Genomic DNA, 288,358 nt, shown 5'->3' on the forward strand with positions numbered 1-288,358 from the left:
ACCTCAGCCTAACTCTGAGAAGCCAAACACGTGGGAGTCTGATGACTGACTGTCCGCCATCCTTATAACCCACAATCTGCTTGGAGCCATGGGAAGATTGGTATTATGTAGTTTTGAAAAGTATCTTTTTTTTTTTTTAAAGATTTTATTTATTTATTCAACAGAGATAGAGACAGCCAGCGAGAGAGGGAACACAAGCAGGGGGAGTGAGAGAGGAAGAAGCAGGCTCATAGCGGAGGAGCCTGATGTGGGGCTCGATCCCAGAATGCCGGGATCACGCCCTGAGCCGAAGGCAGCCCGCTATGCCACCCAGGCGCCCCTTGAAAAGTATCTTAACGAGCAATATTTTTTTTCTGAAAATTTGGGATGTTTTTATTCTGAACTGTCAGTGACTCTACTGAAAAAGTTTGATAGAAAAACATTCAAGCTATGCAACACTTACTGTGTGTTGACATTTTTATTCTAATAATTGTCTTGATTTCCGAAAGTGTTTTCTCACTCTGCTTTTTTTTTTTTTTTTTTTTTAAGTAAGAATTGCCTCTCTTGGAGGAGAGTGCTCTCTGCCCATCCCTACCTTCTCTCTGGTCAGGAGCACGACAATGCAGAGTACCTGTTCCTGTCTTGATCTGAGGTGGCGAATTCTAGATCGGAATTAGGTTCAGCTGTCATGACAACAGTAGCTTACGTAAAGAAGTTTCTGTACTTTATGTATCCCACAGGCTGCCAGGGTGGCTTCCTGCTCCCCAGGGTCCCAGGTTCCTTCTGACCTGGTGCCCTGCCATCCCCGGTGTGCAGCATCAGTGCCGAGGTCCATGACGATGGCTCCAGCCAGCGGGGTGGAGAAGGGGAAGGAGAAAGCAAAACCCCTCCCCTTCGGGTGTATCATCTGGATGTTGTACATCTCAGTGATGAGAACTTAGTGGCGGGGCTGTACCTACTGCAAGGGAGTCTAAGAAAGGTTTTTATTCCCAGAAACCATGTCTCTGACAAATTCAGGAGTTCGGTGTCTGAGAAGGAAAGAATGGGTTTGAAGGACAATTAATGATCTCTGCTGTAGTTCAGCCTTTTGGTTCCGCTGCTCTTCCTCTCCCCAGGGTGGACAACCCAAGCCCCAGCCACTTTCGGCTTGAAGCTAAAGCTGAGATCGCCTTTGGGTGCTCTGTGGTCGTCTCCATCAGCTCTGGGTGGCTTCTTGTCTAGTGACCTCTAAACTCAAGACAAGTGCTCTCCCAGCACAGCCCATAAACAGCAGTGAAGTAGAAACAGGAAAACAACCATTGAAAACTCATTCATAAGAGGAAAGAACAGGAAACACTGCTCCAAGCAGTTATCCAAGCCCAGTGCACAGGAAGAACAAAGATGCTTCTAGAAGGCCAGTAGGTCCTTCAGCTGCCTGACAGCCAAGTCCTGCTCTCTCAGAGGACCTTCTTGTCTGTGGACCTCCATGGCCACATCCAAGATGGGACTTCAGGGGTGGGCAGCCTTCTTGGGGACAGACCAGCTTTTGTAGCCTGTTTACTCCTGGGGCAGTTTTGGGGGGTCCCCAGTGTTGTGGTTTCTTTGCCAACAGAATTCCAGCAAGTACCCACAGCTGAAGGTCTGACCTAGAATGATGGTTCTATGCTCTGCTCATGCCTTTTAAAGGTGGCTACCTTGAGGCCACTAGAAAGAGAATCTTGGGTGGGAAGGCAAAACCGTCATCTGACCTTTGGAGCTACCTAGTTCATATTTTCTGGCAGAGAAGTCTTGAAGATGGCTTGTGCCCCCAGCCTTATCTCCTGCTGAGGCTGTCCCTTCAAGGCCACTGCCTCAAATAGCTGCAGTTTGAAGAACAGCACCAGTTGGCATTGTCTCTACTTGAAGGCCTTTACCAATTTTGAGCTCAGACTACAGACTGCCTCCCTTAGCCAAGCCAGGCTCCCTTCCATCTCTGCTGCAGCCCTCTGGGCTCTAGCGCCAGCCCGTCTCACTTCTGTGGGACTTTGTGAAAAACAACAAGGAGCAACAGTCACGCTTATTATACCCTCCCACCATTTTCTCTATTATCATGGCCTTGGTCCGCATGTGGTCCCTCCTCCAAAGTACTGCAGATGACACTTTCATCAAAGTGACACCTTAGTCACTATATAAAAGGCAATGTCTGTCTGTGCCATCTGCTGGCTTGCCAATTCCACGAAGCCAATTGCCATATTTTAGATGTTATTTGCAGCATCCTACTTTTGAGGATCAAATTCTGAATCCAAAAACCAAAGTAAAGTTGGCTGGTGTGAAAGAGAAGTTTATTTCTCTCTCAGATAAACACAGGAGTCCAGAGCTGGTACAGGGGCTGCGTGGTTACCATGATCTGTGCCCCTCCAATCTGGTTGCTCCATTAGTCTCAACATAACACCTTCTACCTCACAGTGCAAGGTGGCTGCTCCAGCAGCAGTCATCACATCCATGTTCCAGCTGGAAAGAAAGAGGAAAATGATAGCAAAAAATGCCTTTGCCTTTAAGGATAATTCTTAAAAGTTGCACAGACTACTCTGACTTACAAACAGTTGACCAGAACTTAATCATATGGGTACACCTAGCTGCAAGTGAGGTTAGGAAATGAAGTCTTTATTCTGGATGGCACTCTACCCAGCCAAAATTCTGGAGTTTTCTTACTGAAGAAGTAGAAACGATGGTTTGGGCACCTTAGCAGCTCCCCTGCGGATTCCTTGACTTCAGATCTACTGAAGGGCTGACGTAGGAGGAGTTACTCTGCTTAAGACCCAGCACACAGGATCAGGTGCAATGATGTCACGTAAGTGAGACTGACCCACCATCTGAAGTGCAGCACTCACCTGCTGACAAGGTCAGCGCCCATCCGTTACATGCAAACATCACTGGAATAAGAACAGACGGATCACACAGACTCAACCTCTTTTCTAGAAACCCCAGATCCCCACCCATTCCCCACCCCCAGATTACACAAGTCAGTCTCCCCATGGCCAGCCTTGTATCCAATACTCATTAGTCCCTACACCTCTGGATTCCTCTCGTGGTCAAGGAAGGCTCCAGGATTTCTCCTGAGACTGCCCCCGGAACTTCCAACATCATCGTCCAAACCAGAGGAAGAGCCCGGGAAGACCTGTTGGGACCTGCGTGGCAGAGGTCCAGGGGAGAGATGGTGGCGGTGAGGGCGAAGTAATGGTCACAGCCCCAACATACGTAAGAGCAAGAAGAGAGGACTCCGTAACTGGCAGGTGTGCAGAGAGAGGAGCTGAGGACGGGCCAGTTTCTAGGTGGGGCACCTGGGTGGCCGCAGGTGCCGCAAGCCAGGAGGACCAGGTGTGGGAAGAGGATGAGATTGCTGATTGGGGCTCAAGTCCAACGTCAGGGACACGTAGAGCCAGTCTGAGGAGTCTCACGCGGCTATGTCTGAACACGGAAGTTCATTCTTAAAACTGACATGATTTCTGGGTCCCGAGTACCCCAGTCAGCCAGTTAGATGCCTTTGCTTTTGTGCTCTTCGTGCTTAAATTTCAAGCCATTCCAACGCTCTCTGTAATTAAGTCCAGTTATTCACATAGCCTGTCTGGGGGTGAAGACGCAGTTGTCATGGTCTCATCCGGCGGCAGTAACGAAAGAGCACAGACAGGGTGTCACCCAGTAAAGGGAGAAGAGAGGAAAAATGAGGTAAAATATTTTAAAATGTTCAGGATGCAGCAAGGAAAAAGCACAACAGAACTGCCTGGCACGAAGGGCTTCTCCCGGGAGAGGCGTGCCAGCTGCACTCCGCCCCGAGCACCGGGAGCCTGGGGTCGCTGTGACCCAGGCCTCGGGGGTCCAGCGAGGAGCTGCGTGCTCACGTCTCACCGAGACCAGGCCCTCGGCTTCGGTTGCGCTGAGACACCTACCTGGCAACGGCCGGAGGTGTGGAAATGAGAGCAGGCCTGACCGTGATCGAGGCCAGTAAGTCAAGTGTGGAAACAGAAGACGTGCTATTTATAAACCAACCATAAAAACTCACAAAAGCGAAACAGAAACAACTGAGAAATGCCTAGACACACTCTAAGATAAATGTTCAAGCTCAAGCCCTTCGGTGGCCTCTCATTTCTTGTATCAAATCTGGGTTGTCCTGGATAACGCAGAGCTTGGAGGCAGTCTATTTTGGTCTTTGTTGGCACAGTGTGGCGCCGGGGAGCGCGGGAGGCCCAGGAGCTGCCCCCCTCCCCGCAGACGCGCCCAGCTGCCTCCTGGAACCTGCCTCAGGCACGCCCTCCCCCAGAGATTCTTGATCCTCCTCTTTCGGCCTCACTCATCCCAGGACGAGCCTCCTCTCTTTCCTTCATACCATCCAGAACTGAAAGTGATGTTCATAGCGGCCTTCTTCACAATGGACGAAACGTGGAAACCAGCCAAATGTCCGTCAGCTGATGACTGGAGAGACAAGACATGGTCTGTCCCCACAGCGGAATAGTATCTGGCCCTGAGTAGGAATGAAGGGCTGACACACGCTACAACGTGAAGGAACTTTGAAAACACGCCCAGCGAGCGAAGCCAGACACACAAGGTCACAATGTGTGATTCCGCTTATAGGAGTGGTCCAGAAAGCAGGTTCATAGAGACAGAAAGTAGATCGAAAGGAGATCCCAGCCAGGGGCTGGGAGGAGGAGGGGTGGGGAGTGATAGCTAAGGAGTCTGGGGTTCCTTTTGTGTGGCCCTCTGATGGCTGGGAAGACACCCCCTCTCTTGTGTGTTAGTCTCTGGTTATGGTCACCTTATCTCCCTGCTGGAGAGAACCACAGCACACAGTGATAAGTAGCTGTCAGTAGAAGCCTGTGGAATGAACGCGAGCCGGTCCAGCTCTTTCCCTTACATTGCTGATCTCAGTGAGGACCCTCTTCTCCCTAACGCTCTGCCTTTTTTATGTCACTTAACACCCCTAGCACCCTTATCCCCATAGCGAGAAGTTTTTAAAGGAGCTGGGGGGAGAGTTAAAAGGAAAAGATATCTAGATCTGACCACCTAAAAATTCAGGATACCATAAACATAAGAAAAAGGCAATCAATAAACTGAGAAACATATTTGTAGCAAATATGACAAAATTTTCAAATAAGGGATGGCATTTTTAGCTTTACACTTGGCAAAAATAAAAGTCATGTTTTTAAGCATATTTAATGACAGTCTTATGGAAAATACTTGAATGGAGAAAAGCCGAGAAAGAAAGTCAAAGTCAACATTTTAATAGTGATTAGACAAAGTTGTGGGATTGGCAGGAGGGGAGTTTTTTGTTAAGTTTTGTTCTTTTTCAGTTGATTATGATAAATAAGCATTACCTATAGAATCATAAGGATAAAGCAACAGATGCCACCTTTGGTGACTTTCCTATAAGGTAAGTCTCCATGTTGGTAAGGGGGTGCTGAGAGGAAGGTGTTAGCACATAAACGGGTACAACCTACCAGGAGTTCTACCAAGTTAACCCTTGGTATTAAGAACTTGAAAAACGCTGATGTTCTTTCATCTAACTTCCGCTTCTAGTCATTGATTCTGATGATTAGACTAAAAAGCAGCTATGAAATCCAACAGAGATGGAAGCAATTTACATAGCAGCATTATTCCTTGCACAGGCTTCTAAAACATGGACACACTGGAAACAATGAAGTGTCCAGTATTGAGGATATAGGCTAAATTGATTATGCATGGTCATATAATAGAATATGCAATCATGGAAAATACCATTTGTAAAGGACACTTAAATAAAATTAAAAATGATGTAATGCTCAGTGTAAAAGTTTCAGTACAAACTAGGTAAAGAGTGTGGTCTCCAAGGTGTGTACGTGTGTAACGCGTACGTAGCAAGAGGCTCAGAAGAGTCTACCAATAGGTTAACAGTGAATATCTTTAGGTTTATGAATTAAGGTTGCTTTTAGGTTTTTTCCACAACCTACATACATAGCATGTATGTTTTTATAATCAGGAAAAAAAATCACTTAAAAAATCACTTATAACTAGTCACGGATTGCTTCGTAGTACGACTTAACATCGCAAAGGCACATGACTTCGACGCAGCAGTTTCACCTTCAGGAATGTATTCCTCACGGGTGTGAAGTAGCCCACGCCCCCGATTATTCACTGCAGCATTGTAACCGCAGAAGTCTGAAAATAACCCAATGCCCTGCACAGAGGCCTAATTAAATTATAATACAGACTTCACAACGAAATATTCAGCCGTCACAACTATGAATGAGGAAGCCCTTTGTTACTCCTCTATCCTTTTACATTACTAGTAAATATTCTATGTTATTATTGTTTTATTTTTTCTAATTCCAGTATGGTTAGCATCAAATCAGCAACTGTATTGCCTATTCAGTAATAAGTAATGCACAAACTGAAATCAAAATGAACAGCCACTGGTTCCCTAGCTTTGTTGTTCAGAGCTTGGGCTGAGGATTCAACTTGCCTCATTTTATTTTATTTTTTTATATAAGATTTTTATTTATTTGACAGAGTAGAGGGGAGAGCACAAGCAGGGGGAGCTGCAGGCAGAGAGGGAGAAGCCCACTTCCCACTGAGCGAGGAGTCTGACGGGGGACTGGATCCCAAGACCCTGCGATCATGACCTGGGCCAAAGGCCGACACTTAACAAACGGAGCCACCCAGGCGCCCCTCAACTTGCCTCACTTTAAATCCCAACTACAGTGCTTGGTGATAGTGCAGACATTAGGGAGATTTCTTAATGGCTGTAAGCTTGTATCCGCAGTCATGAAATAGAGGTGACAGTAACACCTGCCTTGAGGGATTGTTAGAAGGATTAATGCAAGTATTAAATGAGGATTAAATGAGATAATCCATGTAAAGTGCCTTATTGTATACGTACAATACATAATAGCTTATTATTATTCCTTGACCGTCCTGGGGATGGCTGGTTCACAGGGTCACTGGAATCGTCCCTGCCTCCCCACTGTGAAATGCTATCACCCAGTTCATAAGGCTGAGCAGATTAAATGAATTAATAGATTTGAAATCCCTGAAACAGTGACTGGTTCATAGGAAAGGTTAACAATTGTTATGACAGAAACATCCTTTAAAAGGTCATTCCCATTCTTTTCTCACATCTCTGAACTCATGGGATCCCTGTATTTCAATAATTGTATCTTTCCTAGAATTTCTATGTAAAGGGGCTCGTGGGTGGCTCAGTCAATTGAGCAGCCGGCTCTTGATTTCAGCTCAGGTCGTGATCTCAGGGTCCTGGGATAGAGCCCCGTGTCGGCTTCCGCGCTCCGTGGAGAGTCTGCTTCAAGATTCTCTCTCTCCTTCTGCCCCTCCCCCTGCTCACTCACTCTCTCTAAAATAAATAAATCTTTAAAAATTTTCTATGTAGACACTTTTCAAACCTGCCTATTATTTTCCCATACTGTTCCACTCTGGTTTTAAGGCTCAACGTATCTGTTCCTTCATCACTTCAAAAAATTGTAAACCTGCTTGTTTTAGAGGGGTTTTTGCATTGTTTTATTATCTTTAGCTCTTGGGTTGCAAAGTCTCGCAGTTGTTGCAACTGCTGATGGCATGCGGCGGATTTCCTTTCTTGGGTTTATACATGTGTTGCAAGCCCTCCTTTATTAGGTTTCTGTGAGCACCCCATACTCGGACTGTAGAAGTGTCCCTTTCCCCTGGTCTCATGGACCTTCGGGACCCCCTCCAGTTCTGGACACGTTTTCACGTTCATCTCTCCACTTGGAATCCGCATACCATACAAGGGAGAGGAACCTTACAACTTCCCCGGGGCCAGCGCAAGAGGGGGAGTTCTTCCAGGCCTGCCTCCTAAGCGGGGCAGCCTTTGTGACTTGAAGCTCTCTCCCGACAGACCCCTCGTTTTCAGCTCCCTGCAAACGGAGCCTGAGGCTGGACTCCCCTCGCAGGCAGGCCTGAAATCTCCAGCACCAACCACGCAGTGGTGATAGCTTCCTAGCTCCTGCCTTGAGCCCCACCACGTAATGGCTGTGGCTCACTTCGTGGACGGGGAAACATCCATGACGCCGGGGCCGTGCTGATAGCTGAAGACAGAAAGAGGCCCAGGAGCTTCAAGATGAGGCTGGGAGAAGAAAGCAGTGAGTGGCCCAACAAACCTCTTGGAACATCAGTTTTCCAAAAAGCAAATGACACAGCCCTGTGGAAAAGCTCAAACAGCTCTGTGTTTTTTAAAAGAAAACCACAGGCCCCAAATGGCCTCACTTAGACCAAGTCACCAAACGAGGGCTCGATACCTAAGCTAATTGCAGTTTCAACGGCCCCCGGAAGGTAAGTCCTAACCAGGTAGGAGTTTTCTGATGGGCACCAACGAGGTAACCCGCCACATGGGCCCTCTCCTTCCCCCAAAGAAAGATGAGGTAATCTGCATGAGAGGACCCTGTGCTCTTCCCCCAAAGGAAAGTGACCTTGTTTGGAGCAATCCTGTTCCTTTGCTAATAACTTCCTGGTCCCACCCTCCTTCCTATAAAAATCTTCCCTCTTGTGCAACTGTTGCTCAATTCATGAATCAATTATAAAGCCAATTAGATGTTCAAGTTTTTTAAAGATTTATTTATTTTAGAGAGCACAAGCAGGGGGCGCAGAGGGAGAGGGAGAGAGAATCCCAAGCTGACTCCATGCTGAGCACAGAGCCCAATGCGGGGCTCAGTCTCGTGACCTGGAGATCGCGACCTGAGCTGAAATCAAGAGTCTGATGCTTACCCGACTGAGCCACCCAGGTGCCCCAGATGTGCAAATTACTCAGTTGAATTTTGTTTTTTACGTACTGAAAAGAGATTTGGAAGAAATGTACCAAAATGTTAACTGAGCCGGTTTTAGTGTGAGAGGAATGAGTAACTTTTCTTTCTACTTGTTGGTATTTTCCACATTTTGTATTCCCTTTACCTTGGGGAAAAACATAAGCCATTTTTATTTTATTTATTATTTATTTATTTATTTGAGAGAGTGAGGGAGAGGGAGAAGCAGACTCTGCTGGCAGGGAGCCCAACTCAGGGTTCAATCCGTGGACTCTGGGATCATGACCTGAGTCGAAGGTAGACGCTTAACCAGCTGAGCCACCCAGGCACCCCCCTAAGCCATTTTTAAAAGTGGTTCTTCAATTAGCTAGCGGGAGATTACTGAGGTAACAACAGAGGACCACTTTCTCCTGTCAGAGGCTGGGGGCAAATAAAGCAGCTGCAGGAGAAACTGACCAAGTCCTGTGCCGGGAGGTGGAAGGACTGGGCTGGAGTCCCAGCTCTGTATTTGCTCGACCACCCGTGGAAGTAGCATCTCTCCGCATCTTCTTTTCCCCCTTGTAAATGGAGATTGTCAATCAGTTCATTCATTCCACAATGGTTTATTGATCATGTGCTATGTCCTTGGCTCTGTTGTGGGGTCTGGGGCTGCCACAAAGAACCAGACAGACATACGCTTGAAGTTCACAGTCTAAGGCAGAAGTGCCCAATAGAACTTGCTAGGATGATGGAAATCTCCCATCTCCACTATCTAATACGGTAGCCACTAGACCCATGGGGCTACTGAACACTTGAGATGTGAGCGCTTCTGAGGGGCAGACCTTTTTATTTACGTGTAATTAAATGAGAATAGTCACATGAGGCTAGCGGCTGCCGCATCGGATTGTGCCATCAAGAGCAGTTCATGCCTGTTGCCCGATCTCATAGTTTGTAAGAGGTCAAAGCAATATAAACACGGGGCTGTGAGCGTCCTCAGACGTGAGGATGTAGCACGCCTCCCTCCGACAGAGCAAGCTGCAGGTCGGAAGTCGGCTGTGGGGACCTTTAAGAGCAGTAGCCTGCTGTCATTAGCATGGGAGGGGGAAGAAAACACTCCAAGTGGCAGGCACGTGGTGTAGGATCACCTGCTCCACGGGCAAGCTGCGGCCTCCCCGGGGAGCACAGCATGTACTGTCGAGAACAACAGGTAACTAAATCTGTCCCAGGGACATCTGACTGCTTGCTGGCTCCCATCTCTCTCCGGCTGTTGGCCCCAGGTCCCTCCCCTGCTTTCTTCCCCATGTTCGGACATCTGCAGTTCCACTTCCCTTGAAACGGGGCTGTGCCAACCACGTGCTTTCATTCCACACATACCCAGTCTCCCCTTGGCCGCCCTGAACCCTTCATTCCAAATCAAGCTGATTTTCTCCGTAGCCAAGAACTCAGAGGAAGCAGCCCTGCCTTCTTGCTTTGCCTGACATGGCGTTCTGATAAAAGCTCCCTTTATATTACACTGAACACCCTTTCCACAACACTCACCTTCTCCCACTAGCCCTGCTAAAGGGGAGGCCCTTGGGCCACAGGCGCGCCCTTCTACCCCCCTCCTCCCCCCAGCCACAGCTAATTGGGCCAGAGGTGACCCCCAAATCAACCTATCTAGAGGTTTGCTGGCAGCCTGTGAAGTGGCCTGCCTCGAAAAGATGGGCTGAGCCTATCAGATGCTTTCTTGTCGGGACTCGTACAGAAATGCCCAGAGAATGAGGGAGTTAGCAGTGGGAGATAAAAAGTTTCGAGATGGCATCAGGACTCGCAGAGGTCACGGAAAGCCTGGCTTGTCAGGAGGCAGCCGCACAGAGGAGATGCGGATGGGTGATGAAAGAGACGAGAACAGCTGGCCTGATGCCTCTCCAGCTCGAGTCCCAGCCCAGCCCGGGTAACCGAAGACACCTGAGAATTCTCTTGTGGGTAACTTGTCATGTATCACAGATCGGGTTTCCTGGAAACAGGCTCTGTGGAGAGCTGCAGAAGAGGTATCGGGGAATGCTTTCGAGAGATCCGCCCGGAAAGGAGGTGAGGGGAGAGCTGCACTGAGGGAAACGAGATGAAATGCAGCTGCAACTGAGCCTTGTTGATCATCACTTCAGGGAATTCTGGAGCCACGATGGCCCTTCAGAGTTGTCCCAAAATTAAGGCAAAGGGTCTGGGCTTTTGACCCATGCGTTAGCCAATCCTTGGCCACGGACCACCCCTACGAGGGTGTGTAACCTGGAGGCAGGCAGTTCCCAGCGGCTGATGGCGATTTCCATCGAAGTGCAGGGCTGGGAGCCCTCAGCAGCCACCCTTCCCCCCCTCTGGGGTCAGGAGCAGGGACACTGAAGGACGGATCTGTGTGGAGTAGTGTGGTACCTGTGTGACATGTCTTACACACACACACACACACGCAGAGTTCCTTGAAGGCCGAGATTATGTGCTGTTGTGTTTTTCCCTTCTAGCACCTGGCACAGGGTATTGCTGGAGTCAGAGTCAACAGATGCACTGAGCGTCTCTCCTGTACCAGGTGCTGTATTAGGCACATGACATAGATTATCTCTCAGGATCTTCAAAATGACTCTGTACAGTGCAAATCTTTCAAAAGAAGGAACTGTTAGCACCATTTTACAGAAGCAAAAATTGAACCTCAGAAAGCGGCTTGCCCAGTCAGCCAACAAGTAAGGGCAAAGGCAGAATTCGAATACAGGTTTCTACCCACGGCTCTGAGACACCACCTACGGCCAGGACAGCTAACTGTCTGCTCCGTGCCCATTCACTCCTTTTTTCTTACTGATGGAACCCTGATTTTATTTGGGGATGACTTGTTCTCGGCTAAAAGGCTACATCACCCAAGCATTCCTTCTGTTTAAATGGTGGCCAGTGCGACACAAATAGAAATCCTTAGCTGAGATTTCGAGAAAGTTTTTGGAGCAGAGGCATTGACTCCACTTGAAGGCTCACCCTTGTCCATTTGCACTCCCTTCCTCCTGCCTGACAGTTGACTCGAGGTCTAAAGCTGCATTTCACTCATCTGTGGAACATAAGCAAGAGCATGGAGGACCATAGGGGAAGGGAGGGAAATCCGAAGGGGAAGAAATCAGAGAGGGAGATGAACCATGAGAGACTATGGACCCCGGGAAACAAATGGAGGGTTTCGGGGGTGGGGAGGAAGGGGGTTACAGCGTGATGGGTATTGAGGAGGTCACGTGTTGTGATGAGCACTGGGTGTTATACGCAACTGATGAATCACTGAACACTACATCAAAAACTAATGATATACTATACAGTGGCTAACCGAACATAATTTTAAAAATAAATAAAAATTTTAAAAAATTAAAAAAAAAAAAAAGCTGCAGTAACCATCTTGGACCTTGGACGATAGAAGCCATACTCTCGAGTTGGCAGAGCCAAAAGGTAGAAGCCTGAGACATCAGAGAGTTTCCATGCCAGCCTTAGAAGGCCCACCTTTATCTGTTTAAGGCTCTTGTTAGTTTAGAATCCACAAGTCCTTACAGATGTATTAGAGTTTGTTTATTACTCTGTCGTCTTGTAGATACAACCCAAAATTGTATTTGGATTCCACGGTCCACAAAACTACATGATGAAAATATACTTTTGCCACAGTTGGAAACTGTATTAGGCAAATATGTTTTTTAAAAATATTAGAATGTTTCATTCCCACATTAACACATAACATCTGATCGAAGTAATAGTAGTAACACCCTACTTTTATTTAGCTCCTTGTGGAATGTGCATTATCTAATTTGGTCTTTGTAACAACTGTGCAAAATAAGGAAGTGCTATTCGTCCCAATTCATTAATGAGAGAAACTGAAATGCAGAGATAGCAGGTCAGAGAATCTTCAGATCTTGGGACAATAAAAGACCATAAACAGTTGGATCATGTATATTTCATAGCGGGTATCTTTCGGTTCTTTCTTCTGTACCAAACAGAACCCAAGCCTCTTAGATTGCCCTGAGGGACTTTACCACCAGGATCCCAGCCCAACTCCTGTACTTGATCGTCTCCCGAAATGAATCCGTATCAGATACCATTGCTCCCGGCTAAAGGAGGAATCATGGGATTGACACTTGAGCACCAGCCTGAGATCCCTCCAGAAAGGGAGACTGAAACAAGAACTTGAGTGCAGATAGTTTCCTTGGGAGTTGATCCCAGAAGTGTGAGGTACAAGAGAAAGTGAAATAAGGAAAGAAGAAAAGACCGTTGAAGAGTATGCTGTATGAGTTACCACTGGGAACATTGGGCCTCAATCTCCCCCCAAGGAGCACACAGGATGCTTCTTGGAATTGCCTGCTCTAAAATCAACAAGGAGGGGCGCCGGGGTGGCTCAGTCCGTTAAGCGGCTGCCTTCAGCCCAGGTCATGATCCCAGGGTCCTGGGATCGAGTCCCGCATCGGGCTCCTTGCTTGGCAGGAGCCTGCTTCCCCTCTCCCTCTGCCTGCCACTCCCCCTGCTTGTTCTCTCTCTCTGTCAAATAAAGTCTTAAAAAAATAAAATCAACAAGGACAAGTATTTATCCATTGACTCCCATCCCCCATTATATGATGGCTGCCCAGGAGGCCTAAGCTCCCCCACCCTTCTGGGCTGCACATGTGTAAACCATCCTTCCCAGGAGCATTGGAGAAGCCAAGGGAGAGAACAGTGAAAGGTGTAGAGTTTATCCTTGGGGTATGAGATGCTGTCAGGCCGAAGTGAATTAAAAAGCCACACTGGTTTTGGTTCTGATTAAATAAGATCCTGCTGGATGAATAATCCTACAGACAACAGCTCTTAAATCTGGGCATGATGCAATGACAGCTCCCTGAAATCACTGGTAGGGGAAACAGAAACCAGGCAGATTCTGGGGCAGAATATGCTTGCAAAGCAAGGAAATCGTACAACATGACTTCCTATTTTCATAACGTCCAATTTACAATGTAAAATAACCCAATGTGTAATGGACCAGGAAAATGGAACACATTCTCAAGACAAAGGAAAAGCAACTGAAAACAACTCCAAGATAATCCAGATGTTAGAACTAGAAGACAAGGATTTTCCAATGGCTGTTATAGCTACTTGCAACAGAATAAAACAAAATATCCTTGTGATGAATGAAAAGGTGGCAAATCTCAACTGGGAAAGAAAAATCAAAATGATTTTTTAAACAGAAATTCTAGAAATTAAAAACACAATATTTTAATTTTTTAAAATTTTTTATTATGTTAGTCACCATATGGTAACAATATTTTAATTTTTAAAAATGTAACAGATGGATTTAAGAGCCAAATGAAAATAACAGAGGGAAGACTACATGAACTTGAACACAGAGCAACAAAAATGGTATAATATGAAGAACAGAGAGAAAAAGAAGTCTTTTTTGTTTGTTTTGTTTTTTTCAAAGAAGAGACTCAGGGCCTGATAGATACTATTGAGTGGTCTGACACATATAAGTGGAGTTCCAGAAGGACAGGAGAGAAAGTTCCAGAAGAACGGAGCAGAAAAAACATTTGAAGAAATAATGGCTGAAATTTCTCCAAATTTGATTCAAAACGTAAACATCAAGATTCAAGATGCTCAATGGACAGCAAGCAGGATAAACACGAAGGGGGCTATGCTGAGCACATTGTAGTCAACTGTTTAAAGCCAATATAGGAAATAAATCCTGCCAGTGGCAAGGATAACACTAGGTTATAGACAGGAAAAACTGTGTCTGTGGACGTTATGATCGTGGGCACAGACATCCCAAGGAATATACACAAGAAGAAAAAAAGCTATAGAATAATAAGTGAATCCATCAAGATTGAAAGAGTCAAGGCCAACATACAAAAATAAATTGCATTTCTACATACTGATCTGAGAATTAGAAAGTAAAATTAAAAACCAACTCCATTTATAATACACTATAATGTACTATAATCGAGTCACCGAGAGCCAAGCATAAAGGTAGACTCGAAAAATCAATGGAAAAAATAGAGATTTTAGACATAGCCCCATTCTAACATGGTCAATTGGTTTGACAAAGAAGTCAAGGTATTTTAAGTGGGGAGAGGGTAGACTTCTCAACAAGTGTTACTGGAACAACTGGACATCTGTACGGAAAAAAATTAACTTTGACCCGTACATCAAACCACATAAAAAACTAACTCAAAGGCATTCACAGATCTAAGTGTAAAAACTAAAACTATAAATCTTCTAGGGAAAAGAAAAGGAGAAAGACGCTGTGACCTTGAGTTAGGCAAAGAACACACAAAACCCAAACTTCTAAAAAAATTGATAAAATGGACTTCATCAAAATTTAAACTTTTGTTCTTTGGGAGAGATTGTTAAGAAAACCAAAGACAAACCACAGACTGGGAGAAAATATTTGCGAAATATATATGTGACTGGAATCAGAGGTTTAGAGATATGATGTGGTATGCGAGTACCTGATACAGCTTAAACAAAAGGGGGGTTATTTTTCTCTAAGTCTAAAGAAATCTAGAGGTGAGAAATTGGTGGCAATGGTTTGGCTGCTCAATGATGCTATCAGAGATACTGACTCCTTCTCTTTTCTCCTTGCTATGACTGGCATGATGTATTCATCCTCATGTTTCTTGCCTCATGGCCCAAGATGGCTGCCACAGTCCCAGTCAACACTTCATTACCTAAAGCAGGAAAAAGGGAGCAAAAGACAAGGAGCCATACTTGCTGCATCTGTCTTCTTTTATCATAACAGCAAGAGATTTTTCCAGAAGCACCCTTTAGCTGACATCTGCTTAGTTCTCACTGGCCAGGAAAAAAGTCACATGCCATCACTAGCTTCAAGGAAATCTAAAAAGTAAGGAACAAACTTGTCATCATTGGCCTAGATCTCCTTGTCATGATCACCTTGGAAATGGTAGGACAGATGTCTCCAGGATCTAAAATCAAGGATCTATTAGCAAGGGAAAAAAAAAGGTGACCATATATTGGGTAGTCGGCTTACAGTGTCTATCACCTCACCCTAAGCTCTAGCCATACAGAACACTTCTACTTTGCAGCATATCTCAAGCTCTTTAGTGTATCCATTTCTTTGCATCTACTCTTTGGAAAGAACTTGCTCTTTATCTTCATCCAACAAATGCCTTCTTAGCCTTCAAAATTCAGGGCAATTTCACCACAATAAAAATATATATTAAAACAACAACAAAAAAACTGGGCAGACATCATCTCCTTTGGAATGTCTTTCTCTCTCTCTCTCTCTCTCCCTCTCTCTCCCTAATATGGATTAAATACCTGTCATCAGGAGTGCCCGAACTCCCTGCAAAGCACACCCAATGGATTGTCCGTGAAGCGAAAAGCCAGCTACTTCCTTTTCTCTTCACAAAATGGTACCAAATCAAGAAAAATCTTTCCATGGCTCTGCATTCCCTGATTCTAATCCGTGCCTGACGTTCAGTTGCATTTCTGCCGCTTGATTCTCGAAGACACCCCGAAATCCTTAAAATTCTTATCGTGAACTTCCTTCTTTGTTTATGCTAACTCAAACCAGTTTCTGTTACTTAAATCCAAAGAGTCATAATTAATACATGATTCCTTGCTCACGGGTATCATAGCATTACCTACGGGGGCAGACAGTACTCCCGAAGTGTCTGTGCCGCTGGGCATTTCCCAGCTTCCGCAGAGCTTAACTTAAGGGTGGTCATGTGACCCAGGTCTAGCCAATGAACTATGAACAGAAGTGATGTGCGTTACTTCTGGGCCAAGGCAGTTAAGAGCCAATGTATCTCTTCATCTCTCCTTATCCGACTCTGACAACAATGTGTCTTATATGGTGTGGCTATAAGAAGGAAGAGGGCTTCCTAAACTGCACCGGACTTTGCATGAGCAAAAAAAACCCAGCTTCTTTTCATGATCAGCCACTACTCTTGGCAAGTAAGTGTGATGCAGCAGCTACCATTAATTACACTCTTGGATCCGTTGAATTATAGCTACATGTTACTGATCTCTTTCATTAGAATATGATCCTTTTGAGGTCAGTAGCAGGTGTTCATTGTATGACTATAGCACCAGCCCCTACAGAGCCTGGGACAAGCATGTTAAATATGTGTTAGACGAATTACAAGTGAATGAATCATTCCACCTGATGTTTTAACACCTCAAGTAAACACTAGTAACCAAAGAGAAACTTCTAGAGCTGGAAATTGAGCCTAGAATCTTCTAACTCCAAGCCAAGGGCTTTTTGTGGCTAGCCGTCATCATTGCGGGTAGATGATGGGAACTGTGAATTAACTCCAATGTGTGGCAATTCAGAGAAAAGCAGTCTATGTGCAGCTTTCTAGGACAATTATTCTGGAAAGTCATTTCTGGGAAAGGGCCCAAGAATTTATGCACAGCAAAGGAGAAAGACTTCTTAAACATTGACTTCTTCTGTGGCTCTGGTCATGGAACTCTGAAAACAACACAAGTCAGAAACTTCCTAGGAGACAGAGGAGCAACTGTCCTTTCAAAAAATTCAACTTTCCTAGGGCACGTGGGTGGCAGAGCGGTTAGGCGTCTGCCTTCGGCTCAGGGCGTGATCCCGGCGTTATGGGATTGAGCCCCACATCAGGCTCCTCCGCTAGGAGCCTGCTTCTTCCTCTCCCACTCCCCCTGCCTGTGTTCCCTCTCTCGCTGGCTGTCTCTATCTCTGTCGAATAAATAAATAAAAATCTTTAAAAAAAAATTCAACTTTCCTATTGAAAACTCTACTGCTGACAATCTTCCGCATGCCCCTCCGGACCACTCTCTACCTTTCTGCTCTGAGCTTCCTAATGCCAACCGGAACGTACTGCAGTAGAGGGCTCTGGCCTCCGGGAGGTGCTGGCTAGCGGGATCCCTAGCAGGAGCTCCGAGGAGGGAAGCGAATGGCTCTTTAGTGGGCTGTTGCCGCAACTGAAGTCACTCCGTCCTTGCTTCCTGTCTTCATCCTGGGGACTGTACCAGCTCTGCTGTTCCAATACCGTAGGTCGTACAGCATCCCTTGGGGTTCCCTTGCACCCCCATACCTTTGTAGTTAATCCTTTTCTCAGTGAACCTTCCCTGAACTATTCTGATTTGAGGGTGTCATCTGCTTCTTATGGAGACCCTGACTGATAGAATCACTTTTTCCAGATGATAGATTCTATATCCTGATGACATTTTTACCTGCTCAGTGTGGACCTTTCAGATAGAGACCGAAGAAGAAAATAAAAGTCATCCAAAATCCTACTCCTAAAGATATCAAACATTTTGGAGCATTTCTTTCCAAGATTTTTCTGAGCACACATACGTGGGTTGTTTTTTGTTTTTTATTGCAGTAAAGTATAAACAACGTAAAATTTACCATTTCACCATGTTTAAGTATACAATTCAGTGGCACTAAATACATTCGCCATGTTGTGTAACCATCACCATTATCTACTTCCAGAACTGTTTTTAAAGACTTCTTTTTTTTCTTAAAGATTTTATTTTTAAGTCACCTCTACACCAACATGGGGCTCGAACTCACAACCCCGAGATGAAGAGCTCGTGTTCTACCAACTGAGCCGGCCAGGCGCCCCGACGCTTTCCTTTTTTCAGAGCAGTGTTAGGTTCACAGCAAAACTGAGAGGCAAGTACAGAGATTTCCCATACCCCCTGTCTCCCCAGATGCACAGCCGCCACCATCATCAGCCCCCACCAGAGGGGTACATTTGTTACCATTTGCCGAACCCACATTGACAGGTCACAGTTGCCTAAGTTCATAGTCTCCATGAGGGTTCACTCCTGGTGCTATACATTCTGTGGTTTGGACAACTGTATAATGACCTGTACCCATCCATATAATATCATATGGAATATCTTTCATGTCCCTAAAAGTCCTCTGCACTCCCCCTCCTCATCCCTCTCCCTCTTACAAATGTTTTTTACACTATTTATATCTCAGTGTCTATATAATTTCATTAACACTCTTGTTTCACGAACATTTCCCTGTGTCATTAAAGTCTTTCTCAATCATCATATTTCAAAGTTCTATACAGTAACGTAACATGATTATTTTTCCATGTCCTTATTTAGGTGATTTCTATTTTTTGCTATCATAAATGTCACCGCAATGGCTATCCAATTCATAGGTCTTCATTCAAATTTCTAATTACTTCCTTAGGTCCTTCAAAGTTTTTACACTCAAGTAATGCCCAATACACCATACGCACTAGGGGGAGCTTGAGAGTTCTCAAAAACAATAGTTTTCTGTGCCCGATGAAGAATGAGAATAACCTGCCAAGACCGGCAGAAATATTAAAGGCATCTGAGGGCTTCCCCTCACCACTGGCAAAGCTCTGCCTGATCTCATGAGGAAACAATGCGAGCATTTTCTTCCCAGGCCTGGTCCCATCTTGGGTCAGGAGCAGAGCTCAGTTGGTTATTTTGACTGACGACAAGTGTGGTCATGAATCTTTAGATCTGTCGATGACCAATGGGTGACCACAAAGGCCACACTCAGTCTGCGAAGAGGGCTCCGAAAGCAGGCCCCACCCCAGCCGCGGGGAGCCACAGTCCCCAGTGAGCTCCCAGAGCCCCAGAGGCCAGATGTTGTGGAACTTGCTGTACTAGTTCTCTGCAGTTGTGGTGGCTGTGCCCGAGAGACGGTGGGAGGTAACCGTCCTGAACCAAGGCCCAGGGTCACCAGCCAGCAAGTGGGTGGCAAGCCATGTGACTAGGACTCCTGAGCGGGCTTGGAGAAGGAGGTGGAGGCAGGACCCTGAGCTCCCCAGGCTTTAGATCTTCCTCTGCGACCCCTCCCACCTTTTCTAGATGGTTCTTCTAGCAGAAGAGTCTGACACAGGAAGAGCCCAGCGGCACAACAGTGGCTGGGCAAATGCAGCTGAGAAGAGAAAGAAAGTGCTCTGGGAATGTGGAATGCTGCTGTGTCAACCCTCCATCCCCTGAGGATTAAGATGGCACGGTCTGTTGCCCTGGGACCACGGACTTTGCCTCTTCTTCCCCCCTGCTCCATCTTGCCGGGGATCGGCCCCTCCTGGGTCACCAGACTTGACTTGTGCATTTGTGCAGGAGATAAACTGAGACCTTCTTTCCTTAAAACTATAAATGTAGGAAGTTTTGACCATGTGCTAGAGTACTCTGGGGTACCTAGGAAGACAGCGGATGTTTAAAATAGGGAGAAATAGGAAGCTTTGGGAAAGGGGGATCCAGCCGGCTCAAGGACCCACACTTTCAAATGCTGCAAGCAACACAGGTAGGGTTCAGGTAAGAATTTTCCTTAAAAAAAAAAAATCTGTAGTTCTCCATCTTAACTGCATAAAATCACTTGGAAAAAATTTTTAAAGTAAAACAAAAATTAAATTCCCACTCCCAGAACAGGCACGTCAAAATGTCAAGGGGTGGGACCCAGTCATCGGTGGTTCTTGGAGCTCCCAAGATGATTCCAATCTGTAGCCCGGACTGAGACCCGCTGGCCGTAAAAGAACAATGAAAGAAGGCCAAGGCTTTAATGGATTGACTGCTATATAAACTTAATGACCAGATTTCTAGTCTGTACTTAGGTATTTTATTTCTTTAAATCTTGCTTTATAATGCACTCTGGCCTCATTGACAAAGCCAATTAGAGATCTATAAACAAGTTATAATGTTAATAGTTACATTTAATGAGGGGAAAAGTACCCCGTGTCCCTGTGCTCTCTGAGCTACCCCTGTCTGAGAAAGGCTGTGAGCCGGCACACCCAAGGCCACCTTTTTTCACTCAACAGGCAGATGGCTTGGAAGATGGAGAGAAAAAGTCAAAGTGCATCAAAGCAAAAACGTAAAGGTTGAGAAGCTGGGGGAACGCCAGCTATGCACCCAGGGGGAGGAGTCTGAATTTCAGGGGCAGGAGTCTGAATTTCAGGGGCAGTAGTACAGCCAGAGAGATGGGATCGGGAGCTTACGTGGGGGGCACCACCAACATTCAGGGGACCCTTGGCCCGGACTTTGGTCTGCCTTGTAGACAAAAGGAAAGCCCCGATTCATCACATCCCAGAGACTCAAAATGCAGCCCTGTTTTCTGCATCCTCTCCTCTCTTCAACCGCAGACACACTCCCCTTTGTGGTGTAGGGCACAGCAAGAGCGGGGATCCTGGCTCAGCCCAGCGTGGGTTCGGGCTCCGTCACTGTGTAGCTGTGTGATGGTCAGGAAATGTTTAGACCCTTCCGGGTTCTGTTTCCCATCTGGGGACTTGACGGGTGATCTAAGGGTGCAGAATGCTGCTTTGTCAACCCTGCGTGGCCCATGAATTAGGATGAGATCTTCTGTTCCCTTTGGATTAAGGAATTTGCCTCTTCCACCTGGGTTCATGCTCCCAGGGATCGGCCCCTCCTGGCCAGTCATAGTTGACTCACTCATTTGGGCAGGAGATAATAAAGTCAGAAAAATCTTTAGGCTCAGGGAAGAGAGGCCGCTGCTCTGGTCCCCTCAGTCTGCAGGGTCCTGTTCTGGTGTTCCTTTGCCTGTACTCCTCCCTGCTGGGTGAGGGGTTAATGGGGCTTAGGACCCATGCTCCCCATCGAGGCCACATTGCAGGGGCCAGGCCTCCAAAATCCCCTGTCCAAATAGGCCTGTACCCACTTTGAGGGTCTGTACTCATGAGGATGTACGATGCTGCCTATCTGAGGCCCGATGGCAGCCAAGGGCAGCTGCTGGGGAGCAGGAGATGGGGGTGAAGGTGGACAGAACAGAGACATCTGGTTTCCACACAGGTGTGTCCTGGTGGCTTAGGACAGAGTCAGGGTTGAGAAGAGAAGGGGCAGTTCTCCCTACCTCGCCACGCTTCGGCTCAGAACTCTGATGAGCCTGTGAATTCTCAGCTGGAACTTGGCCTCCCAGGTCATTATGAAAATATTTTTCAATTGAGATTAGCACCTACTTTGACAATTTCTTAGCTTGATTTTTAACTTCAAAACATTGAAGTATGTGGTGTGCGGTCTGCAGACCTCCACTTGTACCCCTCCCCTGGCCCTGCAAATGTGGCAGGCAGGCTTGGGGAAAACAATACTATCATTTAGGTGGTTATAAGGATTAAATGCAAAGAAAAAAAAATTGTATGAGTACAGAGTAGGTGCTCAGTAAGGATTATACCCTTTTCCTTCCTCTCATCGATGTCACTCAAAAAAAAAAAAAAATGAAGTTGCAGAAGAGAATCCTTCTCTAGGGAGTCCACCAGCTTCCTCCTTTCTGGTTCTAGAATGCAGCTCATGCTGTGTTGACTTACTGGGGCTAACATGCCCTCAGGCCTTTTCACTGAGAGGCTGATCCAAGTTTGAGAGTTAAGCCCAGATCCCACAGTTAACTGTGGCCAAAAAAATGGCTCTTAGGCCAACCAGGAAGTCTGTGGCCTCCTTCTGAAGTGGCTGTAGGGCGAGGTAGCCTTAGGGCGGGCAGGGCTCCAGGAACCCAGGCCTTCCGTGTGTGTCCAGGGATCTGGCAAGACCTGTGGAGGGAGATTTCTGGGGTGGGAATCCGCAGGGAGGGCAAAGGGCCACTCTGGAGACTCTGAGAGCTGTCTGCAGCGGAACCTAGGCCTAAACTCGGGACTGATGCCCAGAAAACCAGCAGTGCTTCCCCCCGAGGGCCAGGGAGGGGGGAGGGGTGGTGGGGAGCTGGCTGATCTGGGATTCAGCAGTTGAGGACTCAGAGAAGCCAGGCTTCCTGGAGAAGTTGGAACCCGCAAAACAGGTTCACTCTGCTATGTATTTCATATTTGCTGGTGTATCTACTTGGCACTTTGAAAGTACCCACTTACTGTGTGCATTTTAAACAGTAGGTGAGAGTATGCTAAGCTGTCAGAAAATAGAGCTGGGTGAAGTAGGACCCCACAGGCATAGGGAACAGTATGGGCAAGGAGCTGGAGGCACTGAAGAGGGAGGTGTCAAAGGACAGTGAAAGAGACACTGAGCGAGTGGTTCAGGGTTGGGGGGTGTGGACACAGAGGAGGCTGGGAAGGTAATCGGGCCATACTGGAATGGCCTTGAAGCATCCTGCTGTTGCTTCATGGATCACAGAGGAAAATACACTTAAGACTATAATACGATTTCCTTCTCATTAGAAAACTCTCATTTCCTATAAACTTTAGGAGATTTTTCATATGGGTTACCACATGTTAAGGAATGTTTAACCCATATATAGGCTGGACCTCTTGCTGCTTGAATTTTCAATTCTTTCTTTCTTTCTTTCTTTCTTTCTTTCTTTCTTTCTTTCTTTCATTATTTAAATAACCAGAAATAAAAATTTAATAAGAAACAAAGAAAAGTTATTTTTCAATCACAGGAAAGTTCATTTGATAATTTTGGTGTTCCACTTAGTTCTAGAAAACACATACCTGAAAATTACTATTAAAAAACATTCCTGGGGGCCCCTGGCTGGCTCAGACAGTGGAGTGTCCTGACTCTGGATTTTGGCTCAGGTCATGATCTCAGGGGCGTGAGTTCCAGTCCCGCATCAGGCTCGCGCTCAGCACAGTCTGCTTGTCCCTCTCCCTCCCCCTCTGCCCCTCCGCTCACTCTCTCTCTCCAAATAAATAAATAAAATCTTGAAAAAAAATTCCTGGAGACTTAAGATGTCAAAAACGAATGAATTTTATAAATATTTTCAATGTATTCAAATGCTAGGGATGGCCGTAACTCTCAGAAACAAGATCTATTTGGCCATCCAGGGCAGCTTTATGCTTCCTTAAGATCAAGAAATATGGGCTCCCTTTGAGGCCAAGTATAAAAAGCCTTTAGATTTGTACTCTGCCACATTTTACCTGAAGGGTTAGGAATGCAGTAATTCGCCTTCATGCCTATCGCTGCCCCCCCACCCCCATGCATACTTTAATTGCCCCTCATATTAAAACCAGGTTGGCTAATTTTGATGATAAAACACTAGTTCTTTATACCTATTATTGGTATAAATGCATCATTGTTTATTTGCCAAATCCCTGAGGGGCAAAGATCTAATTAATCTATTAAGGCTTCTCTTGGAAAAAAGTCAAACCTTTCAGCTGGGAAACCTGGGTCGATATCATCAGTGTGTTTTGCAACGGGGCTGGCTGGATTGCTCCAGACAAATCAGACGGCCTCTGCTCAGCACATTCTGAGGTTCGTGCAGGCTGGGAATGCAGACAAGGGAGCGGCTCGGTCTGGGGCTGTTGAGCAGAAGGGGCCCATGGTGGGGCACCTGGGTGGCTCAGTCAGTTAAGCGTCTGACTTCAGCTCAGGTCGTGATCTCGGGGTCCTGGGATCCAGCCCTACATGGGGTTCCTGACCTGGCGGGGAGACTGCTTGAGGATTCTCTCTCTGCCTCTCCCTCTGACCCTCCCCCTGCTCGTGCTCTCTCTCATTCAAATAAATACATAAAATTTTTTAAAAAGTGGGGAGGGGACCTGCAGCATCTAGCAAGCCAATGTCCCAGGCCCACATCTCTGCAACGGAAGGGCTGGGCCTGTGCGTCCAGAAGTGGGAGCAGAGTCAGGGGAAACGCGGCTGGAAGTGAGGCCTCCGGCATGTCTATGACATGTGCCTGTAATCTTCCCAACGGTGGGCTTGAGAGCGGGGGCTCAGCTCTGCCGAGTGGAACTCTCCTCTGAGGCTTCACCTGATGGGCAAGGCCACTCACGGGAAAGGGGTTAACATGATCCCAGGACAGCCTGGTACTTACTGGTAGTTGACCTGGTGGGAGTGGGAAGTTTGATTTCGTTTATTGTTAAGCTACAACCTTCCACATGTTCCCCATACCTTCATAACATTCGAACCCCAGACTGATCTCCCCTTTTAAGGCTCCTCTCCCTCATAGGGACACAAGAACGAATCATCACCTCACCAAAATGACAACTGACTATGTTGTTAGGAAAGAAGGAAAAGGAGGAACCAATTGACCCTCCCTCTCTGCAAAGTGAGAGAAAACCTCTGGAGCTCTCCATCCGGGAAGGCTGGGAGCTGTGACTTAAGGGGACTGAGCCTCCCTCCTCAGAGGACCTTTGTCACGTGCTTTGGCTCCTTGGATCTCAGCATAAATACTAAGCCATTAAGAGATTTCCAAACTGGCTTTGTGACATCTGTACCCACAGGGTGGGCCCAGAGTGACCACCATTTGGCAGAGGGGTCGCGGGAACAGAACACGGCTCGCTCCATGCCCCTACCAAGCAGAACTTTCTGCAGTAATGGAAGTGGTCCACATCCGCACTAACGCAGCAGCCACAGGACTCATGAAGCACTTGGGCCCTCGAATGGGCCCGGTACCACTGAGGAACTGAAGTTTCCCTTTTGTTTCTTTGACAGCATCTTCCGTTGGAACAGCCGCAAGTGGCTGGTGGTCTCCCATGAGACGGCACAGCACCAGTTCTCTGACCTCGAGACGCGAAGGCAGGGAGGCAGCTTCAGGCCTCCTGGACTTCTCTTTTTCTCTTGCTTCTCTGACCTTCAGCTTCCCCGAGTTCATCAATCTCTGGCAGCTCCATTGCCGAGGCCTCTCCTCAGTTAACCCTCCCCCACTGGCCAAACTTCAGCAAGAAGCAGCACTACACTCTGCTTTGAAAAGACCGAGCGCGGCATTCTCGGAGCGGGATGAGGTTGGCAAGGATTGCTGAAGCGGAGCGTGATATTCCAAACTGCTAATTTGCTAAAATAATTTGGGAAAGTGCTACTTGAAAACCCTGACATGAGTGAAAGCAACCTTTCTGAAATTCGTAGGAGGCGAAAGTCCACGCTACTGGAGGTTATGTTTGCTGATTGTCTCAGTGGTTGTTTATTAAAGGGCTATAGAATATTTATTTCTCTCTGTCAGAGCACTTGGCCCAGAAAGGCAGGCTCGTTTGCTGAGATTTTCTATTGTGACCCGATCCAAAGATTCAGCCTGATTTCTTATCAACTGGAAATTTGGAATTACGTAATCAGCTCCCTCACCCTTCCCCCACCTCCAAGAGCCGCAGATGTTTTCACGGTAGCCTTCGCAATCCAGGCAAATTGTCCCATGCATAGGCCCTGCTGAGAAGAGAGAGGCAGGTAGACGTGGGGGACTGTGTTTTGTACTATTGTGGTCAACCACCTACGGCTGGTTGGATCGGGGCTGGGCATTGACTCCCGACCAGGCAACTCTGTAGGCTGGCCAGTGACCTATGACCTGGCACAGAAGAATGTCCTCCCTGTAAGTTCCCTGTCTCTGGACTCTAAACCAGAAGCAGAAATGACAGGTGGGGGCTGAGAGAGGAGCAGCCAAATGTAGAGGCTGAGAGCTCTGTCTGATTTTGCAAAAATGGGGTCGAGCCTTGGAAACTGTGTTTTTAAAATTCCTCAGGAGACTCAAACGCACTGATACCCAGTTTGTTTTAATTCCAGAGGTACTCAGTCACCTCCGATAGGACACTTCTACCTAACCTCACGCTTCCCATTTGAAACTTTAGCATAAGATACAGCCAGTATTTTGCTATTATTGGGAGTAATTCAGTGTAAGGGTTTCAATTTAATATTTCCTTAGGATAGATTGCTAGTAGTGGGGTTAATAGTCAAAGAGATACTGATCTTTGTGGTTCTCGCTACAGAGCGCCTTCCCAACGGGTTGCATAATTTCATGGTGTCATTGACTGATTAACTGAGCATGTCAGTTTCACCACAACCCTGCCAGCACTGCCACTCTTATTTTGCATGTCCCTCCTAATCCCCCGTATTTCTTTAGTAAATGTCTGAGAGTGCCTGAAGTCTGCTTTAATTTGCATTATCTTTGTTTATAGTTAAGATAATCATTAAGATAATGTGTCCCATGGGTGTGTTAACTATCTGTATTTTCTCTTCTCCCTGAGTTTCCAAAAGTAATGTCATCTAGACACCCCCTTCTCCTACTATTTTTCTCCTTTTCTCCCTTCTATTTTCAAAAGTACAACACGGCTGTAAATATTTCCAGTGGCGGCATCCTAAAGTCCACCCTCCCACCCCCACCCACCCACCCTGTCAGAAAAGCAATCTTTTTCCGTTGTAGTGACATCCCTATTGTGCTTTCCACTGGTGTTTTTGCACGCAATGACTGGCATATGTACTCGTCCAGGAACCATGTCTTTATAAAGATAAGACAACCAGATTAAAGAAAATCAAACCAATTTCTTAACTGCAGGACTTCTCAGGGCCTTTAACACTCCTTTTGCAAACGTTTGATGAACTTCCAAGAAAAAAATGTATGAGGCACCTTTTCCACACCTATTTTGCCTGCCATATGATCCTTGTGTGCTGAAGCATGCTGAAGGAATGGTGTCCTGGAGAAGGTCCTTTGAGAAGCCCTGCGCTGACCTAGAGATCACACCCACACTAAAGTCAGTAGGCTGACGAAGAGGGGCAAAAACATGGCATCCCTCAGTCACTCCACTTCAGATGATGAACCAGACATATCTTTCTTTTTAAAGATTTATTTTGAGAGAGAAAGAGTGTGTGTGTGCACGCGCATGAGTGTGGGGGAGGGGCAGAGGGGAACAGAGAGAATCCTCAAGCAGACTTCCCGCTGAGAGGGGAGCTCCACTTGGGGCTCAATCTCATGACCCTGAGATCATGACCTGAGCGGAAATCAAGAGTGGGACACCTAACCGATTGAGCCAGCAAGGCGTCCCCAAAAGCATCTTTGTCAAAGGTTTATAGTTCGGGTTTTTAGGTTTAGGTCTTTGGTCCACTTTGAGTTAATTTTGCATATGGTGTAAAATAAGGGTCCCACTTCATTCTTTTGCATGTAGGTATCCAGTTTTCGGAGCCCCGTTTACTGAAAACACTGGCTTCCCTACTTGAATGGTCTTGGCACCTGGCTGAAGCAGAATCTGAAATCCGGCTCTGTCAGACTTCAAGCGGAATGGCTTCTTTGTAGTAGAGTGTGTGCCCCAGTTTTCTCTAAAGCAGTCTTTCTCTCCCAGACCCAGAAAGGCTGTCATTTGCCAGGCCTGGAGGGCCCCTGACCTGCCTCCCAGGTGGGGCGAGTAGGCCTCAGGCATGGCCAAGGGCAGCCCTACCACAGTCTGCTCCCTCTGGCTGCGGCCACACCAGCTGACCGGGGCCTGGCTCGGGGACTGGCTCGGAGACTGCCCAGACCGGTTTGCAGGGTTTCTGTTCACTGGGAGCTGCTTCCCTGGCCACTGTGGCACCTTTCTCCCTCTTCCTCTCTCCCTCTCTCTTTCTGGCTCCATTTCTTCTCAAATTCTCTCTCTTCTTCTCTCTTCTCTCCTCTCTCCCAGTCCCTGCAACAGTCCCTGCCAAATCCCAGGCCGAAGGCCCTGGGCCACAGACTTCACTTCCACTCCCGTGCCCAAGGCTTGGGGCCCCTGTCCTCCCCTGGGCTGCCTGCTTGGCCAGCCAGGCTCTGGCCCAGAAGGTTTCTATTTTTTTTAATGGGTATAAAATTATCGATAATTACAGGAACGGAAATGCTAACAATAACAAGTCACATGTATTGGGTCCTTACCAGACATAGTTGGCATACTTCATGTCCTTTATTCCTCACACCAGGCCTGTGAGGTCAATACTATTATTATGCCCTGTAAACAGATGAGAGACTAAGGAGTGAGGGCTCAGATTCTGTGCCCAAGGTCACACAGCAAGCATTCAAATGAACCCCTGAACCATGTTTCTGCATCGGTCTGCTTGTGACCCTGGTCATTTACTGAACACATCTGTGTGCCAGCCATTGTGTGTGTGTGTGTGTGTGTGTGTGTGTGTGTGTGTGTGTGTAAGAGAGAGAGCAAGAGAAAGAAAGAGACAGAGAGAAAGACAGAGAGAGAGATACAGAGAGAGAGACACACACAGAGAGAAGAGAGAGAGAGACAGAGACACAGAGAGAGAGGGAGAGAGGCAGAGAGAGAGAAGAGAGAGAGAGAGAGCACACCATCAGGACAAAAAGGCCTGGGGAGAAGATGTCGCTTAACTAAAGTCAGGGTGGTGAGCAGGGGTAAAATTGGGTCTCAAAGTTCCTTTCTCAAACCCCAACCGTTCTAGCATTCGGTGGGCATTGGTCCCCCTATAGCAGTTGGGGAGCAGGTTAGGGACAGATAGCCAACAACTGAAGTAACTTGCCACGAATGTTCTTGAACACATGCCCAGGACCACTCACCTGGTACTCTGCCCCTTCCTCAGGCCTGGATCCTGGCTGGTCTCATGGATACTGGCTTCCCAGCAGGCTCAGACCTACCCCATTCCGTGGGAATTCCCACAACTGGGTGCTCACTGGGGCAGGGGATGAACAGGTAGACGAGGCATGCTTCCCCTTCAAGGAGATCTTCATCCGGGAGGGAGGAGGACTCACCAGCCCCAAACCTAGGAGCCGCCTGGCACCTGCCTCCCTTGCCCCAATAGCCCATCCCTCACCACATTATCCTGGGTTTATGTCTTTTTAATCTCTCAATTCTTTCTTTCTACATACTAGCCCATGCTGCCATCATCCATAACTGCTAAGGACGGATGGTCTCTCAGCACAGAGAAGCTGCCCCATTTGTGTGGCAGAGGCAGAGACATGAGTATATGGTGCCCTAAGATGACAGAGAGGGAAACAAGCAGGTCTGTCTAGAGAGGGTCAGAAAGGCCTTACCACAGGGGCCCATCTGGGTCCTGAAGGGTGAATAAGGGTTTGTAGGTGTGAAGGTGGGAGAATGTACTGGAGAGGGTTGGATTTGCATATAAAGGCTTAAAAGGTGCCTTAGGGTGTCTGAAGAAAGGCAATAATTTAAAATTCAGAATGGAGGAGGGGGGTGAAGGGACAGTGGGGCCGTGGCAACAGGCAGGACCAGACTGAGAAGGCCTTTTCTCTATGGGTAATGGGAAGCTACTGGAAAGACAAGGCCTCCAAAGGTGAGGGAGAGTCTGATTTAAAACCTGTTCCATCTCCCCAGCAAATAGAGGCCGGCTAAAAACTGGTGTGTGGAATCTGTCCAGTTATCAAACACAGATGGCCCCAGGCCCCCTTCCACACTCCTGGGACTGTCATTTTTACCAGTGTCCCTTGTCATCAGCCTTGCTGAGAGATGATAAACGGGAAAGATGTGGCCCACTTCCTTTTCAGAAGGGTCAGTGGCTCAGGCGCTGGGTAAAGTGTGGATGGGAGAGGCAGAGATCGCAGGGGAGAGATGTAGTGGTCCAGGGGATCAGGTAGGAGCTGTGGAAAGGTGTTGGCAGGGTACAGAGGTCAAGGGAGGAGGGAGAAGGAGGGCTGGACGGTCCTAGCTTGGACGGCTATCATTGGCAGAGAAAGGCCCTGCTCTACTCCGCACACCGCGAAAGTCTCCTTGGCACCCCTCTGCAGCCCGCCTGAAGAAGATGGAATACTAATCTGATTGGTCAGGTTCCAGGGCGACGGTTAGGTCAAGTTTACTTGTGTGTGGGGTCACAGGGCATAAAAAAATGACTCAAGAATGTGCTCCTCTCTCCCTTCCACCCACACTCAGTGCGCTCCTTTGCATTGGGAGTTACTGGCTAGGAGGAAACATCCCACAAACAAGGGGGGGGGTGTTGGGGGAGAGAAAGAGACAGAGAAAGAGTGTGTGTGTGTGTGTGTGTGTGTGTGTCTTAGCCTTCAGGCTAGGCCCTGGGCTCCATCTCAGCTTTATCAGAGAGCCCTGGGTGCTGGGCAAACCCAGCAAAACCAAAACAAAGCGCAGCTTGTATCCACCACCAATGCCCTCGCTGCCGGGTTCCCCTGGGAATCTCCCAGGCGCGGGGGAGTGGCAGGGCAGGGCAGGCCGGCAGTGGCTTCCCTCTTAATGTCATCAAAATCCCTGCCTTTATTTCTCACAGCTTCATCAAAAGGGAGAAGTGGGGGAGGGGATGAAGGGATGAAAAAGAGGGTGGAGTCTTGGAGGTCAGAAACTGGCTCTGGGGACTACAGAGGAACAGGGCCCCCTCCCAGTGAGTCAGGGAGGGCGGGAGCTGGCATGGCTGCGGGGAAGGGCGAGTTGCAGTTTGGAGAAGGCCAGGAGGGAGGGAAGGAGGCCCAGCCAGGGAGCTGTGGGATCCAGGGGTTCCAATCCTGGCGAGCTGCTGCTCACCAGCTCTGTGGCCTCGGGCAGGTCCCACAACTTCTCTGCGCCCCTGTTTCCTCAGCTGTAAACCGGGCATAAGCACGCCTCCCAGCCAGGATTGCCATGCAGAGTCATTCTATGTGGTCACGTCTGTGATGGCACTTAATAAACCATAAAGCCTCTGCACAGCACAGGGAAATATTATCCTTTTTATGATTCCCTTGGGAATGAAAAGCAGGGTGCCTCTGATATGCATTTGTCCCTTTTCAGCTCCACCCAGCTTCTCTCTCTCCTCAGCGTCACAAAATGCCATCTCCTCCTTCCCCCCAGACCTCTCTGAGGTTGGAAGTATTTGTCGTACTTGCCCATTTTACTGATGAGAAAAGCGAGTCTCGGACAAGATTCCAGCAGAAGTCCCGTGTTCTTTCTTTGACACTCACTGCCCCCTTTGATGCTAAGCTTTTAAAAACGAGGGGTCTGGATCCACTACCTCCGTGTCCCTGCTCTCATTTTCTCTTAAACCACATCATCTACTCACTGCTTCCACCACTGCACTGTCCGCAAGGTCACCGAGGCCACAGCTCGTCCCCCGCTAGCCCACTTTAGACGCCCCTCACTGACCTCATTCCTCGTTAGCCTTCACTGCCATGCACCTGACCCTACCCACTGCCTTCTCTTTTGGCAAATTCTCTCTTTCCTTGGCTTGAACTTGGACTTGAAGTCGACCACAGAGAAGGAGGTGATGGGGAGGGTTCCTCTTGTGTCTGGTTCCTTGGTTGTACGGTGTTAACCCGGGCGAGTTATGGAAGCCTCCCGTACTGGAGTACTGCTTCTCCAGTGTGCTCTGAGCTGTTGCAGGATTTCAGAAGCACAGTCGCCTCTGCCACCAGCCCCGCTGCCAAGGGCTTTCCACAAAAGAACAATTTACCTTGGTTCTGACCGAGTTGAGAGAAGATGGGTTTTTTTACTTGATGACAAAGAGGATGAGAGCTATCATCTTGTGACTTGGCTGGGCATGGGAAGATTAATGTCAGCAGTCTGGGGACAGAGCAAAAGGGGGTCACTATTTGGAACTAGTGTCTCCTAGCAGGAGTGGAGCAGGGACTAGGCAGATGAACCCAGGTGTGCGTGATGGGGTAGGGGTGATGTCTGGTCCCGCATTGTCTGCTATGGTGACCGCGAATCATACATAACTATTTAAATTTAAGTGCAACAAAATGAAATATTTAGTTTCTTAGTTGCACTAGCTACCTTGCGAGTGCTCAGTATTCACATGTGGTTAGTGGCTGTCATATTAGACAGCACAGATATAGAATGTTCCATTGTAGGGGCGCTTGGGTGGCTCAGTCGGTTAAGCATCTGCCTTCGGCTCAGGTCGTCGTTCCGGGGTCCTGGGATCCAGTCCCACATCAGGCTCCTTGCTCAGCGGGGAGCCTTCTTCTCCCTCTCTCTCTGCTGCTCCCCCTGTTTGTGCTCTCTCTCTCTCTCAAATAAATAAATAAAATCTTAAAAAAAAAAGAATGTATTGTTGTAGAAAGTTCTATTGGATGGCACTGATTTTCGAGCACTGGATAGAAAAAGAATAAACAGTAAGCAGCTGGCTAAGAGAGTAAGAAAAAGGCAAACTCCTCAGGAATGTTCAGGAAGAGGGGTAACATTGGGGATGTAGAGAGGAAGGCAGCAGAGTGGGCAAGCTCTATAAAAACTCCCCCTTTCTGCTCTCCATGCGCGTCTGCAATCAGAACGTTAGGGCTATCACCTCAGAGCCACAGGTGTTTTCCCAAGCAGGATGCTTATCGTCTAGGGACAAAATGGGTCCTCAGATAGGAAACCCATGCTAGGGCTGGCATAAAGGAAGTGGGGGACACTCTTATTTCTCTCCAGATGTTGATCTTTTGAATCTAGACAGAGGGCTGGATAGTAGACATTTGGAATGGAGATCTAGGGATTCGATGTTGAGGAGGATGTCAGAAATATGATCTGGAGCAGGGGGAAAGAATTGGCTCAAAATATGAATTTGGGACTCAGTTGTAGTCTCTGAGTCCTTTTGTCAGTCATTTCTGTATCTAAAAATTTAGATGATTTGTTAACTCTCCATTTATTTCTGTACAATTCAGTGATGTGCATTGCCTTGCTAGTTATTTGCTTGAAGATGAGTCCTTTAAAGAATGAACAAAGTGAGTATCTATTCAAAACAATGCTTATGCATTGGAAAGAGAGCAAATGAGGAAAAGGCAAGATCTGGGAGCTGGAAAATCATTCTAATCTGAGTCACTCCTTAGATTGTAAATTCCAGGGGGTAGCTTCAGGCATGGCTGGATCTAGGTAGTCAAAAATCAAATAGACATCAGAAATTGATGTCTCTCCATCTCCTGGCTCTGCTTCTCTTTGCATTGTTATCATTCTCAGGCTTTCCCTGTGCGGTGTCAAAGTGGGTCCACAGCAAGCAGGTCCAGGCGTAACACTGCTGGTTCCCAATAATCTCAGCAAGAGGTCCTGGACTGACCTCCATTGGCCTGACGTGGCTTACTTCCCATTCTTGAGCCAGTAACAGGCCTCTGGGAAATGCAGTGCTCTGATTAGCCAGGCCTGATCAGGAGCCCAACCTGAGGCAGGGGATGGGGTCAGCTTCACCGAGACCACGAAGCCTCTGAATGCAGGTGAAGCAGCTTGCAAAGCAACCCAAACAAGCCAAGTGGAGGCTGACGGAAACCACGGCGTCTGCCCCCTATGATCTGTAGTTAGTGCTAGCTATCATTATTGTGGAACAATACCAGAAACATGAAGCGGACATTTATCAAACCCTAGAAGGGGTAGGGAAGTCTTTGTGGTACATAGTAAGGTCTCAGTAAATGCCTATGGAGGGAAAACTTTACAAGAGAGTCAATAGGAACATACACTGAAGTGTAATATTGTTCTATGAAGAAAGGAGTCTGATGGAATGAGGGCACAATTTTATTGAGTCTAGGAAAGGAGCCAGGAAACAAAGGATAGGGATAAATGGCACATTTGTGAGAGGAGTTCCTTAGAGACAGGGCTAAGGGCTGTTTAATTAACATGTAGAACTACTCTGGAGGAAGAGAGTGCATGAGGAGCTCTCCAAGGTTTGCGGATGACGCGAAGCTCGTGGAGTAGTGACTGCAGGGACCGTGGGGAAGTTCTCGTGGATCTGAAGAGGTGAGTGAAGAAGTGGGAGCTGAGCTTTAATGAGGACAAGGCAAGGAGGTGACTCTATGGACCAAACCCCAAATACTGCCCAGGAAACTGAGCAAGTCAAGCGACTAGTGATGACCAAGGAAAGGACCTGGCATTTAGCACAGACTGCTTCTTGGGAACTTCACCTGGACATGGTTCTAGACGGAAATGCAAGGGAAAACACTGGGGCTGTTGCATAATGGTTTGAGGATGGAAAGGCTCCTAAAAGAGTGATATATTGGCAAACAGGATACGTGTGCAGCTCTGGCTTGTTCACATCCGAGCACAGAGGAGGGCTGAGAAACGGCAATTAACATTTTTGAAGGGCTGGTTATAGACCTCAGATAACAGGGACAGGGACTTCTAGGTCCAAAAGGCAAAGATAAAGAAAGAGCAATCGCTATTTTGAAATACATAGCACTGTGAGCAGACGAAATGCAAACTGGCTCATCAAATGTTGAAATTCTCGGGTTGAAACTTGAGTGACATGGAATTTAATCAAAGGAAGGCCTGAGCCTCTGTTTCTTCTCTGCGCAGTAAAGAGTGCTTGAATCATTCTAGTGATGAGGACTGAATGAGATCCAGTAGGTGACGGCACACGATACAGAGGAGGCGGAGGTAATCCTAAAGCCACGTGGCGGCCCCACGGGATTCTCGATGATGCGGTGCTGTCGGTAGCAGGTAGCAGGTGGTTTCTGCAGTCAGGAGACGGGAGTGTGAGCTCAGGCTGTACCCCAGTGTTCATCTTCCCCGTCTCCAAAAGGCCATATGACAATGAAATGAGATCCTGGGATCATTCAACAAATGGTGTGTGTGTGTGTGTGTGTGTGTGTGTTGAGCACCGACTATTTACCAGAGAGCAATCTAGATGCTAGGTGGGGATACAATGATGAATAAGAAAAAGCCCTGTCCTTCCAGAGGTTGGTGTCTAAGCTGGAAACAATGATAGCAAATAATCACCACCTGAATGATGCTTCCTGTGATAGCAAATAATCACCACCTGAATGATGCTTCCTGTGGGGGAGTGTCTTTAAAAACTGCAATGCACCAAACTGCTAGGATTTAATACCGCACTTGTATTCGTATCCTATCGCTGCTGAAATAAATTATCACGAATTAGTTGCTTGAAACAATACAAATGTACTATTGTACCATTCAGGAAGTCAGAGTTTGAGATGGATTTTTATAAGCTGAAATCAAAGCCTGCATTCCTCCTGGAATATCTGGGAGATTATCTGGTCCTTACCTTTTCCAGCCTGCAGCAGCTGCCTGCATTCCTTGGGCCCTGGACCCACACTTGGACTTCTGCTGCCAACGTCACATCGCTCTCTCTGACTCTAACTCTCCTGCCTCCCTTTTATAAGGACCCTTGGGATTAGAGTGGGCCCACCCAGATCATCCAGGATCATCTCCCCACCTCAAACTCTTTAATTTAATCATATCTGCAAAGGGGATTAGGATGGGGACGTCTTTGGGGGGCCATCATTCAGTCTACTGTAGTACTTCCGGGCTATCCAGTAGTAGATGAGCGGTCCTTAGAAACCAGGACGCAGATGGGCTATCTCCGAATGCCACCTTGCCATGGTATTCTATTAAGGGGAGTGCTGGGGGAAGGGGAGCAGAGTGGGGATCCGAAGGCTGATTGCCGATGCCCCCTCACAGGACAGTGTCACGTGGTAGAGCCACACAAGTCAAGGCACTGGAGGCTGGCAGCCAAGAGCTCTGAGACCTCAGGCAAGGATATTACTCCTCTAAGCCCCAGACTCCACTGAAGTCAACGGGGATTAACTACCTGGCAGGGTTGGAGCGAGGATTAATGAAAATATCATCCATGAAATCACCTAAGACAGTGCCTCAATGCCGCCTGATTTCACCCCTCCCTTTTTCTCTGTCCCTTTTGCTGTGGCCACTGCTTCCTTCCAGGCCTCTCAGGAACCTTCACTGTTTGCCAGTCCTGCCACACGCCTCAGCCTGGCAGTGGTTAGGAGCTCTGAAGCCCTGCAAATGAGCCCCTGTTATCCGTGAAATCTGGAGCAAGTCTCTTAAGTGCTCTAAGCTTCAATTCCCTCCTCTGTACAATGGGGCTAAGACCAGCTGGAGAACCAGGTTATTCCGAGGATTAAATGGGATGATGAACGCAAAGGGCTTACTTGGCACAGTGTCAGGCACAAAAGAAAAGGAAAAAAAAAAGCAGTGTTATTGTTCTGGAGAGGCCTGCCTTCCATTCAACGTGGTCTTCCCCAGCATTCCTCCCAGCAGCACTGGAAGACCCACTTCCCCCTGAAGCAGGGCTTGAACTCGTGTACCTGAGGGGCATTGTTCATAAACACTTCTCTCTGCCTCCGACCTTTACCAGCCTTTCCGGTTATGGCTGGTTATTTGTGCAAGCCTCTGCCTCAATGCTGGACACAAGCTTCTTGAGGAAAAGTGTTATTTTTTTCTGCGGAGTAGGTTGCAAACGTACTCCCCTCTCCTTACCGGCCTCAGTTTCCTTATTTGGAACGAGTCCATTGGACTGGAATGACTAAAAGGGCCCTTCCAGCTCTGAGATCTTAAATGGACAGAACTTAATTCAGCAGGGACATTGTAGATCATCTAGTGCCCCTCTCTCCTTTTCCGAAAGGGGAACCTGAGGGCCCAGTAGGGCTTTCACTGAACGCTATTCTCTCCCTTCGTCTCTGGCCTCCGGGTCAAGGCTTCCCGCAGGGCAGCCAGCCCTGCTTTCCTCACTAGGCAAGGGGAGACTGTCTGGCGGCTGCGGGGCTGTGGGGCTCCGGGCTCGGGGCGCCGGAAACACGTGTGTGCTCACCTACGTGTACACACGTGAGCACACCTACAGCAGCAGGGGGCGCTCGGGCCGGCAGGGGGCAGCACAGCCCCGGTTTGCAATTACCCGGCGCAGCCCCGAGGGAGGAGGGCGTGCTGCAGTCCCGGCGGCGGTGGCGGCGGCGGGAGGTGCAGCCTCCCAGGTGGGAGGCGGGGGCTGCGGGCGCAGGAAAAGGCGCCTCGGGAGCCGGCGCTCGGCGGGGCCTCCTCCGGCCCCGGGCGCGGCGCGGCGAGTGGGAACGAGCGCGCCGGGAGCACGCAGGCGCCCTGCTCGGCTGGCCCTCGGCCGGCGCGCGGCGCGGGAGCAGCCCGCAGCCCGCGCCCCGCGCCCCCCGCAGCTCCCCGGCCGCCCGCGGCCGGCCGTCGGGAGCGGCCCCCTCAGCGGCAAGCTCAGGCGGCCGGCCCGGGAGAGCGCGCGGCGGAGGCGGCGGCAGCGGCAGCGGCGGCGGGACGGCCCCGGGGCCGCCCCGAGCGCGCCCTCCCGCCCGCGGTTACTCGCGGCCGGCGCTGGCCGGGCCGGCGCACCCCGCAGGCAGCCGGAGCGCGGCCTCGGCCTCGGCGGGAGCGAGCCCCGGGCCGCAGGCGTTGGGAGGCGGCGCAGGCGGCCGCGGGCACTGACGGCGGCGCGGGGCGCTCCCGGGCGGCGGCGCAGCGGCGGCGGCGCAGGGGGCGGAGGCAGGGGGCGCCCCCAGCCAGGATGCTGCGGTTCCTGCGCCGGACCTTTGGCCGCCGCTCCATGCAGCGCTACGCGCGGGGCGCGGCGGGGCGCGGGGCCGCCGGGCTGGGGGACGAGCGCGACGGGGGGCCGCGGGGGGGCCCAGCCGCCGCCGCCGCCTCCTCGACGCTGCCCGCCGCGCCGGGGGGCAGCGTGTTCCCGGCCGGCGGCGGGCCCCTGCTCACGGGCGGCGCGGCCGTGCACATCTCCGCCGCCGGCGCTGCCAAGGCCACCCTGTACTGCCGTGTCTTCCTGCTCGACGGGACCGAAGTGAGCGTGGACCTGCCGGTGAGTGACTGGGCCGGTCCGGGGCACTGGCACCCCTTGGGACAGCTCCCCTCCCCCAGTGTTCCCCTCTGGGCGCCCCTCTTGCACCTCTCCGAGGAATCCCTTCCCCCTTCTCCTGCGAGCACTCCCTACCCCTGGTTCCCTCTGGGGCCACTCCGTCCCGGTCTCTTCTGGAACCCCTTCTGTGGCCCGTGCCCCCTCCTTGGGACATTGCGTTGCTGGGTCGCGCCTTCTCCGGCTCCCACCTCGTTCTTTGGGCTTCGCTCCCTCCCCCGCTCACCCAGTCCCCTCTTCCCGAGTCCCCGCCCCCCTGGCGCGGGTGACCGGTGTTCCCCTTCCGCCCCCCCCCCGGTTCCAGCGGGGGCCTTCTTGGTGCTGGGTTAGCAATGCGGGGCTGCCAAGGGGTGGCCTGCTTGCCCCCACAAAGTCGCCACCAGGCCTTGTCGAGATGGCAGGAAGGAGAAGTCCTCTCCCCTGCTGCCCAGCAGGTGCCCCAAGTTTGGGAGGGAATCTGGGGACCATTTCTCTCCCCACCCCTCTCGATGCCCGTCCCCGCCCCATCCTCATCCCAAAGAGCCCCTATAGCTCTCAGCCTCGCAGGGGTTTGGGTGACTTGGGAGCTAACTCTAGAATCGACTCTCTTGGACCTGGCCAACTTTGCACCGGCAGAGCCCTTTGCTGGGCGCTGGGAGTCGGCCCTGGGGCGCCCTCTGGGCCTGGGGCTCCGGACTCCTCCCCCCCACACCTCCGGCAACTTGCAAGGGCCGGCCGAGGGACCCCCGCGCGGCGGCGCCGGGTACGGGGCCACCCGCCCACAGGTGGTTGCACTCCGCCCCCCTCCAGCAGTGAGCTAGGCTGGCGCTGTTGTCGCCGCCAGGGCGTCCAGCTTTCTAGCCCGAAGGGGCCAGATGTGATCAAATTAAATGCGCACATTAATGGGCGCCTACTGGGCACCCGGCGCTGCGGCAGACGGTGCCTTTGGGGATCTTTGGGTGTGACTGAGGACACAGCGCCGATCGAGCTTTTAGATGAATGTCACAGATCATTGCGAGGGTTTCACGCGAAAAAAAGAACATACCCAGACTTCCAAAGGAAACGTGTAGGCCTTCCCGGGTGGGGGAAATTCTTTAGACTTCTCGAGGGAACTAGGAGCCTGTAAGGCTTTTAGATGGGAAAATCAGAGCCTGCTTGGCCTGGACTTTAATGCTGCCTTAGGTTTAATTTTGAGACAGTTTCAATTTATGGCGATTTTATTTTTGTGCCTCCTACTGCTCTCCATAGAATATCATTTTGTTATGATAATACCCTTGTGGGGCCTTTTTATTCATGGAAAAGGAGCCAGCGTTCCTGTGCCTAGAGCTGTTGTCTTTAAAATAGCATTAAAATGTTACTCCTCCCCACGACTGAGGCTCTCCAGCTCCTCTTCAGCTGGGAGGGGAGGCCCCAGGAGCCAGGAGGATTGGAGAGGTGGGCAGCTGGTGTGTGGAGAGGATGTGGCGTATTTTGCATCTCGGATCCGGGAGAGGAATGCTCTCCCTGAGAACTTTGATGGTGCTCCTTGACGCTTTTCTTGTCTGTTCCCCAGGGATGATTCGTTTATAAAATGTATTGCTTCTGTCAGGTTTGTGCGACAGGCTTAAGTGGTGTTTCTCAGATGAAAAATGCAAACTGAGTCAAGTGCATGCGTGGTGGATAAACCCAGACAGGTACACGAATGAACAGGTTGGGATGGGGGTGGAATGCTGACTTCTTATGGCTGGCGGAGCCCTCACCGAGTGTGGGGGTGGGGGATATTTTACATCGGGGGAAAGGTTTCTCCACTTTACAAAAGGTTGCTTTACAAAAGATTTCCCTGGGTTTTCTTATGATGGCAGATTTCTTGATGCTTAAAGATGGGGTAGAGTGAACAACAAATTTTATATACACACACACACACACACACACACACACACAGATGTATATCCAGTCTGTCCAAAGACAAAATGCAGGGTTTTGTCATGTGAGCCCTCGGGGAGGAATGATCAAGAAAAATCACTAGTGAGCATGGTCATCGATTCAAAGATTTATCAGATATCAGAACTGCATCACATAGTCTCCTATGCTAGTCTCCCCAGATCAGAGTTTTAGTTCCTGTCATTAATTCTCAGAGCACGAGGTTAGCGCCAGGCGGCCAGCTCCCAGTGACTGTGTAGATGAGTTTGTAGCACGTGTGCTCCTTCCTAAGACGCATTTCCCGGGGCTCACTTTTTTATGTGCTCCTGTGTGGCATTTAGCCCCACTGTCATTGTTCCCCTCTTCCGCTTTCCTGGATTTTTACCGCTTCCTGGGCTCTGGTGTTGCATTGCTGCCTGTCACACAGATAGGATTTACCTTTAGGCTGCCATAGCTCTAAGCTGGATTTTCTGTCCGCTGTCACTTCCACAGGCACTCTGTGCACTTGCCAGGCTAACTATGGCTCCTTTGTAATTAAAACCCTCTGGTGGAGTTAGCTTCAAGCATTCCTTTGCTCTGCACGCTGGCAGTGGTGATGCATTGTCATAAGCCATTTTATTAGCCCTGATCTGGTCGCAGGTTCTGAAATGGACTTGCCCACAACAGCATCTTCAGCGTGACCATGCCGGGGCAGCTCCGTCTGCGTCAGCATTTATTGGGTGTCTCCATGTGCCACGCACTGTGCGCGGCACACAGAGGTGAACTTGAGAGATGGCCTGGAGGAAACACAGGTAGAAACATGATGTTTTATTCTAAGTGCTGCTAAGTGATGCGAGGGGGCTCACCCAGACAGGATGCTGGGGGATGGGCGGGTTACGAGGGCTTCCTGGAGAATTTGACACTTGAGGTGCTAGGATCTCAAATCTGTGTCCCTTGTGCATTTTTAGAATACTTACTGTGTCAAGTCCACTCCCAGGGTAACCGGTGGCCCGTGGCTATATATATAATAAAGGAAGAAGCAACTGTAATCCTCTTCAGCAATCCTGTGACTGGGCCTGGGGCCTGCTTGTCTGCCTGTTTTTAACCTTTACGGTGGTTCCTCAACCTTTGATAAAATGTGAACAAAAGGGTCTTTTAAAAAATCCCTGTATAACATGCCGCCTAAAACGGGCTAACCTAAAATGTATAAACCCTGCTTCCAGGGGACTCCCTGGCTCACGCTACAAACCGGAGAGGCACCCTGAGCCACTCCTCTTGGGCAGACCTGGCCCTGCTTTGGAAGGCGGCCTCCCTTTCCGGAGAGCAGCCCAGCCCCGCCCCGCCCTCAGGTGCGGTCCGGTCCGAAGGGGCAGGACGCCCTCGGCCTACCCGAGACACTCTCCTTCTATTAATGCAGCTGAAGATCCCATTAGTGTGCTTGGCAGCGGCGCCCGCTGTTGACTCATATTAGCTCTCTGTTGACTAAATCCCTGGCATCGCTTTTGCTCGTGCGGCTGTTGCTCAGCCCCGTCTCCCCCTCCCCTGCGTGCACAGTCTTCCAGCAGCTCTGTGTGGAAAGCTGTGAGGATGTGTGTGCGACTGGCTGGGTGGCACTCCCGCCATGCCGTGGAGGGCACGGCTTGTGGGCCTGGAGCAGTGCGATTGGCGCAGGGGCTCTCACCGAACGTGGAGCTCGGCATTGACTCCCTGCCGTACCGTGCAAGCAGGGAGAGCTTCCGAAGATCCAGGCTCGAGTCTTGCAGGCTGGCTCTGCAGCCTTGAGCCGCTCAGGCGCTCTGCACACCGATTTTCTGGTCTTTCAAATGGGGATGTTGGGAGGATTATGTGACGAATGGTCTACAGAGCTTCAGTACACGGCAGGCCACTGAAGGGTTGCCAGTAGGTTGTAATTCTACGCACTTCTCACACCTCCTCTCTGGCCTATGGAAAGGGTTTGGAAGCATGTCTAGTGATGGACGTTAAAAACAAACCCAGAAAAGCTGTGGCTGGAAGGCTAAACCTCTCTTTTTGTGGCCATCGGAAGTCGTATGGGGTATGAGAAGTGCTTTTTGAAAGTTTCACTTTATTTTTTTTTTAAGATTTTATTTATTGAAAGAGAGAAAAAGAGAGAGAGAGCTGGGGGCGGAGGGCAGAGGGAGAGGGAGAGGAAGACTACTCACTGAGTAGGGAGCCGGATGTGGGGCGTATCCCAGGACCTGACGTCATGACTCAGGGGAAGGCAGAGGCTTAACGGACTGAGCCACCTAGGTGCCCTGTTTCACTTCAGATGAGAAAAGGATAAGCCCATCCCCCTCACCCCTGCCTCAAATGCAAGTTCTTAGAGTTTTAGAATCCCTGCTACAGTGGAATGCACGTGATGGAACGTAAGATCATATGCCTTATTCTGGAGTTGAAAAGGACCCTAGACAGTACATACCCCATCCTTTGTATATACGGGAAACTGAGGCCTGTGCATGGAGAGTGACTTCCCTTTAGTCACTCAGTGAAGAGTTGGAATGGGTCACTATGGGCACCCGAGTGCCTAGCCTTTGGCGGTGAGTGTAGGATCAGTGGTAGAAAGACCACCCCCCTAGTCCTGACACAGGACCATGGAAAGGGGATGGGCTATGTTCCTGGCCGTTGGTAGTAGGACACATTTTCCCCGAACAATGGGAAACTCCAGCAAAGGGGTTCTCTAACCGCGGTGTACTCGAGTGCATCTGGGATTTTTTTTTTCTTTCCAGTTAAAAGTCCCAGAATTTCTGATTGAGTGGTTCAGGAAGCTGGACTTCTAACAAGTATCCCGGGTGATTCTGATGAACGGGGTCCCTTCACATCCTGTGAAAAGCACCGGCTGTAGAACTGAGAGCGGAGGGCAACCACGCTGTTGTTAAAAACTGCTGTAGGCATGGGAGCGCGGTGGTCACCTGTGAGCACCTGTGACACCGTCAACCCCCGAACTTTAGGGAGCCCAGTTTTGTCACAGCGGAGTGAGGCCGGGGCAGTTGTGCTGTTGCACTGGCCCAGGTGAGGGCTGATGAGGGCCTGGCCTGGAGGAGTGGGCAGGGTGCCAGAACAGTTGGCAGGGAAAGTCCCTTGAGTGTAGGGGAAGGGGGAGGCAGAGGCCTCGTGGGGTCTAGCGTGGAGGCAGGGAGGTCTTCACCCTCAGTTGTGGGAAGAAATGGGGGGCCATAGAAGACACCCCAGAAAATAGGGGAAGGCAGCTCTTCATTTCCACCCTCTCCCAAGATTCTGGCTTCCGCGGACACGTTGCCTCATCCTGGGCCTCTGGGTGGCTTGCTTTTTCCTGCCCCTGAGGGAAGGTATTGCCTCCAGGTGGCCCTCCAGTGCTGACCCCACCTCCACCCAATCCCAGCCTGTAAATGAGGCCACAGGGAACCTCGGGCCCCTACCTGGGTCATGAGTTTGTGTATCTTTAAAAATAACTTCGTTTTAAAAGAGGGTTACTGGGGGCGGGGGGAGTCGGGAAGAAGAGAGGTGAATGGTGAACACCTTTCCCAAGTGGGGTACAGGTGTGACCTCTATCACACTTGCTGGATTGTCAGTGTTAATACAGGGGAGGGGGGTGTCTCAGTGTTTCCCATGCCAGTAACATGACCCTACACTGCTCCAGGACCGAACAAATATTAACTTGCTAAGCACTTTCACGTGCATAATCTCATTGAATTCTGTCCCTAGCGCACCGCCGGGGATGAAGGCACAGGTCTGTTTAATTTTGAAATAGCAAAAGGTCAGCGTGTGTGCGCGCGTGCGCGCGCACGTTGGGGGGAGGACTTTCCCTTAAATTCTTGCATAGGGACTTAGAAAAAAAAAAATCCACTCAGTAACCACAGAAAACCTCCACCCACAATTTGTCCTCAAAACAGGTGTTCATCCTTGTCCCCTGCCTGAGTCCCTGCACACAGCCTCCTCCACTCTGCCTCCCCCTGCCTGGAGTGTCCCTTCAGCAGGCACCTGGTTCTGTGGGCACTCCGGTTTCCTTGTCTGGCCCGTGACAGCTGCCTGCAGGCAGGGTCCACTGCTGATTCATCTTGTTGTGTTTCTTTTTCCAGGTGGGTTTGTACCTTCAGCCCCTACTTTCATTTCGCATTAAAACATGCTTAAAGCAGGAAGATTAGAAAATAAATATAGAGAAGCCAGAGAACTGGAAACATCTAAAATTTCATCAGAGATAGCCACTGTTAAAATTGTGTATACCCATCTGTAGTTTTTTCTTTCTGTATTTAGATATAAATATGTACTCAAAATGATGAATTTGCATGGGTTGATTGACAGTCTCTCCACCCCTTCAGCACCATTGAATAGAGATCGCAGACCCTGAGCTTGTGTCTCTTGGGTGTGGAGGCCCTTGGGCACCCCCTTCCATTCCCAGGGACCCTTAACTGGGGTGGGGGTCCCCAGTGCTGATTGGCCATCTGAGCTGTCCACCTACACGGCCCCTGCCTGAGTGAGACGCAAGTTTCCCATCCTTGGAGCCTCCCCACCATCATCTCTGCTTTCGGGCAGGTTAAAGGCCCTGCTGATGTGGCCACAGAATTCTCTCGCATCTGGGGGCTTGTGTTCTGAACCTCAGGGTGGTCACTGTTCTCTCACCTGCCAGGGCTGCGCATGCTCTGTGGCCAGCCACAGTGGATCTGGCAGAGTTGGGGGAGACTTGCAGCCTCCCAGGTGCGCCCCCTCTGCCCTAATCCCCCCAGTCTCCTCCTGTAGCCTCTTCGGCTTCTCTCTAGAGCTGGATTTATCTCACTAGTCCCCTTGATTTGAATTTGTGGTTTACTTTTAATTGTTTTCCAAATGTTTTTGTTTCCCCGTAGCGTGTTTTCTTCAGTCAGCAAGGGCTGCACTGAGCACTGGGGAGGGATCCACGAGGGCTGAGATAATTCTAATCTCGAAGGGGAAACCGGGTGAATACATAACCTGTAGCTCCACGTGAAGGAGTGCAGAGGGTGAGCAGCTGAACAGTGGGGTGGAGTTGGCGATGGTTTGACGCCCACAGTGACATCAGGTTGTCCCAGAAGATGCACAGGAGTTCAGCTGTAGATTTGGTCAGAAGGTGTCGGGGCAGAGGAAACAGCAGGTGCAAACGCATGGAGGTCGGAGCCAGAAAACCCCATTTCCTGGGCTCTGGGCTCCTCGAAGTAGAGGAGGATTATGAGCTCTGGCCGTCTCTGAATCTTGAGCAAGTGAGGAACTTTAAAGCGCAGCTGTGTGCCTTGAGCTAATCAGAGCTGAGGCTTACGGAGCATTTGCTGTGTGCCTGGTCTGTGCTAAGTGCTTAAGGGATTGGCTTGTTGAATTCTTACAAAACTTTGATGGTGTTATCGCTGTTATCCCTGATCTGTAGAGGGGAGAATCGGAGCTCAGGAGACAGGTTAAAAAACTTGCCCACGTCACATAGCTAGTGAAGGTAGACTCCAGCTTTAAGCCCAGCCTGTCAGGAGAGATCTGTGGTCTGCAAAGTCTGACAGCAGGACTGGGCATTGGTGGGGGGAGGGTGGTGAGTGGGTTCTGAGACTGTCCCAGGGGTCCTGAGGTGGATAGGGACCTCTGAGCCTCCTTTGCAGGCCAGTTGGGATTTCCAGAAATCAGATTTACATCTTTATTTTATTTTTAAAAATATTTATTTAAGTAATCTCTAGCCCCAGTGTGGAGTTTGAACTCACGACCCAGAGACCAAGAGTCTCACACTGAGCCAGCCAGGTGCCCCTGAGTTATATCTTTCAGCCATACTCATTGAATACAGTTTCGCCCAGAGTGCATTCTGGTTTGATGGCTATAATTTTTCAACTCTGAGGTCGGAAGTAGGCTGCGTTTTTAGAAAGTGCTTAATAGAACAACACTAAACTTCTCACACAGAAAAACATTTTACGTACTCCCATCCTGCCGCATGGCAACTGGTTCCCTGCGGTCTCTGCGCTGTCATGTACGTGTGCGCGAACATGGCATAGATCTTTTCTGTCTCCCATCCAGGCCTTCGTGACAAACCCCTCATCCATTTGGTGCCCTCTTCTGTGATTATTCTAGATTAAATTCACCCCGCAATCTGTGTGTGTGTGTGTGTGTGTGTGTGTGCAGTGGTGACGTGAGTAATACCTGTCTCTACCTGTCTTGGGGTTGGCGGTTGATATGCAGAGCACCTGGTATCTTCTCTGTTAGGCAACCCTACCCCCAGGCTTGCAGAATCTGTGTCACTTCCCCTAATTGCTACCGTGTGGGAAGGTATTATTATCCCCTTTACACGTGGTCTCAGGGAGCATGTGGCCTTGGGCCACTCAGCTAATAAGTGTGGTAGAGTCACACTTCAATCTAGGCTTTCTGACTCATTTTCCAGTGCTCTTCCCCCAGTCTGTGCTGCGCACACTCAGTCTCCCTGTTTGAAACGTGTGCTCCTGGAAACTCCTTTGGGATTTGACAGGTCAGAATTCCATGCAATAAAACCCCCTGTCATTCCTGAGCCTCTTTGCCTTTCAGCATCTTTGGCACTTGGGTACCATCATTTCTCCGGTTCTTTTCCCTAAAGTCGTAGCTGGCTGAGTGCCCAGCCTTTCCTTGTTGAAGCGGAGGACTAGAAGATGCTGTCCCCAGGGTCCTGTGTCACCTGTGGGATCCTCTGGAGCTTCCTTGTTTCTCAGCACAGAGCTCGGTCCCCAAAGTAGGACTGTCCCAGTGACCAGCCCAGCTGGGGGGACGTGGACCTCCTGGGTCTGCAGGTGCCTGCAGCGCTGGCGTCCCTCAGCCCTGTCGTGTCTCCTCCACGCCCGTTACTTTTCAATTTGGTTGTCGTCCGTATCATACCTGACCTCTGCGCGGGCAGGTAGAGGTGGGCGTGATAGTGCTTCTCCGTTAGCCGGCCTCCATGCTTGCTCAGCTGCAACCCCTTTGAATTATGGGTTTTTATTGTGATAAAGCATAAGTAACATAAAATTCACCATTTTAACCATTTCTAGGTGTACAGTTCAGTGGCGTGGCGTGCATTCCCATGTCTCTGCAGCTCTCCAGGTTGTTTTCATCTTTCTACACTGAAACTCTGTACCCATTAAACGATAATTCTCCATCCCCCCCCCCCCCGCAGCCCCTGGCAACCACCCTTCTCCTCTCTGTCTCTACGAATCTGACTACTCCCATGTCTTATGTAAGTGGCATCGTGCAATATTTATCCTTTTGTGTCGGACTCCTCTCACAGCGTAGTATCTTCAAGGTTCATGCGTGTCGTCGCATGCATCAGAACGCCCTTCCTTTTTAAGGCCGAGTACTAGGCCAGTGCACATTTCGTTTATCTGCCGTCCAGGTTATGGATTTTTGTGCAGGTCCGGGCCTTCCTAACTCAGTCCTGCCTGTTCGTTAGCGGCACTGCCGTCAGAGACTCGGATGTCCCCAGCACTCCCCTGCTGGTTTCATTCTTGGCATTCTGGCCCCTCTGCCCTGAGACCCGTCTGCTTCATGCTGGTCATCCTCCTGGGTTATCTGCTCTTTGCTTTCCCTCTTACACTTCTGTCTGAATTGCTCTGTGTGGGCAGGTCCTCAGTCTTTACATTTTTTAGTCATGAAAATATAAATGCAAAGGAGTGTGCCAGGAATAGTTATTAAAGAAAAATAATACTATGAACATCTGTGTACCCACCACCGAGCTTAAAAACAAAGACATCGGGATGCTTGGTTAAGCATCTGCCCCCGGCTCAGGTCATGATGCCAGGGTCCTGGGATCGAGCTCCCCCCACCCCTTTGCTCAGCAGGGAGTCTGCTTCTCCCTCTCCCTCTGCTCCTCCCCCTGCTCGTGCTCTCTCTCTTGCTCTCTCTCACTCTCTCTCAAATAAGTAAATAAAATCTTTAAAAACAAGCAAACAAACCAAAAAATACAAAGACATCACCGATGCTGTTCAAGCCCTCCACGCTCCCCCTAACTGCACTTCTCATCCTTCCGCTCCCCTGAAATTCGTCTCTCATCCTTCCCTTTTCTATGTTATAGGTTTACCGCATCTGTATTTTTATCCAAATGATGTATTGTTAGTTTTGCATGTTTGTAAACTTTATATAAACTGATTTTTTTCTCTATTGTGTTCATGAGATTTGTCCATATCGATGAGCTCAGGCTAGTCACTATTACTCTGTAGTATTAATCCTTTGCACAAATCTACTGACATTTATGCTTTGCTGGTGGACATTCGGGATGTTTCCAGTTTGGGGCTGTTAGGAAAAAATGCTGCTTTGAACCTCCTGGAACGGGTCTCCGGGTGCATCTGTGCAAGCAAGCATCTCTCCTGGGTATGTGCTCAGGAGTGGCCTGGCCGGGAGGGCGGTGGGCAGGGCCTTGTAAGATCATGCGAAATTGTTTTCCCAGAGTCCCAGCAGCATATCACAGCTCTGTGAATCCATTCTTCCTCACTTGGCATCGTGCAGCTTTTTTGTTTTATTTTACCAGTCTAGTGGGAGTTTGTGGAAACCCGTCGTGGTCTTCGCGCTTCAGTTAGTGATGAGGTTGAGTGTCTCTGCATATGTTTATGAACCATAACCACATTTCCTCCTGGAAGGCTTCATTCTGTGATTTTTGCCTGTTTTTTAGTTTTCCCGTTTATCCTGTTGTGTTCTGCTCTTTCCCTGCTAGTCTGTGTGAGATTGCGCCTTCTTTTTCTGAGGTAACCTCATGGAACAAGAGAGAACGCTTCTGTCTGCGTCTCCCATGCAGGCCTTTCCTTATTAAGTGGGGATCATTGTTTTGACTTCAGCTCTGCTGTGCATGAATTTTGGAGTCAGTTGCCGCTGGTTTTTAGTGAGGAACTGTAGGATCTATAGATTGCACTAAAATTCTGCCTACTTTTTTTTCCAGTTTTTATTATTGAAATTTCTAAGCATATTCAAAAGTAGAGAGAACTGCATGTACGTACCACATAATGGGCCCCAAGTACCCATCATCAAGCTTCTTCACCTATCAATGTGGCCTCTCTTGTTCCATCTGTATCCTCACCCTGTCCCTTCCCAGTGATTATTTTGGAAAGATTTTATTTATTTAACAGAATGCACAAGCAGGGGGAGTGGCAAAGGGAGAGGGAGAAGCAGGCTCCCTGCTGAGCTGGTAGCCCGATGCAGGACTCTGCAGGACTTGATCCCAGGACCCTGGGATCATGACCTGAGCTGAAGGCAGATGCTTCACCAACTGAGCCTCCCAGGTGCCCCCCTTCCCAGGGATTTTTTTTTTTTTTCAGGCTTGGTTCTCTCTCTCTTTTTTTTTTAAAATCATATTTATTTTGTTATATTAGTCACCATACAGTACATCCCCAGTTCTTGATGCAATGTTCCATGATTGATTACTTGCATATAACACCCAGTGCAACAAACTCCAAACATGTCATTTCGAACTTGTACTTCAGTGCACATCTCTAAAAGACAAGGGCTATGTGTTTGTAACTAGATCCACTGTACTAGTAAAACACCTAAAAAATGTTTGGTATCGGAAGATATTTAGTCAGTGTTCAGATTTTCCTGCTTGATAATCAGCAAGGTCCTTTCATTGCATTTGGTTGATATTTTATCTAAAGGTTTTTAAAATTTTTTTAAAAATATTTTTCCCTAGCTTATTGAGGTATAATTGACAAATAAAAATCATATACATTTGGAGTGTAAAGCTTGGTGATTTGATAGAGGTATAAATTATTAAAACTGTTACTGTACATCCAGCTATTGAATATGTCTGTTGCCTTAGCAGTTATAGTCATGTGTATCGTAGTAAATTTCTCAGATCCATTGTTTTAGCAAGTTTCCAGTATATTGTACGTTATAATTAACTGTAGTCACCATTGCTGTATATGAGATCCCCAGAACTTGTTCATCTTCTAACTGGAAGTTTGTGTTCTTTGACTGACATCTCCCCATTTTCCCTACCGAACAGTTTTAAAGCTCTTAATCTAGAATTTTCCCCTCCCCCCGCCTTTTTGGGGTCATTTATTTGCTGGTTTGACCTATAATAGTTTCTCACTTCCTGGATTTTGTTGATGGCATCCTCAGCATTTGGTTACCCTGAGGTGCACTCGGTACAGGGAACTGGCATTATTTGAAGCATCTGACTCCGGGCACACAGGACAATAAGACAGGCTCCTTCCCCTCAAGAAGCTTGGGTGGAGACAAGTTATTACACCTGGTGTGAAGAGTGCCATAGAGAATTTTAAATAAGCTGAAAGAAAGGTCTAAGGTAGGGGGACTGAGTGGGAGAAATAGGCAACTAGAAAATCTCAGAGAAAAAGTTGGGCTCTGAAGACAAATGGGAGAACAGACTTCCTGGTGGGCAGGTCAGCATATGCAAAGGCACTGAGGCTTGAAATAATCCATTTGAGATTCCTGCTCCCTGCTCAAGCCCTACCAGTGAGCCCAAGCATCCTCTGTTTTTCATCAGATGTTGCTTCTTTGAAAAGGTCCAAATTCCTCATCTCCGGAAAGTTTTCAGTAGGTTTGATGGAAGAATGTCTTTTCATTTTCTTCTGTGTCTAACTCCTGTTTCTTCATTAGCTCCTTGACATTTTTTTTTTTTTAGGAGGGGGGAGTGGGGTGGGGCAGAGGGGGAGAGAGAGAGAGTCCAGACTCAATTTCATGACCGTGAGATCATGACCTAACCCAAAACCCAGAGTATCCGACTCTGCTTAACCGACTGAGCCACCCAGGTACCTCTCCTTGACATTGGTTTTGAATGTCTCCCTTGACCTTGGATTCTTTCTTTTTCTAGCTCACTCCTATTTTGGTTCCTTTACATTTTCTGGGAGGCCCCCAGTGAGTCCTTTCCATGTCTCCGGGCTGGAGGTGCCAGCAGACAATTTAGGGAGCAGAATCAAGAAACTCTTCAGAGAGAAGGGAGACGGGGCCGATGGTAGCGCAGCAGGAACCACTGGGTTATACCCCCAAAGGAGCTCTTGGAGGCCACAAGGCCCAGAGTCTCATTCTGGGATGGCAGATCTTTCCTCTCTGCGTTGGAGCGCTCACTGCTGCTGCGCGCAGCCAGCCGCTGCTCACCTGTGGCAAATGAGCAGTAATTAGTGTGTAATAAGAGCGGTTGCCTGCACGCAGCCCTCCTGGCTGCTCCTGCTCTCCGTGGCCAACTGACAGTCAGCAAGCCTCTTTGCCTCTCTGGGACTCCCCTACCTCTTCTGCAGGCTAGCCCCGGTTCTCCCCAGGCCCAGCAGAAACACTGCCTGCCCTGTGGCCTGGCCATGAAATGGACGTGGGCTTCAGCCAGGAAAGACCCAGTACACTGTAAAAGGCTTATGAGGGTTAGTTATTAACCCGCAGAGCGTTCTAGCAGCCTGGTACGAAGCATGTCACTGGCCGTAGTCCTTTTATTGCTCCTATTTGCCAGTATCTGAGACCCGAGGCCCAAGCCACCTACTCAGTCGGTGGTGGTATGTATCGAGTGACATCAGTGCTGCGGGGACGGCAGTGAGGGTGGCCGGTCAGAGTCCAGGGAGGGGCTCAGACTGGCTTGGAACCGGCCCCCGCACATGCCTGTGAGCTGGCCGCGGCAGATCCCATGGGACTCCCGAGGGTGAAAGCTGAGACCAGGAGGTCCGGATGGCGGGATAGTGTAATGGGGGAGCGGGGCGTCCAAGGTCGGGAGTCCTGGTGCGGGATACACCGTCAGTATTCTCTGTGGGTTTATTTTGCTTTGAAGTCCAAAAGTTACTAGCTTTGTTCTAAAAGCTGTGGTGGGTCGTTCCTCTGAGACCCCTGAAGAAAAATGCAATAATTGCATGCTGTCTTCTAAAAGAAACAGAATTGTGTGTACCTGATGGAGCACGCCATTTATCTTACTAACTCACTTCAGGGAATGAGCTCTTCCACATATGTGAGTTGTCTGGAGGGCTACAGTGTGTTGACTGACAAGACCTGGGTCACTTCATTTATGTCACTTCTTCGCGAAAAACAACAACACCGAATCGAGATCATCTGGTGTGCTCAAGGCCCGGTGCGGGGAATATGAAGCGGTTAAAATGTGGGCCCTTCTTAGAAGCTCCATGGGGGTGCATTGCCCACCTGCCGGCCCTCTTAAAAAAGGAGAATGAACACCTTTAGTCTTGCCGTGGGAGCCCTGGTCAGCATGGGAACAACCTCAAGGTTTTAGGACTGCCCCCGCCCCCCCTGCCCTGGGTTTTCAGGCCTCTTCATCATCTGCACCTGGGGGTCCACCTTGTAACGTGTCCCAGCCTTCAGCACATCATTGCTTTGCCCCCTGGCTTTGCTGGGGCGCACGCCGGGCTGCTACCGCCAGAGACCCGGTCGTTACGGGGTTTTTTTAGACCCCTGAGGGGGTTCCATCGTGCAGCCAAGTTTGAGAAGCAGCGTCCCACGGCATCACACCCCTTAGGTTCGTGGAGTGTTTTAGGTTTGGTACCACATTTAATCCTGATGGCACCTTTTTGAGAGACTGACGGGCATCCCACCTTTACAGAAAGCTCAGCAGGACGATGTTTGTCCATCCCACAGCTAGTAAATGTCGGAACCAGACCTGAAATCCTTCTCAGGCTCCACGTCCGCTTTCCCGCAGGTGTGCCCCCAGCTGCCACCCTGCTGGTCCTCTGGCAGCCCCCACCTCCACTCGCCGGGCTCGACTTCTCACTTGCCCTCTCCTGCCCGAGAGCCCGTGGGCCACTTCTGCCTTGCAGGGGATCCGGTACGTTTCCTGCTAGAGTAGTTGTCCGCGGAGTAATTCGAGTAATAGGAAACATTATTGGCTTTTTTTTTTGGCAAATGATTTTCTTTTGGTAAAATACACATAAAAAATTGATCATTAGTGACGTTTAGTACACTCATGGCGTTACGTCACCGTCATCACTGCCTAGCTCCAGAACATTGTCATGACCTCACAAGGAAACCCTGTACCCGCTAGGCAGTCATTCTCCATTCTACCCTCCTCCCAGCCCCTGGCCACCACTAATCTGTTTTCTGTCTCCATGGATTTGCCAGCTGTGGCTATTTCATATAAACAGAATCGTACAGAATATTTGGCCTCTTGTGTCTGGCTTCTTTCACTTAGCGTAATGTTTCCAGAGAACATTGAACCATTAACATAAATGGAAGCACTTTACATGGCTTAACTCATTGACTCTCACAACTGTCTAGATACTTCCTATGAGCATCCTCATTATGCAGATGAGGAGATTGAGGCACAGAGAGGTTGAGCAACATGCTAGAGCACACACAGCACATAAGTGCTCTTGGCCTCTTCCTCGTCCTGCTGGTGTGGGCTCTGCCTGCTGTTGACCTTGACCTTGAGAGATGAGAAGTGTAAAAATGTGTGAAGTAGAAATAGAAGGGCAAAAATGCAACATCAGGAGAGAATCTACAGCATCAGGAGAACATATAATGCAGCTCCAGGAGCAGAAACCATGAGAGGTACCCCTCAGGAGACTGCAGAACAGAATTGCCAAGGTGGATTCTACAGTTCCAGTTCTTGGTTTAGTTGGAGCGGGTCAGTTTTGTTACAGGTTTTTCGCAAATGTCGGAGGTCGAGTCTGTCTGAGGACTGTGTATCTAGCAACAGAAGCCACCTGTTATTCCAGGATCACTGAAATGTTGAGGACCAAGTCTGAAGAACTAAAAAGTAAAAGGGATCGCACCTAAAAGATTTCTTATAAAACTAGTGCGTCCTGTGTGCCGGACATAGATCTGAATGCTTCAGGTATGCTTAGTCAGTTCTCACAAAAACTTTACAGGGTGACTATTGCCCTGTTATACAGACAAGGGAACAGGTGCAAAGCAGTCCCATCCCGTCTCCAGGGTCTTGCCACTAGAATGGGGTGCACCCAGGAAGTCTGGCTCCAGCATCCAGGCTCTTCATCTTATTTTTTTTTTATCCTAATTTTCAGTTTCTGGTTATAACATACCTTTCTTGAAGGTAATGAGATCGGAACAGCCTAGTTGCTTGAATAGGAAGAAGAAAAGGGAAAAAATGAGAAACTGTTGGTTTTATTAAAAAGTCATGCTACCTTGTTATACAAGTTCTGCACTTTTTAATTTTTTTATTCTTTTTTTTTTTTTAAGGTTTTATTTATTTGAGAGAGAGAGAGAGAATGAGTGGAGGGAGGATGGAGGGAGAAGCAGGCTCCCAGAGAGCCCAGGAGACCCTGGGGTCATGACCTGAAGGCAGATGCTTAACTGACTGAGCCACCCAGGCGCCCCTGCACTTTTTAAAAATAAAAGGAATATTTGTTTAGTTTAGAATTTTTAGGGATTACTGATTAAAGAAAGTAGAGAATACAAATCATGAAATACCTCTACTAAGAGAGCACCACGGTAACATTTTGTGAATATCCCTGTCACTTTTTTCTAAGGGTTGGCAAAAAAGTTTTTTTCAACAAAAATGTGATCGTACTATGTATACTTAAAAAAAAATTCTGATAGAACACGTTCTCAATCTTTACACTGTACTACCTCTTTTATGTGAAGAAAGGCTTGGAGAGATATGATCTTTGTCATGGGAGGGAGAAATCTTATCTTTGCAGCCAAAAGAGCACCTGCACGCTGGTATAGAAGAATCCACAATGGGGGCACCTGGGTGGCAGAGCGGTTAAGCGTCTGCCTTCGGCTCAGGGCGTGATCCCGGCGTTGTAGGATCGAGCCCCACATCAGGCTCCTCTGCTATGAGCCTGCTTCTTCCTCTCCCACTCCCCCTGCTTGGGTTCCCTCTCTCGCTGGCTGTCTCTCTCTCTGTCGAATAAATAAATAAAATCTTTAAAAAAAAAAAAAAAGAAGAATCCACAATGGCTGTGGTATGAGAAGGCATATTACGGGGAACTTATGGCTCATGATAGGGCTGAGGTTGGCCACAGGTTCTGAGCCCTGCTGAGAATGTTGGATCGTCATGTGTGTTCCTGGGCTTCGTCTCATTTGAAACTTTGCAGGCCAGCAGAGCAGGTGTTCTCATTCCCGTTTGGCCGAGGGGGTAGACAAACCCAGAAAGGTACATTTGTTCTCTTGACTCTTTGGAGCTCTCTGCCACCTCATTGTGCTTCTCCAATAACCATAATACCGGGCAGAATGATTGGGCACCGTCATACCTGGACAGGTGAAATCGTGTAGGAGTTCCTTGGAAGTAGAGGTGGATTTCCGCTGGGGATGGCTTCAGGGGAGGTGACTGTTGGGTTGATTTTGACATTGAGCGGTGGAGGATTGGCAGTCCAAGTGGAAGAACAGTGTGACAGATGGCCTCACCAAGGAGGGCAGGAGGAAGATGTGTCTGAAAAAGAGAAGGAGAGGAGACGGGAAGGGAGACCAACACCACTGGACACATGGAGTTTGGCTCTGCAGGGTGATTGAAGGTGGACGGTCAGGTTAAGAGGCTGTTACCGACATCGTGGGTCTGAATGGGTGATGTTGGACATGGACAGGAGACACAGGCGCAGTGGAGCTTGAGGACCTGGAATCCAGTGGATTTGGTGGCTGGATTTAGGAGTAGAATTGATGGAGAAGCTGAGATGGGACCTCCATGTTTTGTGCATGGCAGGTTGGGAAGGTAGAGAATACTGCGGGCAGAGAAGCAGTAGAGAGGGGCCCTTGTACTGTGTTGGCTTGGTCTTTGGTTTTGTACAGTTTGCAAATACAAGATTTGTGTGTGTGTGTGTGTGTGTTTTCTTTCTTTAAAAGGACCTCCAAATGGTATAAGTTGTAAAGTACCACAAAACCCAGATTCACTACTGGTTGTATTTTACATGCAGCCAGTGTGAGGGGCCCGCAGATCAGGCTCCTGGGGAAGAGTCTGGTAAGGGGTTGGAATGCAGTTCACACCTGACAGGGCCAGCTAAGAGGCTGGAACAGAGGAACAGGTACTGATGTCTGTAGATCTCTAGATGCTTGTTCTCTGTTGGGCGCTGGGCTGGCTGCTTTACCTGGATTTCTCAGCTCATACAGCGTCCCTGAGCATAGGGGCTGGTATTCCTGCCACTCGTTTCCAGATGACAAAAGGAAGGCACCCTGAATTTTTGGTCATTCTGCTCTTTTGCTGTCCACATCTGGGTGGGGTGGGCATTTTCAAGGAAGGGCAAATAATCAAGAGACAGGCATTTATTGAGTGCCTGCTGTATACACACAGCCAAGCCAGGGGGCTGGGTGGATACAAGACTGAGTCAAAGATGCATTTTTTTTCTTAAGCAGCTGCCAGTTTAGTGAGAAGATGTGTCTTTTGCATTTGCTGAGAGTTCTACAGCTTTTCCATGCTTTCCTCCCATTTTTCTTGCTTAAGGGTTAGGGCAGGAGACAGGAAAAACATAGTGATACACCTTGCTTTGCAGAGAAAACTGCAAGTCAGCTCTCGTGAGTCAGAGCTCTGAGAGAGTTGTTGCTAAAATGTGCAGAAACTCGTATCTGGCACATGGGACTCAGGGAAGAAAGCAGGACTTGAGGAATCCATTGAAAATCATGGCTCCGAATCCCAGTGTGGGTTATCTTCAGTCTCAGTTGTTTATCTTATAGCTCTCCCCATACAATGGCATGAGAAGGTGATGAAGACGTGTCTATATGGTTTGGCCCAAACTGAATCTTAAACCTCCTCTTTTTGTATTTCCTTGCATTATGCTGAGTGAAGTAAAACCTTCCACAAAAGAGTACCCCCCTCATATGATTCCACATATATGCAGTTCTAGAGCTGGCAAAGCGAGTCCGTGGAGAAAATAAATCAGAATAGCCGTTGCTTCTGGGGGCCTGGAGAGGGCCGCTGGGATTGTGTGGGAACTTTATGGGGAGACGGGAATGTGCTGAATGGTACCAGGGTGGGGGAGGTTACACAGATGTTTCCACCTGTCAAAATGAAACCACGCAGATTTGTGCACTTCAGGGTAAGTAAATTTATTACCACCTTCCGAAAAAGATGTGTAAAAAATTAATGGAGGGTGGTGGGGAGGAATAAATAAAGAGGATACAGAATGTCAGTAATTGTTAAAGCTGAGTGGCAGGTGTTTACTGTGCTGTTCTGTTTTATATTTATTTGACATTGTCCATAATAAAAAGTGAAGAAAAAGTGGACCACGTATTCTTTGTTGACTCCTCCTTTCAGGAATCCAGTGAATTCTCCTTCCAGAGAAGTCTGGCCCAGAATCTCTGGGCATTGGGGTTGGTCCCAGCCAGCCCTGGCTGTGCTCTCTGCAGTCTGCTTGCTTTCTGCCTTGCTGGGTAGCCATGAATCTTGAACTCTGGCTTTCTCCCACTGGCACCTGCCACCACCCCTATTTTTTTGTCCCTGTCCTTTTGCTATCCCTTTGATCCGGGAACAAACCCTCCCCTTCTATGGGACTTTGACCATCCCTCTCCACCCATGCCCGGCTGCGTCTTATCTCTGACTCTCTGACTCTTTGGGGCCTCCGTGATTCGGTGATTCCAAGTCATTCTCTGCTGTAAATCTACTTGGGTCTCATTTCTCTTCAGCTTAGGGTTGTAAAGTGCCACCTGTGTGCCTTTGTTCAAAGATGCAAGGTCTGTGAATTGGAGGGGCACTGTCCCCACATTCCTGTTCAGCTGTAAACCAGTACATGCTCTGTGATTCCATTTCTGCGAACCTTGAAATAGGCAAAACAAATCTGTGCTACCTGTGGGATGAAAGAAAGGGGTAGAAATTGGGAAGAGGCACACGGGGGCTTCTGGGAGTCCGGTACTATCCTATTTTTTGACCTGTGCACGTTTGTCTGTGTATGTCACCCTTCAATTAAAAAGTAAACTAGAGATCGATGCAAGGCTTCACAAAACCACCACATTTCACAATAACAAATTCAAATTTGTAGAGTTTTTAAAAAAAGATTGGGAGATCTGAATTCCCAGAGTGGCAGTTGGCTAGAACTATGCGGTGACTGCACCATGCTCCCCGCGCCCCCCCATTCATCATGGCCCCGCCTGTGCACCGGTCTCATTCCCCATTCTGTGCACTTCCGGCAGGAATGCTTCACAGTAGCTTGTGTGGGGGTGGTACCTGCATAACCCCGCTCAGAGTTTCCTCCCACATTTCCGTGCTGCTGGTTGGGGCGGGGGGGTCAATGGCTGCTTTAGTGGCAGTCTTGTACATGGATTTGAAGTCCCGAAGTGCTGGGATCTTGTGTGTTAAGCCATTCCAGGTGAATTAGTTCTGCTTGAACTGGGGAAAATGGGGGTTGGCTTATGACCAATCCACAGCCGTTAAAGAAGTTACTCTATTTGTTACCTAGGTGTTGAGTTCTGTAAATAATTCCCTATTTTTGTATTCTATTTTAAAGTAACATTGCACAATAATACTAGTTAGTGCTTGTCCCTTGCTTGCTTGGTATTCCGTTGTTGCTTTCAAAAATACATATGTGATTGGTGGGGCCCCGGGTGGTGCCGTCGGTTAAGTGTCTGACTCTTGATTTCAGCTCAGGTTCTGATCTCAAGGCCCTGAAATCAAGCGCCCCTTCGGGCTCTGTGCTCACTGGGGAGTCTGCTTGAGATTCTCTCTCTCCCCCTCCCTCTCCCTCTGCCCCTCCGCCTGCTGGAGTGTGTGTGTGCGCGGTCATGTTGTCTCAAAAAAAAAACAAACATATATGATTGGAAAGTTTTTTTCTTAGTTAATGGATATGTAAGGCTAACTTTTCGGGTGGTGAACTTACAGTCAAGGTCCTTACAATAGTTCCCACTAACCACAAGCCACATACCTCCGGGAAATGATCTTGTTAATGCCATCCTTACAAATCCGAACCTACAGGCTGCAAGCATCACACCTCCTTTCTTCCATCTGAATGTGTCATTCTCTGTCTTCTTCTTGCAGGAGATTTTTTTTTTTTTTTTAAGACTCCTGAGTCACCAGAGAGAGAGAGAGGAAAAATCGAAGGCCCACTAGAAAAAGACAACTTGATTTGTACACCCCTCCATCACATGCATGGACGGTGTGCCTCAGTTATAGTGGTATGTCTCTAACTGCCAAGCGCACCATAGACAGGATTTAAAGTCTTACGTGCTTTTCCACCCGTGAACTTTTTTGAAAATTGTACACGCACACGGAGCCAAGTGAAAAAACGTGAAAATTCTGTGCCTTTGCCATTGGTGTGATCCCTAAAAGTTTTAAACTGCAGGCAAATTTGCTAGTTGGGTTCACCGCCCGTGCTTATAGAATACCAGCTCTGGGAGGGACCCCATGAAGCTGGGCGCCACAACTGTTCTGTGACTCGAGCTGGGCCAGCCGGCGAAGGCTCTGGCTCCCCAGAGGGTATGGCGGGAGGTTCCTGGGGCTGAGACTCTGAGGTCCTGGGCACGGCCCCGGCTCTGCCCAGGCCAGCTGCATGTTTTCATCTTCTGCACACATCACCAGGGGCTGTGTCGTCTCTATTGTACAGGCGGGAAACAGACCCCAAAGCCTAGGGGGCTTAGCTGGGCTCGTGCCGGTTGTGAATGGCGGAGCCCAGATCCCAGCCTGGGTCTAACTTGCAACCGCGCGCCTCCCCGCGTTAGCTCAGGCCGCCATAGCAGGATACCGCAGACTGAGCGGTTTACACCGCAGACATGTATCTTCTCTGGTTCCGCAAGTCCGAGATCTAGGGGCTGGCACAGCTGGTTTCCCCGGAGGCCTCCCTCTCTCCTGCGCTTGTAGCCGGCGGGCCCCTTGCTGCTTCTCCCCTGTCCGCGTGGATTTTTGCCCCTGGCGCGGGCATCCCCGATATCTCTGTGTGTGACCTCATCTCTCTCTCTCTCCAAGGATACCAGTCAGATCAGTTCATTACCACCCTAATGAACTCACTGGAAACTACAGCCACTTTCTGAGGTGCTGGGGGGTTAGGGCTTCAATGTATGAAATTTCGGGGGGACACAATTCAGCCTATGACGTACTCCCCTGTTACTTAACCTCCGTAAAGCTCGTGACCTTCTGTGAACGGGCGTGCTAGGAAGAAGGAGGCCACCTCCATCGCCGGGGGTGTCTGACGGGCTCACCCTGGGGCCAAGCCCCGTTAAACTCATTTCATTTCATTTCGTTCTTAAACATCCTGAGCAGGTAAGAAATTCCCTGACCCCAAACCCAGCCTGAGTGGAGTAACAGAGCTGGGACCCAGCCCCCCCCCGCCCCACCCCCCGCCCTGGCATGCTGACCCTAGAGTCCGAGCCTCCAGCCGCCACATCACAGGGTGGGCTGTGACATCCAGAAGCCTCTGGAGGGCTCCCCAGAGAGGAGGGGAACAGTCGTGACCAGACTGGGGAGTTCAGGGAAGCTTCGCGTGTGAGATGGCATTGACCTGCCTTATTTTGTAAATTGAGTTGCACTCCTAAATCGCAGGATGGATGGGGGCAGTCTTCCACCCAAAGTTAGTTCTCTTCATGTTTCTTGGCTGGTTTCCCTGGGAATTTGTTGCATATTTATTTATGTGGGGTTATTTGCTTTCAGAATTGCATGGCGGGGGAATCTGCAATCTGGCTGCAAAAAGTAATTTGGCAATTTATTTTCAGGGCTGCCCTTCTTCCAGCAGCTTGTTTCAAACTCAACCTCTGGCACAAAGACATCCATCATTTTAATTGTGTGTTACTGTTTAGTCAGGCACAAATTTATTTCATTTTCTTTTTCCTTTCTCCTGTGGTTTTTTTTTTTTTTCCTGAACCACCATTTAAAAAAGCCAAAAATATTTCCCCAAACCAAGCACTTTTTATAGTTATGGAGTTTTTAACACTGAGATTTCTGGTTTTTCAGTGTTGCATATTTGGTTCTTAACCTTTCAGAAACTCGAGGCTTGCCTGTTCTTTTTCCTGTTGAGATAACATCCATAATGCAGTTGTCTCAAGATGGACCAAAAAAAGACAATTGTATTCGTCCCAGGGTCAGAAGGCACATGTTCTTTTCCTGGCTTTGCATTGGCTGCCTGGCAGCGTGACCTGCCTCTGGCCTTGTTTTACCTAGAACATTCCTATGTTCTTACTTGGTAACTTGGATGTTGAGTAGGGCTCCTTAACCAAGGCCTGCTCACCGTGGCTATCTAAGGTTGCCCACCAGGGAGCGTGTTCTGTTCCCTATCAAATGTTTTTACTCTGCTTGGTCACAGATGATGGCGTTTTTTAAGTTCAAGGTTAAAAATCAATCCTGTGTCCCTCAGAAATGTTCTAAGGGATAAAATCATTGATTCCACAAAATTAGATAGGGTAGAACGTTTAACTTTGGTGTCCAAAGCTTAAAAGAGTTAGCTTTTGTTGCTGCACATACTTTCTTGCTGTAAAAGTACGTTATTTGCGTCTGTGAAGTTGGGCCCAGAATACAGTCGCGCACCCCCTTTATACGCTGCACCAAGGGCTGGGGGCACGGATGAAATGGGACCTAAGAGCCACAGGTGGGTACTGAGTTGGATCCCGACAGAAGTCAGTATACTGGATTTTGTTTTAGGGTTGTGGAAGAAAATCAGTTGTTGACGGCTTGGAGTTGTTGACGGCTTTTTGCATCCTGTAGCACCTTCACCCTCACTGAGGACATAGACTGGTCCCAGCCACTGGCTTGGATGCTCAGAGGCAGGGCTCAGGCCAGACGGTGTTGACAGCCTCCATCCCCTAAGTCCTTTGCAGTTTGTGAGCTTTAAGTTATCGTGGAACTTTTCAAGGACACAAAGCCGAGAGCATAGTATGATGAAACTCTCACGTACACAACCCATTTATTAATTGTTTTTCTGGAGTATTTTTTTATTTATTTTTTTAATGTTTTTTTATTATATTATGTTAGTCACCATACAGTACATCCCTGGTTTCTGATGTAAAGTTTGATGAATTCATTAGTTGCGTGTAACACCCAGCACACCATGCAATACGTGCCCTCCTTACTACCCATCACCAGCCTATCCCATTCCCCCACCTCCCTCCCCTCTGAAGCCCGCGGTTTGTTTCTCAGAGTCCATAGTCTCTCATGCTTCATTCCCACTTCTGATTATTTTAAAGCAACTCCCAGGCAACTTAACATCTAACCTGTTACACCCGAGTGGGGGTCTCTGCACATGTATGTGTGTATCCATAATACCATTGTCCTACTCCACAGAGTGAACGTGGTTCCTTAATGTCCTGTGCCGCCAAGTCCTTGTTCGGTTTTCCCCAGTCATCTCAAAAACCTTTCTACAGTTGGCTTGTTTGAATCGGGAGCCCACTACAGACCACACATCGCATTTAGTAAATATTGTCTCTTAAGTCTCTTTTCATCGGTAACAGTCCCCTCCCTTCTTTTTGGCGCAGTTTAGTGAGTTCTTAGTACATAGTTGGTGTGTGTAGAGTAAGACAGCCTCAGATATTCCAACCCTCGATTTTAATGTTTCTCCTAAGGAGAATTACCTTTAAAGAGTAGTTTTTTGATTTGTTTATTCCTTCCCCCCCCCCCTAGAATGAGTATGTTTATTATTCTACTTGCTTATCTCCAAGCAGGTGATACCCGAAGTTAGCATCACAGTGTAGGGATTTCCAAAGAAACATTTTTTAAAGTTACACAAAGCTTTTATGTATACATACATATGCCACGAACACCTGCTGTATCTGTGTATACGTATGGCTTTCATTCTGGTTATCTATTGTTGCATAACAAACTCCTCCACTTAGGCTTAGTGACTTAAAACGACAGCCAGTATTCTCTCGGTCAAGAATATGAGGGGGGCTCAGCTGGGAGATTGTTCTGCTGCTCATGGCATTGACCAGGGTCACCAGGAATATTCCTTTGAAAGATGGGCTGGTGTGGAGGGCCGAAGACGACTGTGTTCCTCTGTTTGGTGCTTTGGCAGGGATGTCTAGAAGGCTGGACTCAAGCTAAGACAGTTGACGGAACGCCTGCCCATGGCCTCTTCAGGCTGGCAGTCTCAATGTAGTTGAACTTTTTACTTGATGGCTGTCTCTACCCGTAAAGAAGCATCCCAAGAGAATGGTCACCTCACTTTGGAAATGACAAAACATTACTAACACCATATTCTATTTGGCTGAAGCAATGCCGGGTTCTTCCAGATGCAAGGGAAATGAACAAAGATCTTAAAAGAAAAAAAAAAGAGAAAAGAAGAAAGATCTTGCCGCCATGTTTGTAAGCACCACAGTTAAAAAACAAAACAAAATAAAAACACACCGGGGCGCCTGGGTGGCTCAGTCAGTTGAGCGTCTGACTCTTGGTTTTAGCTCAGATCATGATCTCAGGGTCGTGAGATCGAGCCCCATGTTGAGCTCCATGCCCAGCTCAGAGTCTGCTTGAGCTTCTCCCTCTCCCTCTGCCCCTCCCCCCAGCTCTCTCTCGCTCTCTCTCAAATAGATAAATAAAATCTTTACAACACACACACACACACACACACTCACATGCACACACTTAAACCTTAGCTACTTGCCACCTGAGACCTTTTGAGCTCCCTGTGTACTTGCTTGTCTTTTGATGGAAGATAGAGGCCACTGGGGTGAAAAGCAGCTGCCCATTCAGGTCATTCAAGGCAGTCTCCTGTCCCCTGTTCCCATTCACTAGGGATTTGAGTGGACTCATTTGGGCAAAGAACACCGTGACAGATTACATGACTCACCTGGCCTAATAATGAAGGTGACATGGAGAGCCCCCCCTCCCCGCCCTGCAATGTAGAACTTTTAAGAGCAATTTGTCCAGTGGATCTTTGTGTTAAGGAGGTTGTCTGATGCTCTGTTAATATCCCTGTTGGTAGGAATAGCATATTGCAATTCGCCTTTTAGGAATGTCACCCAAAATTGAAGAGTATTCAACACATGCTGTCTCTGATGTTTCTTACTGAGAGTTGGAAGCATAACATTTGAAGATTTATTTTGTTTACTTAGAGAGAGAGAGAGAGAGAAAAAAAGGGAGAGTGGGGGGAGGGGCAGAGGGAGAGAATCTTAGGCAGATTCCTCACTGAGTGCAGAGCCCGATGCAAGGCTCAGACCCATGAGATCAGGACCTGGGCTGAAACCAAGAGTTGGATGCCCAACCGACTGAGCCACACAGGCATAACATTTGAAGTGTTGGTCGAAACCAGTTTTCAGGCAGCCAGGATCAAGTAGTTTTAAGTGTCTGGACTTCATTCAGCATCTTAAGGAATAAATGGAAAATCATCCCTGTAACTATTGAGTCCCTTGTGATAAGCATGCTTGGAAGGAGCTATAGGCAGACAGAAATTGAGGTTACTAGATGTTAGCTGTTCCATATTGATTGAAAGAAGGTTCATAGGATCATGGCCAGTGGGGTCATTTAATTCTAGCAGCAGCCCAGTGAGGGACGTGGAGTTGAGGGAACAAATGAGTGCTTTGAATTGCTGCTGCTTGGCCTGAAGACGATTTATCAGCCGGAAGCAGAGGCTGATCAATAGTTAATCAATAATGCAACACACAGTCTGTGTTTCAAATTGATCTCTCCATTACTTGAAGCCCAATATGGTGGTCTTCTGTGGTGGAATGGTAAAACCTAAAATCTCCCCCCCCCCCAGCCCTCGTGTAGCACAGTGAGAGCCCCTTTCCCAAAGTGGAAAGAACCCTGCTTCTCAACGCAGCTGATCAATAGGGTCTCCGTTTACTGAGTCACACACCAAGATGGCAGTCACTTTCCTCCAAGATCATTCTTACTTCCTTGTTGATCATAAATTAAGGGCAGTTGTTTTTGTTGCTTCCTCTGATTTCTAAGAGATTGTTAGCCAGGCATGTCAGGAAATTAATATCATTGTGCTGTGTTTTACCAGAATTGAATTTCCAGGAGCTGCCCAGACTGTTGATGTCCCCCTCAGCACAGTGTCTTGGCTTCTGTGTTAGTTTGTGAGCAAATCGTCTGCTGTCCATTCTGCCACAACTTGCCTGCCCTCCAAACAAATTAGTAATTGCCTCCCCACCGTGAGATCTGTTTGTGTTGGACTGTGTGGCCTTGTACCCCAGCTGTAGCCCAGACAATAACTGAAGTAGGCTCTCAGTATTTGTGTGTTGAATTGGGCTTATGAAATATTTCTTGTTTGCAGGACACTTTCTGTGTGCTCGGAGCCACAGAGGCAAATGAGTAGAGAAGAATGGAGGAAGGTAGAAAGAACTCTAGCCTAAAAAAATCAGAAAGGCTGGATCCTGATTCTAGTTCCGCCACTTATAAGCAGTATGAACTTGGTCATGTAATTTCTCTGAGGCTCAGTTTTCCTCTGTGCAAAATGGGGCCCTGGAACGTTGGTAAACATGAAGCACTCTTCTACTAGGGGGTGGAATTTATAAGGTGGACATTCTGGCCTTAAATCCTGCAGATTACAGATACTGTTAAGAGTCCCCAGATCTTGCTGATAAATGAGATGGTATTTCTCACAAGGAAATTTCAAGGTGACATTTTTTTTTTTTTGGTAATTTCAGGTATTTATTTGATAAATTCAGATAGTTGGTAATTTCAGATATCTTGGAGTAAACAGTTTATATTTGTTCTTAATGACTTAGTACTGATGGCAGTGGGGACAGAGATGCCTGGGCTGTGTGTGTGTGGTGTGTGCGTGTGTAAAATAGCTAGTTTCTTACTAAGAACATAGAAAATTAGCAGATTATCGACTTGTGAGGATGGGGGACCAAAGCTGGTAACTAACCACGAGATTAGCACTTCCTAGAAACAATTGAAACAGGCCCTGAGGCAGGTGCCTTCTGGGAACTGCTGGCCACAAGCAACTGAAGAGACCAGGGGGACTTCTGAGAGCTACTTACACTTGGGGCATTTAGGAACTTGGAAAGGAAGGACTTGATTTCCAGGGACCAACATGGGTTTACAGAAATCCCCCAAACCAGACTAGTCTCAGCTTTTCTTCAAAGGGAATTACTAAACTGCTATAGATCACGGACTCCCTAAACTTTGATTTTTGTTAAGTATTTGGCAAAAAGCAGTTTGTGTCATTCCTGTGGACAAGTGAGAGAAACGAGGTTTGAATGAAAGTAATAATAATTCCTTTGTGTGGATAGGACACCGAAGTTTACAGTGCATGCTCATGTGTTTTCTTGCTTTCTTATTTTTTATTTTATTTTACTTTATTTTTTTAAGTAGGCTCCATACCCAGTTGTGGGACCTGAGCTCACAACCCCAAGATCAAGAGTCGCATGCTCTGCCCACTGAGCCAGCCAGGTGCCCCTCTTGCCTTTTTATTAATACAGCGACTTGGCAAGGTTGATGGTGCAGGTGAGAGTACCCCATTTTTCAGATGAAGCTGAGGCTCAGCGCAGTGCCAAAGGTCATGGTCATATTACTAGAAAAGAGGTATAACTGGGTTCTAACCCAGCATGTTTGGCTTCTAAGAGTCTCAGAGCATGACCCCACCATGGTCACACTGTATCTGTTCATAACTGGGTTGAAGCCACCATCAGATGGGCACCTTTAGTTCTGTACAACTCAAGAAAGACAGCACCCCCACTTGCCACCTCCACCCCTCTGCCCTCACCCCCCACCCCCGGCGGCATCACAACTCCCACATGTTGTAAAGCTGAGATCAGTATGTGATACATGGGATAATAGCCCGGGACTCATAATGTTCTTAACAGGATGTGTCATGGGCCGATTTAAATAAGATGACATCTGTTTGAACGAATGTAAAAGCTTGCACTTAGGTTTAGAAACTATCACCACAATTATTTTGGTTATTTTTTAGCCCATATATAAAAATCCAGAACTTAATAGTATTTTGTGTATATAGAAATGGTCTGGTTTCCAGAACACCAGTGCATTAGAGCAGACAGGTGTCTGGAAGGCGAGATGGTAGTACCAGGGTTCTGCAGACCCAGATCCCAGCTGGGTGTAGAGAATTCCCAGTGGAGACGGACCAGGAAGATCAGGCAGGAAGGTCAGTCGTTTGGAGACTGTTGTGGGAACTAAGGGTTCTCCTTCATCCATCCACATCAGCATTTGTTCCGTGAGCTTCAGAATGGCAGATGATCGAGAAGCAAAGATGAACCGGACAGGGTACCACCAAAGAGAAGTTTCGTAGTGACCACTGTTACTTCAGCATGGCCGTGGGGATTGGCTTGCTGCCAACGAGGTTGGGACTAGCAACGTTGGAGGAGGGCACCCAGGCAAAGGGACGACACAGGCAACGCCGTAGCGGTGGGACCTGCTGTGTACGTTGGGTGGGCGTTGCAGTTGGCTATTATGTTTGATTGGAGCCCAGGGTACATGTGGGGCCTGGGGAGATAAGCACACGTTGGGTTGGGCGGTATTGAGTGTGCAGTCGGATGCCAGGCCGAGCAGCCTGCAGTTCATTCTCGGGGGCACATTTGTATGCAGAAGAGTGACTGAGGTGAGGGCTGTGCTGTGTGAAGTCCATTCTGGCAAACACGGGAAAGATGGGTTTTAGAAGGAGGCTCGCCGTGGTGCAGATACAAGGAGATGTCGCCTGAGCTGTTGCGGGGAGGAAAGGGAGAGCCTTTCTGAAGGTGGGTGCAAGGGGCGTGCCATCTGATGGAGGTGGAGCAGGCGGACAGAGGAGAGCCCCACGTGCCTGCAAGGACATGGCTCCTGAAATCCTTGCACTGCCCGGATGTCCTGCTTTTGCATTTTAGTTCCCAGCCAGAGTATATACACTCACCCGGCACACAGCTTCTCGCCTCCTTTCTAACCTGCCTGGGATGCCCGGTGTCTCACGCGGCGGAGACTGGTGAGATTTGCGTGGATTGGGTTCTGTGTTCTTTGTTCTTTCAGGACCACAGTTGACCTGTTACATTGCACGTGGGTCAGATTGCAGTAAGACACTGCCAGTTGCCTCTTATCTAAGAGGGTCAGCATGGTTCATTTATTTGGGGAGACAGTGAAGACATCAGCTGTCCAGGAGTCTTCCTTATCAGAAGTATGGCTGGGAACCGGTAAATACACAAGACAGGAAGCTCCGAATGGCCAGCAAAGATAGCACGGTGTCCGTGCCGTTTCCTGCTGGCGGCCTGCCTGACCCAGTCTGGAGCTGGTAACTCTGTACACTGGATGTTCACGAGCTTGGTGATTTTTTAGCTCCTTTGTGCTCAGAAGTTGCTGCTCCAGAGAGACATACTGACTCAGAACCACACCGGTTGCTGGTCCTTGTGAGAAGTGATGTGTTGAGATGGGAGGAGGGAAGCAAGAACTCAAGGGCAGAGCTGTGCTTAGGGACAGCCTGCCACATGTGTCGTGAAGGAGAAGCGTCGCTGAATTCCAGAGGAGTGATCTGGACTAAGTGAAGGTTTAGGCTCCATACATTCTGCCTCAGAAGGCGGGGAGAGGAGTGGTATTGCCACCGTGGTTCAGGTATCAATGCCATTTTGGATGACGTTGCTCCATGAGGATGACTTATTTGGTGAGGGCTTCCTGTAGCTAGTCCCTTCCAGACTTTGTGACCCCAGTGGACCCCAACCCCTGGAACAGTGTCTGGCACTTGACGAGGTTAGTATTTGTTGAATGAGTGAACGGATTCATCTAGAGGAGGAGACATCAAGGCAGGGAGGCAACAAGGAGCGGCCTCCCGTCTTATCACGTTCATGGATCTCCCATTGTAACCACTAGATAGCACTTCACATAATAGCCACAAAATCGTGTTTAGGTAAATGGCCTTGGAAGTGCAGCACGGTTCCCTGGGCACTTGTTCCCGGAATACTTAATTTGAAAAGACTTTAATGAGTGCATTCTCATATTAAGGCCTGCCACGTGTCAGGTATCAGTCTATGGGTCACGTTTTCGCACGGTCCATCCAGAAGATCTGTTGCTTGGCTCCAGACCCCACACGTCCCCCAGCCAGCAGAGCTAGCCAGCCAGCCAGGCAGCAAACAGATGTTTATGGAGTGCCTTCTGTGTGCGGGCCAGGGATGTGCTTCGGGGATGGAGGGAAGGGGAGATGAACGCAGCTGGTCCCTGCCCTCAGCCTGCAGTCGGAGTAAGACAGGAACAAAGGCAACCGCGGTGCTGGGTGATAAGTGTGTGTGTAATAAAGACACGTGCTTGCTTATGGGAACACGGGAGGGGGTGCTTACTGAGGGGTGGGTGGAGGAAGGGCTGTGGGGGCTAAGCCTGAGATGACCGTCTGTGGGCTTCTGGGGAGGTGCCCCAGGTGGTGTGTCCTGGCCGGCAGGACAGGGAGTTAGTTACCTGGAGCCTTCTCAGCTTTGAGTGGACGCTCCGCGGGCTGGGAGGAGCAAGAGATAGTGTTGGGTTCAGGGGCTGTGGCCTGGACCCTCCTGTCTTTGTCTGACTTTCACTCCCTGGGACCTCTGTTTTGAGGACCCCTCTATTCCACCCCTCATAATCTCACCAGATTCTTTTTAAAGCTGGAAAGGGCCATTGAGAATTCTCTCTTCCAGAGGAAGAGACCAAAGAGCATAAGGGGCTGGGGAAGATAAGTGGGGGCAAGTGTTTACAGGTGAGTCAGTAAACACGGTATTTCTTGTCCAGCAGACCCTGCTGTGTCCGCCAGCTCCGAGTCTAGCTGAGTGAGGGTCTGCCAATGGAGGGGCCAGTCTGGCATGGCAGACAGGACCAGCCGACCCTAGAAGGGTTCTTTTCCCAACCTCCCCCCTTGAGCTCCTTCTAGATAAGAGCCGTTTTAGAAAGACATCAGAAACATAAGATTTGGAATGACCTAGAGAGAACCTTGGGCCCACTGCCCTTATTTTCCACGTGTGGAACTGTGTTTTTTCAGTTCATCCTCTGGTGAGTGTTAAAATGACCTCCCTGGATGGTAAGCCCTGAACCAAAATAGAGAGACCCAGGTGGGGAGCAGGCAGGATTTGGGGTCCGCTGAGTGTGAGTGACCCTGTCCGTTCAGGGCACCATGCCTGATTTGTAGCTGCAGGAGAAGACCCGGATGGGCATATGGATTTGGGGAAATTATGACTCGCTTAAGGTCACAGCTAATGCATCTGGGACTAGAGCATAGATCTCTTGCTTCCTGCCAGCCCAATTCTGTCTGCCACATCCTGCTGCTAAAGCTGTACGCTAACCGGTTCTGTCCCACTAGGAAACCCACTAATGAGGCATTGGCGCCGTGGTAATAGGTGTTGGGTAGGCCAGGAGTGCCGGGTAGTAGGAGGAGAGGGTACATCCGGAGGGAGAGGGCCGGAATGGTGACTTTTTAAAAAATATTGTATTTGTTGTCTAAGGACTGCCAGAAGATCAGTGTTACAGAACACTTGGGAAGAAAATCATCCATAGTTTCTCCATCCCAACACCGCTCTTGTTGTTTTTGCAAGCTGTTTTTATCAAGCTGTCCGTACAGTGCGGATAGATTTCTGTGTAGTTGGAATCACAGCTCCTTATTCCTTTGTGGTCTGTTTATTTAATGTCGACTTAAGAATCTTTCTGATTCCTGTCTCATCTTTATAATTATCTGTCCTCACAGCCTGGCAGTATTCCCGAGTGTTGATGGGCCCAGCCCAGTGTCCCTGTGGTTGGAGTTTGGGCTGTTTCTTCTTCGTGCCCCACTCCCACCTTTATTTCTCCAGTAGATAAGGCTCCAGAGAACATCCCTGAGCCCGGAGCCTTCTGCTCCTGTTGAATTGTTGCCTTTTAAGGAGTGTTTCCAGGAAGGAAGGAGTCTGAAGGTTGTAATCCAGTGCTATAATTTTGAGGGGTTTTTTTGTTGTTGTCTTTTTGTTGGTTTTTTGTTTGTTTGTTTGTTTTTTGCTTTTTGTGAGTACTATTTTATATGACACAAATGTAGACGTACAAATAAAGCAAAAGTACAGTTTACCAAACTACGGGGAGGCAGATACCCTTGTACCACCACCCACGTCAGGAGCTGGGACCCTGCCCACCAGCGGGAAGTCCACCATGGGCTCTCTCCCTGGCACATCCCTTCTGGGCCCCCAAGAGCAACAACTCCCCTGACTTTATTGTAACCACTTCTTGACCCTCTCTTCAAGTCTTATCACCCAAGTGTGCGTCCCTACACATTGCAGTTTCGTTTTGTAGTTTTAAAGGTGTCTTTTAAATCTTTTTTAACCTCTAGATGCCCCTCCATCCTTTTACTTCCGTCTCTTCTATTTGCTGAAGGAGCTGTGTTGTCTGTCCTGAGAAGTTTCTAGAATTTCCCACAGGCTGGATCTTGCTGATTGCAGCCCCATGTAGTTTAGAACATTGCTCTGCCTTTCCTGCAGTTGGCTGTGGGATCTAGTGGTCGAATCAGCCCCCAGGTTTGGTTTGTTGTTGTTGGGTTTTTTTTCCTGTGGCAAGAGAAGGGGGGGAGCAGGATGACATCTTGGGTGTGTGGGGGGGTGTTCTTCATCAGGAGGTACGCGATGGCTAGTTGTCTTCTGCTGCGATGTTAGTAGCTGCTGGGGCTCAGTGCTTAGCACCTACCATTCTCTAGAAGTTGCAAAATTGTGATATTGCAATTCTGTTATTCCTTCATTTTGTTGTTGGTGTACGACTATAAAGAGAAGATCTGCCCATCTGCTATTTTAATACCTTTATTGAGGTGGACATACCACATAACTCACCTATCCGAGATGTATAATTCGGTAACTTTTACTATATTCATAGAGTTGTGTGTCTGTCGCCATCATTGATTTTATTTTATTTTTTGTTGTAAAGATTTTATTTATTTATTTGAGAGACAGAGAGCAAGAGAGAGAGAGCAGGCACATCACATGCACATGGGAACATGAGCCGGGGAAGGGGCAGAGGCAGAGGGAGAAGCAGCCTCTCCGCCGAGCAGTGAGCCCAATGTCCAGAGCCACATGTCCCAGGACCCCTGAGATCATGACGTGAGCCAAAGACAGACGGTTAACCGACTGAACCACTCAGCCCCCCCCATCATCAATTTTAGAATATTTCACTGACCCCCCCAAAAACCCTGCTCACCTTGACTGTCACCCCACAAATACCACAGCCCTAAGCAACTACTAATCTAATTTCACTCTCCGGAGTTGCCTATTGCGGACATTCCATGTAATATGTGGTCCTTTGTAACTGGCTTCTTTCACTTAATGTTTTCGAAGTCCAGCCGTGTTGTTGCATGTGTCAGAACTCCATTCCTTTTTATCGCCAAATAATATTCCCTTGTATGGATAAGCTTCTTCCACATTGTGTCTAGGCAGGCATCAGTTGATGGACACTTGGGTTTCTTCCGCTTTTGGGGCCGTTATGAACAATCCTGCTATGAACGTTTTTGTACAGATTTCTATATGAGGGCAATGTTTTCATTTCTCTTGGGTATGTACTTGGGGGGGAATTGCTGGGTCACGTGGTGACTCTCTATTTAACCATTTGAGAAACTGCCAAACTGCTTCCCAAAATGTCTGGACGTTTTACATCCCCATCAGCAGTAGATGAGCATTCCGAGTTCTTGACATTTCTTATTGTCTGTCTTTTTTGCTAGTGGGTGTGAAGTAGAGTCTGATTGTGCCTTTGGTTTGCATTTCCCTAATGACTAATGAGGTTGAACATCTTTTCGTGTGCTTATTGGGTATTTGTATGTCTTTGGAGAACTAGCTATCTATACTATATATCCCTTGTCCATTTTTTTTAATGATTTTTTATTATATTATGTTAGTCACCATACAGTACATCCCCGGTTTCCGATGCAAGGCTCGATGATTCATTAGTTGCGTATAACACCCAGTGTACCATGCAATACGTGCCCTCCTTACTACCCATCACCGGTCTATCCCATTCCCCCACCCCCCTCCTCTCTGAGGCCCTCAGTTTGTTTCTCATAGTCCATAGTCTCTCATGTTTCATTCCCCCTTCTGATTACCCCCCTTTCTTTATCCCTTTCTTCCACTACCAATCTTCCTAGTTCTTATGTTCCATAGTTGAGAGAAATCATATGATAGTTGTCTTTCTCTGCTTGACTTATTTCACTTAGCATTATCTCCTCCAGTGCCGTCCATGTTGCAGCAAATGTTGAGAACTCGTTCTTTCTGATAGCTGAGTAATATTCCATTGTATATATGGACCACAACTTCTTAATCCAGTCATCTGTTGAAGGGCATCTCGGCTCCTTCCACGATTTAGCTATTGTGGACATTGCTGCTATGAACATTGGGGTGCATATGGCCCTTCTCTTTACTACATCTGTATCTTTGGGGTAAACACCCAGTAGTGCAATGGCTGGATCATAGGGTAGCTCAATTTTTAACTTTTTAAGGGACCTCCACACTGTTTTCCAGAGTGGCTGTACCAACTTGCATTCCCACCAACAATGTAGGAGGGATCCCCTTTCTCCACATCCTCTCCAACAATTGTTGTTTCTTGCCTTGTCTACTTTTGCCATTCTAACTGGCGTAAGGTGGTATAAGGTGGTATCCTTGTCCATTTTTTAATTGAATTTTTTCTATTATTGCAATGTAAAAGTTCTTCATATATTCTAACTAGAAGTCCCTTATGAGATATGTGATATGCAAAAATGTTCTCCCATTTTGGGGTGTGTTTGTGCTTTCTTGGTGTCTTTGTCCTTTGAATCACAAAAGATTCACATTTTGATGATGCCTGGTTTATTGGTAGGTTTTTTTGTTTGTTTGTTTGTTTGTTTGTTTTTTTGATTTAAGTAGGCTCCATGCCCAACATGGGGCTCGAACTCGTGACCCTGAGATCAAGAGTCGCATGCTCTGCTGACTGAGCCAGCCAGGCACCTCTGGTTTATTGGGGGTTTTTGTTGCTTGTGCTTGTGGTGTTATATCTAAGAAGTTATTGCTTAATCCAAGGTCATGAGGATTTGTGCCTCCATTTTGAGAATTTTATAGTTTTAGCTCTTGCGTTTAGGTCTTTGATCCGTTTTGATTTAATTTCTGTATATCTCATCATTTACCCTTTGGTTACCCAGGGCTACAGCTAACGGCCAGATCAGTGCCTGTTCTCTTCCCTTTATTTACCAGTTTTCATAATAAGGCGTTGGTTCCCTATTCATCCTATGAAGTTGTTCTTTGGTGTTGTGTTTTGTTTTCAGTATGAGTAATTAGATTTAATAATGAATTTTTATTATAATAAAAATAATTTAATTTTTAAAATGATTTTATTAGAGAGAGAGTGAGCAAGAGAGCAAGCAAGAGAGAGAGAGCACAGGAGCAGGGGCAGAGGGAGATGCAGAAAGGAGAAGCAGACTCCCCCGCTGAGCAAGGAGCTCGATGTGGGGCCACAGTCCCAGGATTCTGGGATCCTGACCTGAGCTGAAAGCAGACAGTTAATTGACTGAGCCACCTAGGCACCCCCAAAATAATTAAACTTTTAAAAATGTGTCTACCGTGGCATATACATGTATGCAATATAGAGACAAAAGTGGTTTTGGTTTTGTTTGCTTTTAAAATGTTTTGTTCTTATCCAGCAGTCACATCCTCAATTTTCATCTACCCAATTGTCTTCCAGAAACATGCCAAAGGCCAGGATCTATTCGATCAGATCGTGTACCACTTGGACCTGGTGGAAACAGATTACTTCGGCCTCCAGTTCCTCGACTCTTCCCAGGTCACTGTAAGTACGCCTTTGATTCGTTTCGGGACAGGTTGACTTTTCAAGCTAATTGCAGATGCGCAGTTGCTGGAGATTGATCGAGGGAAAATAGGAGTTAAACTGTGATGTTGCAGTAGCGAGCGTTGGGGTGGCAGTGATGGTGCCCAGGTGACATTCATCCATACGCCCCCCCCCCATGTGGCCAATAACCAGGAGAGGAAGAGAGCAAGAAATACTCCTATTGTGCAAGGGATTCGGGAAACATTTCCAAGCATAGGGATGCGGCACAGGCACATTTCTAGAGGAGGTAGAAAGCAGAAGATATACCATCTAGAAATTCTTTTAATGATGCTTTATTTTTAACCGGCACAGAGACTGAAGCATCATCTTCTTGTGGACTCTTGCTGGGTGGAGAGAGCAGGCACTGTGAACACACTGCATGTGAGCCCAGCCAGGCTTAGTGGGTGCAGGGGCCGGTCGGAGCAGGTCTTGGCACTGCCTGAGAACCATCTTGCAGGCTCCAGGAGGTCGTGTTAGGTCAGCAAAGACTCCCTCTGCTTTGCCTGAGACAGAACTGGCCACGGTGGGGGCGCCAGGGGGAGTGAACCTGACATAGCTCAGAACCACCCTTGTCAAAAGCGTGAATGACTTCAGAGTCTCCTTCCCCAACAAAGTCTACCTTTGCGTTTCAAAGGTAATTTATTCAACAGTCAAAAAATATTTTTTGAGGTGGGTGGGGGGATGGGTGAAATAAAGGGGGTTGAGAATATATGCATCTTGATGAGCACTGAGAAATGTATAACATTGTTGAATCATTGCATTGTCTGCCCGAAACTATTATAACACTATGTTAATTATAATTGAGTAAAAAAATATTTATTGAGCATCAGTTATGTACTGGGCCCTGTTTTAAGCACCGTAGACAAAGCAGTGAACACCTAAATGACAAATGGTGGTAAGTGTTAAGAAAAATAAAGCAGAGTAAGGGGAGGGACAGACTGAGTAAGGGGGAGATGCTGTTTTAGACTGTAGGAGAGGGTGGGTTCCCTGATAGCAGACGGTTGAGCATCCATCCGTGGCTAAGCCTTTCTACCTAAAGACACTTCTTCAGATACTCCCGGGGGGATGACTTGTGACCGCTAAGGCTAAGACACTCAAAATCGGTGCTTAGAAATTGGGTCCACCTGAGAACGTCTGTGTGATGCTGAGTCCCAAGATGATGCCGTGGTGTCAGGACTTCTGTGGATCCTCTTGGCTGCAGGCCTCCTGGGTGGACACCAGATGCCCCCCTGGACCTCAGGACTTCCTGTCCGCCGACAGCCCATCCCCTTACCTCCCTGACTGTTGCCGCGAACACTCTGGCTGCCACCTTGGGATAGTGGTCCAGATTCCTTCTCCGTTTTGCAGTTGGAGACTCATCCCCGCCCGCCAGGACCCTGGACAGGGGCAGACTGGCTTTCCTCTTTCTGCCGCTGCCCCCCCCCCCCCCCCCGCCCCAGTTCTGTCTTCCAGGTTGGGCCACCTGGTGCCCTGCCTTCTGACTCACAGCTGTCTCAGCCTCTCTTTTCCCCTGGGCAACCTGGGAATTCAAGTTGCGCATCTTTCTAAATACCTTGGACACTGTTTCCTCGCATTGAAACTTCACTTGGGCAAACCTCGCACACATTCACTTGGGTCTTATCACCACCCAGTTGCTCCAAGAGCTGGAATTCTATCATTCCCATTCCATGATAACTTCCCTTGATTCCGTCTTTCCAGTCCCTCGTCTGGCCTGGGGCCTTAATAATTGCCTCCTGCCTCATTCTCCCCTCTTGCGACCTGGCAGAGCCTCAGCCATCTCTCCTGTGTGCTCACTTGCCTTTTGATGCTCCTGCCCCCGGGACTGTCCCCTGGCCTCCCCTCCACATGCAGGCCCATCTGTTTCCTCTGCTGCTTCTCCCAGGCTGGCAGGCGTTGCTGGAGAGTCACGGGCTGTGCCTTTTGGCACCAGCACAGGTCACAGATCACAGATGCAGCAAAGTCCAAGCCCCTGAGCTACTCTTGGAGCCTTGTTAGCCCCTCTTGGACTCGGTTCCCCTTCGGAATCCTGACTACAGCCCTGCAGTCCAGTCCCTGCAAACGACTCTGTTCTTGCACTTGGCCTTACCTCCTGCCAAGAAGATGGAGGTCATTTAGCTAAAACCCTTTGAGTTTTCTTACCCTGCACCACAAAGTTTCTTTTTCTTTCTCTCTGTCCTTTTCACCGTTTGGTGTTCAGGAAACGGGTGTATTTCGCTAGCATTTACCCCCTAGACCTGCCTCACAGTTCCATTTCTAGTTGCTTCCGGGGTGCTGGATTGAGAGTGCTCCTCTCTGTCTCCAGTATCATCCAGCTGTCCCATCCTCTGACGCTCGTCAGCCTTCCACTGCCCGGAAGCTCTCCCTTCCCTGTTCTGCCTTCCGTGTGGCTTCATGCATGTGGTATTTTGGGCTTCAGAACGTCTACAGCCCTGGACTGTGAGTCTGACCTGGACCTTGTTCCTAGCTCTGCCCCTAACTTACTTGGGGGCTTTCGACGAGCTGCCTTTTCTCCCTTGTCCTCAGTTTTCTCATCTGTAAAATGGGGTTCTCGGACCTGTTCCTAAGAGCTCTTCCAGTTCTCATGTTCTGAAGGGGGAGGCGGGTGCGTCTGCCCCACATGGCTTCTCATGGCCGCAGGGAGAAGATATCTGTCGTTTCTGCCATTAGAGCCACGTGCCTGTGGCCCTGGTGGCATGTCCTCATCCCCAGGTGACCCCTCTCCAGCCACTCAGATTCCCAGAAAGCCAAGGATGTGACTCCCAGTACGAAAGGCCTGGCCGCGCACCTCCGCTCCCTGGGCTGCCAGGCACTCCTGTCCGCTGGTGCCCTGGCACAGGCGCTGCAGGATCCAGACATCTTCCCAGCTTCCGGCTCTGAGTGCAACGTGCTGTTCTTCCCCCATAGAGCAGGTGCAGGGCCCTCATCTACCGGACTTTGAGGATCCAAGGGTGTGCAGCAGCTGCTCCCAGAACCCTTCTCATTAGTCTGATTTCCAGGCTGGGCTCCTGACAGGCTGGGTTCTGGCGACCCTGCACTTATCTATATGCCTGTGTGTCTGGGTTCCCCTCCTAGCATGCCCTTTCTCACCCCGTTTAAACTTCTGGCTGTCCTTCAAGACTGTCTCAGATGACAACTCTTCCTTCCGCAGCATGTCCTGAACTTTCCGGGCTTCTCCTGCTCTCTGGAAACCTTTGTGCTGCTCTGTCTCCTGTGGCAGTTTGCTTATCTGGCTTCGGGTTCGTTATCTGTGTATATAAACAGACCTTTCTGATGAGATCCTCAGACTTAGGACTGCTTCTTCTTGGTGCCTCTTATTGACAAGGTATACCACCTAAAACCTCAAGTCTTCAGCCCTAGAAGCGACCTTAGAAGCCATTTGTCAGATGTTTCTGTCTTCTTGATGGTGAGACGAAAGCCTTTAGACTTTGGCAGGGCCCTCAGCGAGTAGCACAGCTCAGACTCAAACACAGGCTTTATGACCTCATGGGTAAGTGCTATACTTCAATCCTCTTTTCCTAACCCTAAAGTAGAGGCAGTAACATCTGTATCACAGGGAGATTGAGGGGCTCAGAGAGTTAATGGAGGAGAAAGGGTTTTGTAATCTCACATGGGTGTGGGTCTTCTCTTTCCAGCTGGGCAAGCTGAGGGGGAACCAGAAGACATCACAGCTCCCAGAGGGGATGCACGTAGGCGAGCTGGAACCTGCAAGGCTGCCTTGGCTGTGGGAGAAACGTTAGCGATTTAGGTGATCCCTTTGGGACTATTCCCTGAGTCGTTGATTTTCCGGGCGCCTGGTACAAATGAAGCAATTGATGGCAGGTGTAATAGATGGGGGCCAGGAAGGGAACGGTCTGCTTGGCCTTTGGCTCATTGCCTTGTGAGGCTCCTACAAGAAATGACATCCCCACCCTGCCTCTGCATGTAAATCAGAGGGCTGGCAGTGGCAGGGCTCTTGGCACAGCTCTCTGCATACCCAGCTTATGTCCCCAGCTCCCTGCAAAGAGCCAAGCCTGGTTACCATAGTGCGCTGCCCAGCCCTGAAGCAAGGTCAAAGTCTATTGGCATTGCCTATTTTTAGCAGTTGAGGCTGGGGCCTCCTGTTTCCCTTTTCCAAATCCAGGCAGGCAGGAGCCCATTCTGTAGATCTCACCTTTGCCTAGCTCAAAGCAGGGGCATTGGTTCTATTTTTATATAGGAAAGCTTTCTTCGGAGAGAGGAGGCTCTGGCCTACACCCACCTAGCTTTCTTACAGACTGATCAGATAGCTGCTGTTTCCTGAGCTCCCACTCTGATGAGCTCTGAGCCAGGCATCAGCCTAAACACTCTATATAATTCTTATTTAATCTTCATCATCTGGAAAACCAGCCATAGAGCAGACCCATTTTACAGATGATGAAACTTGTAAAGGTCAAAGTGAAGCACAGAGGCAGGATGCAGAGCCTGGTTTCATTGCAAAGGCCAGCCCTTTCCACTGGGCTCTACTGGTTCCATGACACACGGTAGCATCTCAGCCACACGTCCACGTGTGCATGCGCCCACACAAACAACATGTTTAAGCAGTAGCCATTCAGCAAACTTTGCCTGGGAGCTTCCTCACGGTCAGTCTCTGTGGTGCCGAAGTAAGCAGGACACTGTTCTGGCCTGCCGCATTCTGGTGGGGGAAACGACTGTCCCAGTGGAATACGGAGGGGGGGGTTCTGTCTTCACTCGGGGAGGAGTGAGTGAGGCGTCAGAGGGAAGAGGAGTGGCAGGGATTGGGGGCAGGGGTGATAACAGCCCCACCAAGCAGGAGCCTCCTTCCGGGTCCTGGGGTCAGATGTTCTGCAGGGCAGGTGTGGCCGTTTAAGTCCCTTCCAGAGCCCCTCCCAACAGGAAAAGGGAGCATTTTATGGTGCCATGCTTTGCAGCAAGGGATCCAGAAAAGGTGATTTGGGCCTTTGTCTCTAGACTTGTGGAATGTTTTTCCTCTGGTCTTTGTAGCCTAGAATCGGGTGGATGGGTAATAAGAGGCCCAGGGCTGCGAGGTGAGGTTAACACGGATTCGGTGGCTTCCAAGAGGGTCAGTGGGTGCTGAAGGGCGTTTGTGGCCTCGCTCTGATGATGGCTTGGAATGCCATCACACATGCCCCTTGTGTGGACACTGCTGAGCCTTCCTACCATCTCACGTGCACCTGGAGGGAGGTGCTGTTGGGGTGCTATTACTGTGAGAAACGGACCATCCTTCCATTTCAAAGGTTCATCATAGTTTCCATGGCCATTGAGTTATTCTTCAGACAGCGTGTCAGGGCAAGCTCAGTGCACAGATGAGGAAACAGTCTCAGGGGGCCTGCCGATGGCCACATGCCAGGAGGGCAGCAGAGCTGGGACTCGAACTCTGCTCTCCCGCCTCCTTCTACTTTAGTACAAAGGAGTGTGAAACAGCTCAAAAATGCCACAGGCCTCCCAGCAGCCTGTCTCTGAAGGCTGGCAGAGCGAGGGTTTTCCTGCCCATGTGCAAATATTGATGCTGGATGGAAAGCTGTTGATAAAGGGGTCTCTGCAGTTGATTTAGATGAATCCCCAAGGAAATCTCGAGTACCTGGTATAAGTGAGGTTATGGGGCTTCATCGTGGATGAGAAGGAGACATCCCTTCTCTCGAAGGGACTCCGAGCTAGTGTCTGGTGTGGAGACCCAGGCCCCTGGCTGCTGACACAGCCTCATTTCTGACCCTGCCCCCACCTCTCTAGCGCTGGGATTCCGGGGCATCCGAGCCCTCTGCATGGCCGCCTTCATCTGCTCTGAGGCCTGAGCGAGTGATAGGTGGGACACAGTCCAACGTGGGTGTCTGCCAACACCACCAAGCAATTAATTCTGATGCCGTCTACCTGCAGATAGCCTCAGATCCCACAGGTGAAGGGTTCGGTCCTACAAGACTGTTCCCCACCCCGTACCTACCCCCACTCCACACTTCAGATGCCAGTCACGAGTCCAGATTGTCACCTGTATAGGTAGGAGGTCCCCACGACCCCCTCCAAGCTCAATTAATTTTCTAGAACAGATCATAGAACTCGGAAACATTTGACTCACTAGATTACCAGTCCGATATAAAAAGAGGTAACTCAGGAGCAGCCTGACAGAAGAGCTAGAGAGAGCAAGGTGTAGGGCGGAGTGGGCAGTGCAGAGCTTCCCCGCCTTCTCTGGATGCCCCACTCTCTCCCAGTCTCTGTGTGTTCCCCAGCCCCAAAACTCCCCCGATCCTACCTTTAAATTTTTATGGAGGCTTTGTTAAAAGGGCATGATTGATTACATCATTGGCATTGGTGATTGATTCAACCTCCAGGCCCCCACCCCCTCCCCAGAGGTCAGAGATAAGCTTCAACCCTCTAGTCACAGGTTAGTTCCCCTGGCAACCAGCCCCCATCCTTAGGTGCTTTCTGGAAGTCACCTCATTAACATAAACTCAGGTGTGTTTGAAGGGGATTTGTTATGACTGTCAGGACACCTTTATTGCTCATACTGTGTAGAAAATTCCAAGGATTTTAAGAGCTCTGTGCCAGAAACTAAGACCAAATATATATTTCTTATTATAAATCATATAACACACAGTAAGCTCCAAAAGTGTCCTTTCCCTCCTTTCTCTTTTCATCCCTTGGATATGATTATCTCTTCACATTTCTTCCAGCTCTAATTTAAATGCAAACTAGACACTTTTTGTAAGCTAAGAAACTCGACAGGTCCTAGACAGCCAGTGATGGGTTCCAGCACTCACCCTTGATGGTGAAGGCTTAGGGCTTGTTCAGGCGGGTTCTAGACCCTTTTCAACTCCTGAGCTTCCCTTGGCCATTGGAGTTCAAATGCTTCTGTATAGATTTTAGACAACTCAGTTCTACAACCAGCCTTATGCATGTCATGGTTCCAGAATGGATATTTTGTCAGAACACATGGGTTTTGCCAAATCGTCTCCCATCTTGATTTATGGAAAGGGTTTTGCCAGATTGGCTTGGATGCGAAATTCAGATCAGAAACCACCTTTCTAACACCTGTTTGAGTTAAATGTTATGCCATTTGAACTTAGATATGCCCTCGTCTATCTCCAGTGACTGGTTTAGTGGTCTTTTAAGAGGGCTGGAACCATTGCCTTGGCCTTTGCAGACAGGCAGTGTGGCTATATTTAGCTGGGATGCAGGTGAACATCTAAGACAGGTCCAGCTGCTGCTGAACGTAGCCCTTGGAGCCTCGTGTAAGATACGATTTACTAAAGGCCACGTTGGGCCATAGTGCCCGGGAATTCATCATGAGGTGGTCTTGTGGAATAAAACACTGGTAATCAGAGTCTGGTCAGCTCCTGCAGCTAAGAAGAAGGTCAGGTCATTTTGAACTGGTTAGTTACAAGATAGATTTTATCATCTCTTGTTTCAGGATTATGGCTGGATTTGTTATCCCCTCTGATGCAGGCAAGCAAACCTGATCTGAACCCTCCCGATAGGGCCAAGGAGCTTTTAAAATGAAACTGTTTCTGATGACTTCCCAGCTTAGTGAGCCCCAGACTTCTCACAGGCCTCCATCCTGGCATGTCCTGCTTTGGGCAGGGCGCTGTGGCCGGGCAGGAAGGATGGAGGCCAGCCCGCATGGGTAAGGGAGCTCCTTACACAGCATGGCCAGAAGGAAAAGTAGGCTGCTGTCCAGTAGGAGCATTAGCCATGACCTGACAGTTAACACCAACCATAGACATCTGGACAGTAAACCTTGAAATTGCTTGAGATTTTACCAAGCCCAGACAACGATTTTCAGAAGGGGTCGTGGATGTGTCAAGATCCCCAAGATCAGTAGGATATATTTCAGGGTAAGAGGAGGATGTGGGAAGACTTAAGCACTAAATATTTAATGGGCACACTGGGAGCCTTTAAAAAACACTAATGCTCTGAGATTCTGTTTAATGGATCTTGGGTGGGACCTGGGTAATCGTGACTGCAATGCGCAACCAGGGTTGAAAACCGCCACCACAGGAACAGCACAGGTTGGACTTGGATCAGGATCGTAGTGTGACGGCAGAGGGAGGGGAACAGTGGGCTTCATGTGTTCTATTCCAGATAGGAGGGGACTTGAAGGAAGGAAATGGGACAAGCCCCTTTAAGCTAGGAGCCTCTGGGGCTAATTAGAAGGCTGGTTCCCGGGAGAACTTTCTTTGCATGGTAATAGTAAATTCATTTCAAAGTGAGGGAAAGGAGTTTAGTCATAGCCATTAGTGTGAGACTTTGGCAGGAAAGTAAATATACCTTTATCAGGTCAGTATCTGTCCTCCTCCCAGGGGCTAAGGTCCGAGGCTTTCTGCTTGGTTGAGGCAGCAGCGATACGGCATTCTGATGGGGCAAACAACGGGATGAAAAATGCGAGTGACAAGCTGGCCCACCGGCATGCAGATCCTATTCTCATTAAAAGTAAACAATTGTGCAGAAAAGTAAAAAAGAGAAAAGCTAAATGGCATCCACAGCCCCACATCCAAAAATAACGTCTATAAATCCTTCTAGACATATTTTGATAGAAAGTAATAATTTTATATAAACAGGATCCTGGTTGGTTTGTTTGTTTGTTTTCTTTTCATCAAGTGTTGAGCTGGGGGTCTCTTGCCACATTGATAAAGAGGCCCGCAACAGTTTTAAAGACTGAATAGTATTTCATCATATGGACGAGCCATTTTTTAAATCTTTCTTTGTTGCTAGACATTTAGGTCACTCCCAATTCATAGCTATTAACAGTGAGAGAAAGCACCCCGCACTTGGGCCTTCGAGACCCGCAGCCTGCTGTGCTGATCTTCCTTCATTACCCGGTTGCTGAGCCGGAGGGTGGAGATGACAAAGCCCACGTTCTCCCGTCGCACTGCTCACAGCTTATTGTGTTATAAGTCACCTGTTATTTGCTTTTGTGTTTCCTTATTCCCCTCCTCCCACACAGTCATAATGGGCTCTTTGGTGAGGGGTAGAGTACACTGCAGTAATACAGTCCCACCCTTCCTCGTGATTAGAATGTGCAAAGTTGAGACTGCTTCTGAAAGTATATTGGCAGCCAGCAGAAGGGCCTCTGAGTCTGAGCAGCCAGTGAGAAACCCAGTCTGGCTGTGTTGTTCCAGACGTTACCCTCACGGGGACGTTTCAGTGTGTATCCAGTTGACCTAAAGTGGTGGCAAAAGTTCCTCTTTGCCTCCTTTTTAAAAAAAATTATATCTCGCATGTATTTATTTCTCAAGTCTCTAATAAGGGCCTGCTGGGTGCCATGCTCCGTGCCTGGCATGAGACTCGGGAATGATGAAAGCACACCGTCCCTGCCCTCCAGGGCTTGGGATCGCTTGGAGGGGCTCACAGCAGAGCAGTCCTAAATGCTGTTTTCCGTGGAAGTTAAGCTGCTGAGAGGCTCATCAGGACTGTGGTATCAACCACTTGGACATTACAGAGGAATTTTCATATGAGGGAAATGGTTTTGTGATTTCCTGGGGTGGATAGGACCCAAGTGTTCTTTCTGATGAAAATGACAGGAAATTGAAATGTCCTCGTTGACCAGAGCAAAATTATCTCCGGCAAATCCCTACCTGTCTTTCTAGCTTTCTTGGGGTCCTTTTCCTGGCAAAAGAACAATGGGGTCATGAGTTTGGGTTTTATCATTTGAGCATTTAGAGCGACAGAGCTCCAGGACCCGTGCGCGGTCAGAGGTTCGCTGCAGCGTGGCTGCCAGTCTTTACCAGGCTGATGGCGAATCGGGAGAAGATTGAGTGTAACTTGAGAAATTTAGAAGGAAAAGCTGACGTTGCACCACTGACCAGAAGGGCCTCTACAGACCAGTTAGTTAAAAGGTTTTAAGTTCTTTTAGGCACATCTTTGAAAAGGTAACTCTCCCAAGAAAAAATGTACTTAACAGTACCTAAGCATAGATTTTTTTTTTTAAAGATTTTATTTATTTATTTGACAGAGAGACAGCCAGCGAGAGAGGGAACCCAAGCAGGGGGAGTGGGAGAGGAAGAAGCAGGCTTCCAGCGGAGGAGCCTGATGTGGGGCTCGATCCCACAACGCAGGGATCACGCCCTGAGCCGAAGGCAGACGCTTAACCGCTGTGCCACCCAGGCGCCCCAGATTTTTTTTTTTAGTACCATCCCACACAGTTTGCTGATCCCCAGCCTGAGAACCCTGATCTGGTCCGATCCCCGGTTTTATGGGTAGAATGACTAAAGTTTATAGAGGAGGGTAAATGTGGGCTGTATCATCTAGCTGATGAATGAATGATTCCTAAAGAAATTTTTCTTTCTTTCAGCACTGGCTGGATCATTCCAAACCCATAAAAAAGCAGATGAAAAGTAAGTAAGCGAAATTTAGCCTCCTCACTTATTTCTTTTATCAGAGTGTAAAACCCCTCGGCCAGTGTTTTGAGGTATTATGTTTTCATCAGGACTCAGGAGCGTTTTTTAAATAGATTCCGTGTTAAGTGGATGGTTTTTCATTTCTTAAGGCTGGCCAAATGTTAGAGTTTAAAATTTGGCTAAGAGTTTTTGGTAGATATGAAAACACAGACCATGCTGTCATCTGAAATCAGGCACCCTTGCCAAAGAGAACTGGTTAATTTGCTCTTCGGAAGCATGAATTTACGCCTGTTGCATTCGTTTGCTAATGAGTTATGAAAGTAGACTGAGAGGGTATGGGAACGCTGGGGCTGTGACAGTCCGGTCCAGCTCACTGGTTTTATAGGTACGGTAAGCCCATTTCTTCAGTGTTGTGTGTGCGTGGGTCACTTGAAGACATGCAATGCTTTACAGCGTCCTCACGGTATTTTTAGATTACAGAGCCCTGGCTGTTTACACGTCACTTTCCTTTAGCCCACTTCGTATTTTGTAAAAAGTTAGTGTCTGTTTGGAATATCTTGGCAATTGGGTGAAAGTAAAATGTCAGCTCTTAGTAATTCATCTAGATGGTTAGGGTTTTATTCCAGAATGAGTTCTTAGCTACACCGTCCTTGTTAACACGAAAGCACATCTTAGTTTTCCAGGCTTAAGGATTGAAAAGAACTCCCTAGCTTTCTATGCCCCATCGCGCCCTCCCCAGTGTGACGGTGAATGTATGACTCAACTTAACGTGTTTTTCCTTTTGTCCATTCTCTGATCTTCAAAACTGGGGGAAAACATCTTCAACTTTCCATCTTCATATGTTTAGTTGGACCTGCTTATGCTTTGCACTTTCGAGTTAAATATTATTCTTCAGAACCGAACAACCTTCGTGAAGAGTTTACAAGGTAGGACAAAATGCAGAACAAGATTCCCCTCTTCCCCGCCTTGCACTTACCTTATAACTTATGGGCCCCCTGAGTTGTAGGGCTGCCTCCTCTTCTATCTGCTGACTTGATATTCTGAGCAAGAGTCATTAGTACTTTGCCTGTGCTTGTCTCTGTATTCTCTTGCAAATCTATCCTTTGCTTAATTTGACCTTTTTCTCAGTGAATCAGAATTAAAAGATTTATTTTCTTGTTGCATTTCTATTTTGTTGGGCTGTGGGTAAATTGGTGAGTTGTTCTATGGCACTTTATTTTTGTCGAGGTACAAAAAGGGAAGGCAGGTATCGGAACAGTATTTCTTAGTCCCAAATTGCCATCTAATTTTTTTTAAGGGGCTGCACAGTATTCCCTTGATTGCTATGATATCAAAGTTCTTGGAATCCCTTCATGTTATCTTTCAGCCCCACTGGATTTCTTTGAAAGTGTGCCTGCCTATGCCTGTCTCTTAGACTTCAGAAACAGTGTTGAAGCAAAAGAGACTTTAAAAACATTTTAAGTATGGAATTTCCCTCCAGCGGCCCTTCTGACAGTGAGATTCTCTGCCCAGCCTTCCACTGCTTTAGATGTCCCCAGAACCTCCTTGTCATTTGCGTGATGGACAGTAGCGGTGACCTGTCAGCTCATGGTGGTGGCCATTAGCCTGGAGATGACCACCTAAGGAACACTTTAAAGTCTGCTTATTATCATACTCCACCCTGGAGAGGCCTACTGGCCTTTCATAACTAGGTTTTCCTGCAGAAATTGGAAGTTCTGGCCATGTCAGCCCTATGTTCTCTTTGATGTGAGTACTCAGCTCAGTGGTGGCTAAGCAGCTGTCAGAAGCAAGAACATTCTGGAATGTACTAGAACCTTCAGCTCCCCTATTCTTTGATTTCTGGGTCACCCACATTCTCCTAGATCCATTCCAACAGAGAGTGACCATCTGCATTGTTTTCAAAGTTCAAACAAATTATTCTAGAGTTCCTCTTCAGAGTCCTTTATGAAACATGCTGCTTCTAGCCATCATCAAAGCCAGTGATTCTTAACCAGGGTTGTGTGAATCAGAAGCACTTAGGAAGCTTTTGAACAAATCAGATTCCTGGGGACCACTCTTGCATGTAAGGCTGATTCCGTAGGTATGGGGCGGAGCGTGGGTAGCTTTGGCTTTTACAAAGCACTATAAGTGGTTCTGATGCCCACATCTTCCTGGTTAAAAAAAACAACACTTAGTTAAGCCAAGACACTTAATTTTTTTACTTAGGTGAACTCCACTTGTGTTATTTGCTGCTTTCCTTTCCCCATTTCTCATTACCCCATAACCCCCTCCAGCTCAGTTCCGGGATTTTTGGGTGTGTGTGTGTGTGTGTGCTTGTGCTTGTGCACGTTTGTTTTTTAAAAGAGGGAGTCTGCAGTTAACCTGCATCAGGAAAAAAGCCTCAAGCAGTTGCTAACTACAGTCAGCTGTAAACTTTCTGATACAAGCAGCTGCACCCTTCCCGGAATCGGCTGGTGGGACTGGCTGTGGGCCAAGTGCAGTGGCTCCGCCCCGTCTGTTTGATTGGCCACGTCGCATGCCTGTGTGTGAGCTCTCTTCTCAGGCACCTGCGGTGCTGCCGAGGCCATCACTGGACTGTGCGGTGTTCCATGTTCCATCCTCCAAGTATCTTGCGAATTCCAACCTTGCACTCACCTGCCTAGCTAGGTTCTGGGATGCCTTCTTGCAGACTCAGGAGGAGATGCTTCCACCAAAAGTTCTCATTTGATTTGGACTCCTTTTTACAATGCGGAATTCGGGGCTGTGCATGGGGCGGGATCTGTGATGGGCAGTTGGGGATTGGAAGTGGCTGGGAAAGAGGCCCCTCTGTTGACTTTTGTGTATGTTTATCAGGTACCTGTTTGTTTTACAACTCAGGCATGACATTCTTTCAGGAAAGTAAGTATGTTTTTGTTCTCCCTCTTACCCCAGGATAGATCATAGTATATTTCTAAATCACTGTTGTTGTTGTTGTTGTTTTAACTCTTCTACCCTTGTTCCCTTTTCAAAATTCAAAAAAAGTACACCAGGCATTGTAAAGTGAGTCTAATACTTGTATCACTGTCATCATCATCTTATTTTAAATGATTACTATATGGCTTGAAGCATTTCCAAGAGCATTTAATATCTTAAGTGATGTGCATTTGGGAATAATTCTCTCCCTGATCACATCACTGCCCCATTCATAATGGCTGTTGTCGTATTTGCAAGCAAGATACGTTATTAGTATGTATACACGTACAAGCCTTTGGATAGTCAGAAGTCTCATTCATCACCATCTGCATTTAAGCAACGAAAACAGGTTAGGTTCTGATTCTGATAGGAGGTTTAGACATCTCATCTCATTTCCTTTTCCCCTCTCGAAAATGGTTTTTCAATACCGGCCCCCGGGCGACAATGATTGCTAAGCACAAGAAGCATTGGCACTGACGTGGTTGGTCTCGCCTGCAGTACTTACTTTAAAAATGGGAAATTTCCGCCGTCCTAGCCTTTACAGTTGTGTCACTTTTCCGCATATATATTGACCATTTTCTGTGCCACGGAAAACAAAGACTATACTGAATGTAAAAAGCAACCCCTGATGCTGAAAAGAGCACATCTTGATTCTGAATATAATCAGAAGGAAATTTGAAAAGTGATTTCCGAATTTGCAGACTCTGCATCGAACGTATGCTCTAAAAACCTTAGTGCAATACCCACCATCGCACACGTAGATTGTACAGTGTATACATTTGCCTTATTCAGCCATGCGATACAGATCTTTGGTGTGTGTATTACGAGTGTGTGTGTATCTCTCTCTCTCTGCATACTGTGCTCCTCATACTAAAGGCCTCTTAACTCTAGTAATTGTCTTCAGTTTGGAAAAATATTAATGGCGACATCTCGCATTTGTACAGTACTTCGCAGTTTCCGTGCACTTCGGCCTGATTTACTGTACTTCAGAGCAGGATGGTGTTCTGGTCCCAACACTGCCTCCTACCAGCTGGATGACCTTGAGCAAGACCCTTGAACACTCAGTTCCTCATCTCTAAAGTGGGGGCGGGGGGAGACCTGGCAGCACCCGTCTTCGGGGTTTATAAACGCCGTGCATTGACCACATCCGGTCGTACACGCGAAAGGCTTTTGAAAACTGTGAAGTTCTGTACCAATGCATGTCATTATTATTTTTCTAACTCAATTTGTAGTTTGAAGTGTGAATGAGATCAGCGATTTGGGGTGTAGTAATACACGTCTGTGGCTCTGCCTCCCTTATACTTATTAGAACGCTTGAGTGTATCCAGCTGTCTTGGCAGTGTTAGGTATTGTGTCTGTCTGTTTATTTTTAACATTATGACCTGGTTTCAAGAAAGATATAAGGCAGCTTGAAAAGGTGCATGTACTATATCAAGTAAGTTTCAAAAATCACAAGGCAAAGGGAAGGCTTTTCATTCTACTTCCCAAACTTCCCCCATTCTGGCCAAATTCAGTACAGTTGCCCACAGGGTGGATAGAAACCATACCTAGGTTGGGTGGTTTTGCTAGACGGTGAGACTGACTTTGGGAAATAGGTAGTGGAAGTTAGCTTGTTTGCAGTCTTTCATGTGGACAGCAAAAGTAGAAGCCGCTGGGAAAAATCATTATCTAAATATCACTACCTTTTGAAAAATGACTTTAATGATATTTTGTATGGTTTATGAGTATTAAAGTTCATATACAGAATTAATTTCCTCTGTTTTTTTTTTTTTCAAGATTGAAATGCCCCTATGAAACGGCTGTGGAATTAGCTGCTCTCTGTCTACAAGGTACATTCTTCTTTAGTGGTAATTAGCATTTTAATGTTATGCTCTCCTTTCAGCAATTGATTATCCCGTGTGCCGGGCTCAGTTCTCTACTTTGGAGGTATAAATGAATACAGTACGGCCTCCATCTCCAAGTAGCTTGTGGTCCTGTGAGGATACGGCAAAACCACACACAGGGTATAACGTAGTTCCCGCAGAAAGGCCTGCAGGGAGCTTGGAAGGCGAAGGCCCTTTGGGAGAGATAAGTAGATGAAAATGAGCAAAGGAATCAAGACACAAAAGAGAAAAGTGCAGAGAGGCACCAGCAGTCGAGTGGTGTTGGAGGGTGGAAATTCAAGAACCTGGAGAAGTGGACAACCTTGAACCCTGTTTAAAGAGCATGACCTTCATGCTGTCAGCAGGCCTCTGAAGGCTCTTAAGAGGGAGGCAGGCCTGGTCAGGTGTGCATTTAGAAAGGCCACACTGACTGTGATGGGGAGGAGGGACTGGAGCAAGACCAAGGCTGGGGGTGCAGTAAGAAGGTGTTGCTGTAGTAAAAGGAAACTGACTAGGGCAGGGGGGTACACACGCGCGTACACACACACATCAAAAAAACAACATTGGTGGTACAAGAGAAGGATCTGGTCATTAGATCAGTGTTGAGAGGGGAGTCAGGGAAGAGTCACAGAGGGCACCTGATGGTGGGTGATGGGAGCGTGAATGGTTAGAGGAGCTGGCTCCAGTGGAGATCATTTGTGGAGGGCCTCTTGGCTGAGAGGTGCCAGTGAGACCCCCAGTAGCTTCTTGAGTGTGCACATCCGGCTCTGTCAGAGAGGTCAGGCCGAAGCATTGACTGGGAGTCATCTACTTAGAGGCGGGACTTAGATGGTAGGTTTGCCTGCACGATTGTCAACGTTCACTGTTCCATATTAGGCACTGGTCGATTTTAGTTTCAAATGCACAGGAAACACTTGCTAAAGTCTCCAGGATTAATTAAGAGGTTCCTAACATGTAACCGCACATAGGAATTTTATCAGTACATCAGTATGTTGTGGTTTTGTTCACCAGTGTGTTTATCGGCTTCTATGGGATAATGAATTATGATGTATTCACTCATAATTACTATTTAATTTTGAATACCATCATAAGATTTGGCTTCCAGCTTTTGTATTTGCCAATTCTTAAAAGTTGATCTAAGTCTTCAAATTATAAAACCAGTACAAATTTATTATAGACTATTAGGACAGCAGCACAATAGACAAGTAGAAGGAAGGAAGGAACCCATCATCCTGCCATGCACAGTCAAGAGTTTCTGTGAGTTGGGTGCAGTTTTTAAAATGTAATTCCGATCAGTCATATACAGTTTTTTGTATGATTTTCTACTTGGTATTTTTAGTGCACATATTTTGTCATAACGATGGTTTTTAATGACTGCAAGATACTCCCCTTACCTGACACTTCTATTCCTTAGTCACTTTTTAATTCTTGTTCTCTAATGGGGGCTCGCATGTAGTAGGTGCCCAGGAAGTATAGAATGAATCGAATGAAGTTGGAGAGGCTCTTCAAAGACTTTGGTTGAAGGGGGGAGCCTGCTCGTGAGGTCTGAAAGCACAGGTTGTAGAAGGGACAGTGTTGTCCTCTGTAAATGTCTGTGCCAAACACAATGCTAAGGGCTTCACGTCCACATTTTCCTGATATAACAGTCCTTATGGTGAATGCTATAAGACTCTATAATGGCTTGGGGGACATGGAAATCTGCTCTCCATCTTGGCCAGGTCCTCATTCTACCAGCTGGCCAAGTGGCATCTACTCTAGAGTTTCTGCGTCTCCAGGAGGTTCTGCCGTCAGAGTCGGTAGCCCGGCCATAGTCAGAGTGTAGTTAACAGGATGAAGTCACATCCCTGTCAGACCCGGGGCCATCAGTCCACTGGTCCTGAGCCAGGAGAGCTCGAGGCACACGCATTCTCATCTTCCCCTCCCCCGCATCCTCCCTCACTTCCTGCTGTGGGGGTGAAGGCATCAGCACACTCACAAAGTCCAGCTCTGGTAGGACCGCTTGCTGCGCCCCAGAGCCGAGGCAGACGTGAATGAGATCAGCTGTCTGTGTGCCTTTCTTGGGGAAATGACCCATTTGAGTTGGAACCACAACCTGGTGTAATTTAAGATGCAGCCATTGTATCCGCTACAAATGAAGAAGGCTGAAGGCTTAGACACACAAGGCGGGAAGGTCTTGTTACATTGTCCCTCTGGGGCCTCTTTTCCCTACATCCCATTGGGAAGTGCGACAGCCTGCCTTCCAGTTCCACCCCAGGGGAACCAGCTTGCGTCAGGCCATCAGGATCACTGGAGCGTGTCTGGCTTTGAATAAAATGGAGGGTGTGTTTCTTCCCTTGCTTGAGCCCCGAAGACATAGTTTTGCTGTGGTTGTCCTTGAATGAACGGTTCTCCTCCAGAGTTCTGACGCAGTGGCCCTGAGTGAAGGCTGTGCTCTTTTGGGGACTAAGTTTATGATAGATTTGAAAGTTAATGGGATGCCTGGGTGGCTCAGTCAGTTAAGCATCTGCCTTTGGCTCAGGTCATGATCCTGGGGTCCTGGGATCGAGCCCCGCATCAGGCTCCTTGCTCAGCGGGGAGCCTGCTTCTCCCTCTCCCTCTGCCTCTGCCGCTCCCCCTGCTTGTGCTCTTTCTCTCTGTCTGTCAAATAAATAAATAACACCTTAAAAAAAAAAAAAAGAAAGAAAGTGAGGAAGTAAGTTAATCCAGACACAAAGAGTGGGAGGAGAACGGGACCATCATTTGCTGTGAGTCCCATGACCTTCTTTCATCCTCACAGTAGCTCCCGTTTTACTGGCGGGGCATCAGAGACGGAGAGCGGTTAAGTGGGTTGCCCAGGTCGCAGGGATAGTATATGGTAGAGGGCGGATTCCGGCTCTGCTGCGTCTGAGCTCTTTCCGCCACCCTCCGCCCCCTCCATAGCCAGAACCCTGGCTACAGAATTCACAGACAGTGGAGTGTCGTTTTGCCACTTGGAAGATTCCTGGAAGGCAAGTGTGCTGTCTCAGCATACGTGTAGCAGGCATAGCTCAGGCCGTGTCTAGTCCTGTAACGGTGAGGAGGGACACTGGCCCCCGTGCCTGGTCTTAGGAAAAACCTTGTCGTTGTCTGGTTTCTCCCTGCTGTGCTTGATGATGTTAGTGGTGTCGCCGAGACATCACTTAAACCCAGAGCTCTGTTGCCCCACTTCGGCGCATGGGTGCAGGGGAAGTGTGGTTCACAGGAAGGAGATCTCTTCCCAGACTGCCCCTCTAGCCTCGCCAGCCCCCCAGCCTCAGGGTGAGCGCTTGTTCGGTCAGTGGTAGCCTTGGGAGCCCAGCCCTCCTTCGCTGGGTGAATATTTCCAGAGCAGAATCTTCATTTGTGCCTTTGCCCGAGGCACCGAGTAGCTGCACACCGTGCGCCAGACCACCTGGTGATTTCAGGGTCCGTCCACTAAAGAGTCACAATGAGGGGCTTCGGTCAGGTGAGGTCCCCACCCTGTGTCAGGCAGTGTCCCATACTGCTCTCCCCTGGCCCCTCTGAGCTTGCTAGTAGTGCTTCATCTGTACGGGCAGAGAAGTCTCACCCACTTCTGCAAGCCCGTCGGAGTCCCTCCAGAGACGGTGGGCTCCGGGGTTGGACAGGCTGCTGGGTACTTAGGGAGTTGCTGTGACTGGAGGAGCTCAGACGTGTGCTGACTCATCAGTTGGTGGGATTTCTTGTGTTGAGCCGTGGTTTTCAAGGTGTGTTCCCGGGTCAGCTGGGAACTTGTTAGAAATGCAAATTCTCAGGCCTGATTCCAGACCTACGGCATCAGAATCTTGGGGGATGGGGCTCAACAGTGTGTGTTTTAGGGAGCCCTCTGGGTGATCCTGATGTGCACGCAAGGTCAAAAGCCAGTGTTGCAGACCCGTGCTTTCCAGAGTAGCCTGTGCACCCGTCACCTGGGCTTCTGGTGAAAAAGCAGGCTTGGCTTCAGTAGGTCTGGCGTGGAGCCTGAGATTGGGCATTATAAGCAAACTCCCCGGTGATGCCGAAGCTGGGGCACCCTTTGTGCGGCAGGGCATCAGAGAAGCCTCTGGAGCATTCCTTTATGGCCTGGGGTCTGCTCCCTGAGCTGCAGGGGTGGGGTCCAGGGTAGGGAGAGTGGATTTTTTCATTTGTGTCTTGGAGGCATGGGGCCCCCTGTGTCCTTGGGCCCTTCCCTCTGTGGGGTACTTGGCGAGAGCAACTAGCATACCGTGCGCTTTGGGCTTCAGGCTGGGACTGCTCAGGTGGCCGCTCCTCTTCTCTGAGCTACTGTCTTCCTCCTGGTTCTGGCTGACTTGCCGCAGTTGCTCCTGCAGCCTTGTCGCGCCCCCCCCCCCCACCCCCCGGCCGCCTCACTCCTTCCCTCTCCCTCCTGGCATATTTTCCCCCAGATTCTACATGTACTGAATTCTTGATTGGTCCTCTCCAGCACTGCAGACTCAGGAGTGCTGCTTGGACCCACCCTTAGCGAGAGCCTGCTCGAATGGATGTTTCCGAGCAGGTCCTCATTCCCTGCAGTTGCCTTTTATTGCAAATCTGGGCTCTACCACTTCACGGGGGAAACATCATCTGGGCCTCCTCGGGTAGGAGAAACAGTCGAGAGAAAGACAGGCATCACTGAGATAATGGTGTTTTGCCCAAGGGGGAGGGCATGAGGGTGATTCTTGGGGATTCTGGATGTACGTGTGGACACCGGGCGGGAGTTCAGCCCTCCTGGAAGGAGGGGGTTCTCCACGTGGGGATACGTGTGCTTCATAATCGTGCAAACTGCCTCTGGACCTGGTTGCAGCAATCACTGAAAGCATTCACTGTCTCCTGTTTCCTTCCCTTTTATGAACCTCGCAGCGGAGCTGGGGGAGTGCGAGCTTCCAGAACACACGCCAGAGCTTGTGTCTGAGTTTCGGTTCATTCCAAATCAGACAGAAGCGATGGAATTTGATATCTTCCAGAGATGGAAAGAGTGCAGGTACCGCCATGCTACCAGCTAGCATTCTGCTATGTTTATTTCGTGATCTGTAAGCGTGTGTCGGACTCTGATGTGCCGGCAGAATGGCTCTGGTTGAAGACTGTCAAACTGCAGCTCCAGCTCTTCACTGATCTCGCCCGTGCCTCTCAGTCCTGTTTTGCCAAAGGGCCCCACGACACCTGCCTCTCCTGAGATACTGAGATAACAGGCAGGAGCGCGCCGCGCTCCCGTTGCTCCCTGATGACAGAGCCTGGTCCTGATTGGCTCGTGGCTGCCGGGGACACCGCTGCTCGCCTGGCCTCCTAGAGAGAGTGACCAGGCTCTGCCTCGGTCTGTTCGCCCGCACACGGGCCTCTGTCCGTGGCCTGAACCTTCTAGAGTAAACCCTTTAGAGACCCTTACAGGGACACTGGTGTTTGAGACCGTGTGTTGTACAGCATTACATTTCAGGACGTGTGGTCACCACAGCTACATCCAGCCTTGTCGTTTATGGCTTGGCTCTTTGCTCCTTCTCCCCGGGGTCTCCCTCGGCGACAGTCTCACGCCTTTCTGCCCTCCCAGCCCCCTTCCTGAACTCTGCCTGCTCTGAGTCAGTCTTGGACTCAGAAATGGAGCCTAGTTTTCTCTTGTCCCTCAGTCCTTCTCAGGGGCCTGAGCGCTTTTTTTGAAACTGGAAAGTGATGCTAGCCCACTCTCGTACCACGTCAAAACAGGAGAGGAAGGTGTGGCCGGGGCGTTGCGGTGCCACATCCCGTGCACACCGCAGCCGGTCCTCGTGGGCAGCCAGTGGTGTGGCATTCCGGCCTCTTTACCCGGCGTGGGCATAGCCACGTCCATGCACACAAATTGTTGCCTTCCGTGTGCACATTACAAGCACTGCTGGCGGTCACCTTTCTAGTCGAGGGGCAGTCTGTCCATGGAGGTCTTCTCCTGTTCATCTACACCCTCATTCCTTTCATCGCTGCAGACCATCCCCTAGTGTGCTTGTGCCCTTCAGAATCCTGTGGGTGTACGAGCTGCAGTTTACATGTGTTTCCGTTGGTTTTTCTAAGGGGAAAGAGCCCTGCCCAGGCGGAACTGTCCTATCTGAATAAAGCGAAGTGGCTGGAAATGTATGGGGTAGACATGCACGTTGTCAGGGTAAGAACCGTGTGCGGTTAAGTGACGGGGTCTCTTGGGGTGCGCTGCGGCCAGGCCACGTGTAAACAGTGTGCCAACAAAGCAACGTGGCGAGGAAACTGTTTTGCATTCTGCTCTGTGACGACCTGTTAGAACCCTCTACCGATTGTCCCTTCGTTTATTTGTAGGGAAGAGATGGCTGTGAATATTCTCTTGGACTGACCCCGACAGGCATATTAATCTTTGAAGGAGCTAACAAAATAGGCTTATTCTTTTGGTAATTTAGTTTTGTCTAATATTAAAAATGTCTTTTCCTATCTTGTGGTGGAATTCTATGTGATGGATGATGACGGAGGGAGATTGGCAACACCCAGATTTGCTTGAAAAACACCCCCTGCTCTGCCTTTGTGGGTGTTTGGCACTCTGGCCCTGAAACTTCTGCATAAATCACGCTTGAATGAATGAATGATTTCTGTAGCACACCTAAGCTTAAAACGAGTAGAAAGGAAACTGCTGTTTGTGTAGATAGCCTTCCTGCCGATTGTACTTTTAAAGTGTTTTCTCTCTGCCCAGGCCTAAAATTACCAAAATGGATTTTAAAAAGAGCAAATTGACTCTGGTCGTGGTGGAGGACGACGATCAGGTAAGTCCGGCCCCGGCGTGCCGTCCTCGCTGCCGACAGGGCCTCCCCGAGGTCGCTGAGAGCCCCTGAGCCAGCGCCTCGCACTTCGCCTCTCAGGGCCGGGAGCAGGAGCACACGTTTGTGTTCCGGCTGGACAGCGCCAGGACGTGCAAGCACCTGTGGAAATGCGCCGTGGAGCATCACGCCTTTTTCCGACTGCGGACACCAGGAAACAGCAAATCCAGCAGATCGGACTTCATCCGCCTGGGGTCTCGCTTTAGATTCAGGTGGGCACTGGGGTTTTCGCGACGTGGATGCCCCGTTTCGACAGAGGGCGGCAGGGATGTTTCTCGTGAATGGAGCAACGTGTAGATCTGTGTCCGGGGGCTTGAGTCGGGCGTCCCGTCCCTGCTTCTTTCTTGGGATCTGACCTTCGGTTGAGTCCTAAGCTTTTTGAGCCTCCGCGTTCTCATGGATAAAAGTGGGACTAATGAGAGAATTGTCCATCGCGGACGTGTCGCTGGAACTATGCCGTCTAAAGCAGTAGACCCTAGCCACATGTGGCCGTTAAGATTAAGTAAGATTAAATGAATTTTTTTTTAAAGTTGTCTATTTATTTGAGAGAGAGTCCGTGTGTGAGAGATTTGGGGAGGGGCAGAGGGAAAGAGAATCTCAAGCGGACTTCCCGCTGAGCACGGAGCCCAACGTGGGGCTCGATCTCACGACCCATGAAATCATGACCTGAGTCAAAATCAAGAGTCAGACGCTCAATCGACTGAGCCACCCCAGTGCCCCAAGATTAATATTAAATAAATAATTTAAGCCTGGGTGGCTCAGTCAGTTAAGCATCTGCCTTTGGCTCAGGTCATGATCCTGGGGTCCTGGGATCGAGTCCTGCCTCAGGCTCCCTGCTCGACGGGGAGCCTGCTTCTCCCTCTCCCTCTGCCGTGCCACCCCCCCCCACTTGTACTCTCTCTCTGTCTCAAATAAATAAATAAATGCAATCTTTACAATGTAGTTCCTCTGTCTCACTAACCACGCTTTAAGTGCTCAGTGCACGTGAGGTCGACAGACTTAGAACATGAGGTGCTCTAGAGCTTTTCGTGGACCAATGTGTGATCCTCGCAGCAGATTTAAGGCCATAGGTCCTCTGATGATCCCCATTTTACAGATGAGGCAGGGGCTGAGGGGTTGCGTAATCTACCCAGAGTTCTAGCCAGTTAAGTGAGAGCTGAGACTCAACCCCAGACCATCAGGTCTTATACTTTAACCACTACCCTTGCCTTTCCTGCACCAACATCAAGAAGTTTGGTGATGGTAAAGAGTGCGAGCAGGTGTCCGTGTGTGTCCCAGTGACCCAGGGTGGGCTCAGTAAATATTTGAATCTGAAAAGACCCCGAAAACATGAAGAATTTAATTTTTCACGTCTTTTTACTTGTGACTGTAAGACCGTGTCTTTCAAAATACATAAAAATGCCCTGGAGGCCTAATGAAAATGAGGATTTAGGACCTCATCCGAGACCCCTGTAATCAGAATCGATGGGGTGCACGCACATGTGCGTTCAGGAACAAGGCTTGGGAATGCGCATTTTAAATGCCCTCCCCGGGTTGGTTTCTGAGGCTCGTTTACAGATCTGAGACTCGCTGTCATAAGCTCTAAAACTTCACCTGGTTCATAACCTCTACCCACACACGGCCTGTCCTTGAACTCTGTTGAATATGCCAAAAAATGCGCTCATTTCAGATTTATCTACTGTGCAAGGGATAGCGGTTGGGATGGTTGCCAAAGCGGCCTTTGCCATCCTGGGGGGAAACTCCGCCAGGATTTGGCCAGACCAGGCTCCCTTCTGCTGCTTGAGGAGAGGTGAAGAAGGAAGGGAGGTTGGAGATAAGGTTGCCCCTTGGAAGCATCTAGAGCAGGTGGCCAGTGGTCCCTTCCGTGTGAGAAATCGTCAGCCGAGCACGGCTGGAATACAGCAGCGATCAGATAAAAGCAGCACGCGTCCTGGAAAGGGCAGCGAGGCCGCACGGTGGTTGAAACCCAGAAAGCCTTGGTGAGAGAAGAGATGTTTCCCTTGGCATTGTAAGAAGGCCACGGTTGACTTAAGTGGTCATTGAGAACAGCATTTTAGAAGAGGTAAATGGCTATGTAATGTGTGTTATGAAAGGTTATTTTATTTGTGAATCATTGTTCTCTCTCGGTCAGATGTTCTGAGTACTTGGCCCTGTTTGGTTTGTGCAGCCAAGTGGCTGGTACCTAAATTGCAGGCTTTGTCTTTCAGTGGAAATATCTGCCCCTATGATACAGCTTGGATTTGGCAAAGCTTATATTTCCAAACGCGAGGCTAAATTTAGTGTGTGTCTTCACCAAATGAGTTCATGATAAGTTGAAATTTACATCGGAGCTCTTGAAAATAGAAGCGTGCTTCCAAATATGCATAATGTACTGATACTCTGATATTGGTAACATGCAATGAAATATTTACTTTCCAGCGGACGGACAGAATACCAAGCCACACATGGCGCCAGGTTACGAAGAACCAGCACCTTTGAGCGGAAGCCTAGTAAACGCTATCCATCCCGGAGACATTCGACATTCAAAGGTGGTGTGTTGTTCATTCTCCCTGGAATTTTACATTATAGTTTAGTGGGTTAAGCCCCATGGACCTTGGTAACGCAGTTCTTAAAGGAACTTTCTACGGTTCTGCTCTGCCATTCTGAAGCTTTTGACAAAATCCCGATGGGAGGAATTCTCTTGAGGGGAATCAGGCCACTTTTGCTGTCCACTGTCCTTAGTTTTTCCCATTCAATGTCATTCATTTTCTTCTCCCTCTTCTTCATACTTCTTTTCTTGTGCCTCTTGCTTCTGTTGGACCTGGGACCTTAGGAATATCTTGGTTACCACGTTTGCCTGTGGAAGATGATGCTGTGTCTTAGGAAAACAGTCCCTCCTCTCCTCCATTTTACAATTTCAAACGGGGACATTAGTCTCATGCTAACCAGAATTCTGTCCATGTAAAAGCAGATCCAGAACTTTTAAATCCTGGACTCAGGTCCCGAGGTCCATCCGAACACACATGCCCTTGAATTTAACCTGCCCCTCCCCCCCTTTCCAGAACCCCCTGAGCCTTGTCTGTCAGTTACAACTGTGGCCTCACGCGTGTTGAGGCCGGGTGCCCAATACAGGACCAGTCAGTGAATGAGCAAGTGGCTCGTTTAAACCCGGCCTCCACATCCCACCTCCCAGCTCTCCTCTGTCTGCGCTTGATTGTTCCTCCCTCCGGGACACCTAGTTTACCATTGAACTGTGGGCCCTTTCATGGCACGGCCTTTGTGCTCCCAACCCCCCAGGCCCTCCCCTACATATCACTTACTCCTAGCGGCCCTTCCATAGGTTTTCTTTGTATAACTCAGGGCTTAGTGGGCCTTTAGGGGACCCGCACCTTTACTTCCCCCCTTCTAGAATCGTCAACCTTGTGTTCCCCACTGTTTCCTGCCTTTTTGAACCAATGGGGCAATAGCACGCCAGCCAGAAGCTCTCTAAAGTCATTCTTGGCTGCTCTAATGGGGAAAAATGGCCAGAGCCCTGGAAATGTGGCCTCACCTCCAAGAAGGACCAGAGGGTGAGAGGACTGGGGGCATGCCCAGAGAAGGGTGATGATGGATGAAGGTGATTGATTGCAGGAACTGGGAGTGACAGGTGATGCGGTGGGGGAGAGAAGGAGGGCTGTGTTGCTTCCCTGTCAAGCCTTATGCCTGCTGTGGTCCTTTGGGTCAGTGCTGTCCAGAAACACTCCAAATAAGGAAGAGCTTCCTAATGGTGTTGTCCAAAGACAGAGCCATCTCAAGACTGCTGAGCTCCCAGGCCCCGGAGGCATGTGCAGGCACAAAGGGAAAGACTCCCTGGTATCACAGAGGGAGGAGGCGGTCTGTGACTTGACCCTTGACCCCATGGGTGGCTTTGGGGCTCTTCCAGACCACAGCTTCTCTGATTCTCCTCTGCTTTCCTTCCCAGTCTCTATCCTCTTTTCCTCTTTTGTTTTACTGGCATTTTCTCCAGCCAGAGTTCTGGCATCTCTGTGAAGCTTTTAATGATTGCCCACACTGCATCCTTTAAAGAACGAGGGCGAGTCTAGATACAGGAGTTCTAGCTCTGTCCATGGTCCCTTCCACAGACACACACCGCTGCTCCAGCCAGAAATGTCTGTCCTGAGCTCCCCGGTGCAGGCAGGCTCGTACTTCAGCCTTTCTCATCCCCTTATGCTGTCTTTGATTTTACACACCTCTCTGTCTCTGGGTCAAGACTGTGAGCTCCTTGACAACAAGAGTTGTCTCTGATCTCTGCATCTGAGCGCACCTGGCCCTGGGAGCACGCTCAACATTCGATGGGTGAATTGGAGGGCTTGGCCCACGGGAAAGGAGACTTTTCCTCCAGAAAGGAGAAGTAGCGAAGGTGAAGATTTTGCCTCCTGGGGTCAGGACCCCTCTGAGATCACAGAACTCTCCACCCTGGTCATTGTCATTGCGTGGTGAATAGTGATACAGCTCTCTAAGATGACATACCTTTCTCTTTTTCCTTTAAAGCAAGCAACCCGGTGATAGCGGCTCAGTTCTGGTAAGTGCCCCCAGACTCTGGGGTACAGCTCTTCTCTCTAATTATTGTCTTTATTTGCAATGTTGACTTTTTCCTTAATATAATTAAACCACAGAGTGAGTCATCTGATGATTTTTCCCCCCTTTTTCTGCTGCCTGGCTATACCATCCTCCTGGTTTTCAATAAGTACACAATAGAATGTTCCGAGACAGTTTTTTTTTTCCTTTTTAAAATGCAGCTGCTTTGTTTGCATAGCTTTGTGCTTTGGTTATGACAACGGTGGGCGATAAAGGTGAGAGGAGGGTGTGCGGCCCACTGTGCTGATGGCACGGCAGGCAGTGATGGGAAACAAAGGCTGAGCTCTTGAGCCAAAGCTCCACGAGAGCAAATGCTGGATCCACGGGGTGACGTGCAGGGTTTACAGTCATACAGCAGAGCAGCCCTTTACTAAACACCTTTATTGAATGTCCTGCAGACAAAAGAACATGTCACAAGGCTGAAACTCCGGCACAGGTGTGAGCAACCTTTTCCTGTAAAGTGCCAGATAGTAAATACTTTGGACCTTGGAGGCTATGCTATCTCTTTCGTGACTGCTCAGCTCTGTTGCGGGCACACAAAAGCAGCCGTAGACGGTGTGTAAATGAAAGAACACAGCTGTGTTCCAATAAAACTTCCCTCATAAATGCAGGTGGGCCAGGCTCGGCCCACGGGGTGTGATTTGCCAGCCACTTCCCCAGCACAGGTGTTCTTGATCTTTGCTGTACATGGAATCACCTGGTGAGACTTGAACCCCGCCCCCCCCCCAGCCACTCAGCCAGACCATGCCTCAGGCTAATTGCTTCCATTACGGAGAGGGGGACCCAGGCATCTGGTTTTTTAAAGCTCCTAGGTGATTCTGGTGTGTGGCCCGGGTGAGAACCACAATACCACCTCCCACAGACCTCTTTTTTGCTCTCTGAAACGGCTGTCATGCTAGAGGGTCACAGGCTGTAATTGTTTTGGCCCTGGTGTCCAAGCTCCAGCCACCGGTGGCCCAGTTGAGTTAGCTCCTGGGTCTTGCCCGGCACAGGTCTCGGGCGCTGTGGAGATCTCAGAGATGAGCACAGCTTGACTCTGCCAGGAATTCCAGACAGGTGGCAGGGCCCGGCGTGGTGGGGAGTGGGTAGCCGATGCCCTGGTGGGTGATGAGGATGCGGGCCGGGGGACCAGGAGGCCTCCGGCCTCTCCCCCAGCCTTGCTTCCATCCAGCTCTGCGGCCTTAGGCCTTCCTTCTGGGCCTCCTTTTTCTCATGGAAAACGAGGAGGTTGGGCAAGATCAGCGTTGGTCTTCACTTTTTTAGCCTTCGATGTTAGACCCCTGGAAGAATCCTTACCTGGAAGCCCAGCTTTGAGCACAGAACGAAAGTGGAGCTGCTCTGGGTGAAGCCAGGCAGAGAGGAGGAGGCTGGGCTGCCTGTTCACCTGCTCCCTCTCCCCCAGGCAGCCCCAAGACACCTGGCAGGGCCCCAGGGTGCTAGAGAACACGACTAGCCCATATATTGCACAGCTGGGAATGCGGCCTTCTGTCTCTGATTCCGGGCTCTGCCTGCAGCGCCATTCTGCTGGGGGGCAAGCGGGTGACTCTTGTGTCTGCGTTCACGTCTCAGCACCTGAAGAAGGGGCTCCAGAGTCCTGCCCCCTGAGGGAGGGAGGAGGTCACCGGGTTCCTTCATGGCTTCCTTGCAGGCCCGCAGGCACGCCCGTCTCTAGGATCCCCGTGGCAGGTAGCCTGCGCAAAGTAGTCACACCTTTCTGCACCTGTCAACGTGTCTTTGATTTCTCAAGGGCTTGCGAATTACAACATGTCTTTCCTTTGCTTTCTGAGGAAGTGACGGCTTTGTTTTTCCCTGGTAAAATTATATTTTCCTTTTAGCCTCTAGTGGAAATTATATATATAGGGGACCAAAACAAAAAAAATGCCCACTAGGGGAAAAAAACACAACACAGTAAATATACCCTTTAGGAACAAATGAACTAATAACCACTGTTTGCAGCTGTTCAGTTGCTCTTCACGGCCTGTGGGATCCCGGGGTGAGTAGGATTGCTGTGGGATCCAGGGCTGAAATTGTGCTCTGGGCTGCAGAGGTGATACCAGAAAAACAGCACCTTGCAGAACACTTACCCTTCCTGATGAAATCCAGCTAGAGGTGATTCTGGCCCCGAGCCTCTCTGTGCACTCGCCCTCTCTGAAAACTGGAACACAGAGCCATTTAGACCCCAAGCTAGACTCATAACAATGAAATGTTTCTCTCATTGTTGGAGAAGCAATAAACCTTGATTTCAAGCACACCACCCTAGCAACATAGCCCAACGATTGTGCCGGGTTTGTGGTTTTCCTGGTAGATGCCAACCTTGCGTATGAAACATTGCATTTTATGTGTGAAGCCAGCCTGCTCCGCCCGTGTATATATCTCTTTTTAATTTTTTTTTTTTTTTTGCCAGAATAGTTATACTTAAGAGTCCATCAAAATAGAATCACGCATGTGGAGCCTGGACCATTTTTGCAGCCCCTCAGGGAGCCTACTTGGCTTTGTGGAAAGTACATGGGCTTTGGGATGGAGCACATGTCCCTTCCAGTCCTGGCCCTGCCACGGTCTAGCTGGCTGGCCCTGAGCAGGTTTCCTCACTTCTCTGTTAGGCAACCTTTCCTTTATCTGTAAAATAAGGTGGTACCAGTTATTGACCTCATAGCCTTGTCGTGTGGGTTAAATAGTAACAGATGTGAAGTTCCCAGTACAGAGCCTTAAATGGAATGAGCGAGCGTTCCCAAGCGAGCGGTGGCCAGAACGCAGCACTGTTGGTAGCCGAGGGACCCAAAGCGGTAGTTGCCCAGGAGTGGCTGGTAGCTCTCCCTGAAGTTGGAGAAAGCTCTGGCTGGCCACCCAGCAGTGCCCGCGCAGACCTGGGACGGGAGCTAAAATTACTTGGTTTGTCACCGAAACATGACATCATGAGTGGGATTCTGGAATATTGCCTTGTGTGTCTATCTGTGAGCTCGAAAGTGCCGAACGGAAGTTGCTGTTTGGTTGCCTTGGTTATATGTTCATTTAAACAGCTAATAACCAAAAAAGAAATGGTGTTCGTGGAGGTTCCTAACAGGGTTGGTAGGATTTGTCGATGATTGTTAAATAAATCACTAATAATGCCACTTTACAACCTGTTACGTTACGATTTTTCCCTTCTTTTCTTTAGCTCTAAAACAAATCCCGAAGTCCATAATTACCAGGTGAGATACTGCTTTTAAAGATTTTCATTAATACTTCTTAAAGTTTCAAAATTTTCTACATTCAAGCAGTCATTATGCTTATAGTCAAATTTCGAAGAAACAATAGCAAAACGTTTTTTGTTGGTTGGCGGGTGGCAGGGGTGTTGTTTTTATTTTTTTGAGAAAACAGTAAGAGGAGAGCCTTTTTCCGTGACCCCTGGTCCCTCTTGGTCATTTCAGCTGGGCCTTTTTTTTTTTTTCACATTGTCAGATGGTCAACAGCAGGGACATATATTTAAGTTTCTGGGTGGTCAAATACAACCTCTTAGGGGCACTCAAGTGAGACCGTGTTTTGTCAGTGTGTTCTCGGCCTCGGGAACATGAGCCCTGAGATGTGCCTCCGGGAAAGGATGTCTTAGTCACATGTTTGGGGAATGGTGTGTCCTTCATTCCCCTTTTTGGATCCTACAGTGCCCCTTCGGGTGTCAAAAGCACTGAGAAATCCTGCAAAAAAGACACGATTTATTTATATATTTTTTAAGCCATCGTTTCCCCAAATCATTTGACTATTGAACAATCCCTCCCTATTAGAAAAACAACAACAACAACAACAACTAGCCTCTCACCTCCCTGCCTACCTGTTTTTTGGATAGTGTAATCTGTTAACATCAGTGGAGCATTGGTTTCTAGAACCTCCTTCGTAGGGCACTGTGCCAGGCCTCTTGAGCCTGCAGAAGGAGCACAGAGAGAGGTTTCCCTGGCTGGTGTTCTGCTCTTCTACTGGGTGGCCAAGCAGGGCCCCCACCCCCTGCCTGCCCACCCACCAGTACCTGGGGGTGGCTCTTATTGGCCATTCACGGCCTTCTGCAACCTGGCTCCAACCTGCTTTTCTACAGTTACTCCCCCCCCTCCTTCTAGCTCCTCATCACACATCATGTGTTCAGCTCTCAGAGAATCACATAATCATTGCCCCATAATTTCTTCCTGCTGTTCCTTTGTCTGTGTTTCCCTGCCTGAAATTCCCTTACCTCTCTGTGCATTAAAATATGCTCCAGAGCCCCCTCAGAAGCCACCTCGTCCATCAGGGCCTTCTCCCATCCTCTTGATTGATAATCACTGACACCAGCGGTCCTCAGTCCTGCAGCTGCACAGTAAAACCATCTGGCAGGGGCGCCTGGGGGACTCAGCTGGTTAAGCATCTGCCTTCGGCCCAGGTCATGATCCCAGGGTCCTGGGATCGAGTCCCGCATCGGGCTCTGTGATCAGCAGGGAGCCTGCCTCTTCCTCTGCCTGCCATTCCCCCTGCTTGTGCTCTCTCTCTCTCTGTCAAATAAATAAAGTCTTTAAAAAGAAAGAAAGAAAGAAAAAGAAAAAATAAAGAAAGTAAAACCATCTGGCAGGCTTTAAAAACATAACTGGTTATTGAATCAGAAGCTCTAAGATGGTTTGGGTGTCGGACAGCTTCTGAGCACCTGAGGTGGTTCTGAGGAGCAGCTGGGGACAGTGCGGGACAATGTGTCCCTCACCGGGTTCCTGCTTAGAGGCAGCATCTGTGTCTGATGACCTCCTCACTTGGGGCCGTATTTCTTGTGCTGGGTGCGTTCGGTCCCAGGACACTACTGTCCTGTCAGCAGTCTGGTTTTGAATGTCCCGTGTAAGAAGCTACTCCAAAGGCGCTCTCCTGGGAGCATTATTCTGGTTAGTGTCTTTCTCGATCTTTCGTTACTGCAGATATTAATTCCTTAGATGGGGGTGGGGTCCCAGTGTATGTGATCTTGACAAGCTCTCCGAGGTATGTTTCGGAAGAATTTTGTGATACCATCTTCTGTACGTGACATCGTATTCCTAATGTGCAGAACTTGGACGTGACTTCTGAGTTTGGGGGAATAACATGCAAAAAGTGCTTGGAACCTGGTAGGGGTACAGCCAAGTTTCCCAATCTCGATGCCTTCTTTAGGTTCTTGAATCTTCTCGGTCACAGGTTGGCTTTTTGGTTTGGAGGGATTTTCAGGTGTGAGGGGCTAGCTGGGGGGGGGGGGGGAAGAGCTGTGGATGGGTGGTCCCTGCTTGAAGGCATGGAAAAAAATGAAAATAAAGCAAAGCCTTCCCTGCCCAGAGAGAACATAGAGACAGTTGTCCGTTGGACTCCAGGCACGAAGACTGTTACCTAGATGTTGTTCTTCTCATAACAACTTTGGCAACCCCTGGTCCTCTACCCCTTGCCCGTCTTAGAGGTTCTGTGTTGCTCTGTTGAGGTTTGGGAGTGAGTTGACTAGGAAGAGAACGTCCTGAGAAGTGGCCTAATCGGTAAGCATCTGAGTGCTGAGAAGGGTTTTCGGGATGATGGGCTTGCAGCTTCCATCTTCCTGCGAGCTCAGCCAGCGGCAGAAAGGATGGATTGCTGCGGTTTTGATAAGGATGCTGTTGACGTTCGGGGAGGGGACAGTTCTTCACTGTGGGACTGTCCCGAGAGTTATAGGATGTTTAGCTTCCCTCTTTCTGCCTGGTAGTTAAAGGTAATCCTGTAGTCACCGTGACAAGCAAAAGTGCACATATATATTTCCAATTGTCCCCAGGGGAACAGAACTGCCCTGGAGAGAACCATCTGGGTTAACATTTAAAAATGCTCCTTGACAGCTTTAGAGTGCGAATAAATTTCCAAAGGAGACATAAGGAAGCTTTGGGAATATTCTTCCAGGTCTTTATGGATGAGGTACCCACCTTGCACTAATGAATCTGATTCGATTGTGTTTGAAGACAAAGAGTAGAACAGAAGTTCCGTTTCTATTCTGGATTATTCCCTTCTGCTGGAGATCCAAATGGTGGAGCCTTATCTGGGGACTCGTTGTGTGACCAAAACCCTTGAAGCATTTCAGCTCTGGGCAAATCATCTAAACTCTAGGTCTCTGTCTCCCTGAGAGAGGTCTGCTTTCACATTTGGCTCCTGAGATCTTTTCTCCAGATCCTTTTTCCTCTAGCATGTCATTTTGGGGGCTGCACACTTCGCTTGCTGACAGGTATCTTTGAAGGAAAGAGGCCACTAGAAGACAGAATAGGCAGGGAGGGAGGGTATCTTGATTCCTGAAAACTGAATGAACAGAATTACTGAGAATTTTCCATAATACAGAACAGGTTTCTGCTTATTAACCAAAACAGCAGGGGAAGGAGAAGAAGGGGAAGAAATAATTAAAAGAATAATGGTGGCAAGACTGTAGTGACTGTAGTGGAGGGTCTAATGTGCCCCACAGAAAGTTTAGCCCTGAGAAGCCCCCGTGACTTCTGGCCATGTCTGGGGCCGCCGCCTGCTGCAGGCCAGAGGTGGACAGACAGCCCTGCTACCCAGCCAGGCCCGCCTTGTCTTCACCTCTGGTCCTTTTGTGAGTCACCAGTCTGGATCTATTTTCCTATCTTTAAATGGACTGATTCCTTCCTTCCTTCCTCCCTTCCTTCCTTCTTCCTTCCTTCCTTCCTTCCTTCCTTCCTTCCTTCCTTCCTTCCTTCCTTCCTTCCTTCCTTCCTTCCTTCCCTCCCTCCCTCCCTCCCTCCCTCCCTCCCTCCCTCCGTGTTATCAGGATAATAAGTGCTCTGGGTGGTTTGGGGTTTTGTTTGGTTTTGATGGCGACCGGCTGGGGGCTGAGGTTTGGTACTGGGTTTTGGATCATAGTTTAGAAAGTTATTCTTGCTCTTTAAACAAGGGAGAAAGAGACCGCCCACAGTCCTGTTGCCTTGGTATCCCTGTCCAGTTCTCTTGTGTTTGCAGATGTCACTGTTACGCACAGTTGTTGTCATTGCCAGCGATGAAAAATCGTTTCTGAACAAAGAAATTACTTACCATTCTCCCCGTATCTTGGGTGTCTTCCGTCTGTTCTTTTGGGGGAGATGGATATTGCCTGTTCTGGGCGCTCTAGGGGACCCTTTCCGGGCAGATGCCTTGCCTTCCCCAGCCCCCCAGCCTTTGTCGTGGGGAAACGTGATCGTCCTGGGAAGCCACCTCCCAGGCAGGGTTTAGTTAGAGCCTTCCATTCACAGCCCTGGGCCCCTGAGCTGGATGCCAGTGAAAAGAGAAAGTAAATGAAGACCATTGAAATCAAAAGGTCATCGAATAATCGAGTTTGGTATTTCATTTCTAGCCTCAGTACCATCCCAGTATCCACCCCAGCCAGCCTCGGTGGCACCCTCACTCTCCAAATGTAAGGTAAGTGCTTGAGCTCACAGAGCTATACTTTCTTGAAAGTTCTCCCTTTGTCTGGAAAAACTTGGATTCTACCTGCTTTTGAATCGAAAATCTGCGTCAGAAACTGCTGTTAAGAGTTGCGTGTCACGGCAGAGATGAATCATTGGCCAAGCAAAGGAAGCCAGTGATGAGTCTGGATTTACCAAAGTTGTGCTTTTTGAAATAAAAATGAATTGGGTTTTGTTTTTTGGGTTTTGTTTTGTTTTGTTTTGTTTTTAGGCATTCTAACCTCAGATATTTTTGGTTTGGTTTTGTGTTAGAAATGTTACTTAAAATTTCTAAGTAACATTTTCCTGTCCCAAGAATTCAGTTACTAAAAATGTGCCTCAAGCTTGGGGATTTTTGTTGTGGGTTTTTTGAAAGGACTTTTTTCAGGGGTGGGGTAGGGGGTTGTTGGGGGTTTTTTGTTTTTCGTTTTGTTTTGTTTTTTGTGACAGTAGATCTTTTTTCTAAACTCAGGGGTCAGTAAACTTTCTCTGTTATGAGCCAGATAACCAGTACTTTCAGCGTTGTGGTCTCTGTCACAACTCCTCAACTCTGCCGTTGTGGCTCAAAAGCAGCCAGAGACAACCCAAAGTGAATGGGCGGGGCTGCGTTCCGATAAAACTTATTTATGAAAACGGACGGTGAGTGGGATCCAGCCTGCGGGCCGTGTTTCCTCACCTCTGCCCTAACCCACCACAGTCCTTTCCAAGTGAACTGGCACCTGCCTTGCTGGGTTTTTCATTAGGCTTGAGAGTGTTTTGATGCCAGCTTTGTAAAGGCAAACGTTCCTTTTCAGATTTGAATTTTAGATCAGGCTTAATTGGTGTTTATGTGTGAAGCGCTTTCTGTTGGTGAATTCACTTTGCATAAAGTTATTTCTCGTGAGGTTGCTTGCCTTGCTGCTTGGGAAAGGACGGAGAGAATGGAGTGATGAAAATAAGTCCATGTGGAGCAAGGCAAAGGAGAGCAATTAGTTCTTGATGGTTCTTGCCACTTTTGTTGGGGGACTTTGGAGGAGGCCCACATTGCAGTTTTACCAACAGCACTTGATACTCGGGGAACTTTTAAAAGCTAGTCAGCCCAGCGGAGTAATAATGAAATGTTTCTGTATTGCAAAGGCAGTTTCTCTTCCAGACATAAGAAAACGGGAGAGATTTCTAGAAACGCTATTTTTAGTAACCTATTTTTACAGAATTTTAGACTTCTTTGTGCCTATTTTACCACATCGGGTTCCTCCTGAGGCACGACCTTGCCCAGCAGCTCGCAGAGGGGAGTCTGTGGGAGGCCACGACAGGGTCCTCTCCGGGCGGCACTGGCCTCCCCTGCAAGCTTGCTGATGCCTATTCTTTGCCCCAACCCAACCCTGCTGGATCGGTGTCTGGGGAGAGGGCCCAGCCAGCATTCTGTGTTTATCAGGCTCTCCAGAGTTAGAGGAGCACTGCCTGAGGTACCTACCCCAGGAAAAGAGACTTCCTTGGCCCAGCACTCCCGGCAAACGCTGCCTAAGCCGTTCACAGCGCCCATTAGCAATGCGCTCACAGCCCTGAGAGGTGCCTGGTCAAGGACCCCTTTCCACCTGACTTTCCCCAGACTGACTTGCTCATCAGCGTGCCCTTTGAGAAATGATGGTATGGCCGTGGAGCGGGCTTCTCTCGACTTGGACGTTGATAGATAACCTGCATTCTGAATTTTGAAAATACTGTAGAAAATCCATTCGTTTCCATCCCCATTCACATGGCTCTTGGTTTCTCCTGCCCACCTCCCTCACGCTTGTGTTGTTTCACTCACATTTCTGAATTTTCTTCCATCCCTCCCGCTAACCATTCACTCTGCCAACAAAACAGGCCATGCTTTCAGGATGACAGGCCGCTGCACTGGGGAACATCGGCCAGTGAAGGTGGCAGCCATTCCGATTATGTCCACGACCAGAACCAGAAGAACTTAGGAGGAATGCAAAGTATGGTGTATCGAGATAAACTCATGACTGCACTTTGAGAGACTGAAGCACCTCACCTCCATTCATCATCATAGTGTCCTTACATCCCATGAAAAGTGTCTCGGCATCACATAGATGTGTTTGCACAGGTGTCTTTGCGGAATAGTTCTAAGAGGTGTTCCCGGCGTCCGTGTAAATATTTGCAAACAAGCACAATCACTAGTCATAGTTTACTGTTGACTGCATTCTCAATGAAATGAAGGTAGTTAAAGGCTCAGGAATCATTTTAATATTCTGATTTTAAAATTGGAGTAAAAGTCCGAGTTCATCGTATTGCTATATACTTGATATTTCTTTGTTATTTAATGAACGGGACCAAATAACACCAGAAGAACATGGGAAGATAGCTCTGCGGAGAGCCCCGCACAGTCCTGGGGTGAGGAGGAGGCCGCCAGGGCCCAGCCCCGGCCACTTTCAGAGAACGGACAAGCCCCTTCTCCTCTGTTGTCCTCCTTTGCCCGTCCGAAAAGAGCGGGTTGGACTAAATGATCGCCAAGCTCCTTCCAGCTCTACAGTTCTGTGATCTATGAAAAGCTAATATTTTAGTCTGAGGATCTAACATTCCAATGAAATTTTTCAGAGGAAAACTGCAAAATTCCCTTCTCTAACAGAGGGTTACCCCTTTCGGAAGCTGAATAAAGTAAATAACCGGTTAGGTGGGACGTGCATACGGGGAGGCTTGGAATTTCCTATCTTGAAGCAGTCTAGCCACTTTGAATCTTAGCAGTTTTACTGATCACAAATTGCATAGCATCCATTTTGATAGAACTTGCTGCTCAAGAACGAGAATAATTTTTTAAATTATTGATTGGTGCTGCTAACTTGCATGATTTCAGAAGACATAATTATGAATACACACTGTCAGAATTTATAGAACTTGAGGCTTGGTTTTTACCCTGGACTTCACTCTTCTAAAAAGCGACATGCAACCCAAGATCCACTTATGGCTCAAAGTGTCTAGGATTTTAACGACGCTGTGCGAAAGCATCCTGTGGAGTAGGATGAGGTGGGGGTCGTGCAGTCATTTCGTAGTCCCAGCTAATCAGTGTGTTGTCTTCCAGGGTAGAGCTCGAACCCAAGTATTTATTTCCCCCCATTTCAAGCCACAGGTCAAACATTTTTTTTCTCTTGATAGACCTGAGATATTTTTCACTAGTATTTTTGTGAAAACAATTCTTAAACGCCATTTTCATACGTGTAATTGTAATTTGGCCCATTTTAAGCCTTTTTAAAAAAAATGTATTGACATTTCTTGAGATATTTTACTGCTAGTTGGTTACCACAAAAATCTGTCCAGAAGGAGGGACTCAGCTGCATGCCCTGCACAGTGGAGCCAGTCCCCTATAAACTCGTCCTGAGATATCTGTCTACAGGTGTATTCCGTTTTAGCAGATGTTAGATCCTCAGTGTTTGTGCTGCATACAAATAAACGTGTTCCGAATCTTTTAATCTTACTGAGACATTTTTACAAATGTGTTTCCAAGGAATAAAGATTATTCTTGCTTTTTTTGGACTCCATCTTCATTTACGTTGTGCAGAAGGGTCATGTGCGGATGGTGTAGGCCACGGGGCAGTGAGCGTTCAGAAGTCTGAAGGTGAGCGTTCCGTTAGGTGACGTGGAGCAAGTTCATCTTTGAATGAGGCTACTCTTGGGAAGAGTAGCTCTGGTAGGCACAGTGGCTGAAGCATTTCTTCATCTGGTGCATCTGTGGTGAAGGTTCTAGTCCCTGGTCATAGGCACCGAGCAGAGTGAAGTGGTGGCAGAGTGGGTTTCCCCCCTTACAGTCCTATGCTGAGGGTGTGGCTGTTTGTCCTGGCCGCTGCTGCTGTTCCTGGTGGAAAGACGTCCAAACCTGTGTCTGTGGCCTCCTGGAGACTGTATACACTAATACCCTCTAATAAATACCTTTCTGCTTAAAATAACTTGAGTGGATTCAGTTGTCTGCAACCAAGAAGTCTAACCAGGATTCATCCTTATGACCTTCTCGTTGTTAAATGACGTGTATGCTTTTCATCCGTCAGCTTAGTGGGCCTTTCTCTACTGCATTTGACGGTGGTGGTCACTCACTCACGGCTTCTTGGAACTCTGTGCCCTTGGTTTCTGCGATATCTGGCTCTCCAGCACTTTGACTTTTTCCTCAGTCTTTGGAACAGCCTCTCCGTCTGTCTTCCTATTAAATGTTGGTGTTTTCCAGGGGTCCTTCCTCTGCCCACTGCCTTTCTCACCATCACAGCCGATTCTGGGTCTTCTCCTGCTGGCGCCATTTTATGGCTGTTGACCCTGAAGTCATTTTTGCTAATCCAGATCACGCCATTGAGTTTTTAGACTGACACTTCAACCCGTGTATCCCATGTACACCTCAAAGTCATGTCAAAAAATCAGATTCATCATCTTTTACTGGAGAAAAAAGAAGAGACTTCCGCCTGATTCTCTCTCCTCTCCCCACAAGAAAAATGTATACACACACCAGCCGTCGCTCTTCCCCCTGTTGCCACCCGTATCCAGACAGTCCCCAGGGCTTTGTCAACCCTGATCTTGCAGCAGCATCGTCTCTGCCTCAGAGGTGCTCTTCCTGGTCTCCTTGACTCCAGGTTCCTGCCGAGCTCATGGTCCTCACAGTCGTTCTGATGATTGACATCTGCCGGGGTTCTCCAGCACCCATAGGGTGAGGTCCAAGGCTGCCTCTGTGGAATTCCTTTGCTGTCTGCTTCCATTCTATTGCTCTAGCCTATTTCGCCCCATTTCTTACCCTCCCGTTTAAATTTCTACACCACGAAGCGGCTTGTCGTTCCTGGCATGCACCATATCCTGCTGTTGCTCCCATCTGTACTTTGCAAATACTGTTCCTTCTGCCGAGAACGCTCTCACTCCCAACCCCTTTGCCCAACTCCTGCTCGCCCCTTATGCCTCCGCTCAGACGCAGTCTTCTCCCCAGGACTCCTACCACCCCCATCTCTGCAAACCGGGTTAGTCTCTGTGTTCTACTCTATGCCTGCCCCTCAACCCTGCTATATCAACATTGCCTTCACTACTTTACATTACAACTGCCTCTTGTTCATCTCATCCTGGAGGCTGCCTGCTTGTTAAGTATGAGCTTTGTCCCATATCTGCCTTTGTTCCCCATGCCTGATAGCAGGTGCTCAAGGAATGTCTGTTCAGCAAATGAATGATTCCACATTCATTCTAACAAATGTCTAACCAGGGGCGCCTGAGTGGCTTAGTCAGTTGAGCGTCTGCCTTCAGCTTGGGTCATGATGTCAGTGTCCTGGGATGGAACCCCACGGCAGGCTCCCTGCTCAGCAGGGTGCCTGCTTCTCCCTCTCCCTCTGCAGCGCCCCCTGCTTGTGCTCTCTCTCTCTGTCAAATGAATAAATAAAAGCTTTTAAAAAAAAAATGTCTAGCCAGATAACAGGCAGTCTGTCATCTCTGTGCTGGTCCGAAGGTACCCGAAGAGCTGTACCTAGTCTGGGGTGTCGTGTTTTGAGTAGGACATTGACCACCAGCTATATTCTGGCTTCAGCTTCATCATCTGAATACGACCCACTGTGTCTGCGGTGTTCTCGTTCGAAGCGTCGGTGTCATGATGAGCATTCGTACGACAGGGCAGGTGATACTGGAGATATACTGGAAACCCCGGTAGGTCGACCTGGATCCGCAGTAACGTGGAGGGACCGTCAGCCAGATGTGTGCTCCCAGCACGTGCGCGCATCACTTCCTTTGATCTTCTCGGCCAGTGTGTGTGGTGGGGGGCGTTCTCTTTTCTCACGTGGGGAAGCTCAGGCTTCGGGTTTAACGGAGCAGCTTGCGCATCCTCACACATGCAGTTCCGACTCCCAGCCTGTGTTCTCGGCCCCTGGGCTCTGATGCTTCTCACCGACGACCATGTCACCCTTTGGGACCCTGTCGATCTATATATATCCACGAGACCATTATTAGATTATGTTGAAGAATTCACGTCCCCGAGATCCGGTTACCAGCTAGAAAGCCACTCAGCACCACCAGCGTCCATATCCCTGCACACCAGTGGTCTAGTGACCTTGTCCATCACCAGTGAACTAGTCACCCTGTCAGCCTTCCCGGGGTCTAGTAACCCCTAACACCTTCCCACCCATCCTCCGGCAATCCAGAACCTGCATTCCTCCAACAACCCCCTTTACAAAGGAGCAGAGATTGAGCATTATTCTCTTCTTAGCTGCTCCTTATTTGAGGCGATCCACTGCTTCCTTCCCCACAGCTCCCGAGCTAGTCATTTCTTCTGGAGTATTACCTGCCTTGCACAATCAAGCTCGGACTCCATAATTAGTGGAATTGGCTCTTTGTATTTTGAAACTTGGGTACTTACCGGTCTTGCAGCATCTCTTATTTTTCTGTGACTCCCTCAGAATATCGAACCGTGACCTGAGAGTGTGGTCAGGTTGATGTAATCCATATGGACTGAAAGACTTGAAATTGTGCCAGGCGATTATCTTGGCCTTCAAAAACCTCTTGCCTTTTTCATTCCTTGGTCTACCATTTCCACTGAAAATGGTTCTCCTTAACAGCAAAGATGAAGGAATAAGGACAGTGTGGGAGTGCTGCTTTCTTTTTTTTCTTGCCCGTTAATACGGCACCATCCTTCCAGGTCAGTGACTCCAGCCTCCTGGGTCCGGGTCTGAACACAACTAATAATAGCTCCCTTTTGTTGCCCTTGACTTTCCAGCTTTTAACTAGTCCTTTAAGATCCGAGCTCATCAAAGAACTCCCTGAGCCGCCATATTGATCCTTTGGATCGATATTTCCCAAACTGGGCTCTAAGTCAATTCCCTGACTGTACTGAATCTTCCAAAAGGACCAGGTAAATACCGTAAATAGGCTTAGGGATGATTCGCCTCTGCCATTTCCCTCCGGGAGGCAACCCACAAATGCCCAGGCAAGGCATGGGGCGGAGAGAGGGAAACCGCGGACTGCTATTAAGGAAAGAGTCCCTTTGCACATGAAAAGTAGCACATTTTTAAGAGGCCCCAGGGGTATCTAAAGGGTGAAACGAATGTGAAGTTGACATTCAGCTGCGCCTCAGCAAAAGAAGTCTTAAATAATTCTGCAAATTGGCCAACTTCCCCAAAATTAGCCAAAGAATGGCTTGGACAGCTTATTAAAAATGGAAATTGCTAGGCTATATTGAAGTGGTTGGTGGTGAGACGTAAGGAACCTTCATTCGAAGTCTCCAGGTGAGTCCGCGACAGACAAGTATACGACCTCCCCGTGGAAAAGCACAGCTTCCTAGCTGGCTTGCCCGTGTTTTATTGTTCAATTTTAATTCATTTAGAGGCGAACTCTTTTTTTTTTTTAAAGTAGGCATGATATCAAAAAGTAAGCAGAGACTCATAAGAAGTATCTAGACAGGTCTACTCAGCATAGTGTTGCACTTGCTTAGGTTCATAGTGAAGCAGAAGACCGCGAAAATGCTAGGGTTTCTTTATATGGCTTTAATTTCATCACGAGCTCCCCTCCCCCAAGTCAGACCGAATCTGCCGTTGTTCTGCTCTGAAGCAAGGGGCTGGAGAACTGTATCCACTGGAGAAGAAGATGGACTAGACACACCAGCATAAGGACCCACGGCAAGATTAGAACCCATCGTGGGGAAGTAGCAGAAGCCTGCAGAAGTAAAATGGCAGGCTGTTGCCCACTGATGAGAGGCAGACTGCAGGTCCGGTGTGGAATGGTGACTTTGCTGGGGGCAAGAGCCCTGCAGTTCTCCCACAAGGTGAAATGGGAATCCTCTGGAGTCTTGCACGCGTTGAATCCCAACTTTGCCACTCACCAGTCATGTGACCTGTGCTTCTTCTCTGTGCGTCCTTTTCCTCATCCCCACATGGAATTAAAGGACAATGTGTATGGAAGGTGCTTTGCACCATGTTTGATTCTGGCCAGTAGTAGTTTTTGGTGGGTTTTGAGATGTGAGGCCTTAGCAGTCCATGCGGTTGGAGACGTGTCAAAGAAATTCAAAGTTGCACTCAAGGAATGGTCTGTGTTAAAGGTTGCTGGCTTGAGATGTGTGGTCTAAGTTTAGCAATGGAAAGGGGTGCTTGGCTCCAAGGGAAAGATCAAATGGGAGAGGGTTACCGCAAAACATAAAGACACATCTCTGAAACTCTAACAAGCTAAGAGCAGAAACGCCGTGGGGATCTTTTGAGACGGGATAAAAAGAAATGAAGATGATATTTTTGTCTGAGAATACTAGAAACTAACCGTCCAGGCGGAATGTAGACAATGCTTTCCCATCTGCAGACGGCAAAACAGGTGGAAGAAGCAATTGGTGAGACCGCTGAGAATTCATTCTGCTGGTACAATGGGGACCCAGAAGTTGGGAGAATTGAAACAGCATCCGCTCCGTTCCCAACTTGTCTAACTTAGGGTTTCATCTTCCACAAAAGAGTGGAGACTTTTAACAGTCAGGAGACTAAATAGAAAGTCAGTAATAAAGGGAACTGCTGTGCTTTTTCACTTATTTTAGTAGGTAATACAGTGGTAAAAATTCAGGTAAAAATATCTAAAAGTGACTTTTCCTTTCCACCTTCTTATTCCCTAGTTCCATAGTTCTCCCCAGATGCAAACGTTGTTGGTGTTTCATCGTGTCAATCTAGAGCTATTCCACGTAAAAGCAAACACGTGTCTGTATTTAACCAATCAGGATTGATGGTCATTTAGGCTGCCCCAAATCTCTAAAATTACAATTTTTCTGCTATCCTTGTACGTTCCATTTATGCACTTGAATAAATCCATCTGTAGGTAAACTCCCTGGGAATAGGGGCACTGGCTAAAAAGGTATGTGCATGTTTAATTTGGACTTTGCCTAAAGAAATTTCACTCTAGATACTCTGATTACACTTTCTCCCCTGGGCCCCCCACCCCACCAGCGATTTGACAGGGCCTCCGATCCCACAGGGGGCAAGCTCCTAGCCTTAACGAAGTCTTTTAAACCTTTGTTAGTCTGATGGGTAAAAATAAGAATTTCCATTTTAATTGTATTTCTCAAGAAGCAAGGTTGCATACCTTTTCATCTTTTTGAACGCCATTTGTTACTTGTTTTCTCTGAACCGTCTGGAACCTGTGCTCTTACGTGGTGCTCTTTAATAAAGACAAGGCTGATGAAGTAAAATTAATCATGACATTAATCATGACAAAATTAATCATGTCATCATAGGCTTTTTAGTAGCGGAGAAAGGGAAGGCTGAGAAGAGTTGATATTTACCAGACGTTTTTTGAAAGCAGATTTCCAGAAGCTCAGGTAACAAGCAGCATGATACGATGCCCTGGAGATCAGAAGAAAGAATACGGACAGCATAAAAATAGCCAGGGTAAAGGATTTGATTTCTAACACCCATCTTTGCTTTCCTGTTTGGGAGTTTGGGGAGAACTTTCCACTCCAACTTCTTAAATACCCACTCAGACATGGTGAATTTCCCTGGTGCATTGACCAGGGAAGCAAGGATTTACTTTTCGTCGCAATTAAAGTCCTAATTTATTAGGTCTGAAATCCCACTGTATCCCAAGACTTGCCAGCAGTTTTATTGGAGGAAAGGCTGCAGAATTTAAAACACCAAAACTGCTGCTGTCCGGGCAGTCCGCTAAACAGGGTTAGAATAATTAGAGGAACATCCCCGTAGGCTCGTGTTGTAAGAAAGCCACAGAACCTACCTAATCATCCCCTCCTGGATTGTGAATGGCTCACACGTTCACTTTCTGCAGCGGAAACCTCCAAAGCAAGAGGTGTTGCTATGCTAACGGCTGCACCAGCGCTGTTCCGCGGCTGAATAATGGATGCTGTATCTATTTTCAAGGCAATTAAACGGGCCCTTAAAATTAGGTCCAGTGTATAGCTTCAGAAGCTAACTAAGGATGTTTACGAGAGAAGCTTCTGGAAAACCTGCAAGAATTGTGCAACAGAGAAAGGATCACTTGAGGGAATTTTAAAACCCCAAAACCAAAATAGATGAATCCTCATCTGTATCACCGCAGGAACACATACCAGTGTTCAGCTCCAGCTCCTTCCCACACTAGTATCTTGTGCAATCAGAATGTCTAAACCCTGCCCTCACCAGAGCATGCATTTTCTTCGTCTGGCTTGAGCTTCATTCTGGAGTGAATAATAGTTTAATTTCATTCATTCTGGCGAGTTGGATGGTGTCTGCAGAGTGGAAAAATTACGCTCAGCTCATGCCCAAGTCTGCCATAGCTCTTTCACTGTGCAAAGACTGGCTCCTTAGACGTTATTCTGTACAGCTAATAGCTGCACGTTCATGGCAATGATTTTGTCTTGCTGCTCCTTGAGGGCTCCCATATGATACTGTTTGGGGAGGCATTTAAAGCAGTGGCTAGGGGCGAGTCTGTTAATGCCATTATCCACCTGAAAAAAAAAATCTTCATTTAAAGCAAAAAGTGGGCACTGGAATGCAGAAATGAGAGACCAAAAAAGTCCCTAAGAAACCAAGAAGGGAAAGCACTGTTAGATTCATTACAAGTGAATGCTGTAAAAGAAAACAACTATATTTGTGTCAGTATTTTTTTTAAGGCAGGAGAGATTGAATAAACTCTTAGTCATGAGCCTCTGCAAAAATGAACTCATGAAATATTTATTCTTTGGGCTCAGATCCTGAAATTGATCCGGAATTGCTAAAATCCTAGATTTCACCACATAGTTTCTAAAACCCTTCCTCACAGCTTCTCCGTGCCTCAAGCAATCAGATATTATAAACTTAGTAAGAATCACATTAGGTTAAAATGAATTTTCTAGCAGGAAGTTTGTCAAAGCCTCCTAACCCACTTACAGCCATTTACTGAAACCATTTGATACCAGTTTCACCAAAGGAAAATTCCAGACTCAAAGACAGGGACACATATCCTACTCTATCTCACAGGACAGAGACGCAGCCACCAAGAAACCTGGAAAGGCTCTCGTGGCTCCTTAAGACGTGGCATATTTTACAATTTTACCAAGGCTGTTTAATGTTAGGAACCACTGAGGAGCTTCCGACCAAAGTAAAGCTTTTATGAATAAACACTTGATGAATTACCTACGGAGAATTACAATTTCATGCTCTACAACATTTATTCAACAAATATTTACTGTGTTTCTATGCTGTGCCAAGTACTATAATAGGCACTGGGAATTGATGTTGAAGAAGACGCTGCCTTTGGCTGTAGACGGTTAATAAACTAATCAGAACAACAGCTACCGATCTTATGGACTCAGACATTACCTGTGCTAACACTGGAATTAGTTCCAGGTTGATTGCTTGGAAGATGGCTTGAAAGAAATACAAGTTGAGAAAATTTCCGTCTGCCAGTTAGTCTATATAAAGGAATCTAAACCATGCCAAAAAATATAATTTTGACCTTTTCAGACAAAAGGAAAATGAGGCCATTTCATCTTTTCTCTCTAGTCACTTTTTTTTTAAATAAAACCACTAAGTTACTGTAAGAAATCATCCCTAATTAGCAGACCTGACATTCATAATGTGTCACATTTCTAAGATGTTGATAACAATTTTCTTCTCAAACCCATTATGAAAAAGGTGTAGTTTTTCAAATATACTCTCTACTTACGGCCAAATAGTATGCTTGCTTGCACTGAATTTAATAAGAACTTGTAGCAATATGTTAGTCTAATGACCCACTCTGTTCAGTCTCTACTAAATTAACATTGAAGGAAGTGACAGGTATCCTGGAAACCATGATGAGTAAATGCACCTTCTTTCATCTCTCGGTCGGACATGGCACAGATCAAATTATTTCATTGAGCTGTAGTTCCTGGCATATAAATATGTAATAAATGTTTGTCCAAAAATGCAGTGTCTGGGGCCCAGATAAGTGAAATGAGTTACCTGAGGTCACATAGCTAAGCGGTAGCAAAACCAAAGATAAGTGCCCACCAGTGTTCTTCTAATGTCGTTGTAATGCTCCTTTCATCCACCAGGCAAGGCAGTCTCTCAGCACTTAAGAAAGCACTGGGCTCGAGTCACGTTGCCTGGGTTCAAATCTCAGCTCTGCCGTTTACTAGCGGTGTGACTTTAAGAAAGTTAAGTAGTCTCTCTGTTACCATTTCCTTACCTGTCAAATAAGGATAATAATAATTGTCCCTTCTTCAAATGGTTGTTAGAGGATTAAAAAAGTTAATTGATGGCACGGTGCTGGGCAACCAAAAATGTTAGCTTTTGAGTTTTTTCCTCCGTGAGTATTTAGAGAGCATGATTAATGCACCAGTGTTCAGCCAGGAAGTATGATTCTGGCTGACACCATCTGCTGTAAAAACATGGTAATTGAGGAGATTCTGCTAAGAGTCCCAATCGGAGAGCCGCAGTTCAAGCTAATGGACAGGGTGTGGACTAGTGGAAACTTTTTCTTGTCCTTGGCACACAGAGAAAATGACATGTTTGTCTAGCACACTGGGGTAAGCAGATAAGACAGTTTGAGCTGCAACCCCATCCAAAGTCCATTCGTTGGGAAGCTCTTCTGAGATATTTGTCGATATCTCCCTGATGCTTTAGCTCTGATTAGGAATGTGGAATTGTCCCCACTTAGGCTAAAAGTGACACAGGAGCCGAGCCAGTTTGCCCCAACCAGGCTCCTCTAGAGTGTTCAGAGAGCTTGTGTGCTGTGTAGGCTACATAAAGCTGGTCCTGCCTCTGAGACCCCTGCTGTGGAGTTAAGACAGGTGTCAGGAACAGATAAAAGAGTAAGCCTGGGTCCAGGCAGCACACAGTAAGTGCAGTGAGCAATTTAGACAGGAAGCCAGAGGACTTTGGATAGAGAGGATACTCACTCTGTTTTCCTAGGAGTGACTTTAAGCTGGCACAATACCTACGGGGGATTTCTTGGCCATCCAGACATTGGCATTTCATTAAAAGCAGAACATCTGTTGATTTCTTGGCCTTCCTTCCTGATTACATAGTTGTTTGGAAGGTAGAAGAAACACTGCCAGTATTACTACTATTAATTCTGGTCAGCAAAGAAGACTAGGTTGGAAATGTGTAAGTGGCAAGATCCTTGGCGGAAAAAATGACTCTTATGTCTTGAAATTGTTAATACAAAATGAGTGAAGCTCAGGGTTTAATCCTTCATGTCAAAGAGAAGATGGGTCTAAAAGGGAATATCTTTCAGATGGACTATGAATATATCATAGATCATCTGAAAGAGAAAGGCTTTTAGGGACCCACAATTTAAAACAGTATTTTAAATAGAAGGATCATATAAAAAATGAAGGGGTATAGACCTTTTTTTAAAAAGGGCTTTTAAAGTTTCGTAGATGTATGGTTTAGTTGGAACAAAAAGATGAACAATTTAATGACAGCCATTCTTCTTTTTCTTAAGATTTTGTTTTTAAGTAATCTGTGATAGCCATTCCTGAGGATGTATATGAGATTAACAGAACAGAAGAAACACTAAACTTCCGTTTTGCTTTTCTCCTTTACAATAAGGAAACCAGGCAAAAAATACTAACTGCCGAGGGTGAAAAGAACAAAGAGAAGGAAAGTGATGTCCAAGATGAGAGAATAGTCGGGAAATACTTCGCTCTTTTGCAATTAGTTTAAGCCTTCAGGCTTAGAAAAATGGCCATGGGGAATACTGAGAGAATTAGTATATGTCATTGCTGAGTTAGCATCACTCTGCTTTGAAAAACTATGGAGTCTCGGGGAAATGGCAGAATAGACAGGGAAATGTCATACAGTTTCTTGAAAAATGAATTTTAAAAACTGGACTGATAAGCTTGAGGGTGATACCAAGAAAGATTTTTTTAAGCACTTAGTTAAGGAAGTAGTGTTCACTTAGGAATAGCAAGGATTCACTCAGAGTAAGTGGTGCGAATGTTTCAAGATTCTTAGTAGGCTGAGAGTAAAAGGGCTGTCTCTAACCTGGTTAAGTTGAATGTGTCAGAAACCAAACTTTAATATTGAAACACTAGATAATTTACACACTTAAGAAATAAGAATGACTGTTAATATTCAACATCATTCTGGGGACCTTACCAATGCAATAAGCCAAGAAAACAAAATAAGCAATAAATGCCAGAAAAGAAGAAACAAAATTTACGTGATTATCTAAAATACAAATGAATTATAGTTAATAAGACAGTTTAGCAAAGTGGCCAGAAGCAGAAATATCCTAAAGTCAGTAATTTTGCATATCTAGTAGTATAAAATTAGAGGAAATGTAATAATAAATGAAATCTTATTTTCAATTGTGACAAAACTGAAATACACCGAGGAATTAAATTAATAATATGTTGCTTATCTTTGTGGAAAAGTCAAAAATTCTAACTGAAGGACATTTAAAAAGATCTGAATAAGTGATGAAAATTTTCCCATTCCTTATGAATAAATTCTCCCAAATCCATAATATTTAATGCTCCAAATCAGAATTCCAGTGGGATTTTTTTGGTAGTAACTTGAGTTGTAAAATAATCTGAAGGAGTAAGTGCATAACAATAGTCAAAAAGAAAACAGAAGAGCAATGATGTGGCAACGGGAACAGGATTTGTCCGGTCAGATATTTAAAATATATATATTAAAACAAAAGTAATTAAGACAATCTGGTGCTGGTTGAGTAATAGATAAATAGATCAACAAAAATAGGAAAAATCCAGAAACAGACATAAATACATGTCCAGTATTTTCACCGTACGCATCTCTGACACAAGCACTTTCGCTGCAAACATTTTCTCTGCGTAACAACTTGGCTGTAAGGCAGTTTTGCCCTAAAATATAAAATCGTGATAAATAAAAGAGGAACATTCATTTAAAGACATAGTGAAACATGAAAAATTGAATAACAAAAAAAAACTGAATAACAAAATTTAAAAGACTTTACTGCCAAATATAAAATATTTGAATCATCAAAAATGTGTAGCATAGAATCATAGCAACCTGCACAAATAACTGATTTTATTTTGTAGGTTGTACTTAAGCGCTTGTCTTCCAAGTCTTCTGTTCATAGTATTATATATATGTTTGTTTGTTTGTTTTTGGCTTACGGATTGGTCTCCTCATTCGGCATTGCAGTTTTACTTTTGTCCCTAAGATTTCTTCCTTCATTGACAGAGCTTTCAGTTTCCAAGTGCTAGGGTACGTGTTTACGGCTGAGCTTTGTATTGTTTCCTAAAAGTCTTCTTTTTTTTTAAGATTTTATTTATTTATTTGACAGAGATAGAGACAGCCAGCGAGAGAGGGAACACAAGCAGGGGGAGTGGGAGAGGAAGAAGCAGGCTCATAGCGGAGGAGCCTGATGTGGGGCTCGATCCCATAACGCCAGGATCACGCCCTGAGCCGAAGGCTGTGCCACCCAGGCGCCCCTCCTAAAAGTCTTCTACACCGTTGTTTTGTTCTTGGCATATTGTTGCATGACGGCTGCTGGATGCTCCAAAGTTCTATGGGAAAAGTGGAAGAAATGCTAAGCCTGTAATGCATTTGTAACTGAGCTTTGTTAATAACATTGCAACTGATGTGTTATTTTCTAGCATAGAAAATACACGTGCGGTCTGGCTTTATACTGTCTTTTTTCACACTTCCAGTAAGTTTTAACACCGTATTTTCTATCAAGTTGATATATGTAGTTACCATCCATGAATTTAAGACCACCACATCTACTCATAACGGCATAGACCATTTTGAGGGCTAGCTAGGATTTGTATGATAGAAAGATGCGAACTTTGCCAATAGAGAAATGAAACCCACCTGTCAGCCAGTTGTGTTCTATTTTACAGCAGAATTCTCTTACAGCCCATTAGATATGCAGTGAAAATGGGGTGGAAATTCTCACAGCGGAGATGTGTATGGCAAAGGTGTTTATGGGAAAACTACCTAGAATCCGTGGTGGATACGGTGTATCGGTCACGGGCAGTCAGGAAAACCGAAACTGCACGAGACATTTCTTACAGAGGGAATTTCATACAGGGAGTTGGTTACACAAGGGGTGAAGGGCTAGGAAGCTAAACTGGACCGTGAGGCAACCCAGAGATTAGCTACACTAGAACTAGAGCTGGCGGGACAGAGGGACAAAGGGAGGTGGCAGCGCTCCCAGCGCCCAGGAGCAGGGCCACAGGGAACTCAGAGCTACTGCTGAAAACATCACCTAAGGCAGAAAGAGATGGGAAGAAACACCTTGACTTATCTCCTTTTCCCACCTTCCAGCCTCTGCCAGTGCCTCCCACTGGCCAAGCCTACATAAAAGCCAGAGGGCAGGGAGCCTGAGAAATGTTTTTCCTTGGAAACACAGCAGGTTGGGGCAGAGCAGGGATCTGAGAGCTCTCGGAAAAGCGACTGGCACATGCAGAAGATGGCATTTCAAGTTAGCGGGACAAGGATGAATTACTCCTTTGGTGATGTTGGGACAACTGGCTCTTCATTTCAGAAAAAAAGTGAGAACTTCCCCTTACAAAATGCACATCAGCTCTTCTTCCCTGTTGGCTCTTCCCCAGGCTCTTCTTCCTCCCTTAACCCTTATCAAAGCACCTGTCACACTGCCTTGGACTTGTTATTCCTCAGTGAGCTCCTTGAGGGCAAGGACAACCTCTCACTTGTCTTTTCACTCTCATGCCTGTCACCACGCCAGGCACAGGAGTTGGCACTTAAATATTTATCGAGTGTATTGATATCTAATTTTATTTTCAATCTGACCGGTATGAGTTGAACACCTGGTGTGTGCTGAGCACAGTGGAGGGTATGAAAACATGTGACATCACCGTCTCTGTTCCTGCAGAGCTCACTGGGTCATTGGGAAGGCAAGATGTGTACACAAGGATGTCTCAGGCAGCGAGGTTCTGAGGAGGTCTTAGGATTTTCCCGATGAGTGCATTTGCTGCCTGAAATAGAAGCCAAGACAGATGGGAAGATGCAGCAGATGGGCAGCAAGCAGAGAGGCAGGAGTCCTGGATTGTGTCCCAGGCTCAGCCAGTTACCCACGGTATGACCCGGTCACCTCATTCTCCCGGTGAGCCCCGCTTCCCCATCTGCAAAATGAAGAAGTTGGACTAGGGCAGTGGCGCTCAGCCCTGGCTGCCCGTTGGACCTACAGATCGATGATGATGTCGTTGGTCTGTGGTAGGGGCTAGACATGGATATTTTTCAAAACTTCCCTGGTGATTTTTTAAAATCAATTTTATAAAGATAGAAGTTAGTATCATACAATTCACCAATTTAAATTGTACAGTTCAATGGTTTTTAGCATTTTCACAAAGTTGTACAAGCATCACTACAATCTAATTTTAGAACCTTTCTGCCCCCGCCAAGAGACCCTGTATCATTAGCAGTCACTTGCTGTTTCCCCCATCCTCCCCTGCCCTAGGTAATCAGTAATGTGCTTTCTGTCTCTATGGTTGTGCCTATTCTGAACATTTCATGTAGATGGAATCATGCAACATGTGGCCTTTTGTGTCTGACTTCTTTCAGCATGATGTTTTTCAAGGTTCCTTTATGTCCTAGCATGGGTTAATATTTCATCCCAGTTCATGGCTGAATAATATTTCACTGTATGGCTGAATAATATTTCACATTTTACTTATCCATTCATCAGTCGATGGACATTTGGGTTGTTTCTACCTTTTGGCCATTATAATTAACGCTGCTATGAATATTCTTGGACAGGTTTTTGCATGGACATGTTTTCATTTTTCTTGGGTATCTACCTAGGAGTGGAATTGCTGGGTCATATGGTAACTCTATGTTTAACTTTTTTGAGGAACTGCCAGGTGTTTTCCCAAAGCAGCTGTACCATTTTCCATTCCCACCAGCAGTGTGTGAGAGTTCCCCTAGTGATATTAATATTTGTCTGGGGTATAAAACCACCAAATGGGGGACCTCCTTTTCTGCAATTCTGTGATTTCTTATCCAGGATTGGATCCCCAGAGCTGCCCCCAGAAGCCCATGTCACCCAGTACTTAGCTGAGCTGTAGGGCGTATGGTACAGTTGGCTTCTGAGAGCACTGTCATCATTCCTGGCCTTATTTTTGAAAGAAAGCCCTGTGAGTTCTGTGTTCCAGCTCAAGACCCTCCCCAGTTCCTGCCCTGCCCTGGTCACAGTTCTGGCAGTGGATTCTGGAGGATTATTCTGAATAATTATACCATTATTATACTAATTATATTTAGCAAATAATGGTATAGCAATATCATTAATACTACTATATTAATTATTATAATATCATAATAATGAATATGTTATTGATATTATTATAACATCTTAAATAATTATCCCATCATTCAGTATGCAACACATTTTGATTGAGCATGCTGGGGTCCCAGGGTCACGGAGGGGAGAGGCTCTGGTGAGATTAGGCAGGGACGTCCCGACCCTCCCCAGTCTGCAGAGCTATATGCCCACCCCTAATATAGCCAAAAAAGTCCTATATGACATAGCCCCCTTAATAGAGCACTAACTTTTCTAGAATTGGAAGTAGAATGGGAGTGGGGGCTTTCCCTGAAAAAAGGGAAGAGAAGAAATTAGATCTGATTTGATTTCTCACATTTACAACAGGGCACGTTACTCACCTTCATTAAGCCCTCATGTAACACAAGGCATCAGCAGCTTCCTTGCAGGGTAACTGCAAAAGTTAGACTCTGAAGTACCTAGCACAGTGCTGAGCACACAGGCAGCCCTCTTCTTCTGCAGCAGATTTCTTCTCAGCTGCTGGCCCATGGAAGCAGAGGCTGACGCCTACATAGCCCTCCTCCATCACCCTCTGAAAACCAGGACTTGTGACCTTCTTTCCAGAATGCCAGAAGCCTCATGAACCTCTGTCTCTGTTGACCATGAGCACAGAGCTGGTCTCATTTCCTGAACTTTAACCAGTGGTCCCAGGCCTCTGGGGCTGCGGAGTGCTGCCGGGCCCTCTGGGTGGGCTTGACTTTCTCCGCGGTCCCTGGAAAGAGGACAGATGCACAACTCTGGTGGGTGCCATTTACGTTGTAATCAATACGAACGGCCCCTCCTGGAGTTCTGCAGGGAAGAGACGGTGAGGCCATGGGCAGTGGTTTCCTTGACAGACCCACAGCCCTACAAAACTCCATGAATTAGGATCTCCGGGATGGTGGTCCCTCACGTAAATGAACTGAGGGAGCTCCCAGGTCCTCACACTCCTGCTTAGAAACCTTTGAGACCCTTACCCTGACAAGATTCGGGCAGCTTCTCTGACCCTCATCTATTTCTCTTCCCATTTGTCTTGCTCAGTCTTCCCCATAAGTAGCTGTGAAAGGGAAATCATATGCATATTTTATTTGACATGTTATTAAATGCAATTTTTTACTCCCTGCATATATATTTATTTCCCTGTTTAACTTTTTACTCTGGGTTTCCTTGAAGTAAAAAATCACACACTTTTAAACTTGGAAAGATGAGTACATGATACCAGTGCTCTATTCCAAGTCCGTGGCAGACATCACTAATCAATCACAGCACTCTTTCCTCCTGAGCTGGGCACAACCTCAGAATCCTTCTCAATCTTGCTTTCCAAGCAAAAGGTGAGAACCACTTGGAGCTGGCATAGGAGATGGTGACTATTTGCCATTCCCCAGAAGGTCTTACTCAAAGCTTTCCAACTCCACCTCCAGCCGTAATGTACACCAGATCTCTGCTATAGGACATCTTTCCCCTTAGGTGTTCATTCTCTCCATCAGAGTAATTCAAGATGGGTCCTAAGTTGGGCAGCCCCTGCAGTCCTCCCAGGCTGAAAGGAATTTTCTCTCTTCTGAGACCCCAGTCTCTGTGCCTCCTTAGGACTGATATTGATTTCAACATATATGAGAGACAGGAAAATAATGTCAGCAGACTTTGTTGTCAAATCCCAGATTCACAGCTTCGTCAGTCCTTCCTCCTTCCTTCCCTCCTGCCTTCTCTTCCTTCCTTTCATCAAAAATGTACAGAGTACCTACAATGTACCTAGCTAAGGTCTCTGCATCTCTAAAATGGGATGTTTTGTGTAAAATAGCTAGTACACTACCTGGGAGAGAGCAAGTACTAGATAAATAGTTGGGAGAAAGGATGAATTTTCAGACCTGGAAATGTACCCAGAATCACCTGATCCAGCTCATGTTGCAGAGAAGGAAACTGAAACCCAGAGCAACTGTTCAAGGTTCCTGCACAAGGATGGGGCAGAACTAAGACTAGAACCCAGGCGTTTCAACTTCAACTGAGTGCACTTTTTGTTGCCTCCATTACTGGCTGCACGGGGAAGCTCGATACCCTTGGTTATGTTCCATCTTGGAGTGGGGGGGCTGGGCTGTGACCCCCCAGAAGCCGAAGTCATACCTTATTTCACATCCTTACATACATGTACACAATGCAAGACCATCCTGAGTGAAGCGAAGTCTCTAGGAGGCGGCCAGTGTGGACGGGAACAGCATCCCAGCTGCTGCTCTTCGAGCAGTGGGCTGAAGGAGAGAGTGGAGGCAGAAAGAGCAGTTAGGCATCTAAACGGGAGATGACATGGGCTTCCAAAAGGGCAATTTTCATAAAAATGGAGAGAACAATTGGAGTTAAAGGTGTCATAGCGGTACCCTTAGCAGGTGTCTCCTATGTGGTGGGCGATTGAGAGGAAGAGAAAATGACTCCAAGACGTCTCTCTGTGTCACAATCTTGTCATGGGATGGACTAGCAAATTATTTGCTAGTATTGCTTTTTATTTCCTCCTCCCATTTAAGGGATGTCTTTTATTGAACAGAAGTTATTTAACTTCAGAGTAAGAATTCCTTAGGGTTTCAGATCTCTGATACATACAAATTTCCACTTTCTGCTTTTTCTCTAAAGCGCAGTATTGCCATTGTGTCCTGTTTTGCAATAACCCCACGGATCTGTTTGTGAAACCCATTTCTCTTGGTTTTTATTGGTCAGAGAACATCTTTTAAAGTACACACAGAAATATCAAGACACTTGACTTTTCTAAATCCTGACTTTGACACCCTCCACAGCTACCCGCTCCCTTCCCCAGGGCTCAGCAGCTCGGACCGGCTGCCTTTCGGCATCGAGGAGAACGGGGGCACTACCCGAGCCTCAGCCAGGCACCACCACCACCACCACCAGCACCAGCACCAGCACCAGCACCACACAAACTATGGCCTCTCGCTGACTCTGGAGAACAAGGAGGGGCCTTCGAGGTCTCCAAACTCCAGCAGTAAATCCCTTACAAGTAAGTAGGGTTGGAGAGTGCAGGGTGAGAGGGAGGGGTGCTGCAGGGTGTGGACGGCTTCCCTAGATCCTTAAGACAGACCTTTTCAGTGCAGCATGGAAAGGCGGTAAAGTCACTGCTGGGTTGCCAGGTTGGGGCAAGAGCAGACAAGAGCCCCGTGCATTTCAGTTGAGGGATTATGGTTTAGCAGTAAACTCCTATTTAATTCCAATGTAGCAATTCTCTCTCTACCTCACTCCTTAGCAGTTCCTACTTCCATTGGCTCAAGTAATAGAGGAGGAGAGCCAGGAGGCTAGAATCTCTACTTTTCCGAATCACAGGAAAACCTATTCTGTCCCATATCTGACATCCCTCTTCTGAGCAAGGTGATGTCAGGGAGGACCAGTGTACCCTGTTTCAGATCCCAACAAGAGAAGGTATGGAAATGGAGAGTTAAGCACTTAGATACATTTTTAGCAGTAGGATAGAGTGATTTTTATATCCGTTAAAACCAATAAAAAATGGGCTTGGATTTTGTATGTCTATTATTTCATTTTCCTAGAAATTCCCTTTTGTTATGTTTTACCAAAGAATTGATCTATGACCGACCAGAGGGGAAAGAGCTGGTTCTTTATCACATGTGATGTGCAAAAGCACCAAGCTAGAGGCGGGAGTCAAGACCCTTGGATTCTGGTCTTCACTCTTGAGCCATGTTCCCTCTTGGACCTTCAGTTTTCTCATCTATGAAATGGGGTAGAGGGTGTCTAGTAGATGGCCAAGGAGTCTTCCAGCTCTGACGTTTCATGAGTCTGTGCAGTGGTGAAAGGATGAGCTGATGAGCCTTTAGCTGTAGACCACAGGGAACAATTCTGGGTTGGCTGAGTTGGAAATGGAAATTCATCATTCGCACGGTGTTGATGAATCAGAACTCGATCCCCTCATCACTATCCACACTGCCCTTCCAGGCCATGTCTCATCTCTCTGTATCCGGATAACTCTACCAGCCCCCTAGGGAGTACCTCCTCCAACACAGTCTCCATCTTGTAGCTGCCAAAGTGAGACCTCTCACCAGAGAGCTCTGACCAAATGCCTTAAGACCTTTCAATGGTGTTTCACTGTCCTGAGATAAAGCCCACACTTCTGAGCATGGCCACACACAGACCTTCCCAGCCTGATCCCTGCCAAAGTCTCCAGTCTCCCCCAACACCTCACTACACTCTAGCCACATGAAACTACTCTCCTCTCACAGATTATTGAGCTGTGTTCCTAGCGCTATCCTTTGCAACTGCTGTTCCCTCTGCCTGGAATGCTTTTCCTCACCCTAGTGAACTCCCACACACTTCTTCAGGAAACAACTCAAATGTTGGTGAAACTTTCTCCTAACAAGCCTTTCTGGCTCTGGAGTGCCTTCCCTTTTGCCTCTATAGCAGTTAAGTAACCTTTAATATCTGCACAAGTCTCTCTCTTTAAAATCTGCACATGTCTCTGTCTCCCCCACTGGACTAGAATTGTGCCTCATTTATCTTTTTATTCCAGCTGCCCAAATCTCAATTGCAAAAGATAACTTGGCTCAAGCTTTAATATGTAATGAATATTTAATAATTAATGAATATTTCACTGTATTAATGGGTAAATACCAGCCAGTGGAAGGAGTGATGGCAAACTAATCCAAAATAGTACAGAAATCAAAATCAGTGAATTTGGCTTTAAGAAACAACATGGTTTTCAAGGGCACCTTCATATGCCTGTTAACCTGAACTGCTCATCTTTCTAATTTGCATGCGTTTTCCCATTAATAATGCATTTGTATGTAAATGACCTCCCCTAATCTTTACAGCAACCCTGCAGGGTAAGTACGTTTATTTTTATTTTAAAATGGCTCAGAGGCTCAGAGAGAGAGTGACTTGCCCAAGGCCATCCAGCTCATACTTGGGGGAGTTAGGCTTGGAAGCCTTGATCTTAGGTGTTCTCACAGCCTACCAGCTGGTGCGTATTCAAGGGATTTAAGGTTGGGGATGGGGGAGAAGGCAGACAGAAGGGTGCTGGGGATCAGGCTCTGGTAAGCATCTTTTATCATGGCTATCTCTGTCCATTCCACCCTTCCTTATTCATTCCCTCTGGCCACTTGTAGAACTGAGTCCAGGACCGCCTGCCCTGTTCAGCGAAGCCGCCGCCCATCTAAAGAAGCTGGAACTGGAGACCGTGAAGGCTGCCGGCCCCTGGCCTGCTCTGCATATCAACATAAATAAGGTGCTGAGGACCAGGGCTGGGTGACGAGCGTGGACCTGCGCCTCCCATCAACCTCTGGTTGTTCCCCTGGCCTGCCTCCTAGATTATGTGCCTTTGTCTCAGAGGGATTTCTGTTCAATTTTTCCTGACATTTCTGCTCAGTCTCTTAAGAGCAGAAACATACTTAGGTTCTTTCCGGCTGAATTACAGCACTAGGAGTTGCCCTCTGTGCTGAGGCTAGCAGGCTGGGTCTGTCCCGGTCTCTCCCTCCTTCTAGACCTAAAGCTCAATGAGGAGGCGCCCACATGGACCTCTTCCATTTTTACCCATCTGTATTGGTCTGCTCAGGCTGCTGTAACAAAATGGCGTAGACAGGGCGGCTTAGGTAGTAGATATTCATTTTTCACTGTTCTGGAGCTGGGAAGGCCAAGATCAAGATGTCAGCCAGTTTGGTTCCCTGGTAAGGGCTCTCTTTTCCTAACTTGCCGATGGTTGCCTTCTCACCATGTCCTCACCTGCAGGGAGAGCTCAATCTTTCTCTCTCTCCTCTTCTTCTTCTTTTTTTTTTTTTTTTAAGATTTTATCTGTAAGTAATCTCTATACCCAATGTGGGGCTTGAACTTACAACCCTGAGATCAAGAGCCGAATACTCTACCCACCGAGCCCCTCTCTCTTCCTCTTCTTATAAAGCCACTAATCCGATCATGAGGGCCGCATCCCACGACCTCATCTAAATCTATTCACTTCCTGAGGGCCCCATCTCCAAATATGTGCCTTAGGGCTTCAACATACAAATTTGGTGTGTGGGGGGGGACACAAGTCCATAGCACCCCCCCCCCCGACAGTGCCTGACACATAGAGATGTTTAGTAACTATTTCCCGACGGAAAGAAGGGAGGGATTGAAGGCAGGAGGAAAGGAGGGAAGAAGAGAGGAAAAGGGCCAGAGCAAAACTCGCCTTTCACTAGGCCTGTTCTTATATCCAAATGCGCAGCCTTATGAAAGCCAAATTTTATCTTAGAACCGTAGAACATTGGGGCTGGATTCAGTCTACCATTTAGTTCAGCTTTCTTACCATCTGAGCTCAGAGGAAGGGAAATTACCTTCTCGAGATCACACAGCAGGGGCGGAATCCTGGGGCCCCTGACTCCCCACCCAGGGTGCTCTGCACTGCAGCATGCCCGTCCGTTTTGTACACCAGGCTTTCTCGACCTCAGCACTACACATTTTGGGCTGTGCTTGTGGAAGAGCTGTGCTGTGCGTTGTCGGATGTGTGACAACATCCCTGGGTTTCACCCGCTGGTGCTAGTAGCACCCCCATCCAGGTGTGACAACCAACTTTGTCTCCAGACATTGCCACAAATATCCCGTAAGGCGCAAAATCACCCCTAGTTGCGAACCAGTGTTTTACACATATTTTAATTTTTTAAAATCCCCAAAGCAGTCGTCTTTTTCACTCATGGATCATTTCTTCCACTCTGATGCTTAGCTTCGCCCCTTTATAAGAGGGAATAGGAAGAATTTGGAACATCTGGACTGGGAAGCTCTCCCTCCTTACTCGCACTGGGCTATTCCTCCACCATTGCTGACCCTCCAGTCTATACCAGACTTCCAGGAATTCTCAGAAGACCCTCATTTCCTTGCATTCCCCCCCAAAGGGCAGCCTCAAGTCCCTTCGACAGCATCAAAGGCCTGCTTACCCCCTTTTTCTTCCATACCACCCTTCCAGATGGCCAGCTGCAAAGAATCCCTCCCCAAGGACAGTGCCGACATTCACTCAGTCAATGTGCGCTTAGCGGGCAGGCCTATCCGAGGTGCTGGGAACGCAGGCGATATATCACATGCCCCCTGCATAGTCTTTCTTAGTCTCTTCGTTTTCAAACTTGTTTTCTGCAATCCACACGATGAATGGTTTGAAGAGGCTTACCTAGAGTTTGGCAGAATCCAAACATATTTTGCGAGGAGATACAGCAGATAGCAAGTGGCAGACGGCTCACAAGCGCTGTGTAATCTGTGGTTGCTGTGAATATTGGGCCGTCGGCAGGAGCGGCTTGCTCTGGGGTAAGGTATCTCTGAGATGACTGTGCGTTACTGAGCATTTCCCTGGAGCCCCCTTTTCTCTCCTTCCACTTGAAGAAATGCATCAGGGAGCAGGTGGGCTAAAGTGATATCAGATGACCTTGAGTTTGTCCTAACCTAGAAGCAAAGTATGTTACTTCACACTGCCACTCTTTGTCCTTAATCACACATTCCATGCCACGGACTTTACAACGTGTCGTGACACCACAGTTGGTGACCAATGGCTTCAGTGCTTTCAGGGATTTTTCCAGTCTCCAGGATTGAGAATCCTCTGAGTCTTTGAAGTTCTGGATAAGTTCCTATTCTTGATTTGATGGTGAGAAGACATTTTCGTTGCCCAGGTCCAAAGTTGTACCCAGAGTATCACAGGCATTTAAATCTTACCAGATTTCAAATCTGTAAGCAATGTTATAAACAGTAAAGAAATGCATCTGATCCTTTCTTTGTCCCCAATTGATTTCCGCCAAACAGATGGACTGTTTCCAACTGTAATCATCTCAAAGCTCAATTGTCATTCATTTGTATGTTGTAAAATTTGTATTTCAATATTGAAAGATAAGGCATCTTTTCACCGTTCAAATGAAATGCAAAACACAACGCGAGGTCATGAACAAGAGAGAGAGCACAACGTTCTTGGAGCCATCCTTCAGGCTGGCATGATGGACTCGTAATCCAGATGTGTATCTCCTAGAGATGTCTTTGATGCAAACCTATTCATAGAATAATAGTCAAATTTTCCAAACTTTACGTTGCTCTTCACCTGAGTCCGTTCAGAGAGCCGGCCGGTAGCTCCTGCTTCACCAGGTAGAACAGGAACAAGCCAGCTTTGATTTTAGATCCAAAAAAAGCAGTGTAAAAGGACTAAATTCAAAAGGAAAATCAGTGCTGAATTCTCATTCTTTTCCTATTTTAGCAGCATTCATTTTTTTAAAATAGATCTTCGGTCATTACTGTCAGTATAACTATATCCCCTTAAGCAATTGTCAAAAACCTCAAGTGGGCTTTGGAACCAATTTAATTCTTACATTCCAGCATATCATTCCAGAAAATTAAATCTAATTAAAAAATTAACTCTTCACGCACCAGTGAAAACAGCCATGCTTGTGTTAAACAATTACCTTCACGTGGCAGGATTTACAAACAAAAGACAGATTATCCTAGAGCTGTACTATCAAGCTCATCTTTGAAAAGAAATGAGTTAGTTAGTTGTTTTTTTGGGGGGAGATGCTAAGTCTTTTAGGATAATGATTCCAGTTGAAAGGTTCTGTTCTCCTTATACCCAACTCGATGGCTTAGGATCATTAGTGCCTCATGTCTGATGCTCTCTTTCAGTTGTGTTTTCTTTTCTAACCAAAGAATCTAACATAAGAGTGCCATTCATATCTTTTTATTTTATTTTTTTTCTCACTTGCTCATCGCGGTAATCTTATGAAGGAAGAAACAGACTCAGCGAGGTTAAGGGGTTGCAATATGGCTGAGGGGTCAAGACCCGTAGCCTTGGAGGCACCCGATCCTGAGTGTGAATCATGGCTCTTCTGCATCCTTTCTGTGTGACCTTGGGCAGTGACTTACCATCTCTCTGCTTTGTTTTTCTCATCTATAAAATGGGAATGGTGATAGTACCTACCTTCAGATGGCACAGCTCAATGACAGGAGCCAATGAAATGGGCTTTGTCAGCCGTTGGCCCACAGCAAGCTCTCAGTAAATGCGAGCGACTGGCAATATTTTTCTTTTCATTGTCACCATCGTCATCATTTTTGTTTTATGGTGCCAGACAGGGAAAGAGCTGAGATTAAAATCCAGGTCTTCTGTCCCTGCTTATCTTGCTGTTACATGCAATTGCTTCATTCTACTCATTCTACCAAGTGCCCCTCGATGCATTCAGGATATGCACCCTGATACGGGGCCCGCTGGGAAACTGCATTCTGTGCTCTCTTTTCTTTATTAAATGGTGTCAACCAGCCAGTTGCCCTCTACTTCTTCTGGCGCTTTCGTAGCACTCCTGCTATGTGTACCAAGGTGCTCAATAGGACTTTTGAATTAACAAATGGGATTCATTTTGGAACTTCAGAACCTTTTGTTCTCGCTCTGTGCATTACGGCTAACGTGCCGCCTCAAGTCCCGCTATCACTAAATTGACTTCTGGCGAGCATGGGGTCTTATACCTTTCTTATTAAATGCATCTCTTTTAATAATAAGCATGTATCATTATCATCTTCTTTAGTAGGTGTTTTTCGAGCACCTGCTATGTGCCAAGCACCACATTAGCACTGGGATATGCGGTGGCCACAGTAGGCATGGCTCACATTAAGACTATTTGCTGTGCGGTGTGTGTATCATTAGATAGGATTTCAGGTTATACACATAGATGAGTGGTTTTTCATAGTTATGTAACTATCGTGATGTCTATTCTAATAAATAGTCACGAAGCCTATGATTTCAAAGATATCATTGTGTAGGACACAGAAAATAGGTAGTCCCTGGGTAATCCACCTGGGTAATCCACCTTAATATAAATGATAGGTACATGTTGGGGCGCCTGGCTGGCTCAGTCTGGAGCATGGGATTCTTGATCTCAGGGTTGTGGGTTCAAGCCCCACGTTGGGTGTAGAGATTACTTAAAAATAAAATCTTGAAAAATAAAATAAGTTATAGGTACATGTTTAGTGAGTACCTAGGAAATGGCAAAACAGCGAAGGTTGGGTACCAAATTACTGACATCTGAGACTCTGCAATGAGGTGGCATAGACCGAAAGTTCTTGAGATTTGCAAATTTCAGCAAGATTTGTTGCAAAAATAACAATGCGTATTTTTCACTCTTTCCCCAACGAGTCACAGGATTGAATCTCTCTATGTAAGGGGTGGCGGTTATGGGGGGAGACAGTACTACACTAGGGGATGGAAAACTGGAAGCTTGAGTCCCGGAGCTGCCCCTGGCGAGCAGAGCCACTTTTCTTTGACCCTTCACCCCTAGTGCGTCCTCTCCCTGCATCACAAGAGGACATGAGGATGTGCTTGTGAGCCTTTTGCAAACACTAAAAGCAGGGGCGCGCATAGAAGGAGTTGGGGGACACACTTGTGTAGGTGTTTACGGCTGTGTGTCATTGGCAGTTACGGTTGACGGGAGAGATTACGTAGCTCTTTTCTTTCCTCTTTGTTGACAAGCGGCTGCATGTGTTTTGGGTTTGTCACAGGCTGAAGAGAAAAAAGTTTCTGAGAAGACTCTTCAGACCCCACTCTTGCCTTCCCCGGTAGCCGACCACGTGAAGTGTAACATTTTGAAAGCCCAGCTGGAAAACGCATCCCGAGTGAGCGCCCAGGTCTGTGGAGCTGGAACATTCCTTTGACGTCATGTCACCGGATTTCCTTCCTGCTGTATAGGAGAAAGAGGCACTCGAGGCCCGAGACGCTGTGTCTGGCAGGGTCCAGCCAGGAGACAGGAGCCACACCTGTTAAATGAACAGAGATTTTAACACAAAGAGTTCTTAACTGGCGCACAGTGATTCACTGGGGAGGTGCGAGGGCCAGCTCTGGAGGTTGTTGATGGGCTGAGGGCCACGGGCTGCTGCACTGACCCCCAGAATACGCTCAGCTGGCCGCCTTGGCTGAGTGGGTGTCTCTTCCTCCCCCACCATTCTTTGTGGAACTCATCAGAGGGAGGGGGACAAGGCTTCTATCAAAATCACATGACATAATTCCTCCCGGGCTTGTGACACTGATATGAAAAGACAGATTCTAAATTCCTTCGTGAGCTGTCAGTGATACGTGAGCCTAGAGCTGATGATTATTCCTGATCAACAATGTGAGGTGGGGGATTACACCGTGGGTTTGACTTTTCCCACACTATCCCTTTCTCATTCGAGTACGAACTGGCACATAGCAGGTGCTCAATACAAGTATGAATGCAAGCATTGATTACATTTGAATGGTTAAGTATTAATCCCCATGATGGGGAATGACTCATGAAAACAGGGGTTTTTTTCTTAAGTTTTATAAACACCGGAGAAAATTTGTTATTGACTGAGTGCTTAGTGAACCACCGCTCTGAGCTACCTTCCCATTTGTGTAATCCTTTGAATGTTGGAGACGTGAAAACATTTTTTGCTCACCAAGATAATTCAGTTTTGACTAACCTGCCTGTTTTCTTTCACAGGTTGGAAAAGAGGAATCAACGTTTGTAAATATCAGTAAGAAATCCAGTCTTCAGGACGCTGACGTAAGGTCTGTTGCTTCTTGTTTGAATGCGGACACAACGCTCTGTACCATCGTCATCCTCGCAACGTTCCTCACGAGGGCATTTGCTAATAAAATCAGAGAGGAAAAAGGAAAATAGGAGAGAATGTCAGCACAAAGAGATAGAAAAAGACTGGCTTAAAACCACTTTGTTTCAGTCTCAGAAATGCTGCTTATTCTCAGTTTTATTATTTCTAACTGCTGTGCGAACGAAGAAATCCCTCTGAGTTGCTTCTCAAGTATATAGATAAAACCTTGTCATTCCCCGGCTTGATGTCCTTTCTTTAAAGGCTCTGCTTTGCTCTCAAAGTGGAGTCCAGACTTCTCAGCAGAGCATGGGAGACCAGGGCTGGGCTCCTGCTCTCTGTCCCTGCTCAGTTTACCACTCTCCCCTTGGCCATTGATGCACTATCCATACTGAGCTCCTTTACAGCACTAGAACCACTCATGCTAAAGCTTCTAGGCCATCGCCACTTTAAACCCAGAGGAAAACCTTCCTCCTCTGATCTCACAGAGAGCAGGCACCCACCCCCTCTCAGCCCAAGTAAGTAACAACCTGTAAATCATGGCAGTCCCATTGCCACCTTGGTGGTCTAATAATGGCGGGGTATCCCTAGGGCAGAATTTCCTAAAATGGGTCCAAGGGTCACTGCATCAATCTCTCATTAAAAGCCAGACTTTTAGGGGTACCTGGGTGGCTCAGTTGCTTAAGCGTCAGACTCTTGGTTTTGGCTCAGGTCGTGATCTCAGGATTGTGAGATCGAGCCCTACCTTGGGCTCCGCGTTCAGTGAAGAGTCCGCTTAAGATTCTCTCTCTCTCTCTCTCTCCCCCCCCCCTCCACACCCTGCACATGTACTCTCTATCTCTTAAGTAAATAAATAAATCTTTTAAAAAAAGATAAAAACAGACTCTTGGGTCCTACTCCAGACCTTTCAGATCTTTGGGGGTGGGGTGGGGTGGGATGGACAGGAACCAGAATTTCAACAGGTACCCCGGATAATCAAGGAACCACTGCTCTGGGGAATTCTTGATGTTAAAAAACAACAACAACAACAGCAACAACAACAACTCACACTTTTCTGTGTCACCTTTGATTCCCAATCCATGTTCATGGTATAGCGTCTTACTCCAGAGCAGATACCCTGCTGCCTCCTGGACTTTTCAAAACCTTAATTCATCTCTTCCCATCCTGCTCCACTAATGGTTCATCTATTTTTCAATCTTGCTTAATGGCATTATTGCCTACCCATTGTCCAGATGTGATGCCTGGGAGTCCTTGACTTTCTCCTCCTTCATCCCCTCATAAAATTGGTCCCCACGTCCTGCTAATTCAGCATTCATATTTTCCCCCACATCTGTCCTCTCGTCTTCATGACCCTAATCACAGTCTACAGCAAGCCCTCACCGTCTCTCTGCCTGGATACCTCCTGCCACAGTCTTTGAAGATGCTCCCAGCCAGCCTGTCTTCACCAGTATCCTCTTCCTTGATCTAAGGGTTTTTCCAACAAGCAAGTCTGACTATGCCATTCCCTGGCCTAAAACCTTTAGTGACAACTTGGCCTTCAGTGTAAACTGAGTCTGAGGCCCCTCGTGATCTGGCTCCTGCTTCCCCCTCTGGTGGAAATCCCCTGCTCTTCTGCTGGGACCTCACCTGTTAGCGGTTCCAGCATCTTGCATTCTGTAGCTCTCTATTCTGTCTTCCACCTTGGAAGTCTTTCCTCCATCTGGTTAAATGTAAAGTCCTCCACAAAGCTTTCCAGATGCCAGCCATTCCACCCAAGTGAAGTTCTGTGCTCCCTGGTTGAGTATGAGTTCTTTCAGGAACTATGTTCAGTTTGACTCCAGGGTCCCAAATTGAGGAAATCATGAGTCTAGACTATGCTGACTCCAGTTTCTTTATTTGCTCATTCATTCACGTGTTTATTCAACAAACATTGATTAGGCACTGGCCACATGCCTATCACCATATTAGACACTAAACAGAGGAGAAAATGGGGGTTCGGAATGATTCATTGACTTGCCAAAGGTTCCTTGCTGAGGACCTCAACTTCTTTTGATGTCCTTAGGTCCCAGAAGGTAATTTCTGATTTTTTAAAATGAAATTAGTCATAACCACTACAAAAATGTGTGAAAGCTTTTTCTTAAAAATCACTGTTTTGAGTAGGGCCCGTTGGGTATCTGGCATATTTTCTTGAGGAAGTAGAGAAGTGAAACAATTTTTAACATTTTCACATATACACAAAATTAAAATGTTTTAGAACAAGTCTTAAAGGCCTTCTGATTATGCATTTTTCACATTAAATACTCTGTTTATCTTTTAAAAATATATTCTGTGCTATATTTAAAATAACATAACTACCAGATTACTCGGAAGTAAAACGGGGGTATCCATGGGCTTCTCTTTGCTCATTTTATTGGCAAAACCTGGTAATGAACCAAACCCTGGAGGTAGGTGTTTTGGGGCAGGGAAGCTTTATGTGGTACCCCAATTATATTCAGTTCTCACTTGTTATATTTTCTTCCCTATGACTTTGGTTTTTGTTTCTGGACTTTCTATGATATATTTAAAAATTATATTTAATAAGTAGAGTGGAAAGGAGGAAAAATGGTTATGTTGATTATCAGCATTATTAAGGGTTTAAATTAACTGAGAAAGCAGTTCCTACAGCCAGAACTAGACCATAAACTTCTCTTTTGGTGATGTTCTGTTTTTTGGTATTTCTCTAGAAGTCCTATTCCCATACGTGTGGAAACTACCCAACCAGCAGTGGAAAAGCCGGAAATCAAGCCTCCCCGAGTGAGGAAGTTAACAAGACAATACAGTTTGTGAGTTCTGTACTGCAAGTTTTTTGATGATAATCACAAAGTTGCTGCAAATGTTCAGTTATAAATGCTTCTTAGCCTCTCACACCATTTCCAAAGAGCCATTCCCCCAAATACAGTTTGTTTCCAATTTAGGTCATAATGGGACTTGACTTTTCTCCCTGAAAACACTACATAGTTGGCATATGTATTGATTATTGATTGCTATGTAACAAGTTACTCCAAAATTAGTGGCTTTAAACAATCCATATTTATTACCTCACAGTTCATGTGGGTTGGAAGTTCAGGCATGGCTTAAGTTGGATCTTCTGTGTCCGGGTCTCTTACAAGTTTGCATTCAAAGTGTGGACAAGGGTTGTGGTCTCATCTGAAGGCTCATTCTTGCAGATGGGAACAAGATTTTGTTCTTGTTGGCTGTTTTCTGGAGGTTGTCCTCAGTTCCTAGTCATGTAGACCTCTCCAGCTTTCTCCATCGGAGAAGGCACACAAGAAGGGCTGGAGAGAACTGTCCCATGGCGAAAGTCACAGCCTTTTGTAACCTAATCACAAATGACATCCCATCACTTTTGCCATATTCTGTTTGTTAGAAGCAAGTCAGTAGGGCCAGCCTACACTCAAGGGTCAGGAATTACACAGGGGCATGGATACCAGGATGGGTAATCATCAGAAGCCATATCAAAAGCTGCCTCCATGGCATAATTGTGCAATGGTAGCATGGTCTGTCAACAGAGCCAAAGCTAATCACTGAGCTGTGTGAGACCTATGGGAGAAGTCCGGTCCCAGAGTATTCCAGAACCACCAGGGCCTGTCCCGTTTTGTTCAGCTTAACGAAAATTACTTGGCAACTGTATACAGAGTTGTTTTAGACTATTCTAGGAAGAACAAAATGACTTTGACAGTTTCCATCTGAGGAGGCACAATTTGTTGGAGGGAGAGACAGATTCCAAATGATTATAATCCAAAGAAGACAAGTAACTGCTGTCAGAAGAGTAGCAGTATTTTAGCAAGAGCAGTAGTGCTAATCACAGTAATAGTTCCCATTTCTTGACCTTGGCTGTGGCACTGTGCCTGGGTGTGTAATTGGCCAGAGGGCTGGAGGGGGATCTTTGCGTGCCATGGGAAGCATGGAGCTCTGGAGTCAGAAAGGCTTCTGTCAGAGTCCTGGCTAGTTTCCTGCTCTAAACTCTTGGGGAAATTACTTTTTTCAGCCTCTCTTTCCTTGTCTGGAAAATGGGTGAGATAATACCTAGCCCTGAGGAATTTGGGAAGGGTTGATGTGACATAATGCAGGTCCAGCCCATAGCAAGGAACATGGCCAGTGGATGAACTAGTTCCCTCTCCTTTCTTTTCAAGGACCTGAGAGCCTCTGAGAAAAGGTCAAGTTTAGGGGATACCCTGAGTGCAAAGTGTAGGCTGGGGAGGGTGATTCTGGATGCATATCTCAAACACCCATCTCGAGCCTGCCGCCCACAGCTGGGGAAAAGGAAGAGGCAGCCACCTCCCACCTCATTAGCCTTAATAGAAACGCTGGATGGTTAGAGCCGCTGTATTTCCTAGGAAAGCCAAAAATGAGTTAATTCAAATAATTAACAGTCCTAATGGTTTCTGGGGGACAAATTAAACCATGAAAAAAATCTGCTCCCCTGAGGATAAAGCTGCCAGGATTAGACTTTCCTTTTACATCTTGAAACTCCAAATGCTATTATCACTTATTCGGGGTATGGGTATGTAATCATGCTGGAAACAATGACTAATACGTGGCCTGGAAGGAAAGAAAATTTGACTCACTACGGTGGCTCCTTTAAGGAAACCCTTTTTAAACCTCTCCCTTCTCTTGTGTATTTCTTAAGCTGCCCCAAAGTATTTTGCTTCAAAAATCAAAGAAAACAGCATTTTCCCCATTAGTAACAATAGCAAAATTAATGAATGAGGTTTTCCCAGTTTTAAGGTTTTGCCCCGTAAAAATAGTTCTTAAATCTTTGACACCAGTCACCACTTATTTTCTCATCTCTTCCAGTCATAGATATTGATAAGTTAATAAACACAGTGTCAAGGAATATAGATGGAAAAAAACCAGATTTCCCTTTTAAAAAAATATTTCTGCGTTACTGTTTTTGAAATACACACACACACACACACACACACACACACACACACAGAGTCCTTCTGGCTGTTAGGGTATTCAGGGTTCCTAGGCCAGCCTGATGTGGATTTGGATTTTAGGGTTCCCCACATCACGATGTTCAAGTGCTCTGAGTGCGTTTTCAAATCGATGCTTTTAAGGATATACATAAAAATCTTAGGGCGCCTGGGTAGCGCAGTCGTTAAAGCGTCTGCCTTCGGCTCAGGGCGTGATCCCGGCGTTCCGGGATCAAGTCCCACATCGGGCTCCTCTGCTGGGAGCCTGCTTCTTCCTCTCTCACTCGCTTGCTGTGTTCCCTCTCTCGCTGGCTGTCTCTCTGTCACATAAATAAATAAAATCTTTAAAAAAAAAAAAAATCTCAGCCATGTTCTGTCCTGGAAGTAATGACATAGGGAAGAAAGGTGTGGCTGCTGTGTGCAGAGAAGAGAAAGAAGCAGAACTCAATGTAGAATTGGAGGCAGGAAAGAGTGTCCTCTATTGATACCAGCCAGTGTGTTTAGGCAACGATGAGCTGCTGTATTTCTTCTAGAAATGTAACTTTACTATTTATTTAAACATCGTATAAAAGCCTAAAACTATTCTAAAGAGAAAAATATTCTAAGTCGGAGGAGGAATGATAACCAATTCTCTAGAATAATGCCATCAAAAATAACCTATGTTCACATTGAATGACTATTGCTGTAGACATTTTTCACATATTGTTAAAATGGAAAGAAATCATTTCAAAGAGAAGAATCCAGCTATACATAAAATTGTACTTACTAAATGATGTTTCATGAATTTAACATGAATTTACCTCAGAAACGGAGGTTGAATTGAAAGACGCAATGTAGTTAAGCAGATTATCTCTTTGCCATAAAATCTAAGTTAGGACAAAAGGTTATAAAAACCATCAAGAATTTGGAGTCTTTTTCAATTTTAGGCAGTGTCAGTTGGCTTCCTGCTGTGGAAGATGAGCTAAGCTTTTTTTTTTTTTTTTAATGGCCTATAATGTTAAACTAAATAACTATGCTTTTAAGGTTATAATTTTCTTTTTTAATGAGGCAGAAAAGAATTTTAACCCCACTCTTCCACTTAACTAGCTATGTGACCTTGAGCAAGTCATGTCACAATTGCCACCGAATAACGTCTGCTTCTCTGAAAAGTGGAGATCGTAATGCCGCAGGGCTGTTGTAAAAATTAAATGGGCTAATGCCTGTGTTACTGAGCTGATTAACTTCATCAGCGTGGATCCACATATGTGGCGTCTCACTAGTTTCCCCACTTATTTATTCCAACCTTACCTGTCCCCTTATTAAGAATAAGTCCTAAATCCTTCTCTTGGGGCTTCTCCATATACAGAAGGATCTGAAATCTCCCGGGATCCTCCACTGTGAGTCTCAGTCTCACCTCAGTTTGTGTACCGTGGCCACGTTTCCCACGAGGCCACGGCCATGAGGAGGCCCCTGTGAGGGACCCTGCTCAGGCCACGCTGGTGCTCCCTGGCCATGGACCTTTTATCTACACCCTTGCTCAGCCGTCCCTTCTAAAACATAACTCCGGTGCGGGGGTAGCTCTAGGAGTTCCCCATGGAAGTCCTTTAGGAGAAGGGTATCAGGGTCCCTAAGACTACCCTTGAGTTTGATGATTCACTAGAAGGACTCGCAAAACTCAGAAAAGCTGTTTTCTTCACGGTTATGGCTTATTCCAGGGGAAATGATTTGTCTGGACAAATCAGCGAAGGAAAAGGCACACAGAGTGGAGTTTAAGAAGACCGGGCACAAGCTTCTGCTTGTCTTGTCCTAGAGGAGTCACGTGGTCCGTGTTTCATTCTTCCAGCCACAAAAACACGTGACAACATATGTGAAGTCGTGCCAAGCAGGGAAACTCACCTGAGCCCTAGCACCGAGGGTTATTATTGGGGGTCAGTCACATCGTCCTGGAACCACTACCCAGTCTCCAATAACCGCCTCCCAACCCCAAGGTCAAACTGATATAGTGTGGCCCTAAGCTCTAGGCATGCAAAAGCAGGTCTTCGCTATAAGTCACATTGCTAGCATAGACTCTGTGGTATGGCCCAAGGTCAGGTATGCAGTGACACCCTTATCAGGCAGGATATTCCCAGGGCCCAGAGGTTCTCCCGGAAGCTCGTCAGCGGCCAGTGGTTCCTTTGGCACGTGCCGAGTTAGAGCTCCCCAGGCCTACAGGGTTCACCCTGTCCTGCACAGGTGGCAATCTGGTTGTCATTAGGGGATCAGGGACTTGTCTTAATTTCTGCAAGTTTGAGAAGATACTGTCCATATGAAGAATGGGCGATTGATGGCGCTGCTCTGTCCTGTGCCACTGTGCCTTGACATACTTTGCTTCCCCACAAATCCAAGCCCTGTAAACAAACCTAGAATGCCAACCTGGACTTCTCCATCGTGGTGACTTCCTGTCTAGTGTACTTTTCTGCCTGCATCATCCAGTTCCACCAGAGAGGTTCTAAGACCAGAGCTACGAGGCCCCCAAATGCATGTGCCCAGCTCCTCCCTGTAGCTAGTTTATCACACCAAAGGAAAGTTGCTGTTAGGCCACGAAAGGCGCCATTATGCTTTTCACTCAGGGCAGTTGGTTATTAAATGGCTTGGATTTACCCTCCTAAGGGAAGCCACTCCCTTGGCTTCGTGGCATCTCAAAAAATTAAACATAGGACTGCCATGTGACCCAGCAATCCCACCTCCAGTGGAATTCCAAACCAAAAGAAATGAAAGCAGGGTCTCAAACACATTAGTACATCAACAGGTGCATGGATAAGCAAAATATAGTCTATCGATTCAATGGAATATTGTCTAGCCCTAAAAAGAAATGAAATGTTGACATATGATACCACATGGACAGACCTTGGAAACATTACGGTAAGTGAAATAAACCAGATATAGAAGGACATATATTGTATGATTCCACTCATGTGAGATACCTAGACTAGTCAAATTCATCCAGACAGAAAGCAGAACAGCTGCTACCAGGGGCCGCAGGGAGAGGGCATTGGGATTATTGTTCAGTGGAGACAGAGTTGCTGTTGGGGGTGATGAAAACATTTTGGCTGTAGACAGTGAGGATGGGTATACAACATCGTGAATGTGTCGAACGTCACTGAACTGTACACTGACCAACGGAGAAAATGATAAATGTTATGTATACCTTTCCATGATAAAGAAAACAATTTTTTAAATCCCTTGGCAAATGACAGAACATCTAGCCCAAATTGGCTTTGGCAAAAATGTCACTGCATTGGGTCCTGGAAGCTGGGCATCTGGCAGACATCTGTCTGGGGAGCTCCCCACCCCCCCGGCCCTCCCTCCCCTCCCCACAGCCTGTTTATTGCTGTAATGAGCAGAGCTTCATTTGCTTGTAGTAACCGCAGTGATGAAGATGACCTCCCCCCTGACCTGGCCGAGGCCGTAGGAGCGCCCACCGCCGCAGCCGCAAACCCCGCCACGGCCACCTCGCAAGTCTCCGTGCCGCTGGTGTCCCCCAAGGGCCACAAACTCAGCTCGCCTCAGACCTCAGAAGGCAAGGGCCAGCTGTCCCCAGGGGCCAAGGTATGGGGGAAAGCCCCGAAGAGTGGCCGCACTCGCTAGGAACGCAGCAGAAATTCAGTGCACAGCCTCTCGCGCGTTTAAACTCAGCCGTGCGCTCCTAAAGCAAGGGAAACAGACACCAGGGCAGGGTTTTTCTGTAACTCTCCCCGAAAGATGACCTGTTTATGAGATGCAATGGTATAATAAAGCCCTCGTGCACCGTACTTTAAGAGAAATGGAAGAGATTTTTAAGGGCAATTTGGTTTTAGAATATCATCCCTACGTAATCTATAGTACACTGTAAGTATAGAAAACAAGACATGTTTTCGCCCCATAATGGAAAATTTGGAAGAGTAAAAACATAGAACTGTCCCCATCCCATGCCTTATATTGGATGGCCCGTATGAATAGTTTGAAAATGGGGAATATTATTTTATCAGTTTGCAATTTCAGGACGTTGCTAGCTATGCAAATGGGCTGTGATAAAGGCCTTACTCAAGACATTTCTCTTGGTTTTCTCTGAGTGACCCTTAGCTGTGATCATTCTACACCGTGAGTGGTCCAAATGCATTCAAACCTATTACTCTACCAGTAGACATCCAGTCAAAGGCTGCCTGGTCTGTGGACCCCACTGAGAAATGGTGGTGGTGTGGGGTAGGAGTCCCGAAGGCAAAACCAGACCCCAGACTCTGCTCCCAGCCAGTCCCTCCACATGCCTTACGGCTGCTTGAAACAAGCAGTTACTCCATAGGCCTTGTTCCTACAAGCCTGCTTCCTTGGCCTAAAAATAGGAATAAGGTGTGCTTTCCTGCCCAGCCTATGGGCCAGCATCAGATCCAGTAGAGGGGACATCTGGCCAAACATGTCGTGATTCCCGGTAGCCTCTAGGTAACAATGGAATGGCCCAGGCCACATCCTGCTTGACCATGGCCAGGCATTTACCAGCTCCCTTCTCAGGATCTTTGGGAATCCCTATGTGGTCCTCAACAGGAGACCCTGCTCAGGCCAGGGACCCCTCAGACTGAGGCTCCCTGCTTTTGGGTCAATCACCACCTGGTATCTCAACCGGGGTTCCCCTGTCTTGTGCAGAGTCCCTCATACTGCTTTGTTCTGAGTGTGGACACAGGTTCCTAGCACCTGTTCTCCACCATGGTTAAAACCAAGCAAAAAAAAAAAAAAAAATTATGAAACAAAGGAGAGTTCAGTGGGGATGTGGGTGGCATCCTACCAGAGGCCACAGGGCTCCCTCTCCTGGCCATCTCTCTCCTTAGGGCCCTGTTCGTGCCAAGTTGATGGGGCTTATTTTTTTTCCCATAAAGGGCCTCTTGGCCTTCCATGCTGCTAAGACTCCAGGGCAGGAGGGGAAAAAAATGTTTTCCCCAAAGCTGAACATGGTTTTCAGAGATACCTCCTCCCACCATGAAGATCTTCCTCATTATTAAGCAGATGACATTAAAAAAAAAAATTTTTTTTTTTTGAGTAAACTCCATGCCACACGTAGGGCTTAAACTCATGACCCTGAGATCAAGGATTGCGCGCTCTACCAGCTGAGCCAGCCAGGTGCCCCCTGTGCTCATGAGTTTAGCTCCTTAAGGCCTTGACCCTCTTGATCCAGGATGGAAGCTTTGCTCTCTATATATTCAAAGGACTCCTTGAAGCATTTCCCCCCACCAAAGACCAGTCCAAGAGCACTCAAAGCACTTAAAGGAAGTTGTTTGCACCTTTTAAAAAGGCAGCTCTCTAGCCTACACACTCTTTCTGCCCGTTAAGGTTTCAGAAGACATTTGGGGTTTGGCTTCTATAATTTGCACACTGCTGGGCAAGTGAACCATATGGGGGACTGGCAGGGTCATGGGCTCAGCGGTGGAAGGGAGGGAGGGGGGAGGGAGGAAACTCCGTGTTTTCCGGTGACATTCCCCTAACCGTCCAGAGCCAGCACTAACCAGCAATCTTCTTATGTGCCTTCCTAGAGTCCCTCTGACCGAGGAGGTGCCTTTACCCTGGAGCCAGGCGATCTCCTGATGGACTTCACAGAAGCTACCCCTCTGGTAATCTTCCCATTTTGCTAAAACCAGAAAAGCCACAGACCATAGAAACACCTTGGCAGTGGGACGGATGCACAGAGGTGGGCATTGCTGTCGGGAAGGCTCTTCCTCTTGTCCTGCTCACGGCCTGGAGGCTCAGGGATCAGCCTTCTCTGGGGGTTCAGGCACCTGGGTCCCTTTCCCTCCAAAAGCCCTCCAGGGAGGTGGTGCTCCCTTTCCCCGGAGGGTGGCCGCAGGGGTCCCACCCCGCCTGTATGCTGCTTCCCAAGCCTGTAGGGCTCCTTGGTGCTTGGGTCTTGGCTTCTCGGCTTCCTGGGCTGCTCCCCGCATGCCCACCCATGGGGCATCTTTTGCTGCCGCTTGCAGCAATGTGCTCTGGTCTGAAGTACTGGCTCAAGGCCTCACCCCAGCTTCCCAGGCCCCTCGTGCCCCCCTGTCATCCTCCATCCTCTGCATATAGGTCTCCCCTTAGGATGGTGGTGGTCCTCATGGGACTCCTGTAGGTGAGAAACCCTTTCAGTGGAGAGAGCGCTGGACCGGGAGTCATGCAAGCCAGACTTGGCTCCAATCTCTGCTCCCCTCCTTAGGAGCCTTATCAGGGGATAAAAGATGCCATTGTTCACCATGTCTGCCCCAGAGTGTTTGAATGATCTCATGAGACAGAACCCTTGAAGAATTCAAAAGCACCATAAATGTGTGTGAGATATTATGAACAGTATCAGATGACACAGGCAAACTTGGATGTGCCTTGGGCTGGGCTCAGCCTGATACCCAAGTGTACCTGAGCGTAAATCAGGGTCCACAAGTGTGGAGCGTGACTCAAAATGTGAACCAAGTCAAAACCTCCCTCCTGAGAGCTCAGTACACACCTGGCTGTGTGTGAGGCTCTGGCAGTGGGCAAGGCAGCTAGAGGCTGGAGGGGAGTCGGGTGGATAAAGGGCGGGCACGACAGGACAGCCATGCAGAAGATGCTCGGGGAGAAGCCCCAAGTGGGAGTCATTCAGGCCTGGCTCCTGGAGGAGCAGGTGGTGGATAGGAGGGTTTCCAGAAGGCTTTTTCAAGAGGGGACGAATGAGGCAAAATACTGTCTGGGCTTTAGGAATGATCACTGTCCCTGCTCCAGCTGGCACAAGGCAATCATTTGTAATTTATACAGTTGTGCTTCTCCTCTGGGGCGTTGGGACAGTCTGAGAGCTTCAAGTCAGCATGTTTGGGTAACAGCAGAGAACTGACAGTGGGTGAGACAGCTTACTCCAGGAACCTTCAGAGTTACTCTCTTCCCATGTTGGAGAAAATGCAGCCAAGTTATTGACGGCCTTCTTCTTAGACAAATTGCCAAGACAGGGTAAACCAGAAGCAGGGCCTTCCCTCATCCCCTCGCCATCCTTTTGCTCAGATGAGGAAGCTGAGTCACAAAGTGGGGTAACCACACAGGGACCGAGCTATTCCAAGCCCAAGTGTTCTCGCTCCTTCTCTGGTGCCCTTTGCATCATCAGATTGGGCTGAATCTGGCATCTGGATTTCAGAAACTTGACGCTTTGAAGCAGAGCAATGCCTGGAAGGAGGGCTGTGTTTAACACACTCCCCAGACTGAGAAAGCAGAACAAGGGATGTGGAGGACGAGACAGCAAGTTAAGCAGCCTGGGCCTGGCGCTCCATCAGTATCCCAACTGAGTATCCCAGCTGAGGCCTTACACCCAAGGAGGGCCACGCGTGGGGGCTGGAAGCCAGGGCCGCAGTCTGAGGGCATCAATCTAGCTGGAGGGCAGCAAACCCCAAAGGGACCTGAGAACCTCTAGGTCACAACCTGAGGGCCTATGAAGGCAGAAAGGGGAGAAAGCTAAGTTCCTAGGCCCACGTTGAAGAAAACATGCCAGGCAGGAATAGAAGCCAGTGGGAGAAGATCTGTCTCTGAGTTAGGCTCTTGAGAAACTTCCAGACTGCTGAAGCATGTTGCCATTAATGCCATTTGAGAGTCTACAGAAACTGTTACTGTTGTGAGACCCAGTGCCTAACCCTGTCTGGGGCCACTGAGAAAAAGAAGGCTTCATAGTACTAGGGTTTTGAAGTATGGGTAGGAGTTTGCCAGGTGGAGCAAACGGACCAAAGCATTCTACGGAGGGTACAGCATGAGCAAAATACTGCGTATTTATTAAAGGTTCTGGCAGATCTGAGAAACTCGGGTTAGTTTGCCAAAAAAATATTTCATGGCTCTGACAGGAGTGATAGGATTCCCTTAAAAACCATCGTGTTGCAGGTCCAGCTGGTAGATTTCATTGCCCCATCTTTATCTTTTCTTTGCACGTAATGGTCTGAGATTAGAAAGGGAGCAGCATCTGCCAGGGACCCAGAGGTCTCCTGACCGGAAGTCTGCAGTGAATACGTGTTCTCAGGGTGAAGCATCCTTTGTCTCGCTTGTGTGGGTTTGAGGTGTGAGTGCGTGTCCAGGCCGCATGTTCGCACAGAAGGTATGCTGGAGGGCTGGTATTTTGATGACAGCCCACTCCATTTGGGCCTTTCTTGGCATCACTGGCTTGGACCAAAATTTCACTCAAGTCCTGTCTCCACCAGCGCCGAAGGGTCCTCGAGAGGAAGGGGAACTCCAGCAGCCTGCTTCTCCTGTCTGGTCCTCTTCCCTCCATTTCCTCCATCTGCTCCGCCCAGCATCATAGAAATAGAAGCAGTGGTCCTCTCTGTTCTTGTCGGGAAGAGGGTGGGGTGTGGTGTCTCTGCCCCCGAGGACAGTGGAGGAGAGACTGGATTTAGGGTCTGGGACTAGATGAGACTCCTAAAGCCACAGCACCACCGCGGTTCCTTGGGCCAGAGCTAGAAGGACCACAGAGAGAGGGCTGGGACCAGATTCTCTTGCCTTCATTCAACAGCGTTCTACCAAGGCCTTATCGGTGCTAGTTTAACCCTTACGACTCCAGCCCTGATGATCCAGTCTCTGTGTGGAGTGGTTTTCAAAGAAGCAGAGTCCAAACAACTGAGAATAATAGCGTTTCTGTCTTTAACTGGCATCTCTCAAAAAGCATTCAAAATTACCACCTCCCTGGTAACACTTCTCAAATCTCATTTTGCCTCCTTCTTAATTCTCTTGCACCCTGCACGACTCCAAGGATTTTCATCCTCAAACTCTCCAAAAAAAATCTTTCCAGTGTCACTCTTGCAACACTTTTTCCTCCTTTTTCCATATATTTTCTTCTCCCATCCCCAACTCTTTTATTATGTAGCTCAATTTGGCAATAGAATCGCTACAGCCTGGGGAGCTTGTGGCTTCCCAGGTTGGAATCCGCATCACAGACCTGCCAATCGGACTGGAGTTTCTGGCCAGGATGGGGCGCGAGGGTGGGGAGGGAAGAAGGCAAGTGAGTGAAGACCGCACCACTGTCCCTTTGGTATTCTCTTTTGGAAGGAGAGTGTGGGCTCCCACACGGGGGTGCTGATGTTAACAGACTGGAGGGAGGGGACATTGACATATCAGTCAAGTCCCCCACTCCAGGTCTGTGGCGGCAGCTTCCCTCCCCAGGTGACATACCCCACAAATACCTATGTCTTCTGTGTTCCTGATGCTTTCTTTTTAGGGCTTGTCCCTCCGCGATCCCCGATCCCCGATCCCCGTGCTGCAGGAACTACTCACCCAGCTGCAAAGCAGAAGCGCTTAGGACCCAGGTCTGCTCTGGGCCAGAGACTATTAGTCTAGAGTTCATGTGCCAGGGAGGAGACTGGACTGGCCTGGCCAGACCAGGGTTGTGTAGGGTAAAAAACAGGCCTGGCTTGGCTGTCAGAAGAACTGGTTTTCCATCTATCTCAATAACTTAGTTTTTATTTTTGAGCCTTGTTCTATCAGGAGGGCTGAAGCTTGATCCCAAGTGAAATCAGGGTGCCTCTTCCATCTTCCTGGGGATTCACCCATCTTCTCCAGGGCACAGGAAGATGGAGGGAAGTCTCTTTAGTTTGTGATGTCATCTGTTTGCTGGTACATCCGGGGCACTCCCTGCTTCCCTCATGCCCCTTTTGGGTGGGTGGAAGTCACTGTCCTGCTGGGATAAGGATCTCAATCTGCTGGACATGCCACGCAGCCATTCTTTCTGCCCGGGGGCCTCTGCCTTCCCAGCTCTAGCTGAGCAGAGGGACACTAGTCCCGCTCTGCTCTTTAATCCCTGTGCCCTAGCCTCAGCCCCGGGAGGCAGGGCACAGGCCCCTCTGCTCAGTACTTCCTAATGTCTACCCCTCCTCACTTTGCCTCTGACTTTTCTCTCCAGCCCTCAAACTGGCAACCTCTTTTCTTATCTGGATGACGAAGAAGCTTTCACATTTCTATCTTCATTTGTCTATGCCAAAAATCTTTCTCTTCTCCAAGGAGTCAGATTTTAAACCTCAAAAGCCAAGTAGCTTAGAAGAACCTAGCTGCCTGAATGTGGAAAGAAGCCAAGGAGGAGAGGAAATGCCAGGAGAAAAAAATAAAATGGTATTTCAAAATAGTATCCAATTACACGTGTTATCTTATTTCCTGTCATTTACTAACAGATGCATGTTTAGAAGGGTCATAAATGCTGTGGGATGGATCGACCTTTCTTTACCGTAGAAGCCCAATGCTAGGCAAAGCCTTAAGTCATTCGCCATAACCTTCAGCTAAGACACTAGTGGCTGGTGCCCATTTTGGCATCTAGGCAGTATGTCCATATTTGTTGGTCATTTACGCCAGCTTTTATTTTCTTCAGAAAGCACACAGGAGTGCTTATCTGCAGAGGCTAAGGCCCTGTGGCCTGGGGTCCCTGGTGTGGTTGGTTCTGCCTGGGGCAGTGCTGAGAAGTGAGGGGGTGGGGGAGCAGGCTGGAGCCCACTTCAGTCAGGTCTCGAATGCCATCTCGTGGAGGGTAGGATTCACCCCGAGGACAGGAGAGAGCAGTAGAAGGACTCTCAGTAGGCTGCTAAAACGGGACGGCAGGTGGTGCATGTGGACTTGAAGTTTCTGAAGAATGGATGCAGAACCAGTTGACACGAGGGTCGAGAACCATGGATTTAGACTTTGCAGAGGCCATTTTTCAGCATCTCCAAATCTGAGTAGTAAAGCAAGGTGGTCGCCAAGACTGTTGGAGATTCTGGCGGTAAAAGCCCTTTGGGAATGGTCCAGGACCACATAGTGGTAAAGAGGTCAGCGTCAGATCAGTTTGGAGTCAGAAAAGACTGCTGAATGGTCTCGCTAGTGTTGTAGTGAAACTTGCCCTGAGGCTCTGCTTCCTTCATTACGGCAGGATGTTACCGACTAGTTAAGGAAGCTCTCTTGAACTAAAAAAGATGTGTGTATTTACTGTCTGGAGTGAATGGTTCCTCCTGGCAACCCACACTAATCCTGTCAGTGGCCCCCTCTCCTAGCCTCAGAGCCTCCTCTCTCCACCATCCTCATCCTCACCAGGACAAGCTGCTTGACCTCTGCTGGTGCATGGCACTCTTTAGGGCCGGGGTGGGGAACCCAGCACCCCGAGCGATGTGGCATTTTCTCACAATGCTTGATATCTTCCAGCTACAGCAACAGGGTACCTTGGCGGCGACCCAAGGTGTCACGGCCTGGGCCAGGGGGATGGGTTGGGGGGGGGAAGCAGGGCCAGTATGTTTTCTGAACACAGATAACAGAAAGCCATGCAGAGTAAATCCGTAAGCCCATGTTCCTCCTTGCTGAGAGATGTCTTTCCTGGAGCACTCTTTCGGACATCTGCTGACCTGTACACCCTGATGGGAGCCCTTATTAGCAGAGTGCAGGAGGCCACTAGGCGTGGACGGCCAGCACGCTCAAGCGTGTGGCCTCTCCTCACATTGCCCCCGTGGCTAGCGTCACTCATTCATCACGGCTCTCTTTCTGGCGTGGCCCCGGAAGCTGCTGTCAGGCCCGCGCAGTCGGTCCAGAGATGGCCCCTGCCTGCCAACCCCGAGAATGGGGTTTCGATGGGTTGTTCTGCTCAGATAGTGAGAAGACAGATGAGAGCCAGAGAGGAGGAGAGAAGGTGGGGAGAGGAGGGAGGAGGGGGGCCTAGAAGCCAGCTGGCCGAAGGCTAGAAGCAGGCTGGGGCGAGGCTGGCTCCAGAGCAGGCTGGAGTTGACAGATCCTTCTTGCACTGTGCTATCTTTCTCTCCTCCCTTCCCTTCTCTCCTCTGCCTCCTCCCCCTCTCTCCTCTGCCTCCTCCCCTTCTCTCCTCTCCTCGTGAGCAGGCAGAGCCCGCCAGCGCCCCCCACTGTGCCCACTCTCGCTGTTCTCCTCCACTCTCTCCCCCCATGAAGGAAGAGACCACTGGAGTTTGCATGCACCCTCCAATCAAAACGAGGCTGGTAGGTACCCTGGCAGGGAGAGGGGCCTGGCCAGGAGAGGTGAGGCGGGCAGGGGCCACCAGGTGGCCACCCCGCTGGTGTGCGTGACCTTCTATGAGGGCCTGGCTCACAGGTGCTCTGTCTCCAGGACGGATATGTAGTTTGGCCAAATGAGGTCGCACAGGCTGCTGTCCTGCCCTGTGTCTCTAGATCTCAAGAACCAGGAAGAGTTTGTTCTCCTAAAGCTTGGATGAGCATAGATGCTTTTCCCAGAAAGGAAAAAGAAAATCTTAGTTGCATTTCTATTGAAAATAAAAACTTTTTTCACTTGTCTTTTCCTGCTATGTTTCAAGATAACAGGATGAGTGTTACATAACAGCCTGAAAAGAATCACCTGTAGTCCCAACCTAGCACAATTTTTTTCATTTTTGCATGTGTCCGTCTAATATTTATTTGTATTCATTCATAATTTTACGAAGTGAAATCATAGTATCCATATCATCTCCTGTTTTTCTCTTTCCACTGAGTGTTCGATTGTTTCTATCTTGTTCTTGTTACTACAACGTATGTGACTGTTTACCTTCCATCCAGTGCGTGGCCTCCCATTTACCTAACCCACTCTTCCGGCAGGATGCAGGCTTGGTTCCCAGCGTGTCACTATGCGAGGGAACACAGATAGCTTTTGTGTCAGGTATTTTATTTTCTTAGGCTAGACCCTGCTGGTTTCAATATTGTGACTTTGGCTCTGCTCCCTTTCTAAAGTGGTTATACCAAGTGACAGCAGCAACGGAAGAGTGACTACGCCTTGCCACAGCCGAGCAGCACAGAGTGTAACTGTTGGGGTAGATTTTTGTCTTATTTAGAAAAGACACAGTATAATTCATGGAAGCTGCCGATGTTCACATGTCTTTAATAGCAGTAATAAACCTCTGTTCCCTTTTACCTCACGATGGTCTGAGAGTCTTATCTGATTGTGACCTTTCACTTTGCTCTTGGTCTCGGCGCACACGCCGAACCACCAGGCCATGGGCGGAGAAGGCACCACGGGCTTCCCCTGGGTCCTCTCACTGTGTCGCAGGCAGCCGCTATCAGCAATCTGACCTGGCACCTGAGTCTTAAGGCACTTGGGGGCCCGTTCTGGGAATTTTGAGATGTTTGAAGAGGCCAGAGAGAATTTGGGGCAGGGGAGCAGGCGTGGACTGGGCATCTCCGTGCACATCGCAGAGACACGGTCATTCTCAGATTGGCTGAGAACTACTCCACCCATTCAGAAAAGCCTCGGCAGATTTGGGTCTGTTCAGATGTGCTCTTGCTCACCCCTACCTTAACCCCCGTTAGAGTGACTGAAGAGCATCAAATAACTACTCCAGGGTCCACAGACAAGCCCCGCGGAGAGACGAGAGCAGCTGCCCACGGGCAGCGGTGGCCTCAGTGTCCAGGCTGCAGCCCTCTGGTGACAGGTGGCAGAGTGCGCATTCCCCAGCAGGTGGGCACGCAGTTTCTGTGCCCTGAGGGCCGCAGGCAAAGCTAGTACCAGAGTTGTTGGGCCCCTGGAGCTGCTGGCGGTCCTCTAGGCTGGTATAAAGAAATAAGCATACTCCACATTTCTCAAGGCCTCCGGGAGGCCAAAGACAAAATAACCAAAGAGAAAGAAATGGAAGCAAAGGCTCTTTTCGGCTCCCCACCACGACCTGATCAGGCCAGTGCACCCCCCCCCCCCCCGCTTCAGACCAGCCCTGTGCAGTAGCCGCCCCTAGCACTGGGCCGTCTGATCATGGTGCCTTATATCCCCAAGGCCGCAGTGGCAGGATTCTCACATGCTTACGGGGGCTTCCCCAAGGTCGTCTTCTGTGGCCCACGATTTACAGGGAGTCCAATAACTAAAGGGAATAGACAGGAAATACTTCCTGGCCTAATCAGTGCAAGCCTCCTGGTACTGTGTCCACCGTCGCAGACTGTGTCCCAGGATGTGGCCTGTCAGCAGCCTCTAGTCCTTTCCCCACAGCCATGGGGAAGCGGGCAGCAGCCACCCAGGCAGCTCTGGCTGCCTCATTACACACCCTGACCATGGCCTTGAATGGATCAGGCCATATATAGGGCCCAGCATGCCTAGGAGGCCCACACAGCCTCCAGGGAAAGGTGTTCCAGGGCGAGGCAAGCATGGGGTGCCCTACAAACATGGGACCGCAGCCTGTCACCCAGCCTGCTGGGTCCCAGCCCTACAGCACAAGGATTGGTGCAGATATGACCACTGGCCAAGAGTCCTCAGGGACCTTCTGTTTCCCTATACAAACAATGAGGGCTCTGCGCGTGTTCCCCTGAAACTTTCAGTTCGGTTTTAAAAGTGCACTACCAAAAATTTCAAAACTTTGTTTTCATGTAAGTAACCCTCTCGTCTTTCTCTTTTTTGAAGATAAAAACTTTCCCAGCTGATACAGTGACCCCATTTCCTGATGCTTTCAATTCAGGGCCACAGTTCACCGTAAGTAGATTCAGAAAACAGGTCTGTGTTTTAAAATGTTGTTCCCGTGCCGCATGCTTTTCTGTGGCATGCTAGACGGCAATGTCAGCAGCTGAGTGAGGTGGGCTCTGGGAGGCCTAGGGTAACCAAAAGTGCCGTCTGGCGAGCTGGGTGATGGTACTGCCTGAGGCGGCTCTAGCCACGTGGACAGAGAGGGAGGAAGCAGTGGCTGGTGCAGCCTTCAGAGGTTGAGCAGAGGTAGGAAGGTGTCCAGCAGTCCAGGCAGAGGCAAAAACAGGTTCCTAGAATAATACATTTCTAAGGTCATGAGCTGCTTCCGGCACCTGCCTTGGAAGAACCAGAGGGCAGAGACACAGGGGCTGGGCCGGGGCACTCATCCTGGCCCTGCGGTTTCACTGGGCACAGCTCCCCTTCCCTCAGCTGACCCATGGCGGGCACTCTGGCCTCCTGCCCAGGCTTGGCAGTGCTACGAGACACCCAGGGAAGCCTTCCTGAAAAGCTGGGGGCCAAGATGGAGCAGGAAGCCAGTGTCAGAAACCACACTGGGACTTTTAAGAACTGGGCAAGAGTATCTCAAGGGCAGCAATTTTACCAAGTTTCAAGATAATACAGATGCCGCCAGCCTGGGGACCATACTTTGGGAAGCACTGAGATAGTGGTGAAAAACACCAATTACGGGGTCTGTTAATACTGGTCCTAAATACTAGTTCTTAATACTTACTGTGTGACCTTGGTAAAATTACTTAACCTCTCTGAACCTTTTCTTTTTCATAAAATCAGTTCTAAGATATGCATTTTTTTCACCTTTTAAATCTCTGAAATCAGAGGCGCCTGGGTGGCTCAGTCAGTTAAGCATCTGCCTTTCGCCTCAGGTCGTGATCCCAGCGTCCTGGGATCTGGCTCCCTGCTCAGTGGGGAGCCTGCTTCTCTCTCTCCCTCTGCCTACTTGTGCTCTCTCTTTCTCTCTGTCAAATAAATAAATAAATAAAATCTTTCAAAAAATTAAAAAAAATAAATCTCTGAAATCAGAACATTCATTACATGAGTGGGTGTGACAAGGTTTGAATGGTCACATTTTTCTTTCTCTGTGGCACATGCAAAAATGGTGGATCTAACAATGGATGGTGTCAAACGCGAGGAAATATGACCTCTACCTTAAGGATTGTCAAGAGGTAATACATGTAAAGTGCTTCGCATAGTGCCTGGCACAAAATAAAATCATTTAATAAGTGGTAATTGATTTTAGCTATTATTAAAAAAATAACAGGAACTGCATGGAAAGGCTTAGGGAGTCTCTGACAGTGTGAAAATGGAACCCAAATTGAGATTGATTTCCTCTTTTCTGTTTCCTCTCCAGGCGGACTTTAGAGACAGTAAATTACCATGCTGTCCTGGCCAGTCTTCCCCACTGATTCCAGCAGTGACCCTGAGGCCTTTGACAGAGACCATGTCCACAGTGCAGACCATCTACACCACCCGGAAGCCTGTCTCTCTGGCGGCCAGGTGAGTGAGACCAGCAGGGACCGGTAGGGGCTCTGGTGACAGGGAAAGTGGGCGTGGGCTCTAGTTTCATTGCGTCTGTGACATCTATTTGTTTATTTTTCCATTCATTTATTCTGTACATATTTATTGAAATGTCTACAAAGGCTAGAGAGTATTCTAGGCCCTAGCGATGTACAATAAATAAAACAGAAATCCTACCTTTACGGAGTTTACCATTTAGTGTCAGGGGAGAGGAGACAGATATTAAATAAATGAGTGTGAATGTGTGTGTGTGTGGGCGGGGGGAGAGAGAGAGAGAGAAGGGAGAGAGGATGAGAGAGAGAGAGATGATGACAAGCTAGGGAGGAAAATGAAACCAAGAAGGGCAGGGGGCATGCAGGGCGGGCCTCATTGAGGTGGCTTGTAAGCAGAAACCCAAAGCAGGAAGTGCAGATATTTGGGGAAATGGTATCCTCATCAGAGGAACAGCCAGTTCTAAGACCTCTGAGATGGAGCATGGCCGGAATGGTTAAGGAAGAGTAAGGGGGCCAGCGTAGCCAGAGCGGGATGAATGACAGGACAAGAGCCCCCGTGAAGTTGGAGGTTGGGGCCAGATTGTACTTGTTGGCCACAGAAGAAACTGATTTCTACCCTGTATGAGATTACTGAAAAACTTGGTTTGTGCTTTAGATGTGTGTGTGTGTGTGTGTGTGTGTGTGTGTGTGTGTGTCCATGCATGCGTGTGTGCGCGTGCACATAAACAATGGAGACAGATCCCATAGTTAGGCAATGGGGCCTGAGGGCCAAGAAGTCAGAGGCAACCCTCAAAACAGCCAATTTTATTTCATACAATTTTTTTTATTAAAATACGGGGGAGAGGGGACTCTGGGAGAAAGTGCATTTGAAACCTATTGACAGCACGACCTAAAGAAATCTAGCCCCCGGACATCTTGCCCGCTCATTCAGAAGACCTTTACTGAGAGGCTGCTGGGTACCAGGTCCTACACTTAGCTCTGGGGCTTCAGAGATGAATGACATATATGGCCAGTCCGCTGGGGACCAGTGCCTTGAGGAACTCTCAGTCTGGGGGGAGACCCAGTAGGCAGCTAGACAATTTCAGGTCGTTGTAACGCTAGCAAAGGTCGGGGGTCCTTAAGGAGCCTGAAAGGGAAAGTCAAGAACCAAGGTCAGGAAAGAAGACAGGGAGGTGACACTGTTCTTGACCTTTTTTAGTGGAATCTCATTATTTTGTCTTCTTCAGTGCAGAGACGCTCCGACAGGAACTGGAGAGAGAGAAAATGATGAAAAGACTGTTGATGACCGAACTGTGAAATTCTCCCCTTGTTGCCTGGAGGATGGCATGGTGCCTTCTGTCCGTTTTCTTTCTTCGGGCTTTGTGTGCTCGCGCCAGCACAACACACAGATGTGTGCTCTGTTCACCCAGGTCTCTGTGGTTGGTTCAGGTCAGCTTCTGGCTTGACTTTGATGGGAGAAGTTATTTTCTGTCTCCTGAGTATTAGAGTTTTTCTGCTACTCAATCTAGTTGGGACGGGATTTGGGAAGCCTAGGAGAAGAAAGAAGGGGAGATGGGATTCCCTTTTTAGTACTACCTGTGTGTCCTATATTAATAACCACAGGGGTTAATATGGCACGGAATCCTTTGCTATCAGTCTCAACCATGATTTTGTATGATTGAAACTTGCACCAAGCTTCGACTGTTTGTTAAAGAATCATTTTTAATGAGAGAATAATTCTTTACTGCTGGTTTTTCATTTACACTGGTAATTATACAGATCTTATAAAGTCGTTCACACTCATTTTTATTCAGACATGAATCGATGAACTAAAACAAGAAAGTTGTGATCACCAGGACTGAAGTGCACCAGTGAAATCTGAAATACATTTTAAATTATGGATTCGTGGGATATGATATTATTTGGGATAAACAGAATTTTTCATTGAACCCAAAGTAGGAAATTAGAGCTGAAATTGTCTAAAAATCCTTACAAGGATAAGATGATTCAATATCAGGATTTATTTGGATGCTCCGTAAAGGAAAATTATTTCTGAAGTTGATTAATTCTTGTCCTGTTGATAGAACCTTGACCAGATGACACTTTGTTCTCTTTTTATATAGTTTAAAGAAATGTGTTTTTAAATTTTTATTATGCACTTGAACAACTTTGCAGGAATATAGGCACCCCCCTCACCACAGACCAGCCCTCTCAATTGTTTCCCGAGCTCTCAGTGAATATGCACACATTTTTTCATAGCTGTGATCAGTGAGTACGTACTCTTTGGTTGTACTTCTCCACCTCACACATATCTTCCCTTTTCAACACAGATCCTGCTCTCACCAATTTCAATGTCTGTATATCCATGTAACATGGTTAACCTCACTCCTCCCTATTAGATATTTGAGTTATTTCCAATTTTTCACTCTTATAAATAGTGCTGCTATGAATGTCTTTGTAAAAAAAAAAAATGCTCCTTCCTTTGGATTCTTCCCTTGGGAATATCTCCAAAGAGGGATTACAAGGTCAAAGAGCATGAACTATTTTATAGCTCTTGTTTCATATTGCCAGACTGCTTTCTAGAAAGATCCAATCTCTGGGTTGGAAGGACCTTACAGGTCGTTAGTTCAATTCCCCTATTCCCTCTGAATGCTTGAATCCCTCTACAATTTATGATGCCACCAGCAATGTATAAGCATTATTTCTACTTACCAGTAGTTCTGCCAGTATTGGGTTTTGCCATTTTAATTTATTTTTGCTAGTTTAATAGGTGTGTATAGTTGTTCTTGAAAGGTTGTTCTATTTCATTAATTGCTAGCAAGGCTGAGCACTTTTCCGTGTGATGATTTACTAGCTGTATTTCCTTCTATGTAGAATGTCCATCCATTTCTTACGACCACTTGTTAAGTGTAATCGATCTTGTATATTTGTATCAGAACTGTATTTTTATGTTGTATTGTATAGTTTGCTCTCCTGTCCCTATCCTTAAAACTGAATGGTGCCAATAATTTGATACTAATGATTATAAAAAAAATGTAATGCCTCACTTACTAGCATCGTTGTAAGATGAGGTATGTAAGCAAATATTCAGAGAACAGAGGATTAACCCTTTAAGTGCTGAATCTTTAAAATTTTCATATTTTTTTGAGGGAAATCTTTCTAAAATGCGTTACGCACTTCCCTGCCTTAGGAAACAGTACACTGGAGAGTATTTAACCTTTTCTTGATGAGTCATGGTCATCATTATGAACATCAGCCCCTTTTGTACCTTGGTGTGGTGCGGTGATGTCATCAGGAGCTATCAGAATACACAGGGCTTGGCTTTGCCTTTCACGGACTATTGTGCTGTCCTCACTGATGAATTGTACTGCTTTCTGCTCTATTGGTGAAGCCATCTGGGGCATTTGTGGTGTTTGGGACTTTTTACCCCCATACTAGATGACCCCTGGCTATACTTTTAAAACAGCTTTACCTGTTCTTTATCTCGTGCACACGATCCAAAATGTGTCCCTGTACAAGTCGGGGGAGCTCTCTGTGTCTGGGGTTGTAACCTCTTGCCAATCCAGCACCCTCCTCCTAACCTGCTTTCTGAGTCTTCTGCTCTTCACCTCCTGCTCTCCGACGGAAACCTCCACGGCAGAACGGAAGTTTTCTTGGAGAAGCCAGGGAACCAAGTAAGACATATGTGTCAGGTGTGCTTTGCTTCTGAGGAGGGTTGCATGGGCTTTGGGGACGCTCTTTTCAGGAGGCTCTGAGCCTCCTGCTTTTTCCCCCCACATCCCCCTGGGTTCACAGATGTTCAGAAGTTGATGTCACTGGAAGTCTGATCCCAACAAGTTGGCTGTTACTGTATATGAAAACCCAGTACCTTTGGCAGCTCAGCTCTAACCAGTAAAATCAAGAGGATTCCATTGTTTCAGCAGTTGTCCTGATTATTTGCCTACTTAAATGTATGACGGGCGCTCGGCATGGTGACCTGAGGACATGATATTGTGTTGGGTGGATTCATGGGGACAAAAATAAATGGATAGAATTGCTTTACCTTTTTAATATACTTAACACAAAACAACAGCATCATACAGTCACACGACACATACCTTATGTTTAGGGGTCGGGGGGTGGGGCACGCTTATTGACATAATCATGCCAGAATAAGAGCTCTGAACCATGGACCACAGTCTCCTGGTGGGCATGGGGAGGGTGGGGAGGGGTACTACGAGGGGCCTGGGAATCCTGCAATTCACGGGTTTGTGGATCACAGGCTGCAGAGAAGATCCTTATGTTTGAAGAGTTTAGAAACTAGGTCCTAAAGCATTCTGAAGATCCCATCTGAATGCACCCCAAATTTTGTATTCCCAAAATATCACAGGAATATTCTGAGATCTGTATCTTTCTTTCATCACCTCAGTTTTTTTAAAACTTGAAATTCACCATATCAACCATTTTCAAGTGTGCATTTGGTGGCGTTTTTTTGTATGTTCCCAATGTTGTGCAAACATCACCACTCTCTAATTCCAGAACATCTCCATCGTTACAAAAAGAAACTCCCTATCTACAGTCACTACCAATTCTCCCCTCTCCCTACCTCCTAGCAACCACTAATTTATTTTCTGTCTCTGGATTTCTGTCTAAGGATTTGCCTAATCTGGACATTTCATATCAATGGAATCATACAATATGTGGTCCTTGGTGACTGGCTTCTTTCACTTACCATAGTGTTTTCAAGGCTCACCCACGTTGTAACATGTGTCAATACTTAATTCCTTTAATGGGTGAATAATACACACCATTGTATGGCTATACCACATTTTATCTGTTTATCAGTTGATAGTAGGGTTGCTTTCACCTTTTGGTTCTTATGAATAATATAAACATTCATATACAAGTTTCTGTATGAACATATGTTTTCAACTCTCTTCAGTATATAACTGAGATTGGAATATAGCGGGATCATATGGCAACCAAAAAAAAGAAAGAAATCACATATACTAGGCAGTCAGAAGAATGGGTATGTCTGTAACTGGTCAGAAACTGTAATGTAGCACTGATTTGGGGGAGTTTTTATAACAAAAGTTATTTTAGAGAAATGGTTTTGATAAGAAGAGACAATGAAGGTGCTGCCTTTCTTTTAAAAATGAAAATGAAATTAAACTCCGGTGCATTTCCAAGTTCTTGTTTGAATAGCTGGCTCTTGTTCAGTCAGCAGTCTCTCAATGTTCAGGAAAAGTGCTTCCCCAGAAAACGTGCACTATCGAGAAAACCACAGCATTGGTTAGCTGCTCAGTGAATTCACATCACTAGGGAGCAGAGGATCTCTGCAAAACCCGGGATGTAACAGGGGAATATGTGCTGAGAGTGGGAACAGGTCTCCCTCCAGGGCTCCAGTCTTACAAGAAAACACAAAGAGGGCCACCTGGCTGGCTCAGTTGGTGGAGCGTGCAACTCTTGATCTCGGGATTGTGAGTTCAAGCCCCACACTGGATGTAGAGATTACTTGAAAATAAAATCGAAAAAGAAAAAGAAAAAGAAAGAAAGAAAGAAAACACAAAGAATAAGAAAATCCTAAAAGGCAATTTAAGTGAATGGGAGAAAACATCATGGAAGGAAGAGCCAAGTCAGTAGAGAATTGAGAAGCAGAGTAGTTTCCAAGGCCCTCATGAGACATGCAGAGTGAGTGATGACAGTTATGCGGATACTCCCTAGAAAAAAAAAATCCATGCATCACATGTTCCAGCACTTTCATAAGGTCCTCACACCACCCCTGCAGCCCATCTGTGGTCCCCTTTGAGTCCATGGACCCCAGGTTCTGAAGAGTTGAAATCCACAGATTACCTGCAAGATTCATTTTAGGCTGTGGTCACAAGCCCACCTCCAACACCACCCCCAGCATCCCCTACAAAAAAAAAAAGCCCACGCGGTTTTTTATCAGACCAATTTACTAGAAGAATGACCTGGTTTTCATTTGCCTTCTATCTGGCACGATCACTGTTAATTATAGTAATTAAAATGAAGGGAATAAAAAAGAAAGTGAAAGATAACAGCTTGGATTCTAAAACCGGAGACTCAGTACTGAAATCAGAAGTCCAATACTTGATTGATTGATTGATTGATTGATTTTTGCTATATGTTGGTCCATTTATAACTTACCATATCTTTCCTGGTGAACAGGAAGAAAAAGAAAAGAAAGGAATTGTGATTTTTAAGAATGAGCTTTTCTTTTTTTTTTCTAAAGAATTACATGTTAGACTTTCGATTGGCTTTATATTTTAAAATGTTACACATTGCAAAGCTATGTTTTTTGGGGGGAAGAAGTCTCTTTGTTTTGATTTTCTTAAGCAATTACAGTTCATCTTTTCTTTTTTCAAATAATAAATCAAATCTACTTCTTGTAACAACTGTTTTTTTGGGAAACCTAGTGAAGCCTAAGCTTTTCATGAATTATATCTGATTCACCTGCCAAGCTAAACATGTTTAAACTTCAGTTGGACAATTCACCATCGGTGTCAGCTGATACACAAAGGCAAACATGTGACCTCTGGGGCACATAGCACTTTTTACTATTTCAACCCTATCTCCTCTCTCCCCTGGTTCAAAAAAGGTTGAGATCATCCGTTTCTTTTTGAGTATTTGTATTTCGTAATCTTGTGCATATTCACTCATGCATGCCTTCTATGGCATCAAACCCTATTGAGCCTCACCTCTGTCATCTTACCTCACCTTCCTTGCCTTCACAGAGGTTACTCATATACCACTCCATACAGTCTGGCTTCTGGGCCTGCATTTGGAACCTCTACGCTTTTCTGCCTCCATAGTCATTTCCTTTGTTTATGCAATGAAATAAAAAGAAATAGAGCAGGCTAAAATGCTGGCTCTGCAACACCAGCATGGAAGGAATTACATCCATGTTTTCTAACAGAAAACAGTTTAGCAGTTATCACTTCAAACCCGTCAAAAGAACTCCAGGACCTAGCATCCTGTGTGCATGGTGTGGATAAATGGCTGGGTAAACAAGCAACAGTGAATTGCAAGCAGCAGGAATGGATCTGAGAAAGTGGAGAAATCCAGGTGGTCATTAGGCATGGTGTGGTCCTGCCAACGTCTGTGCTGCCTGCTGCAGGGAAACGGGGTAAACCAGTTGCCTAGTTTTGAAGGGGTTAGGTTATGCAAGGGCACTAAGCAGTCTCTGCTGATTACACACTTCAAAAGTCTGGGAGGAAAGACTGAATCCAGCCCAGGAGCTGGGTTCTAGTTTCCTCTCTGTCTCTAAGCATCTCAGTTTACCTATCTAGAGAGTGGGGATCCTGCTATTTCAACTTCCTTCTGTGATGATCCCAAGAAATAATGAGTATAATAAGTGCTTTATATAAAACAAAAAGTGCTGGAACAAGATGATGGGAGAGGCAGCAATTCTGGCAAGGTGTGTCCAAGGTACACCTTCCAGGGAGCACTTAAATTAGGATGTGCATTGAGGTCTCCTGGGGAGGTTGATAAAATGCATATCCTGATTAAGAGGTCGGCAGTGAAGCCTGGGATTGGTAATGCCAGCGAGCTTTCCGGGGATGCCATGCTGCAGGTCCACGGACCACACAGAAGCAAAGGTCTAGAAGGGCCAAATTGGGGCGGGGCGGGGGGAGGACTCGTGGAGGGAGGGAGAGGATGGGGAGACTTGGAAGAAAGGACGGAGGGAGGGAAGCTGCTAGGAGAGAGTCCGAGCCGGGAGAAGAGGATGCTAGAAGGAAGGGGAGGCGTCGCGCCGGCTGGAGGATGCGCAGAGCGAGGCGCGAGGCGGCGGGGACCGGCGGCTGCGCGGCCGCGTGGGCTGCGGGCGGGGGCGGGCGCGTGCTGACGGCGGCGGCGGCGGCGCAGTCCCGGCCCGGCGCCCGCGGCGCCCCCGCTGCGGCCCGAGCGGCCTGGCTGTGGGATCGGTGAGCAGCGATGGCACGACCGCCCCGGCAGCGCCCGGGGGCCTGGGTGCAGCTGCTTTTGCTGCTGCTGGCCGGGCCTACCACCTGCGCCGCCAGCCCCGCAGACGACGGCGCGGGCCCCGGGGGACGCGGACCCCGGGGCCGCGGGCGGGGGGACGCGGGCGCCGACGAGGCCGTTCCGCGCCACGACTCCTCGTACGGCACCTTCGCCGGGGAGTTCTACGACCTGCGCTACCTGTCCGAGGAGGGTGAGGCTGCGAGAGGGTGAGGGGGTGCGGGAGGGAGGCGCGGGGTGGGGGTGGGGGACCGAGGCGGCCGCGGGAGCGAGGCGGAGGGGCGGTTTGGTAAGGAGGCCAACAGAGGTAGCTCTGGGACTGTGGGACTGGGATGGGGAGCGCACTGCTCAGACCCCCGCCGGCCTGCAGGAGGCACCCGAAGAACTGTCAGCGCCTTCCACCCGCCGCCCGCTTTACAGGTAGGGAGACTGAGGCCAGGAGAAGGAGGTGGTCAGCCGAGCCCTGGGAGGCTGCGGACAGGTGGGGCTGTGCCTAGGCTCCCCCAGTTCTTAGCGTCTGGCCTCCACTCTTCCTGTCCGGGGTTGGGGTAACGGGTGGTAGGGGAGGAGGCCGCCATCTGGCCTGGGGTGTGTGAAATCGGGGAAGCTGGTGGGAAGCAGAAATCACCATTTAAAGTGATGTTGTCTTATTTTCTCCCTGTCTGTATTGACCTAAATTTGCAGTGACTAGTGCCCCAACATTTCAGCGCTCTGTTCCTGCTAAATGCCGTGCCATCAGAGCTGGGGCACATTTCCATCCCTACTTCCATCCCAGTTCTTTTCTGTTATCACACATGTTAGGGTTCCCTACTGTGAGCCACCACTGTTGGGGGCTGCTAGGCCCAGAGACTAGGGGTTTTTCAGCTACAGACCTCCCTGTGGAGTTGCTTTAGTGAGCACAAAAGTCAAGCTGAGTCTGTGTAGAAGGACTAGAAACTGGCCCCTTCTGCAGTTTGGAAAGTAGTGATTTTCCTATTCTTATGCTAAGAGGAGTATGCAAGAAAAAAATTGGGGTTGAAATGTCCTGGCAACTGATATGATGCTGGGTATATTTGTTACGAAGGATTCGGTTTAGCTGCATACAGCAAATAGCTTAAATAGATAGAAGTTTCTCTATCATGTAAAGAAATCTAAACGTAGGTAGTCTGGGCTGGTATTGGGGGCTCCATGCTCATCAGAGACCCTGGATCCTGGTCTTCTGCTTCTTCACAATTCTTAGCATGTAACTTCGTGGCCCAAAATGGCTGCTTGATCTCCAGCCACTACCTTCACTGTCCAGACAGTGGGAAAGAGAAAGTGGGAAGAAGGTCACTAACTACTTTATAAGGAGATTACTCAGAAGTCCCATATAACAATTATACTTCATTGGCCACAATGTGGCCACATGTAAATGCAAAGGAGGCTGGGAAAGGTAGTCTTTTAGCTGAGAGGCAATATGTCCAATTAAAAAATTGGAATTATTGTATTGAAATGGAAAGGATGGATTTGGGGAAATATATTAGTTGGGTAGAGGTTCAAGTGCTGAATCAGGAACCCTTACATATATTGGCTTAAATAAGGTACTTTATTTTTTTTCTCACATGAGTCTGACTGGTCTGGGCAGTTGGGACAGCTCTGTTCCACAAGGTCATTCCATCTTGTTCCACCATCCAGTAAAGCTTTGCCCTCATAGGTGTGGTAGAAGATGGGTTGCTTGCATGTCCTTGTTCAAGCTTGAGGAAAGGAGAAAGAAGAAATTCGGGACAGGCCGTTACCTTTTAGGCTGGTTGCACAGGTCACTGTGGTTCACATTCCTTTGGCAAGAACATAATGACATGACCTAGCTGCAAGAGAAGCTGGGAAATGTCCTCTTCTGGCTGGGCAGCCATGTGGCCAGGGAGGAGGAGGGACGGGTGAGGGGGCGGGGACAGACAAGCAGAAGCAGCAGTTATCACTCTGGAAACGAACAAACATTTCAAAGCCCATCTGTTTCTGAAAGCATCTAATACATATTTATTCTGTTCGTAGTCAGCCCTGCACGCTGCCAGGTGACTCACACGTGGCACCCGAGAGCTCATATTCTCATTGGGCACATGTCTCTAACAGACGGAGGAGAACAAGGTCAGATGTTGTATGTCCGTTTGTATATACAGAGAGAATGCACTTAGTTGTAAAGTCCAGACGGTTTTATGAACATGGACGTCAGGTGGCTGCAGCCATGAGGAGGGCTTTGTAGAATTGAGCTAGGAAGTAGACTTTGATGAGCCAGAAGACGGAGGGCATTTAGGGGAGGTGACCCCGTAGGACAACAAGGCACGCGGTGTGTGTACAAATCCCTGGTCTGTCTGCTTGCTCCACTCACCCATTCTGCACATGCAGCCTGAGGCTTAGCTCTAACCCCCAGAAATCCATGATGGTTCCAACTTGCTCACTGGATAAAGCTTCAACTCCTTTATCTGGAATTTTCTCTTTGGCCCAGCTTCCTTTTACAGTCATTTCTGACTCCTCCCCTTCGCTTACCAGGGGCTTTCACAGTCCTTTCTTCTCTTCTCTCCAGCACTTTCACTATCTTCAAATGCAGATCCTACACCCGGCTGGTGAGTTCCAGTGGGGACATTTGTGGGCGGAGCCTCTCGGGCAGCACCTCCACTAGGTTGCCCTGGGCCTGGGTTTTAGCCCTGTGGATCCTGTATAGAGACTTTCTCAAGATCCTTAGAAATAACCAGTGACATTGCCTTAAAGGGTACCCCCAGAGAGGGAGAAGCAGACCCAGGAAATGTCCCAGCTGGATGTTCTAACCCAGAAAGTGAAGGGAAAGAGGGTGTCAGGATGCAGTGTCCCAAGCCACGGTGAGGCCCAGTAGCGTGAAAGCTCAAAATAGTTGATGGATTCGGGAAATGAGAGGTGAATTTTCCTGGGATAAATTCAGTGGAGAAAGGAGGGACCCTGATTGATTTTGAAGGACATGGCAAGTGAAGAGGTAGAAATAGCACCTTTAAACTACTCTTTCTTCTTCTTCTTCTTTTTTTTTTTTTAGATTTTATTTTTACTCATTTGACAGAGAGACAGGGAGCACAAACAGGGGGAGTGGCAGACAGAGGGAGAAGCAGGCTCCCAGGACCCTGGGATCATGACCCAAGCTGAAGGCAAATACCCAGGTGCCCCTCTTCTTTTTATTTTTTAAGATTTTATTTATTTATTTGATACAGAGAGAGAGCACGAGAGCACGAGGGGTAGGGAGGGGTAGAGGGAGAGGGAGAAAGAGGCTCCCAGGACCCTGAGACCATGACCTGAGGTGAAGGCAGATGCGTACTGACTGAGCCACCCAGGTGCCCTAAAAACTACTCTGTCTTTCTATCAGCACGAATGCGGCTGTCTTTTTCTAGTGATTGGACTCCGTGTTACCTCTATCCAGGGGACCCCCTTCTCAGGTTCAAAGTAGCCAACTAACTGTGTTTTCAATGAAGATGGCCTGGTAGTATGTAAATACAAAAAAGGGAATTAGACTAATGGAGATGGAGAATTCACTGAAACTTCCGGAGAGCCCACTGTCCATTACCATCCTGTCTAGAAACCATTTCTCCAGTGTCCTGATAGCCCAAGACCCTCGAAGCCAGAGGCTGAAAACTGGCTACTTTGGTATCTTTAATTGCCCCCTAAACATGTTCATTTTCTAAAATTTAGTTTGCATTTTGGTTTAACTATGCTAGGGTTGTTTTGTTTTGTTTTGTCGTTTGGGGAGAGAGTTCAGGAGTGGGGGAATCGGCAGAGGGAGAGAGAGAGAGTCTTAAGCAGGTTCCACACCCAGCAAGGAGCCCATTGCAAGGCTCCATCTCACGACCCTGAGATCATGACCTGAGCCAAAATCAAGAGTTGGACACTTAACTGACTGAGCCACCCAGGCACCTCTTAACTATGCTAGATTTCAGACTTCTTAGGGGTTCCCGCTGTCTTAGCCTATACAACCATCCTGACATTCCTAACTCCACTGCCACCTCTTTCAGGGAGCCTTCCCTGATTTTTCCTTCTCCCCATCCCCTGCCACTAAGTGAGGATATTCTCTCACTGCATACAATCTAACCCCGCCGTTGACCCTTTTTGCTCTCTATGACCAAGAGTTTGGATAGGGTCCTGGTGCTCAAATCCTACCATTCACCCCTCTTCCTCTTGAGGTTCTTAACACAGAATCTATGTATTCAGAGCAACAGAATGTAAAACAGATTACTTCATGATTATGGGCAAATATTGTATTCTGAGGGTTCTTTGAAAAAACCGAATTGGGTGTTTTGGGCTTAGTGTCAAGTCCCAAGTAAAGCCTCCTCCTCTCTGTCCCCTGCTGTGAGGATCTGCACGCCCTGAAGCCTTACTAGCCAGTTACGTGGAAGGTGGTAGTGACTTGTCCCTAGAGCCATGCCCTGCCTTGGAAGGAAAAGAGGAAACCTGTTCATTGCTGCTTATCTTTAAGGCACAGTGATCTGACCACTCGTAAAATGTCGCCCTTTTCTGATTGAGTTCTGACCACATTTTTTCCTACTTGGGAAAGAGCTATTAAGACAGTAGAGAGAAGGACAGAACTTGGGGAAAGGGCACAGACTCCTTCATCTGCCTGTGTTCTTCCTACAAGTACCATGTATTGTATGTGGATACCTAACTCATCACCCTGCCAGTCTGCAAGTCCTCTAAAGGTAAATAACCTGCTTCTGGTTTATCTGTGCATCCTCCTTGAATGTAGTCTGATAATTACACTAACTGGGGCTAAACTTTCAGTAAGTGCTTACTGTGCGCCAGGTACTGTTCTCAGTCCCTCACCCATATTAACTTTCATTCTTGCAGCAAGCCTGTGACTTAGATGCTGCCGTTAGCCCCACTTGGAGTTCAGAAAACGGACCCACAGAAAAATTTAAGCATCTTAGCTAAAGCCACACAGCTGGAAAGTAGCAGAGAACTACATAGATTTGTTGATTAACTTTATGCATAAGATGGTGCACGGTGTCCAGCGCTTTGGAGTAGAGGCCCCTGTTGATCTGCACTCGGAAGTACAGTGGACCAGCTGAATGAGGTGTTTGGACGGGCAGACTTGAGGAAAGGGGTTCAGAACCAATGGGGTAGGCACTTCATGGGGATCTGCGGGTTGTCTCCCGGTGGAGTGCCGCGGCGAAATCTTTGCTCCATGGCCATTCACACGTGTGTGGAGCTTTCCATATTTTACATTTTCTGAATTGACCTTTGTACTTCATTCTGTGACTCTGATAAGCAGAAACAACGATTTAGGCAGTCCAGAAAGAGAGAGGGGTTGGTGCAGTAGTTCTCAGATCTGAACAGACAGCTGCTGGTTAAAACTTCAAGGAATCAAGTACTAAATTAATACCTGAGGGCTGTGAGCCAAGCAGTCAATTAGAAGCAATAAATAGCAAACCAGAAGCCATTAACCACCCAGTGGAGGATGGCAAAACAGGCTCAAGGGATTGCAGAAGAGGAACAGAAAGTATCTGGGAATTAGACAAGAAAGGAAACCACAGATATTCACCAATTGATAGATATTTGGGTTGTTTCCCATTTTTGACTATTATGAATAATGCTGCCATGAACATCTGTGTACAAGTCCTTATGCAAATATATGTTTTTTAGCTCTCTTGATAGGAGTATTTATGTAGAAAATCGGAAAGAGTCAACAGATCCGTAAGCAAGAGAATGCAATAAGGTCACCGTAGACAAGATCAGCGTAGGTAAACCAAAAGCTCTCTTCTTTTTTAACAGCAATAGCTAGAAAATGTCCAAACAAGATAGTATCTAAAATAGCAACAAAAATCTGTAGCAGTTCAAATTTTGCCTTACAAAGAATGCCCTGGTTCTGTGTGGAGAAAAAATTTTAACTATTAAGTGATATAAAAAAATATGAATAAATGGGAAATATACCATGATCTTGGAAGGAGTGACTTGTTGTTATAAAAATGTCAGCTCTCCTCCCATTCATCTGTTCGTTTACCGCAGTTTCATACAAGAGCCCAACAGTATCTGGGGAGAGAACTTGACAAATTAGTATCTATCCTTTACATGGAAGAATCAAGTTCTGTGAATTGCTGAGATATGGTACAAAGCCTAGTAATTCATATAGTGTGGTCCTGGCTCAGAAACAGCCAAATAAACCAGAGAACAAAGCAGAAAGTCCAGAAATAGACCTACATTCCTCTGAGGACCAGTAAATTATCGCAGGGTCCTAATAAATCGCTAGGGGAAAGATGAGTTATTTAAGTAAATGGCATTGAGAAAAATTGAGTCAATGTAGGGAGAAAAATAAAACTGTTTTCCTCACATCGTAAAAAAAAAAAAGGAAAAAAAAAAAAGAAATTCCAAATGGGTCAGGTCTAAATGTGAAAGGCAGTGCTACAAAGTTAATAAATAAACGTGTGTAGGGAAAGATCTTCATGTCCTTAGAATGGAGATTAATCTCTGGGACAAGACTCTAACAGCAGAAACCAAAAGAAGAAAAATTATTTCCCCAGCTACATCACATTTAAAGATTTTGGTCCAAGGAAGACTGTCATAGAAAAAAGTAAGATTTGTGGCAGGCTGGAAGGGGAAAAAAAGGCAGCATCTGAAACCAACAGTGAGTTAGTATCAGGAATATACATACACACCCATGAGAAAGACAGAAAACCAAGTTTAAAGAAAAGCACAATGATAATGTATATACACATCATAGGAAAGGAAACCCAAGTGGCTAATACAGATAGGAAGAGATGTTGAACCCCATTAGTACTTGGGGGAAATACAAATTGAAGTACTGAAAATGTCGGGTGATACCAAGTACAGGCAAGAGTGGAGGGGAGATGGGGACCTTGTGCACTGTGGATGGGATTGTAAACCCGTGCAGTTTGGCTGAATACTAATCTCACAGAGCTTTGTGGAATTAAAGATGTGACCCAGCTATTGCTCTCCAGGATTTACTGAAACAAAACAGAAACCTCTTGCGTAGGTCCACGAGAAACATAGGTAAGGCAGTTCATCTCGTCATTATTCAACAAAGCAAACATCGAAGGCACTTTAACCATTAAGGCAATTGGGAGGTTATTTCACAAAAGGTGGTTATATGCACATCACGGAGTGCTATTCAGTCAAGAGTAATAACAGGTCTCACGTTTACATAGAGGGATAGATTTCCAAAGGAAAATAATAAATAGAGCTGTACCACGCAGTGTCCTTTATGCAGATCAGAAGCATACACAAGCCGTCTGCTTTTCAAGAGCACACATTTATAAAAATAAACACAGGGACGGTGGCTGGGGGGCTGGGCTGGGCCCTTGCTAGTCTGCTCTGCCCAGGTGCTTCCAGACCTCCTGCGTAGCCGTGGGGTGGCCAGGGCAGTGCAGCTGCGGGCCGCGGGGCAGGGTGGCGCTGCTGGCTTGGTGAAAAATGGGGCCGGGAACCTCCACTTCGGCTGCTCAGTTCTGGGGAAGGCGCTTTGGTGATTGTTTTGTAAGGCAATCGTGCAAGACTTTCGGGATGGTGTTCTTGGGAACATGAAAGGAGTTTCGCGGTAAGGCGGGACCTCACCCTGGGCAGGCAGAGTTCCATGCCCTTTGAGGAGCTGGCACAGATGAGAAGCTTACCCCCCAACCCCCCTTTCAGGGTATCGCAGTAAAATATTGCTTCTCTAAGATGTATGTGTCAGCGTGCTCATTTTGTTAAAACCTGCAGCCTTTGCAGAAGGATACACAGGAAATACTCCAGACCAGGAAGAAAGTGGGTCTAGGAACGGATTAGGGGAAAACAGAAAATGGGCTTTGCATGGACTGATATGAGTGTCCCATAAACCAAGAAAGGTCATCGATTTAATTTGCTAGACCTACATACTTAAAAATTAAAATTCTGCCATCAAGGTAATGTGCCAGTCCAATTGTACAGAGCGTGTCAAACATCCTGTTAAAGGACACCGCTCTCTAACTAGTTACCAAGAGAAGGGCTGATAAGGTACAGTCTGCAGATCCATTGTGTCAGTATTCAAGGACTAATCCGTTCAGTCTCTAGCCATCAAGATCCAATCAGAAAGAAAGACAGAAACCAGTTCTAAGCTTTTTTTTTTTTAAACGGGATGACCAGCCCAGAGAGCTACCTAAGTAGGTGTTGGGGGACTGGAAAAGCCAAAAGGAGCACAGAGACAGGAAAGGTGGGAATAAGCTACTGCCCCTAGGACTGGGGTGGTGGGAGGGGTCAGGGTACAGAGTAGGGCTTGAGGCTGTGAGAATCTAGAAGCTCAGCCAAGAGACCCCCCAAAACTGCAGCCCATCCTCTTAGAATGGAGCTCTCTGTCCAGCTGCTGCTGGTTCCTTTGAGGGCATGACAAGGCTGGTTAGGGGAGTCTAGCAAAAAAGCTGGAAGCTGGAACCAGCTTGCCACTGCAGGGATGAAGCAGGATCACCGAGGACTTGTGTACTGGACAGCAATCCAGTTGGAAGGAATGGTCTTTCCTTCCTCCTGCCTCCTAGCCTCCCTCCAATGTTTCCTTTCGGCAGAGCCCAGCCAGCTGGCAAAGGAGAAATGTGGTTTGCAGAGTGCTCAGCCCATCGTAGAGTTGGCCATAGAAGGCTGGGTTGTAGCTCAGAGACAAGAGCTTAAATACTGGCACATGATCCAGACTTAATTTATGCCAAATAGATCATTTAAATTCAGGGAAAAATTGTAATGTTGCTGCACTTACTATTCGGCCAGTCCCAACTAGTATCATGAAATAAATTTTGGTGCTAATAACCCAGAGTTAGTGCAGACCTCACAAGCTAGAGGGATGGTCCGTAGCAAGACTGCTCTCACTTTAGATCAACTGGCTGCACGTCCTGGGACTACGCACAACTCCCCTCAGGTTCTGTAGTTCACTGGAATGTTTCACAGAGTTCAGGGAAGCACTACTGTGCTTACTATAAAGGATACAATTCAGGAACAGATGGTAAAGACATACATAGAGTGAAGTCTGGGGGTCTCCCAAATGCAGACTCTCTGTGCCCTGTCCTCATGGAATCAAGCCTTGTCACCCTTCCCAGTGTTAGTTTGTTCACCAACCAGGAAGCGGCTTTGAGCTTGTGTCCAGAATTTCTACTGGGGTCTCATTACATAGGCAGTGTTTGGGATTTAACCACTGGCTACATAATTAAATGTAGTCCCCAGCCTCCCACCCCTCCCTGGAGGTGGGCCTAGCTGACAGCCCCAAACCTCGAGTCACACGCTTGGTTTTTCTGGTGACCAGCCCCCACCCTGAGTCATCTCATCTCTTAGCATAAGCTTAGGTGTGATCCCAAGGGGCTCATGAATACCAAAGTCAGTCCTGCTGGGAAGTTCCAAGGATTCAGAGCTTCTCTCCCAGGGATCAGGGACAAAAAACCATCAAAATCTTTATTATACACCATCTTACAAAGCAAGAGAAAAAGATATGCCCATATGCATTTGGCAAAACAAGTTCTCATTCCAAGTTTTAGAAGCACAAAAGAGAATAGGAAATTAGCACTAGAAAAGTCCTAAGAAGCCTTTTGCCAACGCTAATAAGCTAGTTTGGTACATTAATAAATGAGTTTTGTTCCAAAGCTTGCTAGTATTTAGAGCCTAGAAACCCAGTCTTCTAGAGATGATCCCACCCAATGGTTATTAGTTCTGAGTCCAGTTTACAAAAACTTAATAGTAATCCAATCGTAATAATAACTGGCATTTGAGATGGAAATCTGCTGTGTGCCAATGTATTATTCTAGGTGCTACAAAGTGGTAAGGATAACAGAAGAAGATGGGGAAATTGAGAAGCAACATTATTAGAAACTGTCTTTTTCAGTTTCCTATAGAATTTTTTAAAAAATATTTATTTATTTGAGAGAGAGACTGTGTGAGCAGGAGGGGCAGAGGGAGAGAGAGAATCTCAAGCAGACTCCCAGCTGAGCACAGAGCCCAAGGCAAGGGACCCTGAGATCATGACCTGAGTTGAAACCAAGAGTCCGACACTCAACTGCCTGAGCCATCCAGGCGCCCCGGTTACCTGTAGAATTTTTTTTTTTAAGGTTTTATTTATTTATGTGACAGAGACAGCCAGCGAGAGAGGGACACAGCAGGGGAGTGGGAGAGGAAGAAGCAGGCTCCCAGCAGAGGAGCCTGATGTGGGGACTCGATCCTGGAACGCCGGGATCACGCCCTGAGCCGAAGGCAGACGCTTAACGACTGCGCTACCCAGGCGCCCCACCTATAGAATTTTTAAAACATAAGTAGTCATAGCATTCTTGGCTAAATATTTTGAGAAAAAAATAGCCTCAGCATAGTAGTGAGAAATAAGAACATATATGAAGATGCTTAACATAGTGTGTAGCATTAAGCGGTTGCTCAGTAAATGTTAAGACAACAACAGAACACTCGTCCAAGGCCGGACTCAGTCTAGAGCACCAAAGTAGATTTAGGGCTCAGCATAGAATAAGCATAAAAGAAAAAGTAATGCACCTGGCCCAATTACTTAAAGATGGTAAAAAGCTACGAGGGCTGTATTTTAGCATGTGATCACGATCTAGGGTAGTAGAAATGAACTGTCCAAAGTATACAGATGTGTGCCAGGGAAGCGTGGCTTAGCGGCTTTTTTTTTTTTTTAAAGTGTAATCTAATGTGATGAAAAATTTCCTTACTACTTACAGCCCACTGACAAGTCCTTGAAACAGGCAGAGTGACGTTCCTCTAGGAACTCAGCTGCCTCGATGTTAGTACGTTGCTAAGGGCAAAAGGCACTCTCAGCCCGACCCCCAGGATCCTGAATCTACTTTAACATATAAAAATTCCTTTGGAAACTTCCTTTACCTCTATCTCCCCACTGATAATACATCTGAAGGGTCTCATGATTGGGTTTTCCCTAAACAGTAATAAATGACCTTTTTCCTAACAATAGCTGGCCCCCTCAAGGTCCTGGAAACCTTGTTTCCAAAATACCTGGGAGGCTTGTGCTTTCCCAACCCCCCCCAAACTTGAAAATGTATAATGGGCCACCCTCATGACCCCAGTGCAGCTCCTTCTGCCCACAGGTCCTGTCCCCGTGCTTTCATAAAATCACCTTTTTGCACCAAAGACGTCTCAGGAATTCTTTCTTGGCCATTTGCTCCAGACCCCAACATCTTTCTCACACATCATAATGGAACAAAGTAAACAAAACCTCAAGTTTATATTTATTTACATTGCCTAATATCTGTGGGTGATTTTAGTTATTCCTTTGACAATCATGTAGTCAGCGGCCAGTGCCAAGCAGTACGCTGGACAGAGAACCCAAGACGACCCACCCGTGGTTCCCGTGTGAATGGGGTTAGCAGCCGGGGAGAAAAACCTTGCTGTTGCAAACTGGAAGCATAGTGCAGGCCGGCCCTGCAGCGCGTGGTTGAATGCATTAGGATGTTAAGTGATCTTACAAGAAAGATACTCAGCCGTCAGAAATGATGTGCTTGAAGAATTTCGTGAGCTAGGAAAATGTCCTCTACAGCCTAATGACAAATGGAAGTTTCAGAGAAATGGGAAAATCCTATTATCCTGTATAGGTATAAATGGAAAACCTCTATCAAATATACAAATATTTCATTGTTGACTTCTTTTCCTTTTAGAGCATGGGTATTGTGTGAAAATTGTGATGTTCGCACTCCCAGGGATGATGGTGAGCCTGTGGTTGTATGAAATTATGCCACCTCTCTGCCTCAGGTTCCCTGCCTGTAAAATGAGGGAAAGGCCACATAATTCTCAGTTTACACGTAAAACTAGCTCAAAGATGCGTGCCCTACACCCGCCCCTCATGAAGAGGGTGATTAAGCTTACACAAAGCCCTTTACGGAGGCCCTAACCATATCTAGACATGTGTGATAGAAAGTAGTCAACATATTACAAAGAAAAATTTCTCCTTGGAAAAGCTGTCGCTGGATTTTCTAACCATTGTTTATTCTCACTGTCTAGGTTACCCTTTCCCTACTGCTCCTCCTGTGGACCCATTTGCCAAAATCAAAGTGGATGACTGTGGAAAGACTAAGGGATGCTTTAGGTTGGTAGATTTGCGAGTCGGATAACTTGAAGGCTAAGGCACTGATTTACTTCTCAAGGTCGTATTTCAGTCACATACAGCTCATTCTAATCTGGAGCCCGCACCCCCTCATAGTTTCAACAGGGGTGTGGCCTGTTTCCGATGGCCACCCCAGCTATCAGTCTTAGAGGCCATAAGCTCTCGAATGCTACTTGGCACTGGAACATTCCTATCTGGTTTTTCATTTATGACCGTACTGCCGTCGGCCCAGGTATCTACTTCTGACCAGTTGGCTGTATGAAAAAGAATCACATGACACGGGCTGTGTCTTATTAGCAGGGCTGTGAGGGGACAGACCATGATAGACACGTCTAAGACCCAATTCCTTTTCAAATAAAGAGTCATGACTTAGGGATATCTGGATGATACTAACTAGCCATGAACACTGATGATTGTAGCGAGTTTGTTATCTCCGGTTTAGGGAGTCCCCCCGTGATTACTAGTCATGCTCTATGAAGACATGGTGGGCCGGAGCCAGCAAACACTAGTAAAGACAGTGAGCCTCCCATCCAGACAGCTCCGCTTTGTTGGAAAAGGTGCCTCCTCTTTGAGACTGTTATTTCCTAAAATAAATTGTCCTTGAGTAAGGGTTGCGATGGCCACTGCACTGAAAGTTCTGAATTTTTTTTCTTTTGCTCGGTGCTCAAGGTCCAAGGAGAATAAAAGCGAATAAAGGGGTTTTGAGTTTTCTTTGGATTACAAGGATATTTCTAAGGAATTTTTTAAAAAGATTTTATTTATTTATTTGAGATAGAGAATGAGAGAGAGAGAGCGTGCACAAGCAGGGGGGAGGGGCAGAGGGAGAAGCAGACTCCCCCCTGAGCAGGGAGCCTGATCCAGGATTCGATCCTACGACCCTGAGATCATGACCTGAGCTGAAAGCAGACACTTAACCAGGTGCCCCTCTTAGGAATTTTTAAGAATCCAACTAATACTATGATTGAGGAAGATGGCCAGGAATGTTAAGTCTGGTAACTGGGGGACATTTTCAAGAAGGGAAGGAATTTCAGTATCTGCTGTCTTCTGGGTGACTTGTTTTCTGGCCTATTCGTTCCTCCTTTAGCTTTCCTTACACCCATCCAGCATTTTCACCCGATTCTACATTGTCCTGAGCTCACATCTCTTCCCAGCTGTTCAGGATTCCTGCCAGCCTACTGGCATGTTCCTTGCCTCCCTCCTCAGTCAATACTTGGCAGCCTTCTACCCTGTTCTTTCAGATACCTTCCACCTGAGCTTCCCTTGTCCCACCCATTGCTACAGTTTTCTGTTCTTCTGAAAATGGCGTAAAACAGTGTCCCTCTCACTAGGGCTTTCTGATTCATAAAGGATCCACAGTCCCCTGGAAGAAAATCTAAATTTGTGTTTCCATTTCAATCATGCCCCTTAAAATGATGCATGTATGCATAATCAGATTATTTGGATAACCAGTTTATAGTGCTCAGTACTCTGGTGGCCCGATTTGTAATTGTGTGATAGCCTGAGAGAGCCGAGGCAGATTTTATACATCAATGATGCGTTCATGCTCCGTGAATACCAGATGGGGTATTCATTTGATGTACGTACGAGGGTTTTGCAGGCGTTCAAACAGATAAAAGTGGAGGAAAGTGGCATCTTGTTGAGTAGTAAGAACGTGCTCAACCCAGAGACCCCGCACAGTGTAGTCAGAGACACCCTGTGCAGGTAAGCAAAATCTACCTTCAGTAAGACTACACCATCCATCACAGGAATGCTGAGAATTTCAATGTTCCTGGGTTTGTAGTTTAATTTATGTTTAATTTGTTAAGTATTTGTTAATTTAGTCGTATGAAAATTTCTAAGTAAAAAATAATTAGCACATATTTCATTCACAAAGACAGTTTATTAACTCTGAGAATGTCTTCCTCTGAAAGGGATTCAGAAATAACTCAGTAATAGCAAATACCCGAGAAACTCTAATATAATGTTGAGAACACTGGCTGGGAGTAGAGGGCCAGGTTGAAGTCCTCTTGCAGCCACTGACTCACCGTGCAAGCAAGCCCCGTCCCATCTCCGGTCCTCAGGTTGTACGTAGATAAAAAGGAGCAGATATTTTCCACGGTCTCCCCCAAGTGAAACTGTGGTTTTCAGATCCCTGGTAGCAAAGATCTCATTTATTTGGTAATCTCGCTTCGCTCTGCCTGATACGTTCGTTGTTGCCTTCTTACCGTATTGTGAGTAAGAAGATGACGCGGTGGTGCTGTGTCTCAATCTATCCTATAGATACGGCAAGCCGGGCTGTAACGCGGAGACCTGCGACTATTTCCTCAGCTATCGGATGATAGGGGCCGATGTGGAATTTGAGCTGAGCGCTGACACAGATGGTTGGGTAGCAGTCGGATTCTCTTCAGACAAGAAAATGGTAAGATGCAAATCATAATAAGAGTTTTGTTTTTTTTTTTAGTTTGCTGAGCTACTTTAGATTTTGGAGAATGGGCATGGTTTCTCCAAGCTACCATGCCACTGTTAAATGTGTGAATTTCTAACATTTCTTTTTCTTTTTCAAAGCAAAGGAAATACATGGATAAAAGCAGTATAACGATTATATTAGTTACAGCTCTCTGATGGCAAGTTAAAAAAAATTCAAGCTAGCTTAAACAGAACGCGAGTGTTGGTTATGGGAATACGAGGTATCTCGTGGTACCTGCATTTATTAGTTATTGCGGCAGTAATGCTGCAGGAGAGCCTCCAAACCGCACGGCTTATAAGCATTTATTCCTTGTTCATGTGTGTTGAATTGGCGAGGGTTCAGCTGAGCTTGGCTCCAGGCCATGAGTTGGATTCGGGTTTTCTCTAATCATTCTGGAACCAGCAACTACCGAGGCATGTTGTTTTTCGTGGCAGAGACAGAAGGGCAAGAGCCCTCCAAGCCTATTTCAAACCTCTGCTCACGTCACATCTGCTAACATTTCATTGCCCGAAGTAAGTCACGCAGCCAAGCCCAGAATGGAGGGATAGGGACGTTCACTTCCCTTCCCAAGAGGCCCTGTGAAGGGGCGGGTATGTACTACTACTACCAGGGAATGAAGAGTCGAGTCCAACAATTCAGTCTCCTACAGGACGCACGGGCAGGAACACCTCTGGACCTCAGAAAGACCAGGAACCGGGAGCAGAACCAGTCAGGGCGTGCGGATCCCAGGCAGCTGTCCGTCTCTTACCTCTGCTTCTCTCTGTGCCTCTGCTGTCTTCTTCCCTCTTCCCTCTGTAATACCATCATTGCCATCTCACTGTGCCAGGGTGCTTCCCAGGTAGGCAGACTTTCTTGGGCCCCTGCGCCTTTGCAGAGGCTGCTGCTCTGCCACGAGGAGCCTTCTCTTCGCCTGGCCTGTCTTGAGGCTCCTGCCAGCTCAGACAGGCTTACAGCAGTGGCAGTGGCGAGACATGTTTAGATTTGGGATATGCTTTGAAGGTAGCGCTGCCAGTGTTCGCTGGTGGTTTGGAGATAGGTTGTAGGTGGATGTTAAGTAGAGACTGGGGAATCAGGCTAAGCAGTCAGAACTCTGGTGGCTTTGTTCTTGGAAAGGTCACCAAAAGGATGAGCTTCCACCAAAGCCAGTCCAGGCAGTAAGACAATGGGCCTAACTGGTAAGACTGCATGGATATGAATTTGCATCTCTTATCTCCTCCTTTAGCGTCAGCGAGAGAAACAGCAGGTGCGTGCCATCCCAGAAGCTGGCTTGCAATGTGATTGACCATTTCCTGTCCTAGAATGCATTTGTGCTCATGGTGCAGCTGTTAAGATTAGGGCGCTCAGAGGAGGGAGGTTGAGTAAGGGGCATTCAAATTTTATGTTTGACATTTGTTTTGAAAGATTTATTTATTTTAGAGAGAGAGCGTGAGTGGGGGGAGGGGCAAGGGAGAGGGAGAGAGAATTCTTAAGCAGACTCCCTGCTGAGCACAGAGCCCATTGCAGGGCTCTATCCCAGGACCCTGCGATCATGACCTGAGCCAAAACCAAGAGGTGGTTGCTTAACTGACTGCACCACCCGGGCTCCCCTATCTTTGACATTTTGCTGTCTGAAGTCCTTTAACAGATAAGTCTCTCTTTTCTTCTCCTATTATTCTGAGGAGAAGCACAGATGAAAATTTTTTCAAAACCTGATGTAAAGGAAAAGCTAAATGGAACCCCTTTTTAATAGCCTTAAACTTTTTTTTTTGAAATGGTATGTTATTTTTAATGGGATTTTATTTTTAGAGCAATTTTAGGTTCACAGCAAAATCGAATAGAGGATACAGAGAATTTCCATATACCCCCTGCCCACACACATGCATAGCCTTCCCCATTATCAGCATCACCCACAGAGTGGTACATTCGTTATAGTCGATGAGCACCTTCAACTTTCTGACCTTTTTTTTTTTTTTAAGATTTAATTTTTAAGTAACTTCTACATCCAGAGTGGGGCTCGAATTTGCAACCCCAAGGACAAGAGTCCTCGACTGAAGCAGCCAGGTGCCTCATTTTTTGGACCTGTTTTTAAAAAAACTTAAATGTACAGACTATCTGCAAGGATAGCGCAAGTATGCTTCACCCAGGTTCACCGAATAACTTTTTTTTTATTGTGGTAAAATGTATATAACGTAAAATCTACCATTTTAACCATTTAAAAATGTGCACCTCTGTGGCATTAATTACGTTCACAGGTGCAACCATCACCACTGTCTACTTCCAGAACTTTCTTTTTTTTCTTTTTCTTTTTTTTCTTCTTCTTCTTTTTTTTTTTTTTTTTACAAATTATGACATTTTGCCATACATGCTTTCTCTCTCTCCCCTGCTGTTGCTGCTGCTACTTTCTATTATTTTTATTATTTTCTGGAAACTTTGGAGATTCAATCTACTCATTAAAGTCAGGAAGTTTAATATTAGTATGTTAGTCTGATCAAACATAGTGTCCATTTTCCAGGGTTGCCCGTTGGCCCAATACTACCCTTATAGAAATTCTATTTTTATGACTTAAGATTCTGTCTAGGAATACTCTAAGTTGTCATGAATCTTTAGTCTTCTTCATTTTGAAATCGTTTCTTCCCCTTTTTGGTTTTTTTTTTTTTTTTGTCTTTCATGACATTGGCCCTTTTGAAGATTACAAGTACTTTTCATAATACTTATAATCATTTTCTGTAGAATGACTCTCAGTTTGGGTTTGTTTGATTGTTTCTTCAGGATTAGGTTCGGTTTGTATTTTCAGCAGGAATACTAAATAGCTGGTGATGTGTTCTTTGAACGTCACGTCCGGAGGCACTTATCCACTCTTGCCATGCTGACTTCGGTCACTTGGTTAAAGCTTTTTTAATAAAAATAATTTGGGGGGTGGGATTTCAAATTACAGAGATGAAGTGGATATCTGAGCTGAACTTCTTTTTAGCAGAGATGTTTGTAAAAGACACACCTTTGACTCTTCCCTTCATCGTTTTTCATGGTAGGGTGGTGATGACGTCATGGCCTGTGTCCACGATGACAACGGGAGGGTCCGCATACAGCACTTCTATAACGTAGGCCAGTGGGCAAAGGAGATCCAGAGAAATCCTTCCAGAGATGAAGAAGGAGTCTTTGAGAACAATCGGGTCACCTGCAGATTTAAACGCCCCGTGAACGTTCCCAGAGATGAGACAATTGTCGATCTGCATCTGAGTTGGTATTATCTGTTTGCTTGGGGTCCAGCCATTCAGGGTAAGCTTACATTTTGGCATCTGGATTAAACTCCAGACACTGCTTTGCTTGTGTCCATTCTTTATTGGGCAAGAGAGCGATAAGCCGTTTGAATAGCGTAAAAGAAAAAGGAGATAGGATCCTGCCTTTAGGAAGTTGTAATGGACCCTCTGTGCACATGGACATACAAATGGACAAGGAATACGTGTACACAGGTGACACAGTACAAGGTAGTATATGGTGAGCTCTATGCTTACTGGAACGGATCATCTGTCCGCTCTTGTGGGGTATGTGCTGTATAAAATTCTCACAACATTCCCATTTACTCCTCACCACCTCCTTGAGAGGTATAGATATCATCGTCCTCATTTTAGAGAGATTACGGAACTTGCTCAAGGCTATACAACTAATTAATGGAAGAACTAAAATTCAGCCCTAGGTCCTACTGACTCCAAAGTCAGTGAGTACTCTTAGCTCTTATGCTCTAAATATAGAAACTATTGAAAATAAATAAATATGAGGCGCCTGGGTGGCTCATTTGGTTAAGTGTCTGCCTTCGGCTCAGGTCATGATCCCAGGGTCCTGGCATCGAGCCCTGCATCGGGCTCCTTGCTCAGCAGAAAGTCTGCTTCTCCCTCCCTCTGCCTGCCACTCCCCCTGCTTGTGCTCTCTCTCTCTGTGTCATATAAATAAATAAAATCTTTAAAAAAGGAGAGAGAGAAATAAATATAAAAAATATTGACCAGGAAGGGACATCTGGAGACTTCTGTAGAGACTGAAGCGTCCCATTCGTGTTCACTTTATGACTATTCTGGTAGTCACAAGTCACCAAATTACCCTATGATTTAGCCCATTGCTCCTCAAATTTTAATGTGTACAGGAATTGCCTGGCTATATCATAAAAATGCAGTGTCAGTAGGTCTGGGGTGGGACCTCAGATTCTGCGTTTGTAACCAGCTTCCCAGTGGATGCCGGTTCATTGACGACCTCACTCTGGGTGGCAAGGCTCTTCAGCAGATCCCCCACAAAGACCCAAGGACATCATGAGACCTTCTGGAGGCTGCCAAAATCAAGTTACATGGTGTCTTTCAGCATTCCTCCTGGCTGATCAAGCCTAACAGCCTAAGAATGGAAGTGAGTTGTTTATGGTCCTTGTAGGAGAACAGCTCATTCTAGCTCTTAGCAATTTCTCTTTGTCTACTGTGTGCTTATCAACTCTCAGTTGCCTAATCTGATCTGTTTGTTTTTCTTTTTATCTTTTTCTTCTTCAAAGTGTTTCCATTGATTGGTCTGGAGATTTTATACCTTCCTTGCCTCTTTCTTTTCTTTCTTTTTCTTTTTCTTTTTCTTTTTCTTTTTCTTTTTCTTTTTCTTTTTCTTTCTTTCTTTCTTTCTTTCTTTCTTTCTTTCTTTCTTTCTTTCTTTCTTTCTTTTTCTTTCTTTCTTTTTTCTATTTTGAGAGAGAGTGAGAGTGCACGAGCGAGCGAAAGCATGAGCAGCGGAGGAGGGTCAGAGCAAGAGGGAGAAGCAGACTCCCTGCTGAGCACAGAGTCCGATGTGGGGCTCGATCCCAGGACCCTGGGATCATGACCTGAGCCAAAGGCAGGTGCTTAACTGACTGAGCCACGCAGGCGACCCCCCTTTTTTTTAAACCTGTTTCTTTTTTTCTTTTTCTTTCTTTTTTTTTTTTTTTTTTTTAAGATTTTATTTATTTGACAGAGACAGACACAGCGAGAAAGGGAACACAAGCAGGGGGAGTGGGAGAGGGAGAAGCAGGCTTCCCGTCTAGCAGGGAGTTTGACGCAGGGCTCGATCCCAGGACCCTGGGATCATGACCTGAGCCGAAGGCAGACACTTAACGACTGAGCCATCCAAGCGCTCCTTTTTGGCCTGTTTCTAATGGGGAGAACATTTGAATGGCTCTGGATTTGTGACACCTTTCCCATTTGCTTATTTCCTGGGAACCCACCAATGGATCTGCAGTTATATCTTTGAGTACTTTCAGTACTCACAGAAATAAATTTTATCTCAGCCTGGAGAAATGAACCCACTTAAAATCATGGGATTTGGAGCCTAAAACTCCAAAATTTTAGGTGTGGGTTTTTCCCTGTTGGGAGCTATACCCAGCCTTCTTCTAAATTCTGAACTCCAATTTCTTTGTATCTAAAATGGGGGGATGAGAATACCAACGTCAGTGGATCATTGTAAGCATTCAGTGAAAACAAGTACTTCAAGTTCCTTTACAACCTGGAAAGTGCTGTACTTGGGAAAGTCTTCGTCTGACATACATGGAATAATAGCCTAACATTCCAGGCCCTCCTCAAGTCTGATCCCACTTTGCCTGGTTAGCCCTCCAGGACTCTGGGTGTTCTCACTGTCCTCAAACAGAACAGGCATATTCCTACCCCGTATACAGGCTTGTGCACCCGTTATGATTAAATCCCTCTCTATTGATCAAATCCTATCCATTCTCTTAAAGTCTCTCAAAGGGGCTGCACTTTAAGCTAAGGCTTAAAGGGGATACAGGATTAGGTTTCCCTCAAGGGAAGTGGAAGTGCATGGTTAAGCCTAGGAGCCCATGTGCATGACCAATGAGGGAGGTTAGGTTAGATGGGAGAGGGGAATGCATCTGTGGAAAGAAAATGATCTGTGGGAAGAATTAATGCGTCCAATTTGGCAGGGCTTCCCTAGCAGCTAGGACTTTAAAAAACACTCACTCTGAGCCCTGTTTCCAAGGAGACCTTTGCACTGAACTCACACGCCTGTAGTCAACCTAACCCAAGTTCCACGTGGCTTATTCAGGAGATCAGGCACTTTGAATCAACTTCTGCTTAAGCATCCCATGTGCACAGCCTTTCCCTCTTTACACGTTTAACCAGGTTAGAAAAAGAAAACGTCTCTAGTTCAAACACTTGTTTGGTATCTTAATCCTTCTACTACCTTACTCTGCCTGTCAGCCATACAGACCCACGCACAGCACACCCACACACTCTCCGGTCTGACCTGGGCCGGCCACCACTTCATGTATCACAGACGGTGACAGAGACTTCGTCTAGAAGCAAGTATAGTGAGGTCAGGAGTGGTTGATGATCCATATATAAAAGATATATTTGAGGAGAAAAAAATAGTAGCTCTTGCTGTTTGAAATCAGTATACAGTTTTTCTTATGGTATTAGTGAGATAAAACTCCTCAGAGACCTTGAAAGTTAGCATTCATATGATAAACACTAAGAAGCATCAAAGTGGGGTGAAATGGAGAGATTAGTAATATTGTGCTGGTGGTGGGTGTGTGGATTCATGAGAACTAGTCTTTTGGGGGTAAATTTAGGTAATTTCTATGTTCTTTCTATTTCTATGTGTGTACAATTACAGAGAATTCTGATGATAGCTCTAATACCTGATTTCAGATCTTTATTATCCCTGCTTATGTTTTCAGTGCTAAAGACTTGTCTGGTCTTTCTGTTGTTTACATATATCATTTTAAATCTTTTTTTTTTTTTACTGTCCCCTTCCTTTTTCTTTCTTTCTTAAAGGCTCTATCACCCGACATGACATAGACTCACCACCGACTTCAGAGCGTGTTGTCAGTATTTACAAGTATGAAGACATTTTTATGCCGTCAGCTGCCTATCAAACCTTCTCTTCTCCGTTTTGTTTGCTTCTCATTGTTGCCCTGACCTTCTACTTATTGATGGGAACCCCTTAACCACAGCTGCAAAGCCAACATATTAAACAGATTAGGAAGTCCTTAGTATAAATATATTTTTAAAGAATGTGCGGTATAATTTTAGCTTTTCTTATTTAAAAAAAAAGATTCCTATAATTTCAGTTTTTTGGAAGAAAGAGCAAGCTGTTTTTCTAATCAAAGAGGATTGTTTAATATTGATCCCATACTTTTGGAAAGTACTTACAAATTTTTCTAAGCACTTTCAACTGTGTTTTCTTATTTGAGCTTCATAACATCTCTGAGTTGGCTTGATGAAAATTATTAGTGCCATCTTACTGAATGGGATTTGGGGCCGAGGGACGCTCCCTTTTTGGGTGACCCACATGCCACATGGCCTTGGCTACACTTGGTCAGATAACACATAACAAGGTAGAGAAAGAGCCAGGCATACGGAATCTAAACAACCTTTCTTCTTCCAAGTACAGCTTGGCAGAGTTACTTGGAGTATTACTCAAAAGAACTTTACTGGATGGCCCTGGTTCACAATCAACCTTTTAGGCAGAAGAGATTTCAAATTTCCATAAATGTGTTTGGATATTTACACAGCTGATGGGGAGAATGGGAAAGATTACAATGATAAGAAAATGAAATTTTCTTGAAATTTCTTCTCCATCAGTGAATAATTATGAGAAAATATTTTTTATTGCTGTTTGGAAAGGTTAGAAACGGAAATATGAGTGTTCCTGAAGATGTAAAACTATATTAATGATAAAAAAAAATAAGGGCATTCCTAGTGGTTAGAATTTGGACTCTTCTATCTTTTATTTTTAAATTAAACGATTCATCTGTGGTTATAGCTAATTCTGTCATCAGAGTCGACATCCACTGAGTATGATTAAATATGTATTATAATAGACAAATCATCTTAATAAAGATTTAAGGTATTTTGAAAATAAATTAACATTTTTGGAGATTGTGGAGCTTTGGAGCAGAAACTTTTTAAAGATGACATTTCTTTTTTAAATCAGAAAATGGGAGATGACCCCTAGAGTGAGTTCACCTAGTTTCTGTTCAACATGTTCAGACTTGTAAACTGGACCAGCAGTCAGCAGAACTTGTCATAATGCCTTGACTTAACGCATTCCCTTTTTTTCAAAGGAACCCGAATGTTCCTTTGTTCCAAAGTTCTGTGCCAACAGCCCACTCAGAGGAAAAGAGTCTGTGGGTGTCGTTGAGCTGCTGATGGATCTCCACTGTAGAGTTTTGCAGTCCTCTGACTTGCCCCCTTCATTATTTTAGAGCTGGATTTGTGGATTTTGTGATTATACAAGACTGGAGACTGATTTCGAACGCCATCCTTGGAATTCACCATCAGGGTGAAAGTCCACTTTGGGGGGAGAGCTTTCAAATTCTGTAACTGTACAAAAATAAGGAAAACACAGATTGCGTGACATATAGTCTACCAAGTGACGTAGGAGAAATAATCCTCATTGCAGATGGAGAGAGGTTAAATGACATTAGGTGAGCGAAAGAACTGGGTAGGATTCAAACTCAGGTCATCTGGTTCAAGTCTGTGGCTCCACCTCGCTGCCCTTGCCTTGGAACCGAGCCCTCCGGTCTCAGCTGAGAAGCCTGTGCACACCTTCATGCTATCGTGGTTGCTCCATGGTGAGGACACAGGATATGCAGGCACCCCCTTTGTAAATAAGAAGGCAAATATTTTTATACTTCACTCTCTTATGTATATAGTATTTCAGCTATAAATAGGTTAAGACTAAAGAGAGACAGGCTAGCCTCTGTAGCAGGCAGGGAAGGAATACATGAACGCATTTTCCCTCTCCTTGCATTTCAGGTCAAGCTAATTATTTCACGAGTCATTTCCACTTTGACGACCAGTCTTGCATATTCGTGCTTAGAACTTCTCTGACTTCCTATTGCCATTAGGGTAAAATGCAATCCATTTGGATTACCTCCAAAAGCATCTTTTGCCACCACTCCTCACTGGCTATGCCCGCGCAAGACAGCTGCTCTCAACTCCCCTCTCATGGTGTTGCCCGTGCCCAGGCGTCTCCCACTTCCAGTGCTTGCTGAACTCCTGCTTATCTTTCAGCTCACAGCTTCAGTATCTCTTCCTCCAGTCCCCTGGACTAGATAGGTTTAGGTCCGCTCCACATGCCCCGAGCAGCACACTGGGCTTCCCCATCCTGTTACTCATCACACTTTACTGCAATCGCTTGCTCGCCCTCCCTTGCTAGCTCCCCAATGCGGGAACCATTTCTTGCTACTCATGGTTGTAACAGACACCGCTGCACCGTAGGTGCTCAGCAAACGCTTGTTGGACAGAAAAAGAATATGAAACGCTACTTCCGTGGCAGGTTTGTTTGGTTCATATACAATGCCAGACTGGCCAACATTTGTATATTCTTCTACCTGTGAGCAAACCATAAACCATCTCTTTAGCAAACACTGAACTTTTGAAACACTGATAGAAAGTTGGTGCTGTTTTGCCCTGCAGTGAACCTTAACTGATGTTTTGGACAATAATTATTGTTCGCAAATAAGAATTAACAGACCAGGAATGCAGAACAGCATTTGACTCATTCCAGAGGATCGTTCGTTTATAGGCACACTGAAATTAAAATTCTGTAGACTTCAACTTCATTTATTCGTACCTTATATGAGAATAAATTTCGTTTTATCTCTGTATTCCCGTTTTCTAGCATAGTACTTGTCACAGGGGAGATGCCTAACCAGTATTTGTTTTGTTTTGTTTTGTTTTTGTAAAATGCCCAAGTAGAACCATACCAGCTAAATGTATTTAGTGCTGGTCTAAGCACCTCATGTGGATTAACCCATTTAATCCTCACAATCCCCACAGGAAGTAGCTTCTATTATTAATCCAATTTTACAGATGAAGAAACCGAGGCTAGACGTTTGGCATAAATGACCAGTGCTGGCATTTAATCTAGTGCGCTTACCTTACAAAGGGGCAGCTGAGACCTAGGGAGGTGAAAGGACTCCCTACACATTCATGTCTTTATGCACACTCATTAAGGTATTTATTAAATGGAACCCACTGTGCACACTCAAATTAGGTAGGTACTTTACCCCCCCCCCTTTACTGATTCACAATAAATAAGAGGACTTTTATAGTTCTGTTTGGGGAAAGAGGTACATTTTTCTTTCTATAAATTTCTTCTCAAAAACATTTAGAATCTTTATCAGCCATTTTAGTGCTTTTAATAGTTGTTGTTTTTTTTTTAATGCACAGATTGGACAATACTGAAAGAATGTATTTGTCTTAGTTAATTTTTATAAGTGATTTGCCTAAAACCCCAGGTCTTCTCATTTGGAACTCCGTGCCCTTTTATTGTTCCACTGTAGTCTCAGAGCTGAATTTATAACCATGATTTCAGACAAAATGCAGGAGCCATATTTAATGATCTTAATTTAAGGTGGCTTTTGTCATTAAGGACACTGGGAAGTTCGGACAACTCAGGGATGGATTTTTCATCCCAGACAGTTTTTGTTACAACTTCTGTAATAAAGTTTACTGTCTATATTCTGGATTTTGTGCTTCCAAGATGTTACCACTGAGGCTGTGTGTCATTCTCAGGCCTAGCCTGGGGTCCGCAAACTTTCTGTAAAGGGCCAGATGGTAGAGAATTTTAGGCTTTGCGGTCTCTGTTTCAGCTGCTCAGCTCTGTTGCAGTAAATTCGGAACCGGGTAAGCAGCGGTTTTAATATCTCTAAGCTGTGGCGATCATGAATGACTTTTACTGTTGAACTGCAATTCGTGGTGGGGATTACAATGTTTCAGAGTAATTTATTTCCCTGTAGATTTCTTTTTAAGCATTACCTAAATCTGTTACGCCCAGGGGAGAGTTTTACACAGGCGACTAAGGCATCTCCCTCGTGTATCCTAGTGGGAAAATGTTTGAAAGCGCCTTCACTAGGCCAGATGCTGAGATATGTATACTTTGTTGTATATAATTGTAGTGTGTATCCTTGTTCTCTAAACAGAACTGGTTATGTTTAGCGGACAGTTTGATTATCCTCAGTGTGTGTGTATATATATTTGTACATACATGACGAGCTCTGTGTGTGTTTGTACATAAATGCCTATAGATACACGGCAAGCCCCTGTGAAGGTCTTTGTCAGGATTGTTCCTGTTCCTGATCTCCTGACTACTCAAAAACCTTGTGCATATTACAGGCAAAACTTCCTTTGAGTTTATAGGAATTTAGTTTGTAGAAAGTATTCCTTTATTAAGCCTTGCCTCCTCTACTCAACATTATATGAATTGTTAAGAATGTATAAAGTATCACTGTTCAGTTTGACTTGTCTATACTTTTAGTTAAGAAACTAAGGCTAATGTTAACTAAGTAAATGGCATGTTGATAGGACGTATACATATTTTGTATTTAGATTCCTTATTCAGATATTCAGTTATTTAGTTTCAAGTTGGACGTCCTTGTTTTTGTATTTAATAAACAACCTGATTATAAGTTCCTTTTCACAAAAATAGTGGCTATGCTAGTGTGATTTTAAATGTCTGGAGACTGAACATTGAAGTGCATCATCAAGCTCTTTGAGATTTTTCACTTAAAGTGTACTGACGCTCGTTAATAGGCAAATAGCTGTTCAGTTCCATCCTTCTGGAGGGTGAGTGACTCTCTAGGGTGACTCTTTGCAGTGGTCGTGGCATTCACCCAGGTCACTAAAGTAGTTACCACTTCATCACGTACAACGTCCCGTCCACCTGGATGAGCGAATGCAGCTTCTCCACATGCCTTATTCCCATAGACACGCTGATATGCTGGAACAATCTGGCTCCAGGAGTATTAATATACTTTTTGAGATTGTCTACAAAATACTATTTTGTAAAAACTATGCCTTTACATAGACACTGATGGGTTATATTTGTTTTATAATAATTGTGTACCTAATGTTCAATTGCAATTGATTTTGAGATTTATGTATATTTATAAGCCTGTCCTATGTGAATTTTTACTCTAAGATGTGATACCTTACTAATAAAGACATGGATTTCTATTTATGTAAAGTAATTGTAGCGATATTCCTAGATGCTACCTAAATGATTGTTCTGTCCATTTGCCATCACAAATCCTTTTATCTTTAGAGAATTATGTTACAGTTAGTATATATTAACTAGATTTAAACTTTAAAATATAAATTCTCAACATGGTTTGAAATTCTTCCTGTTGATACAATTAAAGTTAGTTTATAATTCCTTATTGCTTTGCTCTGGTCCATTTTCAGTTTTCTGTGGTTTGTTTTGCATGCTTTCATTAGTAAAGTCTCCCTCAATTTATAGATGTTGGCGAAGATGACAGCCCGTCTTGTCTGACAAAGAGGAAAGTCACGTTGCAGTAGTCAGATAAAAGTCCTTGTAGAGAAACAGTTTGCAAAATGAAATTGTATTTATAGCTTCAGCTTAATACCTTTATCAAATAGTAAATGGAGGCCTATAATCCCATTTAAAGTATACAGTATTAATTAGCTAGTAGCATAATTTCGGTTATGAGCCTTACTGGGAGCTAAATCATATTATATGTTAAGAATAGAGTTTAGTAACAGAGCCTCATGAATCATGAGGGAAGTATGGACTTGCAGAATGGAGCAGGTGAGCTGTCAGTACTACTGGGGCTAGATTGAGAAGCTCAAGGAATGTCAGGTTAGGAAGGAATCAGGCATTACCACATTCTATATTATAGGCTCTAATGCTCACCCCCCCCCCCCGCCCGCAAGAAAACGAATATTTTGTTATTTCTTGGTATTCTAAGTGTTCCCTCTGGGATTTATTTTGCAGGATTCTCAGTGGATAGCTCAGCTGTCAGACTTGAACCTGGCTGATGGTTGAGTTGGAATTTTCTTAGGGCTCAGTCCCAGACGCAAGGGACTGCTCATTCATTCATTCAACATTTACTGAGGATTCTTACGTGCCAACGCCTGTGCTAGGCACTACACAAAGAGGGCTAAAGGAAGAACAGCTTTCGATTTCTGCCCCGAAGAGACTCACAGCCTGCTGGGGAGGCAGACACATAAACCCCGTGATAAGACCTTTTGATGACTGCAGTGATAAGGAAATGCTCAGGTGTGGTGCACGCCTGGAGGACGGACCCTCACCCTGTCTGTGGCCACCAGGAGAGCAGGCAGGGATCCTGAAGCTGAATCTTAAGGAAGGGGTAGGAGTAAAGCAGACAAAAGGCATGAAGAAGCATCTCCAAGAAAGAGAGCAACCCCAGAAGAAAAACCAGCAGGATATGTCCAGGACCACTGCCATTTGACAAGGTTTATATGAGTTTCGCACTGCTGCTGTAACGAATTACCATAAATTTAGTGGCTTAAAATGACAGAACTGTGTTCTCTTTCAATTCTGGAGGCCAGAAGTCTGAACTGAATCTTAGGGCGCTAAAAATCAAGATGTTGGCAGGGCAGATTCCTTCTGGGAACTCCGGGGGAGAGGATCCTTTCTTGCTTCTTCCAGTTTCTGGTACCTGTGGTCATTCCTTGGCCTCCGGCTGCACCTGGGTCCTGCTGCATCCTTGGTCAGATTGCTTCTCCTCTTCTGTAGCCTAATCTCTCCCCTCCCTCTGATAAAGATATTTAAGAATACGTTTAGGCCCCACCCATATAACCCAGGATAATCTCCTATCTCAGAATCTTTTAAGTGCCAAGTGCCTTTTACTCCCTAAGGTAACACAGCTGAGATAGGTCGTAGGGATTAGGACGCGGCCGTTCTTCTTTCCACCACAGGGCTGGAGGATAAAGGACAAGGCAGGGTTGGGGAGATGTGAGGGTGAGTGTGGCCCCATCACACAGGACCTTAGAAGTCAGAGTAAAGAGCTTGGACTCTTCCACGGGGTAAAGAGGTTTTGAGGAATCAGACTGTATTTGAGAAAGGTTGCACTGCTTGCAATGTAGAGAATTGAGGGGAGCAGGAGGACAGGGATGGTGACAGAGGCCGCCCAGAGGCTCCAGTGACATCACCGCATGGGGCCAAGAGCATAAAAACAGGTGACACTTAGGATTCAAGCCCAGCAAGACCTGATTCTCAAACATAAGTAGTTTATTTATGAAGAAGGATTAGTCTGGCCAATTTGAAATGCATCCAGCATCTTCTGGTTTTCAATCTTACTCTGATTTACCCAGAAGGGTGGGTGTTTATACATTGAGTGGCCTCAGCCTTAGTTTGGGAGTAGAGCCAAGGAAAGGGCAGGCTAAGAATTCCAAATTCTGAGTAATTCTCGAACTCAGCTATTCCAGGTAAAATGTAAATCTCTCCTGTGAAGATGCCTAGCTATCAACTAAGGACACTTAAGGCCACCTACTTTCTAGATAGGCACTCTGGCTTTCAGCACGAAATTGTTAATCACAAAATTCACCCATCTTCCTGACCAACCTTCCTCCCACCAAGATAGCTCTTGGTTATAGACCTTTTTTTTTTTTTTTAAGATTTTATTTATTTATTTGAGAGAGAGAGAGCATGAGCAGACTCCCCGTCTACCAGGAAGCCCGACATGGAACTGAATCCCAGGACCCCGGGATCACAACCTGAGCAAAAGGCAGACACCTAACCAGCTGAGCCACCCAGGTGTCCTGGACTTTTTTTTTTTTAAATAGATTTTTTTAATTTATTTGAGAGAGCGAGCACAAGCAGGGGGTGGGGGAGAGGAGGAGAGGGAGAGGGAGAGGGAGAAACAGACTCCCTGCTGAGCAGGGAGACTGATGAGGGGCTTAATCCCCAGACCTCGAGATCATGACCTGAGCTGAATGCAGATGCTTAACTGACTTGAACCACCCAGGTACCCCATTGGTTGCAGACTTTAAAAAAAAAGTGTGTGTGTGTGTGTGTCTGTGTGTGTGTCTGTGTGTCTGTGTGTGTGTTTTCCCAAAAGGACTACCCAAGCTGCTGCTTATCACCTGGCTCTCTCCTGAGTACATGGGTCTCAGTTGAGTTAATTGAATCAGTTTGATAATCTCTTCACTAATCTTTTCATTAACTGGTAAAATTATCTTCATTGATATGGCATGGAAGGTTAGCTGAAGCTGGACGTCACAGACCAGAAGGACAGGAACCTGGAGACAGGAAAGGCTACACTCCACTTAGTGAACTGGCAGGACCCACACTGTAAGTGATGTCCTGTGTCCCAGCATGGGAAGAGGAGACAGAAGCGGAATAGTTAGGGAGTCAGGCAAGGCCTGATGGTAGCAGACTTGTTTGCAGTATTTGTCCTTCAGCTGTTGAAAAAAATTTTTTAATCTCTTATTAATTTCTCACATACACACTAATTAAGTTTCTAAACTCTTCTTCTAAACCAGTTATCTACCTTTTCAGTCTGCCAGTTTTATCTAGTATCAGATACTCCATGATTAGTTACAGTAGGAAAGGCAAATAAGTTTCATCCTGCGTGCTTGCTTTGTTCAGTTGATAGTGGTTCCCTAGAATTTCTGCTGAGGATTTTGAGGCTATGTCTAGGCATAGGGAGAAAGAGATCAGTGGTTGATTAGCAATGTCTGCCTTGGACTTAGCAAAGAAAAGTGGTAACTCGTATTTGGAATTTGCATGCATGTCTGATTACTTTTTCACGTGATCTCTCCTCCTCCACTGTACATATGTATCACTTTATACCTGACATACACACTCCATGGTCTTTTGTTTTATTTTTTATTTTAATTCCAGTATACTTAACATAACAGTGTTACATTAGTTTCAGGTGTACAATACAGTGATTCAACACTTCTGTACATTACTCACTACTCATCAAGATGAGTTTCCTCTAAATCTCCTTTACCTCTTTCCCCTATCCTCCCACTTGGTAACCATCTGTTCTCTATAGTTAAAAGAGTCTGTTTTTTGGTTTGTCTCTTTTGTTTCCTGTGTTTGTTCATATACACTCTATTGTAAGCACTGGATTTTGTACAAAGCAGGTGCTTAGCATAACTCAGTAACTGTAGAGACACTTGGAGAACTCTAAGATATAATGTCGGGGAGAATCTTCTCCTGCCTGTATTTGCTTTATCTCTGGGGCTTTTATCTTGATACCTTGAGGAAGGGGGGGGTGTCTGTGGATGTTAACTGTTGTTTAAGACCTGCCTCTTTGGCCTCAAGATAGCCATTAGTCACCCTGAGAACCCCTATCAGTTTCTCACCGTATCCCAGGCGCTATGCTGCTGCTTTAGACACACTCTTATTCGAAAATCCTCACGGCAACTAATGATGTAGGTATTATCATTTTATCTGCCAGAAAGCTTTCTGTTGCAAGAAATGTAAAACCCAACTAAAACTGGCTTAAATGATTAGGGAATTGATGGGTTCATGCAACAGGAAGGCCAAAGGGAGTGTGGTCCCAGGGTCAGCTTGATCCACTCCGAGTCCATTTTATCTCCACTGTATCCCGGCTGTCCATGGATGCTGTTCTTGCCTGACGTGGTTGGAGTGAGTTGCTGTGTGAGGTGAACAAAGAAAGCTCAAGTAACCTTGCATATTGGAGGAGAAGCCTAAAGGCACATGTCCCGTGGACTAGAGAATTGAATGGACTTTGTGTGCTCTTCTCAAATTGAGTTTGTGGCTTCTACATCTCAGTATTTTAATTTGTCTCTGCTGTCAACCTCAAGAATGCCTGGCAGAAACATTCTCAGTGCTTCAGTAACATTTCGTGCAGGAAGCACAAACAGGCTTTTTGAAAGGCTACCACTCATTCATTCACTTGCTCAGCAAACACTTACCGAGGTTCTCCTCTGTACTATGAACGTCATATGCTGTGTCTCGTGCTGGGGAAACAGAGATGAAGCAAACCCATGTAAACCACTGACCCTGACCACAGTGTGGTAAGTGCAATCATAGTGCGGCGAGCAAAATTCTGTGGGAACCCAGCCTTAAATTATGCCATATAAATGTTAGTCTAGTTCGTTCCACGTGCATCCGTCACCATTTCTGTTAGAATTCCATTCTTGACTAGAAATTCTATTGGAGACTTGTCAGTTCGATTGCTTTGGCTATTAGAGCAGTTTTGAAATGTTCAGCAATTTTGCCTTTTGTTGAGGCTTGGAAGCAGAACACCACGACAGGGAATTTGGGGTTCGCTGAGCTGGGGCCCTAACACAGTTTAGGCAACCTTACTATTGCGCCACTCCTTCCCCAACCTCCCCCACCCCTGACACCCAATGCATACCTTAGTCAGTTTCTGTTTGTAAAGTCTTTTGTTATGTAAAATGGAGCTGTTGCGGTGGGGGGGGTTGTTTTTTTTTTTTTGTTTTGTTTTCCTTTTTTTGTAACTAGAGGCTGAGTGGTTGGTTGGAGGAAGACCAGTGATACTTGGTCTTGGTTACCTCACTGATGCCGTTGTATAGTTTTTGAGTTCCTGTGGCTAGAGGACAGAAGGCCAGACACGGAAGGAACTGTCATGAGAAGAGTCACAATACATTTAGCACAAGTGGCCTGGTGTAGGGCTTGGGTCAGAAAGGGGCACAGGGTAGGCAAGTCAGGGAGGAGGACTTCTTCCCCATCTCTGAGTGGAACCCAGCTCTTTGGCACTCTGAGGATTAGACATTTGGGAGTATTCAGGATCTGGGAATAGTGACATGGGCACTGCCAATCCTATGACAGGTTCAGGAGACAGCTGTATGGGCAGCTGTATGTTGCTGTGGACATGGGGTGGTTGGAGGTTGACTCATGTCTCTGGATATATGTGAGGCACCCTCTTGGGGAGTCCCTACTCATTACTGAGGACTTTTTGGGAGGGAGGCTGAGTCCTTGTTGTGATACAAATAGGAGCTTGGGGTGAGTGTAAAATGGGCACTGAAAACCAACGTGACCACGATTGTAATTTAATCTCAGCAGCCCTGGACAAAGTAAAGAAGCAAAGCAAAATGTAAGACAACTGAAGCAATATATTTACAGAGTCAAAGTCCAAAGACCACTTGAAAAACAAGAGCTGTGACCTGAAACCTAAAAAAATGAGATGGAAAGCAATTATTTTTTTCTTTTACTTTTTTTCCTGAATCCCCTTGTCTCCGAGTCTTAGTAAGCAACAGTTTCTTCATCTGAAAACTGTGGATAATGATACTCGTCCTGTCTACTTTAGAAGAGAAACAAAAATTATGTTTAAATTAATATGAAAACTTATTGAAAACAGAAAAGGTATAACCTGCAGGGTTTCAAAGCAGTCACATATTGAGTACTCAGTAAAGCTTACCTGCTTGCTTTTTTCTCTCTCTTTAAAGATTTGAGTGAGAGAGAGAAAGAGAGAGAGCACTGCTCAAGTGGGGGGGGGGCAGACAGATGGGGAGAAGGAGAGAATCTCAGGCAGACTCCAACTCGGGCTCCCTCTTTCTTTCTTTCTTTCTTTCTTTCTTTCTTTCTTTCTTTCTTTCTTTCTTTCTTTCTTTCTTTCTCTCGTCTTCTTTTAATAAAAATGTTGGTTGAGATGTGAGTAGTAAGCTTGGATCCCAGGACCTTTACAACATAACAGAAACACCTTACACTGCCCTAGAGATTCCTTTTTTTCTCTCCTCAGACAAGAGATTCTATTATTATCATTTCCATGTGACAGAGGGGAAATCAGGGTTGGGGGCTTAACTAACCTGACACCAGGTCTCAAAAAGAAACAGCGGCAGTTTGATACTCTGATCTAGAGCTCTTTTAGGGGTTTAGACTGCTTTCCATGACACCTACCCCAATGTCAACTGTAGCTGTACTTCACAGTCCACTGAGGAGCTTTATAAAACATGCCAAAGATCACTAGTCAGACCAATTAGTATAGCAGGTAAGACAACAGACTTAGGAGCCAGATTCCGAGCTTGAATTATGCCTTTGCTACTCAGTAGCTGTGTGACCTTGGCAAGGTACTTAACTTCTCTGTGCCTCAGTTTTCTTTTTTGTAAAGTGGGGATAATAACACTATATTCTCTGTAGGGTTGTTCAAAGGATTCAATGAATGAGGCGCTTAGAACAGGGTCTGAGATATGGTAATCGCTATTTAAAGTCCTGAACCAGAGCAAACACTTCGCTTATTAAGGAAATCAATAAGTGTGGGGATCCATCTTTCGTGAGTACTACCATCCCCCCCACCCCCCCACCCCGCCCCCGGGATTCTAACGTACAGTACTGAATTTCAGTCTGCGAATGTAGTGCCTCCTTTGGAATTCCGCCTCCTGAAAAGTTGACTTTAACCAATCGGTGAAGGGACCTTTTTCCCCCTCCTGGAAGATGCCGAGCCCAGAAACCTGTCACCTAGATCTGCAGGGACCAATGGGAGAAGGAACCCGCGGGGCGAAGGAACTCTCTCCATACTTTCTGGGAGTTGTAGTTCCCCAAGTGTCTTATAGGCGCTCGATGCCCATCTAGAAACTACAACGCCCATAATGCTGCGCGCCGCGCGCCTTGCCTCTCTCCCCTGCCTCCCGCTTGCCTTTCCAGTACCGCCTCTTGGCGGCGGGAGCAGAGGGACTATGGCCGACGGCAGCGGCCCCGCCGAGGAGCCCAGTCCACGGGGCTCCCCGGGCCGGGTGCCGCGAGTCCAGCGCCAGGTCGGGCCCGGAAGCGGCAGCGGCGGCTGCGGGGAGACCCCGAGGACGCCGGCACTGGCGCTGCGCTTCGACAAGCCCATCAAGCAGGCCTTCTACAACACGGGGGCCGTGCTGTTCGTGTGCCTGTGCTGCGGCGCCGCGGTGCTCGTCTACTTCATCCTGGAGGCCTTCCTGCGGCCGCTGCTGTGGGCCGTGCTGTGCGGCACCTTCCTGCACCCCTTCAAGAGCTCGCTCACGCGCCTGGGCCGCCACTGGCTGCAGCGTCTGCACCGCGCGCACACGCCCATCGTGCTGGCCGCGCTGCTGCTGCCGCTCTGCTTCGCCGACTACGGCGTCGAGGCCCTGGGCGAGCAGGCGCTGCGCCGCCGCCGCCTGCTGCTGCTGCTCGGCGCCGGCGGCCCGCTCCTCTACGGCCTCTACAGCCTCGGCAGCTATCTGGGCGTGCAGGTGCTGCTGGCACACGCCGGCGCGCTCATCTGCCGCGGGCTGGACTACTTCAGCAGCCTGTGGGTGAGTGAGCGGCGGCCCGGCCCCCCTCCGTGGGCCCAGCGGGCACGCGGCACCCCTCACCACACACCCCTGGTTCCCGGGGGTGCCATCCTTCAGCTCCTTCTCCCCAGTGCAGGGACCATCAAAAGGTTCCGTCCTCCTTGCCGTGCACCTAAAGAATTTGGCCCACTTCCCTTCCAAAGAGAGAGCGGGTGTGGCTGTGGCTCGAAACAGCCTCCCTGCCCCCGGCCCCATCTTAATAGACCCTCTTTGGGGGACGTGTCCCCAGGTTGGGAATCGCATTTCCGCTCTGCAGGTTGATTTGAGCATCGACAGGTGGACTTGGATTTATCCCTGGTCAGAGGAGGGGGAGGGTGGTGGTGGCTCTGGCCATCTTTGGTTCTCACATGGGACTTTTCTAATGGCAGTAGGAAGGGACCTTACAAATCCTAGTCCATCTTGTCATTCTGCAGATGGGAGAGGTGACTTTTTTTTTTTTTTTTTTTTTTTTTTACCAGGCCAGGGCTAGTTAGGTACAAAGAAGGGACTGGTTGACTCTCAAGTCCGAAAACAAAGCGCTCTTCAAAGGCTGGTGCAGCTTCTGAGTTCAGATGATTTCATTATTCTTTGTGGGACGCACCTGGGCCTGCTCCACGCCACAGTCTGCTTCTTCGGAACCACCTGTCGAGGGAAAGCTGTACCATAGTACCTCGCCTCCTGCCTGAATTACTGAAGCCGACTGGGTGAAGGAGAGATAGATTTGTGATTCTTGGATCACCTTGAGCTTATTCTCAGAAAATTAGGGAGCTTTAGAATTGGAAGGGATTTCAAAGATAATCTAGTGGCACATTTCCTAACTCAGAGTAGATTGCCCACCAATGAATACCCAGCTATTTAACTGAGGACTGTTAAAAACAGGTGGATATTTAATGCATAAGAAGGCTAATTTGTCAAACAGTACCATTTAAAAATAATTTTGTTCACTTTTGTCAGTGTTCCGTGCACCTTGACATCAAGTTGCAAAATAATCCCCCTTATATGTCAAACAGGATTTTGACTTGCCAGGGTTATTTGTAGAGTGATGATTGATCCCCGAACTCCTGTATTCCCAGAACTCCTGTATTCTCTTGTTCTATCACTGCCACCTCTCAGTTCCATTAAAGGTGATTGAACATGTTGATGGATACTAGGCTTTGTGTAGGGGTTTAAAAGGAATAAGATGCTGGCATTGTCTTCAAGGTGCATATAATTTTATGTGAACATATTCTCATGGAGAAGACAGATACACCTGTCATGGGCCAGCAAGGTATTGGGGATCCCCTCATGCATAATTTTGGGATGCTGCCTGTCTGATCCGACAGACAGGCTTTGGCCTCTCAAGTGGCCTGGGCTATTTCAGTTGTGGGAGGAAGGAGGGATGTCGAATGACCTTTGAACTCCTAGGGCTTGCTGAATTGTCAGGTTAGGGAGATCCAGGAGTTGATGTACTTTTTACTGCCAGGTGCCTGCCACTTTTCAGGAGAGGCTTCTTAGGCACAGAAAGTGTGATTGTCCCAAAATCACACAATGTGAAGAAAACCACACTTCGCTTTTCTGGAGTATGCCACTTCTCCCTTACCCTGTTCTTTATACCTTCAGGGCTGTTTCTCCTTTACCTTGTTGCACAGTTTAGTTGATCGAATGGCGCTTATAAGGCAGAATACTGTATGCTGTTAAGAAATATAAATACTATGACTTGATTCCTATCCGAGAAATTCAGTCTTGTCAGAGGCACACGCACGTATGGTTTCTGCTGACATTTTGACTGTTGATACTATAATTTAGTATAAATTATTGTAGGCAAGGCCAAATAGGGTATCCACCAAACTGTAGGAAGGTGGAAAATAAAAGATCCAACGTGTGAATAGTGTCATTTCATACTGTAGTAGGAAGCTGAATACCTGGGTAAATTGGCAGGATTAGTGGAAAGTGGGGCATTTCTGCTAGTTACCTTCAGTGAAAGAGATGAGGAATTTGAGTATCAGTGAAGAAGTGCCTGTAGCCAAATGTATGTGATTTTGTATATCTTTTTACAGAGGAGAAACCCTCATTTTTGTATTTTACTTAAATACCCTAACCTGAGTTGTGGATGAGTGGAAGAGCAGTAAGGGCCAATATTGATTTCATGGCGGGGGGGCGGGGTTTGGGGTGGTCAAGTTAATTAATGATTTTTAAAAGGCTTGAAACAGCTGTTTGGCTGCAGTGATGGGGCGCGGGAGAAGAGTGGGAGAAAACAAAACCATTTTAACAGAAACCGTATGAGTTAATTAAGAGTGAGTAGGAGTGGTAGAGGGGTTAAATTGAACGAGTAGGTCCTCTAGGTTAATCTGAGTTTGAGAGAAATGAGGCTTGCAGTTGTGGTTTCTTGAGGCAGCACTTAGGGGTGGGTGGTTGGATGGGGGAGAGGTGTACTTGGGAAACAGAGACAGAGAGTCCTCAGCTCTCAGCCAAAAGGGCTGATTAAGGCTTGACACAAAGTGAAGGAACATTGGGTGACTGGGCAAGGGGCCCACTCTGTAACTTTTCTATTGCATAGTTCACCGTCGATGTGGTTCGTGAGCCCAAGCAGAGCTGCCTGGTGTTGAAAAAGAGTCCATGTTTTCTAGACAACTTGTAAATTTGAGCCTGCTGCTGAAGAGGGGGACGTAGATGGGAAAGGCAGGGAGAGAAGTCACATATAAGCAAATCTACATTTTGGAGAGCTGACAATTTATGCGTTCAAGATCCAACTTTTGAGCACCTATCACGGGCCAGGCACTGGACTAGGTGCTTTCATGGGTGTTGTTTTATTCTCACGATTATCCTGTGAAGGAGGGAGAAATTTCGTTGGTGCAAAGATTGATTTAGAGATTGATCTGTTTATTCTGTCAGTAAAAGGTATTCAGCAGACCTATCAGCAGTTGAAGTCCTTGGTCATCAGGATTCTCTCAGTAACTTTTGATAAGGATTTTAAAAGTTTTCCCCCCACTATATTGTGCTTACATATTTTAATTTAACCCTTTATTTAATTTTTTAAAAAAGATTTTATTTATTTATTTGACAGAGACAGAGACAGCCAGCCAGAGAGGGAACACAAGCAGGGGGAGTGGGAGAGGAAGAAGCAGGCTCATAGTGGAGGAGCCTGATGTGGGGCTCGATCCCAGAATGCCGGGATCACGCCCTGAGCCGAAGGCAGACGCTTAACCACTGTGCCACCCAGGCGCCCCTAATTTAACCTTTTAAAATAAAAATTGATTTTAATTATTTGGGAAAAAACATAAAAGAATATCAGGATTGGACCAACCACACATGTTCCCCCCAAAGACCCTTGGATTCTAGTCATCTAGAAACCTTGGCCCTCTCTTTTCTTCTTTTATCCTTGTATCTGTTCAGCTACTTCCAAGTTGCTTGGAAACAGTTTTCCTTTATAGTAGCTTCAGTACCTGTATTTTCCTTTTTTGCTAGTTTATCCTTCTGGTTCAGTTCCTCTTTACCTCACTTTTGTGTTTCTTCAGTCTCCTAACACTCTGTTCTGTTTACAAGTGAAAGACCAGTCATTTATGGTATGAATAATTCTTTCAGTTTCAAATATATTAGAATTTTGTATGGACTTAGTGATTTCTAAACACTTAAAAAAAAAAAAATCACCTGTTGCACCATGCTCACATGTGACACAGTCCTTGGGGCCCTTGGCATCTTCCTCTGATGTGGAGTTGTCAAGATAAAACTGAAAAACTAATACCCATCCCTCCCCCACCCGTTTTCTTTGCTCGGAGTGTTTTGATCTGCCTTTCTTTCTTAGTTCAGACATGTTAGAATATGTGGAGACCGTTTACAGTTTTTGCAGTAGTGATAGATTTGATTTCTCCATGGTCCCTGATCCCACTGTTTCCATTTTACTTTATAAAGAAGTATGAAGTAGGAAGAATAGTGGCTGAAATGTGAGAAGACTGTAAATTCTATTTATTTATTTTTGTAAGTAATCTCTTACTTACATGGGGCTTGAACTAAGATCAAGAGTCGTTGCTCTTCTGACTAAGCCAGCCAGGCACCCCGACACTGTCAGTTCTAACCTGAGCTCTGCCAGTAACTTGTTTTGTGACCTCGGATTGACAAGGGCTCTTCTCTGCACTACTCATTTCCAGTTGTGTGAAGTGTGAGGTTGGCTTGGATGATTTCTAAGGTTCTTTGCGCAGTTCCGAAGTGTTTGTCTGTGCTGCTCAAGAGGGCCTCAGGAAGCACATTAGTCAGCCAGCCAGGCCCACTCCATCCCACTTCTGAACCCCTTCCTGGGTGTGTTTTTGCTGGCCTGGCATCAGTAAGGAGGAACGTTTCCGGTGCTTAGGTTCTTTCTCAAAGACTTTGATTATAAAAGATTCTTGACTCCAAGTTGCCACGCCACAAAAGAGAATAGTTTTCAAATTAGAATAAAGCTGTTCTAAAGGAGGATGAAGTACCTGAAGCGACCACTGATTGAGATTTGTGCATTTGTGCAATTGGGATTGTTCGTTATCTGTGGTTTTCTTCTGTCTGTGAAAGACTTAAGAAGCTGTGTTGCAAAAACCTGCAACAGAAGCAAGCCGAGTTGTTTTTCTGGTTAATACCTGCATGACGATAGATAAATAAAACAGTCTAAGAGGCAAAGTCTACTAATGCATTTAATATTTTATTTAATCCGAAAAGCATATGTGGTTAATTAGCCAGATGAAAGGAAAATGGGATTGTTTATTAGTTTGCTTGTAGTGCTAAATGAATGTTGCCAGTTTTTATGGGGTGTCTTATATGGTACCTAGCACACATTGGTGCTTTAAAGTGAGTACTGAATGTGTATTTTGAGAAGGATGCATTGTTTTAAAGAACATACATTTGAGAAAGTATGACCTCATATATAAACTGTGGTTCACTGATTTATGGCTGGAAGAAAATTCATACTCAAACAGGTTTGCTCAGAGGCTAAACATAGAGACAGAAATAAAAAAACTCTTAAAGATGCAGTTGTAGGAATCCATCCTAGAAATTATGTAATTTGAAAGTACAAATCTTTATTTTTGGTTAAGTTATCTTGAAGAATATTTAGCAATTTCAAAAATTGATTCAAGTAAAACATGTTTGTTATGTAAGAATCAGTTTAAGCAGCATGGAAGTCTTTACGGTAAAGTGAATAATTTCTTTTCTCTGCCACCATGCCCACTGTGTAGATGTTACTGTTGTTAACTGTTTGATGAATAGCCTTCTAAATTTATTTATATGCTTATGTGAACATATAAAGTATAGGCATTTTGTTTTACAAAACAAAAATTGGTAACATATATAAAATTTTGCACCTTGCTCTTTATTATTGTATTGCAGACATCTTTCCTTGTTAGCACTTCTAGATAAAATTCTTTCTTTTTAATAGTACTATAGTATAAAAAACTTTTTTCCAGATGTTTTAGAAAGTGTTCCTATCAGATTATTGTAGCTCAGAATTTGTATTAGGATAATCTGATAAAAAATTTTTAAATATTGGTAATTTGTATAATATGGTTTAATAAAAAATCTCGAGTGCTTACAAATGGTCCTACATTTTTTTTTTTTTTTGAGCTAATAATATTCTGTGAGTCTTTTCTGAGGAGACGCTTCAGAATATTGGAAAAAAAAAAACCCCATAGGCCAAAAGAGTTTTTTTTTAAGTTAAAAAACATTTGCTATTTATAAAGATAATATTCTTAGAAGATTCAGCACTTGAAGAAAAACAGAAAGAAGCAAATTACCCCCTGAAATCCAGCCATCCAGAGATAATATTTTTAAATATTTTGGCAAGTGTATTTTTACCATTATAAATTTACACGTGTAGGCATTTGTACTGTGTCATTGAATGTAGATATTCATCATGCCTCTGAAAATCTGAATAATTATTCCAGTTTTTTGAGGTACCGTTATTTAAAGAGTCCCTTATAAAATGACATTTAGGTTGTTATTAATTTTTTAATATTTTATGCTGCCAAAGTGAACATTTTCATATCGTGCTTCCGTAAACCGAGTTTAGAAATGGAATTGGGAGTATATTTAATAAGTGATTTATTTATTTTTTTGAAAGAGAGAGTGAGTGGCAGTGGGGGAGGGGCAGAGGGAGAGACTCTTAAGCAGGCTCCACACCCAGTGCGGAGCCTGATGACCCTGAGATCACGACCTGAGATGAAATGAAGAGTCAGGTGCATAACCGACTGAGCCACCCAGGCGCCCTTAATAAGTGGTTATTTTAAACTGAAATGAGGTTATCCGTGAGTTTCAGGTTTACTAGGTGAAAATATGTGCTTCTCTTTAGACCATGCATTTCCCTTAAAAAGTCTGAAATATGAAGTCTTTTCTCTCCCTGTAGGTGATACTGATTCCTTATGAGTCCAGGTAGGAAACAGAAACTTACTGGAGATCAATTTAAAACCATCATAGGCTTAAAGTCTAAAAGGATATGCCTTTTGTGATCCTTTAGGTCAGCTTCTCACTGAGAGCAGATTCTCCTGCTTTGTCATCCCTGACGGCTTTTGCTCAAAGAAAATATTCCAATTTTAGACAGCTATAGTTTGTTAGAAAAATTTATCCCTATATTGAGCTGAAATGTACTGCTTTCTAATTCCCACATATTGTTCCAGCTCTTGGGACCACAGGGAATTAAGGCGAATGCCTCTCCCAGAAGTCATTTTCCCAGCTATTTGAAGATAGTTATCAAATCTTGACATTTCCTTCTTTTTTCTAAGCTAAGCAGTTTTTCTCTCCCCATCTGTATTTGTATCTCCTATGTTGTGATTTCTATTTCCTTTCCCAGTCTGAATTTTACTGCTGTGCTTTGATAGTGCAAAAGCCATTGAAACAATCATCTCCCCTGATGTGAGCATTATTAATAGGCACTCACACCATTTATACTCCTGACTCACACTGAACTGGAAAGTAGCTGAGCTGTCCTCTTCCCAGTCAGTACTTGTGCAGTTGAGTTTTGAACCTGAGAGCAGATTTTTTATCTCTTTATTAAATTTAATCTTATTTTAATTAGCTATTTTCTAGCTTCAGGATATCGTTTTGAATCGTTGTAGTCATCTCAGTTTCTATTGACTGTTCCCAGTTTTGTGTAATCTGGGAGTTCAGTTAGTAAGCCTTCTACTCTCTTACCTGAATTACTGACTACATGTTTCACAGGGTGGCGCCGATAACCCCTGTGGCATGCCCACTGAAGACCGACCACTTGCTGAGGATCATTTTTTATTTCAACAATTTGTAGTTTTTATTTTTGCTTGTGAATGCTGGAGCAGCTTTTCTTCTTTATTTTTTTAGCACCAGCCTTCTTTCTCCTCATAGTTAAGAGAATGGCCTCTGGATCCAGATTCCTGGGTTCTAATCCTGGCTCTGTCACTTTTTAGCTGTATGACCTTGAGCAGGTCACTTCCCCGTAGTCCCAGTTTCTTTCATCTGTAAAATGGGGATGGTAATAATACTTATTTCCTGGGGTTATGAGGATTTAATGAGTTCATATATATGCAGCATTAGAACAGAGTCTGGTTCTTAGTAAGTGTTCCTTAAGTAGACTCTTAATTATACTCAGATTTTGTTCTCAGCTCTACAGCCCTACCTCAGATTCTCTAAATTCCCAGGTTGTATTTGTGTAGTTCTGCAGGCTTGAACTGTTTCAAAGCAGCTGTGGTCTCACTTCCCATGTGCTCAGATATCTCGAGCTTAAGATCTCTTGAATATTTCATCTAATGGAGTTGCTTGAAGAAGAATATTTTAATATCCTTTCCATGATAAAAGAATTGGTGCTCATTAAAGGCTTTTCAGAAAATACAGAAAAAAGGAAAAGGAAACCCAAAATCTCACCACCCAAATATAACTACTAACTTCTTTACATTTCCTTTTCTTCCCTCCATGCAGTAGAAACAATGTCATATGCATGTGATTTTTGTATTTTGCTTTTTCTTTAAGAATATCTTAGGAGTGTTTCTAGCTATATGGTGTTTATTTTTAAAAAGCCTATTTTAATGGCTGCATAACATTTTATTGAGTGAATCCTCTGTACTCACTTCCCAATTGTTGAACTTATTAGGTTATCTACTTTTCACTGTTCTAAATTATACTCTGATGAGCTTGTTTATATTATAAAGTCTTTTTCAGAATTTATTATTATTTAGTAAGTTTCCAAAGCTGAAGTCTCAGGTCAGAAGCTATGAACATTTTAAGACCAGAAGACTATTTTATTGATCTCTATGACCCAAATAAAGTAGGAGGTAGGTATTTTTCCCCTCTTTTGTAGTAATCAGTTCAGTTCTTTTTCTTCATTCTCTGAATTGTAACAAAGTTTGTTTTGTTTTGTTTGCCTTTTTCCCCCCCAAGGTTCAGGTTATTTTATTTATTTATTTATTTATTTATTTATTTATTTATATAAGATTTATTCATTTATTTTGAGAGAGAGTGCGTGTATGAGTGGGAGGGGCAGAGTGAGAGGGAGAGAGAATCTCAAGTTGACTCCACGCTGAGTGTGGAGCCCGACATGGGGCTGGATCTTATAATTCTGGGTTCGCGACCTGAGTGGAAACCATGAGTTAGACATTTAACCAACTGCACCACCCAGGTACCCTCAGGTTATTTTAATAGGCCCTTGGTGCTAACATTGTTCTGGGTTATGTATTCCATCTTTTGTAAATGTTATTAGAGAGTTTCTGTGTAGGCTGTGCAGGTGTTTCATTATTAGTGCTAGAGTCATTGGTTTCAGAGGAGGGAAAACCGAGGAGGGGACCCTGGTGGTTCCTCTGTCCTCAGCCCTTGCCGTTTCTTCCTCTGGTCATATTTTTTTTTTAAGCTACACTCCTTGAGCTGTGCATGTAACTTGACTAAGGTTAACCAATCTAGGGTTACCTAGATTATTTCAGGGGTCACACTTCACCTCGCTGCCTTATTGCTAGCTTTAAAAAAAATTCTTTTCACAGTTAACAAGCATAGTTCATAGGCTGTGATGGAATCTTTTAACCTGATTCTTTTGGGGAAGCTTTCTTTTCTTTTTCTTTTTCTTTCTTTCTTTTTTTTTTTTTTTTAAGATTTATTTATTTGAGAGAGAAAGAGACTGAGCATGAGTGGGAGGGGCAGTAGGAGAGGGAGAATCTCAAGCAGACTGCATGCTGAGCGCTGAGCGCTATGCTCCGTTCCAGGGCGTTGAGATCATGGCCTGAGCCAGAACCAAGAGTCCGATGCTCAACTGACTGCGCCACGAGGCGCCCTGGGAAAGCTTTCTTTTTTTGTTGTTCTTTTCTAAATATTAATCTATAGAGAAAACTTGAAGGATTCCACCATATTAATAGCTCTTGATTTAAGTCCGTAGCTTAAAAAATCAGTATTTTATCTTAAGCATCTTTATGTATAAAATAACTTTTGAACTTCAGCGTATCTTAAAACTATATGGTCTTTTTTGTTGTTGTTGTTAAGACTTTTTTTTTTTCTTTTTAAGATTTTTATTTTTAAGTAATCCGTACACCTAATGTGGGGCTTGAACTCACAACCTTGAGATCAAGAGTCACACACTCCACTGACTGAGCCAGCCAGGTGCCGCAGACTATTTAAATAATATCGCTAAGTGTGCTGGATTTCAAATGCTTGTTTATTTCAAAACTTGATTTATCTACACAGAAGAGGAAAACCTATACACGTGCCATTTAGCACCACCACCTTCATCTTCTCCGTGTTGTATCTGCAGCTCTCATGCTATATAGATGTTTGCAGGTTTTGTATAATTATATGTTTATTTTCATGTGTATATATTTACAACTGTGTCTATATTTCATTTAAGATCTGGACGTTGGTAGTTGGCTATGTGTTGACTGTTTCATTCAAGTGGAATGCAAGCACTGAACGCTACTTGAGAGCAGTTTCAATTCCTGTCTGGATTATATTGCTTTTTCATTTAGGTGGGTCCCTTTTTCTAAGAAAGTCTAGCTTAAGATCAGCGGAGGCTGATCACATGAATTGAAGTGCATTTTTTTTTTTGTAGTGTTATATGTTGCATTTAACATTCTTTAAAATAATCTTTAGAAAATGTTATGCTTTGATCCTTTAATCTTTAATACAAATGTTATGCTTTAACATGTCTGTCTTTTAATTATATCAAATATTCATTTTCAAAAGGTCCTTTAAATATATCTTAAAAAGTAGAGCACCCTTGGACTATCATGGCCACTTCTGAGTGTCATACATAAGGAGGATATAGATAAGCAGTCCGCTGTGTGAGCAACAGTTAGGGGAACCAGAGGTATTTACTCAGGATGAGAGAAGGGGACTGGGCTACACAGGTGGGGGGAAGGAGGAGATAAAATATGGAGGCCTGTTGCAAGTATTTGAAGGACTATCCTGTGAAAGAGCGGTTTAAACATCTCTGTAACCGTGAGGGAGAAATGTCAGAGCAACCAGTAGCTTCAGGGAGACAAATCTGTTCAAGGTCAGGACGATCAGTGTCAGCTGCTCAAAGTAATGAGTTCCTTGTTACTTGGGACACTGCTGTTTGCTGGGCGGGTGCTAGGATATTGTAGAGTGATTTTTTTTCATGGACTCTTTTATCTCCAAGTCTTAAGCTTATGGAAGCATTAAGTTCTAATAAATAAAAACAAAATTCAGTAATATAGAACAGTAGTTAGCCTATTTAAAGTAGTTTTTAGAGCTGCTTATTGTTAAAAATAAAAACCAGAGTTGACTGATAGGTCTTTGCTTAGAGTCTGATGTGGAACAAAGCATTACTTTTTAGCTTTGCTGATTTGGAATCCTAAAGAAGTATGTTGTAGTTTAGCAAGATCCCCTGATGTTTGATGTGACTCATTTTGAATTTGGGGGAGGCAGCAGAGGGAGACAGACAGTGTAGGGCTCTCTAGACCAACTCAGGGCAACACAAATGCCTACAGGTAGGGACCAAAAATGTTAGCATGTTTGACCTGTACACTGAGGATACACTGAAGCTTTTTGCAGTGCTCTTTTGGGCCATATCATCCTTTCTTGAGAGATGAGAGTTCACACCCAGTGGTGTTTTCAGGAAATGAAGTCAGGCTCCATAACTTTAGATTCTATGCCTGATGCAGGTCATTTTGGGGTTAAACGAAAGGCTTGAGTTCAGGATCATATTAAACGCTGGTGTGTGTTAGAACGGGTGATAGAAGCCCATTAAGGGTAAGCTGGCATATACCCGATCCTTTAGACCAGGGGCCTCAGAGCAGGGCTGGATTTAACTGAGAGGAGTCCTGAACTGAGGTTCATCTGTCTTATGGCCTTTAAAATGTTTTTTTTCCTCTGTGAAATAATTTTGTTAATGACAGCTATGCCAAATTGTTCTGTCAGTCTTCTGAGTCTTTTTTTTTTCATTCAAACCTTTACCTTTAGATACTGTTGCTAAGAATAAACTGAGTCTTTTAAAGACAAGTGCTAAATTTTTATTTAACTAAAAATGTTAACTCTTAATAATTTTCAGCATCCCTGGCTGGCTCATGGAGAATTCCAGTATTCCTGGTTATTGTTTTCCTGATGTCTGTGGGCACCCTCTATGAGAAACAGAATGGAAAAGAGTCTTCTGGTAAGAAATAGGGCATTCTATTAATATTACTTTAAGAAGTATTTGGGAAAGTAGCTTTACTTAAAAAAACATGCAATGATGAAAGTCCTTTAAATCTGTTTAAAAATCTGTGGCATTTTTTGAACAGAGAATAAACATGTTTAAGATATTTAGTTTTTAAGACTGTGCACCACTCCCCCCCTTTTTTGTTTTCATTTTTTAAAGGTATAATTCATATAGCATAAAATTAACCATTACCTTTTTAAAGGTGGATTTAGTACATTTATATTGCTGTGCGACCACTACTTCCATCTAGTTTCAGGACATTTTCATCACTGCAAGAGGAAAGCCTGTACCCATTAAGCAGCTTGTCATAAAGTTAGGTTATTTTTTTGAGATCCTTCCTCCCTCCTTCCCTCACTTCCTTCCTTTTTTTTTTTTTTTTTTGGATTTTATTTATTTATTTGACACAGAGAGAGATAGCCAGCGAGAGAGGGAACACAAGCAGGGAGAGTGGGAGAGGAAGAAGCAGGCTCCCCGCTGAGTGCTGGATGCCAGGAAACCTGAGACCATGAGATGAAGGCAGACACTTAACCAACTGAGCCACCCAGGCACCCCAAGATCTTTTTTCTTAATGTAGGCACTTAATCACTCTAAACTGTCCTCTTGGAATTGCTTTTCCACCCCATAAATTTCATTTGTTGTGTTTTCATTTTCTTTGGGTCGAGATACCCTTTGATTTCCTTTTTGAGTTCTTCTTTGACACGTTGGTTAATGCGAATTGTATTGTTAATTTCCACCTCTTGCGAGTTTTCCAATTTTTTTGTGCTTGTGCTTTTGGTGTCCTATCTAAAAACACCATTGCCAAATCCAAGGTTGATCTTGGATCCTGCAACTTTGCTGAATTTATTTATAAGCTTTAATATTTTTTGTGGCTTCTGTACGATTGTACATATATTAAGATCATGTCATCTGTGAAAAGAGATAGTTTTACTCCCCTGTAATTCAGATGCCTTTTTTTTTTTTTTTTTTTTTTGCCTGGATGCTCTGGCTGGAACTTTCAGTACCATGCAGAATATACCATTTTCTCTTAAGGAGTATTTTTGAAATACACTGGTTGCAAGTGATTTATATCCAGAAACAGTTTGTTAAAGAAACAGGTTTCTAATGAATGGTAAGGTGGGGCGTGGGGTGGCCAGATACTAATGGTCCTCAGATCATCAGACTGGACTTCTCCTTATCCATCCCTGTGGAAACAACTGTGACTGGAGAGGCGGACCTGAGCAGCACACAGTTTCTACAGCCACTGACATTTGTTCCTTCTTTCTGATGGTTATACATAAAGTAAAAGCAAATTACTAATTGCAGCAGGTTTTTCCAAAAAAATTAATTTCTCCAATATTTTGTTGTTGTTAAGTTGAGAAATAAACAAAAGAAAATAAAAATCATTCATAATCCCACTGTCCATCTGAACGTTAACTAACGCCTTTAGACTTGTATGCCTTCAGACTTTAAAACACAAGAAAATTGTTTCATGGTGAACGTTCTCTTCTGTAATCGACATTTCAAACTTTATGTCATGACCACCTTTCTGTGTCCAGTATACTCCTACAGCATTATTCTTAGCCTCTTCATTTTATGCTAATCGCAGAGGCTATTCGTGGCACCCTGGTGTTTTGTACAGCTACCTCATAGTTTTTATTTTTAAATTAACTTGCTCTTTGTGTCTTACTTTGTTTGGAAACCTTACTTATCGCTCTGATAGTGGAGAATAGGAAAGATTTTATTTTTCTCTCTTTCCAGGTTCTCTTTGCTCACCCCGTCTTCCTGGTCACAATCTGTGAGGCTCTGTGGTTCTGTATCAGACCAGTCGAAGGGGACTTCCTGTTTTGACAGTACTGTGGAAGCTTAGTGGTCACACTTGTTCTTCTTGGCAGCTCTACCCCCCCCCCTTTTCTGCTAATAGTGATGATTCAGATAACTCGGCTTATCCCTCACCCTTCACCCCAGGATGGTTTTCTTTCTTCGTTTATCTGGAAAGTCCTTTCTTCTTTTCTTTTCTTTCTTTTCTCCCCGAGATATATCTGACATATAGTGTTCTATCAGTTTGAGGTGTACAGCAATGATTTGATGTTTGAACAGTACATTGCGAAGTGATTATAAGAAGCTGGTTAACATCTGTCACCTTGTGTAGTTACAAAAAAGTGGTTTTTTTTTTGTGACTTTTAAGATCTATTCTCTCGGCAACTCTTAAATATGCAGTACAGTATTATTAGCTCTAGACACTGTGCTGTATGTGGCATCTCTGTGACTGACTTTGTAATGAAGTAATGAAGTTTGACTCCCTTCACCCATTTTTTTCTATCTCCTGCCCCCAGCTCTGGCAACCACCAATCTATTCTCCATATCTATGAGCTTGGTGTGCCTGTGTGTGTGTGTGTTTCCACATATAAGTGAGATCGTATGGTATTTTTCTCTGAGTTATTTCACTTAGTGTAGTGCCCTGAAGGTCCATGCATACTGTTGCAAATGGCAAGATTTCTTTTTGTTCTTCTTCCTCCTCTCCCCTCCTTTCTCCTCCTCCTCCTCCTCCTCCTCCTCCTCCTCCTCCTCCTCCTTTTTGGCTGAATTGTGTACACATACCACTTTATTTTTATTGATGGACACTTAGATTGTTTCCATATCTTGGTGATTGTTAAGTAATGCTGTGATGTACATGGGGGCATTTTGTTTTCTTTGTTTAAATACACTGAGGTGGAAGGGGGAATGAAGCATGAGAGACTATGGACTCTGAGAAACAAACTGAGGGCCTCAGAGGGGAGGGGGGTGGGGGAATGGGATAGGCTGGTGATGGGTGGTGGGGAGGGCACGTATTGCATGGTGCACTGGGTGTTATACACAACTAATGAATCATGGAACTTTACATCAAAAACCAGAGATGTACTGTATGGTGACTAACATGATATAATAAAAAAAGATTAAAAAAAAAATAAATACACTGAGGTGGAATTGCTGGATCTTATGGTAGTTCTGTTTTTAATTTCTTAAGGACAGTGCTCTCGTCTTGACTGCTTTTGTCCATGGCTAAGTAAGTATGTGGCTGCAAGTATATGCATAATGTAGGTCAAAATGGATTTCAGATGGGTTTTCTCTTGGGTGTAAATTCTAGTCAGCTCTGGGGCGCCTGGATGGCACAGTTGTTTAAGCCTCTGACTCTTGGTTTTGGCTCGGGTCATGATCTCAGGGTTGTGAGATTGAGTCCTGTGTTGGCTCTGCTGAGCGCAGAGTCTGATAGAGTTTCTCTCACCCTCTCCCTTTGCCCCTCCCTGCCTTGCTCCTTCTCTCTGTCTCTCTCTCTCAAGTAAGTCTTAAAAAAAAATTCTCGTCAGCTGGTGATGGCAGCTTAGGGAGCTGTGCAGTTGGGATTCTGAGACCAAGTTTTGAATTGTGGGAGAAAGAAGGCCATGTTTGATTATTATCATTATTATTTTTCATGTTCAATTATTATTATCAGCCATAAACCCAGCATAGTGATGTGCTGGCATGCCAGCCAGATTTCTAGTATTTTAGACTATTACAGGGAAGGAAATCACAGGGACACAGAATACATGTTGAGAACAGATTTGGAAATGTTGGAGTTCTTTTTGTTTTGTTTACTCTCATTCCAGTCTATTTCAGAATAGATTATTTTTTAAATGATTTATTTAATTATTTTGTAGAGAGGGAGGGAGACAGAGAGAATGTAGGGAGGGGCAGAGGGAGAGGGAGAATCTCAAGCAGACTCCCCACTGAGCTCAGAGCCCGAGCTGGGTCTAGATCCCAAAACCATGAGATCATCACCTGAGCCGAAACCAAGAGTCGGCGTTCAACTGGCGCCCCCAGAATAGATTATTCTTTTTTTTTTTTTTTTTTTAAGATTTTATTTATTTATTTGACAGAGAGAGAGACAGCCAGCGAGAGAGGGAACACAAGCAGGGGGAGTGAGAGAGAAAGAAGCAGGCTCCCAGTGGAGCATGAAGTCCGATGCGGGGCTCGATCCCAGGACACCGGGATCACTCCCTGAGCTGAAGGCAGACCTTAACAACTGAGTCACCCAGGTGCCCCCAGAATAGATTATTCTTGATCTAATGTCCTTTCATAGATTTCTAGTCTAGGTAGTCTTCATCATAAAATAGGCCTTTTAAACATTTTTTTCCCCTAAATTTCTGACTCTTCTTGCCCCTAGAACCTTGTGTCTTTTAGGCATCAGAATTCAACCCATCTAGTCCGTATCAGGACAGCCTTTCCCTTTTATTATGGTCAGTTCTGTCCTGTAGATGTCACTGTAATATAGTTAGGCACAGGAGGGCTTTAATGCACTGCCGTTTGCCGTGATAATGTGTGCATTTATTATTTCCTTATCGTTTCCACTGTCCCATTGGAGGACATGTCTAATAGTCACCAGTGTGGGCATCTTTCTCTGTGTCTTCTGAGCTTTGAATCTTGCTGTTGTAGGAGCTTTTAAGGTGTATGGGTCACTGGATTCGCAGAATTAATCCTTCGGATCAAAGCATGAAGTTTGTTTAGTTCCTGATCTGGGAACATCTTCTTGTGGATCATCATGGAGTTGGTTTCAGTGGTTCCTTCTGAACCCGGGGGCCTTAGTCAGTGGTTTTCTCTCAGACCGTGGGAACTCTTACTTGGCATTTTCTGGAACTCCAAGATAATGGAGGGAAGAAATGTTAAGTGTCTACTTTCTATTTGTGTTTTAAAATGTACTGTCCTTTTAAATCCATAAATAACCCCCCCCAAAAAACCAAAAAAAAAAAAAAAACCCTTGTAATGAAGGCATTTAATTTCAGAGTTTAAGTGACTTGCCCACACGGGCGACTGGTAGAGCTAAGATTTAAAACTTATGGTCCTTGACTCAAAGCCTGGTGTTCTTTGAACAAGCATCAGTCATCTTGAAAAGGGTTGCACTCAGTTGTGGTTGTGAGCTCCTCGGTCTTACCTGTGGGCCCTGTTGGCCTACCGCAAGTTCAGGAACTAGCTTCTCTGCCTCCTGGATCATGTCTCACTTGATAAAAACCAACTTCAGTTTTGGTTGGAATCCAACTTCAGTGTGTGTCCTTGGCTTGTGAGAAAAGGACGCTGGCATTATCGTTAATAATAGCAACATGAGTGAGGCCCTGCTGGGCTCTTTAAACATGCTATCTTATTTAATTTTCTTAATAATCCAGTGGGATTGGTACTTACTTTACAGATGAAGAAACGTAGACTCAGAAAGCCATTTACTCTGAGTAAATTTACACTTAGAAGTGCTTTTTCAAAAGCTAGGCAAACAAGCACCAGATGTGTCTTTAATACCCTGGACACCCAGTCTGACAAGTATGGGCAAGTGCAGCTGGGTCTGTTCCTCTAAATATTGGTGATTGTTTATAAATGATCAGAAATACCTTGGCAGGGAAGGCTTAGTAGTTGCCTTAATCATTTTGGGATAATATGTAATATGAGTGAACATGTTTGGTCCAGTTAAGACCAAACTGGAAAAAGAAAAGGAACAAACTAAATTTCTACTGCTCATCTGTTACTGCCCAGTCTGACACAGTGAGTTAAATAGGCCTAGAGAAACTCCTGCTGGTCCATATCCAAACCCTTGCTACTGACCAGTAGTATAATGAAGTGATCCTAGAAGCCATCGAGAGGGAGGCATATTTTCCACATTAGTGATGGAAACAGAAGCCTTCTTCAAAGGGAACTTTGCATGCTGGGGAGATTTACTTGGTATGTGGTAGAGCCCCCTTCCAGTAAGCATCCTTGGATGTATTTCTGGCATCTGCCACTATCACTATGAACGAGCACTAAGTAGATCGAGTATCTCCTTATTTAGACTGTTCTCGAAATATATCATCCCCTGGGTATTAGAAATGTTGTTCTGCCTGTTGTTGAGCTAGCCATATTAACAGATTCTGTTGTCGGTGTCTCAGGTGCCAGACCATGAGTTTCTGACCCCTGGTGCTAGGCTGCTAATGTTAGTGGCCTGCTTGTTTGGCCTTGTGTAGATCCCTGTTATTTGGGCCTCCACTTGATGCTGGCCCTGTCTCTGCGTAGATTGATACTTGAAACCTTGGATGCTCTTTCCTTTTTTTGTTTATAGTTCTTAGGTCCCAAGATTATGTGCCCTTGTCTGTGTGCTTATTTTTAGCTGGGGCTTCTTTTCCAGTACCGTGACTTTGCCTAGATTCTTCGTCCTGGCATTCTTGTGTTTTTAGTTCATCATTTCTGCCAGAACCCTTGGGGTTTTTGAAGTGCGGGAGTATATCACTAAGGCAGAAATTGTTAAAATGCCTGTTTGATGAATAAGAGCAGTTGTCAAGTCCTACATCCATAGTTTTCAGATATTCTGGATTTTCCCTGTGTGCTACTCTTTTCATTCCTTTGCGAAGTTTCAGGCGCTCTAAAAATTTGCTAAATTATATCAACAAGGATGATATTGCATAGTTTTCATTGACTTAGTGATGGTTCATTGAATATTTACTGCTTTATTTTAGTGACATCAGCAAGTTGGAGAGTCTTTAAGCTATAGTTGTAAAGGTTTAATTTATTGGTCTTAACTTTTCCGTAAGTCTGTCAGTGCCTACTGGATGCAAGATATTTCACATAACTCTGCGGGGAGATCTAAAAATGTGCACTAGGGGCATAAGATCTAGGAAAATGGCTATAAAATGAAGTAGAAAAGGGATGAGAGGCACAGACAAATACTGTAGGAGTACTAGTGGTTTATGCTCATAGTTTATACTATCAAAGCCAATGGTTTTGAGATAGCTAACATTTATTGAGCAAGCCATTCATACCAGGCATTGTTCTGATTATTTCATATGTATTGTTTGACTTAATTGTCACATGAAATAGGAATTTATATAAATCCCATTTCATACATGGAGGATTTTAAGTAACTTGCCCATGGTCATCTAGTTAGTAAGGAATAGACCTGGGATTTGAACCTGGGCTGTCTTGTTTCCTCACCTGTGCTCCCGGCACTGGCTTGCAGTGATTGTACTGCCTGGGTGCCTAGTACATGTGAGACGTTCCGTTCTCCCTCTGCATCCTTGTGTCTCTCCACTCTTTTCATTGTACCATATGTCCTGGCCTGATTGGACTTCTTAGAGTTTTTTGAACAGGACACTGCTTTTCCTTGCCTTTGTGTCTTTACACCTGCTTTTTTTTGTCTTTCGGGAAACCTTTTCTCCCTCTGTCTTCTGAGACATCATCCTCTCCCATCCCCTCCAAGATAGACTTGCTCTGTCTTTTTTTATCTGGATAACATATTTAAATGGATTTAAAGGGTGGCATCTTTTGCCATTCTTGTCACGTAGCACCTTTGGAGGCCCTTCCCTGCATAGATTAGGTTTCCATCTTCTGTGCTCCTCAAATATGCTACACTTGTTTTCACATTCGCTCCTCACTTACTGAATCGTAACTGATAGTCTAAATATCAGACTGAACTAGGGACGTGGGTCAGTTTCTTATCTCAGCATGTAGCCTGGTCATCTGTTTGGTGAATGAGGACTTAATGGGAGTTGAGAAACAGAAGTCAAACTGCAGCCAAACTCAAAGTCCATATTGAAGGAGCTATAAAATGGTTACTGGGGAGCGACTTAATACAAGGGACTTATTTTTCAGACTCTCTCAAAGATGAGTCACTACTTGATTAAATTACTTGTGAAGAGGTGGGTTTAGTAATTTAGGACCTGTGACTAGTCTTTAATCTTATGTAAGGGAGAACACTTTGTTTGAATTCTGACTGGAAGTCTTTTTCTCTTTCTGCTCTGCTATCCTGGGCCATTAGTCATAGGCATTCCCATCCTCTGCTCTCCAGTGGAGCCTAAGAAACCTCTCTTGGGTTCACAGAAATCTAAGTCCTGTCTTGTCTCCGGTGTAATCAGTTTGTTTTTGAAATTTCTGTCTGGAAGTCTAAAAAAGCACGTTAATAAGTTCAGATCTTCCTCCTCTTCCCCTCCATGGTTGTCAACAGGGTATTCCCTTGTGGTTATCTGTATAACCATAATCTGGAAACTTGGGGCTTACCTTTAACCCTTCGTCTCTTTTATTTCCTTTATGGGTTCATCATCAAGTCTGGTCCATTTTGACTACTCCCTGCCTCTTTTTTTTTTTTAAGATTTTATTTATTTATTTATTTGCCAGAGAGAGAGAGAGAGCACGCAAGAGAGCACGTGCACAAGCAGCAGGAGTGGCAGGCAGAGGGAGAAGCAGGCTGCCCACTGAGCAGGGAGCCTGATGTGGGACTCAATTCCAGGACCTTGGGATCATGACCTGAGCCAAAGGCAGACACTTAACCAACTGAGCCACCCAGGCATCCCTACTCCCTGCCTCTTAAATGCAGCTACTTTTCTGACATCTTCCCTGCTAGCTGCCGCAGACCATGCTATCGTCATGTCTTGCCTGTAGTATTGCCGTAACTTCTTTCCCTGTATCCATTCTTCATCCCCTCCGATATGCTCTTGACCAAACAGCAAGAATGGATCTTTTTATATTTCAAAACTTCATTTATTTACAAACCAGGGGGCTGGGTGTGCTCCTGAAGGGGCAACACGAGAGATCCTTGCAGTGATGAGCCTGTCCTATATTTTGTGTCCATGCTGATAATTCTTGTCACAATATTGTACCTCAGTGTTGCACGATGTTACCACTGGGGGAAACTGTGTAAAGGGTAGACAGGATCTCTCTGTGTTATTTCCTACAATTGCATGTAAAGCTACAATTATCTCAATAACATTTCAGTAGAAATATTATTATCCTGTTTAAAATTCTTCACTACTTTCCTACTCCTTTTAGAATAAAGCCTAAAGTACTTACTGTGGTCTTCTGTGACTTGCATCATCTTGCTCACCATGTCCAGCCTGGTTTATTTGATACCAGTTTCCTGCTAGCTGTGTTCCAGACACACTGGCCTTCTTACACTATCTTTAACCTGCTAGTGTCTTCACTTACAGTCTTCCTACTCACCTCCTTCTGCCCAAAATATTATTCTTTACATTCTTTTGTTTAATTCCTTCTCATCCTTTGTATATCAGCTTCATTTTCTTTTCTTTTTTTGCATTTTATTTTAATTTAAATTCAATTTAATTAACATATACTGTATTATTAGTTTCAGTGGTAGAATTTAGTGATACGTCAGTTGCATATAACACCCAATGCTCATTCCATCAAGTGCTCTCCTTAATGCCATTCACCCAGTTACTCCCTCCCTCCACCCACCTCCCCTCTAGCAACCCTCAGTGTTTCCTGTAGTTAAGAATCTCTTATGGTTTGTCTCTCTCTCTCTGTTTTTGTCTCATTTTTCCTTCCCTTTCTCTATGTTCATCTGTTTTGTTTCTTAAATTCCACGTGTGAGTGAAATCATATTTGTCTTTCTCTGACTGACTTATTTCGCTAGGATAATACCCTGTAGTTCTATCCACATCATTGCAAATGGTAAGATTTCATTCTTTTTGATGGCTGAGTAATCTTCCTGTGTGTGTGTGTGTGTGTGTGTGTATACCACCTCTTCTTTATCCATTCATCTGTAGATGGACATCTGGGCTCTTACCATATTTTGGCTATTGTAGACATTGCTGCTATAAACATAAGGGTGCCTGTGCCCCTTCGAATCACTATGTTTGTATCCTTTGGATAAATACCTAATAGTGCAATTGCTGGGTCATAGAGTAGCTCTATTTTTAACTTTATTAGGAACCTCCATACTGTCTTCCAGAGTGGCTGCACCAGTTTGCATTCCCACTAACAGTATAAGAGGGTTCCCCTTTCTCCAAATCCTCCCAACATCTATTGTTTCCTGACTTGTTAATTTTAGCTGTTCTGACTGGTGTGAGGTGGTATCTCATTGTGGTTTTGTTTTGTATTTCCCTTATGCCAAGTGTGTGGAGCATTTTTTCATGTGTCTCTTGGCCATTTGGATGTCTTTGGAGAAATGTCTGATCATGTCTTCTGCCCATTTCTTGATTGGATTATTTATTTTTTGGGTGTAAGTTCTTTATAAATTTTCGATACTAACCTTTTGTCTGATAAGACATTTGCAAACATCTTCTCCCATTCCATAGGTTGCCTTTTAGTTTTGTCAACTATTTCCTTTGCTGTGCAAAAACTTTTTGTCTTGTTGAAGTCCCAGTAGTTCATTTTTGTTTTTGTTTCCCTTGTCTTTGAATATGTGTCTAGCAAGAAGTTGCTGCGGCCGAGTTCAAAGAGGTTGCTGCCCGTGTTCTCCTCTAGGATTTTGATGGATTCCGGTCTCACATTTAGGTCTTTCATCCATTTTGAGTCTATTTTTGTGTATGGTATAAGGAAGTGGTCCAGTTTCATTCTTCTGCATGTGGCTGTCCAATTTTCCCAACACCATTTGTTGAAGAGACTGTCTTTTTTCCATTGGATGTTCTTTCCTGCTTTGTTGAAGATCAGTTGACCATAGAGTTGAGGGTCCATTTTTCGTTCTCTATTCTGTTCCATTGATCTATGTGTCTGTTTTTATGCCAGTACCATACTGTCTTGAATATTACAGCTTTGTAATATAGCTTGAAATCTGGAATTGTGATACCTCCGGCTTTGGTTTTCTTTTTCAACATTCCTTTGGCTATTTGGGGTCTTTTCTGGTTCCATACAAATTTTAGGGTTGTTCGTTCCAACTCTGTGAAAAAAGTTGATGGTATCTTGATAGGGATTGCATTAAATGTGTAGATTGCTCTGGGTAGCATAGACATTTTAACTGTTTGTTCTTCCAATCCATGGGCGTGGAACGTTTTTCTGTTTCTTTGTGTCTTCCTCAATTTCTTCATAAATGTTGTATACAGAGTACAGATCCTTTACCTCTTTGGTTAGGTGTATTCCTAGGTATCTTATGGTTTTTGGTGCAATTGTAAATGGGATCAATTCCTTTAATTTTGTTTCTTCTGCCTCATTGTTAGTGCATAGAAATGTGACTAACTTCTGTGCATTGATTTTATATCCTGTAACTTTGCTGAATTCCTGTATCAGTTCTAGCAATTTTTTGGTGGAGTCTTTTGTGTTTTCTATATAGAGAATCATGTCATCTGTGAAGAGTGAGAGTTTGACTTCTTCTTTGCCAATTTGGATGCCTTTTATTTCCTTTTGTTTTCTGATTCTCAGCTTCATTTTCATTTCTTAAAGAGAAGCTATTCCTGATTCTCCAGACTAAATCAGATTTTTTCAGTTAGGAGTTCATAAAATAGCTAGTATGTTTCCTTTCTAGCAGTCACTGTAGTTTGTATGCATTCACGTTTGTGTGGTTCTTTTTTTATTTTTTATTTTTTATTTTTATTTTTTAAGTAATCTGTATACCCATTGTGGGGCTCAAACCCACAACCCCAAGATAAAGAGTAGCACACATGCTTTATTAAGTGAGCCAGCCAGGTGCCCCTCTTTTTCTTTTTCTTTTTTTTTTTTTAAGGTGAATTAACAAATTATTCCCTAAGTACAGTAAGAATTTTTTTTTTCCCATGTGGTTCTTTAATTCGTATCTGTCTCTTCCACTAGACTCCATGGGGGCAGGGTCTGTGTCTTTATCCCTAGCATTCAATACAGTGAGTAATGAGGACATGTGAGACATGAAAGACAGTGTCTTTCACTCTCAACCTTGTTCCCTCATTGGCGTGTAAGAAACATCTTACATACTTAGGCCAGAAGAAGAGATCCTAATCCAGATCCCTTGTTCTCTTCCCAGATCATGAATCTGACTTTCTCTTGGATTGCCTAAAAATAAACCTCTGTTAAGCATTTATTAGAGGAAGAATAGGATATGGTTGAGTAAGGTGCATGCTCTTGATCCTGATGGTTCAGGATCAGTGAGCCATTTCAGGGCCTGGTCTACTTGTCTCTGGGAGATGGCCAGCCTTGGATTTGCTGAGTGGGTGGAATTCCTTTGGAGCTGAAATTCATTGGCTTTCTGAATGGTCAAGGCTATTTTCATTGGCTTGGCAGAATTCTATGTTGTTACATTGTATATTGGCCTACCAAAAGTGAGGTCCCATCTCTATGAGTGTGGTTATATGATTTGGTGAGTGTTCGTGCTCTTAGTTGTGGACAGTAGAGTCCACACCAGCTAGTCTAAATAGAAGGAGAGAGTGGTCAGCATGTAGAATTTTTACATGTAGGATTTTTGGGAAGACCAGACAATTAATTAAGCTTGGATCTGACACAGGCAGAAGCAATGCAACTGGGTAAAGTGCTCAGTGACACCAAAGGACTATTTGAGCAGAAGTACCACAGCTGCCACAAAGTTAGACATCAGATAGCAGAACTTTTAGAACTTCTGCTAAGTAAGTTCTGCAGAAAAACCATATGCCTCCATGACTGTTTGACATGAGAGTGTCCAAATTACAGTGAGTCCCACTTTGGTCTTCTAGGTGTTGCACACATGTGCCTGCTTAGTAGAAACTGCCTTATACATGGGACCTTTGCTACAGGGGAGTCTAAGAAATATAGTTTGTAGCTTTCCAGTCTCTTGGAGGAGGAAAGCATGCTAGAACCTGGTATTGTGTGAGCTAGTCCGTGTTGTCTGCCATCGCAGATTAAAGGCTGACCGTTATAGACAGACCTCATTGACCAGTAAATGTTTTATTTGAGTTCAGTGCAGATGATTAAGCTTGGCGCACTACTTTTTAGGAACTTAACATGGGAACATATAATATGAAACAGAGTAATAATATATTTTAGACTCTCAGTGGTGGATTTTGCCTGTACTGAATTATGTACTTCATAGAGCTATATGGCTTTGCCTAGTACCCATATGTTTGCCTGTTCATTCATGGAATGTTCTTATTGAGAGCACCAAGTGTTGGCCATTCCATACTGTACTGGGAGCTAGTGACACAAAGGGGAGTAAGACGGTCTGCATTCAGGAAACTCACAGACTTGGTGTTGCAATGTTTTTCAACAGAGATGTGCATTCACATTAACTTGTGAAGTTAAAAAGTAAAAAAGCGGACTCCACATTTAGATATCTACTCTCAGCTGCACGCACCAGTGTGAGGTTCCTAAAGGAGACTGATATGCAGAGTCCAGGAACCAAATTTTTAGCAGACTTTCCTTTTGATTCTTTTTTTTTTTTTTTAAGATTTTATTTATTTATTTGACAGAGAGAGAGAGACAGCCAGTGAGAGAGGGAACACAGGCAGGGGGACTGGGAGAGGAAGAAGCAGGCTCCCAGCGGAGGAGCCCAATGAGGGCTCGATTCCAGGACTCTGGGATCAAGCCCTGAGCCTAAGGCAGACGCTTAACGACTGAGCCACCCAGGCGCCCCTTGCTTTTGATTCTTAAGCAGTCTCCCTTGGTGAAGAATCCCTGGTCCAGTGGATCAGTTAATAACCATTTCGTTTTATTGCTTTTGAAATCTGAGGACTATGTTTCAGTTTGCAGCAGTTGTTTCCCACTTTGCTTAAAAAAGTTTTAAACACATGCTTGTTTTACAGGAGCAGAGTTACCAGGGCAGGTTATTTCCATGGCGGCTTCTACTCTAGCAACCTTGGCCATCTCTATCACAGGGTACGAATCGAGCCCCGAGGACCCGCCCTCCGCCCAACCTGCAGGTGACTCACCTTACGAAGGAATGTTTTCAAAATCATTCTGGAAAATGAAATACGCTTTATAAAGGATAAACTTAAGGACATGAGCATCACAGAATGCAATTTACTGGTTCTTCATTTTCCTTTGATTTCCTCTGATTTTTACACTTTTTCCTTCTCTCATCCTTGTTCTCACATAATCACATTTTTCGTGCTTTTAATTATTTACCTTTTTATGTTTCTTATCTTGAATCTTCATCTTTTCCTTTTTTTTTTTTTTTAGATCAAATGCTTTTCTTATTTTTTTTTTGTTATTCCTTCTCACTTTCATTTTATTTTCTTTTTCTTGGTGCCCTATGTACCTTCTTCCATATTTTTTTCCCACTTAATCCTTTCCTTATTTTCCACGTATATAGCTGTCAGTTCTTCTCCACTGTTCTGTTTTGCTCTAACTCTTCACATTGCTTTTGTTGTTGACCCAGTTTTTTCTTTGGTTTTTCTTTTCTGTCTTACGGTCATCCATTTCTTTGGCATTTCTTGCTTTTCTTCTCAAAGTTTGCTTTGCACGCCTCATGCTGTTAATATATTAACTGTTTCCCCTAAAACGGACCTGTTTGGTTGTTCTGGATCCCAGGGTCCTAAGAGATCTAGCTGGTAGATTTATATCAGCTTTGAAGTCACACTGTACTCACATAGAGTTCAGGAAGGAAAGGGCCATCTCTGTGCCAAGCAGTCTATTAGTGCCAGGGGATTTGCAGTTAAGGAATATTTTTGGTGAGCTCTTCCTGAAGAACTGACTTTACAAAAGTCTTGAAAGGAGGGATCAGCTAAGGAAAAGTCCTTTGGGGTGGTAGGAAAACACATCTTTATTGCACATTGAATCATGTTTTCAAAATGAAGAGGGGATGATGATTTGGTTATGGACTTATTCTTCTAAGTATCTGCCACACCCACCAACATGAAGTTTCCAAATTAAAAAGATTCTCAAAGAGCGAAGTCAAACATACAACTAGTTTGGTCTTTAGCACCAGACCTCATGGTAGAATGTTCGTTCTAGTGAGGTGGGCTGACTTACCGTGGTGCTAGTGTATCAGTAGTAACAATTTACTCACAGATAAACATGTGACATTAGAAGATGCTCTAAGGACATTATAATATAGCACTCAGAGGGCTGCTGTGTAGTTGCTTATGAACATTATGCAATGAGAGGGAAGGCTGTCTTCCAGCAGTATTTAGTGAGCACCCACTGTATGTCAGGTACTATTCTATGTGCTATTCAGCGGAGGGAGAACAAGACAGACAAGGTCTTAGCTCTCCTGGAGGTGACATTCAGCTGAAGGAAGAAAGTGCGACAGGGTAAGTGGAACACGATATAACTACATAAAACTATGTAAAAACTATGAGACAAATAGGGAGCTGGGGTGATGGTTATTGTTTCTTTCCTTTATTTTCGAGACTTTATATGAATCATAATATATTTTTGTCATTAGCTTTTTTTATGGGAAGTAAATTGCAGGTTGTAGGGTCTTACTCCTTTTCATCATCGTGGCATATACTGAGTAATATTGCTTTAAGACTTACATGATTTTGAGGTATATGATATGTTTTGGTAAAAGCAGGAAATAGAAATAATATAACCCTGTAGTAAAGGGTAACGTGGTAGTTTCATTGTTAGAAAACAGTACCTTATGTGAAATCATTTGGTAAGGTCTCCTATATTTGAAAATTCCTCACCCCCAGCAATCCGTCATTGTTTTATTTCTCATTCTAAGGGAAAGACCTGTTTCAAAGCCCTGGGTTCCTTCCTTTAAGAGCAGTTGGCTCCATTTTAAGTGAAATGGCACCAAAAAGCCATGTTGTATCAGAAATATATACATATATATCTAATAAAATTATATTAATTATATATAATTATATATAATATAATATATATTATATTAATTAAATATAATTATATTAATTATATTAATATATTAATTATATTAATTTTATTAATTAATTAAGAGGAGGCATTTTTAGATCTAGGAATTCTGTATGTTAATATTTGTTGCTTTATACAGTTTGAGGAGTTTTCATGGGCTAATTATAATTCTCAGCTATTTTGTCATAGTTTTTTGTTTATGTATAATATATATATATATTATATATATTTGTCATAAAACTTTGAACAGTGTGAAATATATAAAGTAACAAGTAAATCACCATTCCCACCCTACCCCCCAACAAACTTAATTTCCCTAGATATAATTACGGTCAGTAGTGTAATTCTCCACACATTTTCCGGTGCATGTGCCAACATACATCCAGTTAACCCAGTGCGATCACACTCTCACAGTCCATTTTGGAGGCTTACAATAGAGTAGTCCAGCGAATTGCTCCGTAGGACTATTAACTAATGTGGACTAATAGAGTGGTGATTCCCCCCCTTTTCAGAAAGCATGGACAGAGGAGAGCCCCCTCCTGCGCTGTCCTCCTCTCCTTCACCTTCCTCCCCTTCACCCACTCTGGGCAGAAAAAGGCCTGAAATGGGAACGTTTGTCAGGAAGAAGAAAACCAGCGACATCTACTTCGTGTCCCTCGTGTGGGCCATTATCGGAGTGCAGCTCTGGCTGAACCTGTGGATAGTGCAGCTGCTGCCCGTGCCTATTGCGGGTAATTATGCTCTGTGTTTGAAGACTTCTTTAACTTTTGCATTGTAATATTTGAGGTAATATTACTCTCTTTTAAGAATAAAACAATTGTATATTTAAAGCGGTCTTCTAAGACTGGAAAGGTAAGTAATTCAGGTAAGTTGTGGAAGAGTCTTTTATTTCATGCTTTCGTGGTTGGAAATATATATATTTATATTTATATATTTATTTATATTTATATATATATTTATTTACAGATTTTATTTATTTGAGAGAGACAGAGAGAACATGAGCAGGGGAGAGGCAGAGGCAGAGGGAGAAGCAGACTCCCCGCTGAGCAGGGAGCCCTGATGCGGGGCTCAATCCCAGGACCCTGAGATCATGACCTAAGCCGAAGGCAGATGTGAGCCACCCAAGTGCCCCCTTTTCAAACTTATTAAGTCCTCAGTTGATGCTCGGGGTCCTGCCATCCAGATACCTCCTAAATTTGATGAGTCCTTTCTCCTTTATTAAAGCTTTTCACTATTGATTTAAACAGAATTTCCTTTTTGGTAGCCTATTCACCATGGTTTAAAAATCTAAACTCATTGGACCATTTACTTTCTAGATACTTAGTTTTAATTAAAACTTAATATTCTCATTAACTTGGACAGTTAATGAAATAGTTACCTTTTTTTAAAAAAATTTCTTTTTAAAGATTTGTTATGATCGGAACACCGTGTAGTGCCTGTCCTTGGGGAGCACAGAATGTGAAGCTCAGAGTTTGTATCTGCTTCTTGCATCCTCGAACAGAGCTTCTGTTTGGCAGTTGGAACAAGATAACAGTTGTAACTGAGCAAGTCACAGAGTACATACCATTGCCATGCTTTCTGTTAAGGAATTTGTAGAAATGCTTAGTGAAATAGTTTAAATTGCTCTTTCTGGATTGTTCCATACATTTTTGGTGTTACCAAATGATTTATTTTATGCTGCCAAATGTGTCAGGTACTGTTGGCACCCCCTTCTCTTTAAAATTTGTTAGCAGGACTTAACATTTATCCTAGTCCTTTCTTGACCTTCAGACCATCATAACAATTTGACGTGGCTTTAGGAGAGCAGGCTTTGAACAGGTGGCCCCCAGAACATTTTCTACAGCCTATAATTACTCTGAGCTTATTCTAGAGACCATAGGAGCTTTCCTAGGATCTCTGTAGAGATTTAGAAATGTTAATGATGGAATTGTTGAACTGGCATGTAACACTGAGTTCATGGTTCAGAAGAGTAAACTGTGAACCATTAGATTGCGTGGCCCAGGCTAAGGACACAGAAATCCCCAGACTTTCCCCAGGGAAATTATAATAGTTGGGATCAATTATCCAGGGTCCAGACTTCAAGGTACCCCCACAGATAAGTAGCACTTCCTTCTGGCCACACCATCTTCTCAGTTGGCCTTTAATAGGAAGCTCACCCCCTGCTTGTAGGACAGCCTCGCTGCCCAATGCAGAGGGTACATTCGTATTGTGCTCCGTGAGTGGTCTCTGCAGAGGCGGTGCCCTGCATAGCCTCAGGGACCATCTGTAACAACCCTGCTTGTCCCTACTCTGCTTCTCTGCTGAAGCCTGCTGAGAGTTTCACATGTACAGAGCAGCATCAAGTAGAGAAATACAGATACCAGAGATATAAAATCATGGTGTGGCTGGAATCCTTGATACTTTTCTGGCCACTAACGTTGTTAAATATCCAAGGAGAAGAATAACATTTGCAAGAGAATCTATAATAGCCAAGGAAATTGGGACATGTTAGGGGTTAGTATTCTTTATCCTGGAAGAACAAGGTATGAGGGGCTAGGATTGTAGTCCCTGAAATGATGATCAGAGTATCTTACTTTTATACGGGCTGTGAAATAATCCCTGGCTCCTTCAGGGATTCGGCCTTCATGGCGAAGGTAGTACATAGGCAGGCGGGAATTGTGTGATAAGTTATTTGTCCTAATTCTGTCACCTTGGAATACCGCGAACTTTTCATCTCTCTCCTTGCCTTTTTTTCTTAATTGATTTTAAGATTTTATTTATTTATTTAAGAGAGAGAGCACAGAGGAGAGGGAGAAGCAGACTCCCGCTGAGCAGGGAGCCCAATGCTGGGCTCGATCCCAGGACCCCAAGATCATGACCTGAGCCGAAGGCAGATGCTTAACCGATTGAGCCACCCAGGCGCCCCTCTTAATTGATTTTTATTTAATAATAGCTTCGCTGTTTTAGAAAGGTCACGTGAAATTAAAGGACCTTTTCATGTTCTGACTTTGTAATCTGTGTTTTGGTTTTGTATGTGTTCCTTCTTTCTAGTCTGGATCCTCAAAAAGCTTGTTATTCACTTTGGAGTTGTGGACTTCCTGGAGAAACGCTGCCTGGTGTGGTGGCAGGCCGTGGAGCACTTTCTGAGGGAGCGGCAGGAGGCTCTTGCCCCGTGGCCTGTTGTTGGGCTTGGAAAATTCTTGTTAAAAGTTGATAGCAAGGTATTGTATTTTAAGCACTTGGACTGTTTTAATGGAGTTTATGTATACATAGAGTCTGTGTCATAGTATTTGGTGTTTGTACTGTGATTGTTGATGACACATTTAATGTCTACATCTGTGATGAAACCTCAAGTTTAGAATTTTGGCTTTCTGTAAGGATAGGGTAGATTTAGTTTAAATCAGTATTGTGTATGTAGGTTTCCCTCTTAAAATGGGAGAAAAGGTTATTATGGAACAGCTGTTCAACTCATTTTAGAAGGACCAAATTGAAATCTGGAACGATAAGTGACATGCCTAAAATTATATTGCCAGGTAATGGCGCCTCAGTGTGGTGTTTCTGGAGTAATTCCCACATGTCAGGTAGTGGGCTAAGTCCTTAGGAAAATCCACTGACTCACAGAAAATTAGGTGCAGGAACTCTGTTTAGTGGAGAGACAGCAATCCATTAAAATTTAGAGGCATTGGTTAGGAGCATGAACCCTGATTCCAAACTGGTTTCAGATCCCAGTTCTGCTGCTTACTAGCTATGTGATCTTGGGTGAATTTCTTAACCTTTCTATGCCTTGTTTTCCTTATCAGTACAATAAATATAATAGCATGCACCTCGGGGAACGACTGTGGGGGTTAAATGAGTTAGTAAACGTATAGTTTCTGGATCGGAGCCTGATTCATAGTAAGCTCTGTGTGTTAGCTGTGGTTTTAGTTTGTGGAGGAAAGTGTGTGCAGGATTCAGTGGTAGTCCTGAGCAAGAGAGGACTCGCTGTTGGCCAGGCAGTGGGACCCGGGAGGTTTTGCCAAAGAGGTGATGCCAGAGCAAATTGTGAAGCACAGGTAGGAGTTTATTAGGTTGACAGGAGAGGAAGAACAGGTGGACAGAGCCATGCAGAGATAGGTAGAGACTGCTGCAGCGTGACTTCTTAGCACCAAGGACACAGTCATGGTGGGCTATATGAAGACGCAAGGCTGGAGAGTCAGGCAAGACCGAATCGAGTTCTTTGTGGGTGCTGTGCTGTATGAGCTGGACTTCCTCCTGGGGCAACAGAGATGCAGGGGGATAAGTTTTTTTTGTTTTTTGTTTTTGTTTTAAGATTTTATTTATTTATTTATTTGGGAGAGTGAGTGAGAGGGAGAGGTAGAGAGAATCTGAAGCGGACTCAGCACTGAGCACAGAGCCCAATGTGGGTTTCAATCCCACAACCGCTAGATCATGACCTGAGCCGAAACCAAGAGCCAGACGTTTAACCGACTTGAGCCACCCAGGCTCCCCAGGGAGATAAGGTTTTCTTAAGTATTGCCTTTCTGTCATCCAGAAAATTTGCCAGTTTTAATTCCCATCAGTGTAACATAGGGCAGTGCCCATTTCCTGAGCTCCTGCTAATGCTAGATGTTACAATGTAACAAAAAGCCTTTTCAGTTTCATAAAAAGAAGTATCTCAGTGTCATTTTAATTTGAAATTTTAAAAAATGAAAATGAGTTTGCTTATTGGCTATTTATATTTTTATTTTGTGATTTGCCTATTTGTATTCATTTTCCAACTTTTTAAGTAAGGAAGAGTCTAAGACTTCTCATAAATTTTAACATTTATCACATCTTCCTGGTATTGGGGTGAAGCTTTGTCTTACTAGAGCAGATATAGTCCTTCAGACTGTTTAAAGAGGGTGACTCTTACTTTGGTTAACTTCTGACAGCCTTACCACTATCAGAAGGGTTGGACACTAAATCTTGTTTTCAGAATCCCGCGTACTTATATTTGGAACCCTTCACTTAGGACAACTCTATAGTTGTGTCATTTGAAGTTCTGAGGGTATCAAAAGTATTTGTGATGAATTAGCCTTGTAAAAATTTGTCATTTTTTATTCAAATTTTTATGCTAATTTGTTCTTCTTACGAGAGACAGTAAAATGAATAAAACAAGCATTTTGGGCTATAATGAACATATCAGAATAAATGGCTATTGCAAACTGAATATTTGTCTAGTTATAATTGATGCTGTAATCATGTTCTATCTAGTATAATGTATATGGGCTGCTGCTTTGGGGAATAAATATATTTTTCATGTTTCTGTTACATTTTGATTGATCAGACTAGTGTTTTTGAAAATATTCCTCTATAGGAGATTATTCGAAGTATAGTCTTAAACATGCATTGGGTGTACTTTTAGTAAAAACTCTGCGAAGAGCATTTATAGTTACTCTGATGAAATTATGCTTTTTAGCTTTCATAGTTTTTATATCACTAGTTATGCCTTAAATCCTATTTTTAACAAGTTTTACCTCATGTGTCTACTAACGAGCATTAGTTATTATAGCGCTAAATATTGTGAGGTGTTTAGATGAGGTAACATTTATGTGCAAGAAAGGATGTTATGTAAAGTAGAAAAATGTGTGTCTAAAAAATTTAGTTGGAAGGAAATACACCAAATATTAACAGAATCTTAGGTGTGTCTGCTCTTTGGCCAAGTGGTCACTGTTCCAAATGAGCCCTGACGTGTTTTACTGTTTAAAAAATGTGAAATACCCAGTACTATAAAGCCACAATCACAAAGTTCAGTGAACACAGTGAAACATAGTGTATGAACGTGAATTATATCGGGACTAAAAATCCTTTTGGTACGTGATATGTGAAAGAATCTTATTATTCCGATCTTTGGAGTTTGGTGTGACTCTTTAAGCTGACAAGCAGCCGGTTATTTTACGTATTTTTAATTGTTGAACTGCTGACAAAGCTTGTGGTTATTTTAATCATTGTATATCTTAAACGAACACTGTATTCACTTGATTTTAAAACTTTGTTAATGCATTACAATTATTTTTCTAGTTTTCGTCTTGTTTTTTTGGTCTGGGATTATTTCCTCCTCATACTCTCGGTGACTTTCTTTTCTTTTCATACTATTATTGCATTCTCTAATGATGTTCCACTGTTCTTATCTTCTCTTTCTTACCTTACCCCCTATCCTCAAGCTCTGGCACTGGCTAAATAAGAAGGTAAATGAACACATGGATGTTGGTTTTTACTATTGAATTCTGTAACTTCCCCCTGTATCTCCATGCTCATTCTGTTTCCATATGTCAAAATTAGTTTTTGCTTTTAAAGTTCAAATTAATAAGCTATGGAAGGTCGTGAAGCATTGACACTATCACAGTATAATTTGCTAAACACCCAAAGCTATTTATTTAGGATATACGGTTGGTATCTCCTTGCCTAGGTGTGTGTAAGAAGTTCTGTGTTGTAGTCCTTTTGTCTGCTGTGAGTGAATGCCATTCCTTTTCAGCTCTATAATGTGGCCCTGTTCTAGTCTTAGTTTGATGTGTGAGGGCACATTAGGCAAGACTTATCGAAAAGGAAAGATAACTTTTTTTTTTTTTAAAGATTTTATTCATTTATTTGAGAGAAAGAGCATGAGCAGTGGGGAGAGGCAGAGAGAGAGAGGGAGAAGCAGGCTCCCTTTTGAGCAGGAAACCAGCTGTGGGGCTGGATCCCAGGACCCCTGAGCCGAAGGCAGATGCTTAACCGACTGAACCACCCAGGTGCCCCGGAAAGAGAACTTTTTGTTGCTACTTATTTTATAAATGACACAGGAATTTTTTTAAAAAGATAAATCTGTGAAATACTTGATTCACTTGGCTGGTAACTTTATATAGTGTCTATTTTTTTTTTTAATAGCTATTCTAGAATTTCATTTTTAACTTAAAAAAGATTGTGGTCATGGCCTGTGACCTTTAATTTCATGTGTTTTCCACATGTATGTATGGTGAATGCTTCACATGATTTGGATGGAATAGGTACATTTTTAATAACTTCGATAAAGGATAATCCAGATAAATTAGGAGTGCTGTACTTGTGACATATAGCCCACATATATAAATTTATCAAATCCCTGGGACAGATAGCAAGAGATGACATTTATGTGTATTGTGTTTAAACACAAAAAAACTCTAAAATTTTCGGTGGAGATATTATGGCAGACCTTAAGAAGAATGTGGTACTTCTTAGAAATAGACCAAGGTGGCACTTTTGAGTATAGAGATTAGGGTTTTCTTCTTTCTTTTTGAAGAAGAAGAAAGGGGGGACTTGACAATGCCTTAAACTTCTTTTTTATTTTATTTTATTTTTTTTTATTTTAATGTTTTTTTATTATATTATGTTAGTCACCATACAGTACATCCCTGGTTTCTGATATAAAGTTTGATGATTCATTAGTTGCGTGTAACACCCAGTGCACCATGCAATACGTGCCCTCCTTACTACCCATCACCAGTCTATCCCATTCCCCCACCCTCTCCCCTCTGAAGCCCTCAGTTTGTAAACTTCTGAACTTCGGATTGGAAAATCAACAGTGTGTTAAATAAATAAAATAAATAAATAAATAAATAAATAAATAAATAAATAAATAAATAAAACATACATACATACGTATGCTTACTGGCGACCCCCCTGTCCCCACCAACATACATGCTTTTGTCTTTACCTCCATTCCCTGCAAAACTAATATGAGTAAATGAGTACAATCCTTGGCAAACGATAGTGCTGCAAACAAAAGTCACATTTTCTTATTTTGATCAAAGTAGGTGGTTTTATACACTTCTCCAACTTGTGTGTATTGAAATGAAATTGTCCTCAAATGGTGAGATAAAGGGGAGCTAAAGTCATTATGTGCAATTTGATTTAACCTTCGATGACTACATGAGTTAGAGCACCTAATTTAGGAGCCTAATTCATAGCTAACCAGTTATGACTCAGTTTTAAAAGATTCCTAAGAGATCAAGTGATGGTTTCTTTTCTTTGGTGATTCTTTGTAGCATAGGTAAAGCATTGGTGGAGAGCAGGAGTGACTGCTGTAAGTTCTGGGACTGTGCGTTCCAGGAAAGCACATAAGTAGGTTGAGGTCTATTTCATTACATTACATCCAAAGTCAGAAAATTTGCAGCATTGGGTATTTGGTATGTCAAGTTCAAGTGGAGTGAACTAGGAAACCAATTCAAGGAAGGGAGGGTGAGAGAACATATCTGTGGTTAATTGAGACATAACCTATTTCTCAAGGCTTGTCTTATTTTTTAATGTTGGTTATTTGCACTAAGACTCAGCTAGAATTAGATTAAAAAAAAAAAAGAAAACAAAGCAAAATGAAAGCCTACAGGCCCAGAATAATGAAATAGAAAACCCAGTAGTGGAATGGTAACTTTCTTAATAGCTTGCTATAAATAAAGCCAGTTTAGAAGTTTCAAAGTCTTGCAGTATAACCAGACATTTACTGACCTCTCTAAATTTTAAAAAGTGCATGCCCTTCATTCACACTGGAAACATTCAGAATGTCATTTTAAAATTACTCCCCTTCCCCTTTAAGAAAATAAAGTTTAGGGGCGCCTGGGTGGCACAGCGGTTAGGCGTTTGCCTTCAGCTCAGGGCGTGATCCCAGCGTTATGGGATCGAGCCCCACATCAGGCTCCTCCACTATGAGCCTGCTTCTTCCTCTCCCACTCCCCCTGCTTGTGTTCCCTCTCTCGCTGGCTGTCTCTATCTCTGTCAAATAAATAAAAAATTAAAAAAAAAAAGAAAATAAAGTTTAATAACTAAAATAATTTCTGAGTGTAGAAGACTGGGGAGATCACCAGGGACAGTGTAACTTCTACGGGCAGGCAGTCATGACAGCTAATGGCAGTGATGACATGTGCTGTGGCTCTGGTTGCCCGAAGCTGAGCACAGCACAGGATCTGTCTCCTGGAACAGTGCCTCCGGCATTTCTTAGGAATTCTCTCCTCCATTCCCTTCTGCTTCTCCATTGCTTCTTCAGTCCACGTTTCTCCCTTTTCTTTTTCTTTTTTTTTTTTACCTTCAAGCTTTCATTCATTTATTTGAGAGAGAGAGCGCGAGCAGGGGCAGAGGGAGAAGTAGACTCTCCCGCTGAGCAGAGAGCCCAATGTGGGGCTCGATCCCAGCACCCTGGGATCATGACCCAAGCGGAAGGCAAATGCTTAACTGACTGAGCCACCCACGCACCCCTATGTTTCTCTTTCTATGTCTGAGTTTCTGTTTCCTTCAGAGTCTTGTTCCAGTCACTCTTTCTGGGAGTTCTTTTCCTCCATCTAAGTTTTTTGTCCACTTTGTTATTTCCTCTTTATTGATTGATCCTACGTTCTATGCACCACCTCACCCCAGCCACACATTTTTTTCTCCTGTTTTGACTTAAAAAAAAAAAAAACAACTCCCTTTATTCTTTAATAAGTCTTTCCCTGTCTCTCTTCCCCAGTCTTCTCTCTACCTCCTTTTGTCCTGTTTTTTCACCTTACCTTAGCCGGCCATAATGTGAATAGATTCCCCCTCCCCATCTTTTTTAGTTTATAAATTGAGCATCTTAAATGGTTTTATTTATTTTAAATTTTGAATGAAACCTCTAACCCTCACTGTTAGCCCTGAATATAAATTTTTATTTAGGTGACTCTTAGTGTGATTTTTTTCCCAATTTTTTAGGTATATGGCTGCTGATAGGAAAATTCTATCCTGGTTTAAAAAACATAAAATTTGATTTTATAATGTGGATATACATAATGTGTTTGTGAATTCCATGTTTTGTATGTTAGAAATACCAAGATTTAAATTTAGATATACTGTCTAAATAAAACATCATTTACATTTAAAGAAATATATTTCAGAATAGACATTTTTTAAAAAAAATTGGGGCTCCCAAGTTATTTTTAGAAATTGTAATTTGTGAATACCAAAATCTCGTCTTAATTCTGAAATTATGTTTGCCTGTTCAAATATATATTTGAGCTTTTACCATGTGCCATGCACTGTCAGCCTTGGGAACTGCAAAGAGGAATAATACAACACTAGCTATTTCCTCAGGAAACTGTCTCAAGAACTATGTGTTGAGTTGGTTTCTGATTGTGAAACTTTTCAGTTTCATCGACTTTAGAACATACTTTCAAAATATGACATCTGACCTTCCATATCTTAGAAACTTGATACTACTTTTTTTAATCTCTGCATTGTCTTTGATGCTTTGGTAGCATGCACTGAAAATTAACTCTTCCGTTTGAAGCTATAATTGTCAAGATAAAAGATGAACTTTTTATCTTTGAGTTCACTGCAGCATTGATCTCTTCGCGATAGTATCTTTCACGAAAGATAAAGGGACGCAAGCGTATAGCATGGAATGGAAAGTAAATGTTTTAGCAGTCTTGTTTTGTTTTTAACCACCATTCTTTGCTCTTGTGTGTTTAACTCACTGGAGAGCATAATTCAGATTTAAATTAAGACTAACTTATTCAGCAATGCTGTAGCTTTTGTAGGGGGTTGAAGGGTGCAGTGTGGTGTTTCAGCAGTCATCAGTCTAATTGACTTTATTTTTGAAATGTTAAATGGTAGCTTTGTATGGCAGGAATTCTAGAAATGTGTCAATTACTATATATTCTGAGAACAAAAATTTTTTAAAATGTAGGATTATTTGTGATTGTGGAAGATGAGAGCAGTTATACTCAGAATGGAATGTCAAGTAGCATTTAGGGAAAGCATAATTTTAATTATTGATTAAGGAATAACCATTACAGTAATGATTACTCTTTATTTACAGTCAGTTTGTCCTAAAGCTTATGTTTTAAAAAGAATGGAGATTTCAAGTGGAATATTAGATCTTAAGAAATATTTTGTTATGAAATATTTCAAATATAAAAAGATGTAAAGAACATCAGTGAGTCTATCCTCTGGCTTGATATAACATTACCTGTATAATTCAGGCCCATTTTGTACCCCTCCTGATTGTGCATTTGCCTACTTGACCCTTCCCCCCAGGGTAGTATTCTGAAATTGATGTTATCATTACCTTAACATTAGATTTTTATTATTACTGTTTTGTAACCCTAATGGCATCAAAGGGAAAAAAATATTTTGAATGTAATTCCTATTTTAATTTGCTCCTATTTTATCTGTATAATTTCGGGCATACCTGTTTTGTAAGAGGCATACTTTTTCTAAAACTATCTATATTTGCTGATTGACAGTAAAATTTCATGAGATTTGAGGTCAGCTAATGTATTATCATTATTTCATTTAAATATTTTATTTCGTTTAGAATATTTACCAGATTATAAATTACAATTTGAAATGTAAATAAATATACCACTGTATGAGAATTCAAATGTAAATATGGATTATGTTCAAATTGACTGCCTTTTCTTAGATAGGACAATAATAAACTTTTTTTATATAACAATAGTAATTAATTCTGTTAATTTTCTGAAGTTGCTTACGCCTTTCACTGCTTTAATCGTTATGCCATAGTTTGATTTGCAATGCTGAGTATCCTATTTTGTCTTAATAATATTTGAATATATATGCATTTTTATTAAGCTGTGGTTGAAAGATAAGTAATTCTCTTTTTTGTTTCTGTGCAGATGATCATCTGGTTGGAGAAGATGTTAGACAAAATAATAAGCATTTTCATCATATTTTTGTTAGTGATAGGAACCCTTCTTTTAGCTCTTCTCCTGACTGCAAAGGTAGAGTATAACAATTGCTATTGCCATTAATAAACTCTTGTTGGAATTGTAGTATGCAGGGGCGCCTGGGTGGCTCAGTTAGTTCAGAATCTGACTGTTGGTATAAGCTCAGGTCTTGATCTCAGGGTTGTGAGTTCAAGCCCCAAGCTGGGCTCCGTACTGGGCGTGGAGCCTATTTAAAAAAGAATTATAGTACTCATAAGAAGCTGGCAGAAGCTGTCATGGAAAACTTACTCTAATTATAAATATATATAACAAATTATTTAGATTTTTACATTATTAGTTTCGCCATGAATTTGCCTACTTTTAACTTTTTTATGTGCATTTTAATTTTGTTATCAAAATTCTCAGAAATGATCACAGATGAAAAAATTGAGATAGTGAAGAATAAGTGGCTTCTTCTTTTAATGGGAGAACTATGATCTGGTCTCATGAGTCCTAATCTAGTTAGTTCCTTGTTTACTAGATCAGAATTTCTTGATTAGCTCCTTCCCTTTTTGTCTCATTGGTCTTTCTGCTAATTTACCATAGAATCTTTATGTCTTACTTTCTGGGTCCTTCCAGCTTACATTTCCAGTTCTTTCTCTTCTTAGTTTGGACTGCTGTAACAGAATACCACAGACTGGGTGGCTTAAACAAGAAACATTTATTTGTCACAGTTCTAGAGTTTGGAGGTCTCAGATCAAGGTGCCAGCATGGTCAAGTTCTTGGTAAAGGCACTCTGTCTGGTTTAGAAATGACCATTTTCTCCTTGTACCCTCACATGGAGGAGAGAAAGATCACCTGTCTTGTGTCTCTTCTTATAACGACACTAATCCCATCATGAGGGCTCCATCCTCAAGACCTAATTACTTCCCAAAGGCCCTCTTAACCATCATATGGAAGGTTAGGATTTGAACATAAGAATTTTGGGAGGATACAAACATTCAGGTTTTAACACCCTTCTTTATAAAAACAAAACAAAATAAAACCCATTCTCCAAAGTACAGCTAAAATTTTCTCTGTAGTGATGTATCTTACTGTCTTTTAAAATAAATTTTTATTATGTATCTTAACCTTTATCTGAAGTCCACTAAACTTCTCATCCTAGATGTTGATATGTTATTTTCCAGGAATTGTGAAGTTTATGTGAAATCATGGATATGAAAAATTTTCATATAGTGCTGTAGAGATATGTTATCAATAGATTTTCTGATATGCAGAATTTACCATTGTTTCCTGCTATGTGAATCTCCACTTGGAAGTCCTGTTCTCAGTTATTCTCAGCCTCAGTATGTCCTCAGTCTTTGCTCCTAACAATTTGCTCTCTCCATATCTCTGTTTCAGTTTCTGTGTAGTTCTTATCTGTTCTTTGGATATTGATCATGTATAGTCACTTATATAAACCATATAGACTTGTTTAGAGACCTTTTTTGTTTTTGTTATATTTTGCCTAAACCTGCCATTATACATTCTTACCTTCTAGTTCTTAGAGAAACCTTATATGATCTTGCTTTTTTTTTTTTTTTTTTTTCTTCTCTCCTCCTCTTCTATTCCACTTACCTTTCTTTGTTTCTATGCTTAGGGTCTTCTTGACTGCTCATCTCAATTCTGTTCATTTTTCAAATCCTTTTTCTTTGTTCAACCCATGCTTCAGTGAGCTTTTGCTTTCCTGAACTTTGATAGCATGTATTACTGAACCACTTCTTTGTGGTCTAGGACTCATGAAACCGAGCTTTTGAGAAGGAGACTTATTGGTTATCTATTTATTCTGTCAGCCAGTAATGGATTCTCTAAAACACCATGAGAGTATCCACTTGAATGTCTAATAGCCATCTCAAATGTAACATGTCAAAAACTGAATTTCAGCTCTTCCCTTGCTTGTCTGTTCTCCTCCTGATAGTTTAACTATTTTAGCGTAAATGACCACTCCATTATACTTGCTTAGGTGAAAAGCCACAGGGTCATCCTTGACTACATTCTTTCCTTTGTATCCACATCCAGTTTGTCAGAAAATCCTTTTTGGCTTCATCTTTGGGTAGTAGCAGGGCAAGGATGTCAGATAAATCCTTTACACAGAAAGCAAGAACAAAACAGTATAAAATTATTAAAAACACTGGGATGCCTGGGTGGCTCAGTTGGTTAAGTGTCTGACGGCTCAGGTCATGATCCCAGGGTCCTAGGATTGAGCCCCGTGTCGGGCTCCCCGCTGAGCAGGGAGTCTGCTCCTCCCTCTCCCTCTGCCCCCCCCCCACTTGTGCTCTGTCTCTCTCTCAAATAAATAAAAATTAAAAAAAAAAGTTATTAAAAACACCATATCAGGGCATTGGAAAACCATCTGTTAAGCAACAATTTGAGGAGTATTTGTTCATGAAAAACTGTTACTGCATCTGGTAAAACAGGTGGTTTGTGGCTTTATTCCTTGCAGTTTTTCTCATCCTGCCTAGCTTGGGCAACAGAAACCTGTAGCTTTTCCTGTGGGAGGTGGTAGACTTGGTTTGGGGCTGGCAACAGAGCAACTATAAATTAAAGGGGGAGATTCTAGAAGCAAGAGAACAATGAAGGGCTTAATAAGAAGATTAATAAACCACACATCCTAAACTGGTATATGGGAGACCCTAAGGAGCCCTATGAACATTGAAAGTCTGGGGAGATTTGCAAATTGGTTATGCCTTTGATTGCATTTCTCAACTCTCACACATCTCAGGCTGCAGATGATGAAGATTCCTATTGTGAAGTATCTGAGCATTTTTGCCAAAATCATTTGCTGACTGCTAAGCTATGCAGGCTCAGGGGAAGGCTTTAGGCTTTAAATAATAATAATAAAATAAAAAACACTGAGCAGAAACATCAGCGACAGGGAAGGCAGATTTTGCAACTTCACTGCAGATAAGTTAATTGCTTCCTGAAACAAAAAACAGCTCTCAGAAGAACAAAACAGAATCCAGAGTTGTTACGCATTTTTTAAGCAATTTTTTAAGCAATTTTTTTAACCACAAAAGAAACAAAAGTGTGACTTGGAGGGGGAAAAAAAACAAAAAAGTGGATACTTAAGTAGCACAGATGTTGGATTTAGCAGCTATTATAAATATGTTCTAAAAGTATGCTAATAATGTGTAAACAAATGCAGATGCTGGCAGAGAAAGGGAGACTATGAAACAGAACCGGATGGAAATCCTACAGGTGAAAAGAGCAGCAACATGACAAATTTACTAGATAGGCTCAACGGCAGATTTGGGATCTAGGGAAAAAAACACGGATTTGAAGGAAGATCAGTGGAAGGTACCCCATCTGACAAACAAAATATTTTTAAAATAGTGGTTGAGGAGAGACTCAAAGATTTGTAGGATGAGAGCAAAGATTCTTTTTTTTTTTTTAAAGATTTTATTTTTATTTATTTATTTGACAGAGATAGAGACAGCCAGCGAGAGAGGGAACACAAGCAGGGGGAGTGGGAGAGGAAGAAGCAGGCTCATAGCGGAGAAGCCCGATGTGGGGCTCGATCCCACAACGCCGGGATCACGCCCTGAGCCGAAGGCAGACGCTTAACCTCTGTGCCACCCAGGCGCCCCGAGAGCAAAGATTCTGACAGACATGTAATTCGCACCCCAGAAAGTGGAAGGAGAAAGAGAAGAGTGGAAAAAATACTTGAAGAAATAATGGTCAAAAACTTCTCAAGTTTGATGAAAAACATTAAAATAGCTAAGAAGCTCAACAAATGCTGAGTGGAATAAGTACATACAAAACAAACCATACTAGACACACATCATAGTCCAACTACTGAAAGCCAAAAAGAAAAAAAAAAATCTTGAAGCAAGAGAAAAATTACACATTATGCACAGGAGAACTGCAAAACAAATAATGACTGAGTTCTCGTAATGAACGGTGAATACCACAGGACACTGGAATGACATATTCAGTCTTTGGGGAAAAAACAACTAGTCAACTGAGCATTTTATATTTACTGAAAAATTTTTTTTTTATTTTAAGATTTTATTTATTAGAGCACATGCACATGAGACTGAGAGAGCAGGGAGCCCGATGCGGGGCTCGATCCCAGAATTCTGGGATCATGACCTGGGCCGAAGGCAGATGCTTAACTGACTGAGCCACCTTGGTGCCCCTCTGAAACTATTCTTTAAAAGTAAAGGCAAAATAAAAGTATTTCTAGATAACCAAAACTGAGAATTTGTTAATAGCAGACCTACAGTATAAGGAATGCTAAAGGAATTCCTTCAGACTGAAGAGAAATGACTCCAGAAATAACCTGTATCCAAAGGGAGGAATGAAGAACACCTGGTAAATATGTGGGTATATATAAAAATTATATTCCCCCCCTTTTCAGTTAAACAACTGGACTATTTAAAGAAAAGTAAGAAACACTGTATTGTAGAGTTTATAATACACATAGATGAACTATATATGTATAACCATAGCACAAAGAAGAAGACTGGGAGGGGCGCCTGGGTGGCACAGCGGTTAAACGTCTGCCTTCAGCTCAGGGCGTGATCCCGGCATTCTGGGATCGAGCCCCACATCAGGCTCCTCCGCTATGAGCCTGCTTCTTCCTCTCCCACTCCCCCTGCTTGTGTTCCCTCTCTCGCTGGCTGTCTCTATCTCTGTCGAATAAATAAATAAATAAATAAATAAATAAATAAATAAATAAAATAAATAAAATCTTTAAAGAAAAAAAAAAAGACTGGGAAACAGAATTATACTGGCATGAAGTTCTTATATTTTATTGGAGGTAAGTCAGTATTAACTTGAGGTGGTCTGTGATAAAAATGGGGTAAGCTTAAGATAAAGAGTAACCACTAACAAATTTTAGAGACCTAAAATGGTATATTAAAATATAATTGCTTAACACAGAAGGCAGTAAAAGAATAATAGGGATGAGACAGAAAGCAAATAGCAAAATAGCAGACCTAAATCCAGTCATATCAATGGGTATATTAAATGTGAGGCAATTAAATAATCAAATGGCAGAGATTTTCAGACTGGATATAAAACAAGTTCTAGCTCAGTGGTATCTATAAGTGATTTACCCTTGAAATTCAAAGCCATAAAAAGATTGATAGTAAAAGGATGAAAACAGATACACCACGCAAACTAAACATAAGAACTGTAGAGTGATTATATTAATATCAGACAATTTTTTAGATATTACTGAAGACAAATAAGAAATAAGGACTTTCATAATGATGAGAGGTAATACTGCAGTAGGACATACCAATTTTAAATGTGTATGTTCCTAACAATAGATCTCTAAAATACATGACGCAAAATATTCAGAATTAAAAGGAGAAATAGACAAACCAATGATTATAGTTAGGGATTCAGTAATACTCTTCTTGCAGTAATTGAGAGAATAAGTAGATAGCAAATTAATAAGAATATAAAGGTCTTGAAAAACACTGTCAGCCAGTGTGAAGTGACAACAGCAGAATCATGTTCTTTCAAGTAAACATGGAATATCAGGATAAACCATATACTCAGTATACCTAATTAAAAAATAGTAAAATATAGGGGCACCTGGATGGCTCAGTCCAGTAAGTGGCTGCCTTCGGCTCGGGTCATGATCTTGGGAAGTAAGCCCCAAGTCAGGCTCCCTGCTCAATGGGGAGTCCGCTTCTCCCTCTGCCCCTCCCCCTGTCATTCTCTCTTTTTTGCTCTCTCTGTCCAAGAAATCTTTTAAAAAATAGTAAAATATAGAGCATGTTCTCTGACACTGGCTTGTTTCTTTTTATTGCTCTCTCTCTCTTTTTTTTTTTTAATAGTTAATGTTAGAGGGTGAGAGTGTGAAGGGCAGAGGGAGAGAGAGAATCTCAAGCAGACTCCATGCTGAGCGGGGATCCCGACACAGGGCCTGATCTCACAACCCTGAGGTCATGACCTGAGCTGAGATCAGGAGTTAGACGTTTAACCAACTGAGCCACCCAGGCACCCCATCCCCTCGTTTTGTTGGTTATTTATTTAGCAAGGTAAATGCTGAGATGCAGTTTCAGCTGGCTTTTTTTTTTTTTTCAGAAACCTTACTAAATTCCTTATTTGCTTGTATGTCTCACACTGCATCATAATTTTATAAGCTCATGTGTTGATATTGCTTACATATACTATAGACACAGGTGTGTGAACTGAATATATTTACCTCTTTGGCTTGTGTATAAGTATTTGAACGTATCTTTTTATGTAATTTTTCCTGAAGTTGAGCTTCTTGAAGGCGAGCTATTATATATTTTCCATACTGAGGGTCATAGGACATGCCTAACAGCTATTCAGTACAGGTTTCTAAATTAATTAAAACTAAGATGTATAACTATTTGACTCTAAAAGCATTGTTCCAATAGTAGTGTAGAAAAATAAATGTTAAATTGAGCTTATTTTTTATTGAGATTCTTTTCTCTCCATAATACAGGTCCATCAAGAGAGTGTACACATGATTGAAGTCACAAGCAATTTGATTAATGAGACTCTAGCAAATCACCCCGAGTGGGCAAAGTAAGAATATTAATAGCAAAAATAGAAATGGGTGCCCGAGGTTCAGTATCTGTTTTCGCGAAACGATCTTCACTGATGCGGCTACCTTGGAAGAGGAAAGATGGAAAGAGAAAAGCTTTGATGAATATTGTCATTTTTGCATAAGAATGGCATGTTTTGGGGGATGGTGGGAGATCTTGGGAACAGTTTATGGTCAATGTCTTTATATTTGAAGCGAGATTTGCAATTTATAATATGTTTATGGTTTGCAAAGCACTTTCACCTATAGTGTGTCCTGTGTTCCTCACAGTGACTGAGGAGAATGAGGAGACTATCCCCATTTCACAGACAAGGAATCAGGATCAAAGGTTAAGCAAATTGGGATAATCCCCCAGCGGCAGAATCAGCAGTGTTTCCACACTGTATCTTGGTTTTTTTTAGATTTATTTATTTCAGAGAGGGAGCATGAGCGGGAGGAGGGGCAGAGGGAGAGGAATAGGGAGAGAATCGCAAGCGGACCTGCAGCTGAGCACGGAGCCCGACATGGGGCTCGATCTCATTACCCTGAGATTATGACCTGAGCCAAAACTGAGTCAGATGCTTAACTGACTGAGCCACCCAAGAGCCCTCACTTTGTATCATTTTGGAAGCAAGGTTGGCAATCTGTGGCTCGGTGAAATCCAGCCACCTGCTTCTGTAAAGGTTTATTAGAACAAACCACGGTCATTCATTTACATACTGTCTATGGCTGCTTGGGGGCTGCAAGAACAGGTAGAATTGAGTATTTGTGACATAGGTTTTATGTCCCCAAGAGCCTGAAATACTTGCTCTCTGGCCCTTTACAGAAGAAATTTGCCAACCCCTGTCTTAGAGGATTTCTTAGTGTACTTGTTTAATTTGGCTTCTGTGACAGAGTTTTTTCTTTCTTTCCTTTTTTTTTTCTTTTTTAAGATTTTATTTATTTGAGGGGGCGCCTGGATGGCACAGCAGTTAAGCATCTGCCTTCGGCTCAGGGCGTGATCCCGGCGTTGTGGGATCGAGCCCCACATCAGGCTCCTCTGCTGGGAGCCTGCTTCTTCCTCTCCCACTCCCCCTGCTTGTGTTCCCTCTCTTGCTGGCTGTCTCTATCTCTGTCAAATAAATAAATAAAATCTTTTAAAAAAAAAGATTTTATTTATTTGAGAGAGAGAGAGAACACGAGCAGGAGGGAGAGGGAGAAGCAGGTTCCCTGTGATCAGGAGCCGAACGTGGGGCTCGATCCCAGGACCCTGAGTTCATGACCTGAGCTGAAGGCAGACGCCCAACTGATGAGCCATCCAGGTGCCCCTGTGAGAGAGGTCTTATATCACCTGTTGATGACAAATTGTATGGCCTCCTTTTTTCTTTTTTTCTTTCTTTCTTTTTTTTTTCTTAAACTAACTCCAAGGTGGTCACTAATTTAAGTAGGACATAGCTAGTTTTAGGGTTGTAAATTGAGATTTAGCTTGGTTTTCTCCTTTCAATTGACTCTATTTCTTTATGTGAAACCTGTTTGGACATTTCTTGAACTTGGTTTAAAATCATATTTGAATATCCTTAAAAAGACATCTTTCAAAATATATATCTCTGCACTTATCTCCTGTTACCCAGAGCATACTCAAAGTGCTTGCCCTTAATATTTCTGATTAGTTACAAATTGTAGTATATCCATATAAAGGAATAATACTTAGCATTAGATAAAATTGAACTGTAAATGTAGCAGCATGGTTGAATCTCCAAATAATTATGCTGAGTGAAAGAAGTCAGACAAAAAACCAAAACAAAACAACCAGTTCATACTGCAAACTAATCTATAGTGACAAAAAGATCAGTGGTTGTCTGTGGATAGGAGTTGGTTCTGGGAGGGGGGAAACATAGGGGCACAAGAAAACTTTTTTTTTTTTTAAGATTTTATTTATTTATTTGACAGAGAAAGACAGCGAGAGAGGGAACACAAGGGGAGTGTGAGAGGGAGAAGCAGGCTTCTCACTGAGCAGGGAGCCCGATGCGGGGCTCGATCCCAGGACCCTGGGATCGTGACCTGAGCCAAAGGCAGACGTTTAACAGCTGAGCCACCCAGGTGCCCCCACGAGGAAACTTTTGAGAGTGGTAGATATGTTCATTATCTTGATTAAGGACAGAAGAAGAGAAGTGGCATAAACAGATTTCATTCTGGAACAGTTTTTCCCTCTGTACTGTGGAGAAAAGATGGACAGGGTACAAGATTTGAGCCTGTTAGACCAGTTAAACTAGAGTAAACTAGAGGTGAGAGATGATGAAGCCCTTAATTGTGGACAGTTGTAGTGGAAATGAACATGCTGGACAGATTTGTAAGACCTTAAGGAGGGTGGCTGGTGATTAGTTGGATATAGTTGGAAGAAATCTAGCTTTGGAAGTTGGTGGATGATGGTAGATTCACCAAGATGGGAAATTGAGGAGCAGATATGGTGGGGAAAAAATTCACTTACTTTTTTACCTGTGGTGTTTGAGGTGCCTGTGGGAAGTGTAAGCAGAGGCATCCGGTAGGCCATTGGCTGGCTGTGTTTGTGTGTAGTTCAGGAGAGAGATCTGGAGATCTGGAGTGAAGTTAAAAAATTGGCAGCCTTAATATTTCAGTGGCTTCTCTTCTCTGATGGTCATTCTTCTATAGTGGAAATAAGTCCACAGCCCCTCTGTATTCGTTTTCAGTTGCAATAGCACTGATTATCTCTACTACTGTATTGAAGGCACACACAATCTGGGGAGTCCCAGGTCAGAGTAGTTTAGAAAGTTGCTTGTTTTTGTTTTTAAATTTTGAAATAATTCTAGATTCACAGGGCATGGCAAGGAAAGGCACAGGGAGGTCCCATGGACTCTTCACCCCACCTCTTCTAATATTGTTATCTTGCATAACTCTAATACAATAACAAAACTAGGAAGTGGGCTTTTCACTAGTTTTACATGCACTCGTGTGTGTGTGTTCACAGCTTTATCATATGTGTAGCTTCCTGTAAGCTGTCAACACCGTCAAGATACAGAGCTGTTCCATACCACAGGCATCCTCATGCCACCCCTTTATAGCCACACCCACAGCATAATTCTGTTGAAATTCATTGAAGATGTTGTATGTATTTTTAGTGTGTTCCCTTTTATTGCTGTGTAATATTCCGTGCAGGAAGGTTTTTGTTTGTTTTTTTAGTTATTTAGAGAGCATGAGCAAGCAGGGGGAGGGGCAGAGGGCGAGAGAGAAACCCCAGCAGACTCTGCACTGAGCAGGGAGCCGGACGTGGGGCTTGATCTCACAACCCCGAGATCATGACCTGAGGCAAAATCAAGAGTTGAGCCACCCAGGCACTCCATGCAGGAAGGTTTTTAAAAGCCGTTTAGACTTTGATGATTTGTGTAAAGTCTGATTCTTTGCAGCAGATTAATAGGGGTAGACATGAATACTAATGATTCTTGCAGACTTAGTACTCAAGTGGATTCCTGTCCTGAAGATGGCAGTTGACTTTGTGGAAAATTCATGTGGGTATACTCAGTGGAGGAGATACAGTTAAGAATTGGTCAGGGGCACCTGGGTGGCTCAGTCAGTTAAGTGGCCGACTCTTGATTTCAGCTCAGGTCATGATCTCAAGGTCCTGACATCAAGCCTGGTGTTGAGCTCCCTGCTCACTGGGGAGTCTGCTTTTCTCCCTCTCCCACTGCCCTTCCCCCCACTTGCTCTCTCTCTCTCTCTCTCTCAAATAAATTAAACCTTAAAAAAAAAGGAATTGGTCATATATACTTTCTTCCAGTGTGGTGCACATTTTATACCCTATGTAGATACCTCAACTTCCCATGAGTGTGTTCGGTGAGCTGATGGGTGATACAAAGACAGGATAGTGTCCTCTTTACAGAGCTTCATAGAAAATGAAGTTGGAGGGGCGCCTGGGTGGCTCACTCGTTAAGCATCTGCCTTCGGCTCAGGGCGTGATCCTGGCGTTCTGGGATCGAGCCCTGCATCAGGCTCCTCTGCTGGGAGCCTGTTTCTTCCTCTCCCACCTCCCCTGCTTGTGTTCCCTCTCTCACTGGCTGTCTCTCTGTCTGTCAAATAAATAAATAAAATCTTTAAAAAAAAAAAAGAAAGAAAGAAAATGAAGTTGGAGCACATCTGAATTCTTGGGTGGTTCTGTTCACTTGGAGTCCATTTCCTACTTTCTGTTAACTAGTCTCAAACCTGTTGATTTCATCACCCTCATTAGGAGATGACATTAAAATGGTGCTGAATGTGACTTAGCCCTTCCCTTACTTGGGAGGAATCCAGCAGGCTAAGCTAAGTTGTTTTTAGTTGTTCTCTTGGTAGGTCAAATTGTGATACGGATTAACCTTTACCCAGGAAGATGGGGGTAGGGCAGTCCAATTTGTAGGAACTTGGTTTCTCCTGAGGGATCCTTCTTCTTTTTTTTTTTTTTTTTTTTTTAAGATTTTATTTATTCATTTGACACAGAGAGAGAGACAGCCAGCAAGAGAGGGAACACAAGCAGGGGGAGTGGGAGAGGGAGAAGCAGGAGCCCAGTGGAGCATGGAGCCCGATGCGGGGCTCGATCTCAGGACTCTGGGATCACACCCTGAGCCGAAGGCAGATGCTTAACGACTGAGACACCCAGGCGCCCCCTGAGGGATCCTTCTTGACTTAGGATAGGAGAGTTAGTGATTGGCTGTGCTTGGTATAAGATCAAGGCACATCCCAGCATGTCCCAGCCAAGGTTGCTCAGGTGGTTTTGGCCCTTTGTCTCCTAGAGGACACTCCTTGTGAGGAGGTCTGGACCTTTGACCTGGCCTCAAGACAGCTCCTCTCATCTATAGCTCTTAGGACACCTGTGTGAGTATGTTGGCAAAGTGTTTTCACAGTAGCCAGCAAGAATTTAGCAGGCCTGATAGACTCACAAGAGTCATTAAATATCTATTGAGACACTAATGTGAATCCTCATACTTTAACACTATAATTTGTATAATTTTCCCCATAAAATGTACCAGATAATTGAGAATATTCAGCAGTTCCTTCAAAGCACTGATGAACCTCTAAATACTAGAATAATTTAAAAGCTACTTAATTTCTCTCAAATCCCATCTCTATTTAAAGATCTCAATTTCCTGTTCATATCTTCATACTTAGATTATTACATTTGTAACCATCTCTAAAGTTTTGTCTTCACTTGCTGAGAAATATTTGAGAATTTGCCAAAAGTTTCAGAAATGCTTTATTTGGAGTAGGAAGAACTGGTTAATATTAAAGATCGAAACCATTACCAATTTGACATTCCACTTTCTAATGTATCCAAAATGTCTTTTTCTCTGGTTAAAGACAAGTGCTTTCCTAGGTATCATTGCATTTGTGGCTGTCAGTGGCAGTTGGCTTTCTCTTTAGGATTCTCTCTTTCTCTCTTAGGACCATCTGTCTGTCTCTGTCTCTCTCTCTCTCACACATACACACACACACACACACACACACACACACACACGCAAGTTATCACAAGTATATAAAACTGCTGTAAGTTGAGAATGTTGCACATTTGACTTGACTCACTATTTGACTCTTTCCCCATAAGCTGGCTTTGTATCGTGTGTCACATTTAGGCCTCGGGAAAGTTCATGGTTACTCCTTGCCTTGGCCTTTGGGCATCACCCATGGATAGTTGAAATCAGGACTATTAAATTTGTGAATGTCAACATCTATAGTGTACAACCCATTGAAGTACAATTTAAAGAATATATGAGAGGCGCCTGGGTGGCTCAGTCAGTGAAGCATCTGCCTGCGGCTCAGGTTGTGATCCCAGGGTCCCGGGATCAAGCCCCGCTTTGGGCTCCCTGCCCAGCGGGGAGTCTGCTTCTCCCTCTCCCTCTGCCCTTCCCCCTGCTTGTGTGCACACTCTCTCTCTTTCTCTCAGATAAATAAAATCTTTAAAAAAATAAAGACTATGTGAAAATATTTCTCCTTCCGAAAACACTGGGCATATGTAATGTGTTATTGATTAAGGCAGATGACACAGCCTCCTTAGTTAACAAGGTAGTGGGGAGGCCGTGTCTCATGGCATGAAGAGTAGAGCTTGTAGACACTCCTCCTTGTATAGATGGAACTCTGCTCAGGAGTTCCTCGCATCTTAATGAAAAAGATCTCCATTGAAAACAATGATTCACCCTCTTTCTTTTCTTGTTTTCTTTCTCCGTTCTTCACTCAGTTCTTAGAGCAGCGTGTATCAGAATCACTTTCAGGGATCCTTAGGGTACAGGTTGATTGGCCCCAGCCCCATTTTTCAGTAAGTCTGGACCTGGGCCCAAGAATTTGCTTGTCTCACAGGTTTCCGAGCAGCTCTGAGGCTGGAATGAGGCTGGTGCTGAATAAGGCAGGTGATCAGGGACATGCATGGGCAGAGAAACCAGACAGAGCAGAATGAAAGGGAGGTTCTGGGGAAAGTGAGTCTAAAAGCTAAGGAGAGCTTGAAGGGCCTCTCAGATCGTAGAATTAAGTGTTAGGCTTGGAAGTCAAAGATTCCTGCATGTGATTCATTTGTACCTGCGCGTGATGACTGATCGACGATTTGTCAGTTACTGATCGTTTAAATACATGGAATTCCAAGAGTTATTGACCCAGTACACTAAAAATGTACTAGTTTTTAATTTTTTCTTTCTTTTATTTTAAATTAGTTGGCTTCCTGAAGCTCAAGTAGTCCAAAGAGCCCTCAATTCTGCAGCTAACAACGTGTACCAGTATGGAAGAGAATGGATAACGCACAAGGTAAGGGAAGAGCCTCTCTCTGTGGCTTTCTCTCTATAGGGTCCTCATTGGTAGGGGCTTCCTGCTTTGAGGAAGTGTAAGTAGAGATTCTCTTTAGAACAGCTTCTGTTTTTTAAATAGGCTTAAATCTATAAGTCAACAAGAAACCTAACAATGAAAGTAAACTTTCTGGAGGATTGTATTTAATAGTGCTAGTAGCCTGAACAGACACATTGGCCCTTTGCTTCTTGTTCAAGGTAGGTATTCATTATTTGTGCATTAGGACAGAATGATCATTAAGATTGGGTGGTCAAATAAGGCTTTGTGGAGAAAAAAAAATTTTTAGCAAATATTAAATGTTATTATCTGCTGGTGACTGTGCTTGGCAGTTTCGGGTTTGTTTCATTTAATCTTTCCAAGAAACCTGTAGTAGTCTAAATTGTCTGGCCCCCTTTATGGAGGAAGAAACAGGCTTACCAAGGCTAAGTAAATTCCCAGTGGTCATGTAGTAAATTGCAGAGCTTGGTTTCAAACTGAAGACTAATTCTAAATCCCTTTTCTCTCTACTATAACACGCTAGAAGTGCATGCCCAGCACTGGGTTAGGTGCTTTACTGTGGCATTTGAGATAAACCGTGAAGGAATGATAGGTTTTAGATGAATAGAGAAGGAATCGTGTATTTTAAGGTATATTTATGTGAGCCAAGATGTGGAGGCAGGAGTGTGCTTGAGGAGATTGGCTTGTCTGACGCTTTGTGGAGGGAATTAAGGACAGAGGATAAGGCACAGTTACTGCAGGTAAGGGTCAGACTCCATGATACAGATTTGGGATGCTCCCTCCTCCCCAGTATTGTCTATGGGAAAGAAAGTAGGTTGGAGTTTTAACATATTGAAGTAATTAGGAACATCTAGGGATTGACAGGATTTGTTGCAGTGAGACGTACGCCCAGAAAAAAAGTATTGGTATGTGATTCCTTGTTCAAAATTCAAAAACAAAATCTCAAAAAAAGGTTATCTCGACAATTACACTGTACACATGTGTGTAGTAATCTAACCTAAGGATGGAATTGTGGTTGAGAAAAAGTTAAAAGAAAGATCTGTGTAACTGATTTTCTTGAGTCCATACCAGGTGAGCTAATCAAATGCCACATGGAAGTCTTTAAAAAATATTTGCTGAGTAGGTGAGAGACAAGTTTATGGGTATAGATCTCCAAACTAGTATAGAAGAAGATCCAGCAATTGCAGAAGGCTTTTAGACCTCTAGAACTATGTTGGCTGACTTACTCTGCTGACAGCATAGCATTTAGCTTTTTGGTTTATCTGTTTGAGTTCTGGAATTCTTACTTATTTGGGAAGAGCTGGAAAATGTGCCTTTGATTTTATAGAAATAAATTTCAAATTACTTAGAGAAAAGATAAGTTTGAAACCTTTTGCTGAAGATTTGAAAAGGAAAGACAGTTGAAGACAGGTGGGTATTGCTAACAAAGATTGTAACATATTCATGGTCCCGATTTGGAAGACACGGGGATAATATCTAAAACCAGCCATTGAATGTCCATTGATGAGTGGATAGGTAAAATGTGGTGTATCTCTATAATGGAGTATTATTTGGCCATAAAAGGAAGGAAGCACTGATACATTCTACGATATGGATGAACCTTGAAAATATTATGCTAAGTAAAAGAAGCAGTCAGACCACATACGTATGATTCCATTTCTACGAAATGTCCAGAAGTGGTATATTTATAGAGACAAAGAATAAAATAGTGGTTTCTGGGGTAGGGGAGATTGAGAGAAACGAGGGAGTGATTGCTAAGGAGTATGGAGCTGCTTTTTGTGGTAATGAAAAGGTTCCAAAATTGATTGTGGTGATGGTCGCATAACTCTGAATATACTGAAAGAAACTATTGTACATGTAAGAGGGTGGATTATAAGGTGTGTAAATTATCTCAATAAAGTTTTAAATAAAGTATCATTGAAACTATAGGGGTAGCTTTTTTTAAAAGATTTATTTATTTATTTTAGAATTTTAGAGAGAGCACACTCAGGGTGGGGAGGGGGAGGAGGAGTGGCAGAGGGAAAGAGAGAATCCCAAGCAGACTCCTTGCCGAGTGGGGAGCCTGATGTGGGGCTTGATCCTACAACCCTGAGATCATGACCAGAGCCAAAATCAAGAGTCAGATGCTTAACGTACTGAGCCAGCCAGGTGCCCCTACAGGGCTAGCTTTTCTAATAAGCTCAGATCTCATGCAGCTAAAAATCATGTGAGAATTGGGTCCTAAGAGCTAGAGTGTATAAAGGGCTAATGCTAGGGGAATAGGTCATACTCAGAAAAGGAAGAGTTTTTTAGGGTGTGTTTAGGTATGAACAGAGAAGGTTCGTGTCTACCTGCCCCAGTCTACCTTGTCAGCCTTATCTCCTGAATCCTTCATGCATTATTCTACCCAGATCCGCTAGTTTGCAGTTTGCTCAAATCTAGTTTACTTTCTTCATTCGACATCCTTGCTTGAGCTAACCTTTCTGCTTAATATGTTCTTTCTGAAATTTGTACCTGGAGATGCTGCCCTGAGACAGCGGGAGAATTAGTCTTGAATGGGTTTTCTCTGTCCCTTCTCCCACGCCTAGAATGAAGAAAGTGACAGCCAGTCCACAAATATGCCAGGCACTGTTCTAAGTGCTAGAAAAAGCAGTAGACCAGAGTTACCCACCTCCCGGAGCTTACTCTGGTGAGAGGAGCAGACATGAAACATGTCAACAAGTAATCATTTCAGATCTAGAAGTGCTGTGACCAGGTAATGTGGAGAGTGACCCAGGGTGATGCCTTAGCTAGAATGCCTGACAGTGTCTCCGAGGTGATGCTTTCACCAACACGGGGAAAAGAATGTTTCAAGATTAGGGCATAGAAAATTCAAAGGCTTTGAAATAGGAACAGGCTTGGTTGAAGGAAAGAAAGAAAGCCAGCGTGGCTGGAATGGGGGATGTGGTGACAGGACCAGCCATAGATGATAAGAAGCAGTTGGGATTTTATTTTAGTTACAAAGATAAACATTTAAAGCAGAAAGGGATATGACCTGATTTAGGATATTGACAGCTCATTTTGGCTGCTTTGTGGCAGGAATGGAGAAGACAGGAGGCCGGCTAAAAGAATATTATTCCGGTAGTCCAGGGGAGATGTTTATGACTTGGGCTAGGATGGTAGAAGTGGGAATTGAGAGAAATGGTCACATTTGGGATATATTTTTGAGGTGGTTCTGACAGGAATTACTCATGGATTGGATATGGAGTGAAAGGGAAGGGAGTTTTTGGTTAGCCCACCTGGAAGGGTAGCTGTGCCACTTCCTGAGATGAAAAGACCTGGAGGTGGTGGGCGTAGGGCGGAGTGGGGGTGGATTACAGACAGATAGAGCCGTAATTCTGTTTGGGGCATGTTAAGTTAGAGATACCTATCAGATAGCTAAGTCAAGATGTCAGAAAAGGCAGTTGGATGTACATAGCTGGGGCTCAGGGGAGAGATCTGGGCTCTAGGTGGAAATTTGAATATCGTCAGATCGTGCCTCACTCTGCCCATCAGTAGAGATGAACTGTGTTGTGTGGTAGGGCTGCCATAACACAGTACCACAGGCTGGGTGTTCAGACAACGGAAATTTATTTTCTCATGGTTCTGCAGGCTGGAAGTCCAAGATCAAGGTGTTGGTGGGATTGATTTCTTTTGAGGGGTCTCTCCTCAGCTTATAGATGCCTGTGTCTTTTTCACATGGTCTTCTGTCTGTGTGTGTCTGTCTCCTGATCTCTTTTTATAAGGACGCTAGTCATATTGCCTTAGGGCCGCTGCTGATGGCCTCATTTTAACTTTGTTACTTCTGTAAAGACCCTGTCTCCAAATACAGTTACATTCTGAGGTATTGGCAGGGGCGTCAGGATTTCAACATGTGAATTTAGGAGGGATACAGATTTATCCCATAACATGGTCTAAGGAGACAGTACAGACAGAAGAGGACCCAAGATAGTTTCCTGGAGCACTGATACTTTTGAAGGTCATGGAAGTGAGCCAGCAGGGAAGACTGAGGAGGAGTAGCCTGTGAGGTGGGAGGAACCACCTGTGTGTGTCTTAGAGGCTGAGAGAAGCTGTTTCAGGAAAGACTTGGTCAGCTGTGGCAAATGCTGTCAAGGTTCCAAGCAAAGTGAGAACAGAGAACTGCCCACTGACTCCCCATCCCCATTTTATAGATGAGGTTATTCACCTTAAGTTACACGGCTCCCAAAGGCATTCTGACTACTCTGAGTGCCTCATTGTCTTCCGCATACAAAGAGCATCTCCTGTACCACCAGCAGTACCTGTGCTTTGGTGATTCCTCCCATAGCCGTGATGTGGCCATCAGGCCCCACGCTCTCTGGCCCTGTCTTCCTTGTGCCTTGTGATATGTCCTGTAATGTCACAGGGTGGTATTCTGGGTCTGTGAGGTTCTGCTGTGGTTGGCAGCACCACGAGTTGGAAATGATGCTGAATTCTGCCTTAAAAGTCGTGGTGTTGTAGAGTTATTCACTTTCATGCTGTGATAAAGGGATTGCAGGTTTGAGATAGCGCTTTAAGTGTGGGCAGCCTAGATGGGGGCTCTTCTGGGTAAAGCAGGACCTCAGAAACTGAGTTGGCAATGACAGAAAGAATTGGTAGTAGGAAGTCTGTGAGTATCCGACAGTCGTTAATTGAAAGTAATTAAAGGAAATTAGACTAGGAGTAGTTGTGGCTTATAGTTATTTTGGGCAGTTTGCTGTGTTAGGTGTTCTTTGTTCATAGGTTATATATGCTGCAGTTGAAAGAGCATTAGAATTTTTAATCCAGGGGCGCCCGGGTGGCACAGTCGTTAAGCGTCTGCCTTCGGCCCAGGGCGTGATCCCAGCATTCTGGGATCGAGCCCCACATCAGGCTCTTCCGCTATGAGCCTGCTTCTTCCTCTCCCACTCCCCCTGCTTGTGTTCCCTCTCTCGCTGGCTGTCTCTATCTCTGTCAAATAAATAAATAAAATCTTTAAAAAAAAAAAAAAAAAAAAAGAATTTTTAATCCTGCCTCTGCCGGTTAGCCACCTGACCTTGGGCCTGTCATGGGTCTTTCTAAATCTGTTTTCTCATCTTGAAAGAACACAGGTGATAAAAACCTTTTCCTGCCTAACTCTTGGGGTTGTTGTAAAGATCACATAATGTAGGGGAAAGCCATTTGTAAAGTGTAAAATACTATGCAAAGATGAGTGGTTTTTATTATATTCACTCATTTGTATTTGGTTATGAATAAATAAAATATAGAGGAAAACATTGGGCAGATATCTTTGCATCGATATGTCTAAAAACTGGTTCAGATATTTATAAGGACAGTGTAAAGTGAACAAAAGGTATGACTAGGCCACACAAAAGAAAATACACATTGAAAACCAACGTGGAAAAATGGTAACTTTCGTAACTGAAGAAGAAAAGTATAAAGAATTGGTTACACTCTCACACCTATTAAATTATCTATTAGTTTGTCAGTCCATAAGGCTTTGGAAGAATTGGTTTATTCATGCAGTGTTGGGAATATTAATTGGTATAACCCCTATAGAAGATAACTTAGCAATGCATAGCAAGAGCCAGTAACGCGCCTCTCTCCTTTGAGTCCTGTACATTTATCTTATTACTAATAATAGGAAAAAAATTATAAGGACTTTCATTGCAGTGTTACTTGTGACATTAAAAATTGGGAACCATCTCTCTACTCCTTGATCGGGTAATGATAAAGTAGTACCAAAACTTAATGAACTGGGGTGCCTGCCTCACTCATTTGGTAGAGCGTGCGACTGTTGATCTTGGGATTGGGAGTTTAAGCTCCAAGGTGGGTGTAGAGATTACTTAAAAAAAAAAAAAAAAGAAAAACTTAATGAACTAATGTGGAACCATTAAAAATAAAGACGAAGGTTAGTGATGAAGTGACGAAGAATTCTAAATTATATCTAGAAACAGGCAGAAAGTTGCAGAGGACACGGAAAAATGGAAACAGTTGTGGTAATAAAGTGGGACTACAAATTAGTATTTATCTTTTAAAAAATGTCTTTGGGGCCCCTGGGTGGCCCAGACGGTTAAGCATCCAACTCCTGATTTTGGTTCAGGTCATGATCTCAGGGTTGTGGGATTGAGCCCCATGTCAGGCTCTGCATGGGGCATGGAGCCTGCTTAAAATTCTCCCCCCCCTCAAATGAATGAATGAATAAATTAATTCTTTACTATTATGCTATGGTTTTAATAACAAAACATGGGGTATTATAATGAATAACTTTCCTTGAAGTTATCTTGTCTCACTGTACTTGATCCCAGAAACCCTGAAGCCAGTCTCATTAGTCATAACTCTTGAGACTTGACATCTTTCAGCAAACTATGGGAAATGTTTGTGTTTATAGCTAAGGTCCTAAAATTTTACTTAAAGTTCTGCAGTAATTCTTATACTGGTGATAAATGTAACATAAGATTTCTGTGTAATGGATGAGCAGTTAGGCCACATGCAACAGATTTTTCTCTGGGCAGTTAAGATTTGCTAAGTCAGTGATCATGGCTTCATATGACCATTCTCTTCCAACCTGAAGTACCTCTCTTAGAGACCCCAAAATAGAGGGAACCAAAAAGCCAAGAAAGGCAAGGAAATTTGCTACGAATAGTGAAGAGTGGAGTTTAAGAAAAGATCATAAGGTGGCTGGAGGCAATTAAATGTCTGGAACATTTTAGTTTGATTTGGAACAAATGTAAAGACCCAGCATGAATTAATTTGACTGGATTGTTGTCTGAAATATTAAACCAGATCATATCTGTATTTCTTCCAGCTTCATAAAATTCTGGGAGATAAGGTGAACAATACTGCTGTAATTGAAAAGCAAGTACTAGAACTTTGGGACAGACTGTATCATTCTTGGTTTGTAAAGGTAAGTTATTTTATTAGAGGATTTCAGCTGTAAACTGATAAAGTCCTTTTATTTTACAGACTCATTGTCTAGATAGATGTTAATGAGGTAGATATTAATATTGGGGTATCATTTATTGAAATTTTTAAGTTACAAGGTCTTAAACTTTAGGTCATTAAAAGTCCGCTTGAATTGATGGTTAATCTCCATGCAGAACCCACCAGTCCCTGTGATGTAGTGTTTTTCATCTGGTGTTCATTATCACCAACAGCATCTCATCTCATTACGTAGAAATGCACCATAAACCACATATACAATGTTAATTTTTCTAGTGGCCACCCTAGAACACTAACAGGTGAAATTAATTTTAATAATTTCACTTACCCCAGTATACTCCCAGTATATTATCATTTCAATATGTAAACAAGTAGAAAAATCTTAATGAGATATTTTATATCCTGGTTTTTTTTCTTACAAGCCTTGGAAACCTGGTGTATTTTGTACTAATGCCGTTTTTGGACTCCCTCCATTTTAAGTGCTAATAGCCACATGTGATTAGTGGCTACTGTTTGAGATAGTATAGCTCTAAACATTAAGAACTTTCTCTTCGAGGAAGTAAAATATATTCCAAAGTTTGGAGATCTTTAGTTTTAATCACCCTTGCACCTGTTACTTGTGCTCTTACTTCAGAATGTATGACGGAAAATAATACCATTTCCCCCTAAACATAAAAATGCTGGTTTTGACAGCAGCTGGTTGTTTGGGGTCATGTGGGTTGGCAAGGCTTGTGGGCCTCCAGGAACAGTGCTGTGGAAGATGACTGTCCAGTGGGGAAGGAGGCAGAGAACGGGACAAGTTGGTGTTCAGTTTTCACAGGGTGGACAGTAAGGAGAAGAGGAACATGTATATATCAACCTCTTCACTTGGAGTGGAAGGGAGGAAAGCTCAATTTGAAATTTGAATTTGTTGCTCAGTGACCTGTTTTTCCTCTTCCCCTGGGATGAACTGAGGGAACAGTGTTGGTTTTTGTGGGTTTCAAAGAGTGGCGGTTAGAACTAATTGAGGAATTTGTAGGTAGTTATCTGCTGAAGAACCGGTCAGTTGGAAAGGTGTCTGTTTCTTCTGCAATATCTGGGGCTTCTGCTTACAGACAGCTTTTTCTATCCCTCACCCCCTTTAAAAAACTTCATTTTATGATCAAGGAAGGGCAGTGTTTTAAAAGCATAGGTTTCTAAGTAGGTAGGTGCATTCCTTTCTTTATGTCTTTTACTAGGACCTAATGTCTTCATTGCATAATGAAGAGTGATATCACTGTGCCAGTAGCAAAAGTGTCAGAATGCAAACAAAATGTCAAGGAACTACTTCTGTTTCTGAATGTTAACCTCACTGGTCACTTTGTTTATTCATATCTCTTTCAAATTTAACTATTCCTGCATTCTTGTCAGTGTAATTGTCTTCCATATAGAGTTAGGTTCCCCCCATTCTTGTTTCTTTTTCATTTTCCCCCATTTTGTCGAGAAATCATTGATATATAATGTATTAGTTTTAGGTGTCCTTTATATTCTCTCCCTCTTGCTCTCTTTATCTTGTATGGAAGATAAATAAGGGAGATGAAGAAAGGAGGAAAAAAGCAAAAATGGGAGACCCCAAAAAAAGGTAGAGGGGCTGAAAAAAGAAAGTAAATGCTGTGTTGGGGTGCAGTTGTACATCTTGAGGAATAAAGTGTGTTCACAACTGTATTTAGGAAGGGACCACTTGAGCTAGGGTGACATGTGGTATCAGGAAGGTAAACAGAAAAATATAGTTCAGGTCGTTAGGTGGAGCTCTTAGCCGATTTCTTAAATAATGCACAATTTTTCACCTTTGAGTAACTATTAAGGTGCTCAAGTGGACCTAGACCAAAATGGGGTATTTATACTTTTTATGCTTTGGGTTAAGATGGAGATTTCACGTCTGAACCATTTTATTCCGTAGAACGTAACGCACTCTGGAAGGCACAAAGGACACAAGATGCATATAAGTCGTCAGAATAGCTGGCTGGGAGACATTCTGGACTGGCAGGATATCGCTTCCTTTGTTCACGAGAACATTGAGACATTTCTTTCGGTAAGAAGTAGTATTTTTAGTTGAACTGGACTTAGAAATAAAAACAGAAATTCTAATTTCCAGTTGTCCTTGCACCCTTAGAGGCCTTTAGTTACCCTGTTTTTAATGCCATGACCTTTACAATTTTGAGAGTTATAAATGCGCTAGAAAGATGTCCAAAAGCCATAGGCCTCAGGGGTAAGTAGTTCCCCGGGTGCCGCCTCTGTGGTTGAAGAGTAACTGAGAAATGCCGAGTCAGGAAGCGTGTGTACAGTGTTGCGGACTCTCAGATTCTGAGGTACAGGTATCCTTGTCCCCTTACGCTGACCAGGTCATCCCCAGGCTGGACCCCTAGAGAGAGAGCGGCCTTTCTGGTGGGCAAAGTCTTTGGCAGATGGAAATATGGTTCCGGTTACGTTAGAGAGACTGGATGTTCCTCAACCCACTCTCTGGCCATGTTCCACCCACCTCTGCCTTGTTTGCCAAAGGGTCAGAGGCAGCAAGGAACCACTCTTGGTTCCACAGCGTGTTTGGTAAAATGTCTTGGCATGTGGCTTTTCACAGAGATGAGAGGAATTTTCTTGTGAATAGACTCATGACTTTCATCAAGTTAACAAAAGTTGAAGTTCGCAATGCTAGATTTTTTTTTTTTTTTTTAAGATTTTATTTTTAGGTAATCTCTACAACCAAAGCAGGGCTCAGACCCAAAACCCTGAGATCAGGAGTCACACACACTACCAGCTGAGCCAGCCAGGTGCCCTGCAATGCTCTATTTTTTTAAGTTTAATTTTTATCAAACTAATAGATGACCATAATGGATAGTCAGAAATATTTTAGATTTTTTAGTAAAAAACAACAGTGACCTGCTTTGTGCTTCCCCACTTCAGTCTCATTTTCTAGAAACAGCTATCAATTCTTTCAGCTTTCTCTGGGTATTTACCTCTGAATTTCCAAAATAAGGTTTATGTTGGTCTTTTTTGGTTTTGCAATTTTTGATATTATATTTTGGCTTCCTGATATGCAAGATGAAGATAAAGATATGATTTTGAAGCCTCTCCGTGCTCTCTTACACCACCTTTGGGATTTTCTTACAACTCCTTTGGTCCCCCCCACTCCCTCCACCCCACACTCACACTTGCCCTTCCTCCCATGCACCTAATACAGCTATAACAGTTTGGTGTTAAGTCTAGAAATTCATCTCCTTCAGTTCTAAGACTTTATGGTTTTGATAGTCCCCTCCCTCTGTCTTCTCTAGTCCAGTGGCCATGAAACTTTTTGGTCTGAGGATTCCAGAGTGTGTGTTTATGTGGGTTCTGTTGATTATTATTGTATCAGCAGTTAAAACTGAGAATTTTAAAAATACTTATCAATTCACTAAAAATGATGTTACATGTTAACACTTTTTTTGCATCTGCAAGGTAACCTTTTTCCAAAACAAAAAATAATTTTAAAAAATATTTTATTTATTTGAGAGAGAGACAGAGAGAGCACAAGCAGGGAGTGCCAGGCAGAGGGAGAAGCAGGGTCCCCGCTGAGCAAGGAGCCCGATGCGGGACTCAATTCCAAGACCCTGGGATCATGACCTGAGCCGAAGGCAGCCATTTAACTGACTGAGCCACTAAGGTGTCCCCAAAACAAAAAATAATTCAGTGAGAAGAGTGGCTTTCTTTTATATTTTTGCAAATCTGTTTAATGTCTGGATTCTCATATCTGCTTCTATGTTCAGTCATTTGGAATACATTGTTTTGATTGAAGTATATGAAGAAAATCCCAGCCTCATACAGATACGTAGCTGGAAAAGAGGGGAGTCTTTTAATAGCCTTTCAGATAATTGTGGCTTTTCTTTGATACTACACCAAAACTCACAAATGGTATTTCTTAAAGGTTAGTTGCAGTGTGGAATTTGAAACCATATCAATAAACTTTTTGTACTGTCTTATATTAAAGTCCATTGATGTATCTTGGCTAGAAATGGATCTTTTACTCTTTCATGTTTTTGTGATATGCACTGGTCATTTGGAATATTGGTTCACTGATTTTTCTGCATCATCTAAGTATCAGCACACATTTTTATAGAGTATAAAACAATCACATTCTTTAATATAACTACGTATCTCATCAGAAAAAAGTCTTAAGGTGTCAAGGTCAACCCTTGATCAAATTTTTTTATTTCTGCCTTCATACTTACAATATCCAGTAGCTCTCAGGTTCCGGACCTTTCTTCCTAATCCTCTTGGGTACACAGAAAGGTTTTTGGAGACTGCCAGTCTACAATTAATGTATTCAGTTAATTTCTTAAGAATTACCGCAGAGTATTTCCTATCAGTGTGACCCAGAAACTATTTAAAATTTTTTTGATAAAAATTCCAAAATGACAGAAGCCCCCAAAAGAATGCATGTAAAAATCACAAGTAAGGGCATTGTTGATTTGTTTCTTGGAATCAGTGGTGTTATTCATTCATTCTTTATCCCACAAGGTCAAATGGTCAGTCATGCATATTTTCGTAGGCATTGCAAAGCATCTTCAAGATTTTCTGTAAGGAGTTATTGTAAATGAAACCAGCCTGCAAAAGCTCTCCCATGAAGACAGAGCTGAGGTTTGCAAGAAATGCCAGGGACAACAAAATATGCCTTTATAAATGGCACATTTGAGATAGGAAAGGAATGGATAGGCCTTTCATAGAACAGATGGTATAACTTGCACATAGGACAAAAAACAGAACTGCTGTTTTGGAAAGGGCACACCAAAATAAAATCAGACGTTAGACTTCTGGTCCCAGCTCTAGGTCCGCTTACTAGCTCCAAGGCCCTTTGGCAAGTTTTAAAAAATCTCTGAGCTTCAGTTTGTCTGGCTTTACAGTAAAGATCATATCATCTGCATTGCTTCTGTCACAGGGAACAGATGTTATCATGAGGGAATTTAAGTTCATGAGCAGATAGGAAATGAAAACATGTAGGTGTGGCATAGATATTGTACGTCTTCTTTTAGTAATATTTAACGGGTATTAATAACTTCTAATAGCTGGTTCTAGTGAGTTTGCAGGTGATGGGTTAGATGAACGCTGTAAGTCTTGGTGTAAGGGTCATCATCTGTTTGAAGAAAGATTTTCAGCTGCAGAGTTCTGCCCTTGACCTGTCTGTTCATTTCTTATGATTTTAGTGAAATCATCCAAGTGATGCTTTTGTGTTTGTAGGTGAATCTAAGTTTGGAGGCCGGGGGAGGCAGCTAATAAGACAAATACTAGAATTTTCACGGTCTGCACTTGTGATCCTATACAGGTTGCATTCTGGCATATTTTCCTGTGGGTATTTTTCCTATAAATATCATTTTTACATAGTTATAATCATGCTGTATATAAACTTTTTATTTCCTGCTTTTTAAATGCTGCAGTATTTCAGAAAATGTTTTTCTACGTTATAATAGAGCTATCTTTAATGGCAGCCTAATATGATTTGGAGTTAGGTTTACCATGATTTTCTTAACCATTTTCCTTACTATTCAATGTTCGCATGCTTTCAGATGATTTTTTTTTTCATTTAAAGTAATACTCCGTTCTTTTCAGTTTCTGGTACTCACACATTTGTACTAAAAGCACAGCAGAGAGCTGTGGAAACTTCTTTCTGGAGGATTAGTTCTGATGTTCAGCTTTCCCTCTTCATCAGATCTTAGAGTCTCTGTGGATTGTCATGAGCCGGAACGTGAGCCTACTTTTCACCACTGTCACGACGCTCCTGACCATCCTATTCTACAGTGGGACTGCCCTTCTCAATTTTGTGCTGTCTCTGGTATGTACAGGGAGATAATGGCATGGCACCTCTCCCGCAGGAAAGCATGTTCTTGGTTCCATTTATGTTTCCTTCCTGTAGTTTCCAAATGTGATTTTTTAGGAGATACTATCCTTTGTTTTGCAGATAATTTTCCTGACCACACTATTTTATCTGTTAAGTTCCAGTGATGAGTACTACAAGCCAGTGAAGTGGGTGATAAGCCTGACACCACTGTCTCAGCCAGGTCCTTCTTCTAATATTATTGGCCAGTCTGTGGAAGAAGCCATCAGGTAGGGACAAGATTTATGCTGTTCTTCTTTCCATCAGAAACTGCTTTCTGGGAGAAGCCTGTTTTGTGTCCTGAGCATTTCTAATAACATCCGGTGCTAAACTAGTGACGGACCTTGGTATTTTCAAAAATTTTTATTTCCTTTTGAGAGAATATTGTGAGCAGTGCAAGCGTTGCTAAGAAAAATAACTCAGTTTCAGTTTCCCGCTGTCAGTCCTGTGAGTTACAGCTCTCCCCCACTGCAGGCTCCTGCTCTGGCTGCAGCTCCTGTCATCATGTCACTCGCTGGGGAGAAGCCCCCTCTGGCACCACATGTGTACCTCCCCTTCTCTGGGAGCCCTCCTGTTCTCAGGAACTGCAGCTTTGGCCAGGGAGTGGCAGTTGATGATCTTTGTTTCTTCCGCTCTTCCTCTCTAGCTAGGGTGTGCCCCTTGCATGAGGTAGATCAGATCCTAGAAATACAAAGTTGCTGGTTATTTCAAGTCACAGGCTATGTGTACGTCACAGGTTCTGGCCAGAAACTTCCATCATGTCTTGTGGGGTCCATGTATTGCAGGCTTGGCTTCTGAATGAGATGAGTCTTCAACTTTTTTCTTCATATGCGCTTTCCAAGTCATTGGCTCCTTCCCGCCCCCTCCTCCGCCTTTCCTCCTTGTCATTTTGGATAGGGAAAGGCCTTTTGCAGACCAGGCCTATCTCAGCTCCTTCCCCACCCTTATCCCCCATTGCTTTTAGCTCATTAGGATTCTACTGTATTTTTACTGCCTATGAATAGTTGCCCAAATTAAATCCTCATGTTATCAGAGCTTCTTTTTCTAATAAGTTGTTCACTAAGTGGTCTTAAACTTATCTTGAATAGTGGATCTTTGGTTGGCATTTATGTTTCTACTTACTTTCAAGAAATAGCATTGTTTGGAACTAGTCTTTCATGGAAATCTTGATTTGACCTGATAATTGTTTGACTGATCTTGGCTTATTTCTTCATTGTGTTCATTTAACAAGTGGTTGAGGATACCACTTTGGTCGCTGGAAAACCCTCGACATATTCAAATAGCATGCATGTTCCTAAAATATATTCTCTCTAGAAGGTTTGCTGGGTTATCTTTCTTTTTCCTACTAGTAAGGCCTGGGTAAAGTCTTCATCAATATCTTGCTTCCTTTATTGGCCATCAGGTAGGATTTTTTAAAATGCCCTTATCCTCTGTGGTGCTGTTGGGTATCCCTGTGGGGCCATCTATGTAGAGATTCCAAGTTTGGGAGTGTATTATCTAATGTAACAGTTTTCAGGGTGAAGCTGTCTTCAGGGAAGACACTTGTTAGCTTTAGCATCCCTTCTAAGTCTATGTGATTATTGGGTATCATCTTTATTGAGTAAATAAAATGCTGAAAACTCTAGCAATAAATTCATGTCAGTTTATCTAAGTGACCTCTGTCTGACTCAAAGAAGTTTATGTAAATAACTCAACCAAAAAGGAAAATAACCTTCTACCTTCCCAGTAGGCTGAAACTATTGAATCAACCATGTCAAAGGTTGGCAGAATCCTTTAGTCAATGTGACTAAAGCCGAGCCTTATAGAAAAATATATACCTTGTCCCATTAAGAACTTCAAGAGAGACACTTCTTTCTCCTGAAATAACCTTTATTAACACTGACTCTTATTCTCACAAAAGCTTTTCTGTTTTCAAATCACAGTTCTTGAATTTTCTCTTGTTCTGCTTTCTTAGAGTGAACCACTGGTTAGCCGTCCTCTGTCATTCCAGTCAGTTTTGTTTTCATACCAAATATGCCAGCTCCTTTGTTTTAAACTTAATTCTTTAATGTCATGGTTGCTTGGAATTGGTAAGCAGAGCTGTGATTCGTACCTTGGTCCAGCTGATTGAAAGCACATATCCTGGGGCACATATCCTGGCTGGCTCAGTTGGTGGAACATATGACTCTTGATTTCAGCGTTGTGAGTTCGAGCCCCATATTGGGTATAGTGTTTACTTAAAAATAAAACCTTTAAAAAAGCAAGCAAGCAAGCAAGCAAGCACATATCCTTCTGGTATATCATGGTACCTTCTTCCAGGAGGAGCTGGTTGGGACAGAAGATTATGAGTTTAATTTGTGGCCCTGTTAGGACTGTTCAGATGGACACATGAGGCTGGCAGCTAAAAATTCAGATCTTTGGCTCACAAGGGAATTTGAGATTAGAAAGAGTATGGTCATCTACAGGGAGAGGGAATATATATGTGCCTTTTCACAAATTAGATTTGCCTTATCTTCTTGGGATTGTAAACACTAATTATGCACTGTAACAGTGGCCCATGTCTTGGTTCCAAAGGATACTGGTATAATACCATTCGTTTTCTCATATTTTTAATATAGGAAAAAATTTAAACCCTCAGTACCAGAACTATAATCTTAATGGTTGTCAAAACTGAAAAATACAGTACAGACTAGATAACTTGTCTGGACCATTTGCGTAACCACCACTATATCAAGTTATGTAAATTGAAGATTATAACTCAAAACAATTTTTAGCAGTCCAGGTGCTTTTTGTCTCTTTCTTTACTGGGTCAAATTCAAGACCTAAAATGGACAGGTTTTACGCAGATGCCTCTGAAGAAACTTCTCACATATGTAAGATAACAATGAGTTCTAGTTCTCAGAGCTCTTGTCAGATTTTTCATTCTGAAGGATTGTGTTCAAGATAGAATATATTTCTTCATGGACAAAGATTTTAAGAGGAAAAATATTATACAAGTGATGATGAAAATGTTATTATAAAGTCCTGAGAGTGTAATTTAGTCTGCAAATCATCAATGAAATCAGACTTCATAAACATCAACCATTAGTCGTCATCACTGTTGCGGTCAAGTGAAAAGCATTCAACTCGTTTTATATGATCTATCAATAAGTTGAAAGTGGAGTTAACATTGGGAGTTAATTGCATGGCCAGGCAGCCAGAGTGTCTTGGCTCTTGAAGCTTCGCCTTCTGAAATACATGGCCACTTTCTGATCACCATCTTGTTGAATTTTTGAACCTCAGTTACGATTCTCAGTTCTGAATAAGTAAGTGTTTTTTCTAAATGGAATATGTTTGTGTATCCAGTTGGGTTTTCATTTCATGAATTTTTGAGTTAGTGGCATGCATCCCTTATCCCCAAACCATTTTCGTCCCTGTAGAGCATGTTGTGTCCTGAATGTTTGCATCACACCCTTCTCCCCCGATGCTCCCATTCTGCTTGCTCTGGTGGAGATATTGCACATTACTAAGTTGCATGTTGTCACGGCCTCCGTGCAATTTAGTGTGTGTGATATTTTCACATGAGTGCATGCACACGGGTATGGCTCTTGCTTGTGGGATTACAGCTTTTCAGTGCTGGGGGGGGAGTCCTACTTATGAATTGGATGGGAGAATGTATGTACTGTGAGATTTCTTTTCTTTTCTTTTCTTTTCTTTTTTTTTTTTTGAAAGTGAATGTGCTTCTCACCTCTACCCCCCAACTCTGGAGAATTAGAAGTATTTGGGTTAAAAAAAATCAGTGTCCATCATTCCGTAAATCAGTATTTCCATTTTTGACTTTGAGTAAATTAAATATTCATTGGAAAGAAATTCTCACGAGTTTAAGGTTATAAGCATTTGTTTAAATTAAAATATATAAGGAAGATTTAAAGCTGTAAGAAAATATATTTTCATTTATTTGAAGAGGTAGCTCTCCTAACACTGGGATAGAGAAACAGAATCTCCTATGCATGTTTGGGAAAATCAAATTAACTGAAGTTCTTAAATAATAACCAACTCAGTAAAAATAATGCCCTTTTAAACTACTTGATTATAGATCGGTCTAATAATCTTAAACCTTTATGTCAAGTTTCCAAGGAAATGGCCTTAGGAAATTTTGTCTTATATTTAGTTTCCCATTGTTAAAAAATTGTTAAATTAATTTTAATAGCCTTATAATTGAATTAGTGTTGAGATACAAATGTTTGCTGTTTGTCTATATGATTGAAACAGCCCCTTGTTAATTTTTTAGTTAGCATTGGAGTAAGCATCCATAATCAGTGGGCACTGTCAAAGACACAAAACCATGTATTAATGTATAAAAATATTGAATTAATATTTCTACTGCCAAGGACTCCAGTTGATTAAATGTGATGTCACCATTGGATGCTTCTGTGTGTGACAATGACTCACTGTTTTTTTCAGTGGGGATGGAAGTGGCCTCTCCCTGTGCTCCTCAGCAGCACACTCGGTCTGCTCGTGCGGCATGACCGTTCCCCTCTGCAATGGGGAAATCAGTGTCAACCAGGTTTCTGTACACTTCACGGTGGAGCTGGTTCTCTGGGGCAGATGAACCAGGAAACGGAAGGAGATGTAACTTTTCAAGAGAGGTTAGGTAGTAATGAAGAGAGCTGGGGGATACTTCTCTCCGATGGGTAATTTTATCTGCTGTGTTTCTGGAAGCCGGCCTGCCCTGTCTACTACCTAGCCTTCCCTGGAGGGGTAGTATATCACAGTGAAGGTAGAACCTTGGTAAGGTCATGCTCCTGGCTGTTTCCTGAGGGAACAATAATCTGATAGTCTTCTGTTTGACCTTTAGAAAGAAAAGAGGGCAGAACCAGTGTAAGGAAGTGTTGGAAGTAGGCAGAATTTGATTTTGGACTCTTTTCTTTCTTCTTCCTTAGACACGTGCTCTCTACTTGTCTATGGTCTAGAGCCTGGTGTCCTCTGAGGGCATGGAGCTGCTCGACTGTGGCTTATCATTCTCCTGAAACCCCTCCTTGCTTCAGTCTCTTTCCATTAATCCAGGTCATCTGATCAAATCCTGGGTTGTCTGGCCAGTTTTCTCTCACTTATTTAGAAAAGTAACAACAACGCCCTTCTTCTTTTCTTTTTTTAAGCTTCCTCGCCATCTCTCCCTACAAGAACACCCTTTTGGTCAGAAGTGAGAGAGGGCTGAGAGCTGAAGGAAAATATTAATTAACTTGTGAAAGAATTAAATTTCATTTTTGAGTTTGTAAAGGGTAAGGAGAGACCTGGTTAAGAATTATATCCTAACCTAACCAGGCATTTTTTTAAAGATTTAAAAATATATATATATTTATTTGAGAGAGAGAGAGCGCGCATGCATGTGCGCATGAGCGGGGGGGGGGAGCAGAGGGAGAAGCAGACTCCCTGCTGAGTAGGGAGCCCGATGTGGGGCTCGATCCCAGCACCCTGGGATCATGACCTGAGCTGAAGGTGGACACTTAACCGACTGAGCCACCCAGGTGCCCCCAGGCTCTTTTTTTTTTTTTTTTTTTTAAGATTTATTTAATTGAGAGAGAGAGAAAGCGTGAGTGGAAGGGGAGCAGAGGGAAAAGGACAAGCAGACTCTACTGAGTGGGGAGCTGACGCAGGGCTCAAGCCCATGACTCCAAGATCATGACCTGAGCCAAAATTAAAAGTTGGGCACTCAGCCGACTGAGCCACCCAGGTGCCCCTAACCAGGCATCTAAAACTAGTTCAAGCCCCTGGTGCAGAAGAATTAGATACATAGTTGATCCCTGAACAATGTGGGGGTTAGGGGACACTGACCCCCTTCATTGCTGAAAATTCGTGTGTGACTTTTGACTCCCCAGAAACTTAACTGCTAATAGCTTACTGTTGACCAGAAGCCTTACTGATAACATAAACAGTCAGTTAACACATATTTTGTATGTTATTCTTATTATATACTGTATTCTTACAGTATAATAACCCAGAGAAAGGAAAATGTTATTAAAGAAATCATAAGGAAGAGAAGATATATTCCATATTGTAAAATATCCCCACATAAGTGGACCTGCATAGTTCAAACCCATGTTGTTTAAGGATCAACCATGCAGTTGTGTAAACGAGGCATGGACACACACCTTTAGTGCCGCACAGTATAAATCCACAATAGTGTTTATTAGGGGAAAATGTAGACAACAACTGATTGTGAATGTACTTGGAATTTTTATTCACAGAGAGGTATGCTTAGGTGGGACCTGACTGCATTGGGTGCCCTGGAGCCTGCCTTCCGGTAGAGGGTTGTCCTGCCCTTTTTGGGTGTGCATACGGCACGGGGCAAGGGAAGACTAACAGTGGAAGGTTTCTGAATGAGGATGTGGCCTTGTTAGAAAGGGGGAGCTTCCAGCTCTGTGGCTGGTATCAGCCTCATCCCTTGAGCTAAATCAGACGTGTTGCACCAGCTTGACTGAGGAAAAGAACAGGGTCTTCTGAATTTGATTGTCTTAAATTGCTGAGTGTTAGGAAAGCCTGGAGATGTAGTTGAACAATGTCAATGGTCTTTGAAGAATCTCTGAAAAGAGAGGTCCCAGAAGACTGGGCACAGGCAAATACCCTATTCAGGAGAGAGAATTGAAATAGACAGTAGAGGAAAAACTAAGTGTTACATGCATATTAGCCTGATGAGCTTGATGTGGGTTTTCCGTGAATTTCTGTAGTAGGTGCTTGATCATATGGTTGTGAACAGTTATGAAGAGAGGGTGACTTCCACTGGCACCGTGCGTTCACGCAGCGCAAGTCATATGTAACCACCCTTAGAAAATGCCGCAAGTCAGAACTTTTGTGATTTTTTGCAAGAGATTTGATGAAGTATGTCATACTGTCTTTCTTTGATGGCAAGATAGGAAAATGCTCACTGAATTTGAGTATCCAAAGAGGGTTGATTAATGGGTTGATATCAGTGAGTGAATGAAATGAGCAAGTGATCTTTCATTGGTATGATTATAAGGAATAAATACTCTTTGCATTGATTAAACTTGTGATTTCTGGTAACCTATTCAACTGTATTGTGCATGTCATTAATTATGTGTCAGATAAAGTTGTATTTGGTTATGAGAATGAACAATACCTAGCAGTCTCTGAATTTTAGGTTCCAAAGAACCTGAGAGATGAGTGATTATATACACAGTATTTTGGGTGTTTGCTCATGTAGCTTCCTCAGTACCTTACAATTTAAAATGCTTAATCTAAGACTTTGTGGTATGCTGCTGCTTCTCCCAGCTTTGCCATACCCTGTATCTCTTTAGCACACAGCAAAAATTGGTATACTTCCAAAAACTGCAAGGAGTAAAAAGAAAGTTACTATGTGCATTATTTTTAGCCTTACTGAATTAATGCTAATTGGTAATAATGACGCAACTCTCTAATAGCACCAACTTAATTGCGTGCTTACTGTGCACCAGTCACTAAGCTTATCACTTTAGTTGCATTATTAATCTTCATAATAACATTAGGAAGTGAATGCTTGTGTCTGTTATCTCTTTTACAACGAAGGAAAGTGAAGCTCAGAGAAGTTTTACAGTTTTGAAGATCATGCCACTAACCCATGACAGAACTGGGATTCCAGAGCAGTTGGTGACAGAGCCAGAGCTCTCGCAGGTCTCGTGACCCCCGTTTCTGTATTCTTGCCGCCGAATCCACATCTTGTTTGCCTTCATTAACATTTCTCACGTATTACTGCATTTTTGACTGCTGCCTTCCTCACCACCACTCTTTTCGTTTCATTTATTACCTCTTGGAGTCTCCTAACTTCTGGGCCCATGGCCTCCAGTTCTGTCTCTTCTTTCATCCATCCTCTACCTGACATTTGCTGAGCACCTGCTGTGCGCCAAGCGTGCTCTGCATATATTATTTCATTGATTTCCTCTTGGGTCCCCTCATTCATCCAGAAAAGAGACCTCTGGTCAGATATCAAGAGAATTTTTCAAACTGGCAGTATAGTTTGGTTTTTTAAAAACTGAGGACAAAAAAAGGCTCAAAATGAGGGCCCGAGTTCTTCCAAGTAAAAAGGCAATAACAACCCTCTTGAAATTGTTGGATCTGTACTAGATCAGTGTGGTGTACTAACTCCCAGTCTAAACACCCAGCTCACTAAAAGCCCAGACATCTGGCGGCGCAGTGGGTCATGGAGTTGTGCCAGCAAGGCATGGATGCACACACTGTGGGCACTGTATGTGCCTTGTGGCATCTCTCATTGCTCCTCTTCCTCAGCCCCGTGTTCTCTTTTCCACAACATTTCACTCTAATAGGGTGAATAGGATCCCAGTTTGTCTCAGGATGGCTATACTGAGCCCCAGTCCCCTTTGGAAGTGGGCAGCTAGAAGGGCCACTATCGAACAATCGCCCTGGCCAGAACCAGACGCAGGTGTCATGCAGCTGCCCGGGCTTCTGTTGGTGGTGTCTTGGCTTTGAGGACCATTAAGTATGTGTTTGGCCTGCAGGTGAATATCTTAGTAATATATGATAGGAATCTGGATACCAAAAATACATCTTTATCCAACATCTTGACCTTTAGTGAGTTGGGTGCCTTGATTGGGAGTTAATATACCAGAGCAACGTAGTACCCAGATCTAACAACGTCCAGAAGAGTTTTCTCGCCTTTGACCTGTAAATAGCTTAGCACCACCCCCCCGGCCCCCACCCTCATTTTGAGCTTTCTGCTGCTTCTTTTTTTTTTTCTTTTTTAAAGAAAAATGCATATGCACTTTCAGCTTAACAGATTTATTTGATTTTTGACCAGGAGTCTCTTTTCTGGATGAATGAGGGGACCCAACAAGGAGTCAGTGGAACCACACAGGCAAAGCGTGTAACTCAGTGCTTGGCACGTGGTGGGTTGTATTAGTTTCTGATTGCGGCTGTAACATGACCATCACCTTAGTGGTTTAAACCACGTAGTTTTTTTTTTTTTTTTTTAAATCTGGCATTTCTGGAGGTCAGAAGTCCTAAGAATAAGGTGTCAGCAGGGCTGTGTTCTTTCTGGAAGCTTTAGAGGAGAATCTGTTTCCTTGCCCTTTCCAGCCTCTGGAGGCTGCCTGCATTCCTTGGCTCATGACCCTCTCTCCATGTTCAAAGCCAGCAGTGTAGCATTTTCAAATGTCTCTCTCTCTGACCTTTGCTTTTATCCTCATGTCTCCTCTAACTCTGACTCTCCTGCTTCCCTCTTTTTATAAATTGTTTTTATTGAGATAAAATTCATATACATGAAATTCACCATTTTAACCATTTTTAAAGTATACAGTTCAGTGGTTTTAGTATATTCACAATTTGTGCATCCATCACCACTGTCTTCTATCAGAGCCACCTTCTTATAAGGACTTCTGTGATTACATTGGGCCGACCCCGTCATCCAGGATAATCTCCCTAATCTCAGAATGCTTAGCTTAACCCGATCTGCAAAGTCCCATTTGCCATGCAAGGTAACATATTCACAGGGACTGGGCATTAGGATGTAGATATTTTTGTGGGGCTGTTATTCAGTCTTCCCCACGGGTGCTTAGCAAATGTTAGTGTCTCTTGAACTTAACCTTCTCAATTCAGATACACTAAGCTCTTGTACTACAACTTTCTAGAGTCTTCATCATCAGATTCCTCTGAGCATCAATGAAGTGTACTGTCTCGAGAAGTAGGACTACGATAGCTCTGGTAACAGCTCCTATTTATTGGGTACGCAGCGTGCACTGGGTCAGTTAGGAGAAGATTTGGATGCATGGGCATTTAGCTTTTCATGAGGCTGAATTGCTCTTTCTGCCAATATTCACCCTCCTAATACCGTAAGTATGGAATTGAGCCTCACACCTCGAAGGGGTGTGGTGTAATATAGCAGGCAGTGACTGCTGGGTGATCGTCCATGGACTCTATGTTTTCTTTGAATTGAGAGATCAGAGGAATTGCTAGTGGTGTTTACAGAATTAAAACATACCAGATGAGCCAGCATCTCCATTTCTAGGCACATACTGAAAAGCAGTGAAAGCATATGTCCGTGCCAAGACTTGTATTTGAATGTCAGAGCAACATTATTCACTATAGCCCCAAACAGGAAATAGCCCAAATGGCCATCAGCTGGTGATTGGATAAACAAATTGTAACATATCCAAATAATGGAATAATAGCAATTAAAGAGGATCCCAGACGGCTAATGATAATGTGGGTGAATCTCAAAAGACTGTAGTACGTTGGAGAAACCAAACACAAAGGCTATATAATGAAAGTGTGAATGTCCTTGATGCTACTGAACTGTACAGTTAAAAATGGTTAAATGGCAAATTTCTTGGTATGTATGTTTTACCACAGTTTTTTAAAAAGCTACATAATGTATGATTCTGTTCATATGAAATTCTGAAAAAGGCAAAACCATAGTGACAGAGAGCATACCTAGTTGGTGTCAGAGATCAGGGTTCAGGGAGGGACAGACTATCCCAGGGCATGAGGGAACATTTTAGGGTGACAGCAATGTTCTGCATCTTGACTGTAATGGTGGTTCTGCAGCTGTATACATTTGCCAAAACTTATGAATTAATACACTTAAAGATGAATTTTATTGTTTATAAATTATAGTTCAGTAAAGCTGATAGAAAGGAGGAAAAAATGGCTAGGAATTTGATGGAGTTAAAAATAGTCTGTCTCATAGTAAATCGTTAGGGGATTTGTCTTTCTGTTTTATAAAGCTTGTGTACCAGATCATAAATAATGAGATAGAGGGAATGCATTGCCTTTTCATCCCTCAGTGGGTTACATGAACATGTTTAGTAACTGTAAACAGTGTCTATACATTTAGGGTCCACAGAGTTACTTGAAAGTTGCCTTAATGAGAACGTTATCAACAGTCAGTATTCCCAGAGGTAGAGGAAGGAAGACTGTGTGCTGTTTTGTACAAGTGGTCCTTTTCGGATTGATTTTGCCTTCTTGCCAGCCAGAGGGGTGATTCAGTTGAGATATTTCGTTGTACCTTTGATATCAACTTCATTTTGGTGTAAGAATTTTTGAATTACAGGTTGGTAAAACATTTTGAATAACATAAGTTTGGTGAAAACATCTATATTTTTTCTCATTGATCTCCCTAGTTCTGGTCAAACTCTGTGCCTTTAAAAAATTTTTTTTTATTTGTTTAAAGATTTTATTTATTTATTTGAGAGCGAGAGAGAGATAGCAAGAGAGAGCATGAGCGGAGAGGAGAGGGAGAAGCAGAATCCCTGCGAGCAGGAAGCCCAATGCGGGACTCGATCCCAGGACCCTGGGATCATGACCTGAGCTGAAGGTAGATGCTTAGCTGACTGAGCCACCCAGGTACCCCTGTACTTTTTTTTTTAAGACCTTATTCTTATTAATCTCCTTGGGGTATTTGACCTTAATATCATCCCCTCTTTCTCAAAAGCTTCTTTCTCCTTTGGTCTCTGGAAATACTACACTCTAGTGATTGTCTCCCAACTGCAGGTGTGATTTCATTATCTCTTTGGCTGGTGTATCTCTGTCCTTAGGTCCCCTATGGGAACACAGTCCATTGCCCCATTTTCTCTGGGCTTGTCCCTGGGGGTATCTTATCCTTTCCTGTGATTAAGTCTTTTGGCACATCTCAAAGCTCTTGTCCCAAGTTCTCCATCAACTTCTGTCTTTTACTTCCAGCTACCTCCTGGGAATTTTCACCATCCTTATTTCTTACCATTGCCCAAACTAAACATATTCCCCTTTCTTCCATGTCCTCTCTCATTCGGGGCTTTTCCATGCCCTTGAGACACTTCTGTCCCCCTCAGGTTGAAATCCTGAAGCTCTGCTACTTTCTCTTTTCCCCTAGGTCCTCTCTTCATTTACTGTTTGGATATTTTCTGTTTCCTCTGGGCTCTCCCCCTTCCTTTGAGCCTTTTTGATAACCACTTTAATCTGCATCTTTATTGTCAGAGGTCACATGGCAGCTCCACATTCTTCAGTGAAAGCTGCTGGTCAGGATGACAAAGGAAGTTTGACAATTTGGGAAGCCCTGTGTCACCAAGTCCATGTGTCAGAACCCCAGTAAATGACCAAATCCCTAGGTTCTGGAGCTTGTCTTAGCTCCTGCAGTCTATCTCTTGGGATGCTTTGGAAAAGCTCGGTGTTTCCTTTTGTGTGTCCAGTGTCCCCTTTGCTGCCACGGCCTCTGATTTTTTAATGACAGACAGCTTTTCCTTCTCTCGTGAGTATATGCCCTTGCTTCCCCTGTGCCCCTCAGAATCCTGGGTTTTGTAATTTTATGATACCTTTGGGAAACTTAAGGTTTGCTGCCTTTGTGCTCTGTCTGAGCAGTTCCTAATTTCTCCTTTTTTATTTATTTATTTATTTATTTATTTATTTATTTATTTATTTATTTATTTATTCGACAGAGATAGAGACAGCCAGCGAGAGAGGGAACACAAGCAGGGGGAGTGGGAGAGGAAGAAGCAGGCTCATAGCAGAAGAGCCTGATGTGGGGCTCGATCCCAGATCGCCGGGATCACGCCCTGAGCCGAAGGCAGACGCTTAACCGCTGTGCCACCCAGGCGCCCCCTAATTTCTCCTTTTTAACACAATAGTGCCTTAATCTTCCAACTGAAAACCAAAGCTGAAGCACATGACATTGCAGATTTTCATGTACTTCATTCCTATTAGTCACCAGCTATGTGGGTCTGTTTTTATCCTTTTTTATTTTCCTCTCTGATTTTACTTGGGAGGTACTAAGAGGTTTTTTTTTCATAAATTCTCTCCCAATGACCTGCATTTTTAAACAGCATTTGTAGCAGTTTCTTTGTAGGCTTGGTTGCAGAGTTGAAGGAAAGTGGGAGAATTTTGTTAATAAGAGAAGACCCACGAAGTGCAAGTTATATTATCCTGTGTGTGTTCTTTCCGAAGGGGAGGGCTGGCCATAGCCTGTAGCTCTTAAAATTTAACTGTGTCCTCAGAAATAAGGTAGTCATGCTTAATTTTTTTTCCATTTATTTTGGCGGTGAAAGATGTGCTTTAGAAGTGAAAAGTTGATGAATTATTTCAGCGAATAGGCTATTTTAAGGTGTTATATTTCAGTTGTTTTTTCATTAGAGAAATTTAGTAAGCTTGAAGCCAGAGGCCTGGAAATACTGATTTTTCTGAATCACAATGTGATGCTGTGTTTATTTCCTTTCCCTTTTATCTTTGGGCATTCTAGAGGGGTGTTTGATGCTTCCCTCAAAATGGCTGGCTTCTACGGATTGTACACGTGGCTGACTCATACCATATTTGGCATCAATATTGTCTTCATACCATCAGGTAACAATAGTATCATTCCTTCCACTGTCCTCTGTTTAAGGAAAATTAAGCCATTTTCCATACTTTGGGAAATGTCATCTTCTTCAAGCTTAAAATACTAGATTTTGAGATCTAATTTAGTTCAGAATAGGAGAAGTATGATTTGTAATGTGTATTTATGCTGTATTCCCAGTAGCTCAAACGATATCCAGCACTTAGAAAACAGTGTGCATAAGTATTTGTTAAACGAGTGAATGTCCTAGCACTTAGCACAACACCTAGTACGTACTTGGCACTCAGTAAATGTTTGTATTGAACCTAATGTCAGGGAGCAATGAGTTGGTCAAATAGCTTTGTCCCTTGAAGGATATTGTCCCAGGGGCAAGACAGATGTCTTTGAGGGCACATAAGCTGTGTCCATACCCCTTAGGATCTATTCTGATAATACGCTCATTCTGTAAGCACCAGGATGGTTCAAAACCACCCTTTACTTTTTCCTTTACATTATCTCTGCTCCTCTCCTTCCATTTTTCCTTCCTTTATTTCTGTGGCTGCTTGTGACAACTTCCCAAATATATCTGCCTTCCACATTGACCCTCTACCACCACTCTTTCCCCTTTTGTCCACACTCCCTTTCTTCTTTACATTCGCAAGTTCATTCATGTTCCTCCCTACTTCACTGTCCTCTAAGCTACCCTCTGACTGCAAGCAGCCTGACAGCACAGGGCGGTGGTGGTTTCTTAACAACCTTGTGAGGCAGGCAGGGTGGGTGGTATTCCTGTTGGAGAGATGAGAAACCAGGCATTTTCCAAGGTCACGTAGCTGGTAGGACCAGAACGAGAATCCACGTATGAGAGAGTGAACACACTGCTCTGGAAGGGGACGAGCTTGAAGTCAGGTCCTTCAACAGGCAGGGTTTCGGTTTTGTTTTTCTTAAATTACATTTCCTTTTTATTAGAAAGATACAAGTGAAGAGTATACATTCATCTCTGAGGTTTAGAAACTGATTTCTAATTCAGCTTTGGACTCCGTACAGATTTGACCAATGCTTTACTGTTGCGTCATAGGACTGTGTGTTAACTAACCATTGATTCAAAATAACAACTGCGGGACACTAGAATTTTGTGGCTTAAGAAGAGATTCATGGGGAAAAAAAGGAAGTACACACATACTTTAGAGAGATTTTCAGCATTGCTTTTGAGATATATCAGACCTTCATTTAGCAAATTCAGTTCAACGGGGCATTATCATGCACCTGAAATTTGAGTTTGTATTTAACTTGTGTTGATGTAATTGTTTAAGGAGGAGGAGCTAGTGCTTAGGTTCTGCTCTTTTGTTATTGTTTTATTGGTGATGTAAAGTTGCTTTTCTTTTAATCTTAGCGTTAGCAGCAATCCTAGGAGCGGTGCCATTTCTGGGGACATACTGGGCAGCAGTCCCTGCAGTTCTAGACCTGTGGCTTACTCAAGGCTTAGGGTGCAGAGCCATCTTGCTGTTGGTTTTTCATCTCTTGCCAACATACTTCGTAGACACTGCCATCTATTCGGATATATCAGGGTAAGTATCCGCACAACTTCTCAGGTTTCTGGTGAATCATATCCAGGGATTCATGTGGCCTTGTTAGAGGAAGGTTGTTTTATTTTGTTTGTTTTCCCTTTTGAGGATGGGAAAAGGGACAGATGGTAGGGTAGGATTTTTCAGGGAAGTAGTCTTTTGTGATCCCACTGATACAATCAGATTTTAATGTAATATAATTAATACTGATTGCATGGCATGCTATTCTGTTGTCTCAGTATTTATAATATATGAGACATTGTGTTAACACAAAATTGTGAATGATCTTCTGTTTTAGTGATATTTAAGCTAGGAAAGAAATCTTACTAGATGTACATAAAACATTTAAAGTATAGTAATGAGATAGTGGTTATTTTTAGAACTTCTTTGCTTTTGGAGAAAAACATGAAGTTGTAGGTCTGAGATTTTCCATGTGAAACCAAATCTCATCAAGTTAATGTCTGATAAGCAGAGCTCTCTTTACTTAAGATATTATAGGTGTGGTTCCAGATTGAGTACAGGTTAAATTTAAGGCAGAATCCAAGCTTTGGCCATGTAATAAAATAAATAAATACCTCTTTTTATAGATTTTGGTATCTCTTTTAGAAATTGCATTAAGTAAATCAAGCCAGTTCTTATTTAGTCAAGTATACAGATTCACATTGCTTATTAGAATCTAGGATGTAGGCAAATGCTGAATTTTCACCAGTTACTCAAATTCAGAATATGCCTACTGAAACTATCATAATAGTAAATATATTAAAATTTTTTAAGTAAAGCTCATCACAGTAAGTGTAGACAAGGGCTAAGTTCATAGGAAGAATGCCCTTAAGTTAATTTGAAAACATAAAGGGACAAATTATATTCCACCTTGTTTTCGCTCCAGTTAGTTGAAGTAGAAAACAAATGATGTATAACTACTCTGAAGCCCCAAAGTTCCAGAGCAGAAAGAAACAAGCAAATCCATACACAGGCCGTAGGGAACCTTTTATGTCTAAAACTTGAGAGAGAAAATTAAAGACAAAAGGAGAACATGAGAATGTGGTTAACTAGTGCTGAAATTTAAATAGAGTAGTTGAAATTTAAATAGAGTAGTTATATGACTTATCATTAAATGTTCTCATTTTTCTAAACTTTAAATTTTTTATTGACGTTTTTAGCTAGAATTTAAGATTTATATTTGATTTTATCTTAATAATAAAATACTACCTTATTAAGCCAGCATTAGGAAATGATTTTGTGTAAATTGTTTGATTTTTTAATAAATGAAGCATTTATTTAAAAGCTTCCACTCTTTTTTTTAAAGCTTTAAGCATTTTTGATAGAAATTTTTTAAAAGTGTATTATTTAGGGAAAAAGCTTACTTACATAGCATAGACATGTGGAATACTGCCCTAAATTGTTTTTTTTTTTTTTTGAATGAGGAAGATAGATTATGAATATAATATATTGGTTTCCTAAAGACTAGGTCACCTTAAATATTACTTTTCTTTTTTCTAAAGAGTTTATTTTACAGAGGGAGAGAGAGCACATAAGCAGGGAGAGCACATAAGCAGGGAGAGCAGCAGAGGGGAGGGAGAAGCAAATTGCCTGCTGAGCAGGGAGCCTGATCTCCATCCCAGGACCCTGGGATCATGACCTGGGCCAAAGGCAGCCGATTAACTGACTGAGCCATCCAGGCGCCCCTTAAATATTACTTATTGAACTGTAACATAGTACAGAACATTATTCCAGAGTTACTTGTCCCTCAGTAAATTGTTCCAGTCACCTGTGTTTGAAACCTAGAAATAGAACATACCTTCTCTCCCCATCGCTCTTACGTTAGTGGTCATTTGTTATTGTTATCACTGTGCTGTGCTGCTGTAACCTCTTACCATATTCGGGTTATGTAAGTGATTCTGTGATAAGCTGGAGGGCAATTATGACTCTCCCGTGAGATAGAAATCTCGGGCTTTGTGACGGATAGTTTCCCCATGAGGCCTTTTATCATTACCTGTGTTTAAAAACTACTTTAGGAGGTTGCCACAAATCTAACCTATGAATAACATGGATGCTAGTGTATTGCCTTATAAAAAGCGTAATTATTTGAGTTACATGCTAAATTGTGCCTGCTTAACTATCCTTGATGGAAGTAAACTTAACATGTGACTTGTGTAACCAGTCCTCAGCCAACACTAACCTAGGTCAGGCAGCCATGTAATGGATGTAGGATATCTGTTAACAGTATGACTTCACTCCCTCCATTGCCAGACCTTATAAAAAGGCAGATGTTGTATGTGTTACATAGGTAAGAAAATGTTTGCATCTCAGTATTTTTATAACCGACGTTCAGTTATCTGCACTGAGGTACTCTAAAGAAAGCTGGTCATGCAATCAAAGGCCTGGTGTGTTAGGAATGAACATTATGTTAGAGATGTGTTTCAGATTTACTTTAAGGTTTGTGTTTGTTAAAAGCCAGGAGCTAATCTGTACGCTCTTTCTTCCAGAGGTGGGCATCCTTACTTGACAGGCTTGGCAGTGGCTGGCGGGGCGTACTACTTAGGCCTGGAAGGAGCAATCATTGGGCCCATACTTCTCTGCATACTCGTGGTCGCTTCCAACATCTATAGTGCCATGCTAGTGAGTCCCACGAATTCAGTGCCCACGCCAAACCAGACCCCGTGGCCTGCTCAGACTCAGCGGTGAGTTAAAGCAGAATGATCATGAACTGTGTGTGAAACTGAACTATCCCGTGCCTTTATTTTTTTACGTGAATAGTCTGTCAGGATACAGGTATTTCGGTGTGCACGCTCTGCGGAAGATTGTAGAAGACTCTAAGTAAACAAACCATTTGTTTGTAGATGTTTGGGTTTCAGATACCAGGAAAATTTAAAAACTAAATTCAGACAGGATTGTTCATATCATGAAAGACCAAAAATAAATAAAACATTTAAAGAACCACTTGGGGACCAGATTAAAGGGGAGTCAAGAAATAGGTCAATCAAATGCAGTGCAGGAATCAATGGGCGGTCCTGGATTAGGAGTGGGGAGAATCGATAAAGAACATTTATGGAATAGTCGGAGAAATCTGAATGTGGGCTATTTATTAAATAATATTTTTATATCAGTGTTAAATTTCCTAGGCATGATAATAATACTGTGGTTGTATAGCACAATATGCTTTAGGGGTAAGATGTCAAGATATCTGCAACTTGCTTTCCAAAATAGTTCAGCCAAAACTAATAGAGGGGGAAAGTGACTATAGCAACATACTAACAATTGGTGAGTCTAGGTGAATGACATCGTTGTTAATTGCACTAGTCTTTCAGTTTTTTCTGTAGTTTTATACTTTTTCAAAATAAAAAGTTGGGGAAAAAAATTTTGAGTGCACCAGTATGGAGTTATGACTTATTTTGCAAGGACAGACAGACAGTTCAATATTGCTGTCATCTGCTGTCACAAACAGTTCATAAAATAAGTTATAATGTAATATGAATTACAATTAAAAATTTTTCTGTGATAATTCAAAATTTTACAAAGCTTTTTATTGAGGTTTATCTTCTATGGGCTGAGATGCACATCTTAAATATACAACTAGATGGATTTTTTAATATAAACATGCCCATGGAGGCATCACCTATATTAAGGTAGAAAGTATTTCCATTACTCTAGAAGCCTTCCCCATACCTTCTCTGTCAGACCCCTTCTCTACTAATAATCTGACCACTGTCACCTTAGATTGGCTTTGCCTAATTCTGAACTTCACTTAACAGGAATCCTACAGTAAGTACTCCTGAGTCAGGCTCTTCTGCTCAACGTTGTCTGTGACCTCCAGCCACATTGTTGCATGGACCAGTCATCCTTTTCTCATGCTGCCTAGTATTCCAGTGCATGAGGATACCACAGTTTATTCATTGCAGTGTTGATGATGCAATTTGTATACTTGCCAGTTTATTTTTTTTTAAGATTTTATTTATTTATTTGTGAGAGGGGGTGAGAGAGAGGGAGAGCACACACAAGCAGGGGAGGGGCAGAAGGAGAAGCGGGCTCCCCACTGAGCAGGGAGCCTGATGTGGGACTCAGTCCCAGGAGCCTGGGATCATGACCTGAGCCGAAAGCAGACACTTAACTGACTGAGCCACCCAGGCGCCTCCTACTTGCCAGTTTCTTGTATACATGTCTTCTGGTGGACAGGAGTACTTAGAGTATATACCAAGAGGTGGAATGGCTGGGTATACATCGGGTTTAACTTGAGTGGATACCACTGGTTAAACAGTTTTCCTTTGTGATTGTACCAGAAATACAGCAGAAAGGTAAGACAGACTTTTAACAATGGAATAGTAAGAAGTCTCAGAATAAAGAATTCTAACTTTCCAGAGACTATACTACGTTGTCCTTACTATTCTCCACTGGAAAATAATTTTTCCTGCATTGGGTCTTCTAGTATAATCGCGGAGTCATTAATGAGTTGATTCTGAAAATGTATTTACTGAAACTATTTTATGTTTTTCTTTAAAATTCTTTAGAAACATGGTTCTGCTTATTTTGTGTAAATGTTGTACTTTCTGAAGAAGGCATGGTCCTTTAACTCAGAGCAGATCGAATACAGTTTCTGAGTTAGACCCAGTTGGTTAGAGGGCCGTTGTAGCTAATGCAAGGCACTTAACTTGATGGCAGGGACAAATCTGTTTCCTTAAAAAGAATAAAAGGAGAGGCACTTAGGTAGTTTTAACAAAAGCTTCACCATTTTGAAGGAGGTGACCCTGCGATTTCTGCCTTTGCCTCTTAAAGGCAAGTATGTGGGTACCTCAGAAACCAGTGAACAGTTACTTAAAAGCAGTAAAGAGCACTTGATAACTGGATACCCTACTCCTTGGGGATCTGTACAAGGAACCAAAAGGAAATTGGTTGATCGATATTTTGCTCTTATTTTAGAAAAAGACTTTTAATGCTTCCAAGTTAGTAAAGCAGGAATTGGTTTTTAACTAATATGAATTCTTCCAGGCAGATGACCCCTTTCCCCTTTCTCTGAAGGTAGAATATTATTAATTAGGTGGCATGGGGGTTAAAAATACAGTGTGAGGGGGCACCTGGGTGGCTCAGTCGTTAAGCGTCTGCCTTCGGCTCAGGGTGTGATGCCAGCGTTCTGGGATCGAGCCCCACATCAGGCTCCTCCGCTGGGAGCCTGCTTCTTCCTCTCCCACTCCCCCTGCTTGTGTTCCCTCTCTCGCTGGCTGTCTGTCTGTCAAATAAATAAATAAAATCTTAAAAAAAAAATACAGTGTGAGGGCTTTGATAGTATTCATCTTTTTTTTTTTTTCCTTAAAAGTTATGTATGCATGTAGTTGAAAGGGTCAAAAATTTCTACAAAGCTTGTTGTGAAAACTATCCTTTGCCTTCCCCCATTTCTCCTTTTCTGCTCTGCGGGAACCCCCCCCCCCTTTTTTTTTTTTTTTTGAGTTATTTATTTATTTTTGAGAGAGCATGAGCAGGAGAGGGGCAGAGGGAGAAGCTGCACTGAGGCTTGATCCCAGGACGCTGGGATCATAACCTGAGCCAAAGGCAGACGTTTAACTGACTGAGCCACCCAGGTGCCCCTGAGAGAAACCACTTTTTGACTCTAATTTAATTTTTACCTCCATTTCTTGAAATAGCATGTTTATTTCTTGATTTTTTTTTCCATGAATAAGCATTATCTATTTACTTCCCAGTTGGAAGGTGAGAAATTAGCTCTTTACTACCCACCTCCCACTATTAAACTGTGATATTGGGTAGATCAGTATTTGGCACTTAGGACTCTGTAACTTATATTTCTGTTTGAGCCTTCTTGTATATTCTGTATTTCCTTACTTTATACAACTTTTTGCTTTCCTTTGAGTTCTAAAGATACTGCGTTTTGTTGGCTTTGTTTTCTGAGTACTTATGATTAGCCTCAAGCTATGCACCGGGTGTTCACATCTCGTCTTGCTCAGTACGCTCAGTTCTGTCAGGGTTTATCTTGCTGATGAAGGCTCTCCTAGAGTCTTCTGATCTGCTCCACTGGATGCTGGCTGCCCTTTTGCCTGCTGTTAGCGATCATTCCTTCAGCTCTACTCTGTGTTGGAATTCTCTCTTCCTATATCATTCCCCATATCATTTTCTTTCTTGATTTATTCCCTTTTTGTGGTGCACAGCCTCCTATAGATTTTTGGGAAAGATTGCAGAAGGGGAGTGAATTTTGGCAGGATGATGCATGTCTAAAGAGGTTTTTTCTGAAGTCATACTTAATCAATAGCTTGCCTAGGTAGAGCATTTTTTTTTTAAAGATTTTATTAATTTATTTGAGAGAGAGAGAGAGCATGAGTCCATGAACAGGAGAAGGGGTAGAGGGAGAGGGAGAAGCAGACTCCCCGCTAAGGAAGGAGCCCAACAAGGGGCTCCATCCCAGGACCCCAGGATCATAACCTGAGCCAAAGGCAGGCGCGTAACCAACTGAGCCGCCCAGGTGCCCCTGGGTAGAGAATTTTACATTTGAAAACTTTTACCTTCAGACTTTAGTTCTTCATTGTCTTCTGGCTTCCATGCTTGTTAAAAGTCTGAAGCTGTTCTGATTCCTGAGTCTTCATATTTTAACTGTTTGAAAACCTATAGGATCTTCTTTCTTTTACTTTTTTTGTTGTTGTTCTGATTGATACTTGATAAGACCTTTAAAACTGGAAACTTAACATTCTACAGTTCTAAAATTTTTCTGGAATTATTTCGTTTATGATTTCCTTCTCGTCCTTTTAGAAACTTATTTTGATGTTGAGTGTCATTTACTGGTCACTCATTTTCTTTTCTCTGCTCTTTTTCCATTTCTGATTTTTTGCTTTGATTTTCTGGGTGATTTCTTCACCTTTATTTTCCAACCGCTCCGCAGAAATTTCCATTTTTATCCCATTTTTTTTTCAGTCTGGTTTATCTACCTTTTTAGCATTCAGGTAGTTACTAGTTTTCTGTGATGCGTAACAGATTACCACTGACTTAGTGGCTTTAAAACAGCATGCATTTATTCCATCCAGGTTTCCACGGGCTGGGAGTCCAGGCACAGTTTAGCTGGGTCTTCTGCTTAGGGTCTGACAAGGCTGCAGTCAAGATGTCAGCTGGAGCTGGGGTTTCCTCTGCAGGCTGGGTTCTAAGCTTGCCTTTTGTTGTTGTTCTAAGCTTTCCTACACTTGGGGAACCGAGGCTGGCAGCTCCTGGAGGTGGCCCTTCTCCAGAGGCAGTTTCGTAACATGGCTGTTTGCTTCTTCAAGGCCAATAGGAGAGCAGTTTTCTAACTTCGGTTTCTGACCATTCAGACCCCTTTTTAAAGGGCTTGCCTGACTAGGCTTGGTCCACCCAGTATGCTCTCCTTTTGATTAATTTAAAGTCACCTGATTAGGGGCCTTAATTACATCTGTGAAATCCCTTCACCTTTGCCATATTAACACAACATAATCACAATATCACTTATCCTATATTTTTGGGTATTGGTTCCTATTAAGAGTGGGACATTCACTCAGGAGCTGTGGGTGGGTTATTGTGTGTGTTACCATGATAGAATCTGGCAGAGCCATTGTCTTGTGCAATCCTTGATGTCAACATTTTTTGGTTCCCCTTTTCGGCTGGTAAATTCCTCCGAGAAACATCTTAATAATCTCCTGCCTAGAGGTTGGTGGCGCAGGGACTGGTATTTTGGGAGCCAAGAGAAGGAAAGGGACAGACGGCGTTCAATATGTAAGCATTCATGCAACCCCCGGTGTCAGTGTGTACCCCCACCCTCATCTCTGCCTCTTGTCCCCTACTCCAGAGACTTTTTGTTTTACCTTCTTTCATGGGGGAAAAAACTCTTAATTTTCTGCTGATGACAGGGCAGTTGCTTGGCCAGGTGGAGGTGGGTGACAATTGAGCAGCGGAGCCCTACTGCTTTTTAAGTAGACATTAAAGTAATCCTTCTGCATG

At 44.8% G+C, this 288,358-nt stretch overlaps 3 protein-coding genes across 10 annotated transcripts in view; all 3 read left to right on the plus strand.

Moving 5' to 3' along the window:
• The first annotated feature begins 37,412 nt into the window (after positions 1-37,412).
• On the plus strand, positions 37,413-162,332 carry EPB41L4B (erythrocyte membrane protein band 4.1 like 4B). Of its 4 annotated transcripts, none has more exons than XM_087869491.1 (26): positions 37,413-37,733; positions 73,873-73,977; positions 84,296-84,338; positions 85,189-85,267; positions 87,174-87,218; positions 89,049-89,101; positions 93,989-94,109; positions 95,162-95,249; positions 95,417-95,505; positions 95,802-95,871; positions 95,968-96,137; positions 98,344-98,453; positions 100,435-100,465; positions 103,676-103,709; positions 107,819-107,883; positions 128,837-129,054; positions 131,165-131,283; positions 136,536-136,661; positions 137,495-137,562; positions 140,303-140,401; positions 145,918-146,104; positions 148,054-148,131; positions 154,340-154,456; positions 156,849-156,917; positions 158,275-158,420; positions 159,661-162,332. In XM_087869491.1, the coding sequence occupies exons 1-26, from the start codon at positions 37,428-37,430 to the stop codon at positions 159,728-159,730; spliced, it is 2,706 nt and encodes a 901-aa protein (XP_087725617.1). In that variant the 5' UTR covers positions 37,413-37,427; the 3' UTR covers positions 159,731-162,332. The 4 variants fall into 4 exon arrangements, with proteins under 4 accessions (XP_087725617.1, XP_045636176.1, XP_045636177.1 ...); XM_045780220.2 differs by having other exon boundaries at positions 145,927-146,104; XM_045780221.2 differs by lacking the exon at positions 154,340-154,456.
• Positions 162,333-166,301: 3,969 nt separating this feature from the next.
• FRRS1L (ferric chelate reductase 1 like) lies at positions 166,302-194,140 on the plus strand. Of its 2 annotated transcripts, none has more exons than XM_045780676.2 (5): positions 166,302-166,586; positions 178,316-178,400; positions 180,678-180,816; positions 183,873-184,119; positions 187,632-193,024. In XM_045780676.2, exons 1-5 carry the CDS (start codon positions 166,349-166,351, stop codon positions 187,802-187,804), a joined length of 882 nt encoding a protein of 293 aa, XP_045636632.2. In that variant the 5' UTR covers positions 166,302-166,348; the 3' UTR covers positions 187,805-193,024. The 2 variants fall into 2 exon arrangements, with proteins under 2 accessions (XP_045636632.2, XP_045636633.2); XM_045780677.2 differs by lacking the exon at positions 187,632-193,024 and adding an exon at positions 193,600-194,140 and having other exon boundaries at positions 166,305-166,586.
• A 6,016-nt stretch (positions 194,141-200,156) lies between these two features.
• The window catches only part of TMEM245 (transmembrane protein 245), a 99,215-nt gene continuing 11,013 nt past the window's right edge, over positions 200,157-288,358 (plus strand). Inside the window, exons 1-17 of one of the 4 annotated variants that reach the window (XM_045780750.2) lie at positions 200,157-200,831; positions 210,637-210,754; positions 212,299-212,400; positions 225,861-225,977; positions 228,387-228,605; positions 230,905-231,074; positions 234,036-234,059; positions 239,469-239,573; positions 245,968-246,050; positions 252,711-252,801; positions 259,619-259,717; positions 261,671-261,802; positions 265,445-265,567; positions 265,694-265,839; positions 278,784-278,884; positions 280,246-280,420; positions 282,904-283,098. In XM_045780750.2, coding sequence (XP_045636706.2) covers positions 200,157-200,831; positions 210,637-210,754; positions 212,299-212,400; positions 225,861-225,977; positions 228,387-228,605; positions 230,905-231,074; positions 234,036-234,059; positions 239,469-239,573; positions 245,968-246,050; positions 252,711-252,801; positions 259,619-259,717; positions 261,671-261,802; positions 265,445-265,567; positions 265,694-265,839; positions 278,784-278,884; positions 280,246-280,420; positions 282,904-283,098 — 2,675 coding nt within the window. The remainder of the gene's footprint in view (positions 200,832-210,636; positions 210,755-212,298; positions 212,401-225,860; positions 225,978-228,386; positions 228,606-230,904; positions 231,075-234,035; positions 234,060-239,468; positions 239,574-245,967; positions 246,051-252,710; positions 252,802-259,618; positions 259,718-261,670; positions 261,803-265,444; positions 265,568-265,693; positions 265,840-278,783; positions 278,885-280,245; positions 280,421-282,903; positions 283,099-288,358) is intronic. The other 3 variants (XM_045780751.2, XM_045780752.2, XM_087869493.1) reach the window with 3 other exon arrangements.

Source organism: Ursus americanus, chromosome 18 (genome assembly GCF_024610735.1).
Source record: "Ursus americanus isolate L20-20 chromosome 18, mUrsAme1.1.p, whole genome shotgun sequence".
NCBI lineage: Eukaryota > Metazoa > Chordata > Mammalia > Carnivora > Ursidae > Ursus > Ursus americanus.

Excerpts from the sequence above, each read along its gene's own strand:
- EPB41L4B (XM_087869491.1), top strand. The coding sequence starts at position 37,428 with ATGCTGCGGTTCCTGCGCCGGACCTTTGGCCGCCGCTCCATGCAGCGC. Across the intron at positions 89,102-93,988 it reads AGCTGCTCTCTGTCTACAAG|CGGAGCTGGGGGAGTGCGAG; the intron begins GTACATTCTTCT and ends TGAACCTCGCAG. Across the intron at positions 136,662-137,494 it reads CATCCCGAGTGAGCGCCCAG|GTTGGAAAAGAGGAATCAAC; the intron begins GTCTGTGGAGCT and ends TTTCTTTCACAG.
- FRRS1L (XM_045780676.2), top strand. The coding sequence starts at position 166,349 with ATGGCACGACCGCCCCGGCAGCGCCCGGGGGCCTGGGTGCAGCTGCTT. Across the intron at positions 166,587-178,315 it reads GCGCTACCTGTCCGAGGAGG|GTTACCCTTTCCCTACTGCT; the intron begins GTGAGGCTGCGA and ends CTCACTGTCTAG. Across the intron at positions 184,120-187,631 it reads TTGGGGTCCAGCCATTCAGG|GCTCTATCACCCGACATGAC; the intron begins GTAAGCTTACAT and ends TCTTTCTTAAAG.